This window comes from Hoplias malabaricus, chromosome 16, assembly GCF_029633855.1.
Source record: "Hoplias malabaricus isolate fHopMal1 chromosome 16, fHopMal1.hap1, whole genome shotgun sequence".
Classification (NCBI taxonomy): domain Eukaryota; kingdom Metazoa; phylum Chordata; class Actinopteri; order Characiformes; family Erythrinidae; genus Hoplias; species Hoplias malabaricus.
The window spans coordinates 7,882,994-8,171,351 of NC_089815.1; the positions used below are offsets into that span (position 1 = coordinate 7,882,994).

General features: G+C 39.2%; 11 protein-coding genes and 2 long non-coding RNA genes across 35 annotated transcripts; 7 read left to right on the forward strand and 6 right to left on the reverse strand.

Annotated features, from left to right (window-relative positions):
* Positions 1-5,607: 5,607 nt before the first annotated feature.
* adma (adrenomedullin a) lies at positions 5,608-8,233 on the reverse strand. The gene is made up of 4 exons (XM_066648102.1): positions 8,133-8,233; positions 7,520-7,632; positions 7,282-7,401; positions 5,608-6,884 (listed from the first exon to the last, which is right to left on the reverse strand). The coding sequence occupies exons 2-4, from the start codon at positions 7,618-7,620 to the stop codon at positions 6,587-6,589; spliced, it is 519 nt and encodes a 172-aa protein (XP_066504199.1). The 5' UTR covers positions 7,621-7,632; positions 8,133-8,233; the 3' UTR covers positions 5,608-6,586.
* Positions 8,234-13,597: 5,364 nt separating this feature from the next.
* Positions 13,598-115,194, forward strand: sbf2 (SET binding factor 2). Of its 5 annotated transcripts, none has more exons than XM_066647163.1 (42): positions 13,598-13,763; positions 32,581-32,666; positions 51,701-51,838; positions 55,697-55,825; positions 57,351-57,461; positions 59,567-59,672; positions 65,027-65,159; positions 65,509-65,617; positions 65,771-65,884; positions 66,384-66,461; positions 66,980-67,093; positions 68,525-68,653; positions 69,043-69,141; positions 70,237-70,441; positions 71,021-71,130; positions 72,723-72,872; positions 83,290-83,358; positions 91,719-91,889; positions 92,299-92,573; positions 94,591-94,763; positions 94,920-94,993; positions 96,252-96,447; positions 97,966-98,093; positions 98,923-99,098; positions 99,612-99,742; positions 99,833-100,034; positions 100,481-100,677; positions 100,802-100,942; positions 102,736-102,819; positions 104,106-104,180; positions 104,860-105,035; positions 105,744-105,920; positions 106,418-106,519; positions 108,055-108,240; positions 109,336-109,462; positions 109,782-109,909; positions 111,296-111,520; positions 111,910-112,017; positions 112,117-112,307; positions 112,394-112,481; positions 112,563-112,694; positions 113,811-115,194. In XM_066647163.1, exons 1-42 carry the CDS (start codon positions 13,709-13,711, stop codon positions 113,907-113,909), a joined length of 5,697 nt encoding a protein of 1,898 aa, XP_066503260.1. In that variant the 5' UTR covers positions 13,598-13,708; the 3' UTR covers positions 113,910-115,194. The 5 variants fall into 5 exon arrangements, with proteins under 5 accessions (XP_066503260.1, XP_066503261.1, XP_066503262.1 ...); XM_066647164.1 differs by having other exon boundaries at positions 92,305-92,573; XM_066647165.1 differs by lacking the exon at positions 104,106-104,180.
* An 11,223-nt stretch (positions 115,195-126,417) lies between these two features.
* On the reverse strand, positions 126,418-140,838 carry swap70a (switching B cell complex subunit SWAP70a). Of its 2 annotated transcripts, none has more exons than XM_066647412.1 (12): positions 140,637-140,838; positions 138,289-138,429; positions 135,906-136,076; positions 135,566-135,793; positions 133,432-133,578; positions 133,236-133,344; positions 132,965-133,146; positions 130,690-130,797; positions 129,595-129,761; positions 128,629-128,827; positions 127,918-128,014; positions 126,418-127,425 (listed from the first exon to the last, which is right to left on the reverse strand). In XM_066647412.1, exons 1-12 carry the CDS (start codon positions 140,730-140,732, stop codon positions 127,313-127,315), a joined length of 1,758 nt encoding a protein of 585 aa, XP_066503509.1. In that variant the 5' UTR covers positions 140,733-140,838; the 3' UTR covers positions 126,418-127,312. The 2 variants fall into 2 exon arrangements, with proteins under 2 accessions (XP_066503509.1, XP_066503510.1); XM_066647413.1 differs by lacking the exon at positions 140,637-140,838 and adding an exon at positions 140,283-140,520.
* A 1,143-nt stretch (positions 140,839-141,981) lies between these two features.
* Positions 141,982-147,371, reverse strand: LOC136672164 (wee1-like protein kinase 1-A). Of its 2 annotated transcripts, none has more exons than XM_066648124.1 (10): positions 147,145-147,371; positions 146,440-146,624; positions 145,945-146,002; positions 145,242-145,411; positions 144,607-144,875; positions 144,422-144,499; positions 144,105-144,190; positions 143,842-144,012; positions 143,612-143,757; positions 141,982-143,180 (listed from the first exon to the last, which is right to left on the reverse strand). In XM_066648124.1, exons 1-10 carry the CDS (start codon positions 147,172-147,174, stop codon positions 143,039-143,041), a joined length of 1,335 nt encoding a protein of 444 aa, XP_066504221.1. In that variant the 5' UTR covers positions 147,175-147,371; the 3' UTR covers positions 141,982-143,038. The 2 variants fall into 2 exon arrangements, with proteins under 2 accessions (XP_066504221.1, XP_066504220.1); XM_066648123.1 differs by having other exon boundaries at positions 146,888-147,371.
* A 1,856-nt stretch (positions 147,372-149,227) lies between these two features.
* Positions 149,228-157,631, reverse strand: znf143a (zinc finger protein 143a). 3 transcript variants are annotated; one of them, XM_066647384.1, is made up of 16 exons: positions 157,559-157,631; positions 156,160-156,263; positions 155,960-156,046; positions 155,698-155,778; positions 155,437-155,565; positions 154,198-154,391; positions 153,768-153,839; positions 153,570-153,683; positions 153,186-153,261; positions 152,870-152,995; positions 152,611-152,790; positions 151,481-151,708; positions 150,722-150,852; positions 150,264-150,386; positions 149,989-150,099; positions 149,228-149,549 (listed from the first exon to the last, which is right to left on the reverse strand). In XM_066647384.1, exons 2-16 carry the CDS (start codon positions 156,254-156,256, stop codon positions 149,478-149,480), a joined length of 1,821 nt encoding a protein of 606 aa, XP_066503481.1. In that variant the 5' UTR covers positions 156,257-156,263; positions 157,559-157,631; the 3' UTR covers positions 149,228-149,477. The 3 variants fall into 3 exon arrangements, with proteins under 3 accessions (XP_066503481.1, XP_066503479.1, XP_066503480.1); XM_066647382.1 differs by having other exon boundaries at positions 157,482-157,626; XM_066647383.1 differs by having other exon boundaries at positions 157,476-157,625.
* Positions 157,632-161,553: 3,922 nt separating this feature from the next.
* Positions 161,554-184,736, forward strand: pkd1l2b (polycystic kidney disease 1 like 2b). The gene is made up of 32 exons (XM_066648027.1): positions 161,554-161,857; positions 162,225-162,383; positions 162,776-162,961; positions 163,642-163,752; positions 165,700-167,721; positions 168,199-168,344; positions 169,028-169,210; positions 169,450-169,590; positions 169,744-169,899; positions 170,172-170,296; positions 170,626-170,746; positions 171,277-171,408; positions 171,718-171,943; positions 172,600-172,790; positions 173,411-173,641; positions 173,745-173,846; positions 174,120-174,298; positions 175,386-175,532; positions 175,608-175,807; positions 176,350-176,588; positions 177,744-178,340; positions 179,141-179,246; positions 179,541-179,681; positions 180,346-180,531; positions 180,693-181,020; positions 181,512-181,645; positions 181,997-182,118; positions 182,657-182,817; positions 182,922-183,132; positions 184,084-184,185; positions 184,267-184,398; positions 184,603-184,736. The coding sequence occupies exons 1-32, from the start codon at positions 161,554-161,556 to the stop codon at positions 184,675-184,677; spliced, it is 7,596 nt and encodes a 2,531-aa protein (XP_066504124.1). The 3' UTR covers positions 184,678-184,736.
* psmd7 (proteasome 26S subunit, non-ATPase 7) lies at positions 184,672-188,759 on the reverse strand. The gene is made up of 7 exons (XM_066647385.1): positions 188,513-188,759; positions 186,957-187,048; positions 186,488-186,580; positions 186,284-186,381; positions 186,078-186,158; positions 185,816-185,907; positions 184,672-185,732 (listed from the first exon to the last, which is right to left on the reverse strand). Exons 1-7 carry the CDS (start codon positions 188,584-188,586, stop codon positions 185,270-185,272), a joined length of 993 nt encoding a protein of 330 aa, XP_066503482.1. The 5' UTR covers positions 188,587-188,759; the 3' UTR covers positions 184,672-185,269.
* A 5,260-nt stretch (positions 188,760-194,019) lies between these two features.
* On the forward strand, positions 194,020-237,004 carry nfat5b (nuclear factor of activated T cells 5b). 4 transcript variants are annotated; one of them, XM_066647120.1, is made up of 15 exons: positions 216,735-216,832; positions 218,196-218,317; positions 222,844-223,072; positions 223,831-224,440; positions 225,642-225,828; positions 226,102-226,292; positions 226,658-226,830; positions 227,398-227,565; positions 227,645-227,697; positions 230,063-230,195; positions 230,317-230,385; positions 230,497-230,591; positions 230,725-232,453; positions 233,903-234,160; positions 234,342-237,004. In XM_066647120.1, exons 4-14 carry the CDS (start codon positions 223,854-223,856, stop codon positions 234,139-234,141), a joined length of 3,624 nt encoding a protein of 1,207 aa, XP_066503217.1. In that variant the 5' UTR covers positions 216,735-216,832; positions 218,196-218,317; positions 222,844-223,072; positions 223,831-223,853; the 3' UTR covers positions 234,142-234,160; positions 234,342-237,004. The 4 variants fall into 4 exon arrangements, with proteins under 4 accessions (XP_066503214.1, XP_066503215.1, XP_066503216.1 ...); XM_066647117.1 differs by lacking the exons at positions 218,196-218,317; positions 222,844-223,072 and adding an exon at positions 194,020-194,238 and having other exon boundaries at positions 216,708-216,832; XM_066647118.1 differs by lacking the exons at positions 218,196-218,317; positions 222,844-223,072 and adding an exon at positions 194,020-194,238 and having other exon boundaries at positions 216,708-216,832; positions 227,398-227,532.
* An 8,674-nt stretch (positions 237,005-245,678) lies between these two features.
* LOC136671862 (uncharacterized) lies at positions 245,679-247,813 on the forward strand. 2 transcript variants are annotated; one of them, XR_010795751.1, is made up of 4 exons: positions 245,679-245,859; positions 245,938-246,013; positions 246,906-247,003; positions 247,250-247,813. It is a non-coding gene; the product is annotated as an uncharacterized lncRNA (long non-coding RNA). The 2 variants fall into 2 exon arrangements; XR_010795752.1 differs by lacking the exon at positions 246,906-247,003.
* Positions 247,814-252,549: 4,736 nt separating this feature from the next.
* Positions 252,550-257,254, forward strand: LOC136671860 (uncharacterized). Of its 4 annotated transcripts, XM_066647734.1 has the most exons (14): positions 252,550-252,737; positions 252,808-252,850; positions 253,056-253,099; positions 253,694-253,743; positions 253,840-253,908; positions 254,031-254,108; positions 254,226-254,324; positions 254,640-254,696; positions 254,802-254,885; positions 254,990-255,597; positions 255,703-255,835; positions 255,969-256,016; positions 256,132-256,199; positions 256,299-257,251. In XM_066647734.1, coding segments are annotated over exons 2-10 (633 nt in total). In that variant the 5' UTR covers positions 252,550-252,737; positions 252,808-252,848; the 3' UTR covers positions 255,140-255,597; positions 255,703-255,835; positions 255,969-256,016; positions 256,132-256,199; positions 256,299-257,251. The 4 variants fall into 4 exon arrangements, with proteins under 4 accessions (XP_066503831.1, XP_066503830.1, XP_066503829.1 ...); XM_066647733.1 differs by having other exon boundaries at positions 252,723-252,850; XM_066647732.1 differs by lacking the exons at positions 252,550-252,737; positions 252,808-252,850 and having other exon boundaries at positions 252,902-253,099; positions 255,703-255,820; positions 256,299-257,254.
* A 2,982-nt stretch (positions 257,255-260,236) lies between these two features.
* LOC136672086 (uncharacterized) lies at positions 260,237-264,937 on the forward strand. Of its 4 annotated transcripts, XM_066648031.1 has the most exons (14): positions 260,237-260,409; positions 260,480-260,522; positions 260,728-260,771; positions 261,352-261,401; positions 261,498-261,566; positions 261,689-261,766; positions 261,884-261,982; positions 262,298-262,354; positions 262,460-262,543; positions 262,648-263,252; positions 263,358-263,490; positions 263,625-263,672; positions 263,788-263,855; positions 263,955-264,936. In XM_066648031.1, coding segments are annotated over exons 2-10 (633 nt in total). In that variant the 5' UTR covers positions 260,237-260,409; positions 260,480-260,520; the 3' UTR covers positions 262,798-263,252; positions 263,358-263,490; positions 263,625-263,672; positions 263,788-263,855; positions 263,955-264,936. The 4 variants fall into 4 exon arrangements, with proteins under 4 accessions (XP_066504128.1, XP_066504127.1, XP_066504126.1 ...); XM_066648030.1 differs by lacking the exons at positions 260,237-260,409; positions 260,480-260,522 and having other exon boundaries at positions 260,574-260,771; positions 263,628-263,672; positions 263,955-264,937; XM_066648029.1 differs by lacking the exons at positions 260,237-260,409; positions 260,480-260,522 and having other exon boundaries at positions 260,574-260,771; positions 263,358-263,475; positions 263,955-264,937.
* An 8,997-nt stretch (positions 264,938-273,934) lies between these two features.
* LOC136672030 (uncharacterized) lies at positions 273,935-279,075 on the forward strand. 5 transcript variants are annotated; one of them, XM_066647969.1, is made up of 14 exons: positions 273,935-274,257; positions 274,328-274,370; positions 274,576-274,619; positions 275,214-275,263; positions 275,360-275,428; positions 275,551-275,628; positions 275,746-275,844; positions 276,160-276,216; positions 276,322-276,405; positions 276,510-277,085; positions 277,191-277,308; positions 277,458-277,505; positions 277,621-277,688; positions 277,788-279,075. In XM_066647969.1, coding segments are annotated over exons 2-10 (633 nt in total). In that variant the 5' UTR covers positions 273,935-274,257; positions 274,328-274,368; the 3' UTR covers positions 276,660-277,085; positions 277,191-277,308; positions 277,458-277,505; positions 277,621-277,688; positions 277,788-279,075. The 5 variants fall into 5 exon arrangements, with proteins under 5 accessions (XP_066504066.1, XP_066504064.1, XP_066504062.1 ...); XM_066647967.1 differs by having other exon boundaries at positions 273,936-274,370; XM_066647965.1 differs by lacking the exons at positions 273,935-274,257; positions 274,328-274,370 and having other exon boundaries at positions 274,422-274,619; positions 277,191-277,323.
* Positions 279,076-281,604: 2,529 nt separating this feature from the next.
* On the reverse strand, positions 281,605-282,241 carry LOC136671448 (uncharacterized). Its single transcript, XR_010795714.1, has 4 exons — positions 282,144-282,241; positions 282,012-282,056; positions 281,848-281,928; positions 281,605-281,727 (listed from the first exon to the last, which is right to left on the reverse strand). It is a non-coding gene; the product is annotated as an uncharacterized lncRNA (long non-coding RNA).
* Positions 282,242-288,358: the final 6,117 nt, after the last annotated feature.

Consider the following 288,358-nt stretch of genomic DNA (forward strand, 5'->3'; position numbering starts at 1 on the left):
ATTTAGTGCGCATAAGATGTTATGCTATTGAAACAATGTGGTTTAATTTCAAACTCCTATATTCACGTGTGCTGAATGAAGGCAAAGTTCTACCTCAGTTTAAATGCATTTAGGGGGTTTATTTCTAGGAAATAATTTCTAAACCTAAACCTAAATTCTAGGTCTAAATCTAAATTTAGGCGCTTAATATGGCCAGAGGTGGACTTTAAGAATCTGTAAATAACCTGTTTTGAGAAGTGTCTTTTGAAGAATCATGATAGTTTGTTCATATATATATTTTTTTCTAAGATTCCTTATGTTAACCAATTCATTTCTGTGTGTACTGTGACATATATTTCCAAGTAAAAAAATAGGGTTTCAATATTTTTTAATAAAAAGCATCTTTAATAATAATTCATTCATTATCTGTAAGCGCTTATCCAGTTCAGGGTCGTGGTGGGTCCAGAGCCTACCTGGAATCATTGGGCGCAAGGCAGGAATACACCCTGGAGGGGGCACCAGTCCTTCACAGGGCAACACAGACATTCACTCACACCTACGGACACTTTTGAGTCGCCAATCCACCTACAAACGTGTGTTTTTGGACTGTGGGAGGAAACTGGAGCACCCGGAGGAAACCCACGCAGACACAAGGAGAACACACCAACTCCTCACAGACAGTCACCTGGAGGAAACCCACGCAGACAAAGGGAGAACACACCAAACTCCTCACAGACAGTCACCCGGAGAAAACCCACACAGACACAGGGAGAACACACTAAACTCCTCACAGACAGTCACCCGGAGGAAACCCACACAGACACAGGGAGAACACACTAAACTTCTCACAGACAGTCACCCGGAGGAAACCCACACAGACAAAGGGAGAATACACCAAACTCCTCACAGACAGTCACCCGGAGGAAACCCACGCAGACACAGGGAGAACACACCAAACTCCTCACAGACAGTCACCCGGAGGAAACCCACGCAGACACAGGGAGAACACACCAAACTCCTCACAGACAGTCACCCGGAGCGGGAATCGAACCCACAACCTCCAGGCCCCTGGAGCTGTGTGACTGCGACACCTACCTGCTGCGCCACTGTGCCGCTTAATCATTATATAATATATTTCTTTTCTTTTCAATTGTTACTATTTTTTTGGTTTGTTCTTTTGGTCTGAAAGGGGTTTTCCTGTAAAAAGTTAAGTCCTTGCTTAATATGATTTAAGAAGCGTTTTAGGGAGTACTATTAATCTTATCAGGCTGCCTGTACATGCTGTACTCCTGTAGGGCAAAGCATGCACATGGAGTCATTTTAGCCTTGTGATGGGCCAGATGACAATATTAAATGTCACTCTGTATTAATAATAATTAAAAAAATTATTTTGCAGTCTGTAGTAATTAATTGGGGCTTTGTGTTTTTGCAGGAGAAAACTTGGAGCTGGCAGCCTCTTGTTCCGCAGTGGCAACACGATCAAAATAGCACAGCAGTTAGAGTGAGGGGACCACTCACCACTCTGTACATTGGAGGCCATAAACTCCTGCAGATGCTGCCTGGGAAAGAGAGCTGTGTAGATATGGATCACTTGAATCCACTGGAGAAAAAGGTAATGTGCTAAGGTCAGCAGGTCCTCACCAATGTAAATGTTTCATTCTGTCATATTTAATTTATACATGAATTGCACTGGGCAACATTCATAGACCACATTTCATTTACATAATTTATAGTAAAAGTTAAAAGAGGAGAACAGTATATTTCACATTTGAGCACAGTTTACCCATTTATGTAGATTACTTGATTTTTCCAAAATCAGTTTCCTGAAAATATAGTCTTTTAAAATCATAAGGCAGAAAAAAAAGATTATGTTGTGGGTTATTGAACTGGTTACTGATCGCACAAATCAGTGCATATGTATAAGTCATGTCCTTACTTATGACGAGGGAAGCTCTGTTCTCAGTGGCAGTTCAGACAGATTTGAGTTCACAGTGGAAGTAAAGACACAGGTGGATTTTTCCAGATTTGAAGCAAAAGTGGGGTTTATTTTGTCAGAAACATTCAATTACTAATGACTGATATATAATGGGAATAAAATCACAATGGTATGTTATGCTGAGATGTTATGCTATTGTTCATAGTCTGCTATCTACTATTATCCACATTCCAAGAATGTGGATAAAAACTGATGTAGGTCTCAAATCATATTGTCAGTTTCATGAATACTGGATGATATTCTAATGGAAAGAATGGTGTGGTGTGGCTTGTAGATATTCCATGAGCACAGCAGAAGATAATGTTTCATGATGAGCCACAAATCCCTATTAGATCATTTAGATGTCTGACAGAATTTCACTTTAAAAGTAGAGTGACTACATTATTCTCCAACTTATCTCACAACTCTCCATTAAATTCGCTACTTGACGTGCCATTGTCTTTGTCCTCTAATCCTTTAGTCTAACAAAGAGATCTAATATGAGGACACAGTTTTCCTGTTTATTTAGGCATCACCACAACAGCCTTGTCGACATTTGGGAGTGCCTAACTTTATTATAGTCTGTCAATAGCTTATGTTTCAAAGCGAAACAAGTCTCATCTGAAACTTTGATTTGATTCTACCCCAAAACAAAGAAGAATACACAATGTTCATCACATTGTGAAATACAATACGGAGGTTTTAGGCGTACACACCTAAGTGAGTCAATGTTTGTTTCTTTCACCTGGAGCTCTTCTAGGTGTTAACCCTTTTCTGCCATGGGAGCATACGATTTTGGTTAAGAATAGATTTGGATAAGAATGATCTCATAAAGACCACACTGGACAGTTCGTATAAAGAGCTATTGTTAATTACCAGGAAACAGTAAACAATATACAGCATCGTGCATAACAGGCCAATCTTCTTTTATTGTATTAAGAGTCAGCGCACTGATCAAGAGAAGTTTCTGAGGAGATTAGATATAGGGTAACTTGCCCTAATTAAGATCAAAGGCAAATAAGAGAAAAAACAATACAATGCAAAACAATACAAGCGTGTAGAACCCCCCAAAACTGAAAACTTTCCTGTTTGACGGAGTGCAAAAGATCAAGCTACGATCTTGTTCGATTTCTGTAAGAGAAACCCTAGCACCCCAGCTCCTGGGTGGAATAGTTGAGTGCATAGGGTCACTGTGAGAGTTGTGTGTTCTCCCTGTATCTGAATAGGTTTCCCCTTAGTGTTCTGGTTACCACCCATGGTCCAAAAAAACACATGTTGGTAGGTGGACTGCCTGTGTGTGTCCATATTGTGTGAAAGTGTGAGGGAATGTGCGAATGTGTCATGCCCAGTGATGGACTGATGCCCTGTCCAGGGTGTGTTCCTGCCTCATGCTGTGATTCTGGGTATGCTTCCAACCCACCGTAAGCCTGAACAGGATGAAGACGTTACAGAGAATGAACGAATGACTGAATGAGTGAAAACATAAAATATTTCTGCTCAAACGCTGTCCTGACCAGACTTATTTGTATGAACACTAGGTGGAGCTCTAGTCTTACATATTCTGTCTAGCTCAGCTTGTGTTCACATGTATTTGCGTAGTGTTTGCATGCCATTCCATAGCTCTGGTGAAACTCATTGCCCCTAAAGTGACCCTAGGGTGTCTGTGACCACCAGGGGGTCATTAGTGGACACTTTGCAAGAGTCATAGAGGAAGTTCAATGGCCTTTCTCCTAATGTCTATACATCATTTCACATGTTCCTTCAATCTTAAAGTGAAATGCATTTTTAAAAATAGGACATTCATTCATTATCTGTAAGCGCTTATCAGGTTCAGGGTCACGGTGGGTCCAGAGCCTACCTGGAATCATCGGGCGCAAGGCGGGAATACACCCTGGAGGGGGCGCCAGTCCTTCACAGGGCAACACAGACACACACACACACATTCACTCACACCTACGGACAATTTTGAGTCGCCAATCCACCTACCAACGTGTGTTTTTGGACTGTGGGAGGAAACCCACGCCGACCCAAATAGGACAAATACATTCATATATCAAAGCTCATCCATTCAAAAACATGTATGTTTTTATCTAGCTTTACAGGAGAAAGAAAAAACCTTCTTCAATTTTAATGGATATAAATGTAAAAAGAGCTTCTTTTAGAGCATCTCTATTGGTTCATTCATCATGGAATATGTACACAATGTGAAGGACAGCTGCTGTTTTCAAATGATGTAGTAAACTAAAAATGGAGATACATTGTTTTGATTGAACAGTGACAATTTGTGCCTTATGGCTTTTATTTATTGTTTTTTGTTTATTTATTTGTTTATTTATTATTTTATCAGACAGGGAAAGCCTCAGCACAGACCGCTATTAACACTTCTTGGCCAGAAGTGTGTATTTACTTTTCAAATTGCCTGTGGATGAGGAAACTTTATAGAGAAGTTAAATTGTTTCCCGGGCTTGACTTTTTAATGGCCAAACCTTGGGCGAAGGATTGCACCATAATAGCTCCTTCGGATTTTATGGGTATATTTTACAAATCATTCCAATCATATGCAAGTTTGAATAGGGAAAACACATGAGACGTGACTGAGAAGGTTGGTATCGGGTCAAGTTATGTGGCCAGACTGATGGAAATGGCATATTATATTGGCTGTAAGCACCCTAGGAAAAGTCACAGTATTAAAATGACTGTAATAATGGACCCAGAAGCAAAGAAAAAGCTTAAGTTACACAGTATCAACAACTTTTCGAAGAGCCTAACTTAATACAAAACAACAACAACCGAGCTTCTAGATTTATATCTGCTCTAAATACAGACATAATCTCTTTTTCCATAATTGTGTTTATTCTTGCGCTGCATAAGGCAGTGAATAGTCTTGGGCTTCTGCATTAAACAGCATGGGGGCCATAGTAAATGCGCATAGCTGGAGTTCCTTCTCATTAAGATAGGAATGGTAATGATGTGTTTAATAGGAAGGTCCTATGGCGTATGGTGGCTTTTGCCCTACATACGCCAGGAATGCTGTAGAGTCCGTCTCTATGTCTCTGTAGGAGAGCATCATCCTTGTGGACACACTGCCTCTCATTCATACAATTTTGGTCTCATTCTAGGCCTTGTTTTATGCTCCAGGCTTGAGTTATGGTCTGTCCATAATGTTCCTGCTCTGCCAATCTACATCCTATGTACATAAGTAGAGAGGTCTAAATCTGTGTTTATATTACATGAGTGAATTCAGATTTTTCTACCTTGGTGTTTAATCTAATTTTTTTGATGGTCCAAAGTCTGTCACACCCCTGGCTGCATGTGTTCAGCATCAAGATGTACATTCTCCTCATAGTCATAAGGCCTTGTATATGTTTCTGCTCCAGCACTGTGCTTTAATGGTAGTTAAATCTGGTTAAATTTTAAAAGAATCCGATCGTAACACAGTCATATCAAGCCATCAGCCTCATAATATGTATACACCCTAAGTCAGTCAAGAGAAAGTGTATATGGCAGCTCTCGCCACCAAAGGCAGTCAGGTGAAGAGCACACAATATGACCCTTGCCTCCTGCAGACCAGAACAGATGAGGCCCAGACAACATCAGCTTAGATTTATGCAGTTTATTGGATGACAATGTTACTCAAAATAAATTGCATTTACAAATATATTAAACACACACACACACTCTCTCTCTCTCTCTCACACACACACACACATATCGTTCTTTGACCACACCTTGAAACAATATAACATTTAACACACAAAATGGAATATCAAGACAACATAGGTACAATGCCCTTATTTTTTAACTTCTGTACAAAAATAGCTCTCTTTAAGTAATAGAAAGTAATATATAACACTTAAATAACAATATCTAGAGAATTTTTGGCATATATATACATATACTGGCATTTAAAAAAACATTACATATAGATTGCACGTATCTCTATACAAAAACAAACAAACAAACAAAATAATAACATAATAATATTCAAGTAGAGTACAATCCTTATGGACTGGCAAAGGCTTTCTTTCCTATAATCTAAGGCATTCATCCCCCGCCCCCCGTACAGTGTCCGAAAAGGTGGTTTGAGACAGCTTCGTTGCCTTATTCTTAAAGTCCATCTCGCCAAAATCATTGATATGCACCTTTCCCAGATGAATCAGATGACTTTAAGTCCAGAGGTGTTTTTTTGTTGTCGTTGTTGTTTTTCTGAGAGAGCGTACGAGACCCATAATCCCACCAACAAAGTCCATTTGAGGAGCAGTGAGAAGGCACAGAAAATTCTGTTCCATAGGTGGCTGTGGTAAGTCCATGGTGATAGAGGTCAGTGCCGTGATGATTACACTCATACTCAGTGCTATGCCATGGCTCCAGTGCTTGACCACTGCATCCATCTCTCTTTCCTTGTCTTCCTCTCTCTCTCTTTCACAGTGCTTAATGGAACAGCTGTTGTTTTTGCACTTGAGCTTTGGCCATGCCTCCACCAGCAAGGCTCGACTTTTTCCCCCAGCCCCTCGACTCGGGGAAAAGAGTGCGCCAGAGCAACTTTTGGCAGTAGTCTTAGGCATGTGTAGAATTTGGGAGTTGGCTGCTGAGCCTGGTGGGGGCGCTCCTTCCCCCTCCATCCCATCCAGCTCATGTCCGTCTGAGCAGAGCCTCCAGCTTCTGCAGCCTCCAAACGGGCCGCAGCCGACCCCCCTCCTCCTCTCGCTCCAGAGTCATCCTCCTCTCCGGGACGGACCTGCGCCGCCGCCCATAGCCCAGCGGGCTGATCTTATCAATGGGGGCGCTGGCGGACTTCAGCCTGTTGTTGAGCTGCTGCAGACGGTGCGTCAGGTCGTGCACAGTGCAGGTGCTCAAGGCACAGCCGGGCCTCCTCGACTGGTTGATGGAGAGCTTGGAACGCTTTGTCCTCTCACTTACATGGCCAGCACTGAAGGGGGAGACAGGCAAATGCGGTTTGTTAGTCCCACATTGCATTCCTTCACTACAATCAGCTTGCAAATCATAGCCCTTCTTTACGTTAGACCCTTGAACTCTAACTACCTGTTAGAGGGTCTTGACTTCCAATCCTCTCACCTTGCATACCTTACATATAAGTCATGCCTTTAAGCGAGTTCTTGCTGAATAATAAGCCTTATGATTAATACCTGAACAACAACCTTAAAGGCGATGGAGGAGTCACTCCTCCTGCTTCTTGTCTGACAAGTTTGATTCATTTCACTACAAATCTTGCTAGGATTTATAAATGTCATCAACTGGCTAAATCTCACACCTGGCTTACCCTAATGCTCCTTGTCTGACAGAAAATAATTCATGAATTCTCTTACCTGGAATGTGAAAGCAGGGAGTCTTTGACATCTTCAGGTCGAACAAACTGCCTGGTCTCTGCTTCCCTCAGAGCAGACTCAAGGCTATTCAGATCCCTTTTTGCTCTCTGTAGCCAGGCACTGTTAAGCAAGAAGAAAAATTGAATTCATTAGAAATAATAATGAAAAGAAATGCATTAATGGACCACTCTTTGTAATTTAAGGCCATTTATAACAAAAGCCAATTGACTCAACTCACCTTTTCAAAATTTGGCTGAGGTTGAGTTTTGCACTGTCCACACCGGGTGTGAGAGTGACCAGCAGGCAGCAGCAGAAGAGGGACAGAAGGATCAAGTTCATGTTGTCTGATATCTGTGGAGAAACAAACACAAAATATTGAGTCTTCGTCAAGCTTTCGTCTACCTGCTTGTGTCTCATTCTATGACTAAGGTCCAAAGCCACTCTATCTACCCTTATCAAACAGTTATTTGAAATGGCAGGCTGGGGTCAAGCTATGTACAAATAAGTAAACTTACAACCACGCTTCACCCCCCTGGCGGGTGGAAAGAAAGGACAAAGGCTACGCAGGACGACCGAAGCTCGGGTTAGTTATAATCTGTCTACAGTTTGTCACAGAGCCTGCACTGATTACACCTGTTTTAAGGTCTGGTCCATAGAGATTAAATTCAAGAACCAACGCTGGACTAAGTGATGAATCAAGTTTAGCTAATTCATCTAAAATCATCTGACCATAAACTTGACTCACTCTAAACAACCCTGTTTTTAAAAAGCACACTTCAGCCACGATCAGCGTGGGTAAAGCCAGCCGGAGGGTAGAAAGCAACAGCCAGAGCAGAGAGCCGTGTCCGTACCTGTGAAGCTTTGGAGTTGACTCAGGAGTTTGTGCAGAGGCAGTAATCCAGTGGCTCCGCGCCTCGCTGTTTGGAGCTGAAATGCAGCTGTGACACTCGGCTTATAGTCTGACACTCCACAGCAAGCTTGAAGTATTTATACTGCAGGTGGGAGGGGCTTCCAGAAAAATTCTCATCCCCAGTCCACCGCTCCCCCCCCAACAACCCAGCCAGTATTTCCACTCTCTGGCTGCACCAATCAGTGTGATCGTTTAGCACTATTTTTCTTTACCCCTCCTTGTGTTAAACAAATGCAGATTGAGACCATTCCCAAATATTTTTGAAATGAAAAAGAAGTCATCTGTATAATGACAAAAGCCAGATTCTACAAAATCAGAATTCACACTTAAAAAGACTAAAAAACTGAAACAATCCTAGTCCTCAGAGAGGCTGGTAACATTGCTCATGTCTAAAGTATTTGGGTGGGTAAAACAAGTGAATGAATGCAAGCTCCATCCGAAACAAGGACACAGCAAGAGGTCTGTATTTAATTTTGAAACGATTAAAATTGACCCCCCAAAAAACAACACATCCTCAAACTATTTTGGGAGTATACTTAGAACATACCCTTTGAGTTAATTATACATATTACCAAACAGCCTACAGGGAAGAATTATGGGTCATTTTTGTACTCTTACAGAATCTTCAAATCTGTGTTCTGTTTTTCCCCCTTTGTTCTGTATCTTCCATTTCCGAGAGCAAGGGGATTGTCATCTGATGTAACATTGAAAAGAACTTCATCACATTTACTGTCAGTATCTTGTATCCTGGAATCTTTTCAAGACTAATGGGCATATTCAGAGGAAGGAGTCAGGCTTTTCTCTGCTCTCCTTCAGGGACACGGTATTATCTCGGATAAAATGCCCAATCACAGCCCTATTAAACTGGAAACCACAGAGGGCAAAGCTGCTGTTAAAAGTATCCTGTATTTTTCACGGTGAAATGGGGAACTTGCTTCATTACTAGAAAGAAACCTTCATTGCATTCAAAGAAAAATAAAACGAGAGACATGTGGAGTACGACAATGTCAGAGAGGGTCATCAAGCAGATGTCGATTACAAGCCCCCAAGGGGTGAATATTTTAAAGGCAAAATGCCATTAGCATTACTTGGTCCTATCACTCTTGTTTTGCAGAACTGTGACTTGTGCCTGGTGAAATTATGCTTCAGCTATGCATTTCATTTCTTTTCTTGTTGTTTTGCGCAGACGCTGCTGACCTTCACATGTGGGAATTTATCACACTGACTATGGAGTGTATCTTAAACACATGGTAATAACAGAACCTAAGCGTTAAACCTAAGTAGACATGACAGAGCTGTGATTTAAGTGCTCACTCTAGTTTAACTGAGACATTAATCCTGTGGAATGCTAATAGATAATGTCTGACTTTCAGATCTGATCAGTCAGCCACCGACCCTGTGTGCATCATTCATTTAAGAAGCATTGGAATTTCCTGCAGTTGTTTAATCTATTTAGTGACAGACCAACACAGCTCTTCATTAAAGAACGTGACACTAGAGTCAGGGGGTGTTGACTGGTAATGATAATTGCTGCTATGCACTTCAGTACTTTATCCTTTTAAGGACTTATTGCGCAACAGGCAAACGGCACCATCAGGCTTACTTGTGACTCAGTCCATATTTAGTTATTGTTTGCTGCCTCTGTTATGCCAATGAGTATGAAAAATTATTTGTCATGTTCAAGGAATGCAGATGTTCAGGTAAGACCCCCTGCATTAACGGTGTGTTTACTCCACTATTTCCTATGATGGTGTTTGTTTCTGTGGAAACCTTAAAAATTGAGTCCATGGATGCATCTTGTGCCAGTCATCATGATCCATTGCAAATATTCCTGTTACAGCAGATACAGATTTTGATGATTGTTGGTGACAAATAAGGGAGGAGAAGATTGAACTTGTCACACGACAGGGCACTTCATAGAGGCTGCATTATCTCCTTCTTCATTTACCACTGAAGATTCCAAAACATGCTTTTGATTCAAATTGTTTACGCCCACATTGAGTCTCAGACAACTAGCAGAATATGTCTGACTTAGAAAAAAATGCACACAAGTCCTTTAATGTGAGGTAATGTAAGGGGTTGTGCATAGATTGCTCAATGTCTTTCATCTTGGTCAATGAAGATCTGATGAGTTTGGAGTAAACCTAGCATTTGCTGCAATTTTGAGTACTGAATCATAATTTGGTGAGGGATTTGCACAATTTTCCCCTTTTCACCCAATAAGATTCAAGATTCTTTATTTGTCACATATAATTTGTAACAGTGGGCGGCACGGTGGTGCAGCAGGTAGTGTCGCAGTAACACAGCTCCAGAGACCTGGAGGTTGTGGGTTCGATTCCTGCTCCGGGTGACTGTCTGTGAGGAGTTGGTGTGTTCTCCCTGTGTCCGCATGGGTTTCCTCCGGGTGCTCTGGTTTGCTCCCACAGTCCAAAAACACACGTTGGTAGGTGGATTGGTGACTCTAAAAAGTGTCCGTAGGTATGAGTGTGTGAGTGAATGTGTGTGTGTGTGTGTGTTGCCCTGTGAAGGACTGTCACCCCCTCCAGGGTGTATTCCTGCGCTTACAGATAATGGATGGAATTTGTAACAGGTACAAATGTTCCTTAGACATGTATTTAATTTACGATTATAAATGATCAATAACTTATAAATGCTACCAAATATAGAGCTATTATTAACAAAAGTATAGAAGTACTATATACATGTAGGGAAAAACCCAGTGCAAATAGTGCTGTTATAAATACAAATATGCATACACATGTATAAATGCATACCAGTACATACATACATATGCATAATAATTAAAGTGTCTGTGTGTCTGCGTTTAGAGCATAATGGGCAAAAATCAGTCAGCCAATACATGTTTGGTGTCCAAAATGAGTTGTTGTTTAGATTTACACAGACATTGTGCTAGCCCATTACACAGCATTTTGCTAGCCCCATGCTGAGCTTTTAGCGTGACACAGTTATCTAAAATAGGCAAAAGTTCACAAGGCTAAAAACAGCCATTGTGAAGCCTGAAATTGATTACATTTTGTCAGAAAACACATAATCAATCTATTTGAGCTTTCTTAATATCTCAAAGCAATATGTTGATTTACATTCAATGCTAACTGGTGTCTGTGTTAATATTTCATATTAGCTATAATAGCCATGTCAATAAAAAATGCTCATTTTGTTCTTCAAATTTCACAGAAAACAAACAACAACTTTATTTTATATACTACATTTAGGAACCAATACTGTGTGGTTATTAACATTTGTGAATGTTATATTCTTACAGTTCCATCAGAAAATGAGAAGACAGAAAATAAGGCTATATTAGACATTTTGCCTGCCAACCTGGTCTGCATATATAAAGGAGACTTAAAAGAAAGACTTATAAAGAAAGCTTAAAACATGTTTGGAACTGAGAGGCCAGAGCCCTGTACAGTGTTGTACGCTTCCCCTTTTGCTAATAAAAGCCTTGGTAAAGGATTATGAAATAAAGTGGTCTAAAGGAGAAATAAGTCATTTTTACCATCACAAGTAGTAAAAAAATATTCACCATTTATATTTTTTCCCGGAAAGTTCAATTCATATGAGATTAAGACTCAAATTGCTTGCAATGCCTTAATGAACCAGATTATGGTCCATAGAATGGTTTTAAAAATACAGAGACACCAAGACCCATAGCTTTAACGGTTGTTTCAATGTGAAAGAGAATGACTGGAGTATAACTGATTGCTCCTATTACTTAAGGAGCATATTGTACAAACTAGATTCTGTAACTCACTAACAGGTTTGAGTAGATTATGATTTGAAATCATTGAAATTTGAGGAAGTACACAGACATGCTTTAAGAAGCAGTCTTTTTCTCCTAAGATTGTGTGCTATGAAACAGACATGATTCAGAGACCAAGTGATTCTGCACGAAACCTGTTTTAAACATGGCTACACTTATGTGGGGGACCCACTTTATGGAGTATAAACTACCTCATTCTGTGTCTGTAAAGCAATCTGATTCTTTATCTTACATGACTTGGACTTTGTTGAACAAATGTAAAATAAACTAGAATCAATTTCATGCAAATTGTTTGCTAAATGTTAGTGGTAAAAATGGCATTGCTGATTTAAAACACATCTTACACCTCTTGTTATCGTTACACTTATATAGCGCCTTTCTAGATACCCAAGGACGCTTTACAATCTACACTGCTCTTCTTATGTATCTGGATTTAGAGAATGAGCAAAGTTTTAGTCCCTCATCCAAATTCTTCCATTATCTACAGGTGTCTTATTAAAGTCTTACTCTGGTAATTGATTAAACCTGTAAAACCATTCTCTGTTTATCAATACATTATTATTACATATCATTGCTGTCAGCAGGTAGTGTCACAGTCATACAGCTCCAGGGACCTGGAGGTTGTGGGTTCGATTCCCGCTCCAGGTGACTCTCTGTGAGGAGTTGGTGTGTTCTCCCCGTGTCCGTGTGGGTTTCCTCCGGGTGCTCCGGTTTCCTCCCACAGTCCAAAAACACACATTGGTAGGTGGATTGGTGACTCAAAAGTGTCCGTAGGTGTGAGTGTGTGTGTGTGAATGTGTGAGTGTGTGTGTTGCCCTGTGAAGGACTGGCGCCCCCTCCAGGGTGTATTCCTGCCCTGCGCCCAATAATTCCAGGTAGGCTCTGGACCCAGCGCGACCCTGAACTGGATAAGCGCTTACAGATAATGAATGAATGAATCATTGCTGTTCGAAGTAAAACACATATTTCCAAATTAGTAACTTTACAGCAGAAGGGGAAAAAAACTTCTTAACTTTGAAAAGAATTCAGTGTAAAAAGTTTTTATAATGTAAATTTGGAGCATTTATATTGGACCATTCATCATGAAGTTTTTGAACCTCCATATGATGTAGTAAATATGTTTTCCTTTGGACAGTGATGATATTTCCAAGAAAAATCTGAAGTTCTATAAAAATGGTTTATATGTCGTGCTGCACCAGCCCCTTCACCTGAAGCCCTGCCCCACATCTTCACAGGACTAGGTTTATGACATAAGAATTCCTGGCTGTCTGAATCTGCTTACAGTTCAGTTTAAAAGAGGAAATGCCAAGCCATGGTTTTTATTACATATTTCATGCATGCTACTTATTCTTGTTTTAAAAAAACCCATGCAATTTGAGCATGTAAACAAGGTTAAAATCTTGACTGTCATCAATGTTTTTAAAGTTACAGCAAAACCATTGGAATTTGTACAGTATATTGAGGAGTTTAATACGTTTTGAAGGTACAAATGACCTGTTGTGGAGTATGGAAATGTAGCTGAGTAAATTGTTTACTTCTTGACCCCAGGCTTATCTCATTAGATCCAGTGTTAAACCGTTCATCCCCACAATCCCGGGCCCACGCCCAGTGCAGCAGGAGAAGCCTGGAGTGGCGCGCATGCGCACTGGAGAGGTTTGTGTCAAACATGGCTGTGCTTTTGAAGAAAGAAAAATGCTGAATTGTGGTGGAGGATTTCGAGAAAAGAGGCAAGCATGGCTCGGTTGGCAGATTACTTCATTGTCGTCGGATACGACCAGGACAAATCTGGTAGGTGTGGGAGCTTTATTCGAGCCCTGGGCTCCTGGTGGGGGATTTGGGGGGAGGTTTGTTGAGGCCGTTTAACGTTAGCGAGCTAGCTGTGAAGCTACCTGAGATTTATTCAGACAGCTTTGACTGGGTCCAGCTGCTTTAAGCGCTTCGAGAGGGAAAGTACAGAAATAACAAAGCATTAGGTGTTAGGGAAGTCTTGAAAGATTACCAGGAGTTCAGAGTTTGTGTTTTCGTAGCAGTCCGCAGCCTGTCACGTCCTTTGCTCTGTGTATGTTTATGTGGGAGGTTTTCATCAATGAGTTGCCATTCGTGCCCAAATTCTTGTACTTTTACAAATGAACAGTTAAACACAGACGACGCGTCATTCACTGTCTCCCAGATAAACGACTGCATTAAAAAATAAAAAGTTAACTGATATATGAAATATTTTATCCATCCCACCCCACTGTACAATTAAACATCATTTAGTTTTTATAGTTTTCATTCAGTAAATTCATTAAGCATCTCAAGTTTGAACATTTCATTTTCATGAAGCATCCATCATAATTTAAGATTTAAAATTTTTACGCAATGTATTTCTATATGACACTCCTATGTGATTCACTCCTGTTAATGGCACACTTTCACTTCTGTGAAATACCTGAATTATTCCCCACACCACCAGGAATTGGAATCAGATGAAGTTTTCTAACTTTCGTTTCTCCTTTTTTTCCCCCTTATTGACTGTGCTATTATAGCATTAAATTTAAACCCTTGTGAATACATTATGTGAAGTGTATTGTCTTTAATGTCATTTTTATTTTTCTGTTAAGCCTTTTTTTTAATAATGTACAGCTCTCCTTGGCTGTGCACATACACATAGGAACAGTGTAGAAAACAAACCAATATCACTTAAAAATGCCATCCCAGAGTACAATAAATAATCAAATACTGTTTTGAAATATCTGTGCAAATCTGTTCATGCCTCTCGAATGTTTTTTTTAAAGCAAATATTTGACTTTGCTCATATGATTTATTCGGGAAAACATCAAGCATCCTTAGAAAGGATTACTTTGGATTGGGACTTGTGTACAGCACTTTGTCTGTTTTAAAAAAAATGGTCTGCCCACTTAGTCAGTGTTTCTGTTAATGTCCACTTAAGTACTCTATTGATTCTCTTAATGGATAATGCCCATGGATCGATGAGACATTGATGTTTCTGTCTTTTCGTGTCATGTAGCTTGTACAGATTGAGAGACAGAGTTAAGCTTGCTTTCAGTTCTAGGGCACGGGCTTAATGGGAAGGGCTCAGTGCAGATCGAATGGAGAGCTTCCTTTGTTGTGGAAAGCGGATGCACAGCCCCAACCAAGAGGAAACAGGCATGATTATGAATGCTGGTCTAGTGCTGAGATTCCTGGTTCCGCAGAGGAACTTCAGTTTGTTTTGCAGTTTACTTGTAATAAACTGCAATGTTCTCCTATCACAATATGAACATTTAGAGGTATGGTCATAATGGGCCTCAAGAAGTCTAGTCAGCCCTCTGTATGTATCCACAAGAGTTCCTTTTCAGGAAAACACCCCCTCCCCGTTTTGATACAGAGGTCGGGAGATGGTCAAGTCCCCAAATAATAAATGGAATGGACATATTTGTATACTTTTCAATTATCTTTGAATATAGATAGTTAGGTTGTGTTGTTTATTCATCTGTCAAATGGCAGAAAGCTTCAGCAGGCTACGTCTACACATCATCTCATTTGTGTGGATTTAGCGTAGTGCTCTGCACATGGCAAATTCTGTGTTTGCTCTTTGAATACTCAATCTGTGTTTGGTTAAATCTGTTGTTTATTGAGTCTGGATTTAGAAACTGCACATAAAGAGAGCTGATTGTATTTGGACATTTGTGAATTTTAAATCATACTGTCCATTCAAAAACTGTCGCTTTGTGTTTTGGCTTGTATTGGCAGGTGTTTTGTGATTTATATTGGCTTATATTTAGTTTTTGAGCAGCTTATGATTTAAGTCTTAAACACTGTGTGCACAGAATATTGTTGAAGTTATAGCCCATTGTTCATGCGTTAAATGCTTTTTTCAAGGAATATTGTTGCAGAACAAAAAGGCAGTCCACAAATTCCTGTCGTTTTGGGGTCAGATGGGATGTCTTTTGGGTTACAGAAATACCTGCACATATGAAGAAGAGCTTATGATGATTAACAATTTTTAACACATTTCTCTTCAAACGTCTATGAAACACAGCACTATTGAGCCCAGCTTGGCAGCAGTGCAGTGATGTATATAAGGTGAATTGTTACCTAGTTCTGCTCTCGGCTTTCCGACCTCTTGGGTCCCTTTAGCTCACCCATCAACGATGCACATTGCAAGGAAGACCTTAGGGCTTTGACCAGGAATTTTGATGGAGCAGGTGTTTTATTTAATTTCGGGCCCCTAAAGCTGTGGATTGTTTGGAAATCGGTTACCCATTCTCCTCCTCTTAACCATGTTGTCTATTTTATGCAAGTTATGCTGTAGAGCATTTATGATCACTTGTTATCCCAGACTTCACATTCCAGTTTATCACTTCATGGAAAACTGGGTTAGACTGTAATGTAGTATATGGACCACGGCTGCAAATTTCATTTTCAGACTTTGTTTCCATGGGATGCACAGCAACCGAAAGAAACGACAAAGGCCGGCTCATACTTTGCTGTGATGCGTGGAGCCCAGTTTTCTCAATCACTCCACTGTTACTCTTTAGAGAGGCACGTTTTAGGCTAAACATTGATCAGCTTTGACTGGTGAGTATACTGAGAGTGCCAGCAGTCCTGATCTCTGTCCAGAATTCTGACTTAAAGGGCCAACGCAGCTGAGGCCTTGCTGTCAGTGGAGCCAGTGACTCGCATGAATAGGTAAATATTGTCCCCCCATCGTGAGCTTGCACTTACTGCCAAGGGACAAATGACTTTCTTGTGTAGGGGGAACAAAATGTTCCTGGCATCTGTGGCGTTTGCGCTGGATTCAGGCATTTTACTCGAATAGCAGTGCTGCCGGAACCGTTACAGAAAGATAATAAATGATTTTGAGACGGCCTCTTCATTTTTAGTTGCACATCCCAGTTGAAGCAAATCCCGGGAGAGCTGCTCTTCCTCCCTTCCAACTTACATGGTTTATTTTTCCAGCTCATTCTCATCTGCAGTTATTGACTGCAGTGACGTTGGTGCCTGCCGCCATTTGAACTCTGATCAGCGGCACAATATCCACATCCGCTGGTCACGGCACTTGGAATTTTTATAATGAGCCCCGGAAGCGCATAGCTTTCTAAATGTGAGAAGATAATATCTGGCAAAGCCGGACTAAATATGATTTCCTCAGTTTTATGCTAAATTAACCCAGTGGGTTCATGTAATACAAGTAAACTTTTATTGATATTTTTAAATGAGCCCTTAAATAAGAGAGAGCCTACATTTCTAAAGGACTATATATATTTTTTTTCTTTATGTAATGGTAATGACCAAATATATGTGCAGTATGGCTCTTCTGATCTAGCGGTAAAGACATATGATTGTGACATTAAATGTATTTGCTGTGTTTAAATTGCAATAGCCGTAAACTTATTCCATGTATTTAACTCATTTTCCTGCCTCAGTGACACATGTCTCTGTGGTGACAGCTGAGTCAGAGGCAGTGTGGCCTGGAAACATGGCAAATATTGCTGTACTTTGTAAGTTTGAGAACATTCATCAAACATTTCATGCCTCTCTGCTGGGGTCAGCATTTCCTTTTGCCCTTGACCTTGTCATTTCACTTTTTGCCCAGTATAAATGTAAAGGATGTGGCCCAAGTGGCCACCTGCAATGGAGATATGGACTGGCTATGTAAAATTTTAATCTTGTGTGTGTGTGTGTGTGTGTGTGTGTATGAGAGTGGATGGATGGATAAGTGTGTGATATCTTGTGATAGACTGCCATACTTTTTGAGCTCAGTTGCTCGTTTTATAGGAAACAGAATTGCACAAACTCAGATTTACCAATTCTACAACTCAGAGAATTTCTTAGTTGCTTGGTGTGGCTAGTTTACTAAAATATGGCTTTATGGTCAGTGACTGTGCTGGCAATAAAAATAAATCAGATGTGACATTCACTCAAGCATGGCACCAATGTCCTCACCAGGCAGACGAGCTCATTCTTTACAAGCAGAAAACATTTAATGACTTTGACCATGAGAGGCAACAAATCCTAACTGCAAAGTCCATAAAAGAATTATTCAACAATATGAAAGCATCTGCACTCCTAAAATTCCTGTCAGTAATGAAACTTAAGCAACACATATGACAAACTTAAATAGATGGTATCCTCAACATCATCATCTTCTTTTCCGCTTGTCCATTTCAGGGTCGCTGTGATGGCAGCCTCAACATATCTAAAATAAAACTGTATTAGTAAATCAATTACACCCGACTACTTTTTTTGCCATGAATGTGGCAGATATGGCGTTAATTACAAACTAACTAACTTTACCAGGAGTATCTTTTTTGGGTAAAAAAAAAAAAAAAATCAAAACACTGCTGAAGCACTCAACTCTTGATTATTGTTACTTTGGCATGATCTTCAGCGAACAAGAACGAACCCTGGACAGATGATTCAGAGTTGAATGATAATCTTCAGTCTGGGATTCTATACCATGAAAAAGTCACATGATTTTGGTACTTTAAGGACCTGTACTTGTGTTCCTTTTAAGCATATGTGTTAATTGTAAATATAAATTTATTATATTAATTATAAGCATATTGTTATATTTCTGATTACGTATTGAGTTTGGCCATATGACTTAAAACGAAACCATGTGTGACTTCTGAGGCATCTTTTCTCAGAATGGCATCACGAAACATGGTGCAGTTTGTTCTGCTGTGACGCCTGGTATGATGTTGCAATTTAAGCTAAACAATCACTTTTCAGTCTAAAGGGCTTAGCTGGCAAAATGTAGCATATGTTGCACTTTTTTTTTTTTCTGATGCTACAGAATGCTACATTCCGAATACCAACACAATGAACAAGTAGCATTCACATTATTCAAGCCAGCACTTGTGGACATATATGATCTTGTCAAATGTACAATTAATGTTGGTAAAACTGCTGTAAAAAGAGAAGCTTACCTCAGAATTTGGCATTGACATTCATTGTATTGGATAAACAAAAATCATCACACATCTTGTAAAAGCTGAATGCTTTATATCTGAAATATGCAGATTTACATGAAGTGGCCAATAATAAATTAATATGGGTGGGGCAATTTAATATATATTTATTTTATGAGGCCATTACCAGTTGAAAAAGGCTGGCAGGCAAATAATGAATGGCATCTATGCAGTTTTACCCTGCAGCACCAATGCCTTTTTTTTATAAGCTTGTAATAGAACGGTATATAAAAGTACACTCTTGTACATTTTAGCCTATTTCTGTGGTGTAATGTCACCTCGTTATTGGCTGTAAATGTGCTCCTGGCACATGTTGCACAATTAAATGTTATTCGCTCAAACAGCGGAATGTGGTCTACGGCTAACATAACAGTACTTTCAGCGAAGGGTCTGACCTTTTACATCACAAGGTCAGTGTCAATGTTTAAGACAGAATGCATGCCATTTGAGAGTATGTTAAAAAAATGTAACTTTAAACCTGCTGCAGAGGTCTGCTTATACTGAGGACAGAAAACTTTAAAATGCTTCCATGTGCATGTGCATATGTTTTAATGTAATCTGTGATTGTTGAGCAGTGGGCTCTTGAGTATTAAATGCCATGCAAGGGCATTTTCAGACTCTTTCTCTTTGTCAAAGTGTCTCTATGTGCTCTTGAAGAATTTGAAAGTTGGCCGTATCACTGGGTGAGGGATGATTTCTTGGCTGGTCTTTCCAGTGTAGTTTAATAGATGGCTGTAAAAAATGATTTGTCTGCACAGTGCAATACAAGAGGCAGTCTATTTTATAAAAATGTCTGGAAAAATGCTGTTATGCAAGATTAATAATGTCAATAAGGTTTTTCTTCAATATACTTAAAGAAAAATGTTTGGCTCAGTTTTTTATTTATGTATATTTTGTTAATATAAGTTTTGCTACATGTCTGTTAGGCATCAGTTGTATTTGTCAGAATGATATCTCTTAAAATGATAGAAGTTGTTTTTTGTCTGTGTTTATGGGACATGTTGAAGTAGTTTTCCAGCAGTGGGTGGACTGATTATTGTAGGACTGATGATTAGATTTGCTTTCATTTTAATGTGAGAGGTATCAGATGAGCTGCATCGATACTGAAAAATCAGTTATCGTAATTGTAATCCTAATATCATTAAGGTTAGGATGACAGATTTCAGCTTAGTATCAGAGAAGGCATTCTTTTGTTAAAGGAGGCATTGTACGCCTTTAAATATAAATATACTTAGAGCTATATCTTAACATTGAACAGCTGTTTAGACTTGATTAGTTTTGCATTGTCTGGTGCACATCTGGTGTCTGTCATCATTTAGTGTGGCTACGAATCACTTACTTTTGAGGAAATGCAACCAGTCCCAAGCCTGCTATTTTGGAATGATGAATAGAAGAAGGTGGTCTCAGCGAGAGCAATACAAATGCATGGATGTTCTTTATATGCAGAAGTGCAGTTAGCCAGCAAATTCAACTGTCAGAATCCTCACCATGTGGCCACCTTAACACAATACAGATATTGGAGTCTTAATTTTTAGCAAATATTTAATGACACATCCTGGTAGGTGTCGTAAATATATCTATATTTTATTATTGTTATTGGCTTTGGCAAGTAAATATACATTAAATGTTGGACATTGCCATTGGCTCACAGTTCTCATATCAGTGCATCACTCCATTGCATTTACATTTTCATTAAGTACCATTGCAATCAACCTAATTCAACCTCCATTGTAAATTAGGCTTATTAGTGATTTGTTTTTAAACTTAGCTGTTTGCAGCAACTAAACAAGAACAATTTAAATATGTCAACAAAACTAATTTAACATGTGGTTTCTAATACCACTGACTACTGCAGTCTCAGAATTATTTAGCCCCTGAATAGAATACCAGGCGGCATGGTGGTGCAGCAGGTAGTGTCACAGTCACACAGCTCCAGGGACCTGGAGGTTGTGGCTTCAAGTCCTGCTCCGGGTGACTGTCTTTGAGGAGTTTGGTGTGTTCTCCCCGTGTCTTCGTGGGTTTCCTCCGGGTGCTCTGGTTTCCTTCCACGGTGACTCAGAGGTGTCCATAGGTGTGAGTGAATGTGTGTGTGGGTGTGTGTGTCTCCCTGTGAAGGACTGGCGACCCCTCCAGGGTGTGTTCCTGCCTTGCTCCCAGTGATTCCGGGTAGACTCCAGATCCACTGCGAACCTGAATTGGAGAAGCGGTTACAGATAATGAATGAATGAATGAATGAATGAATAAAATATCTCTCAAGAACACACACTAAATAAGGTTTTGTCTCAAACACACCTGATGCAAGGCTTTTTTAGTTGTATCAGGTGTGCATGGAATAAAAAGCTTACCTAGACTTGCTAGGGGTTTGTTCTCTTTGATATTTGAGTGCATGTTAGAAATATGGCTGGACAAATGAGAGGAAATTGATACAAAATGATGATAAATGCACTGAATGTTCCTACAGATATAGGTTGGAAGCATTGTATGCAAGTTCAAAGAACAATGGCAGCACTACCTAGCAGAAAAAGAAGCTGTCACTGTGTGCCACCATGGAAGCAGGTGGTCAAACACCTCCCCCCCCCCCACCCCACCCCAGTGACTGCAAAAGACTTGCAGCAAGATTTGTTGGCAGCAGGCACTGAGGTTTCAGTTTGCTCAGTAAGGCACATACTAAACACTCAAGATTGTGTTTAGTTCCATTCCTGAACTTGAAGGCTTACAGCTCAGTCGGGGTAGCCATGGCCTAAGTTAGTGAATTGAACTTGGCACTGGAAGCTCGCCAGTACAATCCTCTCAGCTGGCAGGAAATTGGCAGAGGGTGAATGAAGGAACAATCCTGTCTCCTTGTTCTGTCTATGGCTGCAGTGCTCTTGATGAACATACATAACCCCCAAATGCTCCCTGGATGCCAAAGCCAGCTGCCCACTGCTAAGTGTGTGTATGGTCACAGCCCTTAATCACTAGTTTGTCTCTGTGTTAGTGTTGTAACTGCAATGGATGGGTTAAATTCAGAAGTCAAATTTTATTGCACTGTGGTAAAATGAAAATAAAGGAGCAATTTCAATTTTGCTGACCCAGAAGGATAAGAAAAGTCAGCTCCAATAAACAATGTAAGTAAGCCACAGAGGTTTTGGGGTTCTGTTCTGTGGAGGGATAAAACAAAACTGGGACATTTCTTGGTCCCAAAGATCAGCTGTATGTGTATCTGGAGGAGGAAGAAACAAACATACCCAGTAAACATCACCTTGCCTACAGTGAAGCATGGCAATGGCTTGGAAACTGACACTTGGACATCACTGGACCTTCCAACAGGACCTCATACCTCAAATCATACCTCAAAATCCAACAAGGCTTGTTTGCAGTAGTCCTGGAAGATGGATAGTCCTGTGTTACCGACAACTGAATAAATAATGCATTTTATTTTACCTGATGTCTTTTATGAGAGTCTTCAGTGTAGCGAATTTAAAGTGTGCTGTTTATGTAATGCACCTCAGACTCTTTTGAGGCATGAATGCATTCTGATAAAGATTGGGGAGGAAGCTGTGTGGGCACATAGTGGAAAGCCCTAAACCTATAAATCAGCCCATAAATCAAGAGTGCACTTTAAAACACCACAAAGTGAAAGTTACAGATGAAACAATTTCATCACTGTCAGAACCTAACCTCCAAAATCTTCAACACTTCGGCATTAAAAGACAAAGGAAAATAGTGGAAATTGTGTGAAAATATAAAGAAAGTAATTTGTTTTGGACAATTTCTGTTAGTTAATTACTGAACATATTTTCACACATTGTAGAATCCAGCTTTTTTATGGGAATTATTTGGGTGAAAAAAGTTAAATAAAAAAAACAAAGAGAGAGAGAGAGGTGAATATTTTGTAATTAATTTTTTGTCTTCTCTATAGACTTAGATAAATGTTGCCTAGATACTGTTGTCTGTGTGATTGCACAGAACACAAGCTATGGTTGCTTAGCATGTGTGGAACGAGTGGTAATAGCTCTTCAGAGACAAGGAAATATTTGCCTTTTTTACAGGAAAATGGAAAACTGAGCTGGCAGAGCTCATCAAAGCAGTTTTATTACTGCTTTGATTTTATTGATGATATTTGTGCAATTCTGAAACACTAACATGGAAAAGATGGTGTTGATGAGGATGTGAAGTGACAGAAATGAGAATGTTGACTTACATTTTAGGGCATTTTCACACCTGATAATCTGAACCAATGTTCATGTTTTGTTACATGGTGATTTGTGAGACTGGAGAGAGATGTGTTTATGTAATTCTTACTCAGGTGAACAACTCAGTGTTTTGATCTCTTTTCCTTACAGCAGTTCGTGGGAAAACTACTTCTTCTTTTTTTTATGTGTTTTTAGAATGTGTTTTGGTGGTTCAGTAAACAGCCATCATCTCAAGCAATGAATTCAGCTTCAACAAATACAAATGTATTAGTCCAGACAACAACAACACAGACTGTGATTTGTGTTATTACTGTTCCTGCTGATAGGATATGAGGAGAGCAAGTTACATATGCCAGTGAAATAGCAGACATATTGTGCAGGGAATTTGACTAATAGAGGTCATGTCATTTGTCCACAGCCTTTTTGAGACACCGTTGTGTGATGCAGGAAGCAGTTAACAATGATTTCATTTATTAACAATTAAATACAGAGAACACAGCAGTCTCTATACAGACAGTGACCTGAGCAGGGGGTTGAAACCAGGAACCTGGAACTGTGTGGCATATATATATATATATATATAATGTATGTGTGTGTATATGTAAGTTGATTGGATGTTTATTAGCTGTATTAATTTTGCTTGATCGTGCAGGGTGAAATTGGCTGTCATCACACCTCCGTACATGACCTCAGTGGAGGAAATTCTCTGTGCGGTATATAGTACTTCTGGTTTTGGCTCTTGCTTTGTCTTGTGAAAGGTTAAACTGATTTACGTGCGGTTGGCTGCATGTGGTTGCATGGTGACAGTAGGTTATGTCAGCTTTGGTTTAGATATGACTATTTCTATTGGACACATGGTTGCTTGCATATGGAGAAAGTGCTTTTGTCATTCACGTTGTTCACGCTTGACTTTTTTGCACTGACTTTGGATAAAAGGGTACTTCAGCACACACCAGTCCTTTTGGAGCTATCTTGGGGCTGCGCATCTCTCCCAGTGATTATTTTTTCCACTGCTGTGGCTGCTAGTGTTCACGAGGGTGCTTCCTGGAGCTTGGGCTTACTGATCTCAGAAATTTGTTAATCACTGATACCCTTTACTATGCAAACAGTGGTATCTTCCTTTGAATGTTTATCTCCATTTGAGAACATGTGGGGCACCCTGCTGTTGGAATGACTGGTGTGGAAAAACTCCGGTCTGATTTGCTTGTATTTGCTTTTTATGTAACACTGAAAATATGGGACTCAAGCTGAATATTGAAATATGGATCTGACTGGAGAACATTTTTTCCTAAATCCCAGTTACCACGAAGGCTGGGTGTAGTGAAGGAGAAGCTGCCAGCTCGTCTACAGCATCCCACCTATCGTGGATTGAGCCAGATCATGTCAGGTGTTAACACGCAGATGACGTAAAAAGAAAAAGAATTCTTCGTCAGAACTTGCATTCGGCTCTCCCTACTGAGATTTATTTCGAACAACTGCAGCATAGAAAAATGGAAACATGATATATGGCTATGTCCAGTACAAACACTAATGAACAATCTAGACTCTTTTTTTAAACCCACAAAGGATAAAACGCTAGAGCGTCATGTTTGCTGTACACTGTTTTATGTCTTATACTTCTAGATCTTCTTTCTTGTAATTCCTAGATAAATCTCATCGACTGTAGCCACAGATGAAAGCAACATGGGAATGGCTAGTGGAACAATTGAACATGGTAATCTGCTTAAAATGGACATGACACAATTTTGAAGTTACCACAGTTCTGGGGTCTTAAGGAAGGATCCGTAACATGCTTTGGTCAAAATGCCATAAAGATCAAACAAAACAGCACCATTCTTCCAAGGTCTGAACAGCCGTGTTCAGCGCGATTAATTTTTAGCATCTGTTCCTTGAAATGAGAATGAACCACAGCTCAGTTCATTGTGAGAGCCTAGGAGCAAGGGGAAGCAGCTATGTTTTTTATAGTCATTTTCACTTGGTTCTCGGCCTTCTGTTCTCATTTTTCCCACTTTTAATCAGTACACTTATTTCTCAGTGCTCGTTGTGTTTGCTTAGATCTCTTTAACCTCATTTTTGTGCTCTCAAATACACCTGGGTCAGGCGCAGTGATTGGAGAGACTCCGACAGGACATTTCAAAAGTGTGTGTACTCTAAATAAGATGCAGCACAAAATCAGAACGGCTCATTTTATCTCACGTTGTCTGACTTGGGCAGCCAAAAATAAACTGTGTGAATTGTTTTATTAATCAGTTTGTAGGTTGTGGGAGCCCCACCATGCCAAATTATTGTGCAAAGGCACTGAACAAATGGTTCTATCATCTGTCCTGTTTTATTAAGCTAGATCCCAGACTCCCCAGATCTTGGAGAGTAAATCCCATGTTGCTTATTATTCCTCGATGCAGTATGGCCACAACTTATGACAAGTTCGGCATGTCTGCTCTCTGCTATAAGACATGTTTCTGGGTCAGAGTTGTAAAAGATTTTCAAGAGAAAAATAAGTTTGACAAAAATAAACATCGGTCTCGTCTCATTTTTCAACACAGTCATGTTCCGTGCCACAGGCTTTTACGTATTGCTTCATTTCTGAACGTTGTCCAACTTGCCTTTTTTTGTTTAGAATGTGCTTGTAGTTGTTTTGAATTACTCCATTACAGGAGATAAGATGTGTCTTGTGAATGCAACAGTACTTTTTTAAATTGCGTCAGCACCGCTTCCCGTCATGCTCGCCTTCATGTGCCGTGATCTTTACAGTGTGAACACAGAGTGCTTGGAATTTTTTTTAGCAGCATGTTATTGTAAACTGATCCATGAAGATGTGCTTTTGTTGCGATCTAATGTTCAGAATCGGTGTATGCTGCCCTTCCGTGTTATGTCCTGGATAACAACTGACCGGTTGTGGTGATATGATACCTTTTGTCAAGAACCTTCTGGAATGCAGAGAATTCTTTTGCCTATATATGGCTTAGAGGCAGAACTAAAGCATATGATTTCAGTTAACGTGGGCTACGGACACTTGATGTGCTGTCATCAATGACCCACTGCTCTCACCAAGGCTGTTGCCCCAGTGACAGCTCGGCACTGTCTTACAGATTTATTGCTCCCCAGCCCAATGCGAAGTTGTGCAGAGGTCAACTCTTGGAGACACTGACAGCTGTGTGTATGCGATATAGCAGCCTAGAGTCTTTTCTCTGTGTCTGTTGCACTCCCTCTCTAGATTTGACCTGAATTTAAAACTAGGATTTAGAGATGTCATTGTGTTCGAGAGCAGCCAAACGTTTATTTGATGCTGGGCTACTGTGCTAAACAGGGAAGTACATTGGTCCAGAATTCTCATATGAATGCTTCTCCTATCTCTATTTCATTCAGTCTTAAGACAGTTGCTCTGGAAGACTGTCTCTGTAATTTACAGATGTATTAGCTGAAGCTTACACTTGGTCCAACAACAACATTTGTTTCGATACAGGGCTTTGCCTTTTGCCACAGCAGTCCCTGTCTTTCCAGGTTGTGCCTTCTGGAACCTCTCCCGTTGTTTTAGTGCTTGACTGTTTTTCTCTTCCCTTGTGAATTATAAGCCAGAGCGTCATGTATTTCTGGCCTCTTTTCTTAAGGAATGGCCAGAGCACTTCCACATTCTCCCTTTCTCCAAGTTCACTTTAGGTAAGGACAACTCTTCAAAGCATTGGTCTTCTTTTGATTAAATTTGTATTATTTCATTCTAAATTTTAAGGCTGTAGAAAATCTATAAGAGAACACAACAGATGTAGTTACTGCAAACATAAGGCATTATATACACGGGATAAATACATGTTTTTGTGCACACTACACGTTTACACATGCAGTGCAGAAGACAAATCCAGATAGTGTCTAGAAAGTAAAGTATATAGGTTTAGGAAGTTGCAACAATCTACAGTTTTTGGAGGTTAAAGGGTTAAGGAAGAAAATAGAACTTTGTTTGTAGGTTGTAATTTTGAAGACCAATGTGGTGATTTTAGTTGTTGACTGTAGCCAGTAGTTTCCTATATTGAAAGACCTTTGCTAGTCTAGAATAAATTCAGAAACAAAATTGTCAGCACTGCTGTTCCCTGGTCAGCATGTTTACAGGAAACAGAATCCACGTCAAAGTCAGTGTGAAAAATGAGCAAGAAGAGTTTAGTGAAAGACAGAAGTGATTGGAAAACTCATTTTGGCGCCATGGTCATCCATCAAAAAGCTGAAGTGTACTTTTTGTTTTCACATACAGAACTGAGCGATCGTCAGAGACCATCTTATCGGTTTTGGAAACTCCTTGTTTTTCTTTATTATTTTTTTTTACCCCACAAACATTTTCCTTTGATTTTCCTTGAATTATTTTAAATGCACATGCGTAAGAGATCTGTAAGGCAGCTGAGGTGTGTTTGGGTAGTTGTTTGTATGTATGTATGTATGTTTAAGGCTCATATAATACAAGTGCATTCTTGGGGATCAGTGTCTGTTGGAGGATAAAGGAAAAAAAAAACATTTGGTTTAAAATTTGAAGACTTTATAGGAACAGGTTCTGAGCAGGACAGTTTTGACAGGGGGACAACGCTTCTGTGTTGTTTGATCCTTGTAATAGTTCAATCAAAGCATTTTATTAAGACCCCTGGGATATGGAGTAAGTGTAGAATGTGTCCCCTTTTAAAGCATCATTCTAAAGTGACACAGGTCACCAAGGGTACTTTAAAATGCAGTTGTTTATATAACCATGTCTTTGGGCCTCTTTGAGCAGAGCTTGTAACAAAGTGAGTATTATTTGTCTGTTAGAAAGGAAATCTTTTGAACATGTATACAGTCCAGTTTCTTTTTTTTCCCTCTTCAGAGTTATATTTAGTTTAATTGCAGACTAAATTCAGAGACTGTTTGCATTGAGTAATGCAGTAATTTCAACCTTTTGGGGTTTAATTTTTGGTTAGGTCTGTTTAAATTTACTGAATGGTTGATTGCCTCTTTTAAAGAAGAGCTTGACCAAAATTGCTGAATTGGCTAAAATGAATGAGAACTAATAGCCACTAATTAGAAGGACATAATTTGCCTAATTGCTAATTGGTGGCTATTCTGTTTTGTTCATTGTTAGCATTCTTAACCAATGCTATATTTGTAGTAAGAATGCTAAATTGCATCATACATTAGTGACATAGTCAGCTCAGGAACAAAATACTAAAAAAAGCACAGTGCTGTATTTTGTCAGATGATGAATGCAGAAAGAAACTGGATAGCTAAAATACACTGCATGACAATTTCATAAGCTCCACTGACCAAACTGGGGCAATTTGTAGTTCCTCTAGTCCTACATCAGTGGTGACGGGTGCTTGCCTACAGGGCACTGTTGGCTGGATGTTTTTGTTTGGTGGACGTTTCTCAGTCCAGGATTTACACTGAGGTGTTTAAAAACTCCAGCAGCACTGCTGTGTCTGACTCACTCGCATCAGCACAACACACACTAGCACACCACCACCTTCACTCCAGCACTGAGAATGATTCTCTATCTACACAAAACCTTCACTCTTGTGGTCTTAGGGGACATAAGTAAACAACAGTTAGACTATATAGTGTGTAATTGTAGAACTAGAATGTATATCTAAATGGTCAGAGCTGATAAAATGGACAGTGAATGTTGAATATTAGGAAAGGCAAAACCCAGAAAGTGGAACAAAGCTCTGTATCAAAACAAATGATGCTGAGGTGTTAAACCACAGTTAATCCATATGTACTTCTCTAAATAATAAAGAAGTCTGAGTGTAAGCCTCTTATGATAAAAGATATTATCTAGTTTTGTTTATCTTTTTATTTGATTTATATGGGGTTAAAACTTTTTTTTACTTAACAACCAGAGAGTCTATAGTAACTTTATTCAACAAACAATGTATGAGTTATACTAATACTAGCTTATGTTTAGATCAGTAACTAGACCAGCATTCAGCATCCATTTACACCGCAGGGATTCCCAGTGAATGTATGATATTTATTTATTTATGTATGTATTAAGGATGTATATCTTCACCACTAAGGTCGATTCGATACACATCTCGATACACTGCCACCGATACGATATAATTGCGATACACTGAAAACCCTTGTCGATACGATGCGATACAAATCACTCCTGTTCAGGATAAGATGCAATTCAAAAATGATTTGATAACGATATGACTTAATTATAAGAAGATTTGGTTTGATAAGTCATCATTCGATACAGTTAGTTGAGGTTTGAGGATGTATTAGCCTAACCCATCAGTTTTCTTAACTCAATAGCACAATTCTGCTTTACTCTCTGTAACGATCTGAGGGATGTATGCATCTGGTTGTTTTCAATGGAGTAAAACCAATACATAATATAAAAAATGCATAATTCAATACATTCAGAGAATTACATTTTATTCAGTTGAATTACTCAGTTATATTCTCTGTCTATATTTATACAAAATGTATAAAACATATAAGATGAACAGTTTTCAAAAGTGCAATATTAAAAATGTACATAGAGAAAATTATGATTTGCAACACATACTATTGTCTGCTAGACTTATCTGCAAATACTGCAAAACAAAACACCCGATTTATCCATGGTATTTGCCGATGCAAAAAGGCTAGAGGAGATGCACCGTAAATTCACCCGCAAATTAAACCCGATGCAACTTGAATCTACCGGTGCAGTCGCATCGCAGACATGTGGGCCGAACCACTGATGTGAATCGGTGAATCTCCCCATCCCTAGTATGTATATAATGCATGCTGGTTATTGGTGAAAAAACAAACAAAATAACTAATAGGAGTTAGTGTACTGATTAAATATTTTGCACTCCAGAACGGAGGAGAAATTAAATGCAAAAAAAAAAAACATAAAATAGCAGTGTTTCTGCTCCTTGCTCCCCACTCCTGGGGTCTTGTGCTGAACTGAGCTGTGGCTCATTCTCATTTAAAGGAATTAGTGCTGAAACTGGCTGTTCTGAACAGGGCTGTTTATACAGGGGGAGATTGCAGTTGTTACTTGTGGTATTTTGACCAAGGCATATCATAGACATCTCTTAAGGAACCCAGAACTCTGTTCAATTGTGGAAAATGGGTAGGATATGTCCCCATTGAACAGGCCATTCATCATCTTGTTTACCTTTTCTTGTTTCAGTAGAAGCATGTTTTTCTGCTTCAAATCTATGCCTCAGTGTTGTCATTAGCTAGTAAAATTTGTGGATAATTGTGCATTTAATTTATGACACATTTCGGCGTCAATAAATGTTCAGTATCACTTTAAATTTTATTGCATCGATTGATCTAAAAAACTGTTTAGTAAAATGGTTTTGCATCATGTGACATGTGCTTGCCTTTCCCTTCTCTAAAAATCTGCTTTTTGTTAACTCTCCTGTTTTTTTTTTTTTTTAATTGTTTTTTATTATTCCTCCCACTTTATCTCTAATGATATTCCTAGAATCATGACTTTATATGAGCTAGTAAATTGTTTATTGTTGGCTGTGGGACTGATTCCTCTCCAGCCCTTGTATAGTCTTTGTTTGGTCTTTTTAAGAGCTATTTTACATTTGAATGCAGTATCAATCTCAGTAAATTCATTTACTTTGGAGAGGACACACTGTCACTCTTTTTTTTATTTTTGTTTAATTATTTTATTATTATTAAAATATGATTACATTATTTTATTACTATTATTACATTAATACCTGACGTTATTTTAGCAATATCCCTAATGTAATCTTTAAGCCATTTTTAATTTGAAATAAAGCGGCACGGTGGTGCAGCAGGTAGTGCCGCAGTCACACAGCTCCAGGGACCTGGAGGTTGTGGGTTCATTTCCCACTCCGGGAGTTGGTGTGTTCTCCCTGTGTCTGTGTGGGTTTCCTCTGGGTGCTCTGGTTTCCTCCCACAGTCCAAAAACACACTTTGGTAGGTGGATTGGCGACTTAAATGTGTCCGTAGGTGTGAGTGAATGTGTGTGTGTGTGTCTGTGTTGCCCTGTGAAGGACTGGCGCCCCCTCCAGGGTGTATTCCCACCTTGCGCCCAATGATTCCAGGTAGGCTCTGGACCCACTACGACCCTGAACTGGATAAGGGTTAAAGATAATGAATGAATGAATAATTTGAAATACCGAATTAACTGTCCACTTACATGTTTTTCTGTCGCTTTAATATTGAGTGTATAATGTGAAGTGAGCAGAGAATTTTACACTCAGTGATAGTATCTGTGTATAAGACATAACAGGCCCCAAACCACTCTAAACCAAGAATGTGCATTCTGACAAATTCTTTTGTTTAATATGTTTAAATATGCCTATGAAATAATGAGCTTGATTTTCCCTGAAGGGGGGGGGGTGTTTAAAATAATTAACCCGAGCATCTCCCAGAGGAATATATTTGAAGAATGTTTTATTGTGGTAGGTTGTTGCTTCATGACTGATGAATACTTGTTTCAGATGAACATATGAGCAGAAATTAAAGCCATACAGTGTTAGATGCTGTATTTTCCTCTCAGGAAACCATGTGCCAACATGGGAGAATTGGTTTCACTGTCCCTGGCTAACATTAGCTACATTGAATAGCCTGTTTATTGCAAAAATCTGTTAAACCATCACATTTCACACTCACGTTAAAACAGAAATTTTACGGATTTCTTAACCTGTGTATTTTTTTGTTCCTGTGTTGAAACATATCACAAACCTAAAAATTTATTTCAGTATTCAAATATTAGCACATAGCGCAATTATCAAAATACCCAAGTGCCTATTCTTATCCCCGTTCTGAACACGCCATCCTGATGAACATGATTTTGTCTAACCCACAAGCTATTTGCTAACCATGCTGGCTGGGTCTTTAGCTAATATTTAGAGCTTAGGGTACTTTATATTTCACAAATCTTAGAGTATGTCGACATTCTTGAAAATGTGAGCATAATCAGTATTCAAACTATAAGTATTTGGGAAGTTAAATTTTGTTCTAGAAAAATGATAGGAATAGCGAAGTACATGGTGTGACTTAATGGTTAAGTTACAAATGGCTGATCACTGCAAATCTCATTGGAAATATATGCAAAAATATTTTTAATTTACATAAATTTTTGAAATGGTAAAGACTTTGATGTGAAAATAAACCAGAATATGTTTTAATAGAAAAGAAGACAAGGAATTATATCTTTTTTGTATCAATAAAGTAGTATTTGTTATATCTCTGCTTATTTTGAAAACTTAAAGTAAGAATAAAATCAAGGTGGGCACAATCTCGTTTTATTTTTTTTAATTAATACTAAATGTGTTTCTAATTTTTCTGATCTAAAAAATAAAACTCTAGTTCTTCATGACCATTTTGACAGTAAATTCATTCATTCATTCATTCTCTGAAAGGTTGTGGTGGTGTCCAAAGCCTACCCATGAAACACTGAAATTCTTTGACAATGAATTTGAAAAACATACAATTTATTTTTTCTTTAAAGTTGTCCATTTCTGTTGTCAGGTTCAGGAGAGGGAAGTGGCAAAATCATTCAGCGCTTCCCCAAAAAGGACTGGGATGGCACAGCGTTCCCTCAGGGTGTGGAGATGGTGAGTAGAGCCCTCACAGAACATGTGACCTGCTGTTATAAATGAACCGCACTGGTGTCATGCCTTGGCAAGGTCTTGGCAGAAATAGCAATACTCATCTGCACGTGATTAAGTGATTAAAAAGCTTTCATTATGTTCTAATTGTGTCAGACAAGTTAAGAACTGTATCTGATGAAGCTGTAGAAACTCTTGAACGAAACTTGTTACTCATCTTCAGTGATACCATTAAAATATTTCCATTTTACTTTTGACTGTGAAATTAAACTTGTGTTTACTTTAAAATGTAAATCTATTTCTTTCTAATCTAGTGTACTCTATGATCACTTCCGTTGTGAATGAATTAACCTGAATATACAAAACCCTTGAGCTTGACTCTGAGGGTCTTTTGTGTATGTGTGTGTAAATTCTACATTCATTTACCTAGTTTGCTGTCTCTGTTTGTATCCCAGGTTTGTGATGAATAAAGAAGTATTAATGCATGTCATCCTCTGAAACATATTGAAATGAAATACAGTCTATGAATCGTTGACGTCCAATAAAAATAAATTCAATTTTTTGTCAATTATTAGTTTATCACATCATTATCACAGCACAGATTATTAGAAATTTTCCAAAATTAATTTTAATAAAATCTTTTTATGTTGATTTCCACTGAAAGTTAAGGTGTTTTTTTTTTTCTTCGCATGTAAGGTTGCTCTTTTGGAGACATTTTTATTGGACAACGATTACAGAGATAGATATACCGATCGTTTATGGCATTATCCATGTTTATACATACACTGTCAAATCCTCTTATCTCCATTTACCATGCAGCAGCACTTGGGGGTTTTTATTTGCTTCCATCGTAGTTCTTTGTCTCAGTATGTAATTTCTGTTCTGCTTAACTAGAATCCTTGCTGATTATTTTAAATATTTAACAAAATTGATTTTTTCATCCTATTAACCTTTTAAAATATTCTCAATCCTCTGTTTAATTCTAATAGTTTTATAGTATGTTATTTTATTCCCTACCCCAATTAAATGAGACATTCCTGAAGCCATGTCAAAATCCACACATTCTATCAGATCTGACTCTCTAATTCTAGTCTGTTATCACTGAGTGCTGCTGTTTTGGCATTTTTCATTGATCTAATTCTTATACTATTGCACTTGAACACATCTTTGCCTTTTTCTGGTAACATCTCCTACAGTGGTCACTATGACTCCTTCATATTTGAAAAGGTTTCACATTTACTACAAATCTATTTTAGCAATTCATAAAGTTCTCTCTGTTCAGGGAAGATTCCAAGTACCATTTAAAATGTGTCTAGTTTGCAGTAATAAAACGTTCAAACATACCGTCTCAATCTGGTGATTGTTCAAATCCTTCCTTACATTAAAACCCAAATCACCTTTACCTCCTCCATTACAATTTCTGGCTCTTCTTACCGCAGTGTACATTTCTGTTTCAGAATCCTATACAGTGTCCTGCAGCCAGGTCTCTGAATAAAAACACTGCCACCTCACTTTTCCGGATGTTTATCTGTTTTTGGCAGACTCAGTGTTGAGATGCAGCATGTATATACCCCTCGAGACAGATCTGTAATTTAAATCATTAACCTTGCATTCCAAGTTGTTCGCTGCTCTGAAGTTAAAAAACACACCGATGCAGAATGTAATGCACCATATCGGATCCCTGTAGGCCCCAGAGAGCTCCCTTGAAATGCAGCCCCATCCATATCACTCTCCTTTGGCGACGAATCAATCCTAAACTTTGGCAGAAACAGAAAAGGTTTCAAATGATCCTCTGCAATCCTTCAACTCCACTGCAGTCATCGGTATACCTCCTACAAGCGTGCGAGCAGGAATGGAACAAACAACCTCTGAAGCTTAGGCCCACCTGAGCCAGCAAGTGTGGTATCTGTATCTGAACTTTTGACCTGAGCTTACTTTACTTGTATCCAGACTCACAACAGGATACAAAGTGCTACAGCAGTTAAATCACTTCTCCATTTGTCTTTTCATTATTTACTTTGTTGTGGCTTGAATACCAAGTAAGACTTATGCCACATAACCAAAGTGTTTGCCTTCAGGGGTCTTCCACTGCTTTTTTTAAACATTATGTCAACATAGATGATTCTGGAGAACTACTGTTCTCAGCAAAACAAACTTCCCCTCGGGTTTCTTTGCTTTCTGAAGCTCCATATCTCTTAAGGTGGAATGGTATGTTGGAATAAGAAGCCAACTGCACTTTGTTGAAGGTTGAAATTAAACTTGTAAGTTTTATAGATTTAAGATTCTCATTTGTAACTAGAGCTGTTTAGTTTTGTAGAGCATTCAGTATGCAGTTACTTTCATGGAAAGTTAGCAGTTGGAGTCAGTGTCACCTTAAGTAATACATGTGAAAGACATTAACTGAGTCCCGTCATTGCAATTTTCTCCTCTTTGACAAATTTGATAAAGTACTTTCTTTTCAACAGCGAGCATCAAAGTCTATATTACGAGGAATCCACAAGAGTGTATTGGAACAAAGTTAGCAAAATACACAGCTTCTGAGCACAAATTTAAGGAATCAAATAGTTACATTACAAACAAACACTCGGATATTCTTCATGATTTTGGGTCAGTCCTACAATTCTATTGATTCAGCATGAAAATATTCAGTCTTACCACATCCTTAGAAACACGTATCTGTGTTTCATCTGTCAACAAATACATAATGGTTGTTGCTTGTTTATTTAGACGTTTATTCCAGCCCCTTCATTTACACTAATTGGAGAATTCCATACTCTTGTCTCATTCTCTCGGTGAGGGGAGTTTGCTCGTCCAGCCTGTTATCATGATGACTCTGCTGGGTGTCTGCGCACGCCATGTAAGGGCAGTATCGGGGAGATCACTCCCTTCCTGCCTCTGGGACTGACTGGGGGGGTATTAACCTCAGACCGAAGACCAATTACCAAGGAGCACAAATCATCCCGGCTCTGGACCAAATATTTGCTTATGTGAGCCTGAGGAGAACAAAGTGTAAATTTCCAGAGCTACAGTAGCAGTAAAGCAGTCTCTGCCCTCGGGTTCAAAAGCTCATAGTGTCTGCCTCAGACGGCGAGGCTCTGTGTTACATTGTGATTAATGCAAGCTGCCCAGAGTTGGAAAACATGACAGAGAAGTGGTCTCAGCTTTGCTGTATTCTTCAAAAGCATTCCATCTCTTGTTTTGGTGCTTTTGTATTTTGCTTTGTATGCACCAGTGAACAATTGGAACTAAAATGATGAGCTAGCTGTCAGTTAATATATTCCATGCTACATTGTGTAGGAGTAATATCTGAGATTATTCCCAAATCTGCTCTTCATCAGTCTACCTACAATATTTCCCTTCTTTCCAAACAGCATGTGGTCCTTGTTGTTCTTAACATGCACTGGAAACAATTCACCCACACTGAAGCAAATTTACCCTCAAATAAAATATGCTAGCCCCAGCAGATCTCATGTGTCGAATAAATTTAACTTTTTTCATAGTGCCGACACGCTTCTGGCTTTGACTGACAGGCCGTAATTATGCCATTCGTGCACTTGAGGATATTAAGCACATGTGATGTCAGAGCTAATCTTCCAGAGTGTTTAAAATTAGCTGGTTTAACCTCAGGAAGCCATTTGATTTTCAGCATATTGTTCCAGAATGATGTGTTTGTGTTCAAACTTCAATTCAGGCTTCATCTTTCTCTAGACTGAAGTGTTCATTTTATCCGTGAGACTCTTCACCCCATAGCAGGCCCATATGCGCGTGTGTGTATATGTGTGTGTGTGTATATATATATATATATATATATATATATATATATATATATATATATATATATATAATTTGTTTTATTTTATTTTTTTTTATTCCTAACAGGCTAAGTCCATTGATGGTGCATTCTTTATAAATACATAAAGCATTCCTGACTATTACTAAATCCTGTTTAAAGATTGCCTCATGATATTTGGTTCTTTTAATGTCCCCTTGTACGTTGCTGTGGATCTCTGCGTGTGAAGGGGAATAGAGAGCAGCTGGAGTGCTTTTGGGATTATTGCTTAGGTCCTGTCAAGGCTGCATTTGGTAGATATAGACCAGCCTTCGGAGCAGGTGGGGGAACCTCTGGCTAGCCAACAGATTGCATAATCTAGGTCAAGCCTGATTCTGATATCAGTCTTTGAATGGACTTAATAAAGAGGCCATTAACTATGCTGAAACATTGTTACTTGGAATGATATGTAAAATAAGAATATAAGACTCAAAAATTGCTTTTATAAACTCCGTTTTTGCCTGAAGGAAACTTCTTTATATTCTTTATTTATTTTTATTATTTATTTATTTTTAAGGCTGTCAGCTTTTGTGCTGAGACCTTATGTTGTCCACAGCTGACTGATCTATATTGGGGATGCCTAGTCTCTAGATGCTTCTCCAACTTGGATTGAGTTTTTGAACGCCCAGTTCTTTATAACACTTGACACGATGATTACTATCACACATCCATGTTATGTAAGTTTTGAAATATTTATCTGACACATTGGTTTTTGCTCTCTTTGATTTACTTACTTGTCGATCAAATTCATTAACTTGAGACCTAAAGCTTCATTATACGAACTGTGAAAAGAGTTTGCATACTTTGTGGTTTTATTTTGGCAGTTCCAAAATGAACTGCCAGCCATATGCATTGTCACGTAACACATTTAGCAGCAGATTTCACGCTGCTCGTTTTCTCTGCAATTATGTTGTTATTCTCTGAAGGCACAAGAACATCCTCTAGCAAGAAATATACAGAAGTTTTAGTATTGCTATAGCAGATAATGGTGCCAAATTATGCTTATGTATTTGTGTTTACTTTGATCATTCTGGTTCTAAAATCTATTTAATTAGGTGTTTATAAAATTCATAGACTTTATTCTATACTTATATATGTATACAAGGTCATATGAGAATATTATGACCTCTTCACTGTCCATTCTCTCACCTCCATTGTCTACAGGGGCATGTTGTAGTTCTACAATTACAGACTGTAGTTACTCTGCATACCTTGTTTGACTTTCATCAGGTTATTTTATGCTCAGGGCACCCAAAGGACTACCACAGTGCAGGCGTTTGATTTTGGATCATTCTCAGTGACACTGATGTGGTGTTGCATTGGTGCAAGTGGATAACATTCAGCAGCACTACTGGGGTTGTAAACATTGTATTTACTCATTTTTCACTCTATTACTCACACACACACACCTTGTTGGTCCATCTGGTAGATGTAAAGTCAGAGACTGTAGCTCATCTGTTGCTGCAGAGTTTCTGTTGACCATCCTCTAGTCCTACATCAGTAGTCACTGGACATTGTCTGGTGGACTTTTGTTTCCAGCAGTGAGTGCTTTAAAAACTCCAACAGCAACTGCTGTGTCGGATCCACTCATACCAGGCACTGAAGTCTGTATGTTCCTTGAAAGTGCATAATTTTATTATTATTGACAGATAATATGATTTCTGCTCATTTAAAATAAAGAAAAAAAAATTCTTTTGTAGGCCAGTCTTACACACAGACAATCCCATTTCCTAGAATATTTAGTCATCGTTTCAATGTAGAAGTGAGTGGTTTATTTTATTTATAGTGAGTTTGTGTCCCTGTTAGTTGCTGGGTTTGACGGTGGCCCCGGTCCCAGCCGAGTGAAATACAGCACAGGCACTGACACGGTTGTTTATAATGGCCTTCAAGGCATACGGCATGATTGCAACAACTCAGCATCATTCCACAAGCCTTCACCAACATGTGGATGGCTCCTAAATATAGATCCGGCTCTGTCTGTTCAGCCAAACATCTCAGCATCTCCAGATGTTGTTCATCTCACAGTTATGCTCCATGGTTCTTATTGTGTTTTGCAACTGAGGTCCTATGAGTGTGTGTTTTGTTTTGTTTTTTCTCTCTTTCCCCCCTCTCTCTTGCTCATTTGTAATTTAAAAGCATTTTATATGCATCTGCTTGACAGAACTCTATCAGGCTCAGCATTCTGTCAAAATCTGAGCACTCTGTCCCTTTTGTGGCTGAAACAAAATGTCTAAATATTTAAATTATGTTAATTGCAGTCATATGTTAATTGTGTATTTTTCCCTCATCATCCATATATAGGCCTAACCATTCATGAAAAAGAAAGTGAAATTAGTTGCTGGGGGTTGACAGCAAAATAACATTGGGTTTGTGGCAGAATTACTGGAATTCCAGCTTTGTAATTTTAATGAAGATGCAATACACTTTGGTGTTTAATATGCCAGCTAGGCACTTTATTTATATATATATATTTTTTTATATTTCCTCCTCTCGTATGTAAACAATTATAATTTGCAGACTTTTTATGCACTACGAGAATTACTCCTTCAATTTCGCATGGGAGTAGATAAAGCAAAGCGGATGGGACCAAGCACGAAAAGCATCTTGTGGTCAAAGCAGCCCCCAGCAAACTAAATAACCACAGATGAGGAATGTTCCAAATTAAAAAAAAAAAAAAAAAAAAAAGGAGGAGGGGGCGCTGGAAAGGCCCCACCTTCTCAAACATATTTACAACTCTCGTCTCCAAAGGTGTTTTCAATTTTGGAGGAAGTAGGCCAGCTCTGCTCCTTTGCGTGCGATTTAGAACATTTTCACGACAGTTTAGCATACTGAAAACTCTCTTTATCTTAAACACTCACGTTAATTCATCGCTTAGATCAGCCAGAGATTGTCAGCAGGATAGGGATAAGAGTGGAGACCTGTAAGCTGAGCCCCATTTTGCTTTGACCAAGAGCAGGGTCATGAATCATGATGAGATTTGTCCACTTTAGCTAACAGCCATTGTAAACAACCCTAAGCATGGCTCAACACTGCATAAACAGTGGCATTTGTCTAGCCTCTCCGACCCTGTCTTAGCTTACTATTTGGAATAAAACCTCAACACACGTGTGCATCCTTTTCTATTTAGATGTGACAGCCTTCAAAATCCATCATTGTGCCAAAATCAGAGACCTTTCTTTTAAGTTTAATTTGGTTGGTGGTCTAATTTTCCAGGACGTCAGGTATATTATAAACTATATGCCTGAAGAAAATAGCTTTGAACAACTAAAAGCAAGTCTCCTGCGTTTAATAGAGGATGTAGTGTCTTTGTAAGTGTTGTCTTCACCCCCAGATATGATCTGATGCACTCTTACTCATCAAAAACATTTATAAAAAGAAGTGGCGTCTCATTATCCACTTTTTATCTGTCCAAATTTTTTTTATTTAATATCATAACAAGTTGGCAAATACTAGATTGATATCTAACCAACTCACAATTGGGAAATATTAGTCACTGAGATTTTTTGGACATTACAATATTTGCTGTTTTTCAGAACGTAGTTTTGTGGTGACTTCATTTTGACTTCATCAAGTTTTGAGTGAGGAGTGCTTTATAAGCCATGTGCTTCAAATTATGTGTTTTACGACGCTGTCTGTTTAAATTTAATTACTGTCTTTCAGCTTTTTATTGATATGTCAAATAGGGAAAGTTTATGACCCTGGGGTCTCGTTCTGTTAAAACCCCTAAGTGTAGGTTGAGTTTGGAATTTGGTGCTTTCATGCTCCAGATACATATTTATATTTTAACAGCTAAATTTATTAGGAATTGTCCAAATGAATAAGCTGAAGAATTAGATTAGCATAGTGAGGTTTCATATACTTTTTTTAAGACCAGATAAAATGTAATATTTCATGTAATTTGACATGACTCTCTCTTGGTAACATCCTACTTGCTGCTGTGTAGTATAAAGCCTATTAACTTCGCACAACAAGACTAGAGTCATGCTGTGCCCACAGCCTAGAGTTCAACTCAGAAAAAGCAGCCTTGCTCAATTGTTACCAGACCACAAACACCAGTCTGTCTTCACTTGCTTTGTCTTGTCTCCATGAAAATATTTGCCATTTCAGCAACAAAGTACTTGATTAACAGAGTCTCAGGATGTTATTCATGCAGCGTGTGATGTTAAGCTGATCTGTTGCGTTAAATTTAAAGAGTCCTTGGGGTGTCTTTCAATTTGTAAATACTTTCTCCAAGGCTGTTAGTTAATGACCCAACACACATTGCACACTAATTTGTTTGATATGTGAAGGTTTTAAGGATTTTCATTCTGAGGCACCTTCTCAGGTGCCATTAAGTGTTATAGTCACAGCCAGGTTGAACTTTTAACAGAAAAATGAGGTCTTTGAAGAGATGCTTTGTTGTTATTTTATTGTCATCAGAAAAATGTGGCCACTAACTAGGGATACGCCAATATCAGAAGTTGGACCGATGGGTTGGGAAGGGTGGGCTTACCTCCATAGGCTATCAGCTGTGAAAGATAGCTTTCCTCAGTTTCTAATTGTTTTCCCTGCTTACAGCAGGTACTGCAGCTTGGGTTATTGCCCTGACATGCTTCTAAACAGCTTCTTTCACTTTAGCAACAGCCTCAAGGAAGTTAACTAAGGCCCACTGTGGTTTTCCTTCATAACAAAAATGACTAACTGGCACGTGTGTCATGTTTATTGACGCCCAGGTACATACAGCCATTCCTTTTATCACTTTAAACCTGAAACCTGAGCTAGCCTCAGGACACGAGCTAAGCGTCTAGTGGAAACGAGGCACAACAGAAGGCAAGCACACATGTTTCTAAGAGCCCTAAGATATGAGGAGTTTGATGGATGTCCGCTTCTTTTCAGGACACTTTGCCTGCCTTTTATGCATATGTTAGCCTCCAAGTCCCCTTCTGCCTCGACGTGCTAGGAATGAGACAGACTTATTGGCACCTCCTCCAGCAATGTGGCTTTGGGACTTTAGCCATAACTTGGGTTCGAAAACTCTGGAGTCCCCTTTTTTATATTTGCTGACCATCTTAAGTGGATTAATGTGGTCCCTGACTCATAATCCCGAAATAAAACACTTCCCTGTTTGTCTAGAAGACAGTGACAGTTGATAAATTTTTTCCACATTTAAGGGACGTCCACTGATATAAATTCGTCCTCCTGTTCTGTCATATGGTTAAATCACTGCAGTGTCATTGAAAACCTGAATCAGGTGTTCATAATTGTTAGTGTGTACCATTCACATCTGTGTCCATATATGGAAACTAAACCCCAAAAATATTGTTTTAAATACATTGCTTATTGGGGCGGCACGGTGGTGCAGCAGGTAGTGTCGCAGTCACACAGCTCCAGGGGCCTGGAGGTTGTGGGTTCGATTCCCGCTCCGGGTGACTGTCTGTGAGGAGTTTGGTGTGTTCTCCCCGTGTCCGCGTGGGTTTCCTCCGGGTGCTCCGGTTTCCTCCCACAGTCCAATAACACACGTTGGTAGGTGGATTGGTGACTCAAAAGTGTCCGTAGGTGTGAGTGTGTGTGTTGCCCTGTGAAGGACTGGCACCCCCTCCAGGGTGTATTCCCAATTTGCGCCCAATGATTCCAGGTAGGCTCTGGACCCACCGCGACCCTGAACTGGATAAGCGCTTACAGATAATGAATGAATGAAACATTGCTTATTGGTGTAACTGTAACCAGTATTTTTATGTGTCATATGTCTATTCTCTTTTTTTAGCTCTGCAATATTTAATTAAATGTTGAATTAGAAATCAGATATTGAATTTTTTTTTTTTTTTTTTTTATTGTTCCATTTCAATACGTGCACAACTTTTTAGAACAGTCCCTGTACCTTTCCTTATAATCATTCAAAATTGGGAAATGGGTCATTCTTTGGAAATTCTGTGGGGTTTTTTTTAATGCAGGATTAGAAACCGAAAACCAAGCAACAAAGCTACAAAATTGGGAAATGGGCCATTCTCCGGTTTTTATTTCAGGATTAGAAACGAAAAACCAAATAACGAAAGATGCTCGGACTGAGGACAATCATCTGTAAATGTATAATATCATTTTTTAAGGTCAAATCTCAACTTGAATTAAAACGTGTGCTAGAGAATGAATCTTATGATGACTAAAAGGATGGAGTGACACATTCTTTGAAGTGTCCCTCCAGTCACTGACTGTAAAACCAGTGTAATCACATGCTTTGTTTTGAGAGGACTGTGATGAAACGGAGCATTCCATTTTTTTGGGGGCCTGACATCCTATAATGAAGGAATTTGACCTCCCAGCACGGGGCAGATTGTAAACGTTTGTGTCATCTCTCTTGTCTGCTGGCTTTGACTTCTTGAACTGCTCTCTTCCCTCTTGAATCCCTGTTGTGATGAGGAATGTGGCACATACTTCCGGGAAGGAGGCCGGGAGTTATTCTGAAAATGTGTAAACAGTCGTAACATGGTCTGAACACTGTCTGCTGTCTGACCAGTCAAGCTGTCCTGATCATTTGGGGACCCGGATTTTCTCTGGATCAAATTTAAGACCCTTTCAGTAATACCTTATAATGGAATGTGGATGTCAAGGCCTTAATTTAATGAGGGTGTTTAGTTCCAGCATTTATCACTGATGCACTTACCTCCCTGGAAGTACAGCTGAGTCACGGGCAGTCAGGGGTCGGCGCAGCCAAAGCTGATGTCTTGCGGCACGTCGTTTCATTTCGTGTTTGCTAAACAAGAAAAAATGTAACGAAAAACAGTGCATTCCAACTGCCAAGATGCCTTCCAAGGTAGAATAGAATCATGTGTTTGTCAGGAAGATCTCTACATCGTTAATGGCTGCTACGCCTTACATGGAAATCAAACACCCCTGAGGAAGTGGGGCTGGAGCTGAGGTCTCTCACACAATCAGTTTCACAATGAGCTCATCAGGATGCTGCAATTGACCTGCAGGACTTCTTACTGCCTCAAATCTTTTTTTTTGGCGCACCTAAGTACTACTATTCCTACTCATGAAACAATCATGTGACAGAATTCTGTGAAGTGATGAATAGGCTTCTATTGTCTTGCTGAATAAAGGACTCTCCTTGGCGATTCACCATTGGAGCTGCTCCCTTTGTTTAATCTGTAATTTATGAAGACCAGAATTATATAGCTGAAGAAGATGCACATTTACACGCAATGCTGGTTATAAATAACCCAAGCACACAAACACTCATACACACAACTTTTAAAGTATGCTCTGCTTGAATTGCTTAGTGACTGCAAGCAAAGCATGACCAAACAGAAAGACAGGGAGCTCCCCCATACTTTTTCCTGTTATTTCCTGCCTGTCATTGCAGGCTGCTGAAGGGAAACTCTGTCACAAAGGCCCCACGCCAGTTTTTCTGATTCAAAACAAGTCGAAAAGCTGCATCTACACTGACTGGCGCAGAACAATAAAAGAGCCTGTGGCGCGCCAGCTTGCATGTACAGCAGATTTGTGTTTGTCTGGAATGTCTCAGTCTGACTATCTATTTGTTTCTTGCACTTTAAATGGAACCTGCTTCTAGTTAAGATAAGATAATACTTTAGTAGACCCACAGCAGGGAAATTCAGTGTTACAGCAGCAAAGGGATGAGATGTGCAGCCTCAGTGCATCCATGCTTTAGCTTTGGAATACTTACCACTTTAATGTGATCCTGCCAGACAATTACATTTCTCATATTCCCCACAGTTATTCATGTTTTGAGTCATGGTCACGAAGATATAACTGAAAAAGACACGTGGAGGCATTGGTTACCTTGCTTGAACTGGGTTTTTCCATGTATTACAAATGGTCTCAGCCATTTCCTGACGTAAAGCATCTTGCCCACCTCATCTTCTCCACCATTCAAAGGCAACAACAACAAAAAAAACCCTCCTCCGACAACTGACCTGACAGCCACTGCATTCTTTTGAAGACCACCACTGCATCCCATTTAGATTTATAGTCTCAGCTGACTCGGAGGAAAAACTCCAGGGAACCCTGACTCAGCTAAGCTGTGTTATATGCCAGAGATGGTTGCGAGGTGCTGATCTGATTTTGTGTATTACACGCAGAGAAATTGAGTGAAGTTGAGAAAAGGGAAGCCACATTGAACCTGATGCCACTGTGTGCTGCAGATGAATGTCAAGACAGTAATGGCTACTTCACATGATCCTATCTAAACTGACAGGCAAATTACACACAAGGCTGAAAAAGAAAGACTATGTTTATTTACTGCTTTAAAGTTGGAAGTCCTAATTTAATGTTCTATTCGTGTTTTTTCTCAGGCAGACATTTTTCAGTTTTGCAAGGTGTGGTACAAACTTATGGCACAGTTTTGAAAAATACTGCACGATTGTGCAGCCAAAGTCTGCTTGGAGATTTCTATGAAAAAACAAAAACTAAACTTCATTTGTTTGTCAAATGTACTTTGACGACTCAAAGGTGGATTTATTCTCCGGCGTTGACGGCGCTGTAGCCTGTGCAAGTGCCTTATGCAAACCATGAGGGCTGAATCACAAATATCTTCCTCCTATGTGGTGTTGTAATAGTATTAGTTTTATAAACTTGTAAAGTGCACTATTCAAGGAGTAGGGCACTGTTTGGGACAGAGCACATTGTTCATGCGGTTCCAGAATAGCAGCAAATACAAAGCCAGCACTTTTTCCTGGACGTTGCCACTCCTCCTTTTTTTTGCTGCTTTATTTTAAATATATATCTTTTTTTTTTTTTTTTTTTTTTCGTAGGCAAACCATCCACCCTCTCACCTCTCGCCCTCTCGCCTGCTGTGAAGCATTTAGAGCCTATTGTCTTGGTTTTATCACACAGTTCATATTACACATTTCACCCACAGGAAGCTTTTATCACACTGTGAATCACATTATTATTATTATTATTAGATCATTTTATAGCACTTTATACACAAGTTCAAGGCATGTGTCATGAAAGATGTAAGTACATGCTAGTGTTAAGAGGCCACATAGTATTGCACCCTATTAATTGGTTGCACTTCCTAGATAGCAAAACAAATCCAATCTGGGAAGTGTATATCTAACGGATTCACAAAACCCAGTGGTTTTCTTGGATTTGTCGGACCTGTTTTCGTTTTTGTGTTTGTAAACAAATTCTCTCGTGGAACAGTCCACATGGTTTTATATCAGGGGTTTCTTAATTTAAACCTCCTTTGATTGTCATCTAAAAATGAGGGCAATAACATCATTACTACCTCAGACCTATTTTGGTCCAGTTTGTTTTTGTCACTTTACGGCCAGAACACCTGCTGCCCCTACAAGAGCAAAACAACCCTATGGTAAAGCTGTAGGTCAGTGCCTGTTGTGTACAGCTCATCCATTGTTTGGAGAACGTGGGAGGGGAAGGTGGTGGGGGGGCAGTCAGATGCTGCCTATTCCAGTCAGAATCAGGGTTCACTTTCTTCTTCCTGGCCTAGCGCTAGAGAGTGGCAGTGCCTCGTGACTGCTCATGTTGACTAGTTCTGTCCGACCTGCTGTATGGAGAGCTTTGTTTTGTCAGGTGAAGAACACAAATGGACAGAAAAAAGATTGGAGGGAGCACATAGAAGAGGCTGAGTAAAGCACTCAGCGAGGCACAGGAAGCACCTGTCCCTAATGTGTTATCGCTCTGTTCGCAGGCAGGGGGCTGCTGGGTGACGTAGGCCTTTATTGTACCTCGCCTCAGCCTGGGACAAAGGTGTTTACACTTGACAGGTCAAAGCATACTGAATGTTTTAAAGGTGTGTCTTGCTGTTTTTGTTTTTGTTGTTGTTTTTGCTCTTTAAACACTGGTCGTCAGTACATAGGCAATTTATTGCTATTACAACTGATTGCTGTTCTGTATGGTTCCTATTCTATCTGCTGCATTTGAGAAACACATATATATTGGTTTATTTTGTTGTTATACGGCAAATATTTGAGATATTTCACCAGGAGCCCACAGAGAAGATGGTTGGGGGGGGAGGTAACAAAACAGACAGTTACTGCTGTTATATTGTTGGGTTTAAGAATTGTAATTTTCCGTACTTAGCAGAAACACTGGAGGAATATCCATCAGGACTTTCCAGAGATTTCTTGGAGGTTTGTCCATCTTGAACGGTGTTTTTTCCCTGCTTTATTACAGGAACTTGAACTGAAAGCAAACAGGCTGCACTGAATCAATGGCCAAATCCTTGGAGATTTCTGGATATTTGCATGCTCATGTCATTCACATTGAAGCACTTAAGGCTAAGCTGTATTTGGAGGACTGTTCGTGTGTTTTTCATTTATATCATGTTTTTGTTTTTTTTTCTTAAGAGACAAATATTTGCCTTTAGTCAATAAATTGTCCCGAAGGGTCCTGTAAGACCAGAACTGTATGAGCTACACATAGGACTATGCGTGGCTTAAGTAATTGATACATTATGCTAACATGCCAAATTAGAGATAAAGCCCTCCAATCATTATCTAAATTACTTGCATACTTGGGGTATCATCAGCAAGCCAATTGCTAGGCTTGGAAAGTCTCAGTTTTCAGTTTTGGTGTCTTTATATTACTCACCCCCAAGGGCCTATGGAGAATTTTAAACATCCCTCTTGACCTGCTAAAAATATCTCTCCCTAAAATGAACCATGTGTGTGGGGTTGCATAACCCTGCCAACTGATCGTCCACAGATGTATTGTAGTTAGAACAATACTCAACTGAAATGTATATAGGTTCTGTGGCTGCCAACAACTGGTTAACATCAGGTTCCTGTCTGAGCACCACAACATGGAACTGCTTTGTCTAGATTATACACAGGACTTGTTTGCTTATTGGGATGCAGTGCAGCCACGCAGGAGAGTAGTTTTTTCCCCTTTTCTTCAGGTCTGACCCTGAAGATGTACTCAGGAAGTGTTTTTATTCAGGGACTTTGCTGGGCTTCCTCCAGCTTCACACACTCAGACCTATGAATAGAGCCTCCATCTTCACTCTGCTGACTTCCTATCACGGATCCAGAGCTGGCCCTTGTTGACCGAAATAGCCCCCCCCCCCACCCCCTGTCTGGAGGACAGCATCAGACGTGATAAAAACATAAAACATACAGTGTCCACCAGAGACCCCCAGCACTATCCATGCCTCCTGCAACATCCCCTTCCTCCTCTTTCATTTATGACAGTGTCTTGTCTTCCTGACATGCACGGCTGTTGTCATTCCAGACATTTAATGTATTTTGATATATATATATATATATATATATATATATATATATATCAGTATCTAGCCAAAATGCTGGAGATTGTTTAAATTGTTGCCAGATGTTGACTCCTAGTCAGTTCCTTTTTTTTAATGTATATTTATAAACTGAAAGTGAATCTAGGTTAAACCTGAAATGAGTAAAGGGTGCTGGAAATGGGGATATTTGCTGACAGATGTGGGCTGTAGACCAACTAAGGGGTTCAAATGTCAGGGACACATGAAGGAATGTAATTTAGAAAGCCAAGTTGAAGCTAGGGTCTACCATGCGTGTTGATTTACTGATACTGATAAGAGTGTTTGCACATGGAAAGTAGTTAAGCAAAAATATCATTATTAGCAACCTGCACCCAATTCTGTATGTGAATCATGTTGCCAGCACCTAACCTATAAATAGTGCTGTAATTTCTTTGAGCTAAGTGTCCTGATAATGCCGTCTCTGTGCCTGTCTCACAACAGCTGGATAACAATACTGATGGAACTGGAGAAGCCAATGTACACTGATCAGCCATAACATTATGACCACCTACACTCATTGTCCATTCGCTCAGTTCCATCAACCATACTGGAGCTCTTTGTCGTTCTGCATCTACACACTGTAGTCTGTCTGTAGCTCTGCATACTTTGCTTACTCTAGTTCCCCCTGTTCTTCAGTGGTACACCACAGAGCTGTGGGGGTGGTACTAGAATGTGTTATGCTGGTACAAACAGATGAATTTTATAATTCTCAGATATAATGCCATTTAAGGAATTTGACTGACATCATAGAAGTACTGATATTTTTTTTGGCCACATCCCTGCTATAAGATCACATATGTTACAACTGTTGACAGTTAAGCATAGATTCCATATAATTCCTGGAAGGACTTTCGTTTCCTCTGAACAACTCATAGCCAAATAATTTCTCATAAATTACCGACATTTTTTTTTTATGTTTCGAAAGTAAAGAAATGAGGATATGAGAAAAGCAGAGTGTGAAGACGTTATTTTCAGTACACAGCCTATACTTGACTGCTCATGCACCTCATACAAACCGACAGTGTTCTCTTTGTCCTCTAGTCGGGACAATGATCTCACGCCATTTATGGTTGTCATTAAACAGAAAGGCAGGAGCAGAGTAATAGAATACAGCAGACAGCAGATGAGGGTCTAATTTGGTTGTCTTGTTCTTCATGCTCGCTGTGCTGCACCGATTCTTAGCAGGTCAAGCCGCAGATCTAGTGTCGCTTTTGTGGAACGAGGGACGTGCCACTTGCTACCCACATGACGAGGAACCCTCACCCACAAGGCTGGAATGTCGCCAAGCCTATTGACATCACAAATATTGGAACACTTTAAGTGCCATTGTCACTTGACTGAGAGCTAATTTGAGTACAGGGTCTGTCCTGTCCCTGTGATGTGATTCAGCTGCTTCAGTGCAAGTGTGTGTGTGTTCGCATTCAGACAGCTAGAGGATAGATGCACTGTTATGAGCATTCTTTTTCTGTTCACCCTGTACTTTGTACAGAGGTCAGTCCTGAGCATTCAGTAGCAGGGGTCTCCGATAAGAAATTGGTTTATAGTGTAACTTTTCTCCTCAGCACTTTCTCCGAGTGCCTTGTTGCCCATCAGAGCTCCAGGTCCTCCTTATCTACACTTTCATACAGAACAGCTTCTTGTTGCTGTTATTGCATTGTTCTGATGTTTTGATTCCTTCAGTGACCTCCAGTCTCTTACAGGCTAATGAGGTGAAACATTCTGAAAAGAGAATTGTTCGCTGTGAATTAAATATTATGACTGCAGCTTTTAATGATGACGCGTCATGGGACTTGACTTCATCGTTGGCTGCCTATTTGGACCAGTCAAGCTAAGGCTTCTGGCTGTGAGATGTCACACTCTACAGCTGCCTAGAGTCCACCAGGGATGCTGTTGTTCCTACAGACTTCTCAAATGGACTAACCGCCAAGCCAGAGCAAATATTTACTGTAAAAATAGGAAAGCTGATATTCCAAAGAAGATGGCTGTAATGTTCATCATGGAGGCATGTTAGAAGGTCCTTCTCGCTTATGAAATCCAAGCATGTGCGACTCAAGGGGTTGAATCCAGGCCAGAACTCGAGCATTTCTGCTTGGAGCCTCTGGTCAGTCAGCTCATAACAGTTCAGATGAGCATGCTGTTGATGTGGATTTAGCCAAATGCACCACCCCCACTTCTCCTTCCAGCACTTCAGGCTTCTGTTTCTATTGTGTTCTCAGGTAGACAACATCAGAGTCGATCTGCTTTCCGCTGGAAATTTGTGACATACTTTGCATATTTTTGTATTTTTTCTTCATTTTCCTGGCACCTGTCCTGATCTGATGATGATGATGAGGGGAGCATCCCGCTTTGCCTTCCAGTGTTACAGATTTCCTGCCTGCTATTGTGTCTACTGCAGGACAGCGACATCCTGGTTCATGCCCTTGGGTTACTCCGACACTGTTTCGCTTTCTCTTCCTCTCTTCCTATTTCCCCTCTATCCATCCCCTCTCCTAAAACATGTGTTTCTAATGTTAAACCCAATTCTGTGTAAACGTGCTAAAGCCAGCGTACTAGGGCGATGTGATTCTTGTTTATGTAATCACAAAACTACAATCACAGTTTTGTCACTAAGCATCTTTTGATCTCTCTCCTCCTCTGTTCCTCTGCATCATCTCTCCCGCCTATCTATCTTCCTCTCCCTCCTGTTTCTCCTCTTGGGCTCTTGCTTGCAGTCTAAACACTGCTCTGATGCCAGGTCACAGTGGGTGCTGGCACTAACCTCTGCACATTTACGCTTTCATACTGCCTGCCCTCCCAGACTTACAATCTCCTCTCCAATCTGTCACTCTGCAGGACATTCCTATTAACAGCTATGCTACAACTCTACTCTACTGCTTAAGAGCTCTCTTGCGGTAATGAGTCTCTCAGGAGATTTGGACAAGTCTGAAATGTAATAGCGTATCGTGTTGGCTCTTATTTTTTCCACAAGCCATTGGGGGTACAGAGTATACCTAATTACTTTCACCTCATGGTTCTCAACAGGCTGGACAGCTCTGAGAGTGAATCTGCAGGGCACATTTTAGACTAAGCAGCTAGGAAAGCGGATTGGTGCCATTTCCTGCTCTCTGATGAGAGGATGTAGTAGCAGAAGGAGGACATCCTGCCCTTTTCTCCACAATAATAAACACATTACCACCATTTACACTTACGAGTTACCAGCACTCAGAACCTTGGAACCCTTCTCAAAAAACTCCCTTCTCATAACTCTTTACAGTAAACTGTAGGTTGGGGAATGATAAAATATTTTGAAAATGAATTTCATGCCTTATATAGAATTTCCTGAATGATTTTACAGCTGTCATTATACAATGCACTTCTTTTATAGATGTTTATTCCCCCCCATTTCTCTCCACAGATTTAGTCCTTGCCATTTTATCTCACTAGTAAAGTCTCCTCTAATCCTACCATGCCTGTGAAGAGACTTTAAAATCAGCCATCAACTCCTGTAACTATGTCTTGAACAGCTGAGCACATTTGGAGAAGGCCAGTGGCACCAGTTCTGTTAAGATGACTAAGATGCCTGGGGTATCTCTAGGGGATCAAACTTGTGATCTCCTGATGACTGTGCCAACACTCGAGTTGCGCCACTTCTGAGCACCTAATGTGTCATTGTACTTACATTTGTTCTACTAATTAGTAAGCAGTATCCCAGATGTGCTGTGAAATCCACAGTGGCTGCATTTTTTTCTGACTTAAATAATGTACCAATTCACAGCATTACATTAACTGTACAGATGTCTGAAACATCATTTGAACATGTTGTTTAAAAAGGTGTTTGAACAAGAGGGATATAATCACAGAGTCATTTTAGCAACACCATGTAAATACCCGGGCTTCACCACCGGTGTTAATATAGAGTTAGCTTAAATGAACTGAGACTTCACTACTATCAGTGTCATATACGTATTCCTTTTCTTTCCTTAGTTCTGTCAGCCGGGAGGTTGGAGACTGTCTCGCGAAAGGAAACCACCAACTTTCTTTACAGTGGTGCTGACAGACATCGACTCAGACAGACACTACTGCTCTTGCCTGACCTTCTACGAGGCAGAAGTCAATCTGCAGGTGAGATGATCTGGAGCTGTTGTGATTTGGGAACCAATCTTGATTACCTCGCCCTGTTTAATGTGCTGAATGTCCAGTTTCAGTCCTTGAAAAAGTCTTTGGGTTCATAATGAGAAATGAGATTCCTCTCCTCCTCAGAGTTCCTCATAATGCTAATCCATGAGATACTTCTCCTTCAATGTCTCAAAAACCCCTCATAATGCTAGTGCATGAAATCTGTAATTAAATGGATCAGTAATTTACTGTGGGCAGTAATTTTAGTAGCCTACCTCCTGTTTATTGGCTGCTGTTATGACGTCTGGAAAGGAGGATTTTGACCTCAGTGTGTGCAGTTGTTTGACAGCCCTTTTGGGCAAAATCTTCACGATTTATTTGGATTAATATCCAATGTGCTTCATGGCTTCCCTTCAGGAACAGTTTTTTTTATTTAGCAACAGATGTCACGTGCATGATGGGTTCCAGAACATCCTACTTGAGGGCTTAAGAAAAAAAAACCACTGAGATTCCAAGAACAGTCACAGTAAATGTGAACTGGAAATGAAACTCTTCAGCTTGAATAGTAACATCTGAAGTGTCTGCAGATCCCCCATAGACGACTGAGGTTTTTTATAACAGGGCACAGTAAACAAAAGGCAGACTTTATAAAGTTACTGTTAACGTCACTGTAAATGTTGCTAATTAAGCCTTGCATACTTGTTTTTTTCCATGTTTTCCCCGCATCCAGACAATACACAGCAACTTGGAATGTTAGCCCTGCATCAGGGTTCAACCTCGTGTTTAGTAATGGCCATGACGAAGACGGACATTGCGATGCACTGATTCATTTTATTCAAACTGTTAAGACAGTTTAATGAATCTACCTGTTGTTTTGTGAATCAGGCCGTTTACTGTGGACTTCCTGTTGCTTCAAAGCTCCAGTCCAAATAAGAGGCTGAACTTAGGCGCATGCCAACATAAATATGTGTATCGTATCAGCCACTGTGCATTTGTGGCCTGGCTCTTTTGAAGGTTATGCAACGGCTTGGCAGGAGGGAAGAAGTGAGTGCATAAGGCGCAAAGACTGTGATGGTCCCCAGCTGTCCGGCACAGCCTCCCTCCGTGACTTCTCGCAGAAGTCGTCCTCCAGTCCTCTCTTTCAAAGAGACACTTTAATCGTCCTCGACCAGGGCACGTCCTCTGAAGCTTTGCAGGCAATTAGTGGAGAAGGCCACCCAGATATGTGCAGCTGTAATATCTGTAACCTCATATGTGCACAAAAGAACTACTCTTTATTAATAGATTCTCAAAAGCCGCCTTCTGCCGAAAGCTAGTCCTCATAGCTCAGCTTGTGTTTTTATTTTTTTAATTTTTGTTGTTGTTTTTTTTTTCCCCCTAAGCTCCTTATATCCATTGAATTGAATTGAATGCCCATTAGTTCTTCTGTTTCTTTTGCCTTATAGGAAATACCGAATTTGAATAAATTATTATGGTAAAATTATTTTAAGAACGAATAGCTTATAGCTGCGCTAAATTACGTCATTTAAAGGAGAGAAGCATTGCCACTCAAAGAAAAATATGTATATCTCCCAAATGGTAGCTAAGTCATTTTGGAGTGTTTCTATTGGTCATTCATTATGAAATTGTTAAACAATGTGAGGGATATCTGCTGTATTCAAATGATGTAGCAAATAAGAAGTTGACAGAAATGGAGATACATGTTTTTCTTTGGACAATGGTGATATATTATTAAGTTGCAACCTTACAATTTTACAAATCTACTGTAGAGATATAGAGGTGAACCCTTGATACATGTTTATTAAAGCCATCTAAGAGTTGGTGTTGTTCCCAATGATTCCAGGTAGGCTCTGGACCCACCGTGACCCTGAACTGGATAAGCGCTTACAGATAATGAATGAATGACTGAATGAAGAGTTGTCAGGTAGAATTGGAAATGACTAAAAGACAGTAAAACTTATTAGAAATAAGTCACTAAAGACCCGGAATTGTGTATGCATAAAGAACATGATCGTTATTCATCATTGCATGAAATTTGAAATAATATAATAGAAGGAATGGACATAAATATCGATTGGCATTATGCGGCGCTGCGAAGATAATTCAGCCTTAGTTCATTTCATTTCCTGATTTTCACAGTCACAGTTCAGCAGAACCCTATAGAACTCAAAGCAGTAAATTTTCCTTTTATCTGATTGGAAGAAGAAGCCATGGAATGTATTTTCTCACATAATTGAGCCAAATCCTCCCAATAATGCAGAAATGTGTTTCCCATCTATGGGGGTATTTTAATCCCATGCTCCCCACAGATAAGATGCTGTGGCTCTCATGGCATGTTTTCATTGTCTGAGCAAACTCAGAGGAGTCCAATAAAGGATTTGGTCAGCAGGGTTGGAGAGGTGGGCACCAATATGAGCTTGTACACGTATTGGAGGCTTTAATAGGATAATTAGATCCAGACCATGAACATCAGTACTCAAGAGCTGACCACTGTCTGTGTTGTCTGACCTTGAAAATGAGAAAATGGGTCCCCAGCTATATATTTGTTTGGGTTTTTTTGTCAGTTTTTCTGTATGTTTGGCTTGAAAATATAGAGATAACTTTGCTTCCAGCTCCCTGAATAGCAGATCAAGATTCCAAGCTAGCACATTTTTGTCTACAATTTAGCACATTAAATTATGTTTTCTTGGCCTTGTGGAGGTCAGACTTTGGGGACTGAACATGCTATTATTGTTCTTGATTGTCTAGCTATTTCTATACAGATTACATCTTTTGACACAGTTGTGAAGGAAATTAGATTGCTTTTCTAATACACACTGAGCCTAATTTAATTGATTAGATTTCCAGCCACCACGACTTTAGTGAATGGCTTGTACTGTGAACCGTCATAGGTTAAAACAACATTCCTCAAACCATTGGAATGAAATCTTGGACAAAACAGCCAACAATTGTACAATTTCTAACAGTGCAGTCTATTAATAGTCCAACACCTGGGTTTCCTTTTCCCTTTGGGTAACTACAGCAGCATTGTATTACAAGTTTCTTTGGGCTGTTCCTCCATGCTTAGGAAACATATATTCTGTCCGCATAGACTCATAATCTTGCTATAAGCCCCATCTGTCTTAATTAACTTATGTTAGCTTTCTTGCCTTCTTTCTTAAAGAAAGAGGAATTACGTTTATAGACCACTGACTTGAGGCCAGATTAGGTTCCAAATTGTTCAGCACTGTATCGTGCCGTTTTAGCGTGAGACTATTCCCAAAGAGTTTCTCTGTGTACTGCAAGTTGGTCACGTTGTCCTCATTAAGAGACTAAGCATAGATTTATGAAGGGGTTTAGCTGTAATCATATTTATGCATTATTTCCCATTGCTCTCTCAACTTCTCAACTCCGATCATTATCAAACCTGAATGACGCAGAATTAACAGAAACATCCTCACTGGATCCCTGCTGATATTCTGTCTTCTTCATGAGGAAGCAGAGGATTTGAATAAGCCTATGCTTCAGTGATTGAATTTCTTCGTCCTAAAATCCTTAGCCTTAGGGAAGCAACAGGCCACATGGTTCTCTCGCTGCAGAGAAATGGGCAGTATTTCTGTCGTACCTGCTAGTAGAGCTCAAGATATTTAGGTTGCTGTTTGATTAATCTTGTTTCTAGGACATTATAGGATTGTTTTATTTGATTATATTAATATTAATATTTGAGTTTTAATGGTGGCAAAGCATTCGTATTTTCAGGGGAAAGACGTATATTTCTAACTTGTTTGTATGAAAACACAGCCAAAGTCAGGTGTATGAAGTCCATACAGCTGTAAAAAACACTTATGAATGAATTATTTGAACCTTTACTCTATTGTCTTCCAGGGCACAAAGACACTGGAGGGTGATGGTGAAGAAGATGAGGAGGAAGATGGTCTGATCCAGCCAGCGCAAGTTTTTGCGCCTAAAAGTGTAATCCTTGTCTCAAGGCTGGATTACCCAGAAATATTTAGGGTAATGTGTGATACAGTCAACTGACATGATTTATTATTATAATATTAAATTAGGGTGGCGCAGCAGGTAGTGTTCACAGTCACACAGCTCCAGGGGCCTGGAGGTTGTGGGTTCAAGTCCTGCTCCGGGTGACTGTCTGTGAGGAGTTTGGTGTGTTCTCCCTGTGTCCGCGTGGGTTTCCTCCGGGTGCTCCGGTTTCCTCCCACGGTCCAAAAACAAATGTTGGTAGGTGGATTGGCGACACAAATGTGCCTGTAGGTGTGAGTGTGTGAGTGAATGTGTGAGTGTGCGTCGCCATGTGAAGGACTGGTGCCACCTCCAGGGTGTGTTCCCAGTGATTCCGGGTAGGCCCCGGACCCACTCTGACCCTGAACTGGATAAGCGGTTACAGACCATGAATGAATGAATATTATATTATAATATGACAAGAGCAGCTATATTTTTCAAGCTGAAAAACCTTTGGGGAAAACTTTACTCCACACTTGAATTTATAAGAAGAGCACAATCAGAAACGCTCTTAATTGCTTAATTACTTGTCATTTGACTTGGGCAGCTCAGCAAAAAAATAAAAAATAACCCAACTAAACCCTGACTGGGTTGTCGGGTTTCACAATTTGGTTGTTGTTACGCTGCAGATACCAAATGTGCAGTTGCACTGAAAGAGTGACTTTTCACAATATGTCTATTTAACAAATCTCAGATAAACAAACACCACTGGCCTGTAAAGGTGTAATAGTCAGAAGCCATTTTTTTATTCTTAAATCTGATGACGTGTTTTCTGCTTTTAAATTTTTTTTGCACAATGTATATGTATTTGCACAAATCCATATGAGAAATCGACCAATTCACAAAGTTCTTTTAAATTAAAAAACAAAATATGAAAATGATGGAATCATTTTGTGAGCATTTGTCATTGTCATTTAATGCAGTATTCTCAGGCTAAAACAGCCATTGTACCTTGGTTTATTTAACGCGTCTCTGGACTGAATGATTGGTCCTGCTGTTGTTCTAGCTACTGGAATGAGCAGGAACAGGAGTGAAAAGCCAGGAAATATTCTACGTCTAAAGTTTGTTCCTCGTAGACTGCTTTAGGGCTTTTCTTTTTTGGTTTTTTTCTTTTATCTCGTTTTGGCCGTGAATAGGTAAGAGCTATTGTGGAAGTTTCTACTACTTTATACTACTCACCAGAGACAAAACTGTTTACAACCACATACCAGGTTGACGAGTGCAGTAATTTAGCCACTTAAGCAAGTATTCTTATGTGTGAAATTAGCCCCCCATAGTGGCATTTCCTGTTAGTAATGCTTTGTTAAATTTCTCTTGTGAAATGCACTGCTGTGTTGCATGTGGCACTGAGAGACATTTTTTTTTAGTTTAGTATTCAATGTGCGTGTGGCGATCCAGGAGGTCTAAATGTGTTGTTTATTTCTGCCTCAATACGTCTGTCTTGTGTTTTTGTGTACTTGCGTGCCTGTGTGTGTGCGAGTGTGTGTGCACAGACTAAATTCCTTACTGTCTCCCGCAGGGCTGTTTGGGACTGATCTACACAGTTTATATCGACACTCTGAACTTCCCTCTGGAGAGTCTGGTTGCCAATCTCCTCACATGCACGGTGCCTGTGGCAGGAGGCTCCCAGGTGAGGCTTTACTTAGCCAAACAATTCTTCAAATACCTCCACCCCTAGCCAGCGCCACTGGCTGCCCCCCAGGGAGTCTGCAGGGGGATACCAGCTCCAAGAAGGGGTCAGCCAGGGTTAATTTGCTCACTTGGCTCGGTACTCTAAGTCTTGCTCTGTTTGCAAGGAGACGTCTCGCCTCTTGCGTTGTTTTCTTACAATCCTTCTAAAGTTTCGTCCTCGAGACCTGCATTAGCATTGTACGATGCCTACAACCCTACTGTTTCTTACTTAAAAATCATTTTACAGAGTCATTTTACAACAACTTATATAAATCAGTAATCAGAAACTCAACTCGAAATTGGGGATGCATGATGATATCTGTAGTTAGTTAAGATATATATCAGTGTCAGACCAGACAGATGTTTAGATCTCGTTGAGATTTTTGACAGATGTTTGATGGCATACCACTCTTCAGATTCTGATCAAATCTGCAGAGGTCTGTGTCCAACTTTAGGAGCTGTCAACAACCTACTTGAAAAAAAAACAATAAATAAATATGCAAATAAAAGTAGACCTCAACATCACTAACGAGGTATTATTAGAACCTAATAGAATGAACTTCCTGCAGATTTCACTGAAATGATTTACATTGTAAATTCCAAAAAACAATGATATAATTGGTTATTTTGGCTTCTGCATGTATTTCCTTTTAAAAAAAATCGTTATGCTTTTTTTTCCTGAATGAGTAATATGTAACCAAATGTAATTAATATATGTGAAAAAATATTGGATAATTGCATCAGCCGAGAATTCCCTTATAATTACATTCCTCAAAAGGGCATAGCCAAAATGATTTGTCCTATGGATCCTGATCATAGTTTACAGATTTTTGTGGAATGCCTATTTCACAATTCCTCCTGTTATCGTTATTCCCTCCAGCTGCTCAGTGCATATTATTGCGATCAAACAGAACAATTTCAGCCTCCTTCAACATGACCCCAAATCCAGCCCGGTAAAATGTCAGGAATCTCGGGAACCCATCGGCCTCACCATCCAGCTTGTGATTGACCTCACCATGTTTAACAATAAGAGCTTTTAATGGGGCTAGTTGACTGTCGGCACTTCATTCACTCGTGTTTGCCTCGTGTTTAGTGCACTGAACCACTCACAGGAAAAGTCTGAGTCCTACACTAGAGTTTGCCTTCCTGATTTAGACATCTGCCATGCGTGCATGCTTTATTTTGGTAAACCTATGATTTGGGGTGTGCAGTGTGCTGCTGTTGGATTGGCTAAAATTACTTTGGTTGGCCAGCTGTGATGTTGCAGGACAGCAGCAACAGTATGGGATGGATTCCACAGAACAGAGGCCCTAATGAAACTTTCTTTAATGCACACAGCTGCAGATACCTTATGTAATCTGAGAAAAAAAATTTTGTACCACTTTTTTGTTTTTTGGTCCACTTATAACTTAACTTAAATGGTTTTCCTGACAAAAAAACAGCCATAATTCATTTTAAATCCAAGTTATTTATACTGCCATGCTTTTAAGACTAATATTCTAACTGACACTTGTTCTGATTGGCTGCCATATACAGTGCTACATTTTTAAACATTGATTATGCGTTACATCAAACCCTTCAAGAATTTTGATGATGTAGGCCCTTTTAACATCAAGAACAATTCTGTACTAACACTTTCCAGTGTGAATGATTTACATGAAATCTTTATAACTTCTGGCAAGTGATGACGCAACCATTATAACTCTAAGGACTGGTTTCCCGCACAGGGACTAAGCCTAATCCTGGACTCAGCAGTTTTTATAATAGAGGTTCCACAATAAAGTGAAAATATTGTCCAGACCTAGCCTTAAATTCCTCACTCTTGTTACTACATACCATACATATAGCTTTCACAGTCATTACTAAACCTAAAGCCTAAACAAAAATTTACTAAGCCCAAATATAAGTAACTATGTAATAAACCTAGAATTTGAAGGAGTTAATATTTTCGTTGTGTTATCTGATGTAGAGTATTATTATAAAAATGCTGTGAAATATCCCAGTGCTGCAATGGTATGCTGACTTGGCTTTTTTTTTTTTTTTTTTTTTTTTCTTCTTTTGCAGAAGCTATTTTCCCTGGGAGCTGGAGACCGACAGCTGATCCAGACTCCTTTAAATGAGAACTTGCCTGTGACCAATAAAAGTGTTGCTCTCCTCTTCCAGCAGCTAGGTGAGTCTTTTCCACACAGGCCCCATTTGCCAGCCATTGGTAGCCTCATTTTTACACGTTTAACACAAAGACTTCTGATTTATACACTGATATTTCAAAATTTCTGTAGAATTCAGTTATTGAGTGGATTGATCTGAAACGGTGTATTGCAGAGAACTGTACTGACTCAGATTTCTTGATGGAGATGATGACAGTAATCAAGTGGTTACAGTATTTGCAGCATTTTTTTTTTTTCCACATGACTTTAATTAATCTCTGCATCTCCATGCCATCCCATCCCATTGGCCAACCATGAGGAACCAGCATCATTTCAGTCCCAAGCCCACTTCCCTGACCTTTAGGCCATAGCTACTTCCTGGCCACAGCAATGTCTACTTGAGTTAAGGTTATGAAATATATTTCATCTTAAACTACCATCTAATATTAAATACCTTATATCTAATAATAATTAATTTAAGTCCATTTTAGACTCATTAGATGTCTGATTCCTATCATTACCATGTGAACATCTGACTCAGTAAGTTTCTTTAGTACTGAACCTTTCACCTCAAGCCATTCTGAATCACTGGGTTCACACCTTACTGCTTTAATTGTGCAGAAATGTTGGAAAATTGGTGGAATTGCACTTTAACTCGGCTTAACCTTTCTTACTGGAACATGTTTTTCTGTGAGTATAATATGTTCAAATATTTGCTTTCTAACTGTATCCCTTTTAATCACATTGTTGTTAATCTGGTGGTTTATAAAAATAACAGCTTCTTCCAAGGCTTTTTGTTTTATCCCTTATATCAAGCGATTTTAGGTCAAACTTTGCCTCCCGCTTGCCTTAAGGGATAAGCTGCAATTTGCAGCTCACGTGATTATGAAATAATGTTGACATACGATCTGGGGTACATGCCTAGCCCTTGAGACAGAATAATCTCTGAGATTAACTATGTAAATATATAAAAGTCAATTAAAAAAGTGGGGTTAAGAGGAGATTGTTTGCTTGTTGTTTGATCGTTACTGTTTTCTAGTGTACAAAGCACATAATCAGGCTTTTCTCGGATTTTATGATTTTGTTTTATGTACCATAAGAGTCATGTGAAATGTCCCAGCGCCTGTTCTGTAGAGTATACAGACAATAAATAGTTAAAGGTGAAAACCAAAGGGAACAAATCCATATTTACTCTTTGGCTCTTAGAGAACACTTCTTTGATCACTTTGCTTTTATGGTGTAATAAAACTTTCAGAGGTTATTTCACAATGTCTGAGCTGACAAATGGTTGTGAAATAATATACGGTTGGTGCCTTCAAGTGCATTTTGTACATTCTGTTGTCCATGTTCCAAGCAGTGAAAAGAATTTCCCTCATTTATTAAAAAAGAAAATAATTTGCTTGTTGCTGAAAGAGAAAATGACCTCCTGAGGAATGTTCTAATAGTCACAGAACTATCAGAGACCAGTGCAATTGTGCACATCAATATACACGTATCTGTACAGCATTATAGTGATGCTGTGAGTCAGTCTGATGGACAAATCATCTGCACGTCGACGTTCTCCTGAGCCATGGTTTACATCAGCCGTCTAAAGTGTATATTTCAAAAACGAAGGAACCACATGTTCCACAGATATTGAACGCTAGGTAACCGCTGTGATTAGCCTCATATGTCTGAATTCTTAATGTGAATTCCTAGGTTTTTCAACAGCTTTTCAATTTGTATTGTTCTCTCGTTTGGACATCAGAACATGGCTACGTGCTCTACGTGGCTGGCTTTTCTTGTTGTGAAATGGGGGGGGGGGTGCAAGGTGAACTTTCTCAATATCGCTCTGAACCTTGATGCAGTGTAATGCTGAGGGGTGAAGGAGTTTGAAGATCCTTTGTGGTCAAAGGCCTGAGAAAGACCTAAAAACCTAAGGCAGTAATGTAAGAATAGTTCCTTATAACAATTTTTAAAAATAGTAGAACTGTATATAAACAATTATGTCAATTTAACTACCAAGGTAATGGAGGATGAAGTTTCTACAAAGAGGTTTATTCATTTCCTTCAAATTATTTACTAGATTTCACATTGCTTTTTTTTTCTTCTTCTTCCCCCCTTTCCCGCTCTTCCCTTCATATCTGTGGGCAGTATGTGAAACTGAAAAATGTTGTCAGAGTAACCAACAGTGCTATTTACTGAATATATTATAGATACAGTCTGGATTTTGATTCGTAAATGAGGCGGACAAAGTGCATGTATTGTTAAAATGACTCCATTTTGTTTTTAGTGCAGTGCAATTGTATACAATGTGGCCCAGGCGGCACTGTGTTAGTAGTTGTCTCATACCTGGCACTGCATGTTTCAACTAATCAAATATTGTCATTCAAATAGTATATCATGGAAATGTCTTGGTATTGTATTTTTTCCTCATCACTATATTTTCATTGACTTTTGTATTCATCTTTATGAGGGATGCCAGGCATTGTACTGCAGTGTTTTCATGACCACTCAAGTTTGAAAAGCCTTGGGTTCTTAAGTGGGAAAGCTTGAGAATGTGGTTCACAGGGACTTTCTTTTTTGGCAGAGATCCACTTGAACTATTCAACTTTGATATAGACTACTTATTGTACAGTTTTTCGTGAAATCATGCTGAGATTTTTTGTGGATTTGCTCTAGTCGGAGATTAATGGGATGCTCACAAAAACAACATTGTCAAATGATTTACTTAAGCCCGCTAAATCTGGAAGTTAAGCTGACCCTTTTTCCGCTTTTTTTTTCCATGTCAAATAACCTTTTCCCGACGAGCCGTGCAGTTTGCTCCAGTTCTTCATCTGACTCACCATTTTTTTAGAATGATCTTCAGAAACCATTGAGTTGCTAAATAGTGTTTGAAAATGCAATGTAAAGGTTGAGTGTTTGTGGCTGTCTGGTGATAAGTGGGGTGCTGAAAGTAACCTCATAGTTTGGAAGCTTGTTATTTTCAGTGTTACTTTTTTTATGTTTGCTATATAATTCTGGAAAAACTCTGGAAAAATGGAAAAAACACAAACCTGGAAAATCATGTGAGGGAGAGAGACAGAGCTTTAGGAATCTGTAAATACAAGGGTTGCATGACCAAGATGAGGGAGATTTTCCAGGTCCCTGTTTGTCTGTATTTAGGGAATAATGTCACTGAGCTGCTCTTGTGTGTTCTCATCCTCCCTTTGTGTTACACAACTATAAAGGGTGTGTGATTGCATGTGTCTGTGTGTCTTTAGCAGCCCCTTCACAAATTAGCTTATGTAGAAGTCACAGATTATTAATTTATCCTTTTCATTTTTTTTTACTGGGAATCATTGTAAATTAATCGCAGCCTGAGCCTGTTGTCCGGCTCCCCAGATCGGGGCATTGTCAGGTAGTAAATTTATTCTGAACATCTCCTGATCTCCTTGCTTAATGTTTAAGTTCATTAACAATCCAGGTTAGGTAAGATATTGTAAGCTGAAAATGACAAACCAATTGCAGTTTTTAGTGAGAGCAGCTTGTGCATATTTTTGACTACCTAAGCTTTGGACAGTCTTGAATATGTTACATTCTTTATATCAGGTTGTTCCTACATGCCCAGAGTAGTCCTTTTTCTTGGCTTTTAACACATTACGACACTTGGCGCCAAGTGCAGAAAAACCTGTGAATTTACGTCATTATTCTGTAATCACAGTCACGTCTATGTAATTAAAAGCTGTGATATTTTTTGGTGAATGTGTTCCTGAAAATCAATACCATCTTGAGGTAAAATAAACCTGATACATGTTGTGCTGTGTACGTAGTTCTTCCACATGTCAAATATGAAAAATGTTGTGTGCATGATCCAAACAAGCTCATACGGCAGTAAAATATCGTTGCATGGTCTGTGTCGTCGTCGTCGTGTGGGTTTAAAGTATACACAAGGTTTCTCTTCTTATTCTTATATGCACCATGTTTTGTTTCATTTGTGCGTTTTCTTCAAAAATGGTCATACAATTACTGTCATACCATCACTTCCGGCTTCTGATCACTTCTGCGCTCCTCTGCCTGTGGCTGCAGAAGTAGGCTGAAGCAGTTGGGTTGAGCCCTTGTCTGGCTCTTCTCAGTTGGTGAGACATGACAAATGTCACCCAACCCTGTCAAACTCCGCAGGAAGTGGAGGTCCAGTGGAACAGGAAGGAGTTTGCCTGCAGTCCTCAGCTTGTTGTTTGCACTCTTTTGTCCGAGTCCGTCTGCAGTTATTTAGTGTCGGAAATGGACCACTGTTTCCAGCTGATAAGTAAACACCTCAAGGTCAGAGAGCAAGTGTGTGTGTGTGTGTGCAGTTGCAAATCTCTTAGATTATGAAACCTGTTGTCTTCTGTTCAGCTGATTCAATGAGCCATGTATTCCGAGGAATGCCAAGGACACACATTGTAGATGTAAACATTGTGGAGTTGAGGAGAGTCATAGATCTCAACTATTATGTTCCTCCTTGAAGAAGTCATCAATTTCTTAGTGACAGCTGTTTGTGGACAGCAATGGTGTTTGCGGTAGGTGTGCATTTCAGGAAGCGAATTAATGTGTTACTATCAACAATAACCACTCATAACTTGGCTTTGGGAAACAACTGAAAGTCACTTTAAATTCACATTCCTATTCATCAGTTTTTGGCTTCCATTCAGATTCAAGTCTTTGGGCAGTAGCGCCAGCACTTTATTTTCATATCTTGTTCCTGTTTGTTGGTGACGGTCAGGGCTTGACTCAGGGATAGCTGAACCACTGACCCTGGGCAGTTTTGCGGATGCCTGTGTCACTGCTTGGTTCTCTCTATCTTGCTCGAACCTGTGATTAATGACGTTAGTGGTATGTTGATAGCAAACAATAACAGGAACTGTAAACCATTTTCTCCCCCTCGTCTGCCGATTTGGTATGTCACTTGATTTATATCATTTAAGAGGATGTGAGATCCACGGGACCAGCAGGATATATTTTCATTATCCTGTTTGATATAGAACGATGACTTACATGGAACGTGGGCTGCTGTGAAGGCTGATGGTGCATATGGCATGAAATCGTTGTGTTTATCCAGTGTCCGTGCTTTAATGCCTGGTTTAAATGGTCTGTTTCACGTTAAGTTAGACATTTGGTCTTTGTTTTGGTTTGCTTTGTGATGGTGTCACCATCTGGAAATACAAATACGCTAATCTCCATTTTAACTAGACTGTAGAAAAATGCCACCTCAAGGTTTAAACTCATTTGGAGCAACATGCTACACCTTACAAAAACAGCCTGGCATTTTGTAGATCATAACTGTTTTGTTTTTGAGGAATAACCAGCTCTCAGATAAGATAATGTTCATTAAGGAATTCTCATAAAGAATATATTCTGTTTCTGCTTTGCATTCCAGGGATCCAGAATGTTCTGAGTCTTTTCTGTGCAGTTCTGACAGAACACAAGGTTTTGTTCCATTCCACAAGCTACCAGAGGCTAGGGGAGGCCTGTCGTGCTTTAGAGGCCCTGATGTTTCCTCTTAAATACAGGTATGTGTGCAAAACACAGAGAGAGTGTGCAGTAAGGCAGGAAAGCAAGGCAGTAAATAATCTGCACAGAATAAAACACTTCTGCTTGTCCTACTTTGTTTGAATTAATCTATGAGTGGAGGTCAGTGTTTTTATATGTAAAAAAAAAAAAGCTTTTAAATGCATTTAGAAAGTGAAGTGTGACATAATGCTGTCTAAATTTAGACGAATCTCCTCCTTACCGATACTTTCATAATCATAAGTTAAGTAAAACTATTTTTAGCACGTAATGACAGTTTTGCAATAGGGCATTTATATTACTGATAAGCTGCGATAGTAACAATTGCCTCCCTGACCTTGGAATCCATAGCTATCCTTACATTCCAATCCTCCCGTCACGGTTGCTGGAGGTGCTGAGCTCGCCCACTCCCTTCATCATCGGGGTACACTCCATGTTCCAGAGCGAGATTCATGAACTGGTGAGTTTTTAGATCTCAGCGCTGAAAGACAAATTTCTTACTTGGCTTTCTACATGATGGTCAGCGCTTTGCAAAGCGTGCCAGACAGCAGTGTTTTGCAATTGGAAACATTAGTGTCTCTATTGAGCTTACTATCTGTGTTTCTGCTTTTAGCTCGATGTGATCATCGCTGACCTGGACGGAGGGACGATAAAAATTCCAGAGTGTATTCACCTGTCTCAGCTACCTGAACCTCTGTTACACAATACTCAGACCATTCTGTCTGTGGTAAGTACCTTTTTTGACCAGGGCTGCCCGAGGGTGGAGTGTGAGGACTTGTTATTTGGCCAGTAAGAAAAATTCCCTTATGAATCATTGATATTTTAATGTATAAGTGTTATTTTAAATAAAAAAAAACAATAAGTGCTTTGTTATATCTTGTTAAAAACTTGTTCCAAAGCTTGTTTATACCCATGTTATTTTGTGCCCCACCACAAATGCCTCCCCTAAGTCTCTAAAGATTTTGTGAACTACACTTGCACTCAAAAAGCCAATGTGGCTCACTGCAGGACCACTACATTTTACCTTCATTGAAATGCCATAAATTAGATTCTATTGAGTCATTAAATTATATGGCTATTGTCTCATCTTGGCACGATGTGAACAGTAAATGACTTACAGCAATGATTTGCCAGAAAAAATAACTAGTTTTTCAGTGGAAGCAATCAGCTCTTCATACAGTAATTGACCAGGATATTTCTTCACATTAAAAGCCTTTATGTTCCAGGTTTTGCACCCAGATCTGGAGATCGCTGATAATGCCTTCCCTCCTCCACGCTCTGCACCGTCCAACCTCAAACTGCTGGTAAGGGCTACAGGAATAAACCACGTCTGCCCAGCTGACCTCTCTGTGTGTTTTTCCCATAACTGTCTCAGGGCAGTCAGCAGAAACTGCAAGATGAGCAGCTGGAGTGATACGGCTCATGCGAGAGACATCTCGTATCTGCCCCCCAGGGGGGAGTTCTGCCTCCCTCATGTACAACTCTATTTCAGAACGTGGAATGTTCGCTCACGTCAGTTCGAAACATTATCTGATGCTGCATGCCGTCTTTAATTTAAAAAATTTTGTTTCATCTGTCCATCTTTCTCTCACTTGCTCACCTTTTCTCAATCTGTGACTCACTCTCTGTCTCATAATCTGTCTCTCAACTCATTCACTCTTACTGTCACTCAGTCACTTCAGCTTTCACTCGCTCAGTCTGTCTCAGTCTGTCAATTTCACACGTTCACCCTCTCGCACTGTCTCTTAATCTCTCGCTCACTCACTCACTCACTTAATCATTGTGTCTCTCTCTCTTTCTCTCTCTCTCTCTGTTTTGCCAGGATAAAGAGGTGAGAGCAGTCTTCCTGCGCTTGTTTGCACAACTGTTCCAGGGCTACAGGTCCTGTCTGCAGCTCATTCGCATCCACTCTGAACCTGTGATTCACTTTCACAAGGTGAGAGACGGCACGACAAGCCGGAAAAGCGTAACATTAACCCTCTGTCTGTACAAAAGGGGTCAAGGGGCCAGGGTTGACCCCAGGGGAATGATTACTGTAACCATCCCTGTCCTCTTTAAACCGGTCTAGACTTGTGTTTTCTGGTTCATTTGTTAACAGACCAATGCCATTCACATGTGCAATGTTGCAGAAAGGTCACCTTAATATGTTTTTTTTTTTTTTTTTTTTTATTATTATTATATATTTTTTTGATTGAAAGAAATCACTTCACAAAGTATAACATCACTTTTTCAGTACATAGTGTGTTCATCTAAGCTTTTCTTTCTCCCCTCCTCTGGAAGATTATATTCAGTTTGAGAAAGAATTCTTCAAGGATAATTTATAAAGTTTGATTTTGGTTTAGGCTTTGGTTGCATCTAAATAGCATGTGTCTTTTACAAAATAGTCCTCATGGTGCGTGTTGGTCTGATGCAGCCTCAGTAAATAATGCCACTCTTGTCAAAGTTACATTAAAATTTGAATCTAATACAGAGTTCTGTTTGTCACATATGAAGTCATACGTTGTGTATTTACCAACATCTCATTCGCAGAACAAAGTGTTAGATGTGTCTTAAATGAATAGGTTTTTTGATCCTACTTCTAAACCAAAGCTGCTTGCCCTTTTACAAATACCTGGCTTTTCATAAACCAAGTGGTTTGGGAGTATGGCCAGAGTATGAGGAGGGGATAATCTTGTTGAACCAGGAGATAAGCAAGGAGCTGTGCTTTACTTCAGGAGCCATTCTCTTTGAAGTGCTTGGCTGAAAGTGTAAGCTATTGTGCTGATGATATCTTCTTGTTTGTTTAAAACTGCTCTGTCGTTGCACAGTGGCCTTGCGATAAGCCACATGCAAAGAATCAAAATTATATTTGTGTGTGGGTATGTGCTTATGTGTTGTTATTACCTCCCCCCCACCCCCATTGTTTTTGTTTGTGTGGGAGGCTGTTTCCACAGCAACCTTTCCGCACATCCTTCTTAAAGCACCCCACATGGGTCAGATTATGGCTGAGGAATGCAGCACGTCTCCCCAATAACTTGCAGCATCTCTCGTGTGCCAGCTCTGCTCAGAGGCCCAGCATTTCCCCTCTCTTCTATCTCCTTCCCCTCTCACTATGATCCTCTTAGCTGCAGTCATTCGTTTACACTAGACAGTCAGGTTATCGGTTTTATCCACATAAACATCGGCTGATTTAAGATGACAGTCATGTTGTTTATTCTGTGATAGTCTCGTTTAGATAAGTCATTCTGTATCACTTACCTCACGTGGTGCATGTGGACTTTTAGCATTAGGCCCTACATTTACAGCAGCTTTTACTGGAGACTGTGTACAAGTGTGACTCATTGATTAATCCAGTCATGCCCTTTGACGTCTTTGTTTAATTTTGCAGGCTGCCTTCTTGGGCCAGCGTGGCCTGATTGAGAACGACTTTTTGCCCAAGGTCCTGGACGGAATGGCCTTTGCCGGCTTTGTGTCTGAGAGAGGGCCTCCTTACAGAGCCTGCGATCTTTTTGACGAGGTGCTGTACACTATTATTTGTCACCTGTGTAACAGTGACAATCATATGAGCACCATTCTAGTGCAATTTTCAATGTGTGACTAATCTTTGCTTAGCATAATTCCAGTGTTTGTCCTGAGTCATTAGCAATGTTAAGAAGATTCCTGTAAGTTCCTCATGCAGGATTTGAAATACTGATTAATACTAATTCGGTTACACTTTATTGTTCCCAGGCAGGAAATTTAGGTGTTAACAGCAGCATAGGCATTACCAGTAACTGTGCTCTTTAAAGTGTGTGTATGTATGTATGTGTGTGTGTATGTATGTGTGTGTGTGTGTGTGTGTGTATGTATGTATGTGTGTGTGTGTGTGTGTGAATAATGACTCTGTTTGTGCTATCATCTCTGTAGCTGGTGGCCTTCGATGTGGAGCGTTTTAAGGAGGAAGAAGAGAACACAATCAAGTTGCAGAAGCACATGAAGGAGCTCTCTGAGCAGCTTTATCGAAATGTGAGCCCTCTCAGACTCCCCTTCTGAATCAGTGCTGGTCCGGCTGTGATACGGCCCACCCTCTCTGTCTCTGTATCTTTTTGAAAAATGTGCCTGCTCCACATCCATGATTCCGCTCTACTCTGTCCATCTGGCTGTCCTTTCCAACACATCTCTGTCAGAATTGTTTTTCTCTTCTGTGCTCTATTTGCGTTACATTAAGTACTGCAGTTCTGCCAAATATTTGACCATTGACACTCACGAAATGGACATTTCAGTTAGTGCTAAGATCTTGTTTATTGAAACCTTAAGCATCTGCGGAGTAGCTCAGTCCAAGACAAGTGGGTAGTACACGCTCAATGAAGTAATGTTTCAGCTCTTTTTTTTTTTTTTAATTAAATAAATATGAACTTATTTCAGCCAGTGGTGAAAGTCTAGGTAGTAGAGTTTAATCAGTTATTAATTGGAATGTTATTGTTTGTTTGAAATTGAATCCCTCGTGTATAAACCTAAATCAGGACAAAGTGATTGAGACCACATGAAATTTCTATCCCACAGAGCAATAATTCTTAAAAATATGTTAAACAAATAGTATTGTCATGTAATTGACCTGTTTGTGATTACATTCCCAATCAGAAACTGTGTAGTGCACTATATGTGTAATATGAAGCGTTTTATATTCTGTTATATGCTGTACGACCCAATCTAAGATTTAGAGCAGGGTTTAGGTTTAAAAGCTATAGTTTTATAACCTGTATGCTATAGAGGGAGAAGGGAATACAGAGTGATTTGAAATTCAGTCTCTAGCTGGATTCATTTGATTCTCATTATTATAGTTAAGTTTCAATAAATGGTGCCCTATGCAAATAATACGGATATGATTCTCCAGAAAATTGAAAAAAAAGGGCTCACTCTGACATTACCAGGATGTGGTACTAGGGGGCTGTCAGGATAACTTCCAGGTAATGTCCACAACCTATGATTTGGGTTTTCGCATAAGCATGCATGTGGCTGAAATGAAGGTTTTCTTCAGATTGTTGAGTCGAATCTGCTCAGTGTTTAACTGTAATCTACAATCTGAATTATTAATGTAAATATTTTCTAACATGGCTCTAGGAGAATCCCAACCCTCATATGGCCTTCCAAAAAGTGCCTCGGCCCAGCGAGGGCTCTCACCTACGGGTGCATCTGGTGCCCTTTTCATTGCTGGATGAGGACAAGGTGGAAGAGCTCATGCTGGAGGGCCAGGCCAAGCAGAACCACACCAACATCAGCGCCCGGCAAGAAAGGAAGTGTGTGGTACCCGCAGGCCCTCCTGTGGGTGAGTTCTGCTTTGTACAGTTGATAGAGTGACTTACCCCATAAAAAAGCTTACAACATTTGTTGCAGTGTTTGTTACCATTGATGTTAATGTGTCAGAAAGCTTAGCAAGGCTGTGATTATGTATTGTATTAATTAATTCAGAATTCATTTTATTCTGCAGTTTTACACTCTCAGAAAAACTTACTGTATAGATACATTATGGTTCACAAAAGTTGCCCTTGTCCAACAAAAGCATTTATCTCCAAAATAGTAACTTTTTGGGGAAGAAGAATCTTTTATAACTTCCTATTGCACATAGTAATTTATTCCAAATAATTTTGGAGCATTTCTATTGCCTCACTCATCATTTTTACACAATTTGTAAATTTGATAGCTGCTTTGTTCAAGTGACAGCAAAATGTACCACTGCAGTTTTTCTGAGCACGTGTATTGTCTTCAGCGTATAGAAACTATATTCTCAATATTTTTGGTGGAACCTGTTAGCCTATAGTCCTAGCTGATGGAACACTACAGAAAAACTTAAAACCTAAGACACTTATTTAATGGACAATGTGTTTTGTGTTTCTGTAAATGTCAGTGTCCATCACGGGGAAGGTCAGCTCAGTGTTTAACAGCGCCCGCCGACTGGAAGTGGTGCGGAGCTGCATCTGCTTCATCTTCGAAAACAAGACACTGGAGACAGAGAAGGTGACTGTAGCAGGCATTCCATGAACACACAGCAGAACAGCTTTATGGCAATATGTGATTGTAACTCTCACATGTATGCACACATCTGGAGCAGGAGATTAGTGAGTATTAATGATGGCATTCTTAGAATGGATATCTCCATCAGGCCTCCAGCTGGGAGTTGTACACATGCAGGAGACCAAGAGGGAACGGGGTGAACAAACAGTCACACATACTCCGCTTATCTTCCTCCCCTTATCGCAAACAGAAATATTATTCTAACTTTAACTAGCACTGTTGTTTGCCTAAGCCATTCATATTTTCCTAAGCTAAATAACTTCACTAATGACATATGAAAAGCTGAACCACAAACGTTACCTAGATCTCAGCCATGTCTTTTCTGATAGATCCTCCTTCTGTTGGCTGAGGGATGATAGCCAGTTGCTTTGTGCACCCACGGGTTTCATTTGCAAGTTATATAATGCAAGTCTGTGTTCCTTTGTGACTGCAAAAATGCGGAACTCCTTGCTGACAGCTGCATTAAGCCAGGAAAGCTGTCACAGCCATCTCCATACTACACATATGAAAATGAGTGCAGTGTGATAGTAGAGCAGCCACAGCATCATATACCCATGTGAAAATCAAAGCTGAGTGGGAGTAGAGCAGCCAATAGTTCCAGTCTTTCACTATAGTGAGTGGATTCTGGCCCATAGGACTACTTCAAATTTTAAAGCACAAATATAACAAAGTCTGTTTGTTGGGAATGCTAATTAGGGGTGGGCGATATGGCCCTAAAATAATATCATGATATTTCAGGGTATTTTGGCGATATGACAAAAAACAATGAAAAATACATCTGATATAAACTTACCACCTCCACACGACTGAAGTGCCACACGCCCCAGAGCCCCTTTACACCATATTTCACTGTACCTAAATGACTCATGTAAAAAAGTATGCTATATTATGGGGGAATGCATTATGCCATTACGTAAAAAAGTAAAAAAAAAAAAAAGTTATTGTTTTAAAAATGATGACAATAATATTGCAAATTATATAATATGGCACAGCTCTAATGCTAATGTTATATGCAAGTTATATCATGGTTATATAGATACAGTTAGTATGCAAACATGCCCAAAAAATAAAATAATAATAAGGACATTATGACTAAAATGAGGACAAATCAACCATCAGCCATAATTATTTCGGTGTGTTTTGACTTGTATTGAATTAAAAGAAAACAGTATGATAAATGTAGAGGAAAATCTTTTCAGTTTTACAGTTGGTCAGATTTTGCACACTTTCCGCGAGTGTGTGTGTGTGTGCATGGATGTGTTGAATGTGAAATTATATTGTGTGCTGTACAAAAATAAAATGGTTTTACATAACACTCAGCATTATTAGTAATGATGACATTCCAGGAAATCTTCAGAAATCACTATAAAACCTCATCCCCATAAATGTTATTAATGGCATCCACAACACAGCAACTTGTGTGGTCCAAGAAAAAGCTTTAGAGATGAAGGTCTTAGTGATCAACATTTATGCAGTCATGGAAACCCATGGCTGATGTTGTTCTACTGATTGAAGTGTGAATGTCTTGTGCACAGGCTCTTCCAGCAGCCCTGCGAGCCCTGAAGGGCAGGGCGGCCAGGCAGTGTCTGACCGAAGAACTCAGTCTTCATGTGCAACAGAACCGGGCCATTCTGGACCACCAGCAATTTGACCACATAGTACGCATGATGAACTGCGCTCTTCAGGTACGGTGTTAACTTATTGACACATGTAGTGTTTCAATGAATGACAGAAGATTGTTTTCTCAACTGTTTATACAAGATATAGTCAAATATTTTAATATCATTAATTTGTTTGTTTAAAATCTTCTGTGATGCCACTGCCATCTTAAGATGGTGGTCCACCTTTGGCCTCTGCCTCTTGTTGAGCATTACAATTTGATTAAAATTAAAGTACAGTGTACATGTATAGTTTCTGAATAGTGTGTGTATTCATAATAATCTGATTGGTCTGGTTTACTTAACAACACAAAGCTAGATTCTGCTCCTGAATTTGGTAGTTTTGGGTCAGATTCACAAATTAAGAGGTAATCCATGTAGTGTAGATGGACCTCCTAGTGATTTATTTGGGGTCTAAAGCAGGTTTTGATTTAGTGCATGAGTCTATGGCAAACTAGAAATTACAGAGTGAACACCTGCTGGGGTTATGTTTGACAGATACATCCACAAGGGTAGATTAGCCTCACTTAGACTACCCACAATAATATTGAGCCATTGCTCTGGAAACCAGCACTGGGATTTACATAAGTTGTTCTGGTGACTCAACTGAAACACATGACCACATGGAGAAGAGCGATTTTTACTAATTACAGCACTTAGCTTAAATTTGGATTTCTCTTGTGCTCTTGTAATTTACAGGACCTTTTAAAGAACAAACTTACCATCGATCACCAAAAATGTTCTGCTTTTTTGGGTGTGCTCTGCTCTTTTCTCCAAACTGTCAAAGTGATCGGCGAGTTATTGAATGTCTCACTGTTGCGTGCCTCTAAAAACTGTCATGGTGCCATCCATCACAGAGCATAACAAGGCCCTGATGGTAGTCCTTTATTTTTACAGATTTACGTCTCGAAGGATTTTAACAGCGCTGTGCTGTTTTTCTCAGTGAATGACTTTTATTGAGTCACTTAGAGTTCCTGACATATTTTGGTGCACCAGGCCGGTGGGGCTATTAGTCCAAACATCTGCAGCCTAGTGGATTTAAGCAGAACACTGCAGGTCACTGAATGTGGGCGTTGTAAAAGCAGCTGTGGGCATCGCAGTTTGAGTGTTTTGAGTGTTCTCTGCTTGTGTATATGAAGCAAGGTCAAGTATGTGCTTTTTTTTCTCTCTTCTTATTCCCTCCCCACCCTAGGCAAAAATTAGGACGGGTTTTATGCCACTTGTTATATGTCTGACCCCCAGTCAAACCAATAATTCAGTTCTCCAGATGACAAATATCTGCATTCAACTGCAGTTATACACTTATCACCTGGAAAAGAAAGTGTGGATTCATTTCAGATTGCAATTCAAATATTTGATCAGTCATTTGTTCAAGATATTTTTGGAATTCTGGAAATTTCTAAGCAATGAGTAATGTGCACCAGTTAACTGTGTTGTTGTTGGATGTTGGCCAAAGATGTGTGGGGGTTGCATTTTCTATTACATTGAGTAATAAGATCCATATGGGTTTCAGACTTTTTAGGAATAAATGAATATTCAGAAAGGATACAACATTTTGTGCAGTGGGAAATCCATACTTCCTGTAAAAGTATACCATTAGCTCAGTTAAAGATCAGTTAATCAACATGTCATTGTTAATGATCATCAAGTCACATATAATTGAGAACTTGGCAATCTAGCCGACGCCACATTTCAAAAAACAGAGTGCACATGCCTTCGCATATTGGTTAAATTAAAAAGCGAAGCTAAAGACTGTTATTAACTTGTTGTCACACAAATAGTATCATCACACACAGCTGTGTTTCACACAGAGGTATGCATACTTCATGAATTCAAACAGAAACAGGCCCTAGGTAATTGCCTGAAGTGTGCATTTTCAAAAGGCTGCATTTTGCCTGTCCACAAGAAAACATTTGTGACCTGGGGGAGCAAAACAAAAAAAGAAAACCAGTTTGTTCTTGTGGACGAGGTCAAATATTAATTTCCAAAGACCTGAGAAGAGATCTGCTCACATTTGAAGAGGACAGGCTTTGTGTGGACATATGGAGACAGTGTATGCTACTTGAGGTCAAACAGATTTTGGCCCCAGCATCTACAATACATCATGGAACATGTTTGAAGGGTTAGATGAAGACAATGTACTGTAAAAAAAGAGCTGCAGGTCTCTTTCTTCCAGCCAGGTCACATCTGGAACAGTCCGGGTCCTTCTGTCTTTTGTCAAGAGCAACTTTCCAAGCAGCATGTGGAGACCACTTAATGGAAAACACCTGAATGATATTGCCCCATTAAGCTGGTGTTGGAGACGTGTTGAATGCAGTGACAGTAAAGACTCATCTATGGGAGGCCAGCAAGTTCATGAGTCCCTCTTTCTTCAGGCATCTCACATGGTCATTTTTAGATCTGAAAAGCAAAGCCGTAGGGCTCTGGGAGACGTCAGTTGGGTTCGGCTGACCTTGTTCCAAATTATACGACTTCATTTCCCCCGTTGGGAGCTGTGTACTGTTGGAGGACAGTGCTGGCGTCCACGCTAATGCTTAGCTTAGCACACAGCGAGAGATTCCACTGAGGTTCCCGACAAGCACCCTGACCTCAGGAATGTCTTCCTCAATGGATGTAGCAGAGACCCCGTTACTGTCATACTTGTCTAAAACAGTGACATTTTAGTTTTTATGGTTGTGTGCTCATAAATCTTCTTGCGTCAACCGTGTTTAATAGACTCATGTGACTAATGTTTAAATTTGGAGAACTCTTCCAGATTTGCACTAAAATATAGGCACCTGTAAGAGAAAAGTGTATAATCTTGGAACATTATATCCTAGATAGAAATGTTTTTCAGAGACTGGACACATTAATCTTCTCGGCAGGTTTGCGTAATTTTCAAAGGAATGGCTCTGTTTAGTTATACAGTAAATAATATATTCAAATATGCAGCCTAGATATCCATTAGAACATGATCTGTCTGTCCAAAGAGACCAGAAAAAAAAGCATGGCAAGAATTTTCTAATTATTTTGCCTCAATCTTCTAGATAATATTGTGCTGTTGTTATCACTGCTGTGTTTTACTAAGTCAGCAGCCGTTGTAAAAGATCCTCACATTTTCCAGATACTTGGTCATGATTTCGGCACGGGTGAGGAGCCGGGTGTCGCTGTAATGTCTCGGATGAACTGTAAAAGAAACAAAAATAGATGATAGCCTGGCTGCCTCACTAAATGCTTTCATATTCCTTTCTCTGTGCTCTCTTCGCCTTGCTTCATCAAGGGAAAGGCCAACACAAAAAGTGCTGAGATATGACCATCAGCGCCGGTGCCAGTACTTGTTTACATACAGCCAAGTCATGACCCTGATAACGAGGAACACCACACTCATAGATGCGTTAAAATACACAAGCCCTTGGAAAAAAGATCTGCTCCTTGTCTTTGGCCCATCAGCACCCTGTCTCGAGAGTGTGATCTGTGCTGTTTGCACTGCTGAGCTGTTCCATGCTCTAATGTTGTAAAATGTCTCATTAGGGAGAAAACGGGATGGACTGTTTCTCCTATCTGAAAAATGCAACTCATTCCTGCACGTTTTCTTTTTGAGGTCAAGACGTTATGGGAGACATATGTCTATTAAACACTGGTGTGATTTAGAAGGAAGTTTGTTTTTGGGTGACAAATTTGTGCATACCATTTGTCTGTCATCATGCTGACTTTGACTTAACATATGTTTCCCAGGGATCTGCGAACTGTACATTGTTTCTGCCTGAACATTGGAGCAAAGGTGAAATGATACTCGCCACACGGGAGGAAATGTTTTTTTTTTTCCCCCCATTTACTGTCTTATATACTTCTATAAATCCTATGACCACATCCTGGTGGATGAGACATACCCTACACGTGCACTGAATCAGATAAAGATTTATGAAAAGGCATGTGTAAAGCTGTAAATCGTGTTAGACACTTCTCAGGAACTCCACAGCTTGTTTGAGGGACATTAATCATAAGACAGACAAGCTAGAATTTGACAAATACAAGGAGATTGATATGAATCCTTTAAAAATGTAAAAAAAAAAGTTTAAACCTACTAAACAAAGCACTAGGTGATCATAAATAGTGATAAAAATGCAAAATCTTGGGAAATTCCTCTGGAATTGTTTGTCTGTTAACATTTCCAGGGCTCCCTTTGTAGCACATGGCTCCTTAGATCCTTGTCGGCTGTTCCAGCAGTTTTTAGGACATGCTGAAGTTGTCTGCGCCAAGTGGCCGGAGCCTGCTAATGACCTCAGTGTTCTTCGGGGACTGTATAATTTTTCTTGATTAATTGTAATGACTAAATGTTTGTGACATCCATTCCTGCATTTCTAAATTTGCATGGGTCATCTGTTTGCTCACTCTCCATTTGGAAAGGTTGGTTTGATTAGCTTTAATGAGCGTTGTATTTCAAATAGACCTCAATATTTCGTTGATATTGATTACTTGATGATTCGTATCATTTAAGTCTGCAGGTATTTGCGTAGGGGGCAGCAGGACGTCTCTAGCACCCGCAACGTCGATTAGATGAAATCCATCTGGTGGTACTTCTTTTTCCTAGGGGAGAGCCAGTTTGCACAACTTCTTTGAAAAACAAGGAGGTATTAACAAAACACATTTTGTTGTGCATTCCTGTAGTGCTTTATTTTTTGTGTGTAACATGGCCACTACTAAGAAACAAAGGAAAAGCCTCCTGGTTCATTTTTGAGGACAACACCAGGGTTAATGAGCATGCACTGGTTATCTGTCCAGGCCATGGACCAGAAGTCTTATCAATCGCAGGCTTACAGCCTCATGACAAACACATTAACAAGCCTAATTGCAATATTTACATAATGTTGTTTTGGATTGTTCAGATGTGTGTGGGCACTAGTTCCAGCTGTGGCTCACTCTGAGGCTGCATGTTACGCAAGGCAAGCAGAGCCCTGCTGGGGAAAAGGCATCCTGGCATCCTGGCCATTTCCTGCACAGTGGGATGATGCTCTGTTCTTCTCTATTACTAAGGGGCCTTGGGACATGTGGAGTCTAGCTGGACACAATGTGATTTCGTAAAGGCGCCCTGAAATGGTTACAACCCTTCTATAAATCCACCACATAATTTCTGTGGTCTATATAAGACAAACAGGCAAAGCAAGTGATATAGCAGTACATTAGCTTTATAGATAATTGGATAATGCAACTGGTTTTCTCTAAGTATAGTATTTTTTGTTATTTTCTTTTTTTAATGATTCAAAACACCTCACTGAACTGGTTTGTAACTCATTAACTTGCATTTATCCATTCATTCGCTGATAGGAATTGCACCACAACATTTTTGTCACGTACTCAATCACAATTAGGGACAGCTCCACCAGAGGGTGCTGTTGTGTTTTGCATCAGTGACACTTGGTGTTTTTGTTACAATCTGGATCTATAGAGCTGTTGACTGTATAAACAATTCACATCTACATGTTTAGCCATGCTAATTTTCAATACATCCATGGGTTAACAACAGGTTTGTTACCCTCTGTGCTGATGATGTGTGCATCTTCACTTTCCACTCTGAGGTCTGCCTTTGAAGGCAGGGTATTTATATATAAAAACAAATAAAAAATTAAAACATTGTTGTTTCCAGCCAAAATTTTTATTGGTTATCTCTAGATACTTTTGTTATTAAATCTGCCCATTTGTGACAACTTGTTTACGCTCTGGCTAGAGGTTAACAGGCAAAGCTACAACACACACTAGTGCATCAAACTGCATAAAACCAAACTATTTTAATGTTCCTATGACAAACATACGGTTACTTATGGGTGATTATAAGCCCCCAGACATGGGCTGTGCTCATCTGTGATAAGCACTACAAGCTGATTCCACATCCATTGCCTGTTTTTCTGTTTTTGATTTTCTGCTGCATATTGCGACTCTGGGAGAGAAGTCACAATGATTTCAGATCGTCTTCTTAGAAATTTCATGTGGCCTCTGGTATGCTGGACTTGCATAACATTCACTTAAACTGCTAAGCTGGGAATTTGTGGTGTGCATCATTCCCATGGAGAGCTCAGGATGTCATCCCAGTGGAACAGGTAAACATCAGGCGGCAGCATCAGTGCTGGCCTTTCACACGCTCGTAATTGCTCTACCAACTATTGGCTGCTTGTTATTCAACTCTTTGCTGAACAAATACAGAGACATGGACACATTTCACAGAAAAGGCAGCTGGCTTGCTGCATGTATTCCAAATGCTTTTTTATGTTTTACTACACGCCTGACATTTTCAGTCATTAATCCTAGTAAACACAGTTTTCATCATTGCATCTACTGAGAACAACAGTGAGAGTAAATGCTTGTTTTTCCTCCAAAATTGTAGCGCTCTAATGTCTGTGCAATAGTCATAGAAAATGTTCTGATTGAAAACATACCTTTATCTGACTTAAAGGGACCGTCTGGTTGTGGGCAGTCTCTCTTCTTTCTGGTTGTTTACAGTCTGAAGCTAAGCTTCTTTTAAGGTGGAGCGATGTGTTTGAGGGGAAGAACAACTGTTGTTTGTTTGTGGATGAAGTTGAACTTGTTTGTAAGTTTTTATTCAGTGTTTGAAACTCATTTGTAACTATTGTTTAGATTTGTAATGCAGCTTTGGGTAATGAAGTTACCCGTCGTCCAAGTTTCAACCACATTTCAACCTTAAGTGATCCGAAACAGCAAAAATAAGTCAATATTAGCCATCTATGGAGCAGTCGTGAGCAAGGTCCTGATTTCGGTTCATGCTTTTCCACATTTGGAGTTCTCTCCATTGTCTAAAAATACTCCAGATGCATCTGCCATGAGCAGAAAAAAGAGCGAAATAGATTAGCATACCAGACTGAGCCATTGTCTATTCACTCATTTACAGACACTGGCGGTAGTAAACACCTCAGACTGGTTTCCAGCATGAAAACAGACAGGAGAGCTAGCAAATGGCGAGGAAACGCAATTTTCCAAATTTTATAAAAAGTGTATTTTGATTACAATCGTGAACTGTGCCTTTTAAGTTGAGTTGTATAGATATAACAAATTTGTAACTATTTGAAATAACATGAAACTTCAGGATATCAAAACTCTAACTGAATCTTAAAACAACAAATAGCTGGGTGTACTTGAAACAGAACACTGCTCAGGTTTGTTTGGTTAAATAACAGATGCCTGCGTTGACTGAGTGATGTGAGGACCATCACACCCAACCCAGAGGGAAAGTTAGGTTTTGTTGTTTTACACATAGATGGCTGAGGCATCAGCTGTTATCAGCCTAGGAATCTCCTGAAGTGCCAATCAAAACCCTTAAAATTGTAATACCACATTTTTTTAATGCCATTTTGAAATACAGCATTTAGTCATCACTGTATTGTAATAGAAGTTTGCATGTTGTTTATTATAGCCCTACTGTTTACCATGAATACTGTCCAAGTCAATGTTTCCTCAGTTCTACGTCACGTTTATGTCAGACCCTCATTTGGAGAATGCTGCAAACATCCTGATCCTTTTTTTGTGCTCAGCTTGTACCTCAAAAGAATCAGCGAAAGGAAGGATCATCATTTCCGGACTCTGTGTGAAGGTTCACAGTGTAAACGTGTGAAAGAGGAGTCAACTGTGTGAGAGAGAACCTAGTCCTGTCTGTCTCTCTCCTGCACTCTCTCGCGCTCATTGTATCTCGCTGTCTCCCTCTCTCTGTCACACACACACACACACACGTACACACTGACACTCCCGCAGGAGCACATACTGTATGTGGATAAAGAAGCCTGAGTCAGAGGCACATGGTTTTCCTTCTGCATTCCTTTGTGGCTGAGTAAACCACATACGTGCCGAAGGCCACCAAAGAAATTCAGTGGCATATTCAGCATTTCGGCTCCTACACATTAGACTTGATCCCTCAATAATATTTTCTACAAAATGTAACATACATGTGGGAATATAGCTGAAGTGTGGACACAATTTTTATCTCCAAAGTGATAACTTTGTGGGAAAATGCAATGTAATTGTTTAATAATAAACTATTACCTAAAAAAGCCCATCTAATAATATAATAAAAGATTATATTTTATAATCTTTTATTACAATATCAACAATTTATGGCGGGAAGGTGGACCAGCAGGTAGTGTCACAGTCACACAGCTCTAGGACCCTGGGGTTGTGGATTCCAAACCCGCTCCAGGTGACTGTTGTAGAGTTGGGTGTGTTCTCCCTGTGTCAGCATGGGTTTCCTCTGGGTGCTCTTTTCTCCTCCTTCGGTCCAGAAACACACATTGGTAGGTAGATTGGTGACTCAGAAGTCTCCATAGGTGTGAATATATGAGTGTGTGTCACCCTGTGAAAGACTGGCGCCCCCTCCAAGTTGTATTCCTGCCTTGCGCCCTGTAACTCCTGCTAGTCTCAGATCCACTGCGACCCTGAATTGGACAAGTGCTTAGAGACAATGAATAAATGAAGGAATATCAACGATGTTTTAATTTCACCCCCTGCCTCTAGTGGAAGTAACAGTAACTACATTTACATTCAATAGGATTGTGATTGTCACTGAGTGTCATTGCCTTGCGCCTAGTGATTCCAGCTAGTCTCTGCTCCACAACCTTGGACAGGATAAGCAGTTATAGACAATGACTGAATGAAGTGTGTGTGTGTGGGCACGCTGAACATGTAGGTCAGTTTACTTATGGACGCCATCCTAAATCTCTGCAGACATTCCTCCACCGTTATGTAACTGTTTGTAGGGAACAGAAAAAAAATATTTGTTTTTGTCACTGTTTCTTATTTTATTTATATATGAATAAACTGTTATTCTATTCTAGCCATGAACTCTTTCAACCTTATTTTTTGTTTAAAGAATGCTGGTAAGCAAAACCGTATGTTATACAGTGGTTACCAAAGACACTTTAGGGGGACTAAAGGAAAAAGAAAATGTGATGCAGGTCTATGGGGGGCATGCTTTCATGTTCTGCACAGGAACTTCTGTTTTGCATTTGCTCCTCTCCATACATTCCAATCTTTCCTTCCTCTTTTTTGTGAGAGAAGAGGGTTGCTGGGGGCAGTAGCTGTGAAAAAGCATTCCACAGGACACAGGAATATATAAATACAAATGCTTTCCTCCAAAACAACTTGTGGTCTTTTTATAATGACCAAAATCATTGTTTGTTGCCAAAAATATAATTGTTGGCTTAGTTGTAAGGACCTGTCTATTTCCTCCATGAATCTTGAACTTGGAATGGACTGCTGACTTTTTGTAAAGATTTTAAGTGTCATTTAACTGAGGAAAATTATTCTATTAAAAAAAATTATTAAATACATAACAGTAATATCGACATCCCTTACAAAATATTATAAATAAAATTAACTTGATATAACTTCCCTCACAAATTGTTCATATTGCAAACACACCTTCCTCAGTGTTTTGTGAACAGAAGCTGACACAGGTTAAATTTCAATAATTATACAGAAATTCTACAGCAAAAACATACTGACTCATAAATCAGTGACAATGAAAAGTGTCATACATGGAAATTGTCAGTGAGACATTTCAAACTCCATGAAGACAGTTTACAGAGGATGCTGAAGTTTAAGGAGCAGAACAGTGTCTGTGTCCCAGCTGAACAACAAAGTGTCATTGGCTCATCAAAGCCTCTCTTGCTCATGCAGTTGGACGCAGGAATGTAGTGGTTAAGGGTTAAATGTACTTTTTATATTTTATTTAGTTTATAATATCTTATTTAAAAGAATAATTACAAAAAAAAAATAATAATGAAATAAAAGAAAGACAAGTAGAAAACACTCATCCTTCTGGACTCCTCCAGTTGTAGTAAGCCATTTCACATTCATGTGGTTTGGGGAAGTCGCTTTTGTAAGGAGGGCTGAGGCAGGGAGGTGGGATCATTTGGTTGTTTGATTGGTGGGTATTTCAAAAAATAAATAAACAAACAGTGTGCATTTGCATTTTTCAAATCTAATTGCCGTATGCTGTTGAATACGGCGCTGCAGAAGGATAATGTTTTCACTCAAACAGTTTATATATTTCAACCCATGAACAGTTGTGATGAGTTAAGAAGTCTCCTAGAAATGCTAATCATTTAGTTATTTGAAAATTGAAACATTCTGTTAAATGACACTGGGACACTCAGCCAAGAGAAAGCATTATGTAAGTGTATTGGAAGCATATGGTAGGACAGTTACTGACCTAATACTAATGGGTCTTGCCAGGACACTGACATGTAACATTTGAGTCATTTGAAAGGGCTATGATCGCTTTAGAAACCAGGAATTCCAATTTTATATAACATAAAACAGATGTCCTTTTTTGTCTTCAGATTATTCCCTGACTATATGATTTTGTTTTTTTGTTATGGTTATATCTTCCATATTCCAGACATTTGCCATCGATACTTTCCTGTATTTCTCATCCCACCTTTTCCTCTTTGTCTGCTTGCAGGACTGCTCAAATTCTGAGGAGTACACAGTGGCTGCAGCCCTGTTGCCCTTGACAACAGCCTTTTATAGGGTGAGTATGAAGAGGTCAAACCTCTACAAAATTTGAGTTGTATTGCACTACTTATTGAGATGCCTCAGCGTGATGCCATGGCTTATTATAATACATTTTCAATTGAATAATGTGTTTGAAATTGCTCCTCAACCTGTGAGGAGGTCTTATATCATCAGTACCCACATGGTATGCAGTGCTGTTGGTTGCAAAGTGACATTAACGTCACGATGCATAGAATTCATAGATTCAGAATAGGTCCTGTTTATCTGTCTCTCTCCCTTTCTTTCTATTACTCTTTTTATCTGTCTGGAAGACAAGAGGATTCCTTTATGTCCAAGCATGTAGTGAACACTGTAGGTCATATCACACAGGAGGGAGATTGTAGGAGTTAAAAATGCCTTTCTGAGTCTGGGATTTGTCTGTGACAATGACCACACCAAGCCTGGAAAGAGCACCCCAGAGCCAGGAGCAGTTCAGCCCTCTAGCTGTTTATTAATGTTGAAAATAGGCAGCCTTTTGGGAAACAAGTCACTAAAATGTTTTAGTGTTTTTTGTTTTTCTCTCTCTCGCTCTCTCACCTGGCAGCATGCCCCTTGCATGGTAATTCTCATTGGAAGCAGGTAATCAGAATAGCTAGAGCTTGTGAAAAGAGCCTTCCTAAAACCATCTCCAAGGTTGAATCAACAGCAGGGCTTTGGCGTTGTTTCTCCAAAACCTCATGTCATTTTCAACTATCCTCTGGGGCATGGAGCACATCATCACAGGCCACCCAAACAGACGAGCAGGGTTAACACCCCCTTCCACTGAGGGCCAAATGGGGGTGGAACCACCGATGTCATGCAGAAAGCCTTCACCACACTGCATTTGGCATGAGGGAAGGCCTTGTTTCTCCCTAGGGCTCACTGTGGACAGGCATGCCCACAGCTTTCTTCTACAGAGCAGGCATTAGAGTCATAGGGAAAAGGCCCTCAGGACTTTCTCCATGTGGCACACCCTGGAGGAAGAGTGCCAGCGTGTCCACAGCACATGCTTCTGTTGGGGACACAGGGTATGACCGTTGGTGCGGCTGCTCTCTGTGGGAGAGTGGGGCACAGTACTCTTTTCACCTCAAAGGATGTCAGTTTTGATATATCAGTTTTTGAGTGTAGTGTTAACCAGGGACAAGCATCAGAAACATGTGTCGATTAGCTCATTTAAAAAATAGGGTAATAAGCTTTTATTTTTAATAAACAAACCCCCAAAGCGCTGCTTGGATTTGTGGTCTCATGCCTCTTGGTGACTGTGGTTGCACCACAAATTAAGCACAAATCGGGCATGCTTGTTGTCATAGGGATAGACACAACGGCAATCTGTTGCTCTCTCTCTCTTCGTGAGCGTGTGAACGCCGGCTGCCCTGGAGCGCATTCACATAATGACTCAGTGCATGCCTATGGGACTTGTGATGTAACTATTAAAGTCATAGGAGGTGATTCCTCTTCCTTATCCTGAAAACAGCACCTGCTCTATCCTACTCCTAACTCCCAGACTGTAAACAGATTTGCACATCTGCCCTGGGCCTGATATCAACTAACACAACAATCCATCCTTGCATGAAGCTGGGGATGTTTTGTCAAAGTGTGAGTTTCAATTCCAAAAAAATCAATTTTCCCTCTAACATTTTTTGATTTAATTTATTTGTACATGCTCCCCAGAACATTAAGTCCTCTGCTGAGACACACTAGCATCACAAACCTCAAACAGCTCCTCATTATACTAGAGAATGTGAACTTCTGAGACTCCCACTTAGCCACAAGCAACAAAGTACTGTCCTTTCCTTTTAGTCAGAATAAAGGCTCAGTCTTTGAGTGCTCCAGATCACAGCTCTAGGATTAAGAGCGTAAATCCCCTGATTCCAAATAACAAGAAATCTACGCTGATGAGACGTGCCTTTCAAGGCCCTATGTTTGTTGGACAGTTGATAGTTTGTACACACAGTTTCAGAACATCTTTTCCATGAATGTAGCTGTAGCACCTGCCATTCAGACTGTTGTGGAGAGCCAGGGAAGAAGTTCACTGACCAGCTGTGCATGCTTTTTTGGGTTTACAATTCATTAAGACATCTGAAAGCCATTGCTCAAATGTATTGAATTTCCTGTTATTCCTATTTCGTTTTACGTAAGACCAAACTTGATTAAAGCACTGCATAAAAAGGCTAGACGGCCAGCTTTATACAAAAAGAGGTGATACACATCACTAACACGGACTAGAAATGCATCTGGCAAGAGAGATTAATGAAATCTTGTGCACTTATCGAATGAATGGTGTTCTTGTGTGGTTTGCTGATGCAAATGGCCTTGTCTTATTATTTGGTAATCAATCATTTACTTCAATTGAAGCATTCACAAGAAAGCACCATGAAATACTGCACAGGAGTTTTACATGCGTTGCGTTCTCAAAATGTCCTCTCAGGATCTCTCTATCTCATATCATACATCTTCCCTCAGCTCTGTGTTTCACATTTTCTACACTCTCAGTTCCCAGATGTCTTGTTTTTAACCACACGGCATGTTCTTCTCCAAGCTGGCTTGGCAGTAAATGAAGGCACTGATGGCTTTATGTTGGTCTTCCCAATCTACCCCCCACCTCCCAACTCTAGTCATAGACATAGAGGAGGGCTCAGCCAGGAGGAGCCCATTAGTTAAGGATAAGTATGATAAGTTGATTTGAAAGCTTTTCCTCCTACAACTCCTTTCCTTGTGCAGCGGACAGTGGAATCTCCAATTCCAATCTGTAAACTGTCCAGCATTGTGCTCCTCCAAACCCAAGACCCCTAGTTGGCTCGCTCAGGATTGAACATAATTGAAATGACTGGCTTATCAATGGATGGAAGATTAACTATGGGTTCAAGGCAGGTCAGACAAAGACAACACTAAGCCTGTCCTCTCGAGGACCCGCTCACCTGGCTTGAACTTTATTAGCCTATAGGTTCCCAAACAGCAGACTGTTGATTGTTTGACACAGGGCTGCAACAACCCACTTTAAATAATCAGTATAATTTTTAATATTTAATGTTACTATCATTTTGTTTATTGTTTAAAAGTACGCTATGTAATATTTTAACCTTAAAGTTGTAGCTTCAAATCGTTGTGATGCTCTGCTGTAATGTAATATGGATAAAAGAGTTTTTGCCTTTGCTACTCTGTCATTGGCCCTTTTAAACATTTAAGACTTGCCATGAAAAGTTATGTTTAAGTATTTCCTTGTAAATTTAATTAGGTCCCTCCTGGCAGCTGAAGTTAAAGTAAGTGGAAAAAATGATGATGCTTATTATATTAAAGCTTTCTTTTTTGTTAAGGGTATGAACACAGATAATACACATTTTGAAAGATGAAGAAAAAGTAATCTTCCAATTTAAAATATGATGAAATAGAAACAAATGCATACATTTGTTCACTTCTGGGAATAGAATGCAGAAAGGAGCTAGTAAACAAGGCGGCAGTTGCTGACATGAGTGAACATAGGCCAGTTTTTGTAAAACCCATGGTTCCCTGCAAGTCCATCAAAAATGTTGTGATTTCCTGACAGTAAAAACTTTGCAGGATGTCTCTGGAATCTCCCAGGTTGTTATCGACTCAACAGATAGACTGTAACCTAGCAGCTAATTAGTGATGCACTGGTCCAGAAAAATAGGGCAAGTGCCAGCTCGCTGACTATAAACTTTTAAAAATACATGACCAAGCCTCACTTACATAACAAGTAACTATATGGTAAAATATTCCTCCTCCTAATCAAACTCTCCATTGCCACATTGACCTCACTGACTCGAGTCTAAAGGTTTTCAGATGGTCATAGGATTGTTAAATGCACTTAGGTTTGGGGCTTATGCAAAAAACAATTGAGACATGTTTGTGGTTGTGTGTACCTGGCCTCGAGTGACTGGCTGATCGCTCTACACTTGTTGCTTTTTTATCGCTCAATTACTACCAACAAACAGTGTCCATGCTTGTGTTAGAGAAATTATGTGGAATCTAGGTCAGAACCTCCAGAGAATTTGGTCCTCAGTCGTGTTCGGTTGCCCCACTGCTGTGCACCTCTTAAAATTTTACAGAGTTACCACCTCCTGTTTTTATAGACAGCCACGTGCCAGTGTCTCGTGGCTTGCATGGAGTGGCCATATATATTTTTTTGTAGGCAAATATTTGAAGAGATTACAGAATAATCTTTGTGTGTATGTGTTAACGCAAAAAAACCCTCATATGATGTACTTTGAAAATGATTTACCACAGTTTGAATGCTTTACCTTCAACTACTCCTGTAGACATGAAGTAAACATGACCTCACCTTGTTTACTTTGCATTATGGGATGTCCAAGCTTTAAATGCCACCTATGCTTTGGCGTGGCTGGTGAAGGGCAGGTTGGCCTGATATGTAACATTTTACAGCTTATAGATGAAGGTCTCAGCGTGACTGATTTGTCAGAGTTTCCCTTTGAACTGTTCTGTGGCCTGTATCTTTGTTATTGCAGAGGGAATGCTTCACAATGCAAGCTTTTTCAATATTCAAACCAAGATTTCCTGTGCCTGAGACCCAAATTCCATTCCTGCTTTGTACCTTTTTCGCCTGAATGAATGCCGTCAAGCCAGAGGTTCCCTGCTTCAAAGGGATGTCATTTGAAACTCCCCAAAATCTGCTGCTGTTTTGCTTAGAAATATTACCTGTGTGTTATCCTGTGCTGTCACTGCTGAGATATAATTTAGCTCAACATATTTATTCCCCCTGTATTTCTCTCTCTCATGCTTGTCAGTATCATGTTATCCCTATGAGTGTTTAATTTCTCCTTGGAGATCTCACCTGTTTTCTCCTTCATACAGTGCTGGTGACTTTTCAGGCTGAATTTTTTTGGGATTTTGTAGGAGGCATAACCAGTTGACATCCCCCAAAATGAAATCTTTCACCTGAGGAGTGGAGGTGACCCACATTGACAGAAATTGTCAGCTTAGAGATGTGAAAAGACCAGGGATATTTTGAAGGAATATGTGCTTGGCAGATTTCAGGTCTTGCCGTGGAAAATGAATTGGAAACAGCCGTTGTGCAGATTTAAACTCCGCTTTGGCTTCTCCCAGAGCCGAGCCAACGCTGTACGATTGTTTGCATTCTTCCAGTGACAGTTTGTGCAGCAGGGATTTGAGGGTTTTCTTTGTCAAGCTGTTATATTCCTGAAAGTAGACAGCGATTTGCTACAGTGACCCTTGCATGATTCAAGTTGTCCAGATCCTGACCTCTTCATGTTTACTTTGCATCGTAGTACATCCGAGCTACAATTACAGAGCATCCTGCGGTCATCCTGAACAACTAAGGCCACTTTGGCGCAATGAGAAACATAATGTATCATGACTGGTAGATTTCCACCATTTTATTTATTAAATGTCACATTTGTAAATAAATTATTTAGTTCAAGATGGCTTTTAGTGCTGCTAGACACAAATATTATGCAACACGATGCATTTAATTCAGTTCAGCAGAGCTGCTGTTAAAAGACTAAACCGGTTTATTCAGGTCTAACAGGGTTCTTTCGACACCCTTGCAGGCTTCATAGAAGAATGTGTGTTAGTATTAAATAAGCAAGGACGCCAGATTATTGGTTCCAAATACTTGTAAATCATTGCATTACCCAAGCTTTGTCATGGATCAAAGCCTGAGCATTTCCCCCCTCGTCCCCTGACGCGATTTAGACAGGTTTTATGAGACATGGCGAATCCCTCTGGCACTGAATGCCTCTCTCTGGGTTAAAGACCTGCATTCCCTTCACTGAGACTGCACCAGGGCCCCTTTAGCACCGTGATCAGATATATTAAGGCTCCTATTGCATGGGATGACCCCGCTGACTCTTTTTTGTTTCCTTATTAAGCATTGATCGTCTCGTACATTTCTAAATGCTGTTAAAGCAGAGCTTAATTGTTTTCTCCTGTGTTTACTTCTTGAGCAGTGCCTCTGCGTGAGCGTACGCCGAATGATCTATAGATATTACGTCTTTGGACTTTCTGCATCCCTCCATCTTGCATTTTAGTGCATGTTTGTGGTCCAGCATTCCTTTGGCAAGCAACAGTGTACAGAGCACTTACTCACATTCTCCACCCCACTCCCCCCACACACAGCTCAATCTAACTGCATGACTGTGTGGCTTGGAGCAGGTCACCTTGACTCTGTCAGAACTATAGCATGACACAAGACTCTACACAAGTGCACAAACAGCTCAGGCACACTGGCTTTTATCCTGATAGGGAAGTGTCACACACATGGTGCCTTCGCTGAAGTTGAGGTCTGGTCTCTGAGAAGCACGTGTGAGTTGAATTTAATGTATTTTTTCTGTTTATTTTTCTTTTTTTGTTTTTTAACTGTCTTATTCTTTATTTAGTATAAGCACTATATCAGACATCTGATCTCCTCATAAAAACGTCCTGAAAAATAATTAACTTGCGTTTAATGGTTGTTTTGACTGAAAATAAAATAAATGAAGGCAGCCTGTGACCTATGCACAATGATTTGTGATGAATACAATGGACCCCAGAGCTGCCGGGCAGATCTCCTGGTGTGCAGCTTGCAAAAAAAACAACATTGCTGTCTCTTTACATGTTCTTAATTTTTACATGTTGATCCTTTGGAATCTGCGCCTAGGCAGCATAATTCATTTTGATTATCTGAGACTGTTAAACTGGCCAACTTGAGTCAGCTTGTCTTCGCCTGCAGTGTGGCTTCCTTTACCAGCATCTCACTTCTGAATCCTTGGTAGTACTTTTCTATAAAGGATGATTTTTCTTTTTAAGTTTTTTAAACAACAACAGTGTGGGAGTTGTTTTCTTGTCAGTTGTCTTCAGGCCAGAGTTGCAAGCAAAGGACTGTAGGTGAGGGAATGAGGTGAAGGATCTGCATCTGTAGTGTCCTCTGACTCTCAGGCTGTAGGATGCGTTTTTCAAGAGTATTCAAAGAATCTTTCTCAGCCAAACTACTTTTGATGACGCAGGCTTGCTTTTTGGAATGTAGACTGAGTGTTGTATAGGATTTTAGGTCCCTGTGTTAATATCCAGATGTATGTAAGTGAGCATAAACTTTAATAGTTTTCACATTGTCACCTTCAGTGAGAAGCGCACACTTCACTGCAGATCTCAAGATTTACCTCTGCAGCTTGTATAAGGGCATGGATTTATTGTAAACTAGAGGAAGCTACACAAGGTGTTCTGTAGACTAATACAACAGGTAGCTTTCTGCTGCCATCTAACGGAAGAGAAGATGCTGAAGATCTTAGGGAAAAGAGGTCTTGAACGTTTGAAACTGTCTTTTTCTATGGCTGTTGAAATCTATTTTCCACCTTTTTCTTTATTGTTAGTCCTTCTCAATCCCTTCTTGCCCTCTCCTGTTCTTTGTCTCTCAGCCGACAAATTCTCTTTCCATCTGTCATTTCCATTGCGGCTGATGTTTGTTTGGTTGAGGGGGAAGTGGGTAATAGAGGGGATCTCTAGTGTGGTGCACTCTGAAGCTGCAAGGAAAAGAAATCAGACTCTAACCTAATAATAAGCTTTAGGCTCATTGCCTTGATGGAAGCAAAGGGTGAGAGGTGCTTCATTCAAGCACATGGGTTGGTAGATGTGTTCTGGATTGTTGATGATAATGTGTACTCAGTTGTGTACATGGGCTGTGAATGTACAGAAGCTAAAAACAGTACTTATGTCTTAAGCAGACCCTCCCGTATGTCCCTTTGGGTTTGCAGGCCATCAACAGGTGCTGTGATTTGCATTGGAATACACAGAAAAAAACACATTTTTTAAAGCCAATTCTGGGAGCCAGGCCCATTCTCGTCCTGTGTGGGATCTTACTGTATGTGTTGAGAAAATTACGGCCACTAAAAATGATTGGTTGCTTTGAAAATTTTGGCAGTGGCCTTTTTTTTTATATATATATATATTTTGAACATTCTCCTTAATAGTAATTCTCACAGCAGCCCATTTGTTTTCATGAGCTATAGAAGAGACCTCAAGGACTAAACTGTGGTGTTATTTAGTTGGAAGCTGCAAGAATTTGTCTGGGATCAAAAACAGTAAAAGCTCAGAATCCACTGGTAGGTGTGTTAAAGGAATACTGTAATATTTTTACCTTAAAACTACAGCTTCAAAATCATTTTGAAGCTTCACTGACCTGTAATAGGGAAAACAGAGCCTCTGTCATTGCTACTCTGGGCTCAGCACTGCAGAAACAGCACTATTTAATTTGGAGGAGGGTTGAACTGGCAGTGAGTTAATAAAAACACAACATTTTAAAAAAATATAATGCTTTTTTTTTTTTAAATGCATGTTTGATCTGGATTAGTTGAATATTCAAACAACACTCTCTCTTTTTACTTTTAGAAACTGGCTCCTGGGGTAAACCAGTATGCCTACACCTGCGTGCAAGAGCACCCCATCTGGACCAATCAGCAGTTCTGGGAGGCCACCTTCTACTCGGAGGTGCAGAACCAGATCCGTGCTCTTTACCTTAACACCTCTGAGAACAAGCAGCTCATCACAGCCAAACTGAAGGTACACTGCTAGACTGGGGACATCAGACTTGCTACCATAGAGACATTGTATATAAACAAGAACTGAGTCCAAGTATTTTACTCATAGCCAACAAAAATACCTATGTGGAGTCTCTTGCGTCGACAAAATGATGTTTTGTAAATACCAGATCTCTCTGTCATAAACATGTCAGTCTCTGCGTTGACAGAAGTTTGACATAGCATTATTAACTACTGCTTAATACCAGGGGGTAATTCATCGTGGTATTTTAGTGCCTGAGAAACAAACATTAGAATGAGGTGTGAAAGATGATTTGTCACTGTAGTAAACAGCTTTTTCACAGCTTAAAGGTTCGGTTGGAGAACATTTTTGGCAGCTATTCACACGTCTTGTTTTTTTTTTTCCTTGTCCCCCATGACCTGATTGTCAGGAGCAGGGTCCATTGCCGCCGGCTGCACCCAGCGAATCAGAGCGGACGGCCATGGACCTGGCTGCTGAACAGCTGCGGGTCTGGCCCAGCCTGAGCAAGGAGAAGCAGCAGGAGCTAGTGAAGAGTGAAGAGAGCACTGTGTTCAGCCAGGCCATTCACTACGCCAGCCTTATGGTTTATCTGCTAGTGCCCCTGGATGCAAGCAAGAACAAGCTTCTCCGTGCCACACCTGCAACCGACTGGGAGAGCTGCAGCAACAGCATCGTCACTAACAGGCAAGGCGTTTATATCTTCGTGTACATCGTCTACCAGATGGTGTAAAGCAAATTCATTTACATTTCTAGCTATTTTACAGATGTAGGGAAATGTAATGGTCTTGCACAATCTGCCAAGAAATCAGACAAAGCAACTGTCAGAAAAAGCATCGTCCGCAGCTTAGAGTTTTACTCATTTTCATCTTGTAGCGTGTTTTCCCCTAAAATGTGTATTTGATTTTGTTTTCAGAACACTCTGTAGCAGATGAAGCCTTGTAAACAGAATAGTAGTGTTTCTTTTCTCACATTGAATGCTTACCCTTCCAAATCATGAACAGCGGGCACACTGACACAAACCACATCCTTACCCAGTCCCCCTAAAGCTTTCATTGTTTACATGACATCTTTAGGGTGTTGCAGGTGGTGTAGTCCTTAGGAAAGACGTTTAACTTTACATCAGTCTGCCTCTGTAACTAGAATAAACTGTAAGTAGCTCTAGATAAGAGCCTGAAATGTAAACGCTATCTCCGGAAGGAGCACTGGAGTAGTTACTTTATATAACATTTAATAACCAACCTTTTTGTCCAGTCCAGCCTGTAAACTGTGCAGACAAGTCCAGGATAACACTAAACATTGCCGAGTTAGTGTGTGCACTTTCTGTTTGGGGACTGTCAGTTTGAACAGGCTGTTAGTCAGGAGTGTAGGCTTGCAGGTGAGTTCAAATGATGGAAGTCCAAACTACTACTTCCTTCCTCAAAAGGGAAATTAAGGATAATTAAATTAGCATTGGATTCTAACCCAAAACAGTGTATTGCAGAAAGAACATTTTTCTTTTCCATACGAAAAGCAGCTTTGCAGAAGGTGCTGACAGCTCTGGGGGCGTCGGCTGAGGACACTGTAAAGTTCCTCTGGAGGGGGATCCAGTTATGTGCCACATCCTCTCCATCTCCTCCAGCTGGCGGTGGTTGCTGCCTGAGTGTGGCTCCTTGCCTCAGCTGAGTGGGTGAAATGTGCTGGCCTGTTGTGGAGAGAGTACTCAGGCACAACCAAAAACAACATTGTGGGGGGAAACCCAGAGCTTTGTTGTAACAATAACGTGTGAGTTTTGGGAAAGTTTGCACACAAAAAGAATGAAAATTGGTCAGTGAGAATATCTCCAGGGTACCTTTCTGAAGGTTTTTTTTTTTGTATTGTTTTGTTTTGTTTTTTTTTTTACCTTCCCGGCTGCACAGTAGCCATTAAAAAAAATTCACATTTGTGAAGCCTAGGCACCGGAAACTAGTCGGTGCTAGTCACTTTACAATATGCAAGAGCTACCCACTGCCTCCCTTTTTTCCCGCCAAAGATTTTTATGTCAGATTTTCGGTGACTGACACACAGTTCTTTTAATTGCGAGAAAAATGTTCAGCCTGTGTTGTCATTGTTAACATCTTGCTCCAGACTTGTTTTGCTTTCTAGCTGAATGCGTCTGGAACTTGTCTGTCTATTTGTAAACAGAGAAGGACAGTTACATCACTTAGCCAGATGCCAAAATTGTAGTAAACCCAAGAGAGCTTGGTATCTCATTTGTGTGTTGCAAACCAAGCGTAATGGACTTGGTCCCAGCTTTTAGTTGGTTTAGTTGGTGAAATTGGATTAATGTTATAAAACCTGCTTCCAGAACTTTGGTAAAAACTTTGGGATAAGAACTTGAATCTCTGATAAGAACTTGAATCTCTAATTAAATTGAACCTCTTTTAAATGGTCAGAAAATACTATATAACTACGTATAAAACAAGCAGAGGCTCATTCTTTTTGCCAGAAAAATAGCATTTAACAAAAAAATCAATTGTTAATTAAACAGTGTTTGTCAATTGTTAATTAAACAGTGTTTGTATCCCACAGCAAACTCTAATTTTCAAAGAAACTTACAATGTAGATGATATAGTTTAATATAGTATATAGATTAGTATATACGTGGTTTTTTTTTTTCACTTAAATAGGCCAGTATGTTGGGCTGTGTACTTGTACTTACAGACTGCACTTATGAACTCTCCAGTATTGCAGGCAGTGTTGCCGAAAGCTTTGACACAGAGAGTGGATTTGAGGACTCTGAAAACAGTGATGTTGCCAACTCTGTGGTGAAGTTCATTGCTCGGTTCATTGATAAAGTCTGCACTGAAAGTGGAGTCACCCAAGACCACATCAAGAACCTGCACAGCATGATTCCAGGTAAAGTGAACTTTTCCTTGTTATGGTAACAGTGTAAAGTGGCATCTTGTTTGTTTGGGAACAGCTTCATTTGAAACTAAGAGCACAGAACAGAGTCTCATAAGATATAGTATGTTAGGAATGATTAGATGACATTTGTTTTTGTCTTGTGTCCAGGTATAGTGGCCATACAAATGGAAACTCTGGAGGCAGTCCACAGGGAAAGTAGAAGACTTCCCCCCATCCAAAAGGTCTGTTCTTTGCCAATCCAAGTTTACAAGCTATTCTTCCTTCTCCTCCTTGCTGATTCATTAATTGATATCTATACCATACCAGGAAAGGCTGCCTTTGAAAAGTCCCTCCAAGGCTTTGGCTTAGAGTAGTATATTTATGTAACAGTGGACCGAGCCATGTGTGGTGTTCAGATTGTGTAAAACATGCCTCCAACAACACATTTTAAAGGCATGGAGCTAGTAAACATCTGAAGCTATCAGGATGAAGATTAATGAGCTGTTCTTCTAAATTGGCTGTACATTTAAAGAGTGCAAAACTTCCTTCAAACACTTAGAGCCATGATGGTGGAGGCACTTGTGTTGTTCTGTGTGCAGATGACGCTAAGGCTTAGGTGTTTTGTTTTGTTCTAAAAGTCATTTTGATAAATACAAGTGTGCTGTATGTTCCCGTTTGTCTGTGTGTGTTCTGACTTTAAATAGCCTTTTATGGGTGAAGAGAGAATGCAGAACTGTCTGAAAGCAATGTTGTTTGTGACTGTTTTGAGGCCAATAGGGTAACTCTAACTAGTGTGAGCGTCAGGTTAAGGCCTCATGGAGAACTGGCCTGACCTCCCTTTCTCCTGGCCTCTCCTATGTGATGTGTGAGCGGTCAGAGATTCTTCCAGGGTTCCAGTCCACATAGCAAACATTTCTCCCCTGGCTTCACAGGCCCATGGAGAACTGCCCTGGCTCTTGTTGTGAAAAACCTGGGCTGTCATCACATACAAGAGCAGGTCTTTTTTTTTTTCTGATAACCCCGGAATACTTAGTCAAGACAAATGTCAATTTGCAGATTTTAAAACTTGTCCAAACACTGTTTTGCTGTTTCTAACTTATCAGTTAATTAAATGGATAATGACACCAGCACAGTGAAGAGCCAGTTGACCAGTGGCCTGGACATTGATGAGATTAATGGATTTAAAATTCATTAAAGCCTTTAAATATATGCCATCCGAGTGTCACAATAACAACATTGTACTGCTTCAAAAAAGTTGGACCATGAAGATCGCTTGTGTTTTATGAGCTGTCCATGCCATAGATCATTAAGGCATAATGGGAATAATGTTAAAGAGTATGACCCCTGTGTTTTCAGAGAAAAACATGTTGTCTGTTTTGAATAATATTGCAGAGGAGACTGTACAATGTCAGCCTCCAGCATCAAAGAGCTGCCTTTGAGGAATGTGGTGTAGAAAGCATGGGAATTCGTTATTTCTAACTATGCTCCTGTTCTCTGCAGCCAAAGATCCTCCGGCCTGCCCTGCTCCCTGGAGAGGAGCTTGTGACGGAGGGTTTGCGGGTGGTCCTGGACCCTGATGGCCGAGAGGAGGCCACAGGGGGCCTGCTGGGAGGACCACACATTCTTCCGGCAGAGGGGGCACTCTTCCTCACCACTTATCGCATCATCTTTAAAGGCGCTCCACACGATCCCTTAGGTGAAAGCTGTTTCCTTTTTCTGACTGCACTGTAAATTAATGATTGCCTTTCATATCTTTCTGTATTACTTTATGGCCTTGTTTTTCCTCGTGTTTACTATAACTCTAGTACAAACAGTAGGATGATGTATAGTGTCTACTGCTCATTACTCAATTTTTGTCAATAGATCTGTTCACAGTAATTGAGTTCTTGTTTGGTCAGGTGTTAATATAATTTGAATCATTTCCGTTTTAAACAATTACACAGCACAAATTCTATATTGCTCTACAGCAGTGTTGAATCACTAAGCTATTATGTTTTATTGTGGTTGTTTTATTATTATTTTTTAATTATTATATGTTATTATTTTTCCAGGTTACAAATGCAGGAAAGAGTATGTTTTGCAAACACTGATTTAAATTTAAGCGAACCTGCAGTGGGAGGGACACCTCAGTTGGTTCCATTAAAATGTAACTCTTAAATAGAGCCAATATATCACTCTGTTGCACCTACATTAGATGAATTAGGTATGATGCCAATGTTGTTAAAAGCCATTATCAACTATCTCAATTTTCTGAAAAAGGTGTCTGTCATCTACTGCTGTTACCTGTTTTCTACATGTGAGCACAAACATGGCAGCAAATTATTAACATTAATTACATATAAAAATAAAAATCAAAGCCAAACACAGTGGTCAAACACAAGTTAACGGGTTTGTTTTAAGCAAGCCTAATACAAGTTAGTGCTTTCATGCTGTCTAGTCCTCAAAATCTTAGAAGACATGATAGCTAGCTATAGTTAGCCATTGACAAAAAATGAATAGCACATCAGTTTTTAGGGATGTAACTGTGAAATAAAATTTCTGACCGATGAAACATGGAACAAACACAATGAGTGCAGAGACATAAGCACTGATCAAACAACAAAGAAGAAAAAACAACTCAAAAATGACTAAAATACAGCATTTCTGCTCAACTCACATTGTCAGGGGCTAACATTTAAAATTAACAGAGGCTTATTGTCAGCCAGCGCTGAAATTGTTATTCTGCACAGGGCTGTAAACAGTGTAGGAAAAGTGCTGTGTTGTTTGATCTTTTTTTTTTTTTAACCAAAGCAGGTCATAGCATTAGATAGCATATATATATATATATGTTTGTGTGTGTGTTACAAAAGACACTGACAAACTGTACATGAAACAGCTGGTAAAGCCAGGTATCATGAGAAGCTAGCTTTTCCCCACACCACTAATGCAGCATCTTCTGTTTAGTTTTAATAAATGAGTGCTTTGACTAATGTAAATCCACATTTTACTTTCACATTTGTCACTTGGGAATGCATAAAATCTGATATATAGCTACTTGAGTTCTGTTTCTGGCAGAGTTGTTTGGAGAGCAAGTGATTTAATACCACTAAAGCTTAACTGGAAATATGTATTACTCTCAGTGAGAGTCCCGTTGCTTATCTTTACAATGAAGAGATTATCATCCTGACTGTACTGTCTTTGCTGTTTGTGTGGGTGTGCATTTTTGTTCATACAGTTGGCGAGCAATCCGTAATAAGAAGTTTCCCAGTGTCCACAGTGACCAAGGACAAAAAGATCACCATTCAAAACCAGCTTCATCAGAACATGCAAGAGGGGCTGCAGATTAGGTCGGCTTCCTTCCAGGTAAAGCAGTGTTTAAGAGGACAGAGGGAATGTTTGTACCCCCATGAGGTGAAGTCTGCCTATTTGTGTCCATGACTTCATCATCACAGAGTAACTGACCACACTATAAGGCCAGTGTGTGTGCTATGGATGTAGAACAGCTAGAAAAGCTCCATTAAACTATTTCAGCTGTGATTATTGTGAAAGCGAAATGTATATTTTGGCTCAACGTTTGCTGTTTTCTTGTAACATTGTGCTATGTTGTCCTGGATTGAGACCAAATCAACAGACCCATATGTGTTGTGTTCTTCATGTACTATAAAGCCGTAAAGATTTTATGGCTCATTCCTATCTCTTTACTAACACATGCTATAAAAGTGAGCCCTGTATGAAAGTATGGGTCATTTGGGCCTCTTTGCCCATGTGTTGATGGCTTGTGCTGTCTGGGACACATTATTAGACCTTCATTAAGCACAACGGACCACTGGGGGGCTCGCTGTTCTTTTAGAATAGGCATCTGAGACCTAAAAACACAGTGGGGTGGGGATATGAAGTCACAGAGACCAGCACTCATATAGCCAAACCCCACTTGGACACATTCCCTAAAAGAGACTGGGGAAGGATCCTCTTCCAAAACCCCAATTTCCAGTTCAGAGCAGTTCAGCAAGTCCTGTTGTTGGTCTCCAAAATTTCCAGTGATTATTTACAGATTTGTTTTGCCATTTAGTGGGGTGACCCCAGCAGGAAACTATTTCAGCTTTCAGCAGACTAATAAATCTCACTAGTTGCTCATTGAGTATCTAGGATTTGAGCTCGAGTGGCTCTGAACCTGTGTTATGATGTTTCTTAGCTGATTAAGGTGGCATTTGATGAGGAGGTGACCTCCGAGATGGTGGAGATCTTCAGGAAGCACCTGCAGCGGATCCGTTATCCTCAATCCATCTTCAGTACTTTTGCCTTTGCTGCAGGACAAACAGCTCCTCAGCTTCTACTGCCCAAACAGAAGGAAAGGAACACAGGCTTCCGGTCAGTCCAACTCTAAGGAAGCAAAATGAGATATAAATATGTTTGTAACAGTGACCGTTTCATTATAAGTCAGGTTTATAAAGGGTACATAGCCATAGATGTTTTCAAAATACAAATAAAATCCATCTCTAAGTAATCTCATTTAAAAACAGTATCACGCACTGCAGCTATCTAACAAATGGACAACATGCCATTATAAGCTATAGATAATGTACATAGGCCCACAACTATGTCAGAAATTCCTAACAATATAAATGTTGTTAAATCTTTTTCATCCCTTTAACAGTTAAAAAGGAAGTCAACCTTTTATTTTTGTTCACTATATTTTAAAAAAAAAACTTTAAAAAATTAATTTTAATGTGAATGGAAATGCAAGTATGACTGGTGGTGTGTATTTTTTGTGTTTTCTTTTTATTTCTAATGTGATAAATTTATTGCAATAACTCTTTTTAAAGAACAAAGCTGTAACAAGCTGAAAATTATTGTTTACTTTTTGTAATGTGAATTTCATAGCACCTTATCTAAGACGATAGTAAAAGGAGCTAAGAAGGCAGGCAAAATCACCATGGGCCGTCAGACCACACTGCAGAAGAAAAGTGAGAAAGGCAGTCGCATGACCTGGCACGAGGACGACGACATCTCAGGTGAGCTATCTTTAGGTGTGTTATGATGATGTTAGAAAGATCAAAGATCCAGTTGCATGTCATAATGGAAGCTAATGGGATCTGCTGCAGTGTCAGACGAAGGCGAGCCCCCGACCAGTAGCACTCTCAAGGCCACAGAGAAGTCCACCATGGAGCAGCTGGTGGAGCGAGCCTGTTTCCGGGACTACCAGAGGCTTGGTCTTGGCACAATTACAGCCAGCTCCTCGCGCTCCAAAAGTGGAGAACAGTTCCGCGTGACCGCAGTCAACAGACTCTACTCACTTTGTCGCAGGTCAGATACTACTCTGCATTTAGTGACTTCACTTTATTGTATTTTGAATACATATTGTGTGTTATTTCACTCACAAGCAGTGGTCACATTCATTCATTCATTCATTCATTTATTTATTTATTTATTTGTCAGCAAATTTTAGCATGTGAAAAATGCCAATTTCCATTCATTTCACCTGAGAATTTTCACATGGAATTTAACTTTGGTGAACTTCGCAAATTCACATTCTTGACCAAAAGCGCCACCGTTTGGTCTTTTTGACCTCTGAAGTACATAATGCTCTGTTGGAGCCATCATGGGGGCAACACTGATGTTTACTGTTTCAAAACTGGAGATATTATACCACTCTTTCTTGCAGATTACAAAATACAGCACAAACAAATCACAGTAAAAGCAGAGCTAACAAAACTCTTCTCTTGATGAAGTTATTCCTTGGTTTTTTGCAGCTACCCTGGATTGCTGGTGGTGCCTCAATCAGTGCAGGACAGCAGTCTGCAGAAGGTTGCTCGGTGCTACAGACACAACCGTTTGCCCGTAGTGTGCTGGAAACATCCGTGCACCAAAGCTGTGCTGCTCCGCTCTGGAGGCTTCCATGGCAAAAGTGTGGTGGGACTCTTTAAGTCACAAAACCCCACTACAACAGGTGCGTGCCCACACATTGACACAAATGGAGATAAATCAAGGCCATGGCTAAATTTGGTTCAGCACATGAATGATGTGTATTCATATGTTCTCTCTCACTCTCTTTCACCCTCTTCCATCTCCAGCTCCCGCTGCTTCATCAGAGTTGTCTAGTAGCCTGGAGCAAGAAAAATACCTGCAGGCTATCCTCAGCTCCATCCCTGTTTATTTCCGATCCAACGGCAGCAGCACACTGTCCAACCGCTCACTCGTTGGATTTTCCCCAGGTAAACGTCTCTCAAACTCTGTGCATCCGTATTCTGATGCACCCTGTCTCCGAGATGAATGCTTGTATGTTTGTCCCACACTTGTTTTGGCGTTTTGTTGTCACCCTTTCAGTGTTTTTTGGGGTCTTATCTGCACATAACTTCCTCTCATTGCCCAAAATGTTATTTATATTTGTGGGCCTAAGCTCCAGAGGAACTGAAGTACAATGTGTGCACTTATATAAGAGGAACAGGACATGAAGAGGTCACCTTAAATCCATCTTTCTTCCATCACACAGTGCTCCCCACTGCCCCAATTCGGCTGAACCTGCACCGTCAGCAAGCCCACCCCCTTTCGATGTTCCCTCTGATTCCACTTACTGGGTTGAAGCAACCTCCTTAACTGAAAACTTAAATGCATTCGTCTTGACCCTAACGGCGGTTAGGTTCTGGCAGCAGACGAAATGGTCTTATTACAAACTGGGCCAGCTGACTGGCTTAGATTCACATATCTTGAAGAGAACTGAAAATAGCAAATTGAAATAGATTGCAGATAGATGCAGCCTTGTAGCTTGGCCCAAGATCTGACTCCAATACTAATCAGTGAGTTCCCTTCCAAATGCATGTAATGAAACACTGCAGTTGAACATTTGCAACTACATAAGCCATTGTTAGATTACCTCAATGCAGTCAAAATAGATCCCCATGGATTTAGGCCTATTATGAGCTCTAAGAGGACTGCAATATGACTGATTTTGGAGAAAAATCCTATGTCAGCACTTTAGGGAGAATTTAAGACTCAATAAAGTATTCTGTATTTACCAGCCATTAAGTAGGTTATTCATTTTCTGTCATTATTAAAAACAAAATTATACAGAAGCCTCAACAACCAGATATGAAATCAAAAGTTTCACTCTGTGTACTACGTGTCCTCATTTTGCCTTTTTATTAAGGCACCAATTCGTTTTTTCAGAGGTTAATGTATAGTAAATTAAATAGTTTCTACACTTATCTGCATTCACAAAGCCCTCAATCAAAAATATGCATGTGAGTTGCCACTGTCAGTTTTTTTTAACTCAGTCTCTTAAAAAAGAATTCAAGTTTCAAGTACTATTCATTAATTGGGGCAGGTAGTGTTGCAGTCACACAGCTCCAGGGACCTGTAGGTTGTGGTCCCACTTCGGGTGACTGTCTGTGAGGAGTTTGGTGTGTTCTCCCTGTGTCCGCGTGGGTTTCCTCCCACGGTCCAAAAACACACGTTGGTAGGTGGATTGGCGACTCAAAAGTGTCCGTAGGTGTTGCCCTGTGAAGGACTGGCACCTCCTCCAGGGTGTATTGCTGCCATGTGCCCAGTGATTCAGGGTAGGCCTGACTACCTGGATAAACGGTTACAGACAATGAATGAATATATTCATCCATGTTTTTGAGACTCCTGATTTACGTTTTGCCTTCCCTTTTCCTCTGCATGTGGACTATCATATCTAATATCTGAAATATCTCTAATATCTGAAAAAGACGTTTTTCAAGGCAGCCGAGGTATATTTGGGGATGAATGTTGACGTCTAGCTGAAGGGGAGCATGAAAATTGTGTGGACAAATGACTACTGAATAACTAACTGATATATTATTATGCTTATCTCCTGTGTATTTTGTCTTTATTGTTTTTTTTATTTATTTTTTTTTTTAAATGCAAGCATGTTCATTGATTATGCAGAGATTTCAGTTTTGTGAATCTGACTCATAATGATCATTCAGCAGTTAGATGTTCAAGGTCACGTGTTGTTGGTTACATGCATATGAACTGTGTTTTATAGCAAGTGAAAGGAGGTCATCAAGAATACCAAAGATGGCGCCTCTCTATTTGGATATTTCTTTCCCCAACAGCTTCACCAAAGGAGGTTAGTGGAGTCTGTTACCTTCATTAACCTTTGGCATTATAGGAATATTAGTTACATTTTCATTTGATCATCAGTTTATCATTTAGTATCTTGGTGTTTGGTTTTCTCTGTACTATCGCCTCACTGACCACAATCATATATCCAACACAAATGCACACACACACACACATTTTCTGTTGGCTTTGGTGTACTCTGGATTCTCCATGACAACATGGCTGAACTTTGCAGAATTTGGTTTACGTAACCCTCTAGAGCACAGAACATGTCTCCTTACTCAATACCACACACACACACTGGCGTTTAGGCAATGGAATATGAATTTAATGAGCATATTGGAAACTTTGCTATTACTTGAGTCCAGTGATCCATGTCTCAGTCTCTTGATGTAGATGCAGGCGCAGGTCTTACTGAGTAGCTGAACTAAAGATATTGATGGTAAATGCTCCAGTTACTGGGTGTTTGTTCTGAGTATGGCACTCTCTATAATAATATGCTCATTGTTATACTCAATGACCATATTCTTGCATAATAGAGTTCCTTCAAATGATGTGTTGATTATTTACAGGAACAAAACCGAGAAGGAAAGGGAGTGACTTCGGTTTCTTGATTACTGCTAGCGATGTTGTAATCTGGGTTAAAAGTAGCGGGGACAAGCATAGACATGTAGCACAGCAAAATTAGAAAGGGTGTCGTACAATCATTGCAATAGCAGGTGTTTTGATTCCAGACAGCTGAATATCACCTTCATACGCCCAGTTTTTTAAAAAGAATCCCAAATTGAATCACTTGTTAATCACTTATATCATGAAGTCATCAACTCGCACTGACTTGTACAGAGGTATGTCAAGCACAATTGGCATGAATTTAAGCAAACTATCAAAAGCCTGAACATGTAAGGTGTGAAAAGTGTGGTAATAGAATAAAATGTATTTACTTAAAATAACTTTATGTAAAACAAAGAGGAATTGTTTCCTCTTCTGAATTAATTTAGATTTCACTTTGTAACTTGATGAAACCTCTGAACAATCAGAACTGCATGTGTCATGTCCATCCATCTTGGTTATGTTCATCAATGACTACTTTGTAATGGCTTTTATAGTCACAAATGTTGCGTGAATTTTTAAAGCCAAATGATCATTGACAGTATCTCTGTAGCTCAGACTGTACTGTTAATGACTGTTCTGCCTGGAGGAGTCTGTTTGTCGGTGTGTGATTTTTCTCCATCTGATGTGATTTCTCTGTGCCTCCTCCACCCCTTCCCCCTCCCTATACCCTTAATCTGCCAGTCCTTGGGTACAGGGACAAACTATTCACTCACACAAACCAAAAACCTTCATCTAAGGGGAGACTCCACAATCAAGGTATAGTCCCTCTGTTTACTGACTTTAACAAATCTGCCCTGTGCTTTTGAGGAATCTCTAACACATCTTGCTCTCTCAGTGGTCATGATCAACTTCCCTAACCCCACTTTCGTAGTGTGCGCATGCATTTTACCACAAGACCCCCACAAACTCCACTCAAGACCTTAGTGCCCCTCTGTAGGCAAATAGGGCGCCTTCAGTGTGTTGAGCCAGTGGATGGTTGTAGTGCCTCATTGCGGTGTGGAGGAGCAGGTCTCTGTTGACTCACAAACTGTTTTTTTGAGGTTGTTAGTGGAGTCCTGGTTCATGTTCACAACTATGATTCAGCTAAAAGGCTTTCAGTTCTAACCCTGTTAGCAGCAGAGATAATATGTCACAGAGTTGAGAGTAAACCATGATCAGGTTCTGGCAAACAGAGGTATCGCTGAGTGCGCAATTGATAAAACGGATTTGTTGTTTATTTTGGGTTAGTGCTGCCTTGAAGTTAGATTCACTGATATTTCCTCGTGAAGCAATAGCTATGTACTGTCTCCAAATCCCACCTTCTTCAGGTTTTCTGTCATGTAATCTTCAGTGAAGTGTTGCGTATATGTATGTTTCTCCCTCTCTCTCTCTCTCTCATATATATGCTTACATTTGCACAATTCATATTCCCTCCTTGTCCCTTCTGCAAATAAAGGTGTTTGGGCGAGCCTACGCTCCAGCAGCAGGTTCATCCAGCACCCTACAACTGAGGTGGGGGCACGTTTGGCAAGCAAGGATTTGGCGCCCTCCACAGGCAATGAAAGTCTGCAAGCACAACTTCTCAAGCAGCAAGCAGCCTTCTACATCTTTGGCGAGAAGTCTCACCTTAGGGTATGAGATTTAATCAAAATAACATTGATGACAACATGCCAGTGAGTTTTGGTTTTATAATTTGGTAAAACGTATAGAATTGACTTGCAAACCTCTGATGCAATTTGAGTTTGTGCGTTAGTAACCTGAAGTGCTGAATTTCATAATTCTTGCAGTTATGCAACTCGTGTCAAGAGGCATTATTTTATTGTACTGTGTATTAGGTCACATTTGAAAGTAATGTTTCCGCTGTACATTCTCCAAATGGCTGTAAATCTGCTAGCTGATATGATATCTCTAATAGCTATTTATAAATGGTGTGATTTAGTGATACATTTTCTCCATTGTTACCAGTTGTACTTCATTTGGACCACTAGGAGATTTTTTTTTTTAATTATGTCTAAATGTTGTGCACACAATGCGAAATTGTCTCTGTAATTTTCATATAAACCAGTGTATGGATCTCCTGTTATGCAAACGTGGATTCTTGGCTGCTTTTAAGCAGCTTTTTCTGCATTCTCTTTGTAGTCCATGTCTATCACTATCACTATATCTGATCCACTGAAGGTATTTCAAGCCTCCTTTAAATAAAAGGAGGAATCAGTCGTTTTGTTCCAGTGTAGACGTTGCTATGAGATGTTGGCTTTCTTGAATTAGACTTACTGAGGAGTTCACTGTCATCATTTAAAAAACTGAATGAGAACTAATTGAAACTCCCATTTCTCTCAGGGCTTCAAGGTGGACTCAATGCTAAACTGTGAACTGGTTCCTGTGGAGTTTGCAGACACACGGCAGGCAAAGGCCTCCTTCAAGAAGCTTCTGCGGGCGTGTGCCCCCAGCACTATGCCAACAGACACCGAAGACTCCTTCCTCAGGGCGCTGGAGGATAGTGAGTGGATCCTGCAGGTGAACCCACATTTGCCTCTTCGTTCTCCTCTTGACACCTTCATCCTTTTGGTTCAGCACTACATGACATACTTTTACTTCTGTTTCTCGAAGTACTTCTCTTGTCCCTTCTTCCCAGTCTGTTTCCTAGCACTGGTATTCCTGCAGAAGACTCTGAGAATGAGAATAGGTTTTTCCCCATGACCCTTTTTCAAAGCCCTTCCTTTAGTCTCCTCTCCCTGGAGGAACAGTCCGATACAAAGATGAGAAACGCAGTCGAGTTGCTTACCACGCTAATAAATGTGCCCCTTCTCACCCCTTGTGCTAAGAACCCCCTGCAGCTTGTATGCCAGAACAATATTATCTGTGGGGCTCTTTGCCAAAAAGCTCAGAGGGCTTAGTCAGCTGTGAACTGTGCCCATATGCAGCCAAAAATGACTGTCAATGCACAGGAAGAGTTAAACTTAGATTTCATAGTTAAATTTAGTGTTTTGTTTATGCATTTGTGTGTGTCACAGCTCCACAAGCTGCTCCAGCTGGCCCTAATCCTTGTGGAGTTGTTGGACAGTGGCTCTTCAGTGTTGCTGAGTCTGGAGGATGGTTGGGACATCACCACACAGGTGAGCCTTTACATGTAGACTGTATGTAGAATTTATTTATTTTTTCTTTTTACTTTTAACCTTTCTGACCTCAGTTGTAGACTCCAGTCTTTACTCACCATCTGCCCCTGATTATGAGTGGAATGGACAAAGTCTGTGAAGAGTTTTCTTCTGTAGCTGCAGTTCAAGCAGGGTTTGTCACATTTTTGCAGGCTGAGCTAAAATTTTCCATGTCCACTGGTTAAGCAATAGCAGCGTTATTAGCGAGGGCATTGAGTGTCTTCAGCTCCATCGTTACTGCTTGTAAGGCTAAGCAGTGCATAGTGAGTAAGGGGGACTTCTCATGCCAGGCATGTTTGAACCAGAGCACATATCTCCACCTCTCCCTCTGTATCTCTCTCAAGGTTCATCAGGCATGCTTTGGCTAAATGGACTCCATATGCTCGAGTTGTCTTGGGCTGTTAGTTTGCTCTGTTAGGGGTGAGTCGAGCAGGCTATCGTGTCATATTTTAGCCCCTGACTAGTCCAACACTGAGTTAGTCCATCTAGGAGGAGCAGTGAAAAGATGTCTCAGAGGGCCAAAGAAATTTTGGGATAAATGTGGGTGGGAACACACATTTATTTTTTTATAAATTTTATAGAGTGGGAGTAAAGTGAGTGTGAAATGTTTAATCTCATTCAAACTGTTCAAGATGTTGAAACTCAAAGTAGGGGGCTGTGATTCACTCATCAGCACTGATTTTAAAAAAGCTGTCATAGGACCATGGATATACCCTAAGGTTAGCCTGATTAAATCTTCCAAAACACAATATTTGAATTTGTCATATACACCTGGAGAAGGACCGGCACTGTGGCACTGCAGGTAGTGATGCTGCCACACAGCTCCAAGGTCATGGGGTTGTGGGTTCAATCCCTGCTTGGGTCACTATCTGTTTTGTGTTTTTCTTGTGTCTGTGTGGGTCTGTGGGTTTCGACCAGGACCTCTGGGTTTTCCCCAGTTAAACACATTTTGATAGGTGGATTGGCTACGCAAAAAGTGTCCACATGTGTGAGGATCTGGGTGTGTGAGTGATAAACTGAGGTGGACTGGCGTCCAGTCCATCGCATGTTCCTACCTCGTACTCAATGATTCCAGGTAGGCAGACCAATTTATTACATTTGTTAAAATTAAATATTGCTTTCTGGAAGGTAAATAAGATATCAGCTGTAGTTCCCTAGCTAGCTTGTTTTGATTGTTGTCTCCAGACGTGAACTCGTTACAAGATAACATCTGGTTCCTTGAGACTAAAAAGCAGAATACCAGACAGGCCCTAAGACAACAATCAGAGTCTTGGTGCCATGTTGTCAATACCATTTGTGTTTTTACGCTTTTCAACTTGGCCTCCAGAGAGCAGGTTACTGTTCTGTTACCCTGCCCGATGTAGAATATGCTCTGATTCATCTTGATGCTAGTACCATATGGTTATGCTCTCTGTATAATACCTTCAGTTTCAAAGCTTGAGTTCTTTACAGTATCATATCCTCTCTCTATTTCTCTCATTCTCTCTCTGTTCTAGGTGGTGTCTTTAGTGCAGCTGCTGAGTGACCCATTCTACCGGACGTTGGAGGGCTTCCAGGTCCTGGTGGAGAAGGAATGGCTGTCCTTTGGCCACAAATACAGCCAGCGTAGTAATTTGACCCCCAGCAGCCAGGGCAGCGGTTTCACGCCAATTTTCTTGCAATTCCTCGACTGCGTGCACCAGGCAAGTACAAGCTGGATTTCCCTCTCAATATTACTGTTTGTTTTGCCTTCACTGCCTACGACCGCTCTCACATTCTCTTGTTTAACCATTGTCCTGTGTTGCCTCTCTGTAAATTCAATGCATTACTGGAATAAAGAGGCACCAAAATATAGCTGCAGCGAAAGAAGTGCTTTACATACATAGATTCTCAAAGGGGAAGCTTTCATTTCATTGATTTACTTAATTTGTTTGTATTGGATATTTCCCAGGTGAACTTTCAACCCATGGCCAGTTTGTCCTCTTTTGTATTTAGTGAGGTAAAAATAGCAGGGTGATTTCTGCAGAACCACGGTACGCTGGCAGCTCTGATAATTCCATGGGGATTTATGCGTTTTCATATGTTCAGATTTGGATTTTGTAAATGGGTAACTGCACTCTAAACTTATGAATATATTTTTATTCATTTTTCATTGTAGCATCTATATGTGACTAATTGTAAAATTTAAATTATTGGATTGCAAGACTCAGACAGTGATATGCACTAAGTGCCTGTATTTGAAAAGGGGCAGATCACTGGGCCTATGACTTAAGAACCCAGATTCTTTTCTGTCTCTCCCAGTTGGGATCCCGGCACCACCACTTTTTCTTTAGCCACGCTCCTTCCCAGTGAGGGTGACGAAACAGAGGCATGAATGGCCAATGTGACCAAGGCACAAAGTCCCTCACGTGTTTCAGACAGGAGAAATATAGCAGAAAGCATCTGAAAATAGAAGTGCCTCATCTTACAAGCAGCTGTTGTTTTTGCCAGCATGTGCAGGTGGCCCTAAATTTGAGAACAAGCAAGACGTTAGCTGCTGCTGACAGTTGGACACCAGCCTTCATTATTGTCTTTATTTCTGCTGTGTGGTAATTTTTTTTTTTTTTTTTTTAATTACATTTTTTTTGGGCCTCTTAGTCCCTGAGATGGATGATGTCACAGGTCTTTGCTCCCTGAGTTGAGCTATGTCCTCTCTGTAATGGTTAGCTTATGTGCTCCAGCCACTGTAGGCACAATACACAACATGACAGCCAGGCCAAATGAGGATCTAATGCGCTGGGCTGACCCTATCATTCCAGGTCCATAACCAGTACCCCCTGGAGTTTGAGTTTAATCAGCACTATCTGAAGTTCTTGGCATACCACTACGTCTCCAATCGCTTCAAGAACTTCCTCTTGGATTCGGACTACGAGCGCCTGGAGCATGGTGTGTATTCATGATTTGTGCATTGCGTCCTTTTTGGATTGAGACAATTTGAACATTCATGTACAGTGTAATCATAAGAACTGTTACAGGATGAGGGTGCAGTGTTTCAGTGTTTGAACATGTGGCGATGAAGACGCCCTCAGCCTTACTGACCTCGGCTTCAATTGCAAGGCTTCTTAAATGTCTTCAGAATGCATTTTATAGCACGTGTCTGTAGTGCAGCACTCCACACGTTTTCTCTTTTATCTCTGGTTTCACACCTGATTGTGTTACAGTAGGCAGCGTGTGCAACAACCATCTCTTTGTTTCTGCTATAAAGGCACATTGTTTGAAGATAAAGGGGACAAACAGGCTAAGAGAGGCATCTGTATCTGGGAGTGTATCAACAGAATGCACCGCAGGAGTCCAATCTTCTTCAACTACCTCTACAGTCCCTCTGAAGCAGAGGTAAAGAGAGACGAGGATTAAAGTGTGTGCATGTGTTAGTGTGTTTTTGTGTTTTCACTGTGGCAGACTGGGGCATGTGTGTCAGCCAGAGCTCATGACTTTTACCCCAGTACACTTCATCTAGAGGTTGTGTTGACTGTTATCTCCAAACATTTCGATCTGCCATCCTAGATGTCATTTGTGATGAATAGCTGGGCACTCTTGCATAAAACAGCATGCTTCTCTCTGTGACCCTCTGAAACCCTCTTCTTTGATTTGTATGAGCTGTGGAGCTCCACAAAAATAAGTGACTCTTGACCCGGAGCCTAGAGTCATTGAAAGCCTCTCCATGCTTGTCCAATTATGTTTCTGGTTAGGATCATTATTTTTATTTTTATGAAGTGAAACTGACTCTGTTCCAGCACATGAGGGATCTGATTATGACCACAAATCACAGATAAGAGGACGGCTTTTGCAATTTGTTTTTATAAATTGGATTATTTTTATCATATCATCCACCTCATCCTTTTACTTCTTTGATCCTTTGAAACATCTGTAATTTCACTCTGAAGCTCAGTGTCTCCCACATTGTTGCAATGACTCTAAGCAGAGCTTTTAAAAGGCTAGATCCATATGGCTCTCTTGATAAGACTTTTTTTTTTAATCCAGTTACCAGCTCTTGCTGTTCCATGAATTTCAACTTCAAAGTATCATTTACTAGAAAATCACAGTGCTTTATATCGGTAATATCACTAACATTGGCACAGGAGGGAGCCTTCAGCACAGCACACTGGACATTGTCCACAGACATGGAATACACACATGGCACATTTATGGATAAGTCAAAAACTTGCAAAATAACAAAAGAAAACAAAGTATAAAGCTGTAGTTTCCCTCAGATATGGACTTGATGTAGTGGTAAGTGTGAGAGGCTATAACTGCAGAGGATGATGTACAGAGCCATAGATACACAAATATAAAAAACAAGAAATAATACAAATAAACTAAAGATGATATGGAAGACTATGACAGCTCAAAATGTTGGGACTAGTTATAACAGGGGAAAAAAATGAAATGATACAGAGCTGAGCACGAGCCAACTGAGAATAACGTACTTGTGTACTTTTTTATTTTTTTTGGGTGGATATGCATGCATGGTGTGTTATAATTTTCTGAGGTAATGGCTTTTGGGTGTTTGATGGCTGTAAGCCATAATCATCAACATTAAAATAAATTAACACTTGAAATAGATCACACTGTTTGTAATGAACCTATATATGAGTTTAACTTTTTGAATTGAATTACTGAAATAAATTAACTTTTTGATGATATTCTAATTCATTGAGATGCACCTGTATGTATTATATTTTAGCCCCATCCTCTCGTCTCTTTGGTGTGTTTTTGTAGCCTGTGTTGAAACCATCCATCTCCATTCCCAACCTGACCAAATGGGAGTTCTACACGGACGAGACTCTTTCCACTGGGCCCTCATATGACTGGAGGATGCTGGCAGTGCCCACAGAGAGCACAGAAGAAACAGATACTATTGCCACCAGCAAGAGGCGGATAGTCTGGCCCTGTTACTCTAGTGTGGCACGTGCTCAGCCAGATGCCATCACAAAACTGCTGGCTGTAAGTCCACACTGTTTTCCTTTTACTTCTCGTAGTCTTCTGAGCTGCTGGGAAATAAAGTCCTGCCTCATTAGCTGAACCAACGCTTTTACTAAACAGACTGTTGTTAATGCCAAGAGAGGGTCTGTAACTGTTTTGATAACTTTTTTTTTTTTTGAAGAATAACCAAAATGTCTCAGGAAAAAGTAGAAAAGAATCAGGTCTGTGTAACGTATGCAACTGCGCTCGCATTGGATAATGTATTTTAACGTGAGATCAAATTATATTGAAATGAAGAGTATTGCCACATCTTATCATTATGAATATACAGTGAAAAGTCAATGTACTGCCCAGCTCTACTGCAGCGAAGTGTGCTGCATTGTGCTTTGACCGGACATGTGTGTTTGTAGGACATAGAGAGATTGGAAGGCGAGCTGGGTCAGGTACCTGAGCGATGGCAGTCCACTCTGGAGAAAGTGCGGGCCAGTGTGCAGGAAGACCTCAAACAGGAGGGCAATGTAAGTCGTTATATGCCTTCAACAGACCACTTGGGATATAGACGTTGCTGCAGAATGCAGTAATCTCTTGTATCTGTCTGTTACATCCCACTGCTGTAGCTCCGGAAGCAGTCAGTGTCTATCTCAGGCCTGATCCCCACCTCCAGTCTGCAGGCCTACCAGCGCCACTCCATGCTGCACCTGCCTGACAGTGGCCTGGGTGAGGACAGCAGTCCCACGGCGGCCAACGGAGTCAGCCGCAGAGCTGCCACGCTTTACAATCAGTTCACCCCCAAGAATGAGGAGAACAGGTGGGACTTTAGCACAGTTACAAAGTTATTTGGAATTTAAAAACGTATTGTAAAAACATAGAGAGTTTGTGTTCTTGCATGTGCAGGTCATTTGAAGGTGTCCTGTACAAGAGAGGTGCGTTACTGAAAGCCTGGAAGCGTCGATGGTTTGTTCTGGATATAACAAAACATCAGGTGAGTGCCTGGGTTTCCTGTGCCGTGCCGTATGTGTTCACACTTTGAGCAAAGAGAAGCTGACAGACGTTTTTTCTTCAGTTGAGGTATTACGACACGGATGAAGATGTCAACTCCAGGGGCCATATAGACCTGGCTGAGGTTGAATCAGTTGTGATCGCCACACCAACCATAGGAGCCCCTAAAAACATCAGCGAGAAGGCATTCTTTGATGTGAGTAGCTTTGTTGCTCTTTTTTTTCAGGACCTTATAAAACAACGAAAAATATTCGAATATTTTCCGGTCACTGGTTCAGTAGTTTTCATCATCATGTCTAAGAGAGTATCCTGTCTGTCATCTTTGACTTAACCCACAGTAAACAACACAAATCTTACCAGAGTGAACTGTGCCGTGAGAAAGGAGAAGTTATTTTGTGCGCACATTTATAATCAAACGACTAGAAGAACGACATTAAACTGATGGGTATTAATACATTCATAAACAAATTACCACATATTTATCATATTCCACATATTAATACTGAACCATAGAGCAAAGTCGTGCATTTTTTTTTATTTGGTACCGTCACACCCCTGATTCCTTCAGTACAGTTTCTAGCATATACAGGGGTTGGACAATGAAACTGAAACACCTGTCATTGTAGTGTGGGAGGTTTTATGGCTAAACTGAAACAGCCTGGTGGCCAATCTTCATTAATTGCCCATTGCACCATTAAGACCATGTGCATCCAATGGTTCAAACGTTGTGTCCTGAAGGCGGTGCCGTGTATCAGGACGACAATGCACCAATACACACAGCAAGACTGGTGAAAGATTGGTTTGATGAACATGAAAGTGAAGTTGAACATCTCCCATGGCCTGCACAGTCACCAGATCTAAATATTATTGAGCCACTTTGGGGTGTTTTGGAAGAGCGAGTCAGGAAACGTTTTCCTCCACCAGCATCACGTAGCGACCTGGCCACTATCCTGCAAGAAGAATGGCTTAAAATCCCTCTGAACACTGTGCAGGACTTGTATATGTCATTCCCAAGATGAACTGAGGCTGTATTGGCCGCAAAAGGAGGCCCTACACCATACTAATAAATTACTGTGGTCTAAAACCAGGTGTTTCAGTTTCATTGTCCAACCCCTGTATCTGCTACTGGAAGAAAACCTTGGATCTCCAAGGAATGTATAACACAGAAGGTAATTTCGGAACCTTTATATATATATATTGTAAGCAGGTGCTTTCAGTTTATGTCAAATTTTGACTTTCGTGAAGTCTTGCTCAGACAGGGATGATGCGTCCACTGTTGCTTGACCTTCTTGAATCCACATTTCCTCCACAGTTGAAGACCACCAAGCGGATGTACAACTTCTGTGCAGAAAACGCTCAAAGCGCCCAGCAGTGGATGGATAAGATCCAGAACTGCATCTCAGACGCTTGAAAGCCTACTTTACTGAGAGGACTCTGGGACGGGTTCCTCACCTCTTATCACTACCGTCTCCTTCCCTGCAGGGAGACTCACTGTGCATTAGTAGGACCATAGCAAAGCCCCCAGTGCCTGTCCAAGAGGAGGGTGTGTGGAGAGCTCCTCGCTTTTCCAGTATAAGGAGTGTACTCAGGCAGCGGAGTCACTGCCACGGTAGTCCTCTGTGGGACTGTGCTTATTCGCATTAGATGGGTCTGTTTTACCCATCTGCCAGTTTCCACTCAACTGCTCCAGACCTTGGCTTCAGGAGAGCTTATCTAATTTTTTATATTCAGTGCAGATGAAGCAATAGCACTAGCTGTTAAAGAACTCGAGGCTGATACTAAGATTATCTACAAGTTGAATCAGTGAGAGGATATATTTCTGAAAAGGAAAGACGTTTTGCTGCTTGTGAGATGCAAAAGAACCGCCAAAAAAAACTGTTGAATATTTTTAGAAGATGCACAAAATAACGAGGCAGTTTATTTGCACTTAATTCTACGATATGCACTCCGTAAAAATATAGATTTTCTAACAGATGGAAACAGCAAGGCTAATGGCATTACTTTATAGTTATGTACAATACAAACCAGTCTATATAAACATACAATACTTTGCACACTAAAGCATAAATATTTCCTGACCTTTTCTATTTAAGTCGTTGATGTCATTGTTTTTAATACATGAATGTGTCTACTCATTGATAACAGGTTGGTTTTTGTGATGTAAATTATTTTTTTATCATTAAATGAGTAACTGATGTATGTTCACAGTTGGCCATTTTATGTTGTCTGTAAATAGCTGTGACATTTCTGGCTGTTTTATACTTTGGTGAAACTGCTGTGGCGTGTGCTTCTCTAACCTTTTAACTGAACTCAACCCGACATACAGTCTTCATACATACCCAGACATTCGATATCGCTTCACATACTGAACAAGCAAAGCGCTTCCGTTTCCGTTTATTAACCTTTGTGTTTCACATGAAGGGGATCACACTAGATTTCTCTGTTCTGAGGATGTGCCGAAGGGCTCACGTCTGCGTCTGCGGGACACTACGTGGTCGGGGTTGACATCTCATCAGCTCTCTGTGTGTGTATATGTACAGTTTGAAGAAACAAAGCTGAAGAAAACTCAACCTGACTAAAGAGATGTCTGACTGTACCCGAGGAAGCTGTTATTGTTCCCATGTACCATTTTCTGTGGTGCCACTAATGGTTGTTGTTTTGGTTTTTTTTTTTTTTTTTTTTTTTTTTTAAATAAACGAGTACTTGAAAATAAGCCTGATTTCACAAGTGTTTTTTCTGTATTTCATGGTTTGTGAGTTCTAATGTTGTCAGAAGAGTGAATATATCTAGATTTCAACTTGTCTTTTACTTATTTAATTATCCAAAGTGTCTCTGACAAACAAAACGGACCCATTCTCACCCATGTCTAAACAGCCATGTTCCTTTAAATGATAATGAGACAGAGCTCAGCACGAGAGTCAATGTGAGGAAGGAGGAGCAGATGAACTGGATTTTAGCTGTTTTCACTACATTTTCTTTCCTCTCCATTCTCATTTTCTCCTTAATTTGAACAGTATATATATTTTTTTTTAGTTTTGCTCTGTTTAAAGGCTAAGCACCATTTAATGGACCTCCATGAATATTTCACATTATTTGAGTTACTGACATATATCAGTATGAATTAAAATGAAAACAGCAGCTTAATTTGCTTTAAAACTGACAATTTTATTAAATTGACGGAAAAACCCGAGCTCACTACGGAAATTCTTGAACGCAACTGTGACGTCACTGGTGGACAACAGCTGAACAACGCCGCGGTAAAACACCACTATGACTGACTGTTATGACAGTATCTAGCTAAATAACCAACATTATTCATGACAATAGCCTAGCAATAAGCTAAACTCAAATGTAGAGGTACCGTTATTCTTGTAAATGTGATCGAAGTCGAACTCTAACTCATCCGACACTATAAACCTCCATAATGCAGCTACGTACCCGAGTATAATCTGAGCCACCGAGTTTAGCAAGTCAAGCTAACGTTAACTAACACCAACTAAAACAGGTGAAGTGAGTGTCCTTACCCTGTTACCTCCATGTTACAGAGGCTCTTGAACACCTTTCGTTGGTGTCCTTACATGCCCATATTGTTGGAAAAGCGCCAGTGAAATGAGCTACAGATAACGGAGTGAGCGGATGGTCCTTTCCAAAGTGCCCGTTTAAAGTTGACAAATTTAGTCCATTTTCTGGATATTTTGGGATCTTTGGGCCATTTGTGCACAGATGTCCCACTGTACATTGAATGATTGCAGCCAAAAACAACACACCTTTTCGTCATTTTGCATTAAAATTAAGTGCAGCTTTTAGAGTTGTTGTCCACCATCTACGTCACAGGCAAGACGCCTATTAGAGTTTCCAAACACCGTTGGGGGGAGGGGCACCAACGGTCTTTTAAACCTTATTCCTTGAATTAGTAAGAAATAACATGTTTTCTGACTATCAATAAACACAAGTTAGGAACTCGAATTCCACTGTATTTATTTGTTTGACACTTTCATATCGCTGGTGCTTAGCCTTTAACCTTGTCTTTGTGCTCTCACATAAACACAGGTCCAGCGCTGGGATTGGAAAGACTCGGACAAGAAGGCGGAACATTTCTTAAGTGTCTGCACTCTAAATAAGAAGTAGCACAAAATCAGAATGACCCATTTTTAACCTATGACTAAAGCAGCCCAAGAAAACATACTGGGTTGTTGTATTTCACAGTTTGTGGGTTGGTACATGCTTATACTCAAGTACTACCCCGGTTGTCAGGCATTGTTCCATGTTTTTAGTGCATCACTGTTTTTTTTAGTTTGTGATTCATCTGCACAAATGCTTCTTTCTGTCATAAAGCTGGAAAGCTAAAATGAAACTACCCAGGAATGAACAGACAAGACGCTCTGGCTCACTCCCAAAACCAGCCCGTGCATTATAAATCCAGAGGTTTGAAGACAGTCCTGCTGAGTGATTAACAGTCACTCAAGATGCATTGATTTTTGACACAGCTTTGTGAATGCACAGCGCATGGTAACAGTTTCATGAGACTAATGTTCATCATGGGATGTCCTCCCAGCTTTGAAGTGAAGAAGCCTCTGTTTAATACATTTGAGATGTGGTCTGGAGTGGTGTTTATGATCCCGAACTAATCCTCCATCAGCACCTGAATTTGCTTGATTCAAAGCCATCAAATTCTCACAGAAATATTCCAAATGCCTAAAGCTTTTTGAGAAACGTAGACTCTGTTACTGAAGCAAAGGGACAATCTTCTGATTGATCCACCAAATTCCAGGAACACATCTTAGACATGCCGACACCAAGCTCCTCACACTCTTCAGAGTGTGACCCAAGAAGGGGATTGAACCCACAACCCCAACGCCCTGTAGTTGTGTGGCTGCCCACCAATTTGTGTAACAATGGCGCGGACTGCGTAGGCGTGCAGTCATTTGCGCTTGAGCACAGTACACCACTTTATGCGCAAGCACTGCACATGCCACCTTTTTATCTTTCCTGCAAATCCATGTTACCGGATAGCGAGGGTGACTCAGAGTGACTGGCCTTGATTCCAAAACGCTTTCCTGGATTCCACAGGGTTCAACATGGCACTAATAAATCTCCTCTTTGTTCTTGGGGACCTGAATGGGACCTCTCCCACTTCGCTCAGAGGTAAGAAGACACTGCTGGAACTGTACCGCCGCTGCAGGGCCCTTGGTTTTTGGAGCCAAGTCTTCTCACTTTTGGTAATGAGTGAGTCAGGAGAGTGGCGCCTCTGTGTCTCTCCAAGGATTAATAAAATTAGACCTGCACCTTTGAGAACATAAATGCACTCAGTGCTGTGCCATACTCGCAAATAACAAACTCTGGTCACAGCCTGCATCCTGTCATCAATTTACACTTAGTACACCTGCTACTTCACCTGGACCTATTCATTCTTCATCTTCTGTAGCTGCTTCATTCAGGTCAGGGTCGTGGTCGATTCAAAGCCTAGCTGGAATAACTGGGCGTGAGGCAGGAACACACCCTGAACAGGGTGCCATTCGATCACTGGATATCTCTCGCGCACACACCCACATCTATGGATAGTTTCACACACACACACACCTGTGGACAAGTTCACGCACTCGCCCCGTCACTGACAGATGCGCACCTGTGGAAAATTTCAAAACACACACCCTATATCTCATTCACACCTGTCAGTCCACCGACCAACATGTTACTGGACTGTGGAAGGACACCAGAGCGCCCAGAGGACACCCACTCAGTGGCTAAGACTGTGACCCAAGGTGAGGATCAAATCCAGGAACCATGACCCTGGAACTGAGTATGAGTCACAGACTTGGGACCCAAAATCCCAGAAGATAAATGAGTGAATGTCCAATGACTCATAAAACATGGCCTTAAAAATGATGGAACTTTACATATAAAATCGTTTTCTAAGCCCTGCTCTTTGCAGCAGAGAACATTTACATTCAGACACTTGGATAAACACAAAGTCTAAACTCCTTTGTAAGAAGTAAACACTGAAACGATCGTGGCTCTGAGGGCAGCCGATAGCGCCAAGCCTGCGCAGGCAGAGGAAGGGTGTTCTGGCTCTCTCCCAGCTGCCTTGTACTGAGAGCAGGTGTGGGCCCTGACCAAACATCTGGACTTGGGGCCGGCCAGCTACGTTCTCCAAATATAGCCGAGGCGGGGAGAGGGGGATTAGGCAGAAGAGAGGGATTCAGCGGAGGAGAGGGTCCCCATGGAGTGTTTGGAATGGGACAAACGGTCTCTTCTAGAGCAGTGGTGATTAAGGGGCTCGTCGCAAGAGGCCTATGAATCTCTTGGATATGTGCTCGACGACTGAAGTCATAAAGGCTCTCCTAAGAGACGCTTTCGAATGAATCTCGTAGTCGGCCAGCATGAAAATCATCAGCTCTTCAGAGCTCCTCTGGCCAACGAGCAGGATGAACCTCATTCTTGCAGTGTGTTGTGTAATTGGACGTGCAGTCGATATAAAAATGACATTTCCGTTGTGTCACCATCTAAAATAATCACCGTGTTAAAATACTTTACGATTTTTTTTTCCCGCCTCTATTTAGAGACAGTCCATAAAAGATCAGTACGGATCTTTATGTGCTGACCTCATTCCAACGCCATGACTTAACCCAGTCAGAATAATGGTTTGTCGCCTGACAGAGATACTTCGGATTGTTGTTTGCAGAAGGAATGCAGAGCAGATGTTCTCCTCTGAAGTTATCAATGACTCCAGCTGTTCTCATTCATACAGCAAATCAGCAATGTGAGTGTGACACAAGCGTGCAAAATGGTGATTAACACGAGAACACACAGAGCACATTTCAGCTTGGGTTCGTAGTACACACCTGTCCCTAGACTGCCCACGTCCCGGAAGTCCACCGCTCTTCCGAAGGATGGGGCACTATTTTTAGCAGATTGAATCTGTTTATTAATAAGAGCTGAGCAATATATCATTTCAGCATCATCATTGTGTTAAAGTCAAACAATCATATCGTGGTAGGGGTAGTTACGTCTAATCCACTTTAGATCGGGGGATTTTAATTAACGTAAAGTGTACCAGCAACATGTCAACATCACGGAAACTACTGACTCCGGCTAACGTCCCATAGTTTACCCCTGAATTATTTATAATCTTATAACTGACAGAATCCTGTGTCTTCACAGTGAGTGTCACTCTGGAGAAGTGTGAGTGAGGAGAGAACAGTTTGGGGAAAGTCTACTCTGTTCCCAACTGGCGGTGTCTGTTTATCCCTCACTATAGTGGTGTCTTTGTTAAAAGAGAAAGAGCTCACAGAGGTGTGTACAGCTAGCGTTGCCAAAGACAGGACCGTAAGAGTCCAGACATAGTTCACCATGTTTTTAAAATGAGCATTTCTATGATTAGGGTAATCACCAAGGACACCGACATTCTGTAAATAATCTCTCGCACACACACATTCACACACTGAGTCACAAATTCATGTGACTACACCCAGGATGTTCTTAACTGTTTGACCCCGTTTCTGACATGTCCTCATTTTGGAGTATGATGTCCTCCTCTCCTTTTCGGAGGAATGAATGTGGCCACCTTAGCTCATCCACGCCTTCAAATCTTAGGCAACACAAACTCTGATTGGCAGCAGATGGGCTGCAGTCTCTAATAGCACGCTAGTAAGATAGACCTATAAATTAGGCGTGTATGCAGGAGAGCACATGTTCAACTGAATCCACAGATTTATGAAGGACCCAAGGCTGATTTACACCCCCCAGGGTGTTATCCTATTCCTGTCAGGAGACGTAGTTACAGAGGAAACCAGCATTATTGGTGTTCACTGGCCCATTTGGTGGCACTGAGCTGTGACAAAGCTCAGGTACTATGATATCACCTTAGCCTGCACTGCTGGTGCCTGTAGCATCCAGCCCTGCCATACCAAGAGGGCAATAAGTACACAATACTATGAGCTCAGTTTGGAGGCTCATCAGAAGACAGACTCCTGCCAAAGACTTCTTCCTGAGCAGACGCTGCAAATAAAAAAAAAATGTTCCCATTCCAAAGGGGTTTAAGGAAGAATCTCCTGGACAGAAGCCAAGTCAACCGGTTCTGACCATGAGGCTTTCACAGGAAACACGGGGCCACAGATGATATTTTTGCATGAATTTTGGATGCCGAGGCTTGAGCCCTTCAGTCACGGGGATCATGCCTTCCTGGTGCACATGAGAACCACCAGCTTCACATCGCAGGGAAACGTGCTCAGACTCAAAACTGCATGCCTGCGTCCGTGTTTTTAAAGCCGTCTGCAAATAAATAAATAAATACGTAAATAATAAAAGAGTGAGAGAGAAAAGGGAATTGTTTCACATCGATTTCTATTTATAAACCGTGGAGTCTGAGTTGTGTTTCAGAACCCTGAGGTCATATTTCCATGCGTCTGCCTGATTGTTTTTGAGTGAGTTTTTTGAATTATTGCTCTGGCTGTTTGAGTTGCTCTGGTCTTGTGTTTTGTGGCAAAAAAAAGAGCAAAAGACGGAGAACGTTTACGGAAAATGTTGAGTACCACCGGGAAACTGCAATCAGGTTTGAGTTCTGGTCTTGGATAAGACAAAGCCTAGAGGTATAGCTTCTGAATGACTGCCAATCGCACAAACAAACAAGGCCATAAAAGGAGTCATTGTGATACAAAGATTTTGATCTGCCACATTCCACACAGATGTGTCAAGGAGCATCACTTTTAAACCCTCGAGTCAGAATCAGTGCGAGCAACACAACACGTACAGGTCGTGATTTCAGTTGAGTGTGTGTGGGGGGACTCATCTGTTACACACTCACATTGTGGGGACTGGTCTTTTTTATTGGGACAAAACATTTTAATGTGAAGATGTTCAAAGTTTAGGGTTTCATGGCGATTTTCCACTGCATGGAAACTACACGACTCGACTCGGCTTTTTTTTGCTTTTCCACTGGCCCAGTCTAGTACCTGGACCCTGAAACCAGGTACTTTTTGCAGTCCCTGCTCGGTTACGGCTCCTTTCAATTCGTGTAGAAAATCCTGACGTGTAAACCCTGCAGAGGGCTGATTTGGCCAGAGACCTGTCAGTCACCACAAGCAATAACGTGTCTTAGAAAATCTCTGAAGCTTTCAAACCTGCGGTTCCATTAGAGACAGGGATTTGTGACGTCACCGGCTCCATTTTGTTGGGGAGCTGTGCTAGTGGAAAAGAGACACGCTAAAAGTGAGGCGAGTCAGCCGAGTTGAAGCAACCCATGCAGTGGAAAAGCACCATTATTAGAGTGACCAGACGTCCTCTTTTACCCGGACATGTCCTCTTTTTTAAACTTAAAAAAAATGTCCGGGCGGAATTTCACAAAAGTCCGGGATTTTGTTTTTCTAGAGCTTCAATAGAACTTCGAGAAGCGTTTCGTTCACAAACTAGTCCCGCCCTCCCCTACTCCGATTGGTTCGCTTGAGTGAGAAGGGGGCGTGGTGAAGTAGCCTTAAATCTTCTGATTGGACGGTCTGACTGTAGAGCTACCGTTATTGGTCGAGAACCTTCTCTGTAAACATTTAATTGGTCAGTCTGCACGTCAGTAGTCCTTGTTTACGTCAGGCAAAGCTCATGTACTTACCCTCATCTCGAGCAGCTATGCCGAAACGTAAATGTAAGTTCTCGGATTAATTAAAAAAGAAATTCCCATGTTATGTGTAGCAAATTAAGGTGTAAAGGAACTAAAAGCGCACATAAGTTCAGCTAAGCTCACACACCCCCATTATTAGGGTAAGAACATGAGTTAGGGTAAGGGTTAATACAGTATGCTAGCTAATATTTGCTTATATATATATATATATATATATATGCTTGAAATGCTATATATATATGCTTGAAAAATGTAAAGAAAACTGGCAGAACTAGATCTAGGCTTGTGATCTGTAGAGAGGTTAACGTTCGTATTTCTGCAGTACAGCGTTTGATTTATTATGAAATGTATATTTTTAGAGCCGTTTAACATTTATTTGCTTAGAAAAAACAGTAACATTTGAATAAATAAAAATAACATTAATTTTGTAATTTAATTATCGATGTGTGGACACTAATGAGTGAATTCATCTGCTTTATAAGATGCACCCAGCTTTTATGATCTCAGGGGAAAGGCGTAGAAAAGGACACTCTGGAGCAGCTGCACATGAGGCAAGTGTTGGCTATAGAGATATATATCCTCTAAAATTGTTCTAGAGTGATAGAGTAACATTCAATACCTCCGGGAGGATCTGGAGTGGTGTTTGTGGTCTGGAACATCATTGCCTGCATTTTTACTGCACAGTGAAATGCAATGCTGTTACTGCAGAAAAGTGGGATTCATATCTTTGGCTTAAATATCTGTGATGTCTATAAAGATTATGATTTGCATTGTTTCTTTGAACATAATTTATCTTCATTTTGTTTTCATTCTAATGGAGTATAGATTTATTTTCCCCCTGGTACTGATCAAGCACTAAATCCTTTTAAACAAAGAGCTGAGGTGTGTAGGGCTTTTGCACAGGACTGAAAATCCCGGTACGTGTTTCAGTCCTCTGATATTGGCATGCTCTCCAGAACGGTTAAAAGGGACACATCCAGACATGTTACCCATATTATCATCAGCTCTGATCCTACCAGTGAACCTGCCACTTCATTACACGTCACTTCTCGTCTGCTGTGCCTCACAGTTCGGTTTGGCCGCGTTTGTTTAAGCCGTACCCACAGATCACTGCTTCAGGCCAACAATCCCTGTCTGTTGAAGGCCACAGGTATGAGGGAACAGCGGTGGATCATGGGGGCCAGGAACACGACGAAGGCGTCAAGTACCTCTGTTTGTTTTGACACCCTCACACGCCGCTGAAGAATGGTGTCTCCTCCAGGCTGTACGTGCCAGCGAAGTGAGCGCTGCTTCTTGTCACTTTTAGATCACCTGTATTTCATTTGCCACATCCGATGGTTTCGGTTTCCTTCTCACTTCTGGAACGACTGGGTTCAGGCTGAGTTCAGGCTCCAGTTCAACAGCTGAAGCACAAGAGAGAGGCCAAAATTACAACACACTGTTATTTTTCAAGCTGAAACCAGGTGAACGTGCTCCTCTGGCCAGCCTCCTCCAATCCCTTTTCTAAGTATGTACTCAGTGCTGTTGTTTTTGTCGACCCTCTTTCCCAGCACTGGTTTATGAGCAGTGGATTCACACAGGAGGCCCATATCTCCCAGGACTCATTGATTATCCTCTTCCAGGCTTTCACAAGCAATATTCCAATCATTCACTTACAAGTTCCATTCCCCCAAATTCCTCGGAATAACATCTCATCCGTCGCTTTATGGATTGTAACCACAACAAATCAGCGCCAGCAGCCCATATAAATATAGCACCCAAGTTCACGTCCCAGCCAGAGGGTGGAGAATGGATTTGGGACTCCATTTACTTAATGAGGGTCAGAGGTATGCATGCAGAATGCACTGTGGGGGAGCCAGAGGGCAGCTGGAGCAGAGCAGTGCAGTCAGTCCAGCCTCAGCACCTGCCAGTTATGGGGAAAACGCTGGGTGGGGGCACATATCCAACCCTGGAGGCTCTTGAGGAGCCCAGTAGGAGTTCAACCTGTTGCCATGTCGCTCACCAACCAGACCAAAGATTCAAAACACAAACAAAAGACTGATAGTTGAGGTGTGGGTTTGAAATGTTTCGATTAAATGTTTAGAAAGCTCTCTTGGCACCACAAGTACTGGGCTCAATCCCCACCTGAGGCCGCTGTCTGTCAGGACTTTGCTGTGTTCTCCCTGTGTCCATGTGGGTTTCCTCTGTGTACTCCAGCTTCAGTCCGAGGGTATGGGGGCTGGCTGTGTGTAATTGTTCAAAAGTGGGAGTGTGACAAGGTGAGTGTGTGAAATTGTCCAAATGTGTGTGTGGGTGAAGGGTTGAGTTTGTGTAATTGCCCACAGGGGAGAGAGCGTTAATGACAGGGTGAGTGAGTGAGTGAGTGTCCACAGGTGTCTGTGTAAGTGATTGGATGAGCATCAGATTCCTTGCAATGTAATAGCACCCTGTCCAGGCTGTGTCCAGTATTTCTAGGTAGGATCTGGACTCACGGTGACCCAGATTAGGATGACACAGTTATAGAATATGAATGAATGAATGTCCTTCTGTTGATAAGCAAAAGTTTAAATAGTTGATACTAAAATCTACACTAGGTGACAGGTGTTTTTTACACTTTGACTGAAAAGAAATCTAGCCATTCACATGTATAGCCATAGCATATATCAGTGAGACAGGAATGTTGAGTCTTCTACTAGCTTTTCACTATTTATATCGCTCTAGTTTATTATATGGTTGACAAATAATGTAAACTGAGCTTCAGGAAATGCATCTAATAATCAAGGATAATTATCATTATCAAACGTTAGGGTTGCAGGAGTGCATTGTGGAGATCTCTGTAGCTGCGGACAGCCACAAAACAATAGTTGGAACATTGTACTAGGTCCTTGTGGGATTGGGGCCTGTCTGAAACCACCCTTGCTTGTCTTTGCTCATCGGAGGCTGCCAGGACAAACTGAACTAATGTTGTACAACGCAGGCCAGACATGACATCAGGTGAAAGCATGCAAGTGCAGACAGATTTCAACACTTGCCATGAAATTGTTTGCAGATAAGTGAGATAGAAATTATCTGATGGTAAGAAAACAAGAATAGCTTACTGCAGGATTTCCCAAACCTGTCCTCAAGAAGAGCAATAATAAAATGTTGTTCAGTGCCCCAAATACAAGTAGACCAGGTATGGCACGGTGGTGCAGCAGGTAGTGTCGCAGTCACACAGCCCCAGGGACCTGGAGGTTGTAGGTTCTAGTCCCGCTCCGGGTGACTGTCTGTGAGGAGTGTAGTGTGTTCTCCCTGTGTCCATGTGGGTTTCCTCCGGGTGCTCCGGTTTCCTCCCATGATTCAAAAACACACGGTGACTCAAAAGTGTCCATAGGTGTAAGTGTGTTAGTGAATGTGTGAGTGTGTGTTGCCCTGTGAAGGACTGGCGCCCCCTCCAGTGTGTGTTCCCTCCTTGCGCCCAGTTATTCTAGGTAGGCTCCGGACCCACCCCGACCCTGAACTGGATAAACGGTTACAGACAATGAATGAATGTTTGGTTGTTATATGTTAGGAACTATGTGTAGGACACTAACTCCCCAACACTTTTAAGAAACAGACACCTACATTAGCTAGAACCAAGCTGTGTGACTTGTGATGAGGTCCATCTTTCTCACCCAGAGGGAGAAGGTCTGCATGGCCGAGGCATCCCCAGGGATTGAACTTCAAATTCGATCTTTCATATAAGAGGTCAACTCATATGCAGCTGCACCACTCAGGGGCTCTCAGCCCTCCTGGGCTTATGAAGGTGAGCATTTTAGGCCAACGTCATCTATACACTAATCTCTGTTTGTGATCAAGTCCAGCAAACGAACAGCACTTAAGATTAAGGGGATCAAACAAGATATTAATCTTATCTCTAAAGTTTGTTTACTGAAGCTGAGCGGAGATACTCCATCCTGTGCGCGCACGCACACACACACACACACACACACACACACACACACACACACATCCACCCTTTCCATGGACTCTTTATCAGTGTGAGAACGCTCCAGTCATTCTAACTGTATCAGCATACACCATCGCAGAGAGTGTTACAGAACACAACAGGACTACATGGCACCACACACTCTGTGCCATTACAAAATTCTGATGCATTTCTGAGCTCTGAATACCATTGTTCAGCTTGCGTTTACATGGTAGAAGAAAACAAAACCAGGGCATGCATTTGAATTCATGCAGAGCTAGCTAATCTCAATTGATGTTTGATCAAATTGAGTTAGTTGGCAGCTAAGTAGATATAAAAATGTATAACTTATCCCCCCTTCAAAAAATAAGGTGGGGGGGGGGGGGGGGGGCGGCACTTAAAAACAAAAACAACAAACCCCCTGCAACTTTTACATATTGTTCAGGGTAATGGTGGGTCCAAAGCCAAGCCACAATCACTGAGCACAAGTCAGGAACACATACTGGACAAGACGCCAGTCCATCACAGGGTGTCACACACTCTCAGAGCCAACATATGTTTTGGATGAAGCCCATTCAGACATGGGGAGAGTAAATTAAACTCTTCACAGAGAGTCACCTGAGTTGGGGATTGAGCCCCAGACCCTGAGATCTTGGAGCTGTGTGGCAGCATTTAACATGAAATCTTAGATATGGGTGGATTTGAGGATTGTACTAAAACCTGCCAGTTGAGCAGGGTTATTTAGCCAATGAGTTGTGGACCACACTGTGCCAATGCAAACTGCTGGACTTGGAATTACCACATGTCTTATGGCACGATTTGGGACTGACCTTTTGAGTCTGCATCGTACCATCACTCAAAGTATTACAGGAGTGACATCTAGTGGATGCAGCTGTAAGCATAACCTGAATAACAATAGGTTTAATTGTTCTAAGTGAAACGACCAGTTGTTTTTATAGTAAATTGGAATATGGCCAAGAATACAAAAGTGACAAAAGAATTCTGGAGGGTTAAAACAGGTTTTTAAAGACATGGCGCTAACTCACTTAAAAAACAGTCACAAGCACATCTTGTAGCTTGTAATTCATTCTATATGTGAGCATGTTTGGGATCGGTTTCTTATTCTTATCAGCTGTTACATGTGATAAATAATTCAACATTGTTTATAGGTTATAGGCAGATTAGGATATATAGAAACACCACAGCCTCTCTGTTAAAACTGGACATAGACAGTTGTAAGCTTACAGCAGAAGTCTAAACCTGTGAAACAGAAGTGCATTTACAGCCCATTGTTTGGCTTGTTCTTTCTCTCTTTCCAACATTTCTCCCTCATATTCAGATCGGTCTCTGTCTCTGGGCCCCAGTTGGTCATTTTCTGATTACCCTTGACACCTGAAAATTGAATAAAGTGATGTTAGGACCACACACTATAAACATAATCAACATTCTGTCCAAAAAGCTTTTAGAAACCCTTAGGTTTGTGTAAATTCAACTACTTTAATGTGCACCTTGTTTGGATAAAGACATTAATTTATGCATGCATGGTTAGTGTAATCTATATAGAAAAAAACGAAGAAAGCGATGCTCTGGATCAGATGCCTATGTGTCTAAAGTCACTATAACCAATGCAAAAAGTGAAGCAGTGAAAATATTTATAGTATATATTTAAATTTAAAATGTAATAAATAATATAATAAAAGCCCTACAGAAGAGATGGGTGGCTACACTATAGAAACAGATTCAGTTTTTTAAAAAGCTGGTTCAGTTTAAGTCATTCAAGCCCAAACCAATCCTCATAATCCTCAACAGTCTTGCAGCCTAATCCCCATCTCAACCAACAATAATGTTGTTCTGTAATGCTTCAGTAATTCCACTTTCTCTTACCTGGCTGAACAAGTCGAATAAGACCCTCCTGGTGAGCAACTTTATCCTTCCAGCTCCTCGTTTTATTGGTTGCCTGCTCCAGTTTCTTTGTAATTTCCTGTGATTATATTAAACAACATTAACTAAATATTTACTCTTTTTCATTATTAATTTTAATTATTTATTATTCAAAAAGAACAGTGTCAGATTAAGTTTAATGTCTTCTCTTATTATTCATTTGTATCAATATGAATTTTTTTATTAAATAAAAATAATATACTTGTTCTAATTTTCTATTTTCTGTGTCTCTGTTGGTTTCCTGCAGGTGTCTCCTCCCAAACACATATGTCGGTAGATGAATTAGTGAAACTGCCCACATGTGTGAGTGAGTGGGTGACTAGGTGAGTGCATGGGTGCCCTGTCCATCTATTACATAAATATGTAGAAATTATTGTGTGTCATTATCTGAACTACTTGGCAACAAAAACATATTATCTGAAAAATCTGTGGTCATGTGCTGAGAAAACAATACGCCGTGGCAACGAGGAAGTCAATACTAACCGTTCCAAACACCGAGAACAATGTGCAAAGAACACTTTGCTCCAAACATGCAATTACCACAAATATTAATATGACAATAAGGTGGTGGAAAAGCGGATGATTTCCTGTAAGGACATGAGAAGTGGTATGTTGTATGTGAGTGAAAGCGTGGGTGAATGTCTGGTGACTGGCCTCATATTGCTCCAGTGCTCCCTGTCTCTGACGTTCAAGGCTGTCCAGCTGCACCATGGCGGCCTGTAGGGCGCGCTCCTGCTCCAGTCTCTGCTTCTCCAGCTCCTTCTTCTCCAATTGAGTCTGAGATATGGCATGCTGCTGCTGCATGTGAAGCTGTTCTAGCTCTGCACGTTTACTCATTTCTTCCTCTAGCAGCCTTTCACAAACACAGATACTCACACAGATCAGTGCAAAGGGTGTGAGAGAATGTGTGTGCATGTAAATTTACAAAATCTGTCCAGAGACTATTTAAAAATCTTTTTAAAAATCTACTCTTGGTTTAGATGCAAATGCAGCATTAGAACTCACTCTAATTTTGAAAAATAGAGATTTTAAAAAATATTCATTCATTCATTCATTCATTCATTCATTATCTGTAACCGCTTATCCAGCTCAGGCTCGCGGTGGGTCCAGAGCCTACCTGGAATCATTGGGCGCAAGGCGGGAATACACCCTGGAGGCGCCAGTCCTTCACAGGGCAACACACACACACTCACACATTCACTCACACACTCACACCTACGGACACTTTTGAGTCGCCAATCCACCTACCAACATGTGTTTTTGGACTGTGGGAGGAAACCGGAGCACCCGGAGGAAACCCACGCAGACACAGGGAGAACACACCAACTCCTCACAGACAGTCACCCGGAGCGGGAATCGAATCCACAACCTCCAGGCCCCTGGAGCTGTGTGACTGTGAAAATTATTCTTATTTTTAAAACCATATTTGGACATATCGGTGAATTTAACAACAGTTTCCAAAAGAAAAATATATAATTATTTAGGCTCTTCACTCAAAAGAAGGATTTTGATGAATACAAATCAAACAAATGTCAAAAAATGTACCAAAGTATTAGATCTTTTTAGTAAAGTATCATCATATTATTCAATTTAAAGGTGACATTGTGAAGGAAGGTATACCTGGCCTGCAGTTTACGCACAGCCTCCTCGTCCTGTCTAGACTGCCTCTCTTCCTCTAGTGCCTCCTCCAGGCGACGGTACATGTCCTCCAGCACCTGCATACGCTGGAGATACTGCTCTAGCTCACTGGACTTCTTAGCCATCTGCTGCTCCATCTGCATCCGAACCTGACATACATGTACACACTTAACCATCAAAATGACCTCCCCCTTGTATTTACGTTCCTTTTCCATTTTAGCAGCGACAATTACACTCAATTGTTGGTCCAGCTGGTAGACGCAAAGTCATAAGTAGCAGCTCATCACAACACTACACTAACATGTTACAACCATATCTGTGCCACTGCAGTGCTGAGCATGATCCACTACCCAGAAAAACGTATGTGATTGTCTAGTTGGGGTTCAACCAATGAAGAACAGAGTTTAAGGGGTCTATTAAATTAATAATAGTCTTTAATTGTGGAACAGTCTGTAAATGTGCACATACATAGGGTTGAGGAGCTGATACAAAGGCAAGTTTATGTATAGGGCACCTTTCATATACAAAGGAAATTCAAAGTGCTTTACAGAGTCAAAAAACAAACATGTAAATAGTTGTGAAAAAATATAAAGGGATGTATTAAGAATTTGAAAAAATATTGAAGTAGTAATATATTTTACATCCTCACACATCTCTAATGCGAACTAAAAGCATTAAAATAAAACAACAAACAGTTCTGAGTTCTTCAAGTAGTAATCTCTAATAGATTTGCAGCTGTGGTTTGTACTTTGTTATTGTACAGTATATCCAACTACTATCCAAAAAAGGGTGTAAATAGGCATACTGCATAGTTATAAAGTTAAAATATAATAGCAGGCAATTAACAATTTGTTCCAATTTTAATGGATATGTTCTGTGTAGTTTAATAAAAACATGAGAACAGTTGTGATTTGAGGCATTAATGTAAGGATTCAGGCATGCAGTTCAAATTTGTGGGGTATAAGGTTTCATTCTTTGTTAACCAAAATGTTTCCTTGTTAGAAAAGCCGGACATATAGGTCGGTAGAAAAGTATATGTGCAGTAATGTTTAAGGTACTGGGTTTGAAGGTATTTACCATTTTTTCTCTCTCCAGGTCCATTCTGTACCGGTTCTGCAGGTCTACCTGGGTCCGGATTCTCATTTGCTCCTCCATAGCAGCCCTTGCAGCTGCTTCCTCCAAGTTCTGACACAACATAGATGCAGCATTTAACACAGAGACAAAATAAAGTTACATATTTTGCATTGATACAATGAATTTTTCTGTGATTTTTATTAATGTCAATCTGCTAATCATTAAAATAACACCTTAAGGTCTGTAAAATCTTAAAGGACTGTATGTGGGTCCTCACTGACATTATCTTACTCTGATAAGCAAAGTGGAACCACCTATAAATTTATACCTTCCATTTCTCTTGAACCAATGGTTCAAGCGGTTAATCTTGATTTGGCAATCTGTTCCTTGAGTGGCTTTTCATCTTACCATTCAAATCTGATCCAACTAAAACAACAGTGTATTTTTAGAAAGTACATCAGTGTGTCTGGTGTGGAACTTGATTGTCTGCCTCCATCACTAGGAGCAAACAGGAAGAACAAAATATCAAAATGAAAGGTCTGGCTAAGAGAGCCAAAGCACAAAAGGGAAGTAGCACTTGTATCGAAACAGCCACAAAGGGCCTAGTCCTCGTGCTCACAGCTCACAGGTGTCTGTGTTTTGCATGGGTGGGATTTCTTCCCCTATCACATAGATAAGCTTCAAAAATATTGGTCCATCTGATTGTGGCACACAGTGTTAGTTGGAACTGCAGCTGTGAGAGCCACAGCAGTGTGACCAGAGTTAATAAAGGATAATGATATAGTGTAACTCAGCAGGCCTTTGGGAAGTCTTTGGTGCTTCTATGTAATAAAGGAACCGAAGCTCTTTAAGTCACACTGTCACAAAAGCAGGGAGCCAAACTGAAACTTTGTAGGTGAGTAAGTGAAAAAAAAAAAATGTAAAGAGGAAGTACTGTGTATGAAAGACATGGATATGGGCCAAGGTGGAAAGTAATGAAATGCATTTACTTGCGTTTCTGTAATTGAGTAGTTTTTTTGTGTACTTATACTTTTTAAGTAGTTTTTAAAACTTGTAACTTTACTTTTACTTAAGTATACTTTGCTTGAAGTATTATACTTTATTCATTCATTGTCTGTAACCACTTATCCAGTTCAGGGTTGCGGTGGGTCCAGAGCCTACCCGGAATCACAGGGCGCAAGGCAGGAACACACCCTGGAGGGGGGCCTTGGAGCCAGTCCTTAGTATTATACTTCACTACATTTTAAATCACAATGAGAGTATTTACTGAGTAAAAATATGAATAAAAATGTGAGTAAAAATTGATGGGCTAAAGAGCAATCCACTAAAATCACAAATATGGAGACAGACAACTTTGTTGCTGGTGCAGACCCAGCTGAATGCAAAACCCAGTCGAATTATGAGTTGCTCTGGTAAGAAATGAACCCCTGGTCATATTTAAGGGACCACTTCTGCTTCCAGCACAAGAAAGGCGACATCTTTATGATGCAGTGTAACCTATGTTTGCCAAGGGAGAATTAGCAGCTTATAAAAACCCAACATCAAACCTGCGCATGTAGAACATTTACAGGCAAATTAAATAGTACTTGTACCGTTGCATTGGTAGTTAAAAATACGTTTTCCTATTTTAGTAAGAGGCTCAAATGACAGTTACTGAACTGTCACCTCTATTGGTCTTTTTGTTATGACTCAATCTGCACCCAATTATTTTACCCATCTCCCATACTTACCTATTGTATGTGTATTAACATATTTCACTGAACATTTTTGCATATTTCTCTATTTGAGGTAGTATAGCTCTGTGTTTAAAAGCACCTGGCTGCTATGACAACTTAATTTCCATCAAAGGATTCATAACATTCATATATATTAATATATATTTCTGCTGTTGTGAAGTGAGTTTGTATGAATTACATATGATACGTAGAAGTATTACCCATAGTTGACAGCGCTAAGTAGTCTTCCAGTTCACAGGAGCAGACTGGAAGAAAGCTGAACGCTGTGTACTATGGGTAATACACTGACTTGGCTTATGTACCTCATACATACCCACTTCAAAACAACAGAAATATACCTTTAATGAGATTATGGTGTTAAATAGGCACACCTTCAACTATTTTAATAGTCACGTTCATATCTTCAGTTCCATGAGCAGTTTATTTAATTTGTAATTTGTATTCCATTAATTAAAACCAACTGGTTTGGAAGTTATATCTCCTTGTCCTTTTTGCGCTACAAAGGAGAGACCTGTAAATGGTTTTAGATGAGGCTGCTGTACCTTCCTCATGGCCTCCAGCTGGTTCTGCTTGCTTTCATTGGCCAAATGAAGCTCCCTCATCTTGAGCTCCATGTTCTCTTGTTCTGCCTGCAGCCGACTGCGCAGCTCCCTACGCCGCTGCCTAGCCTCCCGATGTGGGGCAGACAGACCCTGCCTCAGTCGGTTAATGCAGTCCTGCACAGCTAGCATATACATCAACCATCAAAATCACATAAACAAAATTCGGTATTTGCTGGTTGTTAAAAGATAGAGAGACATATGTCAGCAGTACCTTCAATCCACTCTTGCCGTTTCTTTTTGTCAGGGGCGCTGATCTCCAAACTTTTCTCTGAAGATTTGATGATGAAGAGGTTTCTTTTCCCATCTTTGTCTGGTAAAGACTGCACAGAGCAAACATTTTAAATACTCGAGTGTGAACTGTCTCTTTTGAAACATAGAAACAACAGACTTGATGGTCATCCTCTCACCTCCACAGAACAGTGACGATCTAGTAAAATGTAGCCTTTCTTCTCAAGAAGTTCCTCACTTTCATAGTATGAGACTGAATCAGGACGCAGCTCGAACCAACGCTCAGTCCAGTTTTTTCTTTTGTGGCCTTTTTTCATCATATAGCCCTTCAAGAAGTTCACACCCACCCCACACACACACACACACACACACACACACAGAAAGAACTTCAGTTCATACCCAGACATTTAATTAAAAAAACTAAAAATAAAACATATATATATATATATATATATATATATGTTCTGTTTTTTTTTTTCTGTGAGCTTCACTTCAATGTGTTTCTAATGTATTACTGAACCCTTTTTGTGTTCTTTATAACACCAAGTATATTTCCAAAAAAAATTATAGAAGAAATGTTAGCTCTCTTATGGCTCTAATATTTATATATATATAGCCCTGCTGTCTCTTAAAGATGACAAAAGTACTGTTTGTCTAATGGTTACAGTTGTATTGCTCTACAAGGTCTGACTAATGGTTTAGCTAGCATACTGACACACTACATAGTATTGTTTATTTACTCAAATTGTTCATGTTTTTGTTTGCTTTTGTAAACAAATATGTTTACTGCCTAAATAAACAGCTATACAAAACATACTCAGATGCATATACTCAGTACAGGCTGTATATTATATATCTTAATAATCTGAAATATGTGTCAGTGGACTGCGGTGTAGTGGTATACAATGCAACATTTACATTTACATTTACATTTATGCATTTGGCAGACGCTTTTATCCAAAGCGACTTACAAAAGAGGATCTAACATTCAAACTACAGCACAATTTATACAAAATACCTTACATTAAGTGCAATATGCCAGGAAGTAATAAGTGCATTAAAGAAAGACATTCAGTGCAAAAGATACTCTCGGAAGAGCTGGGTTTTCAAGGATTTTTTGAATGCGGAGAGGGTTTCTGTTGCTCTGATAGTGCTTAGAAGCTCGTTCCACCAGCGTGGTACCAGAGATGAGAATAGCCTCAACTGACCTGTACGTGTTAGTTGGCGCTCCTTTGAGGAACGGAGAGGGCGGGCGCTAACGTATGGTTTTAAGAGTCTATTGAGGTAGATGGGAGCAGAACCAGGGAATACTCTGAATCATGAAACATTGTGGTAGGTTTTATTAAAATCATAAATACTCTGACTTAGTACTGTGTACACAACAAAATTAAATTGAGTTGTATAGCAGGTCTGTGTTTCACATTTCCAACAGCACCAACCCCCTCCACTCAGGGAGCAAGCAAAGTTTGGCCCAAATGTGCAACACCTGCAGCTGACTTAAGGCCATACCTTTGGCCTCGAACCAGGGTGAGTTGAGTTGCGCTGCTCAGACACAGGCCCACCTTAAATGGGCCAAATATCGTGTTTGTTTTGGATCAAATCTGGGCGAAATTGTTTTTTGGCTTATGTCTGGCCGATACAATACATGGCATTTAAGCTGGCTATTACAGTTTGCAGTGATGGTAATGAATAATTAATTAGATATGTTATCTGACATATGATTCATTAAGTGTTTAGGTTCACAGCATTGAGCAGAAATGAAGACTAAAAGGTTTAAATATCAATCAAGGTTTGGTCAATCTTTGTCACCTATAAAACATTCATTCATTCATTGATTGTCTGTAACTGCTTATCCAGTTCAGGATTGCGGTGGGTGTGCAGCCTACCCTGAAACACTGGGCACAAGTCAGGACACACCCTGGAGGGGGCGCTAGTCTTTCCCAGGGCAACACACACTGCTATACTCTGTCACACTACCTATGGACACTTTTGAGTCTCCAATCCACCTACCAACATGTGTTTTTGGACTGTGGGAGGAAACCAGAGCACCCGAAGGAAACCCACGCGGACACTGGGAGAACACACTGAACAACTCACATTCACCTAGACCTTGGACCTGTGTGACAGTAACACTACCTGTTGCGCCACTGTGTCACCCTCCTACAAAATATTTTCTGGGAAAATACTACATAGTAAAACAAACAGATTTTTTATGTTAACATTTGTCACTGACAAAATAATGAGAAAATGGGTGGCATAACTGATTGAGGTTGTGAGGTACCCATTTTGTTTAAGCAACACTGATGCCCTTACCTGTTTCAGAATATTGAGAATGAGCTCCTGGTATACTTCATTGATGCCCAAGGACACAGTCTGCCGCTCTTTCCCCTTGGTGAAGTAGCCCTTGCCCACAAGCTCAATCAGCTCCCAAACATTCAAGCAGTATTTCTTTGCACTCAATTGGGCTTTGTAATCCACAAACCTGCCCTCATTCCAGTCTCCACCTATGGTTTCTATCAACTTCCGTAGGAAATACTCAATCTGGTCGGAGGAAACAACATTTTATAAGCATATATAACAAGTCTTAAGCTTTAAATTTAGCAAATGATTCAGAAAATCATGCCGTGTGCTTGGGGCACTGTTTGCAACTCACTTCTTCTATGACAATGATAAGGGGATAATGGTCTTCAGACAAGAAGTTAAAGATACACCAGACTTTTAAGGCATCATTGTCAGTGATGAGCATGCAAAAGTTGGCCTGTTTACGAGAACATAATGTCCAACACATTCGGTTCAGCTCCATAAAATCAAAGTTCCCCTGGATCTGCAATTACAAAACAAAACATGTAATACATTACTATGACATTAATATGATTGTGTGGAATATTATTTTAAACATTTGTTGCTTTCTCCTAAAGACATTTTGAGTTTGCTTATGACAGACTTCCAGTATCTGAATAACCTGATGGTCAAGTAAGAAAAAGGCAAAGCAGTTACACCATAACTGCCCAAACGAACAAACATAGCATTGTCAAACGATCCAGTAAACCTAAAAATATCTGCTTTAAAGTGTCAAAATTCTCATGTCACATGAGGAAGTGGAGAAAAGATGTCAGCACTATGGTGACTATTCCCATCCTCTGATTGGTCAGCAGTCCTGTGCTTCAGTGTTATTGTTATTGCTGTCTAGGTGTTAGTGACCACAAAGACCATGTTCGAACAGCTCTATCTGTGAAACACACAAAGCCACCCACTGAAAGACTCTTAAGATCTGTATAGTATTTCCAAATATTGTTTGCATATGTTTGGAATGCGAGCTGCAAAAGAAATGTGCATTACATTCAAGATGCACTGGTATTAGAATTGAGGCCCGATAGCAAAGTGTGGTATTATGTGTATACATAGCTGCAGATACCAGTACGTATATTATAAAATGTATATTTTGGAAATAAATACATACAGATGACCGTTACTGAAGGGTATAAAGTTTAATTGTATAGGATTACCAATCCAGTGCAATGAAAATAATGATTCAGCATAGTATAGAATACCAGACTGTTAGCTAACGGTTCTTCTCTTCTGAACTGAATCTGTCTGCAGCTATTATTTTTTTAAACAGGTTTATTCTGATAAAAATATGATTCACATTTCGTTTTTGCTATAAGTGAGGTATATGTATGCCATGTATTAAATATAACTACATAATATGTAAGTAAATTATATACATACATACACACTGAAATATAAGCTTGTCTTTCAATTTACTTAGAGTTAGCAATAACAATTCTGAATTAAAATACAGCTATGATTTTACATACCATATGTGACCTCATTTAACTTTATGAACTTCATAAATATGCTTAGTATTTGCTCCACTAAATAATGTAGAACAACCTCAAATGTACCCTGTAGTCTAAAATGTGCAACTGAGGAATAATACAAATATTGTAATGCATGGTCCTCGTAACTCCAGAAATGTGTGCTAATATTTAAAGCAATTTTAGAATTGTACTGATAGATTTCCATAATACATGTTTTTAACAAAACTTGGCTAAAGATTATGCAGCTAGCGCATCTGAACTTCTGCCTTTTTAGAATTGCTAAGAAAGATAAATATGTAAATGCATCTGAGTAAATGTTTTGTAAAGCTTTTCATCTGAGTAAACGTGCTAGTTCAAAAATACTCTCAGAAAAAAATCCAAGTGGGTTTATAAAGAGTAAACAGTGACATGTGTCTATAGTCGCCTTTAAATAAACAATACTTAAAGATTCATTTATGAGAAAAAGGATAAGAACAGGTTGTTAATTTTTCAGGAAATATTTCTGAGAATATTAGATTGGACAAGAGGTCCGATTCTGTTCCACTTGCACAAGGTTGAGGAAATCCAACGAAATATAAGAAAAAGTGTTATTAGACAATGAAAAGAATTACAATGTAAATGTCAGAGTATATGGTCCATTTAACAAGTTAACAATCAAAATGGCCCTGTATTTCTTTAGGAGACTGATCAAAGTAAACTAGATATAAGGGAAGCACTTTGGGTTTAGTTAAAAATTTATGACAAGGACAAAACCCCTGGGACTCGAACCATGCCAGAGCTGGTTGGAAACTTGTGCTTAAAATTCTCTAATATGGGGCTTGTTACATTTACAAATACTGTAATTATATTATAACTGTAATAATAATAAATGTAATGTTTATTAATAGAAGAATACAGAGTGTGACAATAATCCTGAGTGGTATGAAAGTTTATTTTCTGTATTATATTTTGAATTATCTGTATAATTTGCATATTTATTTTTGGTAAATGAAGAATGACTTAGAGAAAAGGAAATAACAGGTTAACTTCAGTGGAAACTTCAGAGCTGTGCGGTATGAGAAAATCAGCACAGCTACACTGTGTTTCCAGGTGGTACTCTTTGGCTGCACCAGGTACATATGTCACTTTGAAACACAACTATAGAAGCTATAGAAGGTGCTCTGCTGAGCAAAAGAGATTAAGGAGGGTCTGGGAAATTTTAAGAGGATAGTGTACCTTGTCCAAGATGAACGTATTCAGATAAGGCATATAGCCTTGACTGGACACCAGGCCCTCGTCATCATCTTTAAAGTGCTCCTCCAGATCAGCGGTCCTATGAGGGATCTTCAGGATAGTGAAAAGATTCTGGGACAGAACCTTTAGAAAGACACACACACACACACACACACACACAGTGATGCGATAGTAATGAAGGATGAGCACACCCTAAACTTCAGTGTATGCACCATTCAAGATGTTATTGTAACATTTTACATGTGATTATAGAAAATATTATGAGAAAATCATTTCTCATTTCAAGAAAGGCATTATATTCTAAACCAGTCATAAAAATATAACTAGGAGAAAACATCATGTTTTATGAGAGTTCCAAAACATATTTAAATAATGTAATGACCTGTAAGCCACTTGCAGGGATCTTAACAAAAAAGTGTGTCCTCTCAATGTCTTAATACATTCCCTCAATTTAATTAATTATTTCCTCTAATTAAAAGAAGTATTTACTAAACTGTGTAGAAAAATAAATTGAGGGCCATTAATAACCTGAGGGAACATTTGAATAATTATTATGATATTTTCATAATTTAGTTCTACATTACATGTCCTAATATTAATCAGACGCCTTGATGTAATTCTAAGATGTTTTTCCATAAGGATGCCATCATGTAAGCGTTTTCTTTCTTTCTTTCTTTCTTTTTCGCTTGGTAGCAATATGCCAACATACAGACGATATGACTGAGCTGAGCTATATTTCTAATCGTAATCTGTATCAGAAATACACGTTATGTACCCACCCAGGCACCCAGACATGCACAGTGTTTCTCATAAAAGAATCTTCCCCATTTTCAGCAAGACTGCTCAAGCATATATCATGCTTCTATAAATAAAAATGTGAAGTGAGCTTTTTAATTTGAGAGGCCTCAGCAGTCCTCTTATAATGTGTTATCGGTATGAGATGTTATATTGTTCTGCTGATTAATTCACTGTTAATCTTACAGATGAAGCCTATGCCTGAAACCAGCACAGATCACAAAATAATAATAAAAAAACAAACAAACAAAATTAGCAAATACAGTCTAATAACATGCTGAAAATTCCACCTTGCACATGTTCAGAAGTTTGGACTCATTTAAAAATGGAGTGACAAAATTAAAGACCACCTCCAGTACAAAATAGAGTTTATATTCTGGTTAACACGTCCCTGTGGTGTTGTTAATAGCCCAGCAGACATATCATGTGTGAAATAAGTAGGCAACACCATGGCTGAGCATTTCTGCTTTGAAAATGTTACAAAAAACATTCACAAACGGGAGGTCAGACAGGCAGAGTTTCTGACATCACAAACCTAAAAAACTTATCCTGTCAAATTTTGGAGTAGTGTTTTTTTAAGCCACAGGCGAGCAACTGAGGGGGTAAGTACAGAGGAATGGAATAATTACACAATCATAAATCTGCACTGAATGAAACTGATGAGCTCAGTTAAAGCCAATTCTAAGACATAAAGGGATATTTTCTCGGAAGTAACATCTTAATAGGTTCCACTGATTACAGAGATAAGATAAGTAAACACTTCAAAATACACCTCTACATCTACTCTAAATATTTATGTGGTCAATCTTATGGCACATTTATATTGGTTTATTTTTCTCAGTAAATCCAAATCAACAAATACATAGAAATGGTGAAGCCACAGAGAACAGTGCATAGGTGCAATGCACTGTTGGCCCTACAGCCTGGAGAGCTCAGGTCTTTCTGTTCAAATTAGATGATGCCTCCTCAGCCCTCTGGAAAGTTGGCAGATGAAAGACAAGAAAGATGGCCGTCAGCATCAATTTGGGGGGGGGGGGGGGGTCTTAATTTGTAAATATGTGGGAATAGTATTTAATGCGTTAGAAAGCTTTATTAAGACATTTAAATATATCGAATTTACAATAAATACATCACTCACAGGTTAATAAGTCGCTCACAGACCTCGTGTGAGGATGTGTTACCTTTTTTATAAGTTAGAAACTCAGCAGAAGAGTCATCCGTCAGCTCAGGTCTTCAGTTATTTATTTTGAGAGATGAGAAATGTCTGTGTGCTGCGAAATACCCCTGATATCTAATTTATATTTACTAAAAGCCGCAAAGTTTGAATTGTGTGCTCGGTTTGGTCCACGTCGTTTACATTTACCTCAGAAAAGTGGTTAAAACGCTTTTCAAAGCGCGTTAGTTCGGTTAGTTCAACTGTAATGATTTGGTCGTTGATGTCGCTCTGAAGCTGCGCGTGAGCCGCGACCAAGAGCAGGAAGTTTCATTGTGAGTTCACTGAGGGATAAATTACTTTGATTTTTAGCTGCGCTTACCTTGAGCTGGGACTTGGAGACTTTGCCAGTTCGGTCTACGTCCAGAGCAGCGAAAGCGTGCCATATTGGTTTTAATATTTCGTCCTTGTGAACCATTTTATTCCGGGTTACACTCTCCGCTTGTTCTCGCTCTTGTTGAGCTCCTCTCAGAGCCGCGCTGATATTGTTCACTGAGTCATGTGACTGAGGGGTTACGCTCGCATCATATACCAACTATGTCCACTTCAAACTCTGAGGGTTCAAGTCTTTTACCCCTTTATGCACACCATATTATCAGAAGGATTTAGACAGTCCCACCAGACCTACTTTGCATGTCCCGGTATTTTTAGACACCCCTAATCAGTAAATTCAACTACTTTATCATGCACCTGCTGTAGGCAGATGTGTTCAGTTGTGCCCACACAAAGCACATCCTGGTCTAGAGAGATACCATGCCCCTGCAGCACTGAGATGTGAATCAAGGGAACTGTGATCCCAGGAGTGATGGAGAAAATTAATATATTTTGAAATTGCTTAGCGTGCCAATGGCCAATCAAACAACACACTAGAAATAATTAAACTTCTAAACTTTTCTGTTAGCTATTATTACATCAAACTGGAACAAACCCCATATTTCAGAAGAGATCTTCGATGAGGTTTTCACAAAATGTTGACTATAGTGTACATGAGTTTGTAGGACAACACGAGTTGTCACCCCATTTCCATATGGTGTTGTAGCCTGTCTGCGAGTTTTTTTTCATCAATCAAAAGAGCTTTTCTGAGGTTTTATTAGTAATAAGTGCAAAACCAACATCACTTATGGCTTGGGGTGTATTAGTGACCATTACGTGAGATGTTTCCATTGATGTGGAGTCAAACATTGGGTTTTTAAAGAGACATATCTACCATCAAGAAAAAGACATATCCTGGGAAGTCCATGGTTATTTCAGCAAAATGTCAGGCTTCATTATGTACATAATACAACAAGGATTCATAGGCAGAAATTGAGTGTTTGACTGGTCCAACTGCAGTTCAAGTCTGTCTCCTAAGGCAAATCATGAAGAGAATTGGGAAATAAAGCACTCTTAAGCAGCTGAAGTATTGTATCATATCAGTGTGGGCAAATGTCACTCTTGCAAAAACTTTACAGGGCCTTTAACATTTAGTATCAATTCCCAAATTAATAGTTTCATTAGAAAGCAAATTTATGTCACAGTGGTGAAACATGAACTTGTTTCAAATTTTATGGACAAACATCTATTTCTTAATGTTGATATTTACAAAATTCAAACAGGTTTTTGTGCATATTTTGTCAGTTAAATAAAGCATCAAGGGGTTTAACAAATCAGATTTTTGTGTTTATTGCATTTTCTTGAAATAGGGTTTGTATTGATACACATTTATCCATTATATACATTGACTGAACAATTAACATTTGTTTTGACTAGAAATATTTACATGAATTTTATTTTTGGCCATATCTCAGAACTAGCATAACAGAAAACCAAATTATCACGTAACTGATACAAAACGAGCATTCTGACATCAGAAGGCTGAAAAAATATATAATAAAAAAATTAATAAACTGTACAATGATTGTATTATTTCTTTCAAAGTGCTATAACCTTGCATATTTTACATTGTAAATATACTTAAAAAATATTTTTAAAAAAATAATAATACAAGCAAATAATATTGTTATTTATATTCCACACCTACCATGCAGATACTTTACAGTAAAATAATGAGGTGTAAATAACTTCCCAATCTTCCATTTAAATAAAATCAAATACATACTAGTCGGTATTTGAAACTATTACATAAAGCAATGTCCAGAACATAAGCAACAAAAAAGTTTTTTAAGGGGCTTGTGACTGTATTCTGCATAACTGTCTGCATTTTAGCACACAAATAATAATACATTATATACATTTATACATCCCTTAAAATGAATGAATTCAGACACTTCTGTACATCCACTGAGGTAACAGACATGAATTTTTTTTTGCATGGATGTGTCAGATGTATCAAATGAAGTAAAAAGAGATGCTCTAGGGCAGCAGCAGATGAGCCAATAGTTACAATAGTATAGCTTAGTGTGCAATAGAGGGACATGATGGCTCCCTGTACTTGGGCTATGGAGCAGTGGGACAGAGTTCTCTGAAGTGATGGAGCTCCGTCCAAAATCGGATGAGTGTTGTTTGTGATTCAGACGAGTTGGACCTGTCACTGCAACAAAAGTAGTCAAACTTGGACGAGTAGGTTTTCACAAAGCTTTAGTCATTATTTCGTAAAGGCCCATTATCCTATATTTTTGTACACCTATAATATTTTTGTGCAGTTGATCCTGAAGTAATCACATGAATTTGTCTTTCAAATTTCACTTGAAATTTAACAGCAAAGATAATCCAGTAAAATGAGTATCAGAACATTGTTAAGCTAAGAGAGCGAGTCAGTCCCTTCCGAAAACTCCTTCTGTAGCTGTGCCCAGTGTGGGAAGAAGCAGCATTGTAGGAAATGGTGTTCTGGGCAGCTGATGTGGCCACTCTGATGTTTCTCAGCTCCCTGAATGGACACAGAACCAAAGTGAGCATAAAATCCAATGGCAAACCAAAAATCAAAATAAAAATAATCAATAGAATACAATAATGAAATTTGGTTTTAAGATGAATATGTAAATGAGCTCTGCTCAGCATTGTGGCCATGCAATTTTCTTTATACAAGCACTTTAAACTGAAACACTCTTTATACACTGTCAGAATATTTGTCACTGTAGTGGTACACTTAAGGTTACTTATTACACCTTTTATTTAGGGAACATAATTGTACCTTACTCTATTATAACTGTAATAATTTTTCATACACTCCATTTAATCTCCAGGACTTACATTAACACATGAAATCTCAGAAAAACAATTTTGTGACATCTATTATATCATGTGCACATATTTCTTCATTATAGTGCAACTATAACTCCTTAATCTTTCAGAACTTACTGTAGCAACTGTGCATTTTTTAATTTCTCAGCATGCAACTGCTCTTGCAATGAGTCCGTTTGCATCTGGAAGGTGGACAGGAGCACAGGGTGTTTGGTCAGCACTGAGGCTGATGGTCTGCAGTCAGGGTTAGGATCAATCATCACCTACAATAAACAAAGTTAATCACTTGTTAAACACATGAACATAAACTTGTATAATAGCTGTCTAAAAAAAATACCATAACAAACCTTCAGCAAAAGCTGAAATTCTGGTGAGAGCACTTGAGGTATGTGTGGGAGTTGGCCTCGGCGTATGCTGTGCCACTTTTCCCCATTCTTTGGTAACTCATTGGTCCCTGAGGCGCTGATCACAGTGAGTGCCAGGGCAAAAACATCTGCCTTTGGGAGGTTCCTAAAGTCCTGAATAACCAGTATGATCAGTTTCAGAAACATACAAACAGGCTTCATGGAAATGATAATGATCAACGAGAAATTAATGTTTAAGCATTTACCTCCTGCAGGATCTCACCGGCTAAAAATCTGCTGTCACCTTCTTCCACTTTTTGACTGCTCGCATGAGTCACATGACCAAGATCCCCTGAGGAAGTAAAAAATGTAATTACATGACAAGTACATAACAACTGACACAAACTTGCTTATGCATCTACAAAATCTGATTGTAACAGGCTTCAGTTGTCATAAATCTTACAAGAATGAAACCAACTAAAGTAGACATCAAATTAATACAAACCTACATTTTAAAGGATTAATTTGTTTATATATGTCAGCTAAAATCAAGACCTGAATTCATTAGTACTGCACTACACACCTATTTTGTACAAAGTGTTTGCATCTGGTCCATCGCTGTCCACATGGGCCACTGCTTGTCTTGAAATAAATATATTACCTGCAAATAGAAAAATTATACTTTACAATAACATTATTAATAAACATGTTCTCAAAGAGTTGTGTCCTTGGAAAAAAAGTGATGTAAAGCAAATCTTTAGAACTTACTTGGCTTAATATCCATATGAACAAGCAAAGCAGAATGGATGTACTTCAGACCCCGGGAGACTTGCAGAAGCAGATCTTTTAGCTTAACTTCAGAGAGGAGTTTTAGGCTTCTCTGGTTCTCAGCAATAAGGTCTGAGAGAGTACCTCCATTACAAAACTCATTCTGTATGAACAGGTACTCATCTTCGGACCATGCAGAATAATAGCGCACCACATGAGGGTGCTGTCCCAACACAGCATGAGCATAAACCTCCCTCAGGGCAGCCTGTCTGTTTGAAGAGACACATTTCAACCTGTCAAGATTCTGTTCATCTATTTGTAATATATAGTTCAGTCCAATATGATTCAGTAAACTTAAAATATCATCAATGCCAGGATAAAAAAAAAGCATGTAATTGTAACTTTTTAGAAGACAAACACATTATTAATTTTAAATAGACACTAATGGAAAAATATTTATGAGCCATTTATATTGGTCCATTCATCACAAAATTTTCAAATAACGTGAAGAGTGTAGAATTAAATTAAAAAGTTCTGACAACTAAGAAATCACATTGTCCTAAATTAGTATCCTTGTAAGCCAGCAATATAAATTTCAAATGAAACGAACTGACAATCATGTAAATTTTACTTACATATCCAAAGAACATGCCAAAGGTTGTTTTGAGCGCTTTATGGCATAGATACAGCCATCCAGTCTTTTCACACACTTGAAAACAGCACCAAACTCTCCAGAGCCAATTTCTTCCAGTTCATGGAATTCAGATGCATAGCGACACATGGATCCCCCAACACAAGTCTTTCTCTGCAAACAGTACAGAAAGTGTTGGTAAAATAGTGGCATTTATAAAAAATGTAATGGTAAATACCAAATACCTGGCTGTATAAAATTTCTGCCTAAATAGAGCATTAACATTCAAACCTCATAATTCAGAGCCCTTTGGTGTTAAACTTCTTAAAAATATGAAATAAACTTTTTAATTGGAAAAGGCTTGAGAAAGTTTTGAAAATGGGTTAGTAAATTAGGACAATTGATAAAAAGTGTACTGTAAAACCAATTGCAATGAGAGAGGTTCTCATTTATTAACAGAAATCCAGCTAACACATTTGGCATAATGCTCAGTGCAGCTTTGCTCACTTGCATTAAATGTAACCAAAAATTAATCCCTACTTGTTTTGTAATTAGAGCTAAGAATTAAATACATGGAATTGGACCTTTGGTGCTTTAAGTGAAAATGTGAAATAAGTCATTTTTTCTTTCATATTTAGCACTTATTTGCCATCTACATTATAGTAGAAGACCCAAGAGTCAGTGTAATATTGGTTTAAATCATTTACCTTTGATGGAGGGATGAATTCCTCTTTAAATTCACCATCATTTGAGTCCTCACACAAACTGTAAAGAAAAATACCCAAAATTGACTCAGATTTGGTATAAAAACCAATGTAAAACTCAGTGTTTTAAAGATATTTCTCTGAAATTAAAGTGTATTGTAAAGTAGCTTATATGCTTCTGGGAATGCTATACACTAGAATATTTCTTGAAAGGTGGTGCTCCAGTCTTCAGTTCCACTACTTTTAACACTAATAGTTTTGATTTAACACTGGTGAATTTGCTGTGTATGCAGAAACAAGGAGGTGCAAGTATTATGGCTGACTGGTGTATATCTGCCATCAAATCAGTTTCAATAATTCATTCTAATTAAGTCCGCCTCCGTTAAGTGTAGATAACCGTCTTAGGTACCAAAACTACTACACGATACCAGTAAGTGCACTTCAAAAAGGGGTGTACTATTTTGACACATTATTTAGTGCGTTTGGATGAAAATTTACTCTTTTCTGTGGCTTCTTTTCCGGTTGTTACTCTGGCAGGTCTCTCTCAGGATGAGCAAAGGTTCCGGACTGAATGGGTTTACATTGATAAGAGGAGCTCCTCTCTCTAGCTCTGGTCTTGACGGAGTGGTCGCTAAGGTGTCGGAGAGCTGAGGGCCTTCTTTCTCGGACTGGAACACAAGGCGCTAAGGAAAGAGATTTTATGATTTATAATATATAAAACCACACAGCACAACAACAGAACAAGTATGGACAAATAAGAGATAAAAGTTGGTTTCTTATTCACCAGTTTGTATGTAGACCAATTTGAATAACCCGTTCCACATTAAATTATGCATTTAAATTGGGTAAAAAAAAAACCGTTGCTCAAATTAAGGAGTAACGGAAAATTCAACAGTTAGCTATTGCTACACAGTTTGAGGAGAAAGGGCGATATGAAGTGAATTACCCTGCAAGACGACGACCCGGTTTTTCTTGGCGGTCTAATTTTTCTTACATTTTTAACGGAGTTGGTAGAGAAATGTTTCGGAGAGCCTGTTAATCTTCGGCAGGGACCTTCGCAGAGTTTAGTCGGTGTACGCTCTTTTACACACGGCCTTTTTTGGGAGGGAAACGCTTCATTTAAGGCTCTGTAGCTTTTATAATGTCGACGGTCTTTAGTCGTGTCCGTTGGTGGAGACTGAAAACAGCCCAACTCATATTCACCATCACAGATGTATGTTCCACTCTCTCCATCACTATCCATATCCAACCTCTGGCGAATCTCTCTCATCCTCGGGAGTCTTCTCTACTCAGAAAAATAAAATATCCTCCCAATGTAAAGTTATTCTGTCGTGAAACGATATATAGAACCAGAGATGTTCTCTACACTGCTGAGCGTTCACAATTCTCCGCACTCTTCCAGAATCCGCTATTTGTACTCGCGGGTACTTCTCGAGTCGATCAGCGCGTGCTCTGAGATTGAATCCCGCGCCCAACCTTAATAAGCCTCACCAGAGGGCGAGGCCTGTACACGTCATTACCGCGCCAATAAACTTTTGATTTAATCACATCTACTGAATGATATGTATTTAAAGCAACACTAGGGCGTATTTTACCTTTAAAGTAATCATTGTGATATTTCACTGTCCTGTAATAGGAACAACAGAGCCTTTGTCTTTGCTAATTTGAGCTCAGCACTGATGGCACTATGCTACAATTTTCTTTCATAACAAGGCATCACACACTCCTAAGGGGAGAATTTGGGCCAAATGTGGGCCAATTTTGGAAATATGGAAATAAATGAACTCACACTTAATTCTGATATATCTGTACCTTATTGTGTATTTTATAATTATAATACAGTTATGTGGTTTAAATATTTTCTCAAGTATATTAAAGTTAAAGACATCTAATATTTAAAGTCTATTCTCAGTATTTTTATTTAGTGAATGGCTCATTTTTTAGTGTTTCAATTTCACTATTTGACCTTCACTGCTTTGGGATTTCTTCAACCTCTGACTTTTGAGGTTTATAATTTGATTTTAAACCAACAATGATTTAAAAAAGAAGAACCACACATTCATTTCAGTTCCTCTGCTGATAGTTTCTGGACAGTCAAAAAGGATCCACTAAAGTCCTTTTAGTTACTCAGTACTCATGTAGTATTTTCAGAAGGCAGTTCTACTGCAGTTTTTACCTTATCAACAATACTATATATGTATGGATTTAGGCTCTTCCTACAGCTATATGCATAAATTCTAATTATTAATATTATCATTATTAGAGTTAATACATTTTACACATCGTATTACATTATGTATAATACATTTACAACATCATATTAGTTTCCATTTACATCCAAGCTGAGTGTATGCTAGTGCCTGTTATACTGTCTTTTACACCCCTGAGACGAGATCTTTACACTGCATGTCAAATAGTTTTTATACATCACTAATTATTTAGCGGTATATAAAGAAGAAGAAAAAATTTACACTTTTTACATACATTTTTATTCTAAATCAAATGCTAGTGTATAATAATTATGTGTATTATATTATTACTACATTATACACTTACATGTTAAACTATGACAGACAGACAATGACTAACATCGGGTTTATTTCGTTATTCAGAAAGTGACATCAAATTTGTTGAAATGAATGTTCTCTGTAGTACAAATGTATTTAAAAATCTAAATTACTGTTTTATCTGTATTTTATTTAGAAGCATGCCTGGACATGCCACGGACAGTCAATGTAAATCTCTTTGGATTTAGATCAATTGCTTTGACCAGCAACTTCAGTAAATGTATGAAGTAAAAAATCGATTGTGCAGCTCTGACAAGATCTGACGTTAAATAAAATGTTTATTATCAATATTATTAAATTACAACTTCCATTTCTGTGTAAACACATTTACTCCCTATTATTAAATTACAACTTCCAGTTCTGTGTAAACACATTTACTCCCTATTATTAAATTACAACTTCCAGTTCTGTGTAGACCAGGGGCCTTTTAAGCTTTAGTGTGTGTGGACAAGTCTTCAAAGTCTTCATTGGATTATTTCAAGAAAGAACAGCATTTCAGAAACATCACCTTTATATATAGTGGGTATATAAAAGATTTTGAGGTTCGTATTGAAATTTCAGAGCCACAGAATATCCTTCTTTCTTTTTGAATTTAATTTATAATATTTATCTCATTTAATCTGTGCACAAGACAAATTCTGGAAATAGTGTAATAACATTTTTAAAAGTAATTGGAATATATCAAAAATAAAGACAACATTCATTTCATACACCTTTTTTATTGAAAATGCCTAAAGGTCTGTGCTCTGGCTTTATACATTTATAACATTATACATTATAAAAAATATGAATGTAGACAAGATCTAGGTAATATCTCAGTCAGATCCTCTACTGAAAAATACAAAACAGTGTTTTACATTCACATGATTTTTCTCCCTCTTTTTTTTTTAAACATCAATATGGTTTTGTCTCTTTCTCATTTATCCAATACTCAGCAGTTCCAAAGCCTTTTCAGATTTAACATTCCAGTCACATTGGGTCTCCTTGCTGTAAACTTGATGCTATCCGCAGAGCCTCCTCCAGTGAGGTATGATCATTAAGCTGCAGGAAAGAAATTGAACAAATCAACAAAGAAAAATAAAAAGGGAATGATGCACTTGATGCTTGGTGACGTTCAGGGATTTCAGGTATTGATTAGGTGCGAGTTAAAAGGATTACTTTAATGGATATTACTTCTAATCTTTAAAGGAATGTGAAACTTCAAGTAGGTGCTAATTTAAATGACAAATGAAAACATCTATGAATTACATTCAGTTTGTGATTATCTTTAATCTATCAGCATCAATACATTCCATTCACGTATGATGATTAATCTGTTCTAATGACATGGGCAAACAAATAAAATGGCATTTAATGGATGTCTCAGATAATGCTGTTTTACAAAGTGTTTTAATCCATCAGCCATGATAACCCGAAAATGCAAGCGCTCCTTATTGTGTGACAATCACTAATGTGTTGTTTCTGCAAACAGTAATTTTACCTCAACAGCAATCTGTGTACCATTTGAAGTGGCTAAAAGAGTAACTGGGTGTGGAACCAGCTCTTCCTCTTTGCTCTGTAGAGAAGCTAGATTTGGTGACATAATAGTCATCTGTATAAAATCAACAGAGTATTCAACATGTTACTAGAGTCCACAGGCCAGTTACATTCACATACATTTAGAATGTAAAATTAAAAATAGTTTAGACATTATGGATATATTCCAAAGCTCCATCTTAACATTCAAAGGCAATAAATGGCCACAAAAGCACTAACCTGTCCTTGCATGCCATCAGCATGCACCATAGTGACCTCCCCAGATGAGATCATTGACTCACTTGATGGAATAGTGATCATATTTCCATCTTGTTTTAACACAGTGATGGTGTTCCCGATTGTCTGCAACATACAATGGTCAGGAAAAAAAAATTAAAAGAAGCACATTTCTGCACAATTACTGTTATTTAATAGACAATTACGTATTTGCTTGCTTTAAAATATTGTAGAAAAATAAAGTCCTGTGCAAAATTCCTTTTCCCATCCAATATGTTAAACTGAAGCACATAAAAACAATTTCCATATTTTAAATTTGTTGGCGGTTTCTTCTAGAACTGGGGATATGTTGTTGTTTTTTTGACAGCAGTAATATGACTGTTACTTTCTACAGTAAACAAAAACTTCAGTTAAGTATTTGAATCATGTTCTTTCCTGTAGGAAAAAGTGTTAATGTAAACCTGTGTTCCAGCTTGTGTGATGAGTGTGACCTGCTCTTGCCCGGTGAGATCAGAACTCAAAGAGGTCATCTCAGAGCAGGCTGCAACAGTCATTGCTGTGTTAAGGTTTATAGGGATGTCATCAATGGCTTCTGAGGACAAAGGTCAAAACAGCATCATTGGAAAAGCCTTTTACAATACACTGTCATATCCTACAGTTGTACAATATATTATTATTTACTTATCATTAGATTGGGTTTATATATATACTGATTATGGTATAGCTGCATATGCACAAGCCTTCTAAGTATTCCCTGTCCAAACTCCAGATGAGCTTCTGTGAGAGTTTGGACAAGTTAGGCCATTTTTATGTTTAAAAAAATTTAAACTTATCTATTTGTTGAAATAACTAAAACAAAAAAGATATTGCAGACTGCTTTAACCACTTCACATCAAGGGGCTTTTTTCTTCAGTGGAGAGGTAGCTATATCTCTGAGAGCAACCATTACAATGGTATTTTCCACCTGGATATGATTTTGCTTAGATCTGTGCTCAGTGTGGTTTCCCAGGCACTTAGCTAAACACTCTCAGGGCTGTGGAACAACTGTAAAACCCGCCTTTAAAACCTTGTAGTTCTGTGTTTTTTCATGTAATCACTTTTGTCATGAAATCGCAATATGGAATACTGTCTACACAATGCAACCTCTCCACATGCCAGAGTCTTGGCCACACAGGCATACTCATGATGGTTGGGCCTGAGAAGAGTGCTCTCACACTGACCTGCTAGATGTTCATAGTGGCCCTCCTGCTCTTCCTCAATGATGTCCGTGTCATTATGTGTTGTGCGCTTATGCATGGCTAGAGTCGAAATCTGCTTGTAGGTCTTTCCACATTGATTGCACTGATAAGGTTTACAGGGTGTGTGAACCACATGATGCTTGTACAGACTTGAGTACTCTGTAAATCGCTTTTCACAGCCAGGAACAGTGCATACATAAGGCCTCTCCCCTAAAAACAAAAAGAAGCAATGTTGTATGCCTTGGGGATACTGTAGTATAACAAGCCACTGGGGAAAGATTGTAAAGCTGTGCATAGGTCCTCAAGTACTTTACTGTCCAGTTCATTAACTTCAGTCAAAAGTTCATGTTTTGTTTTTTTGTTAATCACCAAGGATAACAAATACAAGGAATTATTAACCCCTAAAGATATACATATCTTTGCATATCCATATACAACTCAATACACTCCTAGCTTTTACACCCAAATACTTGCACTACTGTTAAAATGGCAGTGTCATATCCTGATAACTCCATCATCAATTACCATCAATACCCCACAGGCAGGAACTCAATCATTTGAACCAGCCTCCAGGCTTCATACCTCTTTATTTGCACTACTGTTTACACTGGTCCTGTTTATTTTGGTACTGCCACTTCCACTAAATCCACTCATCAGTACCTAACTGTCACTCTTTAATAGAACCGGAGTGCATTTGTTCACTTTATTCAGTTGTTATACCATTATATTGCACTATTGTTGACATTGCCCTGTACATCCACTATCCTACCTCCCAATCAGGTTATTGTCTTCAGTCAGCGTCCCATTGTCTCGTGTATGTCTATCAGTGAGCTTGTTTGTATCGTATGTCCTGCTTTTGTCTTCTGTTTGTTCACTTTCATATATTTATATACTTCGTTATGTTGGATTTCGTTAATGGTCTAGTTTCGTTATGGTCTATTTTCGTTAATGTTAGCTGCAACTGGGGGTGGAGAGTAACATTATTTAAATCCTCTATGTCCTGTACATATGCAGAATTGACAATAAAAATACTACTACTACTATATCAAAAGAAATATTATGAAAAACAAATTCCTATTAGGTTGGTAGACCTGGTACTGAAGCCGGAATACCTGTGTGAATCCTTATGTGGTTCTTGTAGTTGGTTGCACTAGCAAAAGCCCGCTGGCAGCCAGGTTCTGGGCACTGATAGGGTCGTTCCCCTGTGTGTGTGCGGACATGCACCTTACAAATGTTGGATGTAGTGAAGGATCTCCCGCAGCCTTGATAAGGACACATGAATGGTTTCTCTCCTGGAAACAGAAGTTAGTCAATGCAGTGGTTACTGTGCAAAAACACCAGATACACTATAAATCAGGAACTATATTTCACCAGTGTGGATTCTGGTGTGCTTCTGGAGGTCCCCTGAGGTTTTGAAAGATTTTTTACAGTTGACAGCTTGGCAGCAGTAAGGTTTTTCACCAGTATGTGTTCTGATGTGGCTTTTCAAGCCATACCCTACAAAACAATTACATTGCAGCTCTTAAAAACAGCAAGGATTCCATTCAAAACCTGTCTATTTAGTAATAACACATGTACTAACATGTACTGGTAAAGAAATATCCCAAACACTTATTGCCCTACATGTAAAGTGAAAACAAACACCTTTCATTCTAAACATGAAAGAAATAAGATTGTGTGTTGTTACCTGTAGCAAATTTCTTTCCACAGCCAGGTTTATCACAACAGTAAGGCTTGTCACCTGTGTGTATTCGTTCATGAACCTGAGAAAACACAGAAATTAAAGAACCTAATTTGGGATAAGGGACTTTAGCATGTTTAACATTTATTTAATCATAATTATTTTTCAATATCTGTTTAATTCAACAGAAATGGCCATTTGATATTCGCCTCAAGGTGTGTTCAGCAGCGTATTTATAAACGAGGTGGCAGACTGTGCTGCCTTCACCCTCCCCATCCTGATGGCACTGGCAAAGCAGGGGTTTTGGTCAGTCATCAACATGGATGGCTACAGTGAATAAAGAAATTATTACGCTGAAAATAATCTTTCACTCATATAACCCACATATACCTTGAGATGATGTGCTGTGGTGTAAAGTTTTCCACATCCTTCGTAGTTGCACTGAAAAGATTTCTCTCCAGGCTGCTGTGTAGTACGACGAGACACGTGACCTGGGAGGACAAGCTAAAACCAGAATTTGGAAGTAAGCTAATATTTATACAATTAAAAACATTTTTGGAGGGTGTTGTGATTTATTTCTGCAGGTACCTGCATTTGTACTACACCTTCATGCCCATGTGTAACATGCTCAGAATTTGTGTAATGCTCCATTTCTTCTACCTGAAAAAGCATGAAGAGTGTTATTTCTGTTATTTCTGAACAACAAAATCTGAAGACACTGAAGAGCTGATTATAAGATAACACATCCTCTAAAGAGAACTGAACGTTTTGTTTTCTAAATATATTACATTTAGTAAATCACCAGACTGCACCATGCACCACAGGACAGTGCCGAAGGCCCAGGTCTGTCACATCAGCTGACAGATGCCCATGTTGGCTCACACTATGCTTAGATAAAACGGGGGGCAATCACACCCACCCAAGGAGAGAGAAAAGAGGCTCTAATATATAACAATTGTGCACTATACTGAGCAGAAAAATGCCCCACCACTCGCGACTGCGCACATTTTCAGATTACCTTTGCAGTGAACTGCTCCAGCACGCTAATAGTTTCAGGGTCAGTGGTTCCATCCATTTGCAGATCAGACAGACTACTGCTCTCCTGGATGGCTAAGACAGTGTTGGCCTGTGGCATCTGAAGTGCGTGCTGAATATAGGCAGTGGAACCATCCTCCAGTTGCACTGCCTGCAGGGCACTGGAATCATAGGTCTCTGAAAAACAAGGCACAGAACAGGGTTATCACATGAAGAGTTGTCTGATAACGTAGTGGGCGAAAACTGCAATTATTAACAATATTTATATATTTTTAGAACTTAGTCGGAAGACTGGCTCTAGTTTAATCAAGGTGAAACCTCAGCTATACATGGCCAAAAGCACTCTCTCTGGTGGGTAGCATGCTCCTCTGGTGCCCAAAATGCAGGTATCCGTTATCTGAGACAGCAGAACTGGGTGGTTAGTATTATTCTCCAAATGTGTGGAGCATTTTTGTTAGCAGCAGTTCAGACATTTACAGTGTTTTGCTTCACCTGACCTTGTCCTCCCAGCTTGGTAGGATTGTAACATTTTAGAGGAGGAGCTAAACTGGCAGAGATTAATTTGGGTTTAAGAACACACACTTGCATTTAATTTTGTATAAAGCTGACAAAAGTACTTGTGGAAATATTTTGGGCAAGGAAAATATTGCGGCACATTTTACATTCACAATATCATTTATGGCTTTTAGCAGCTGTTTTTACCAGGAGCAACATACACTTTCATTTTTGCAAAAAGGTAGATTACTGTAAAGCAAAGGCATTTCATAAACTACTCATAACTTAATGTTTTTAAAATAAACATGCTCATAAATAGTTATGCTGGGTGGTGTTACATGTGCTTACATTATTTTCTGTGGGCAGGGAAAGCCTGATTGTTTACTTTAAACAGGTATTATGCATTTTTATGAAGTTTATATGGTTATTCGTGTCTATAACCAAAATATATTGCTGTGAGCAATAAACTTGCACTGACTAAGTGTTAGCTGCTCAGGTGTTTGGAAATGGGCACAGGCATTATGGGAAATGTAGAGCCTGTAATGGATCTGCATGGTGTGTTCTGTAGTTCTGGGGCACATCCCCCAGTCAATTGGGTCTATTGATGTCCCTGCTGTAAGGTCAGGAGTCTTGCTCCACGACTCTAAATAATGTAATATATGTGCTATGTGGTAATATAGCAAAAGCCTTGTAATCAATGACCAGAATATAGCTGAAAGTTTAATACCTTTGGGAGTATGCTGGATGTAAGCCATGGTCCCATCTTCCAACTGCACTGCTTGACCATCCTCCAGACTCAAGCTTTCACCTCCAACATCATCAGATATAACTGACCCTGACCATCCCGTTGGCTCTTCTAAGAGCATTCACAGGAACAAGAGCAAGTTAGGGAATGTTATGGTATTGATGTTAATTATTTGCCACCCAATATTTGTCTGAAAATTCTCTAGAAATTCAAAGCTGAGATATAACAGTGATGTTATATGACCTTTGGATACAGCAATATGTTGAACGTAAGCAGTAGAGCCATCCTCCAGCTGTATAACCTGTCCTTCCATAACATTGTCATCTGTGATCAGAGAGAGAAACATTCCTGAATTCCAAAAACCATTGAATGAGATCGTGTCCAAACTTTTGACTGGTACTGTACATTCACAATATGAGGACAATAGCCCAAAACCAAGGAAGAGTTGGTGTGTCCAAACATTTGATACTGGTACTGTATATATATACATTAAATGTTAATATACCTTGAGGATTGTGCTGAATGTATGCAGTTGAACCATCTGCAAGGGTCACAGCTTCCAAACTGACCACATCAATGCTTTGACCACCATCTGTTGTAGGACAGAAAAATCAGCAACAATGCAGGCTCATAGCAGAATAGCATCAGTGGACAAAATGTGTTTAGTTGATGATTTAATTTTAGATACATGGCCATTAGTCTAACCTTGAATTCCAACAGCTTCGGTTAAGCACAGAGTGAGCTCTTGGGTGTCCACTGCTGAATGCTGGAACTCATTCTGATTTATCTGTGCTAATAACATGATAACCCTACAAAGACAATCGACAAAGAAAAATGCGTGATATGGCATGGGCAACAAATAAATATATACATATGGACATATGACAAAGCCTGACACATTTATCCAAACCTGCTGGTATCCATCTGCATACATCAGGTTCACATGTTTTGTTTTGTTTTTTCAAATACAAGTCAGGCTCAAATCAGACTCATATTTTCCCTTTTTAACTACTTAACTTATGTACTAATTACTACTTCAAAATCATTGTCATGCTTAACTGACCTGTAATAAAGAAAATAGAGTGTCTGCCGTTTGTACACTAGGCTCAGCACAGCTGAAACTGTACTGTGTACATTTTGGAGGCACGTAGGTGGCTTACAGTGTATGCAGATGAAATAAATTGGCTAAAAAAATAAATAGTGTAAAAAGTGTTCAGACAAAAGACCATCTCCAAATTTGTCAAGTTTATGAAGACTGAACATTCAGAACTTAATTTTTAGACAACAGATGTTTTAATACAGCATAATATTTTGTGTCATTTAATTCTAAACAATGTGTATTTTGTGTAACTACTTAATGTCTGGCACTTGTTTTAGACTCACGTTCGTGTCAGGTCAGGTGTGAAAACACAGACAAGCAGTGGACCTGCTCAGGTATAACGCAAGGGGACACTTTAGGTCAAAGTAGGTTATACAAGGCAAGAGACGAAGATTATCCAGCACAAATATTCTTCAGCTCTTTTCCTACTGGACAGTCTTTACTTCTGGCTTATGTCATTAGGCTAAACTAAGAAATACTACTTTGTGGAATACTCCATGCCTTGCATAAATAATTAGGAGTCCCACTTTTTTACTCACATTGAACACCATTTTTTTTTAAATATTCCTTTTATTATGCAAGTGAATAATATTTTTTAATCAAGTTAACCCCCTCAGAATTATCTGAAGACTTTAACATATAAAATAAATGAGGTGATAAACTTTTATTGTGTTTGTGATGCACAATATCACAATTCTTACATTTATGTAACTACTATAAAACAACACCCAAACCCTATAGTTTCTGACTCAACACAGCTGGTGGGATTAGTGGTTGGAGGACTGTGTTTTGGAACATTTAGTTATTTCTCCACAGAGTGAAGCTGGTGGTATTTGACTTCTGTATCTAAGCTGCTAACAACACTAATCTCATTTTGAACATTATTCTAAAAAGCTCTTACTAAAAACTACATTTTACTCACACTAACCTCTAAGTCGTCCTCTTCTCTAGCGACACGCATGTGTATTAGAGGGTAATTATTCACTTAAAACTCCTTAAATCCACCTTAAGTGAAAACATGAAGCCAGCGTTTTCTACTTCTGTTTTGAGTGCTTCTTCTTTCGGCGGGTAGCTCAGCAGCAAACCGCACCACAGCGCCATCTTCTACAACAGCAAGTAAAAACAAACCATTATTCACTTCCTCCAAGTGCACAGACATTCAACTGCGCACACCGCTTCTGTAAAATTCACAGAACCATATGAAATTATATGAGACGCTCTGGAGTTCATTATGTCACTTTACTCAATGCCACACTTTGGTTGTATACATCCCCCAACACTGGGCTTTGAAGCAGTGGATGTTCTAGAGCCTGAGTTGTTGTTGTGATCCAGAAGTACACCTAACATCAGTACCTGACCACTAGTTTTCTTGGGTGGTGGATAAAGCACTGCAGAAACACTTATGTTGTGGTGGTGTGTTAGTGTGTAATACACTGATACAAGTGGATCAGACACAACAGTGCTGCTGGAGTGAGAGGCAGTATTAACATGGAAAACCATCGGCACCTTACGCACGGGTGACAGTGGCATCGATTTTTTTTTTTTTTTTTTTTGACAGTGGCATGTGCCTCTGTTTTGCGCAAATGCCGATGACATTGACATCCGTTTTATGACACTGGCATATACTCCACTTCATTGTTGAACATCTGCCAGTAAGTTTAGCTAGCATTTGGATATTTAAACTAGCTATATATTTAACTACTCAGTAAACAAGGAACGTCCCTGGACGTTCAAAATAGGTTTAAAAGTAGTCTGTCCGTCAAACACATATTTTAAACGTCAATGGACGACCAAAATCCATCTTAATAAGTTAGTTAAGTGGTGACCAATCGATAATGTCAGTGGACGTCCAAAACGCGTTTTATACAAGTAATTTATTTCGGGACCAATTAATAACGTCAACGGACGTCCAAAATACGTCTAATAGTCGTCTTTTCAACGTTCACTTTCAACCTTAAGAGAACGTTGATGGCAGTCATTACGTTATTTCAACGTCGAATCAACGGCTAATTGTTTACTGGGTAGCACACGTATGCTACTAGCATGTAAACGGACCAAACAAGTGACATGCTACAAACATACTCATGTCACTGTGTTCATGGACAAGTGAACTACAAGTTCTTCCCAGTTAGGGGTATACGACACTCCTCAAACTCACCACTTTCAAGATGTCCACATACCACAATGCTGCCAAGCAACATTACTACTGGACTACTAGATAAATTAAAATGTCTTTATGGCACGTGAAGCTCTAATAGCCTTGTACAACACTGCATGTCAGATTCTTGAAAGCTGACGTTTCAACCAAGACAATGTATGACTTTCTGATGAAGGCTCATAATATGTGCTGACATCCAATTCTACTGACATATAATCCAGATTTCCCCTAAATTTCTCCTTTACAATAAAGCCCATGTGTTTATTTAATGACTTCTTTTTAACTTGTCCACAAAAACATGGCACTGTGAAAAGATCTGACAGAAAAAAGAATTCAACATTATGTAATTACTACTGAACATTTAGTTTAGCTGTACAAGTCATCAAAAGTCTACAAAAACAACAGATCATAAACAGCACATCATTTTTTAAGTTTTTAATCTCAATAATAAGACAAACATACTGATCACAAAGGAACATTTTGGCCATTAGTATTTCCTCAGCATTTATCAAAATAAATATACCATTATTAACATAGAAATTCAGATTAGAAACAGACTGCTTACTATTGCTAGCATCTTTAAAAAAAACAGAATACTTGAGATGTTTTTTAGAGATGTGGTCCTGGGTGCACTCATCACACTTTCTACAGAATGGACAAGTACTGTGAGCCTGGATGTCATGAAACAGACCATCAAGTGTTTTAAATGTGTGTCCTAAAAAGCAAAATAAATACAGGATAGAATTAAGGTATCAATGTTAACATGTCAGAGACTTGCAGCACCAGAACGCAGGCACACTAAACCTTATAGTATAGTCCTCTGCCACTTTTAATAGCATTCCTATACAGCATTCTATTGTATATTAGCAGTATAAAATGTATTTCCCATATATTACTGATAACCAGTGAACATGATACTATACGGCATTTAACATTACCTGTATAAAATAATATAAATAATAATGGTAGCTACACCACTATTTGTACTCATTTAATATGTAATAGTACAACACACCTACCATGCAATGTCCCCATATTGTTTTCTCGTTCTTCTTGAGAAAGACCTTTGGCCCCTAGATGATGCCAGTGTTCAATTTTCTGATTAGGCCTAGCAGGGTTGCTACCTCAATTTAAATTCAAAAATTTTAAAAAGTAATGTTTCATTTAATACACTGTCATATTAGATTTTCACTCTATATACACACACACACATACATATACATACACACACACACACACATTTATATATATTTATATATTACTGCCTCTCATGTTATCGCACGGCAGCATTGTGGTATGTCGACGTCTTAAAAGTGGTGGTTTTGAGGAGCGTCGTATACCCCTAACTGTGAAGAACTTTTAGTTCAATTGTCCATGAACACAGAGACAGTGGACTGTGTGCGAATAAGGGATGCTATGTTTGTAGCATGTCACATGTTTGGTCCGTTTACATGCTAGTAGCATACGTGCGCTAGTTAAATATATAGCTAGTTTAAACAACCAAATGCTAGCTAAACTTAGTCTACTGGCAGATGTTCAACAATGAAGTGGAGTATATGTCAGTGTCATAAAACGGATGTCAATGTCATCGGCATTTGCGCAAAACAGAGGCACATTGGCACATGCCACTGTCACAAAAAAAAAAAAAATAGATGCCATTGACACATGCCACTGTCACCAAAAAAAAAAAATCGATGCCATTGGCACATGCCACTGTCACCAAAAAAAAAAAATAGATGCCATTGGCACATGCCCCTGTCACCAAAAAAAAAAAAAAAAAAAGATGCCATTGGCACATGCCACTGTCACCAAAAAAAAAAATAGATGCCATTGGCACATGCCCCTGTCACCAAAAAAAAAAAAAAAAAAGATGCCATTGGCACATGCCACTGTCACCAAAAAAAAAATAGATGCCATTGGCACATGCCACTGTCACCCAAAAAAAAAAATAGATGCCATTGGCACATGCCACTGTCACCAAAAAAAAAAAAATAGATGCCACTGTCACCCGTACGTAAGGTGCCGATGTTACTGGCATGTGCCAGTGTCACGCGAACGTAAGATGCCGATGCCTTTCCATGATAATACCGCTACTGGCTGGAGTTTTAACACTGGGTTCACTTATTATCCACTCGCTTTATTAGTACCGTTTTGGTCCACCTTAGAGGTAAAGTCAGAGAGAGAGAAGCTTATCTGTTGTTGCATGATTTGTGACACTGAGGTGTTTGAAAATTCCTCCATTTAATATATTGACTGATCACATAAAAATGTTAAGCTAAAAGAATAACACAACTCAGTTCTGTTTCAAAGTCTATAATTCTCACCACATATGTATTGTGAGGAACAATTAACTGTAGTTCTTTCAGAAGACACACATACACATGGCTCATCAATATAACATGACAGATTGTACAGTTACACCCAACTATACTATATACTATACTATACTATACTATATATAACTAAAACACTAAGCGTATTTAAGGAAACAGGTTTAAAAATCATAACATTTTTTTGAGAAATTATTTTATTTTATAATAGTGTGGTTCTTCAATAAAATTATTAATTTAGTTATTTTTTATTATTATTATTATTAATGTTATTATTTTAGATTATAATGTAGCAGTTTACTTTCCTGTGCACCTCCAGAAGTACATTAGTTCATTAGTCTAACTCTGACTTGCATAGAGACACTCCATAGAATCCATTATAGTTCTATTGTAGCAGGTAAACAGGTTTTGTTGGAGAGTAAATGGTCATTCATTGGGGTTGTACTAACAAAGCTGCTTTATAAGCAGGAGAAACACTAGGTTGAGCCAGGTAATGTACAGAAGAGTTGAATATGGGAATACACTCTCTGTCCACACTGTTTCTGCTGGTGGCCTTCAGAGTCCCTGGAGGGCACTCAGAGATTCTGTCCTGTCCAGAGCAGCAGAAGGCCTTTCAGGGCTCATGTTTTGAGTTTGTGACCACGCAGCAAAGCTTCTTCAGCGCACAGAGTTGGTGTGAGTGTGCTGGTGGACACTTGGCCTTTGTCCAGAATGATGACACTCAGCAGTTCCTCCAGAAACATCTGAAGCCACAGCTCAACTGGTGGCTGGGTCTGGCGACCACCTCCTTCAACCTCAGGTTGGACTCATCTGCAGGTATGTAAAAAGAATCAACACTGCTGGTCCAATTGCATGCTTTGTTAATAACATTAACAAATAAATTAACATTAAAATAAATTCACACATTCTCTACAAGAACTAAAACCATGGCATATTTGTCTGTACATTTTAGTGCATTACTAATATATTACTATATACTATAAATATATAAGTTATTTATTTAGTTATTTATTAAAGCATATTATCACTTTCATAAATATTGTTTGCTATTTGATTCTTTAAAAAAAATAATAATTTTTCTTCTCATTTAAGTGAATTGGATCAGATATTACCACATTTAATTAAAAATACATTTGCAGGTGTTACAAAGGAAAATTCCCAGCTTTCTTTTCTGTATGTCCAGGTCTGTTGTCCTGGATAGATGGCTCTAAGGTGAGTTACTCTAACTGGCTCCAGGCGTCTGTCCCATCTCCGGGCTGTGGTTTCATCTCGAAACAATTTGGATTTCAGTGGGAAACAACGAGTAACTGCAGCGCGCAGTTCTCCTTTATCTGCCAGTTTGGTTAGTACTACTTTCTTAGTTGTTCATTTTCACATTGAGTAATATCCATTATACACGCTAATGTAGTACAATGGAATAGCCAGAGATATCCCTTCCTTTGTTTAATGTGTAGTCAAACTTGCTGTTATAATTCCTACAGAGCATTGTTTCTCAGTCCTGGTCCTGAAGGCACAACTCCCTGCACATTTACTGGTTTCCGTTCCTCTCTCAGCACACCAGACTGATCTGGACTGGAATAAATAATTGCTGCATTAACTTTAATTAAAGGGGAATAATATTTTGATAAGTGACCATTTGGAGAGAGGTTTGGTTCAGACAGTGACATTATGTACATTTCTGTGTATATAATGTATACAAAAAGAAATACTGAAAATTTACTGTACTTGTTTCAGAATCAGGACACACTCTGGCCTGTGTGGACCACAAGGCCACTGTCAAGTGTGGCACTGGTCAGGTGATAGAGATTGACGAAAGTTTCTATGGCAGGAACACACTGTATTATTGCAGAACCAGCAATTCTTCATCCCAAACATCCTCACAGCAGTGCAGCTGGTTGGACACTTTGGATGTGGTGTCAGGTATGAAAAGCAGTTATAGATTTACTAACAGCATTTGGTAGACACCCTTTTCCAGAGTGACTTATCAACCCAGTCATTGAAGGCAGCATTGTTACTCATTAATCTACCCCCCCACAACACACACACACACACACACACACATTTTGATTTCTCAAAAGTTAATGTACTTACTTTTATGTAAAGATAATTTATTTTTAATACAGGTTTGAGCATTTAGTTGGTCCACCTATTATGATATTTTATATTATACAGATCAGCTGATTTGTCCAAATGACAAAATGCATAATTTTCTTGGGATAGTTGTGATATAATGTGTTCTTTTTTATGCTCAAATAACATTGAACAAACACAGATGAACTATGAACAATGAAATTAGTAAAGGGACCAGCTGTTTTATTGAAAATCAAAACATTAGCAAACTTAATGTCCTACGTTGTAAGACAGCTGAACTACAGCCGAATGTTTAATATGTACTTGCAATATTTGCCTTTAGACAATGCTTTATTATGAGCAGCCAAATAATGTATTTTTTAAGTTAGTTTGTATTGTGCTTATAACCCCTTTCATCCATTGAATAAGCACTTCAGACCTGTTCTTTTGTTCTTAGATAGGTGATTGATTGATAAATTACCTCATCTCCTTCCAATGATTCTAAAGCACAGCATATATTCCATTCATAGAGCTTTGCAATGGACGACAAGTTTGTGAAGTTGCTGCAGATGTGAAGTCCTTTGGGAACCCTTGCCCAGGACTAGGAAATTACCTGTCAATAAAATACCACTGCAAATACGGTTTGTTTCTAATTTAATGTAAAATTCTATTATAAATTAGTTGTCTACAGTTGTTTAAAAATGTTTTAAAGTTGTCTAAAGTTGTTAAAATATTTTATAGTATGCAGTATACATATGCAAACATTTGTTATATATATAATAGTTTCTGCTGCTTTAAACTGTGGACACTTTAACTTCAGAGGAAAGTATACATTGAAATGAAATGCTCTGGGGAGCCACACATTAGCACAAGTTCATAATCCTCTATGTCATGTGTAGGCTAGAGATTAACAACCCCCAGACGTTTGAGCATGGTTTAGTGAAACAGTGTTTTCTGGAATCATGGAGCACCACTGATTACATTTTGATGAGTTGGGGTGGCTTTTGTGAATACAGGGTAATACTGCAGCCAAGAGGGGCAAAGTGCCCATTAATTCGTCTCTGATAGATGACACATCACGGACGAAAAGTTTGTTGTTGCTGCCATTTTGTCAGTCAAATGTGGCCAAGGCTGTATTGAACTATTAAACTTTGAGCATTTTCTTTTCGCTTATTTCCTTTTACCAGTGAAAAAGTACAGTTGTGTTGTGTGCAAGATTTCAGTACTAAGCCCCACAATGCAAAACATGAAAGACGTTACCATTAATTAAGATATAAAATACTTTAAAATCCTTTTTTTAATTTCTGCTTCATCCTGTAAAGGGCTAAAATATGAAAGAATAACATTAAAATCTGGAATATTTTCTGGTTTACTTCAGTACAAAGACAAACTGTTAGTTGTTTCGTTTAGATGGCATATTATTTTATATATATCTTTAAACAACTGATCACTTCACTAATTTTTCATAGCATTGCTATTATCATTATTACTGTTTTCCATTTATTTATTTATTTATTTATTCATTCATTCATATTTTTTATATTAGTTTATTGTATTGTTTATCTATTCAACTTGGCTATCTATGCTTATATGTTTGTTTGTTTGTTTTGCTTTTCCCTTTACGGCAGTGTATGGGTGGGTAGGTGGGGTTTGTTTGTTTAAAAAAAAGGAAGGGAAGAAAAGGAAAAAAAATCCAATTGAAGATATTATATGTATATTAATGTATCTTATTTTGTGTTCTCTTGAATAAAAATATACTTGCTGCAACGAAAACCTGCAACCACACTGGCCCTTTGCCAATAGGCTTGGACACCCCTACTTTAACAAATCTTTACTGAGAGAATGACTCTGGATTATAGCCAGTTTACCTTGGCTCTAGTCCTCCAAGTGAAATAAAAGAAATCCTGCACCCAGATATGAAATTTAGGAGATATATAGTTTGGGAACTTTTTTTGCAGGTAAACACATTTACACCCTAAACAAAATGGTTGGTAAGATCTAAGTATGAGGTTGGATGCAGCACTCAAGTTTAGCACTTCAAATTTATGGTCTGGTTATATGGAGCAATATTTTTATAAATATAAATAAAGTTACTGGAAAATTATTCAAGTAACCGACCCTGGTATCCTTGCTGAGTTTGTCTTTGTGTGGAATCCTCTCATTCTGTTTTTAGTGCTCTTGATGCTAAGTATAAAAAAGTATGATTCCCATATTATTTTCATTATGACTATAGTGTAATAATGACGTGCTGTGAAGTCATGGGCAAAATACATTTAACATATTGTCACCCACAAATGTCTCTATAACTTGCACTAACATATATTGCACTGATTATTTGTAATGCAGAGTCCCAAATATCAACAAAAGCTGCCAAATCTTTGTCTTATAAGGTAATTTTAACAAATTTGTTGGAATTTAAATGATTTACTGGAAAATGCATTTTAATAACGAATTTTATGACTAATAAATACTAATACATTTGCATTATTTCTTTGCAAAGTCTAAAAGATCTGTTCAGAAAGATACACAGACGTCCAATCAAAATGAAGATTCCAGTGATAACTCACAAGAACCATCAAACACATCAGGAGGCCAATCAGTTGGGGACAAATCTTCAAAAGACCAAACAAATGGGGACAACTCTTCAAATGACCAATCAAACAAGGGCAGTTCTTCAAAAGACCAATCAAATGGGGACAGTTCTTCAAAAGACCAATCAAATGGGGACAACACTTCAAAAGATCAATCAAATGGGGATAACTCTTCAAAAGGCCAATCAAATGGGGACAATTCTTCAAAAGACCAATCAAATGGGGACAAAACTTCAAAAGATCAATCAAATGGGGACAACTCTTCAAAAGGCCAATCAAATGGGGCTGATCCTTCAAAAGAACAGTCTAATGGGGACAACTCTTCAAAAGACAAATCAAATGAGGACAACTCTTCAAAAGGCCAATCAAATGGGGCTGATCCTTCAAAAGAACAGTCTAATGGGGACAACTCTTCAAAAGACCAATCAAATGGGGACAACTCTTCAAAAGACCAATCAAATGGGGACAACTCTTCAAAAGGCCAATCAAATGGGGCTGATCCTTCAAAAGAACAGTCTAATGGGGACAACTCTTCAAAAGACCAATCAAATGGGGACAACTCTTCAAAAGGCCAATCAAATGGGGCTGATCCTTCAAAAGAACAGTCTAATGGGGACAACTCTTCAAAAGACCAATCAAATGGGGACAACTCTTCAAAAGGCCAATCAAATGGGGCTGATCCTTCAAAAGAACAGTCTAATGGGGACAACTCTTCAAAAGACCAATCAAATGGGGACAACTCTTCAAAAGGCCAATCAAATGGGGCTGATCCTTCAAAAGACCAATCAAGCAAGGACACCCCTTCAAAAGACCATTCAAATGGGGACAACTCATCAAAAGACCAATCAGACAAGAACAGCTCTTCAAAAGATGAGTCAAATGGGGCCAATTCTTCAAAAGGACAGTCAAATGGGGATAGCTCTTCAAAAGACCAATCAAATGTGAATAAATCTTCAAAAGACCAATCAAATGGGGATAACCCTTCAAAAGACCAATCAAATGGGGATAGCTCTTCAAAAGACCAATCAAATGTGAATCAATCTTCAAAAGACCAATCAAATGGGGATAACTCTTCAAAAGACCAATCAAATGGGGACAACTCTTCAAAAGGACAGTCTACTGGGGATAACTCTTCAAAAGACCTATCAAATGGGGACAACTCTTCAAAAGATCAATCAAATGGGGACAATTCTTCAAAAGATCAATCAAATGGGGATACATCTTCAAAAGGCCAATCAAATGAAGACCCTTCAAAAGATAAATCAAATGGGGACAATTCTTCAAATGACCAATCAAATAATAATAACATCTCATCAAAAGACCAATCCGACAAGGACAAGTCTTCAAAAGACCAGTCAAATGGGGCCAACACTTCAAAAGACCAGTCAAATGGGAAACAATCTTCAAAAGACCAATCAAATGGGAATCAATCTTCAAAAGACCAGTCAAATGGGGATAACTCTTCAAAAGACCAGTCAAATGGGGACAATTCTTCAAAAGACCAATCAAAAGGGGCTGATCCTTCAAAAGGACAATCAAATGGGGATAACTCTTCAAAAGATCAATTAAATGGGGCTGATTCTTCAAAAGGACAGTCAAATGGGGATAACTCTTCAAAAGACAAATCAAATCGAGAAAACCCTTCAAAAGATCAATCAGATGGGGACAATTCTTCAAAAGGCCAATCAAATGGGGTTGATTCTTCAAAAGGACAGTCAAATGGTGACAACTCTTCAAAAGTCCAATCAAACAAGGACAACTCTTCAAAAGTCCAGTCAAATGAGGACAAATCTTCAAAAAAATTGTCAAATGAGGACAATTCTCCACAAGACCAATCAAAGAGTGACCACGCCTCAAAAGACCAATCAAATGGGACACAAACAGAACAGCTCCAACCACCCAGCTGCACCATATACCCACCCTTTGGAGATGTCCTCTCCTCTTTCAACATAACCTGCACCATGGTCCAGCCTTTCTGCTGGTCTGGACCACACTCGTTCTGCCTGACTACAATTGACGGTGAGACTGAGTATTCAGCATTAATACATTAGATCTTGTTTATAACTTAAAATATATAAATGCAATATTTCTCAATTTGAGAAATGTTTACAATATTAGTAATTATTGATGATTATATTTTCATTATAGTGAGGTACATTTACTTGACAAATTTGCCTAACACAAGTAAAAATATCTAGAAAACTTATAAAATGAGAAAACATACATATATCAACAAGTTAAAATGTGATTTTACTTTTCCTGACATAATTTTATATGTAAGTCACTCATTCACTCTCTCACTCATACTCACTCATTCATTTACTAAGAAGTAACATTTGTTTCACATGGAGCCCTGGATCTCATATATTCATTTTTACATTATTGAGCTCACAAGGGGGTGCTATTTAGTGCTTTGCATTATTAACTACTTATTTCCTTGTTTTGCAGTGTTCTGGGTGTAGTATTGAATTCCTATCTCTTGATCCCTTTTTGTAGGCAGTTATTTGTATTGTGGAAGTGAGCTGGGGATGAAATCGTTGTTCCTTCCTCTTGGGGATAAAAGCCATCATTACAGTCTTGGGCTGAATGTCATTATTAAGAATGTGAATGGTGAATCAGTCAACACTACACTTTTTACTCAGGTTAGTTAGTATTCATTCAAAAGTATTAAGTGACATGTCATATGATTCAATCCATAATAATGCCCCATCTATCAATGGCCAGGAGTCATGTCGGTCTTCCTTCACTCAGAATGATGCTAGCCAATGTATTACTTTTAGCTAACATAAAAATCTGAGCAGTGATCCTTCTCTTCCAAGTGTGTTCAGCCATGCAGTTGAATTTTGTTGGCAGCAGTTTGAAAAGAAGAGGTGACTAGCTAGTTCTAGCATTAATTTTTTCCTGCTTATTAGCATTTAGCGCTTTTCCACATCATGGAACCTACAGGACTCTACTCGACTCGGAAAGAAACTTTGTTTTTTCACTGGCCAATTCTTTTTCAGTCCCTGCTCTCACAAACACTGTTAGAGACAGGGTTTAGCTATGTCACAGGCTCCATTTTGCGGGGCGAGCTGCGCCACTGGAAAAGCGACAAGCTTTAAGCAAGCAGAGCCAAGCAGAGTCGTCTAGAGCTGAACCCATGCTGTGGAAAAGCACCAATCTTGTAATTCAGGAAGAAATAAAACTGACTAAGTTGTGGAAAAGATAATACTGAAAATCTCAGTGATCCTCAATTCAATTGCCTAATCCTGATTTGAAACAGGACTCCTAAATCTAGAACTCATATAACACATTTGAATTCTTGTTTTATGTATTTCCATCCCAGGTGAGAGACTCCAGCTGTGACACCACTGTTGAGGATCTGCAGAGTCTTGTATTACAGGTTGTGTCGCAGTTGCAGAAGCAGAGCTTATTTTCAGCCTTGATGTTAATACAGATTTTTCAGTCAGTTTCCAGCCGGTTGAACAGAATTTCAAACAGTAAGGAGGATAAGGATGCAAGGAAAAAGGTAAGACTAGCCAGAACTTCTGTATCCAGGACAGATAAATGCCATTTTGTATGTAAGATAAACGTTAACACATTTATTATGTAGCTTGATATGACTTGACCTCACCATGACTGGCCTGGCTTTTAAAATGTACATTTTTAACAACCATAAGACCTTGTAAGTTGAATGCAAATGTTTGCTTCATACTATAAATACACTCCCAAATCTTAATTGTTAACTGTTCTCACTTCTTTCTGAAGCTGCGAGAGGAGATGCTGGCAGATATATGTGCAGCTCTAACCTATGGAGGGCCACTAAATGTTGTTCAGGAGGTGCAAATGACTGCTGAACTTGTGCTGAGTCTTGTTGTGCAAGAAGATGAGATGACTTCTGATGCTAAGGTACCTAAAAACAGAAACTAAAATATGGTGATGTCTTTATAAAGGATGCATAGAAAAGCAGCATGTTTTCCACTCCACTTGCTTTGGACACCAGAATAATAATTTGAAGGTAGGAATCTGAGTATCTCTAAAATGAGATTGTTTTTCCCACAGCTGCAGGCATGTTGTGTTCTCTCCAGAATTTCTAAGTCCCTGATCTCCATGTCTCCCCATGAGGGAGAAGTGGATGCTCTGATGTTGAAGGCAGTTACACCCATTATGCAGGCTTCCAGTACCATCCTTAATGTCTCCTCCAACACAAAACAACAGGTACTGCACATCAGGACTCTATTTAGACATATTGGGAGAGCATACCTCAAACCAAATCCACAAGACAATAATATTGCTGAAAGGCTGCTCAGTGGCTTAATGATACTACTTCCTGAGATTCCTTAGAAGAAATTGTGATAAAAAAAAAAACAAAGACATGAGATTTTTTTCATGAGAAAAGTAATAAGTTATTTACAACATCAAAACTAATAGACTTTTGGATGAGTCTGATCCATGTGGAATCTCAGTGGTGATTCTCCCTTGTCTTTCAGAGTATGATCTCCAGTCTAATTCTCACTATAACTGATGACGTAGAGACTGTCCTGCTGGCCAATAGAAAACCAAACCAGGGGCCAGCTTTGCTCACTACTCCACTCATCAGTCTGTATGTCAACAGGTGAGAGAACACCAACAATAAAAATATTCTACTACACCCTGGACGTATATTTGGGATTTTTGAATTTGCATTCCTATTTGATTTGCATTTCCTATTTGAGGTAATTGCATTCCTTGATATTTTACGATATAATATTACACTGTAACAATGAAAGTGTTCATTCCAAAGTGTATTAAAGATGACTTTCAATTTTCTTTAAAATATTAAGGATTTACACTTATATCTGTGTTAAAATTAATATCATTTTTCAGTGTATTATTAATAATCTGTTATTCTTTCCAAATTATAAAAAGTTATATATAAAGTGTGTGTTTTATTTCATCTTCCAGGCTATCCCCGGATGAGTTTAAGAATCAGACTTTTGGCTTTGAGGACAACATATCAGCCAGTTTCACACTCCCATATTTAGGTCTGGGAATCCTGCCCCCGGTGGATCCTGTGGATGTGCGAGTAAGGCTTACTTTGGCTTTGTGTCTCACTCTATAATCATCATATGGTGTTTTCTACTCTTGCATTACCTTCATTCATCTGAATAACAAAAAACGGACTAATCTTTAAGCCACCTTTTCTGTAATTACTTAAAAGTAATGCTTGGCCCATTTGACCAACTGGGCAAAAACACACAAATGAAACTCTGGCATATGGCATATGGCATATATTTACCAGCAAAGAATCCCCTTACAAGCCAAAGAGAAGCCTACCCCTTTGTAATGTCCAGAACAACAGAAAACACTCTGATTTTACCTCAGATTTCAGTTTTGGGTGTATATGTCCCCCTGAACTCAAAGTGATAAGAACCTGATCTTGGATCTTGAATGGAAATAACTGCCCAGGGGATGTGATCAATATGTGAATGGACATTCTTACACAAACGATGGAAGGTAGCAGGATTATCCACTACCCTATTGAAAACTACCATTGATGGAAAGCAGCAGGGTTATCCACTACCCTATCCAAACTACCATGTTGTATGCTCACAGATGGTGAATTTTAAGATGAACCCTTTCTCCTGGAGTGAAGGTGACCCCATAAGTGGACAAGTGGCAGGTCTCTCTCTCTCCAGAGGGAACGGCTCCATCATCCCAGTGTCAAATCTCAGCAAGGAGATTGAGGTAAAAAGTCCAGTGGTCAACATGTTAATTTAACATTCCTGATCAATTTAGACTTAACAGCTAAGAAGAAAAATTACTTATTGGTAATTGTTTTATGATTGATCTCATTTATTGAAGAGGGGATTGGTTCTTTACTCTTTTTACAGACATGTTTAAAATGTAGAATGAGATTTAGATACACAATTATGTGTAGTTTTGGTGTTATGTGTATATGATTGTAAAATGCGTTGCTGTTCAGAATCCTTTTCTAGAACATAATTTTCAATCTCAGAGACTTGCTTTTCTGTTTTAATAAAAATGTTTTTTAAGGTTCTCTTGCCAAATTCTGAAGCTGTTGTTGTAAACAATACGTTTCTGGACCTTGGAAAATATAATATTCTGACCATCAACCTGACCACTCCGAACATATCTCTGGTTTTGAAGTTAGAGCCCTCACCAAAGGCATCTTTGCAGTTATACCTCGGCTTTCAGTATTACCCAAATGACACCTCTTACAAGGCCAAAATCCAACTTCCACAACCAGATCAACCACCAGGTGATACTTCTACAATATTATTCTACAACATTTCAAAATAGGACATAAAAGTCTTTAATTTAATGGTGTATTTGGCATAATTATAATAGACAAATTAAATAGTGCCAGTTATGACATTTGAGGCATGTCTTTCTGTGGTTTTCAAAGATTTCATCATTATACTCCTTTATGTGCCAATGGTGGGACAGTTCTTAAAATGCATTCACATAGCAGTTACAGTGTGTCCTATGAAACTGTCTCATGTTGCTTATGAAAGGCAACTGAAGAGCCCTACATGGTATAAATCAGAGGTTCTCAAACTGAGAGCCAGAGAGGGACATGAAAAATAGTAAGACTTTTTGATCACCAAGAACTGGCAAACAATATTTATGATAATAATTATTTATTATTTGTATTTCTAAAAAATCCAACACACATAAGTTGTAGTAACATACTGCTTTGTAGTCCCTGAATGAATCAGTTCAAGCTCCATAGAGTGAGTCCTCCACAGTCCCCCCCTCACTGTGGTTTACATAGATTTAGTACAGAATGTCTGACACTTCCAGGTAAAAAATATGTATTAAGTATTAATATCAGAATTAAACATGATTAACTACATGTACTAAAATATTGTGGTTTTATTTATTTGATATCTTATCCAAGTTATTTTCACACAGAGGAGATGTACACATGGGTGCTTGGCCCTAAGGACACAGCACTAGAAGCAGGAGTTTACTATCTCCAAGTAAGTCCCAATATAGAAGCTGGTGTGAACTCCTCCAATGTTTCTGTAGTCATCACATCTTTTGCTGCTCAGTGCAAATACTGGGATCAGACTAAAACCAACTGGAGTGACTACGGCTGTAGGGTGAGCTTCATTTTACATTTAAATGCAATAATATTATAATTTAGCAACAAGTACCACCAAATATATGAAAATGATTATTTTTTATCTTTACATTTTCTGTATCATTCTCTCTGTACCGAGTTCATCCTTTTAATTAATTTTCTTTGTAGTCCCTGAATTAACCAGATACTGGTCCATATAGAGAGTTTCACACATGGAGCAGCCATGTTTAAAAGGTTTAGCACAGAATCTGAGGCCACTAGGTGTCAATATAATAATAGATTGCTCCTTTAACTCACAAGCTATTATACAGACTGCTGTCTGCATTCAGTCATTTATCTCAATGTTGCTGCATTATGAAACAGCCATTATACTAACACCCAGGTGCCAGGATGTAGTAAATATAATGCACTAAGCCATATTTTCAAAATGGCTGCTGTCACCACACTATGGAGTATAAACTGACTCATTCAGGGCCTAGAAAACACTATTGGAGGGTGACCAGACAAAATGAGCTTATGCATGTGAACAGCTGCAATGTATGATACCTTTAATTAATTTACTATTGTTTGCTTGGTCTTAAACAGATTTCTAAATTGATTCTAATTTGTTGTACACTTAAATGTGTCTGGTATCCGTAGGTTGGCCCCCGGACTACCCCTCTGGTCACACAGTGCTTGTGCACCCACCTCACTTTTTTTGGCAGCTCTTTTTTTGTGATGCCCAACAAGGTGGACGTGACTCACACTGCCCAGCTATTCGCTACTTTCTCCAAAAACCCTGTGGTGGTGTGTTTTGTTTGTGCCATTTTCCTGGTGTACTTTTTAGTAGCGATATGGGCACGAAGACAAGACCTCAAGGACATAAAAAAGGTCTGCAACTGATATAACATCATGGTGAAGTCACTGAAGGCAGTAAATCATTATATGAAACATTGTGATGTCAAACATTTACTCCTGTTGTTATGTACATTAGGTAAAGTTGACAGTGCTGGAGGACAACGATCCATTGGCAGAACATTGTTACTTATTGTTCATCAGCACCGGGCATCGAACAGGAGCTTCTACCTCATCTCACGTAGGAATCACACTTTTGAGAACTGATGTAAATATGTAGTAGAACACTAGTAATCTACTATGAGTTGTAAAAAAATGCATTCTGGGAGAAACAGATTAAACGATGTGTCAAATGACTGCAATGAATCAAAATGACAGTAAAAATGCACTGTGCATACAGCAATCATGCAGTACTAGGCTGCCAATAATTACAGTTCTTTCACAGTAAAATATTCACAGTGCACCTGTGTTTTTTTTTAACTCTGATAAATCTCTGACATTGTTCTAACTGCAGGTTACAGTGACTCTAACAGGCTCAGAGTGGGAGAGTGACCCTCATTACCTGACGGACCCAGATAAAGCAGTGTTTGAAAGGGGAGGAGTGGACGTTTTCCTTCTCACTACTCCAGTCCCCCTTGGAGAGCTTCAGAGCATCAGACTATGGCATGATAATTCTGGAAATCATCCAGACTGGTACAGTGGACAGGGCACTGGTCTTGATTTCAGTTTTATATAAGAATATACTCTTATTTTCTTATACTATGATGTAGTATTTGAACTAGTAGCACAACAATGCTCTTGCACAAGGGTGGTGGCAAATCCTCAAAAGCAGGATAAAATACACCCACCCACACACACACACACACACACACACACATATATATATATATATATATATATCATAAATATACTTATATATCATAAGTCAGAAAACACAGGGGCAGCCATAGCCTAATGATCATAGAAGCAGGCTTGGCTTGGTCCCCACACGGCTAAAATGCCTCTGATCAAGGGCTGTACTTCCCTTGTGCTGAACTGAACTGTGGCTTTTTCTCATTTAAAAGAACACTGCTCTTTAGGGGAAATTTGTGATGTGTTGTTTGATCCTTGTGGTATTTTGATAAAGCATGTTACAGACCCCAGAAACCTGTTCATTCTTTAGTGTCAACCTATAATATCTTCACACTCTTATGACAACATGAAATGAACACTGATAGCAATAATAATGAGAGCAGTAATAATGAGGAATGTTTTAAATGTTCATACCCATTTTCTATATTATCTTATTTTATTTAGCAATTTATTTCCCATTATCAAGAACCCCCAATCACAAACAGTGCTACCAACTTCAATGTGAAAATATTATGCTTTCTCAGACACATGTGAATCCAACCACAACTTCTTTTCGAACTGCTGTGCTATTGGATAGTTCAATGTGCATGGATAGCACTCTCTGCCCAGGTCTGATATGTTAAAACACACCTCTCATAGGAGTGCTGTGCTTGTGATAAAATGGAGGGCCATCCCACACCCTTAGAAAGTGAAGTCAGTTGTGCCCAACTGTGTAGTCAGGAATGATGAATCTCCAGTCAGTAGTTTTGGGATGTGTGTGATCACTGTGCTCAAAGCAGAATGCCATTAAAGACTCTCCGTATTGTTCCAGCTTCTACAGCCAAGGAAGTCAAAGCACATATTGATAACTTTAATTTCCTAAGACAAATTTAATTAGCATGGTATCTACAAAATGGTGCTTCGATGATTTCTGTTTTGTTCTCATCAGGTATGTTAATAAAGTGATGGTGCAGTATGTGGAGACCGGACAGAAGTGGCAGTTCTTGTGCAGCTCATGGCTGGCCATTGATACGGGAGAATGCACCCTGGACAAAGTGTTTCCAGTAGCAACAGAGAAGGACTTGAAAGGCTTCAGGTGAGCTCCTGAAACATTCTGAAGAGAACAAAACGAAAGCTGGCACAGGAATGAAAGCTTTTTGTCCTCTTTCAGCAATCTCTTTTTCATGAAGACATCCAAAGATTTGTGTGATGGTCATATCTGGTATTCAGTGATCAGTCGGCCGGCCAACAGTACCTTCACCCGAGTGCAGCGGGTGTCCTGCTGTTTCTCCCTGCTGCTCTGCACCATGCTGACAAGCATCATGTTCTGGGGAATCCCTACTGACTCCTCTGAGCTCAACGTGGATGTGGGTAAGATTGTCTACATTTTTAACACATATGGCAAATTCATGGTGCTACACTAATGTCCAAAACATTGTACAAACCACTCTTAACAGGAAATTGAGCTGTTTTAAAGGGCATCTGCGGTGGATGCTGATGTACATACAATCTTATTAAATGATGGCATAAAGTCACCAGATTCTAAGCCATTACGTTGAGGAGGAGTTACAGAGCATTCAATATTTTTGGAATGATTCAAAATATCAGCCAAATATATGACTCCAAATCCTTAAAGAAATGTTACATTCATAGGTTGTATTTGAATTACTGAATCATTTGAGTGAACATCTGAGTACATTTGGTTCTTGTTTTCCCAATAATTCACAAATAATATTACCTTTCTCTAATTCCTTTTTTTTAAGATATAATTATCCAGTTATTTTTCTATCCTTAATCAAGCATCTCAGAATATATAATGGCACAAAGATAACTCAGAATTGTCAGGGGGCTGCTTATGACTACTAGGATGTAGAACAGACTGTGGTACTAGATGACTGTTCTTCTACTTAAAGGTAGCATTAAGTTCAGCTGGAAGCAAGTGATGATTGGGATCCAGAGCTCCATCATCATGTTCCCAGTGAACCTCTTAATTGTGAGCATCTTCAGACTCACTCGTCCACGAAAGAAGAATCACGAGGAAGAAACAGGTCAGCAGCAAACGGTTGGATCTTCTCAACCAGAGAAAATACACCCCAATCTGTGCCCACAGTGGTGTAACAACACAGACATTACTCTGGAATTCATTATCAAAGTAAGTCTATACGTATTAACTGTTTGTAACAAGTATTTATAGCTTAAAGGAGCAATCTGTCATCTTCTACAATGAGTTTCCTAATGTCATGGAACAGCCACTACTCTAACACCTAGTGGCCTGAATGTGACAGAGAATCAGCTCCCTGTGCAGAACACACACACTGGAAGTTAAAGTGGTTTAATCATGAACTTGCTGCACTTTAGAGGGGAAAAAAATGTAAATAATAAATAAAAAAAAGAATCACTTACATAAATATTGTTTGCTTCTTTTTGGTAAAATAATTAAATTGTTGCTATTTAAATATTTTAATTTCAAGGAATACAGTTATCCTTCGACATTGCATAAAAAAATAAAACAATCTTAAAAGAAAAAAATATTTTACATGGATCTTCCATTTTCCAGTGCGCCCTTAATTTCGATTTTCAATTTTCCAGTGTGCCATTAATTTGGAAAATCCATGTAAAATATTTGTTACCTCTCATTTTTTACCAAAGAAAAAGTATGAATGTTTTATTTTTCTTTTATGTGCTGTTTACAATACTTTATTTTAAAATTTATTTTAAGTATTTGGTCATTAACCATAGGTAGGTCAATGTTAAGTAAAAAGTGTGTGTGAATAAGAAATAACATTTATGCAAATATATGAATATGAAAAAAATGAAAGAAATTCGAAGAGAATAATATTGAAAATATTACTTATTATTATAATTTTCTAGGACATATTACACCAGGAGTATCCAAAGTCCGGCACCGGGCCAAACGCTGTAAGATTTTAATTGGCCCGCGGCTTCACATTTAAGACTACGTCATTGTGGCCCGCCAGCTCTTTGCAGTTTATCCTTTCACCTGACGGTGGCAGCAGTGCGCTAATGTACAGGATATTGCACCATTGTGTTAATGAACTAAGCTAAACTTATTTAGTTTGTTTTATAACGGTATAAGTGTATATGACCAAAACAATTGGTTATCTTCACATTTTACTGTTATTTCTTTAAATAAAATCTGTTTTAATGTTGTAGTGCTACATTTCAGAATCTCACTGAATTCATTTTATTCTTGTGTAAACTGTGAAATGACTTCCTACCTATCTATTTATCCATCTGTCCATCCATCCATCCATCCATGTATTTATTTGTTTGTTTATTTATATAGGACCTGAAAAGGATCGTTTGCTCACTCTCTAAGGTGGTTAAGTGCCCGATTCCAGCACTGGAGTCTGAGAAAACAGACTTCAACACCCTGTTGTCCTTGGTGGAAGAAATCATTCAGCAGCAGGACTTTGCTCTCGGCAAATTTGGTTTTGAAGAAGCCCAGAGGGAACTCTGTTCTGTGTACAGGAGCTACCGCCGTCATCTCTACAAACAGCTGCAGAACTTGGAGAAGGAGTTGAAATTGCTAGGCCCTTCTCAGTTCTCTGATCCACAGAGCTACACCCAGGCTGGGCTGCAGCTTCAGAAAATGAAGGGTCTGCTGGAGCCCCATCTCTCTGTCATGAGCGATGTCAACTCTGGCTCCAGTCCAACAGCGGGGAGCAAGGAGGCCAGTAAAAAGACTGTAAAAAGTAAAAAGAAAGGCCTGCCCTGGTGGTTTGTGTTTGTGGGCTGGTTTCTCGTAGCAGCCACAAGTGGGGTGTCTGCATTCTTCACCATGCTCTATGGGTTGACCTACGGAAAAGAGCGCTCCATCAGCTGGCTCATCTCAATGAGTGTGTCCTTCTTTGAGAGTCTCCTTCTCACACAGCCTGTAAAAGTAAGAATGTAATTATACATTTGCTGTCTAAGTCTGAAAAAAAGCATATGAAAGAATATGGCCTTTTGTTTGGGAAAACAAATTGTGAGCAACAGAAGCTATGTTTGGAGAACCAGATACTATCAGGTAACCACTAGATCCTATCATGTGAGTACTAGACACTAACAAGATGACTTTAAGTGAATACTGGTATCTGCTGGAGTATCTAAAGGTTGTTTTTTCTCACTTGATATTATCTGCTGCTCAATGTGTATTATATAGTGTTGATGTGATAGTATCTAGTGCTCATATTTTAGTATGTGGTGAGAGCATCTTGTTGACGTGCAGATTGACCAATTAAATGTTTACAGGGAAGGTTATCAATCAATAACGGTAGCTCTACAGTGAGGCCGTCCAATCACAAGGTTTTAGGCTACTTCACCACTCCCCCTTCTCACTCAAGCGAACCAATCGGAGTAGAAAAACTCTATGTAAGCTCTAGAAAAACAAAATCCCGGACGTTTGTGAAATTCCGCCCGGACATTTTTTTAAGTTTAAAAAAGAGGACATGTCAGGGTAAAAGAGGACGTCTGGTCACTCTAAAACTGACGACAGTGCCCTGTAATGAACATCAGTCAGTGACAGATGTTATTAATAATGTATATTGAAATATTGAATGTGTTTAAAAAACATATAATTGTTATGGAATCATTTTATTTTGCGATAAATATTGATTTTGAATTCTTGTCCAGCCCTAGTATTTGACACTCATATCCTTTCCGGGCTCCATACTTTTAACAGTTTTTGTTTTAATTTGACAGGTATTTGGATTTGCAATTTTCTTTGCTTTGGTGGTGAAGTCTGTAGACAATGAAGAGGATGATGAGTACATTTACATGGTGAGGAACCAAGTGACAGCCTACTCAGGTAATTACAGAAATATTTTTCATAACATTGTGTCCTTGATAAATGGCTGGAAACACCTGGTTAACAGAATTAACTTTAAAATTCATAAAATTATCTTTTTTACATAACGTTTGCTCAGAGCATATTTGTTTTGTTTGCCCCCAAACTCTTAAACTAATAAAACAGTAATTGTGTGTTATGATGTGAAGCATTTGTTCTGTAAAGATGTATACTCATTTTTTATTTAGAAAATCATGTGCATATCATACAAACAATAGCATTTGAACATTTGGTTTCTCACTTTCTTGCTTAAAGATGATCCTGATGATGTCCGCATTTCCAGAAGGGACAGCACATGCAGATACTACCAGCCTCCTCCACCTGCAGATGTTGAGAAAATTAAGGACAGAATGATCAAAGACCAGAAAGCTTTTGCATTAATCCTGAAGATTCTCAGTAAGATATATGAACACAAACCTTGGTGCTGAAATGCTTGGATCAGTGTGTGATCCTAATTCAAACAGAAAGCAATGCTTAGTAAATTATTTAATTGTTCATTACTAACGTTATGAATTGTTGTTTTTTTTTTGTAATTTTCCACTCTTTGTGATGCAAATGTAATGGCTTTAATGCACCTCAAATCAGTGAGACCTGAGCGTGTTTTTAGCAATGTATTACATCACCTTTCCTTTTAACATCTGTCATTCCATATTCGCACTGAATAGTTTGTTTTAACAGTCTATAACTGTTGATATGACTTTATGATCACCACTAAAATATACACATCTAGCTCCAAAAAAGTACTTACACTGTATCTAAATATCAATGTAGTTTTGTTTGTTATTATGTTACCATTCTTTCACCTAGCAGTCCCTGGATGTTTTTAATTATTCTGCAAATATAAATTTAATATCAGTGTTATATATTTGCATTGTCTTTTATCCTTATTTAAGTATATACTTAATAACTTAGTTCTACATTCATAATACTTTATGTTTCTCTATTTTCTCTTTGTTATATCACACATCGTGCTCGTGAAACAAGTGAATGCCTCCCTGGGGATTTAGAAAGTTCATCTTACCTTGTCTTATTTGATTTAATTTTAGTATCATTTCCTTAGTTCATATAGGATTCCTGTGTGTGTTACTGTTGGCTGCATATAGTCAGCGGGACACAAATGCTTACTTCCTGACTCAGCACATTCAGAAAAGTTTCAGCAGTGGCATCTTGGACAGTATGAGCCCCGAAGATGTGTTTGCATGGGCAAACTCCACCCTCCTCAAGAGCATCTTTGGACAGCGTTCAGGTCTGGTCTCAACCTTGTCATAAAAACCTGGATTTGAATTTTTCATATATTTAAGTTGGTCATGCCATAGATGGAGGAGTCCAATTGTTTTAAATGAGATGTGAGTGCCATTGGCAACTTATGTGTTGACCATTTCTCTAATTTTAACTCCATTGTCTCAGGATTCATTACAGACGGAAACTCAAAGCTGGTGGGTAACGCTCGTCTCCGCCAGGTTCGGGTACGGAAAGATTCCTGCAAGACGCCCAGTTTCATGTACCACTCTATTCCTGATTGCCACGCTCCATATTCTTGGGAGGTGGAGGATATGGGCTCTTATGGTCCAGGCTGGAACCTTTCAGTTGATGTAAACATGTCTAGTACATTCACACCTTGGCAGTACCAAAACCAGTCCACTCTGAGAGCTTATCCTGTCTGGGGGAGTGTGGTTCTGTATAAAGGCGGAGGCTATGCAGTGGATCTGGGCCCTGACCAGCAAAATGCAAGCAGGTGAACATACTGACAAGAACTAAACACTCACAAATCATTCTCTCACTGGCTCCGTCAGTTAGATATTTACCAGAAATGGGCAATAAACATTCTCCGCCAAGTGTGAGGGTAAAATATCTTTACAGAATATTGAAAACCTTCCACATTGTGCAAATGGTTTATAATAAACCCAAAATTATACAGAATCCTGGAGACGCATTTTTAAAACAAACAACCGAAAAAAAAATACCTGAACATTCAAAAACCACCTCAGCCTCTCACTGGCTCCGTCACTGTGATGTGTTTGAACTGGACAATTAGTAGTCTCCTCTGAGCGTATTAAAATCTAAAGATATTACACCAATATCAGTTTTAAGTGAAGCTTCATGTCTTGGGGAAAAAGCATGGACTATTTTTGTATCTCCCAGCTTGATAGCACTGTAGCAAAAGCCCACAATAAATATATTTAGTAACGTGATTTTACAAACAATATAACATATTTTTCTCTACAGTATGCTACAGTACCTGTTTGACAACGGGTGGTTGGATGTCCACACGCGAGCAATGTTTGTTGAGTTCACGGTGTACAATGCTAACGTCAACCTCTTCTGTATTGTGACACTGACACTAGAGACAGCAGCAGTGGGTGAGGAAATTGTAGCAAACAATTTTTAAGAAATTATTCATTCATTCAACATCTGTCCATGGTTGAGGTGTGTCGCTGGGTACAAGGCAGGAAGACACCCTGGATTTGGCTTTATTAAATTATTCATTCATTGATTATCCAATTTGATATTTTTTATAAGGTGCAGCTCACATGAGGTGAAACATCAAATTACTGTGTAGTCCATGAATGAATCACTATATTTTCCACAGAGCTGGTCACCTGTATGGGGGTCGCCATGTTTAGTACAGAATCTCTGACACATCCCAGCTACTCTGATGTCAGTATAATTTTTGAAGTACCTTTTTTTAATATTTTTCGTGTTTTCCACAGGTGCCTTCCAGTATCGCAGTGAGCTGCAGAACATCCGTCTGCTCCAGACCACAGATGGGATTCAAATAATGGCCTCAGAGGCCATTTATTTCCTATTCGTTCTCTATTACATGTTTTTGCAGGTAGGTCCTCTTCTGTAAAATATCCAGTGGGACATTAAGTGGCCAAAAGCTTGTGATGAATGTTCTTCCAAACATTGCTGCAGTAACAACTTCTACCATTCTGGGAAGGCTTAAGACCAGATTTTGGAATGTGTCTGTGAGGATCTTATGCCATTCAGATTGAGCATGACCAAAGCCAAATCCTGGTGCTGGATGATTAGTTTTGAATTGAAGACTCTCCAACTCAACTCATTCCACTGCTCAGTGGTCCAACGCGGGGAGGGGGCTCTATACTCTTCTAGCCACTGCTTGGCCTTGGACATGGTGACCATGGTCTTTAATGTGCAGCTGCTCCACAGCGTCCTGTTTAATTTTGTGCTCTTCCATTCAGATTATACAGGCTTTTTGCAGAAAGGAACATGTGTGTCCCTAAAGGATTCATTTTTAAGAGGTGCCTATGAATATGTTGGGACATGTGGTGTAAAGGCTAGTTGTCTTTTATGAAATTCTGTTCTGTCTCAAGGTAAAATGTGTCATTCTGTAATTATTATTTTTCCAGTTCAAACTGATTAAGCAGCAGAAATGGAAATACTTCAGCAACAAGTGGAATCTTCTAGAACTGGCCATCATTCTTTTAAGTTGGAGTGCGTTTTCTGTGTTTGTCAAGAGGATGGTTCAGGGAAACCAGGATCTGAAGTATTATCAGGACCACAGAAACCAGTAAGAGAATTCCAGATGTTTCTCCTCAACTTTCCCTAACACTCATGCACACACACACACACACAAAACACTCAGATTCAGCAGTATTCAACGTGTCTTTTTAGGTTCTCAAGCTTTTATGAGACTGCTGCAGCAAACTCAACCCTAGGCTACATCATAGCTTTCCTGGTTCTACTGGCCACCATCAAAATGTGGCACCTGATGAGATTCAACTCCAAACTGAACCGGATTACCTGTGCACTGCAGCAGGCATGGACCGAACTCTCCAGCTTAATTGTGGTCATAATCATCATATTCCTGGCCTACGCTGTCCTTGTAAGAGTCCAATACACTCCTTTGCTTACTGTAAAGTTCCCACAGTAGACACTGTGGTAGGAAGCAGATTATCGATTGAACAAGTGCTTTGTGGACATTGAACCAGAGCTAAATCTCAATCCCACACAGGCGAAGCAGGACAACACAGTGGTAGATAAACCAAAAAAAGGAGAAATCAGGCATATACATTAATAGCTGAACAAAAATACAACATAATACTTCTAAGTAATCACAACAAACAGCTGTAAACATCACTCACCATCAACAGCCAAGGGCAACACAAAATACATGTGTGTGCAAATGTTTGGGCATCACAGTCATATCACATTAATTCAAACTACAAACCACATTTCCAAGGGATAATACTGTTTGTACTGGAATTAAATTAAGGTTCCAATGTTGAATTTGATGCCTGCAGCACACTGAAATAGTTGGCATGGGGCAAATAAGAGTGAAAGGTTTATAGAATATACAGGTTACCCACTTTAAATAGGACTTTTTTTCAGTGATTTGAACATTAATTTAAGGATCTGGAACCAATACCAACACAGTGTGAAACCTAGGCAGTTGTTTATGGTCTGTCTATGCCAGTAAACATGGGATGAAATGAGTTGAGAAATGTGTTGCCTCATCTTACATCTTAAATGGAAAATTCAGTTCAACACAAACACAAGCACAAAGAAACAGGGGACTGGTAAATATGGTGAAAAAAGAATGGAGAACTGCTCCTCGCTTCTCACTCTTGGGCTATTACACTGAACTTAGCTATGGCTCATTCTTATTTAAATGAGCAGGGCAGTTTAGACAGGGCAATTTAATCCTTGTGTGTTAAGATGTGTCACAGACACTTCATTAAGGGAACACTGTCTTGTGATAAAGCAGGTCATTTGCTTCTATAATTACTTCATTGGTATCATCACTGATACATGTAAATGTATTTTTGTTCCTCAGAGTAATTTGCTGTTTGGTTGGAAGCTGAACACATACAAGACCCTTATAGATGCTGCTATGGCCATGGTCAGCTTGCAGCTTGGTATATTCAATTATGACGAGGTAGGTGTAGCTTTCATCAAAAGTTCTTCACTGAATAAAATTTGAAATACATATCCCATATTTGTTGTGTCAAATTGGCAGGTTTTGGATTTGAATCCCATACTTGGTGCCTTCCTCATTGGCTCTTGCATCATCTTCGTGTTGTTTGTGGTGCTTAACATCTTCATCTCAGTCATTCTTCAAGCATTCAGAAAGGAGCGAAGACACCACAAGGTACAATACACCACATGTACAGATTTAACATTTAACACGTTTCCTTCAAGTCTAAATACAGAGTCTTTCTGTTTGTACTCAAACACATTTCTAGTGTTTTCTGGCTAATGCTTAAAAAGAGGCATGAAATTCTAATCTAAATCAAGTACTACCATGTTTTGGGCATGCCTCAATTTACTTTTGTCCTGCGTTGTAACAATCCAGGCATCTGAAGAAGAGGAAATTATGGACCTGGTGCTCATGAAGATGTGCAGCTTCTTGGGAATCAAGCACAATTGATGAATATCATTTCATATTTAAAATACACAAATATCTATTTTCATGTTTCCAATCTAGGGACATGCATGAGTGACAGGGTAGGAACAGCATACAGTCTGTGTGACACATTTGTGTTTTCTTTTTACTGTTTATTTGAAATATATTTTCAGCCCATTTTATGAATATAAAATGGCTGAACTTCTTCAGGAGAATGTATACCAGGCATGATGGGTGAATGTGCTCTTAGCAATGGTTCTGTGTGTAGTGAAAAACAAATGTATTAATTGTCTTTAACAGTAAATTTGACAAGAGGTGGACGATGCACTGGGCTTTAACATTGAACAGATGTATTTTGCTGGCTTTTAACAGCAGTATAATATAGATGCAAACAAGCAGTACAAGTATCAGTTCAGAACAAGGAGACAAAAAAAATCTGTTAAACTGAATACCCTTACCGCTTATGTTTTTACTCAAAATGAAAATTGAGAAGTCCTTAATATCAAAAATGACAATACAATCCCAGACTAAACCTGAAGAGTGTTATAGGAGAAGGAATATAAATGTCCTTCCCACTTTAGCCAAGATTGTGTCAGTCCATGTCAGGATTTAAAGTTCATTTCTTTTCCTTTTTATCCTCTTTTTTTGCTGCTCCATCACCCTTCTCTTTGTCCTTATCCTTGTCTTTATCTTTATCCTTTTCTTCTTTCTTCTCCTTCTTGCTGTCGTCCTTCTCCTGGCCCTCTTTCTTCTCTGCGTCACGATTGGCGATTTTGTTGTTGATGAGATTGTGGAGGGCTACAACAGAGCGGATGAGTGAAGCCAGGTACACCACGAGCATCTGATCGTTGGTCTTGAGGTAGAAGGCCTTAATGAACTCCTGCAGGTTTACGTCAGGTAACAAATTGAACACATCCTGCAGCTGGTAGATGATTTGGTGGTTGATGGGCAGCTTGCCCGTTGCAACCTTCTCCAGGTAGCTCTTGATGTCTAACAACTTGGAGTTAAGGCCTTTTAGACCATGTACCTGATTAGTGATGCGCTGAGACAAGGTACCCACAGTCGTGTCCTTGATATCCCTGTAAGAGTCATAGAAAATCAGTCTTATATGTACAGATACACACTATTAATTAGATACAACATACACACACACACATCTTACCTAAGCAAATGCTCAACACCAACTTCCTCTGCTTCCTCAGCCCCAATTTCACTGGTAACATGCTCAAATGTTTTAGATGTTGGAGTTCCGTCCTACAGAGAAGTTCAAAATGTGTAGTTAAAATTTGTTACGTCAAGTACAAACTAAATAGAAGAGTTTTGTTTGCAAATAATAGTACCCTAGTTTAGTTTTATACAATCACTTCTCAGTGAAGTTATCCTACAATAAATGTTTGTGTTATGCAAACTTAAGGAAAACTTACATCATGCACCTCCTCCACAGAGATGTAGGCTTCTGTTGGCAGCCCCAAGTCTTTAGGTTTCACATCAATAATGACTAAAACCTGTCAAAAAAACAAATACAAAATCTTAAACTATTATAAAAACATGTTTGTAAAGCATAACCAGCAATTGCTATTTATAATCCAAGTTTAAAATGTTAATAACTGAAAGAAAGATCATCACATACTGAGTTTGCACAGTACTGCTTCATAAGTTCGTTAATGGCAATATCATTCTTGTGCAGTTTGGGCCCAGTGTGGTACCAGCCCACTATTCTTTCTCTGGCTATAAAAGAAACAACAGGGTTTCATTACATTATATTGAAAAATAAGTAAATATATAACCTGAAGGCTTTATTCTAGTCTTAGTCACTACTCTAAAAAGATCTTACCATTGACTTTCTTAAACATGCCATACATATTCTCCAGGTAGTCATGGTCCAGGAACCATACAGAATCATCCTTATCATCTTCATCAAAAGGCACTGTAAAAGAGTTTAATAAACTTTATGTTACTTATTTACCTTAAGAATCTAAAGATTGTAACACAAGATTAAACAGGTTATAAAAATATTTTTTTAAATCATCATTATGTAAAACTGTTGTGTGGCAAATTAAACATTAATTTAAATGTTTTTTTGTGTAGTGCTGTCTGTGAAATGTTTAATAAAGTATATTGCTCTCATGTTTTTTTGTATTCTTTAAATGAACCACCGCTCAGGGTTTTCTCTCGTTATCAACATTTCAGACTTTCAAAAACAAAAATATCATTATGTATAACAGACTAAAAATGTCTTGAAATATTGTGGTGGTATTTTTGATATAAAATCATACAAACTGACTGCTAAGAAACAAACTCACCTGCAAAGCTGTTGGACACATCAAGAATTTTCTTCTGCCATGATCCAAGAAGTACTCCCACAACCCGCTTCTGGCTTCCAACTTTCCCAATTCTATACAGAAGTGGAATAAATAAAAAGTCTGATTATATGGACAAAAAAATGTAAATTAAACATAGGAGAATAGAGCCAAAAATTTACTACCGTGAAAGCCAAATTGTACCAATGTTTATATACATTTAAACATAAGAGAAATATATGTATAAACAGAAACAAAAAGATTTTCGGCGTGGTGCATAATACAGTGATTAAATAGCTTTAATACACATCACAGAAAACAAATAAGTATAATTGTCGAAAGCTGAAGTACACAATACTGGAACACGATGACAAACAAAACGACTTGTTTTCATGCATGTAAAAGAGATTTATTGAAACGGGCTGGTCAATAATTAAATATTAATATATATTTCAAAATAAAATGTTTCAATAGATAAACACTTTCAATATTTCAATATACATTATTTACAGCATCTGTCACTGATTGATGTTCATTACAGGGTGCTGTCTTCAGTTCAGGGCACACAATTTAAAATTAAGTTTAAAAACATTAATATTGACAAAGCCAATAGGTTTATGTTTGATTATGATGTCATATTTCTTGTTTGTCCTTGGGAGTGTTTCAGTGGATTTTATACTGATATCAATATCGGAATTATATCGCATCAACCAAAATTAAGAAATATATTGTGGTATAAATTTCGGCCATATCGTCCAGCCTTAATTGATACACACACTAAAGTGTGTTTTGATAAAAGAATAATGTTTGTTTAATTAAGCTGGAGTTTCTTTCATCATCAGTTTTGAGCTACCAATTATCAACAAGTAAGAAATAATGGTAACTCAACCAAATTAGGTACATCAGGGTTACATTTAATATATTTTATAGCTGTAGACCATGAACCCCAAAATAAATAAATAATACAATTATAATAAACCTATAATTGCAATTACTGTTGTGGTAATTTATTGTCACTTAAAATGTCATGATTTTAGCTTCAATACTCAAAAACCCATTTGTTTAAATATAGTAATGCATGTATTTAATACATATTTTGGTAAATTGGAATGCCAGATGTATGTTCATACAGCAGGTAGGTGTGGTTTTCTGAGCAAATCATGTTTTTGGTAAGTTACACTTATTAAGCAACGATAGTCAGTTTTAACTTCCACCACTTAACTTATGGGGTTTGGTTAGCTCCCGCTAGCTCTCAACACAGTGGAGAACTGCAGCACACTGTAGCCTACATTTCACATTTTAACAATTTCCCGCCGATAACAGTAAGCTATACATGAGTTGCATCTTCAAAAAAGCTACAAAAACAGAAAACATTCAAAGCTATTAAACGGTATACCTCTTTATACCAAATTTGTGCTACTGAAACAATATTACTCGCGTTCACTAGCCTTGGCTACGCTAAATGACACAGCTAGCTTAGCCTAGGCTAGTCACAGCAGAGAGTGAGTTAACAAATTTTAGCCAGTCACGACACTAGTGTCTACTCAGGGTTTATTCACCTGTTAAAGTGATCCACAACGCTCAGCAGGACCAGAGGGTGGACGACCACCTTCTCCACGGCCAGATCCGGCATTCTGCTCAGAGTAATTCAGTAAAACAGATAATAAATAAAGGAGGTGATTTTCTGAATGGTGATGAGAGCGCTGCTTGGTCCTCTTCTCTTTCTCTCGGTTTGAGCCTCAGATTCTCAGCACACTGCCGCCTGCTGCCGGAAAAGTGTCTATCTGCTGAGGAGGACCAAGACCTGAAGTCGAGAAGAACACCGGGTGGACACTAGAGGCCAGTATGTATCATACACTCTGAGGCTGGAGAGGTTTTGTCTTCTGCACAGCTGAGTTTACTGTCCTTCTACAAGTGAAGTCAATAAATGCTTAATTCTGATCAGAGACGCACTGGATCTGAAGCCAACACAGAATCATTGGCCACAAGGCCAGAAAATACCCTGGACAGGGCACCAGTTCATCACAGGGCATCACACTCGCCCATTCACTCACACCAGAGAGCAATTTCTCCCAGTCAGACCAGGTAGCAACTGTTCTCTGGGAGGAAACCCCTCACAGACAGACTCCGGAAGCAGGAATTGAACCTAGGACTCCAAAATTATGACCTCGATAGTTTCACATTTATTTTATGGCCTCTGTAGTTTTACATTTTTATTTATATATACAATTTTATTAGCTCCACTGTAGCTATGCAATTGCAGCCTGTGGTCTGTTGCATGAAGAAAATTGTTAATTGCTAATGAACAACAACAAAAAAAAAAAAAGTCTGGAGAAAAGGTTTGGTGGATCCTGTAATTTTTATTACAGCACTGAAGATTATGCTAAAAACTGGACAGATTCATGCTTGGGAAAGCTTTAATGCAAGAGAAAATAGCTTTATTTTAATGGTCAATATATTATTGTCCATCAAAATATTATTTGAAAGCCCATTACTAGCCACCCATTCCCAATAGGAGTTTTTCATTTTTCTCTGAATAGGAGACAGTAAGCTATAGCGGCTATTTATATTCATTCGAACATGTACCAGAACCTTCATAATTTTGCAGGAATACTCATAATTTTACACAACTCATGTATGTAAGCTAATTCTGGGAAATAAGATCACTGCTATTGTGAGAAGGCATCATATTTAAAATGGATCACTTTAAAATCATTTTCATCAGAGATGTACAACCTTCCATCATGAGGCTGTCCTATATATGAAGGAAAGAATTTGCCAAATTTCATGTCCATTTTATGGCTGTAGTTAAAGGATTATAAAGCTGCTTATCATTTGATTCTCAGATTGCCAATAAAAATGACTACAACCAAGGGCAAGACCGTAAACAATAGAGCCTGTGGTGTCAATACTTTTTCTTTAATAGAAAGAGCAATGACCTTTTAATCTGCGGCCGCTGACTGAGCCCTTGTTGTTCATTAACTCAGAGCTAATTGACAAAGTGCGTGAGCTGAGTCAGTGGGGCATTTGTAACTCTATTTTTGGATTTCTATGCCACTGTACTGTGCTGCCAAAGTATGTGGGTGAATTTGAGTACCTGTGTAACACTACTCTGAACTCTTAGCCTTCCTTTATTACTTTGAGGCCTAGTAACATTAGCTTATGTTGATATAATTTGCTATTGTACTATAAAAGGACAACATAGTATGTCAAACCTGCTCCTGATTTCTTTTAAAAGTAAGGTCATTAATATGCACTTTGTACACCTTTACTGCAGTCACAGCTTTTAATCTTTTATGGAGGCTTTGCTCTAGAGGATGGAACATGCGCTGAGCTACAGGAACATGTGTGTTCAGGTGTTAATGTTGGATAATCCATTCTGGATCATGAAAGTCATTCATCTCAAATGTATTAGATGTTGGCCTTTCAATCCAAGGCTCCATTTGGGGTTTACACATCTGTTGCCCATGCTTGGTATTGTACTGTCACATATTCTATTTTTTGTTTTTCATTAGAAATTATTGAACCTATATGAATGGGCTGTGAGTATGTGTCCTTAGGTGTGAGTGTGTGTAGTGACTGCGTCAGGGCGTAGTGACCTGTAATGGACTGGTGCCCTGTCCAGGGTGTGTTCCTACCTAGACCTACCATGACTTTAATGGTTGTGGTGTTAGTTGGTTGTTGTGAATTTCAATTTGCATAATTTGCATGGGACAAATCAAATATATAAATGTCCTAAACAAATGTATCCAAAATGTTTTTCCTAAAGGCATGTAAAGAATCCTATCACAGGTCATCCTATCACTGTAAAATAAACAACAGTTTCATTGTTGTCATTGTTGTGTAACAGCCCAAACCTGCTTGAGTCTGGAGTCAGCACACCTGCTGTTGACTATAGTGGTTCTTTACTCCTTAAATATCAGTCCAGTTCTGCTCACGTGTGCAGAAGCAGGGAATGGTTGAAACTGTGTTGGTTAGTGGGACCACATTAAGAAACACTGGATTACACTGTGTATAGTTTTCACAACTAATAGACTCATTCTTTTCAAAATATGCAGTGAGGCAATCCAGTTCCAAGACTGATTTAATTTGATCAGTCTCAGACGTTATGACAAAATTCTCTCTGTCCATTTGAACGTGGGACCAAGTAAAGAATGCAACAATGATGGACCGCGGGGTATAGGTTAGAGGACAAGTAGCAGTTTTTCTATGATGAAAATTAAGACCAGAATTAAAGGGTTAGGTTTTGTAGGCCCTCTTTTAGCCTTGTGGAATGTAAAATGACTCAAGTTTATGGATTTCATGTAATGTGCACTGTGACCTTTTTTATTGTATTTAAAATTTTTTACTGCGGTAGTTGTAAATTGTTTTTTATATATAAAGCAGCCATGATGTTTGTTTTGCCTTTGTGAAACTGTTTTTACAACACAGGGTCCTCATTCCTTACATTTCACTCCTTATTGCTCCTTAGCAGCTCAGTTTAGTAGTTAATTAGCAGCTCAATTTAATTTCACACACAGGGTGTTAAAATATATAAACACACCCTTTCTCATTCATTCCTCTTATGTGATCAGATTTGTGCCACTGTGCCACCTTTTTGTGTTGCTACAAATAATAAAGGTAGGGGTTTCTGATTCATCACCTCTTGACTCAACACTGAAACACATTATGCTAATATTATTATTTTTTTCTGGAAGAATATTACATCATTATTTCATTCATATTTCTCTTGAAATATACTACTTTAATTTTGTTCACATTTCCACAGAAATATATTTGAGCGTGATGGTATATCACTGGTGTTTCTGTTCTTTAATATTATTATTATTGTTATTATTATTGGGGTGGCACGGTGGCGCAGCAGGTAGTGTCACACAGCTCCAGGGACCTGGAGGTTGTGGGTTCGATTCCTGCTCTGGGTGACTGTCTGTGAGGAGTTTGGTGTGTTCTCCCCGTGTCCGCGTGGGTTTCCTCCGGGTGCTCCGGTTTCCTCCCACAGTCCAAAAAAAAACACACGTTGGTAGGTGAATTGGTGACTCAAAAAAAAGTGAATGTGTGTGTGTCTGTGTTGCCCTGTGAAGGACTGGCGCCCCCTCCAGAGTGTATTCCCGCCTTGCGCCCAATGATTCCAGGTAGGCTCTGGACCCACCGCGGCCCTGAACTGGATAAGCGCTTACAGAAAATGAATGAATGAATTATTATTATTATTATTATAAATGTGATTTAACAGCTGAAAATGTCATAAATGTCTAACAGCTTCAGGGGCCTGGGGGTTGTGGGTTTGATTCCTGCTCCGAGTGACTGTCTGTGAGGAGTTGGTGTGTTCTCCCTGTGTCCTCATGGGTTTCCTCCGGGTGCTCCGGTTTCCTCCCACAGTCCAAAAACACACATTGGTAGGTGGATTGGCGACTCAAAAAAAAGTGTCCGTAGGTGTGATTATGTGAGTGAGTGTGTGTGTGTTGCCCTGTGAAGGACTGGCGCCCCCCCCCCCCCAGGGTGTATTCCCACCTTGCGCCCAATGATTCCAGGTAGGCTCTGGACCCACCACGACCCTGAACAGGACAAGCGGTTACAGATAATGAATGAATGAATGAATGAATAACACTGATGTCCAGTTGTTTATTAGACTTTACATTGACCTATGAGTGTAGGTCATAGTTGTGCAACATAATGCAGAAGATGTCTTTTGAATGCCACTCATGATCCTATTGCATCTCTAAATCTTTCACTTAAACATACAACATGGGTTGGGTTTGGGTTTTTCTTTTTATTATTATTATATTTTTCCCTCTTTCTTTAACAGAATGTAGCCCTATAATATAACATTGTTTGTATGATTTTGCCTGAATAAGTGTTACAACAAAAATGATAACATCTTTCTACACATGTTGGTAAACAATTGCCTCATAGAGCTTTCTCTCTTATACTTATGCAATGCCACCTGCAGTCAGTGATGAAATCTGGTGTAGTTGTAGTGACTTAACTGTCATCTTCCTGGACAATGTGGCAACTGTAATACTGCCAGACCATGTGCTATCATTGTAAACACTGGATCTGTGATGATGGAAAGTAGTTGTCACACACAGAAACACACACACACACACACAGAGAGAGAGAGAGAGAGAGAGAGAGAGAGAGAGAGAGAGAGAGAGAGAGAGAGAGAGAGAGAGAGAGAAAGAGAGAGAGATCGGGACAGAGACAGAGAAAGAAAATGTGTATTTGGCTACTTGATTAGTTAAATTATTAGCTTTTGGAATATATTTGTTCATATAATAATTACAATTAAATGAAAACCTCTTGCCTTCTTTGTTTATAAACTGTTTTGTCTATTTTGGCTCTTGCCTGCCACATTGCTGTTTTGGAGGCCCTGCTCCTAAAAATGTTTTTAATGTTAATTAAAATGATAGAATTTATAAGTAAGAAATCCCTCAAAATTGGCTGAGATGTAAACTCTACAACTATAAATGAATTCAGAACATGCACACATTTTCAATTTGCAATTAGTTCCACATTAGTATCCACAGCTTGCCTGTACCCTGAAAGCCTTACCCCACAAGTGGCTTTGATTGGTTCTTTAAGTTTGTGAAGTATGAAACCGTGGCTATCTCAATTTGCCCGTTTAAGACTGTCTTTGGGACAATGGTGCGGAGTGCTTAATTAGCTCAATTTACATCTTCTAGCAAATAAACAGACCACACAAACATGATAACACAGTAAAACCTTTATTTGTCTGTACTCATTTTTCTGGACACGGGTTCTTAGTCGTTTTATCTGCGTCCTTAGTTCAAAACTGTTGTGTCTAAACTGTTAGGCAAGCCCTATTAAACAGGTAACATCTGAATGGACTCCGAGGTTAAAGCCTGGTGAATCCGCAGTTTGCTGATCTGTACTCTATTCCAGTCCTGCTCTATTTCGGAGTGAATAGCGCTCCTGTTTCGTTTGTTTACACGTCAATCATGTGACTGCAGCCCCGCCCACCGCTCATCCTCAGTGACGCGCCTGCGTGGAGTGGGCGGGGCAGCACGAGACCAACTCAACACTAACACACACACAAACACAGTTCACGTAGACGTAGGCGCTACACACGGCCGTGACCAGTCAGTTCTGTGTGTTAGCAACAGTTCTAACCCGCCGTGTCCGGTGTGTGTGTGGACCGTGTGGATGTTGAGTGTTTAGACGAGTGTTGTTGACGGTGAGTCCGGGCTCTGAGCGATGCCCTCGGACTTCAGCTCGGTCTTCAGCGCGGAACTCGACCTCCGTTCTCCGAACTCTTTCTACAGCAAAGGTAACGTTAACTCCCCTTCTCTTACTTATGAAGTCTTGAGAGAGAGTGTGAATGTGAGAGAGTGTGGGGGGTGCGTGTATTCAGACGTTTAATTTAGAAGTTTGAGCCCCCACGCGCAAATGGCGTATTTGGTGATTTTCTTAGTTGAACATATAAACAATTACGCTCTCCCTTCGTCGCTGTTTCATGTATTTGTCGAATATAGCTTTGGGGAACAATAATACAACCAATATAAAGAGCACAGGGCCCCAGGTTATGATGGGTTTTGTTGATTTTCAACGTGAAATGAAGCCATTGTTTTCATTTGACAATTAAGTCTACCATTGAGACATATATATCGTACGTCCTTTTAAAACTCTGCTGTATCATTGTCTACTGTTTTGCAGAGTTGGAAATATTGTGAAATAACGTTAACATTATAAAAAGTGTCATAACATTAGCATAGGCACTGTTTTTTCCCATAATAATAAATAAAATATAAAACTAGTTTTGCCTAAAATTGACTTAGAAAATCAACACAAACGGGTGAACCGCGTGCCCACACTTGTATACTGTATACAACGTGAAAATGACACTGCTGTCATTCTCTCTCCTGGCATGGCTGATGTGTTTGAGCCTGGAGGAAGGATAGGGGTTGTGTGTGTGTGTGTGTGCGTGTGTGTGTGTGTGTGTTCTGGTGTCGTGGGTGGGGAGTTGTGTCAACTGGCTTCCCCTGCTTTCTGTCCTTATCTACAGCCCTCCATCTCTTGCTCACTTTTCCTTTGAGCTAAATCTAGTTTTTTGTGCAGAGGAGTGTTTAAAGACCATCATAAGGATTTACTAATGATGCATAATTAGGCCAGTACAACTTTACATCAAGGCCACGTTTATATGTTCATTAGAAATGGTCTTAAATGAGGTGAAAAAATGCTAGAACTTTGTAAATGTTTTATGGATGGTTTGAAAGGAGGTATTAATGACTCAATTCAGTAAGCCTTTGCCCTTAAATCTTTATTTAAATGTGGAGTACACTGAGGGTGATATAGTTAAGTGTTGTTTTAATATGAGTTAATAAATATCAGTAATTTCTAACGAAGTTTATGAGTGGCTCAGAAGGTGTTGTCACTGGCTATTTGTTTAGCTCAGTACCACTTTACACTTTCCCGCTCCGGGTGACTGTCTGTGAGGAGTTGGTGTGTTCTCCCTGTGTCTGCGTGGGTTTCCTCCGGGTGCTCCGGTTTCCTCCCACAGTCCAAAAACACACGTTGGTAGGTGGATTGGCGACTCGAAAGTGTCCGTAGGTGTGGATGTGTGTGTGTCTGTGTTGCCCTGTGAAGGACTGGCGTCCCCTCCAGGGTGTATTCCCGCCTTGCACCCGATGATTCCAGGTAGGCTCTGGACCCCCCATGACCCTGAATTGGATAAGCGGTTACAGATAATGGATGGATGGAGTACCACTTTACAATCACCCAACTTTACAGAAGGGTTTCTGAATGGATTATCAGTTTGGTTAGCAATATCACACTACCAGACTAATCATATTCGTACAGATATATTATTTTTTTATTGATTGATATGATTTATTGCAGTACTGTACCTCCTCTTTGTGTTCTAATAAACATATATGGGAGCATATTGCTGCTAGTTGCAATAATCATTTTTGAATGTTTCAGTAGGTTTATGCCACTTGTCGTTAAAGATTATTTATGTGACGTGTTGCCTTATGAACAGTGAAATACAGACCAGTGTTCTGCAACCTGTTCCAAACCCAAAATGGACTTTCAAGCAGTGATGGTCCAGTAAATTGTGTTTATTTCATATTGACAAACTCTACTGTTTACCCTAATGCAAGAGTGAAGTGTAGTGTAAAGGTAATGTGTAGGATAATAGCACACTCACGTTTTGAAACAAGGAAGAGGAAAAGGTTATGTTAGGTTATGTGATTTTTATTCTGTCTATGTGTTTATACGTATATACCTTTATAGTATGTGATCACCAAGTGATCACCTTCTATGTATAATTTTTGTCTTACTTGAAAGCCCCATTGTTGGGTTAAATAAACACACCTCTTTCCAGTAGTTTATCTTAAATGTCTGTCAGCCAGTCTGTCTTAAATGTCTGTCAGCAGTATTAATATTATAGTCTTTTTTAATATTTTCCCCACTTATAAATTAATAATTTATGCACTGAAACTTTCAAAGTGTTGGCCATATCATTGTGAGTTCTATCTCTGGTGATACATCTGCCAGGAGCCCCAAGACAGCCTAGCTGGTATATTCTGGGTGAGTATGGTGGCCATCCCTCCTCCCTGTAATTTAATTTTATGCCAGCCAAGGCCAGTGTCTGTTTGTTAGCATAACAGAACTGGGCACATAGTGTTCTCCAATATAAGCGTGTTGCGCTCCAATATTGTGTTAGGAGCAGTTTAAAAAGATGTGGTGGTTAGTTTCTTTCCAGCTTGGTAGCATTTTGTGATTTGGAGAGACCTGGCTAGCACATTTTAGTTGTAAATAAAAGATGCTATGCTATTTTATATAGGTGTAGCAGCAGCGTTCATGTCTAGCACTAGTTCATCATCACGACATGTGTCATTTATTTACATCTTGATATTGTAAAACAGATTGGCCAGAATATAACCGCAGAGAATTACAGTTGCACTGAGATATCGGTGCTGTTAAACTCAGTAAGAGTTCAGTTTTACAGGCCATGCTGGACACCTCACTTGTGTTTCTGAAGTGTGTACGGTCTGATCACAAGGGTGCCATTGAAAGATGTTTCCTCCGTTTGTCATGTTAATGGAATTTTTTTTATCAGCTCTTTTTGTCAAAGAAAGCTCGTAGACAGTTGCTTCTGACATTGTTCCTGTTATTTGGCCAATACATTCAGAGTAAAGTTGGTCAAACAGGATTTCTCTGAGGACAGATCATTTTACTTTACATTTGGCACAGCTTCCCAGCTGTTCTGGGAATGGGGCTTTTACGTTGGTGATGCCATTCATTCATCCATTCATTATCTGTAACCGCTTATGCAGTTCAGGGTCGCGGTTGTTGGTGATGTATGTTTTTTAAAGTAAAACGTATGATTAAATTAAGTCAGAATTAACTTACATAAAATTTTGACACAAAAATGGACATAAAAGTAGTCATAAATCTGCTAAATGATATATTTGTCGGGCTGTATATTCTAACATGTGGAATAGTGTCTTCGGTCAGTGCCTTAATGTAGCCTAACAGTCCCCACATTACATAAGCAATAATCTTGTTGGTAATCCTAGGTGAAGGTCTGCTGGCTGGCTGCTGTCGCTGCTATTGTTGACGTTATTATTGGATATTTTGAGCTTGGCTGAGACTAAGCCTGATACTAGCGTGAATGGTCCCCATATTCAGTTTCGTACCAGCTCTACAGATACTCTTAAAATGAGTGGGGTAGTCAGTAGTAGGGTGTGACGGTTTAAGCAAGCAGCTGTTCCTTTTGGCTTATTGGCTTGTAGTGTAGTGGCGTGTGAATATGCCTCTATGCTGAGTTTGCCGTGTCTTACCTGGAGGAGAGCTCTGCAGCTGCTCCAAGTAATGAACAAACAAACGCACGCTCTGTTTTGCCTGCATGCTTGTGCACAGTATAAATGTCAGGCTGTAGTCGTTTGGAAGTTTGTGCAGGGGGCCAGAACGAACCCCTCGCTGGGGTTTACAAGCTTCTCATTCTTTTGCTCATATCAAAGTATGAGCAAAACTAACTACAGCACCTAAATTAGATGGTAATGGTATAATTACTGCAACTCAGGCTTTCAGTCGCATCTGAAAATATCAGCTTAAAAATGTATTTACACTGCAGTGCACTCTAAACATTAATTAAGGCCTTGAGAGGGACAACAAGGGGGTAATTTGGAGTCATGGAGAGCTAAAGCCATGGCTATGGAATTGGCACTTCGTCTGGAGAATAGCAATGTGTTTTGAATAAAAGTCCCCAGTTTTCTATAGTGGATCTCCCACAACTGGGATTCCAAGGGCAAAGGTCTGCGTATTTTGGACGCCTGTTGGACTACCTGGGTAATTTCCCCCTTTCAAATACCTCTAAAGTCTTTAATTTATGTTTAGGGCCCTGCAGAATTCAAACTGGTGGAATTGAGAGGGATAAATCAGCTACCGTTGAATTCACATCCAGATTGGCCTGGTTTGACCTTGGTTTCTAGCCGGAAAGTGTTAGTTTGTCCCTTAATACAAAAGTATAACAAAACTGAGTCATGACCATGTTCATCTGGTGATATAAACATGACCTTTTTGCTTTTGTCTGAATGCATCATTGAACTTAAGATTGACTACAGGTTGCTTGATTTGGAATTGTTTGTTTATATTGGATTCAAACCAGTGTTTGATTAAGTGTAATTTATTTAAAACAGAACCGAATAACATTACTTACTTATAACTTTTCATGTACCAAAATGCAGCTCCCCGTTCTGTCTGAATCTCCCCTACTTCCTCAGAATGAGGCTTTGGCAGGCCTTTTTAAAGGCCCTTACTGGTGATGCAATATAATACAATATGCTTTAGAAGTTCTTTAATGAACAACAAATCGGCTCTTGGTGTAGTAAAATGTGGTAGTATTCAGCTGAGTAATCAACAATTTTTTAGGCTATTCTGGATTTCATTCAGGTATTTCAGTGTTGTTTGGAAACAGATTTTTCAAGCTGGAATCTCATGGAATCTGGTGGACTCTTGTTTGAGTGGAAAAAACTGTGTCCAGGCCTTTAAGCCTTGTTTTGTGTTGTATAATCGTTAAGTCCTGCAGTCTGCCTTCTTTTGTGCCTCTCCATGATTTACAGCCTTGAGACCAAGTAAGGGTTATGTATTAGAGAAAGAACTTAATTATATTTTCTTCATTAAGCAAAAGCCACACAGTTTACAGACGAGAGGAAATGTTGTGTCTGAGCATTTATATAATCATAATCCAGGAAAAGTTGCAAAAGCACTGAAATCTACTTTTGGTGGAGGGCAGTAGGCACTAAATACACTCTTTTGTTTTTTTAAAGGTGAGATTTAAAAGCCTTGTAGGTTCACCTTGAGAAGACCTGAATTGCTGGTGTTAATTACCTTCAACTTGCTTCTGTTCAGGCTCCGTCATGTTGTCTCCATTCTTTCTGATGACTAACATATTGCTGATTTGATCATCAGTCCAGCTGAATTTTCTCCCTAATTATTAGTGTTCATGCTTTAACATATTATCCTCTACTTTTCTAACGGAACTTGACTCATTGATTTTGCTGTTGTCCGCTTGGTGTGGATCTTTGAGAGCCGCCTCTAATGAGCCCCGAGTGTCATGTGACAGACAGTGGAAACAGCTCTGGAGAAGAGTAGCTAAGCATATGGTTGTGCATTCCCAGAAGGATGGCAAAATGCCCTAGAGATGAGGCCCACATGTTTATTTTTAGTGAAACTTTGTTTGGCATGTGTGTGATGGGGAAATTTGCTCTGAAAATACATCGTCCAGGACGTTTTACGTGGGCCCACCTGTCTTTATTTTTATTGGGGATATAGGATGATATGAGTGTCAGCAATTGGCTACAAAATTAGATGCATCAGAAGGAGGTTTGGAATTGACTGATCACTCACACTGATTTATTTACTGTATCCTGGAAAAGCACAATATTTATATGATGCAGTGTTTCAAATACATATATTCATAATTTCCAAATTTTGTACAATTTTGAGCTGATGTAGTTATTGGCAGTTGGTTACATGGAAAAATGTGATATTTTCATCAGCTCCCAATTCTAATATCTGTGGTAAGCTGAGACAAAGACAGAAAAAATCATTTCTTTCAGATCTCCTCCATCGCTTGAACATTTAAAGTACAGAATTCAGGTTTGCAGGTCAGTAAATGTCTTTCTGAGGTGAATAAATGAAAGGTTATGACACCAAAGAGTTTTAATATTTGTCAATATTTGAACTCCATTCAAACAGGAAACTCACGAAATGTGACTCAGATGCAAGATATTTGGTGTTTTCCTACTGAGATTGCTTACTATTGCCTGCTAATATTACTCAAGTGATAATGTTGAACAAGAGGAGAAATACAACAAAGTTAGCTAATTAAATATGTAGTTGACACAGGCCTGAACTGAACTACTTCACAATCTTTAAATACACTTGGCCTACTGGAAATTATAGAATGTAAAAAAAATAATAAATAAATATATATATTTTCCCAAGCTCCCAATTATGTAGCACATATGCAAACATGTACTACACAGCCGTGTTGCCTGAAGCATGATAGCATCAGAGTCAAGTTATGACTAGTATCTAGTAACTTGATCAGGTGAAAACCTGTTTATAATTTGACACACTTTTTAAATCAGTAAAATTTTTTCTTGTTCTTTCACCGTCAGAAAATACCTTTTTTTTTTATCTGATGAGCTTGGTAAAGGTGGAATAAACACATAAAAATCTAATTAAATTTACCTTTGCTTTGTTGAGTAGTTTCTTAGTTTTATTCTCCCGCAGCCTTAGAAATATGTGGCATGGCAAGTATTCCTGAATTGGTTTGTAGTTTTTTTCACGCATCTTTTATTAGTGCAAAGCTTGGCCTTGCAGGCTCCTTTTGGTCTTTTCTTAAAAGAATAATTTGGCAAAAAAAAATGTACCCAGGTTTCCACTTAAATCACATAGTAGTGGAACAAACCTGACATGATTTGTATGAAAATTTTCTTATTCAGTTAGAGGAGTAATCTTCAATAATCTTTTCATAAATATGCCCCTAAACCTCTCTCAGTTAAATATGAAAAAAACATCACAATGTAGCTAAAAACAGCAGGATGCCATTTTACAAAACATGTGTCGAAGTCCCTTTCACAGAGAATAAAACAGGTGTTAAACATGGCTGCATTTAGCAACACCTTGAAGTTCTGTTTACTTTACGGACATTATACTGGGTCATAAATCAGTCAAGTCTGAATTATTTGAAGTTGAAATTAAAGAAAAGAGTTGGATGATTATTAATTTGCTAACAACATTAGCATCATAACAACAGAGTTAAACTAAATAAACCAAATTTTGGCACCAAGGTCTTGGTTGGACAATTATATCTGGGATAACCTTTCACTTTCTGCACAACTTTATTAATGAAAACAAAGCTCCAGATATCTTAGATAAATTTGGATAATTTCTACAGTGTTTTTTTTTTAATTAAATGCCAGCATTTTGTATTCAATAGTTAATCGTTATTAAACATCAGTTTTATCCTGCAGTCTTAGATTAGATACTTGTTACAGTTAACCACTGAACCTCTGATTCACCTCCTCGTATCTAGGTTAAGAAATGTGATAGTCAGTCTGTGCCAGCGTGTCTGCAGTGAACAAGCCGCAATCATCATGAAGGATATTCGCTTGGCTTAAGTGTTGTGTTGCTTTACCCAAAACACTTTCACTCCAAAACACAGTGCTGGTTAATGGTTAATACAAACCAAACTGCTGAAAAAGGAACAAATTCTAGCTCTTGGAATATTTGCTATGCACTCGCACTAACAATGTACTGGATGAGTGGTTAAACGCTCAGCCCCTGGCAACTGTCAGATAAAGCTTGCTCTTCATAATGGAGAAAGAAAGAAAAAGCCACAGGGTTATATTTTGCATATTGTCTCTTTGTCCATTTTTGTTCATCATTTGAACACAGTAGATGTCCTTATTTATTACATGAAACTGCAAGGAAACACTTCCGATTTACTTGACATAAAGTCTCTCTATATCAACTTATTTTGGAGGTAAAAAAGTATATTTTTCCCGTAATGTGGCCATTTTAGAAATAACTGGTTGTTTTGGATAGCAGTGACATGAAGTGGGATGTTTTAAGAGCCACATAATGTTCCTGAAAATGCTGACTTATTGTAAAAGTTATATTTGTATTTATGTAGCATCCAGTACCCATAATCCATTTGGGGTTTTATTGGGCTTGTGTGGGAACAGTGAAAAGTCTCCAGTTACTTGAACTAAACCTCTTTAGCACCAAAGGTTCTTATATAAACAACTCAGTTTTCATATGGTTTGGACCTTTTTAAAATTTGAATATTAATGAAACTTTATTCATAGCACATTACTTTGGGATCTGGAGCTCATTCCAACCACAAACTGTTAAAATAAAATAAAATAATATAACAGTCAATGTTGTTGTGGTCTCTCTAATTCTGAACACAAATTAGGATAAAATGTGTACTTCATATATCAAAAATGCGTAAAATTGATCCTTGTCTGAGTCTCTCCCATCAGAGCACTGGACCCGCATGTTTGTGAGATCACAAAGACAAGATTAAATGGAGCAAAACCAACATAGCCTGTGGAGAGAACTAAATGTACATATTCCTTATGGCAAAAATGAGAACAGAGAAGAAAGTGAACCAAGCAAAACTGGCTAAAAAACAGAGATTCTGCTCCTCACTCCTGAGCTCTCACACTCCAGAGGGCTGTTTACACAGAGGGTTCTCTGGTGCTGTGTTGTTTGATCCTTGTGGTATTTTGACCAAAACTTTGTTACATTAACACTCCAGGAAAATGTGTTGACTTGGGAAATGGGTATAATATGTCCCCTTTAAGGGTGTACACACAGTTTTGCGTTTGCAAAATTCAGGATATCTTGCTTAAACTTGTTTATCTCATGTTTTAAAGATACATTACTTTGAAGTTTGCCACTCAGAGATAGCTTGAGTCTCATCAAACAGATGAAACTTGCTGTATTCTGTATATACAGAATGGAAGATATCACATGTTCTGGTTATGCGTGTGGGTGGTTGGCCAACCCTAAATCTCAACGCTCTCATCCTTTTATAGGCCTGTTTTTGCTTTGGATTCTGAATATCCTTCAATAATTTCTAGTTAAAGCGGTTCTATGGAGGTCTGTTGTAGAGTAGGTGCTATTCTACCTTGTGGCTTCATCAGAAAGCACTGATTTCTTACAGCTTTGTGTGAAAAATGAGTGAGCACTCGTCTCCTGGCTCTTCGGCCCCAGAAGGAGCCATGTGTGTTGAGTCCCAAATGTTAAATATTTAGGGAGTTAATCAAAGCCTCCAGGAGTTTGTTTTCCATCCACTGAAGAAGAGCACTCAGGTTACTGGCATCAGTTTTCTGCTTAAACCCAAGTCACATAAGAGCATGCACCTCCTCCTCTGTAGAGCTGGCTGTGTACTCCCTCTTTCACCTTGGTTCTACCCCTCTAATCCACCTGCCTAATTTTCACATTTATCGGTTCATCGGTGCTGAGTGGCCATGACTAGGCATCATCTGTTGGTTTTCCAGTTAAGGTGTCTGACGCCATTAGACTCCAACTACATTGAAAGTTAAAGAGCTGTCCTAGTGGTGGGCTTTTTTTTTAATGTCTTCATAAGACATGTCTTAGTCCACCGAATTAAAAACGTTTGGCTAAACAGTCATGCAGCCTTGATTTCCTTATACCATTCCTGCTCTATGAGTCACTGGTGATTGTGGTGTTGGTGGGAGGGCTGCGTAACCGAATTCAGTTAGGCTGCATACTTCTGTGCCTTGACTTAAAATTGGCTGTGTAAGACGAAATGATGTACTTTGCATAGAGGCTGTGATTAGGCATCATCCATTGTGTCCCTTGAGACTTGAAACAAAATAGTTTTGCTTGGTCATTTCACAATGCAACACTCTTAAAAATAAAGGTGCTACAAACGGTTCCTTGACCGATGCCATTCGAAAGAACCATGTTTGGTTCCATAAAAAATAAGATGTGTGAATGTGAAGAACATTTTAAAGATTGAAAGAAACCTCACCTGATGTAAAAGTTATTAACAATAATGGTTCTGCTGTTGCATAGCTCAAAGGACCCTTTGTAGCACCTTTATTTTTAAGAATAACTGGGCAACATCTGAAATAAATATATAATGCAAACGGGTTCCAGCTTGTGTAATATCACAACGAATTATTAAAGGCTTCCTAAGATGTAACAACGTAAGACATGATGTTATCCTCCATAGAATACTATCTAAGGGCCCCAGAGTGGCATTAATATGTAAGTTGCACATCATCCATTCAGACTCAATTATCACATGGTGTAAATGATGTCAAAGCCCCCCGCTTAGGTCTCAGGCCCTTTTGTCTGTGTTGTCTTCTTCCCACTCGTTAGCCTAGTACTGCTACTGTACTTCTCTCATCTGAAGTGTGTAAACAAACCACACAGTGAGTCTTCCTCAAACCTTAAGCTGGTAAGTGTTTATGCCAAAAATATTGTTTATCTTTAAAAGCCCTGACAAGTATTAATCATATCATAGAACTTTCTTTAGCGATGACCTCAAGTGGAGCTTAGGAACACAGCTCTTATAATGACCACCTCATCCTCAGGCGTCTCTAATTAATCAGCAGACGTTCTCCAGTCTTAATTAGATTGCTTGTTGAATCCACTTATGTGATTAACATACTCAAGGTGCTACCTTAGTCTGAACGTGGAGAGACTGAAGGACACAGTAAATGCAATGGGCTTCAGCATTACCCTTCTCTTGAGCAGTGGCTAGGCAGTTGAGGCATAAGTGTCAGTGCTCTTAAAACAAAAACAAATAAAAAATGCCTCTTTGATAAAGGATGTTTCCCCTAGCACACTTATGGGATATTTATGATAGGGATCTTGGAATTTTAGAATGCAGAAAATCACCAATTCAATCTATTCAAAAGTCTTTAAATTATGAAACTGAAAATCAAAATTGTTTCCTTCAAATAATGCACCGAAACAGCCGGCCTCTTACGAGCGCATTGGATGAGTCGATTTTCACATTCCACCGACTGTGTCAACAAGCACTCATACAAAAGCTAGGCTAATCCTCAGAGGTCAACTTCTGGAGTTTTGTGACTCCAGCGGCTATTTTACAAACAACTCATCTGGAATTTAGAGATGGATGGTTGACTCCATTGATTATGTCCATGTGCCATCCAAAGGTGTTGATTAATTGTAATAGCCTCCCATGGTCTCTGTGTGCAAACTCAGCTTCATGCTGTTCTTTATCCATCATTCACATAGGGTGAGGATCACAAGCCTAAATGTTAAAGCTTGAAGTGAAACTATGCTTTTCTTTTTATATGAAGGTTTTTGAGGCCAGCCTTTGAGTAAAGTGGTGATGTTGAACATTAAATGGCTGCTTAGGATCTTAGTGCGACTGCTGGTAGCTAACTGCCTGCTAAATGTGTGTATGGCGTTGTGGGTTTTGAGCCTGCAAAGACATCAAAAGGTGAGGAAAAGTGTTTTTTGTTTTTAAATTAAAATCATTAACGTCACCTTTAATATAAAGGTATGTTCTGACAGGACATTTAAGAAAATTATTTATTTGATTTACTGGTTAAAATTGATTTGATATTTGTATGTAAATAAAACTCATGTATACCTAAAAAAAAAAAAAAAAATACTGTGAAATATTATTGCTTATATTTTTTATTATGATGCTTATGTATTTGTTTGTGCTTTTAATGTTTTGTATGAATGACAATGACAGAGGTTTAGTTGTTTATTTTTACTACTGTAAATAATACATCACTGGATGACAGTAACATATTTTGATATGTCGCCAGAGTTTCTTTCAGTGTCTTTGTGCATGTGTAGGCTTCTTTGTAACTGTGAATATGTGTGGGTGTGAGTGCATGCGTATATCTGGGTGTGTGTTTGTTAGTTCAGTGCCGGGGCTTGTGTAAATAGTTTGAATTCCGCAGTACTCTGTGGTCTCACTTTCATCTCTGTCCACTGTCTGTCCCTCCCTTTGCTCCTCCTCCTTGTGAGCTCTCTAATAAACAGAGTGGACAGTAGCTCAGTCGAGTACACAGTCATTTTAGATGCACAGTTCATCAAGTTGCAAACTTAAGACCAGTTAATAATGATGTTCTCAGGACAGACAGTAGGCTAATGTTCAGAAGTAAACAAACATTAATTAATATTATTGTTAATTGTGACTGACAAGTAATTGCCATATAACAATGGGACAGTGAATATTAATTGACTCGTTCATTCATTTATTTATTCATTTTCTGTAACCATTTCATCCTCACAGGTTGTCAGAGGGCACCACACACTCACCCAGTCACTCACACACTGTGGGTAACTGTTAGACAGTTTGGCACAGTCTGTCAACTTACCAAAATGTGTTTTTGGACTATGGAAGGAAACCTGAGCACCAGGTGGAAACCCATGCATACACACGGAGAAAACACCACATTCTTCACAGACAGTGACAGATCAGTGTAAAGGGTATTAATCGCACAGCCCCAGGACCTTGCAGGTGTGTGACAGCAGTACTACCTGTTGAGTCACCATATTGCCATATAATGAACAACTGATCTTTTTGTTCAGTATAAGCAGCTATGATTCTCCCAGTGTCTGTGTTCTCACGTTTTGGTATACTAGGTGCTCTCTCTTCCTCTCTCCCTCTCTCCCTCTGCTAATGGCAGAGGCAGCTGGAATTTTTTTAGACATCTGAGAGAATTCCATAGATTGAAAATCATGAACCAAGATGACGATATTGCTCTATTCCTGCTCCATAGATGGGTAATATTGACAAATTTCTGCTGTTCCGGATCACTTAAGGTCTCCAAACTTGGTAGACGGCCAACAGCATTTCTGAAAGTACTACAAAACTAAAACTGCTCGAGTTACAAATGAGTTTCTTTGGTAATTCAGACATTGAATAAAAACGTACAGATAAGTTAAACTTCAGCCACATGCAAATAACCATCATTTTTCCCCTCAATCACATAGTTTTCAGCTTCAAAACATCTGTAAACCACAGAGGACTGCGTTTCCCCACAATCGTAGAGGTTCCGTTTAATTTGTTGATGCAGGACTGGAACCAGCAGGGAATGTCAAATTGTGCAGGATCAAGGTTGGAAATTACTGTTTAGGTCATAGTTATAGGTCATAAGTTAGAGAGGTTCTCTCCACACTGTTTTAGTTGACCAGGTCACAATAGCAAGCCTTTTACAATTGCCATGTTTTTTTCTCTGCTTATGTCACTACCTCTAAAATGACATGCAGGCATTTTTAGTGTGAAATAACTGGGGAGGTTGTGTTCAAATATGGCTTAAATTAGATCTATCCTCCCGTATCCCATGGGTGTTTTACATCTTCCCCAATGACTTCCAAGACAATGCTGGTAATTTGGTACCCCCGTCACTACAGTGTGGAATAGATTACATGTAATAGGAAGCACATGGAAACACATGGAATGGTGTAAACTTCCTCTTTGCTGCCACCCATCCAACGTTGGAACTTTGGACAAAGGAGCTGATCTCTGTCAGGTTTACCTTGTGTGCCAAGGGTAGCCCATTGTTTGTGAAGACTTAGCGAGACAGGACTAATAGACATGGCATTGAAAAAGCCAACTATGCTTGTGAGACTTATCGACTTGGAAGCTCTTTTGACATGTCTTTTTAAAGGCTTGTTCTTTTCTCATCAGGACGTACATGAACAAAATTATTTATTTAGAAGTGTTTATTAGAGTTTATAATCTATGTTTATATTGTAACAAGAAGAAAACACATCAGGGTTTAAAGACAGTATATTTAACCCCTTTTTGCACAAGCTTTCACAGTTTCCTGTGGTCATACTAAAATGTCTGTGAAATGCTTTAGTCCAAAAACACTGCATGGATCGAACAACACCGTACCACTCTCCCACTGTCTAAACAACCCTGTTCAGAGCAACACGTTTGAGCGTATAGTCTGTAACTGCTTATCCAGTTTAGGGTCGAGGTGGGTCCACAGCCTACCTGGAATCATTGGGTGCAAGGCAGGAATACACCCCAGAGGGGGCGTCAATCCTTCACAAGGCAATACACACATTCACACCTACGGACACTTTTGAGTTGCCAATCCACCTACCAACGTGTGTTTTTGGACTGTGGGAGGAAACCAGAGCACCCGGAAACCCATGCGGACACAGAGAGACCACACCAAACTCCTCACAGACAGTCACCCGGAGTGGGAATTTAACCCACAACTTCCAGGTCTATATATATATATATATATATATATATATATATATATATATATATATATATATATATATATATATATATATATATATATATATATATATATACATATATATAGACTGGTTTAACTAGTGGGGTTTGTTGGTGGTGTCAAGAGCTTCAGTTGCTGGCTCTTCTTTTATCTGTGAATGCGGTAGGACTCCAGGGCTGTGTTTGCATTCTGAGATTGGTAAAATGTGGGAGAGAACACAGTGTAATTACTATGTTACAAAACCACCATCACAAGGGGCTTTGTCATGTCTTTCTGTGACAGATTGTTACTGTAAGTGTGTTCTCATCATGTAGATTGGTTTAAAAAGTTTGTTTTTCTCTGTAAAAGTTGGAAAAACAAAATCTTGTGTTTTTAGAAAAGAAAAGAAAAGATGAATGTAGAATTTCCCTCAAGATGAATTCTGTTCAATGAAGATGAATACAAAGCAGCATGTAAAGCATAACTATAAGAAACAGAGAAGACATATGTGATAAACAGAAATACATTTGCAGTAAAATAAATAAAGTGCAAACTAAAATATTTAAATGGATGTACACCACTGTCATATTGGCCTTATTCAGAAACACTTTAATTAGGTCTCTCAAATGGCAAACCTTCCTCCATTTACATGCCCTGAACCATGGACTGAATATGGAATATGCATCACCTTCAGTATTATTATACTATGATTATATTAATTAAGCAACTAACTTGACTTTTTAACCTAACATTTGCCTTGCTAAACACTGATGAAACCTCAAGTGACTTGTTTCAGTTTAACTTGAAATGCCTCATGCTTACCCGGATTAGTCACTGCTGAGAGAGACACACATACTGGCCTCTGTGTGTAGCAGTAGTTTGTGCAGTGTTAAGTATACAGCTATTCCACATTGTGAATAAGCCGTGTTGAGCAAGTCATATTTAGCTCTCTACGAAGATGTTTTTGTGAGCAGAATTCTTGGGTTGACAAGTTTTTACAAATTCCAGATTTTAAAACCATGGGTTCGTTCATTAGGGTGATGGGGTGACACAGCCAAAGGGGAAAGGGAGGAATTTTTTCTTTCATTCTATTGTAGTAAAACCCCATTGCTGGGTATGTACCAAAGCTCTGCCAGATGGTTTGACCCACCTCTAAGTATCGCAGTCCAATCAGCATTAGATTTTGTTCCGTACAGTCCCACCTCTTATTTATAAGCTGCAGAGCCTTCGGTACATTCTCAGTGGGTTCTAGGAGGGCTCGCCCCAACGTACTGTCGTCATGTACAAGGTGAGGTATGTTCCGAATAGCCCCTTCTCTATTCCCTACATTGCTCACTATGTAGTGACGTATATAGTGAATAGGGCACTGATTAATCTTGGGCCCAACTGTGTACCCAGATACCCAGAGCAACCAGAGCTGTGTAGGGAGAGCAGCTAGCGAACTGTTCAGTACAACTTCTGTAAACTTAACAAAGCCTTTGTTCTGGAACTCCTGCACCTAAAATAAAATATCTGCAGACTGAAGAATGAAAAATTTATAGAATTCTATGAGTAGTGGTAAAACTGGTCTTTCTTCAAAATATTTGTGAGGGCCACTCAATAGCAGTTTATTTGTTTATGACCACAGTTAAAGAAGACTTTATAATAAACTCCTGGATAAACCTCGCCACAAATACTGTGCAGTATGTAGATAATAATAATAATAATTATTATAATAATAATAAATTACACTTTATATACCACCTTTCATAAACCCATATATAATAAAGAAATATAAATAAAGAGAAATTTGTTTAAATATATAATCAAGAGATTTGGAAGGAGCCACCACTGTTTAAAACTTAAAAGACCAATCTGACACCAAACGTTTAAAATCGGATCTATATTAGTTTTAAAACTGTAAAAGAGCTGTCTGCCTCCTCCCCTTCCTCCCCAGACATGAAACTCGACCAGGTTGCCAGTTTGCCAGGAAAACTGAACGGACACGCAAGAGACGAGTTTAAGAACTTTGGGCCGAATGTGCCATAATCAACATATTTACACAGAAAAGTGTTCATCATTTCACTAAAATATCTACCTACGCATGAAAAAGACAAAAAAAGTGCATTTTCTTCTTATTGACAATTTTCATAGCCAAACATCTTGTTTTACCTTACATGTGTCCATTTAGGAGTCTTATTGGTGTTATTTGCCAGCTTCTTGAATTCTTCGTTCCACCTTAAGAGCCAAAGCTAGCCCCATAGCATTTGAAACTTTTTGAAGCAACTGTTATTCCACTTTATCAGTTTAAATCACACAAATCAACTGTATGTGAGCCGCTTCCGCTTTCCCTGCATTTCAAGAATTTACTTTGTAAACCACCTTCAAATTTTAGACTAGACAAGGCTGGTTTTATTTTCCCTCCAACAATAATGTCATTTTAGGAGGCAAATCCTTGCTTCTTATTCATAATTCAAGCATTTAGTTCCACCTAAAATGGGTACATTTTAAGAGTCTTATTTGCGTTATTCTCCAGCTTTTTATTGAATGCTCATTTCCACCTTTAAACAGCTATGTGAAGCTAAAGCTATTTTTATAAAAAAATATTATTTCCCATTTTATCCATTTTAATCACTTGACCAAGTGTACATTATGTCACTAAAACATCTACCCACCAGTGAAATGCTTATTTGCTGTGTACTACCAAGTTTCTCCATTCCTATTTAAATAGGTGAATATGCAAGGCTTTTCAAACACAATTCTTGCTCCTTAATTTGTTTCAAACACACATACACCACAGAGAAACACACCTGAATCTGTTTCAATTTCGTTCAAACAAACAAACAATGGTATTTACAGCTTTAGAAGGGCAATGTAACATAAACTCTGTTCCCTTGGTCATTTCATGGTTGCAAGACACTATGTTTGTTGACCTGGCAGCAGTGGGTTTGGACTGTAAAATGATTGGATGGAGGACGGGATCACAGGAGCTCCACATCGGACTGGGCACTTCTCAAAGAGAACATACTGCTTCAGCAATGCTATGAGAGGCAATAGTGTTTGCCTGTTTATATAATAGCTTTAATAGTTTCCTTAATCTATTATCACACACCCTGGACATTTTATGACTAAGTACAGTAAATATCTTACAGATTACTCCTTTAATATATATCTAACATTAATTTTTGTGTCTATGCTATATACAAATGACATGAATTGTTAGGAAACTGTGGTTAAATACAGATTTTTCATTTTTAGACAATTATTTATATTTATTATTTATTATAATTTTCAGATCCATCTTTAAAAGGTATGACCGTATGTTTTGTAGAAGACCAAGGACCTTTCACTTACTAAATTAAATGTGCTTTAGTCCTCAAGTCTCTCACTTTATTTTTATTTTTTTCTCTCGCTTTTTTATAATTCATTTTAAAATAATATAAAATTTCAGCAATTAATCAGTAAAATGTTTCAGGAAAGAAACTGTCCTAGCTGTAAACATTCATTTTAAAAAGATTGTAGAAGTGGAGTAATTTGCTGTATAATATTGAGAGAAGAACCCTCTTTCTGTCTTATTCTGGTATGAAAAATGTCAAAGGAAGTTTTTAAAATGACTACATGTCTGGTCAATTAAAAAGTTTAAGCTGGTCAGAGCCATGTTGTTTTTTGTTTAGCCCCATAAGGGACTGCTTTTTAAATCTTCTTTCACCACCTAATTAAAGCCTGGCCTACAGAGCGACGGAGGCTGCCCTCTCTTTCCTGTTGCTATGGTGTTATCGGCAGTTCTTATGTGGACGCAGCTGTAAACATTTGAGGAGTGCTATAAACGCTCCCTCGCTTAAGTCTCTTTTGCCCTCTGAATAGAGGTCCCTTTTGCCCGAGTAAACCCTGAAAGCCGGTGTTTACATCGGGCTAGTATTTATTTATTATTATTATTATTATTATTATTTTAAGTTCTCCAAGTCCTTCTTGCGGAGTGGTGTAGCACTTCATTTTTTTAAGACATAGGCATCAAGTTTAGCGTTCACCTTGTCAGTGGTTCAAACCTGTCGAGCTAGTTACCAGAACCATAGGGGTCCGCTAACATAGCAAACAGGAACAAAACAGTGGGAGGGGTTGGAGAGGTGGAGGGTTAACCGGCCCTATGCCAGAAACACTGGCCACACCCCAATTTCGGGGGAGTTAGTGACAGTAAGCAACAACAATCTGCTGAAATGAATGAAATGATGTCCTGTCTTTCACTAGGTGAGTGTTGTGTTTTTTTTGTTTTTTTCAATCAAACTTTATCAAACCTTATTAAACTCCATGTCTGTTCTTAAGGCTACTCCTGGTAGCGTCCTGTTATAAATAAACCTTTATGATTAAACTCTTAAATGGCCATGATCTGTCTGCAGGAGAATAAGCATTAGATTTAATTCTATGCCAAGAAAATAAGGGGTTAAGCTTCCAATGTTGTTGTTTTTTGTTTTTATAAATAAGGTTTTCTACCTTTTACACAATACGAGTAAAGCTTCCCATTTGAGAAACTGAGCAACCTGATCTTGGTAGGATTTGAAGAAATATTTTATTTAAAAAAAAAAAAAACTCTGCTCTGTGAACAACAATCTGTTTTTATTCTGCTCAGTGTGAGAAAAGTGGCCTGCGACATAAACAGCAGTCGCTGTGTTTTGTTTGTGTGGGAGGAAACTATGAAGCAGAATGGGAATTTTCTCCTTTAAAATGTGTGGAAACTCTTTGAAACAGGCCAGGTACTGATTCTGCAGCAACCGTCTGAGAGCAGAGTACATATTTTCTGTCTGTGCGGTTGGCAGTGTGTTTACTGGAAGGGCCCCGTGTGCGGCGCACATGTTCCTGCATGTGCTGACCAACTAGAGAAGGCAGAAATGGGAGATGGAGAGAGAAATGGGATTTGGTCTAAAGCAGGTCTCTTTAGTAGCATTTTCTGCAACTTGCTAAATGTCTCTCTCTCTCTTTCTCTCTCTCTCTTTCTCTCTCTCTCTGTCTCTCTGTCTCTGTGCATCCTCTGTCATTAAGGACACATTGGAAAAATGCTATTTTTATATTAGGTTTAGACCATTAAGAAAATGAAGATGATTATTATTTTTATTGACTTGGTACCAGTATTGTTACTGTAGCCCAGTCGTTTATGCGCCTTGCTATGAGACCTCCACTGATGTCTCTCCACTGTCCAAATGCCTACAGATGCCTTTTCTTGGCTGTGCCTGTCTGAGCCAGTGACACAGAAACAATAAAAACTGAACCATTTCATGCAGCAGCATTAGTTTTTTACCCATTTACAGAGCCAGGGCTGTGTATAAACACCAGACATTTTTCCAATGCACAGACCAGAGAACAAGAAAATGGTGAGGAAACATTCTCTGAACTTTTTTATTAAAGTCCAAACAACACCTTTTAAGAGAGCAGCATATAAAAATATAAAATTCATACCACTTAGTTCTAAGCGCTGAAAATTCATAGGGCAACATATTGCCTGAACAGTGTATGCAAGACAGGTCAAGATGGATGATTGGTGGTTAAGCATTATAAGCAGCAGGCTGTATATCTTGTTTGTTGTAGCTGAATATAGTTTTGGAAAATATCATTAACTAGTCTTTTCTCCTGGTTCTGTGTTCAAAAAGCCTGGCTTCAAGGGCTTGCCACAGTTGGTAATAAATGCATCACTTTGTAGTCTTTTGAAAGCTAGGAATAAAAGATGACACATGGTGCTTCTTATCTGTGTCTGTTAAATGGAAATTCTACCTCTAATAGATGTGTTTTTCTCTTTACATCTTCTGAAACTGGGTGAACATGATTTTTCATTTTTCATCCAGTTTTGTGAGCATCCTGACTTTTCCCATGCTCTGTAGAGGTCTGCACAGACATGAAACTGAAGCCTGAACCTGACCCGTACCTGTGGCATTGAGACCTGACCTGACGAAGCCCAGTTTTACAGTGCTGCGCATTGTTACTTCAGCACTTGACAAAACATGCCAAGTTAAATTAGTGTTTTGTACATCTGTATTACATTATATATCAGTAATTATCAGTATATGTTTATTGATTTGTCTATCCTTTGTGGCAGAGAGCATGCAGTGGTGAATCGCTAACCCAGTTGTGCTAAAGTTTCTCATGCTACTGCTGCTACTGGCAGAAATGCTTAACATACTTATGTTGAGATTATCGAGCAAAGAGAATGTTTTGTTTAGGAGTATGTTCAACAAAGTTTTGCTGTAAAGTATTCAGTTTTGTACTGTAATTTTACAAATATTAAAGATATTTTGTGTAGTTGTGTTTTGTAGAATTACTGGGTATAGATAAAAGCCACTGATAAAGACCTAGCAATTGCACAAATATCACTTTACTTACATTTTATTCATTTTATTACACTAAATAAGAAATAATGTTTTTAGTTTTTTCCCCATGTCATCATAGAAAGGCACAGCTGAGGTTTGCTGTTTAATTATTTAACTTACTGGAACTTTTTTCTAATTACAATTTTGAACAGTAACATAATACCCATAACGTAGTGAAATTTCCTTAAAGCAGCCTCTAACAACAGAGGAATAAAATATGCTTGGATCCAGCTGTAAATATGTGAAAATGCTATTTGGGAATCTGAGCACTCATGTTAGGGTATCTCATGTTAGACCTGATAAATTGATCTTGGTACCATGGCTGAACATGGCTATAGAACAGTTGTCATGTGTTTTAAACCCAACTCTGAGGTTCCTGTATATGCAGAAGGGCATACGAACAGAGTCTCTTTGTTACTGTCTGCCTAGCTGAAGTAAACACATTTTAAGTGGTGCTCACTGGACTGGGGGACTGCCTTCACCTGCCCACTTGTTTGCCTGTATTTAAGCCCATATAAAAGGAGGCTTTATTTTTTCAGATTTATGGTTGAAAGCTTTCTGAATGACTTAGTTGTAGATTATTATAATCTTGGTACCAGGCATGTTTTCCCAGGGGCTGTTGTTCCATTAGCTAAATGGGTACTTTCAACTTGGTAACAGAAGTTAATCTTTACATTAGTTGTAGTAGTATCTGACCGTAATAGAACAATAATAACAATAACACCTAGAGAAAGACAAAGAAATTTATATATGTAGGGAAAGGGAAATTACTTAAAACCTTAAGATAGATATTGATGTGTTAACTACGGCTGGGCAGTTTAATGATATTAAGATATACAGTGGTATTCAGAAGAGTTGCCAAGGTTTGAAAATATTGATGGAACGGAATGATAATGTCTAAAGTTTTCATGTATATCTAGACAAGAACACCACACAACAGAAACGTCCCCTCATTTATTGCCTCACAGGAACACCAAATGCAGGATTCCTGATAGGAAGAGTGGAAAAAGACCAATATTTGCTATCAAATTCCAGGTGACTTCAACCGTAGGCCTGGACAATAATTCAATATCAATATATATTGCCGTATAAAATTTTTCAATGACAACAATATGATTTTTAAACACATTCCCAAATTTCAATATACATTAGTTGCATCATCAATCACTGAGTGACATTCATTACAGGGTGCTGGCGTCAGTTCTATATTTTATAAACTAACTTTAAAATTAATATTGACAAAGGTTTATTTTTGTCAGTGAAGTCATGTTCTTTTTTTTATTGACAGTTTTTCTGTGGCTTATATATTTTTCATATGTTGTTATGATATATTGTGCATATCGATATCAAAATTATATTGTGATATAAATTTGACCATAACGTCCAACACTATCCAATAGCTTCAGAACATTTTCTAAAGTGTTTAGATTAGCATAAGCAACAGGTGATTTATCATTGTACTCAGCACACAGAACTGCCCTTGAATGACAGAAGTCACACTACTTCACTACACACACCCCCACTGGCCCCATCATCAGCCCAGATTTCCAAGCAGTGCTCATCGGCATACTAAACATGGTTTGAGGGCATTGTGCTCTTGTTTGCTTAAAATAGCCTGCTACCCTTAGAGAGTAGAGGGGTCCCGGTCGGTGGGTTCAGTCTGGCCGTCTCTGGTTTTTGGCACTTAAATTGTAGTACTTATCACTGTTGGTGTTGGCCAGTAATAGTCAGGACTTTTTCCAGTTTGAAGTCCAGGTTTGATGCAGCATTGTATTAGATTTAACTGTGAAGCCTGGAGTTATAGGAGGTTAAATTGAAGGTCAGCATTGCAGATATCACACTTGATATTTGACAGAGGCAATGCCTATTATATATTCCCTGCTAAGTTATTGTAGCTTGTCAGTGACATTCTTTAATTGTCACAAATTGGTCACGAATAAGTACATTGTTGTAGGGAAAGCATGGCTGTGTTTCTCCAAGACACAAATATATTTAGCAATATATACTTATTGAGTACTAGCTGATATTAGATAACAAAGTGCCAAAAAACACTGGTGTACAATATTTTAACAAAATATATCCTGAATTTTTGTCTGTTTTCATTTTGCACTGTAGAAGTGTCATGTTGTTTCAGCTCTAGACTTTAGATAATAGTTTTCTGTCTTTCATTTTCTTTCCAGAATCGGTGTATGATCTTCTCCTCAAAGAGCTGCAGTTGCCGCATATATTGAGGTGAACAGTGGAACAATGAGTCAGAAAAGTGGTGGAGAGACGGGGTCTTCCCCAACGACAGCTCTTTCTTCAGGTAAGATACTCAAACTCTACTCATTCTCCTAGATTTGTCACCTGCTCCCAGTCCACTACCATAATATCAGTGAGCAGTGCTGAAAATGGTTCTGTCTTGCTGTCCATTTTAATGGCTAACTGCAAGAGTCTCTAGGTCAAAAACTAGATTTATATGGTTAAGATGAACTGACACGGATATTGTACGCTGATGCAGATATCCAGATTTTTATGTATGTAGCTGCGGCTAGATGCAATTGGATTAGCATAAATGCGGATAATTTAATACAGTAGCCCATTGTTGCTTATATGTTCAACTTTTCTGGAAAGCAGTAAATATCACACCAAATATCCATGTGAACTTAGATCAAATATAAAAATTTGTCTAGTGCCAATCATATTTATTTCAAAGTAAAGGTCTGCTGACTCCCAAATAGTCATACATCCCTATTTAGTTCTTTTCCTCCATGGTATCTATCCTATACGCAAGCCTAGACTTGCTATTTTTATCTTGAATGGCAACGGGAATATTGCTAATTGTTTTACATTTAAATAGGTGTGACTATTTTTTAAACATTGCTTGGCCAAGCGCAAGTGTTAAAGGATATTAGGCTAAACCCTTAAGTTTATAGTGTAGTTGTATTAGGCATAACCAAAGCTATTCATCTTTCTTAAATTAGTAAAAAGGCAGTACAATATGACTTAAAGCTGGCATGCTATGTCAAAAACAGCATAGTTTCTTTATTTATGTCATATATAAAACATTTTCTTTTTACTGTAATTAAAGACATAGCCCTGGTGCCTTGCAGTTTAAGTCTAAGGAAATGATCTTTTGTGGAATTTCCAGAGATTTCTTTCTGTGAAAACATCAGCTCTGTAGGGGACTCAGGTCCACAGCCATCAAGCTGGGTTGCCTCAGAGTTCACAAATACATGAAATTATATTGGGGGGAAAAAAAACAAAACATTAGTTGGACAAGCTTACCCACGAAACTGCAATTGGATCTCAAGTTAACATAGATAACAAATACAGTCTCTCCCATTTATCCCACACCATTTGGTACTGCTCACAAGAATCAGTTCTTGGGACCAAACTGAATGATCTGTAAACTCTTAACTAATTTTATACTGATTTTTGGTTTGTTAACTTATTTTGTTGATACCATCACCAAACATTAACCAACATTAACATGTATGGATGGGGGGAAAAAATTAATATATACTCTACAAACACTTTGTGGATAAAAACATTCTTTTTCTTAGCAGAGAAAAACACGTCCCTCCAAAATGAAGTCAAAAGCTTTTGAGTTCATGTTTGTGCATTCAAACATGAACACACAGAATGAGATTCATTGTAGTTTCTTTTACTCTACTTCTTTACCAAAGTACCCAGGTTTAGGGTGAGTTTCAGTAAACCAGAAGTCTGTTGCCTTTGGACATCAGTACCTAACTGCAGCCAGTTCCATCCCTCTGACGAGGCAGGACATGCTGGCTGTAGCAGAAGGAAGGTGAAGTATTTCCAGCTTAAATGAATTTTAATCCGGGACTGTAGGTTTCACTGCAAATTGGCCTTTCATTTTCTGGCTATTTTCTTCTTCCTCTTTTTAATTTAATCCCTTGTTTGACCTTTGACTCAACTATTTTACCCGTATAAAAGATTTACTGTGATATTTTCAGAGATTCTCTGATGATATAAGGGAGCTGTGTTATGCCAGGGTGAGCAAAGAGGGAGGTGGGGACACCGATGCGATCTTTTTCCACCATTTGATTGTACATTTTTGAAGACTGTTATGGCCTATCCACATCATTATCTTACTGCATTTTTCTCTTTGCACAGTCTACCTCTGTGTGGCTGTTGCTTGGGTTGCCAACACCTGTGCTAAAACATGCTAAGCCCCCTCCAGCCACACGTGCTATATGCAGCTTTGAGCACAACTCCCCCCTCACTCCTTTCAGGACTGCTATTCATAGCTTTGCTTGTCATCACATGCTCATTGCCAACGTTGTAGCTTGGCCTGGCCCACCCTATCCTCTTGTGCCCTGCATATCTCACCAGCACACATGTAATCTTAAGCTTTCATTGCTTGTTGTATTTCCTCTCTGCATACTGTCTCCGAAACAAATGGCTAGGTTACTGTGAGTGAGGTGTGGTCATTGGGATTGGTTTGACTCTGAGATGGCTCAGAATGCATTGATGTTATTTGTTTGTTTGTTAGTTTGGTTTGCTGTTCCAGCTCTTGCTCTTTAATGATTATTTGCCTTTAATCACTCTGCATGCTTGACATAATCTTGCAAGTTTAGAAGCATGAATTATCTTGTTGTATTGTGTATTGTTTTCCCTTGCTTTACAGTATATTCATGTTAAGAGCAAAGTGGAAAACATGCAGAGATTTGGAGATATTTGGTTTAGTGTGGGGTTGGTCATTGGAAGATGCCACAGCATGGGATGCCCATTTGTGTGTTAGGATTTAGGTTTGCCCTAAATGTGTGGTTAAAGAATTCTCCTCCTTTTACAAACTCTTACAAAGTCTGCTAGTAAAGTAATAGTTTAAGTTTGGGTCCCTTTGCTTCTGTAGCTTTGCCCTGGAGATACAATGCTAATTAAGAATGTTGCAAAGTTGAATGATGCACAAACCATGTGTATCTATTTTTTCCTCTTCTCAAATTAGAAATAGGCATTTTAGGGTTGCTATGGCATCATCACACTGTTAACCATGGTACATTGAAGCTGGAGTCACTTAGAATAAAAATACTAAGTTAATTACCTTTTAACATTGATGTAGCATGCGGTGGTTTAAGTTTGTGAACTCTTTAGAATTGTATTTATACATAAATATGACCCCAAAAGACAAGTCATAAAAGTGGATAAAGAGAACTTAATTATGAAAAATAATTATTAAAATGATTAAAACCTGGTCATTTAAATTACTGAGGTAAATGATCCAGTATTATGTATCTGTGAGTGACATAAATATGTGAACTTTAGCTTTTAGTTTCTGGCTTGACCACTGCAGCAATAACTGCAGCTAAGTAACTGTTGACTAAACTTGCATGCCAGCTTTTTAGCCCATTCCTCTGTTCAGAACTGCTGCAACTCATGGATTTTTGTGGGTTTTCTTTTCCTGGCCCAGATGCAGTAAAACAGGCCCAAATCATATTACTACCATCACCAGGTTTCACAGATTGGATAAGGTTCTAATATGTAAATGCCTTGTTTACTTTCATCGTACATAATATTTCTGATTAAAACCGCAATATTCAGTTTTGGCCTCATCTGTCCACAAAACATTTTTTCAGCTGCCTTTTGGCTTGTTCATGTGATCTTTAGCAAGCTACAGACAAGCAATCTCTTTGGAGTGCTGTGGCTTTCTCCTTGCAACCCTGGCATGAACACTTTGTAATCTTTTCCAGACTCGTCTTTGAGGTCCTTAAAAATATTTTTGTGCCATAATCCACTTCCTAACATTTTTTTTGGTTAAGATCAGGCTTTGATAGAACCCTCTACTTTATACACAACAAGGAACCCACTTGCACCTGATTGTTATCCCATTTACTGAAAACACCAATTTCAGTTTCAAATGAACAGCTAATCCTAGCGGCTCACATACTTTCACCACTCTCAGATATGCAATACTGAGCATGCAATATAGAACAATTTCCTGAATAAGTAAAATATTTTTTGCCTTCTTTGTTTAAGTGGCTTTTCTTTGTCTTATTTTAGGACTTGGGTGAAAATCTGATGATTTTTAGGTCATATTTATACAGAAATATAGGCAATCCTAAACGGTCCATGAACTCTAAAGTACCACTATATAGTAATTCCTCCTTAGAAGCTGATTTTGACAATTTACCAAAATAAATTTTTAACAGGATTTAAATTGCTTTCATTTTTGCATATTTTTATTTTACAAAGAATTATATTAGCCTTGTAGCTACAGGACAAACCTACGGAATATATTCATTCATTTGTTCAGTAAAACTCATATAAGAGGAAAATGTAAGTTAATTGTTTTCAGACAGTTTTCTTTCAATGAACACGCCTGCTTACTGTAACAGAAGGAATACCTTAATGGATTAATGCATTGTTAATGCATTGCTAAGTTCAATAATACTGTAGGCTTTAATTACAAAATGGTAAAATTATAAAAATACCTCAAAAAGGTCAGAAATATTAATGCATTTTTTATTAAAAAACGTATCACATTGATGTGGAAGCTCTCTAATTGCAGTATTACAGTAGGAGAAGGCAGCTTTCAGCTCAAAGTATGCAGCAACCAAATATATTCAAATATCTGTGCTGCCCCAAATTTTTCAAAGCTGGATTAAAGCTTGTGTTTATTTTTCCCACATATGTGTTGTTGTTGTTTGTTGTTGTTTTTGTCTATTGCATTCTTCCTCCTCTTAATATGAAAATTGTTATTTTCTTTAGTATTGTATAAAAGAAATACCATGCAAAAGTTGTGTTCTTTTATATCATTTCCACCCAAAATGGCCACTGAGTACAAGTTATTTCTTTAACAGAGTATAAGGGGTCAAGATATTTATTTTTTTCAAGTTAGTTATTATTATTATTATAATTATTTTAAATCTGGTTTTTGAAACTTTTTTTAAACACTTCAATTTCCTTATGAAAGCAGATTGTCATGACAAATGTACTTGTATAAATGTACTTGTCATTTATTTACTAAATAAAAAATGGTGGTCTCTTGAACAGTACTGTATGCATAAAAAACAGAACTGCTGAATGTTAGTATACACAGCAGAATTTAAGAACTCTGATTAAAAATAAAGAGAAATTGAAGCACAGAATTCAAAGATTGTAGATTGTTTGCTCTAATCAGGCAAACCTAATATTGTTCCTAAAAGAAATGTTCAAAGTGTTAGGATGAACTTGGTAAAATGTCCTGTAAAAACTTCAATGTTTTATTTTTATTTTAAAATGTGAAACAATGAGCATGGGAAGTGTAAAATGGAACTAGACTAGACATGTTCTGTCAAGCCGCTGTGGTCCCATTATGTAAAAATCACTGGAGGCGAGGGCTGAGATCATTAAAAAGGTCATATTCATTTTTTTCTCTTACTTAGTCTATTTTCAGAACTACCACAGGTTGTGACCTATAGCCCCATAAATGTTGTACCTGTTCCCCACAGAGTGATAATGTGAACTAAGTGGGACTTCTACAAGTTTCAGATTTTCCTCTACTTTTTTTATTTGACTAATTTGTTTTTTTTATGCATCACGTAAGCTGCTGATGTGTTGTGTTTCAGACAGCCTGTATGTATATCTATGTTCTGAAACAACATTCTGCATCATTTAGCACTGACAGGTCTTGCGTTACCCTCCAAGAAAAATAATATTTTGTTATAATAATTTCAAAGCAAGCATTTTTGGCAATGTCAGGTGCTTACTAAAATGTTCCAAGTTTAAGAGCAAAAACAAATAAAAGCTTCAGAGTGATTTCAATCTTTCTGTAATTGTAGAGGTTACAGTGCTGTATTGGTATAATAATCCTACTTTGTGATGCATCACGGCATTATTCCCACATATTTGAGCATTTGGAATGGTAAAGCCAGACAGGAGGATGAATAGAATATGGTTAGATTTGAGTTTGAGTAGATTGGAATTCATTTACGGACAATGCATTGCTTTGAAATGTGTGTATGTAAGAAAACACCAACTGCTTTGGTCTGTTGATCCCCTACATCACTTTTCTACAATAGAAATGGCTTGTTTTCACACTTCCATCTTTACTCCCCTTCTTTCATTGGGCTTGTCTTGATGGAATTTCCCCCATCATTGAAATTTTCAGGCAGAAATAGACCTTTTAAAAATATTAAGTTAGCTATTGTAGTACATGTTTAATTACATGGTTCCCACTCCTTCCATGGCTGCAGAACCATTACCACTCTTGCTTACTCTGTCAGCATAACACTGTAAACCTCATTCTGTTGTCTACCCTCTGTTTATAGGAATGCTTATAAAATGTCTTGTAATGTAGTATTTGACATTGTATTTACCTCATTCCTCAAATAGGGCCCAAAGTAGGCCTGAGACATGGATCACTTTGGATATTGAAGGCTCACTACTGATGAGTTCTATTTTTATTTACTAATTAAACTCTAAAATTCCTTTCTTCTTTTGAAAATTATTTTCAATGGTCAGCTTTTATTACTCATTCGTTGTCTCGTTTTTATTCCAGGAATTTCCCTCTGAAGCAGGGAGTGTCTGCATATAAAATGGTCTGCAGTTCTCTGCTTCATAGGTCAGAAGCTGGTTTATTTTGTTTCTGTGGCTATGCTCAGTCCCAACAAAATTGAATCTGCCAAAAGAACCTATTATTTGAAATGCATCATTTGACACATAATATTTCTGATCTGATCTAAGCCTTGCTTGCAGTTTACATTAATAATAATAATAATAATATAGAGGTATTAATATATATTATACAGTGCCGTATATAGACATACTTGAGAAGAGTATATGATGAAAGCTGTTGGCACAAGGTGTGGAGACAGTATGACCTCTCCATGTTTTTATACATGTGCCAGATTTATTCCTTTTTTTTTTTTTTTTTTTTTTTTTGAGAATTGATGCCAGTAAATGTTGTTTTACTATATTTCAAATATTGTATATAACATGCAATGTTATTTAGCTCCCAGAGAAAATTGCTTTGCAGGAATTTATATTGAGGAGCATGTTGTTGTCTTTTGCACATATTCAGTAAAGTCTTTAAAGACTTTACTGGGTGTTTTTACTGGGTGTGTTTTCAAATTTGAAAACACACCCTCTACACACTTTACATATACACACATACACATACTCACATACACACATATATATACACACACACACACACACACCATGATGCATAAAACTTAAACAAACAAAAAAAAAACAATAATTATAATTGGAAATCCAAGCCAAAAAAGCAGTTGTATGCAAATTTCGCTGCTTAGCTGGGACTGCTAGCCAATGTAAGTGGAGAAACCTTTATTTACTCTCTAATTGTACACACTACAGATGCCTCCTCCGTCTCCTCTGGTATGACCATGGGAAGTCCCAGCAGTGCTTTTCCCAACTCTTCCAGCTTCACCGTGAACTCCTCTACCTCAGCCACAGACCGGGGCCTGGTGCAGGACAGCAGCACTCAAGGAGAAGTAAGTAGCCGGAGGAAGGTGGAGATGCTAACGGCAGAAGGCAAGAGCAGTGGCACTGCTGGTGGCAGTAGGTCATGTGCAGAGAAGGGTGGAGCAGCTTCTCAGCAACATCACCATCAGATGACACCCTCTAAACGACCCGTTCTGAACATCTCACCCCCGCCAGAAGACCTTTTCGATGACAGCAGCATGTCGGGATGTCAGGATGATTTTCCCCTGGATTCAGAGCAGAGCAACAGCATCTGGCCAGAAAACTCAGTCTCAAACTTCAGCCTTGTGAGCTCAAACTCCTACAATGACAACACAGAGGTCCCGCGCAAAGCCCGGAAGCGCACTCCTCGTCAACGGCCTGGGTCAAAGCCAGTGTCTGCTGAAGAAGCCAGCATGGACATCTTTGATGCAGACAGTGCCAAAGGCCCACACTTTGTGCTCTCACAGCTTGGCCAAGACAACAAGGCCAGTTCCAAAGCAAGGTGAGCACTTCTGCTCTTTTGTGGTTCCACACTGTCCTGATTAAGCTCAGGTTCACTTGACGAGGTTCTTGCACAGCACAAATTTTGCAAGTAGGTGTGAATATTTTTTGTGCCGCTACGGTTGGTTTCCACCACTGAAGATTGTTTGGTTGTTAGGGAACTCCAATTCCCTTTAACGGGGGTTTGTTTATTTATTTATTTATTTATTTATTTAACTCTGCAAAATAAAAACCCTAAAAATAATTAGCTTGTACTGCTTGTACTTAACGGTCATTTAATTTTTAAATAAATGAAAGGTGGCCTCATGAACAGTATTTTATATCTAAATAACACAATTACTATACACAGTAGGATTTAAGAACTAATTTAATTTAAGTGTAACTAATAAAAGTAAAGAGTAATTGTAGTAGAGAATACATAAACAGTAGTCTTAGATTGTGTTGGCTCTAATCAGTCAAGCATAGTTTCTGAGGGGCAAAAAAAAAATAGTGTATGTTATCCACTAGATTTTTGCATATTGTGGAAGAACTTCGGTAAATGTCCTGTAAAAACTGATTTCATATTATTTTTTATGTAAAATGTTGAGAAGGCAAAGTGTAATATGGTACTGCATTAGTAAACAGTTTTATAAAATAGCTGTCAGCATTCTTCAGTGACAGATTTTGAATCATAGCCAAATCACTTCTGCTTTCTTCCCCTGCGGATGGATGATAGGATCTAAGCTGGGGTGGAGCTGGGTGTTGCAATATAAACAATGGTCATTCACTCTGAAACTCATTCAGCCCCTTTGTGATGGGCTGACATGAGTCACAGGGTTGTAGCTCTAGTTTATTCAGACAGTCTGTTGGTGAACATCTCATGACTCGTGTTAGCATATGAACAGATTGCAAGTTCTGACCGGTTGTTTGCTACTAAAAGCCCAATGCTAGTCCTGTGCGTGGACGGTTTCTTTCTGTTGGTAAAGAAACGGTCTCTTACCATAGTTATTTCCATATTACATATTTCAATGCTTGGTTACTTTCCAGTTCCACAACAGATCCCAGCAGCTTGAGCTCTGTAAATACATTTCCAAGACAAAAGCAGGCAGCACTGTTATCATCGCCAATTATTATTGTTATTATTACTAAATATATTATTATTATCAGTTATTGGCCATTACCCTGAAGGTTATATTTATTACAAAATAACTTTTTATTTTTAGTTCTGATGGAAACCAAGCACCTGGCCAGAAAGGGGGGATACTTTCTGGTCAGTACCCACAAAAGAGCGAGGGGAAGGAGCTGAAAATTCTGGTTCAGCCTGAGACCCAGCACAGAGCCCGCTACTTAACTGAGGGTAGCCGAGGCTCTGTGAAGGACCGCACACAGCAAGGCTTTCCTACCATTAAAGTGAGTCAAATGCTTGTCTTGTTTCTTAATTGATCATTATTATCCAAGCATAGCTCACCTGTTTAAGCAGTGATGAATTGGTTTAGTCTGTCTTTTTCTTAATGACCTATTAACAGCATTGCTTGTACTCTAGCTTTACTTCCAGGGATTCCGGTCTACCTTGCATATTGATGACTATATTTAACAAAGGCAAATGCAATTATTAGGTTCCACCAATTGCTGGTTGGTTTGTTTATATTCACCAGTTGCTGTTTTTTCAACTAATCCTCACAGCTTGAGGGAGTGAAGGAGCCAGTGGTCCTGCAGGTGTTTGTGGGAAATGATGCCGGCCGTGTGAAGCCTCATGGATTCTACCAGGCCTGTAGAGTGACAGGTCGTAACACAACTGCCTGCAGAGAAGTGGACATTGAGGGCACTACAGTCATCGAAGTATCTCTGGACCCCAGCAATAACATGACTCTTGCGTATGTATATTACTTAGAGAGCATAACAAAACGTTTCACGTTTCATGTTCACGTCACAGGACGAGGCAGCCATGTCATAAGTAAAAGGCTGAGTGCTTTGTGTTGTGAGTAAGTTTCATCCTTGATCCAAAGTAATTTTTCTAACTTACAGGTTCCTAAATCTGGACCTGGAGTACAACCAACCCTGCACATTTTTGTATATTCACCCTTTCTGTTTTGAAGGTCCAAAAAATGTGCAAGGAGGGAAGAACTCCAGGACCAGGGTTGGGTGCCAACATCCTGGACAATTTAGGACACATCATATGATATTTTTTGCCAATAGGATTTAGTTCAATAAAAATAATGTTAACAATACCTCACTGCAGAGTGGACTGTGTGGGAATCTTGAAGCTCCGGAATGCTGATGTGGAGGCTCGTATTGGGGTGGCTGGATCCAAGAAGAAAAGCACACGTGCAAGACTGGTATTCAGAGTGAACATCCCAAGACCTGACGGTTCTGTGCTCACACTACAGGCACCATCTTCTCCCATACTATGCAGTGAGTGAATTTCATAGCATCATAGTGGATTTCCTAGCAAACCCCGCTGGTGCCCTTGAAAAATGCAAAAATGGGATTAGCATTAAGGCAAATGGTCATTCATATTTTTAAGGCTAATGTGCTAAAGCTATTGATTCTGTGTTTCACTAACATCCCTCTTCTATGAAACTTTTTTTTTTTTTAATAAGTTTCCATTATTTTGTAACTCATTTTTGTAGGTCATTCCATCAGTTCTAATATGTAAGCATTGACATGGACTGTATAAAAGCAAACGTAGGTCACTAGCCGCTGACATCAGAGGTGGTTGTTGAAGTCCTTGTCATGGAAATAATTGGTAGGATCCATGGAAACTGAAACACCTTCACTGCTGCGAATCACAAGCAATCCTGCAAAGCAGAAGTACTATTGCTCTCTAAGGCATACCATGTTAAGATTGGCAGTTAAACCAAGGTTTCTTACAGTGTAGTGTTATTTTAAAACTGAGGTTCCATGTGTTTCATTATGCCACTTTGGGTAATTTTCAGTGTGTATCATAAGGGCCCTAATAGTTCTGCTCCCTTTCCATAGCCCAGCCTGCAGGAGTGCCTGAAATCCTGAAAAAGAGTCTACACAGTTGCTCAGTGCAAGGAGGCGAAGAAGTGTTTATTATCGGAAAAAACTTTCTTAAGGGAACCAAAGTCATATTTCAAGAAAATGTATCAGGTACAAAGCCAGATATTCCATCTCCTTTCCCAGGTAATCTAAATCTGTTTTTTTTATACATGGGACTCTGTAGGGTGCCCTGTTCCATCTGACTTATTTCTTTGTCTTGCAGATGAAAATTCTTGGAGGGCGGAGGGTGATATTGACATGGAGCTTTTCCATCAGGTACAAATGAGGGTGCAGTGTGTTTGGAGGTCACAAAGAGGACCTGCTTTGTGCTCTCTGCTGACATCATTGTCTTCAATTTCCATTCCTGAAGTTGGCCAGGCATGCTGTTTGCTGACCTAGTTACTCAAATAGAATGTGATGAAAGAGCTCAATACTTTGAGAAAACTCTCTTAGTGTGAAACCAGGGGTTGTTGAAAAAAGTATCTGTTTTCATAATGACTGACATCCTGGTGTTAGCATCACTTGAGCTTATTTATTAATCTAAATATATGTAACATAGACTGTACTATCAACTTTGCTTGTCATAATTGAAAAGTTAACAGAACTAGGACTTAAGCCTGTTCCTGGACTTCATTTTCCTTTTGATGGAGAATCTTAGTTCAGAAACCAACTTTAGTGTACAGTAGGTAATATAAAGTGACTGCCTTGGGTCACTGTCTGCGAGGAGTGGTGTCTTCGTGGGTTTCTTCCAAGTGCCTTGGATTGCGAGAGGAAACCAGAACACTGGTTTGTAGGTTGACTGACAATGCAACAGTATCCATAGGTGTAAATTTGCGATGGAATGTGTGATGCCCTGTGATGCCACCCTGTCCAAGGTCTAGTACCAGGCCCAATCTAACCCTTTACTGAATAAAAAGATTATAGTTAATGTAATTTGTGGTCAGTTTCCTTCATCACGTATTCTCTATTCATTCATTGTCTGTAACTGCTTATCCAGTTCAGGGTTGGGGTGGGTCCGGAGCCTGCCTGGAACCACTGGGCACAAGGCAGGAATACACCCTGGAGGGGGTGCCAGTCCTTCACAAGGCAACACACACACTCACACCTACGGACACTTTTTAGTCGCCAATCTACCTACCAACGTGGGTTGACTGTGGGAGGAAACTGGAATCGAACCCACAACCTCCAGGTCCCTGGAGCTGTGTGACTGCGACACTACCTGCTGCACTACCGTGCCCCCCATGGTCTATTCAAAGAACTAGACATGTTTCAGTATGTTACCTATCCTCAGAGTACAAAAGTAGTGGGGAAAATAGTGTAAAATATATTAGTCACACAGTCCTGTTTGAAAATCCAAAAAAAGTGGAAATTGATTGTTTGACCTGTTATTAATGCTTATTATTGGGATTGGGTGATATTCTTTAAAATTAGAGATTACTATTATTGTTCTTACTAGAAAAAGTAGATGTTCAGTTAGGGTAACCTAGACCCCTTGGTTACAGAATACACAAAGGTTCTCCATTGTGCTTAACTACCTTTGTGTGTAAACTAACAATATCTTTATTTTACAACAGTATTTGTTTGTTCACTCTGTTTCACTCTGTTCAAGCATTAATATAATGATTGGTTATATCTAAGTCTGATACATGGGTGGCTTCTTTTACACATCAACATAAAAATATACTGAATGGGTCAAGATTGTTGGCATTGCAATAATGTTGTCAAATCACACAAACCTAGTTATTAAAATCAGTAATAACTGTTTTTACAGTAACTGAAAGCAACAGCAGTGATAAATTATGCTCATGACTCTACAGGTCCCATTGGTTACACATCCCTATAATATTTAATATTTATTATTAAAAAAAAAAAGTTAATAATTAAACGTGATATAACTAATAAACCCATTGTTTTAATAATGCTAATACTACAAAATAATATCTGTTTATGTGCAATTTTATCTGATTTTATCTACCAAATTAACAAAACTGAATAACTTCAGAACATTATATATTTGTTTCTCTACAGATTATGGACTCGTTGTTTGGGAGTGTTTCGGAAGTGATTATGCATTATCCACAGTTAATACAAATAAGGAGTCATAGTAAACAGGCCTTTTCCACCTCATCTCAAAAATCCATGATTGGGTTGAGACCTGAGGGCTAGGCAGCATACTGAAACTATTTAAAAAAAGTTGTCATGTTTTTCTTTTTTTTTTTCTGACATTATTGGTAAATGCTGTAGGCCGTTTGAGGCTAAGTTTAGTGTTCAATTTGAATGTGATTAGCCTGATTGTGGCCCATCTGTTTTTTTTTTCCCTTCTCACCATTCTCCTTTGACCTTTCTTTTTCAGTCAACAATACTTTTGTTCAAGTCTATTTTACTTTGCTCTGTAAATTTACGATGATGCAGAAAGTCCACCATTGGTTCAGGAAATGCTACTGTTATGCCTATTGTGCCCAGTGTGTTTCAATGAATTACCATGAGCAGCATAAGTATTATTATTGACAAAACATAGTTACAAAAAAAATCTTTAAACCTTAATACCTGTAATATTAATGTCTCATCTCTGTGGCATAATCACTAACACCATTGATTATATCTTGTCTTTATTGAGTATTTTTGTCTTTCTTGCATTTAGAATCATCTTATTGTAAAAGTTCCTCCATATCAAAATCTGTCCATCAGCTCTCCAGTGTCTGTTGGGATCTATGTTGTGACTAATGCTGGACGCTCCCATGATGTGCAACCATTTACCTACACTCCAGAACCAGGTCTGTAAACTTCACTGCTCTTTATCCTTGAATAATCCAACCCATTTTAACCTTCTTTTAATTTATTACTAAGGAAGTTGACAGAAAAATCAAACTGACCTTAAAATATCCATATTTGCAGTTATGGACGTCTCTGTGAAAAAAGAGACATTGCCTCCAGCTAAACCCTGTTCTTTTGAACAGATAAAAGGTAACAAAACTGCACCTGACAATCATTTATTCATTACATTGTGTTTATTGTGTTGCAAAATCAAGTCATTTTTTTATTTTCACTGATTTTGTAACTGTCTTTTTAAAACAGTAATGGATAGTGGTTTGATGGTCCCGATCTTGCCTCTTGTCAAAAGAGAAGAAGTCACCCCAATGGAGGTCTCAAGTAACACGCCAACCTTTAAGGTTTGTTCTATTAAAATAACTGAGTAAGAACTGAATTCAGTTGGTTCTGTTTAGGCTATGTACAAGATAGTTGAGGTGATAAGTAATAAAAGACCTTATGACTTATTGTTTCTGTCTTCACTGGTTTATTCAGCAGACATCTGATCTGATGAACTCAGGCCAACAGACCCTAGAAATGAATAAAAACATCTCTACCAATGGTCAGACATTCTCAAGCTCTGTGGCCTGCCAACCAGCAGAACCAGAGCAGTCCCAAACATCTGTTTTCTCGAATAAGGAAACATTAAACACTATTCAGAAACAAGACATTGCACCCAACAGCTCCTTCCATGTGCCTTGCAAACCATTGCTCCAGCAAGGGGCTCAGCAGTTTCTCTTGGATGCTGAGAGTTTGGCCCAGGATAGGTCTGGCAGCAATGCTGGTACGTTGGTAGGGGTCTCCCAAATGGATGACAGCCCACAGCATCAGCTCTCTCTCCTGCCACCAGATGAGGTGGCACAGCTTGAGCAAGCGGTGCGGCAGCTGCAAGCAAAGGGATTCTGCAACATCCATCTTCAGTCAGAATCTTCAATGGCGAAGAAGCAGCAGCACCAACTTCAGCAGCAGCAACAAATACAACAGCAGATCCAGCAGCAACAACAGCAACAGATGCAACAGCAACAAGTTCTGGAGAACCTGCAGCATCAGCTTTTTCATCCCCAGGTACAAATGCAATGCTGTCCAGAGCAGCAAGGCTCCTCACAAGGTATGGTAGACAGCAGCAATGCACTCTTCCAACAGTCAAACTCACAACAGCAACAACAGCAGCAGCAACAGGCTGCTCTATTTCAGCAAACCAAAGATCTCATCTCTATTCAAACTGGATATCTTCAGCAGGCTCCCTCTCATTCCTCGCCTCCCTTGTTCCACACGTCCACATCATTGACTGAGGCTCAAGCACCCCAGGATGCAATGTTCCACACTCAGAAAACCTCACCCACCCAGGAGCAAGTCCAAGCTTCCCTATTCCAGAACACATTGAATGTTCTTGATGGGTCCAGCTTGTCAGCCGAATCTCAAGCATCTGCCTCAAGTATGTTCCTCACACAGAGTGCTTTACCTGGTCAGCTAGCAGTAAATAACAACCAGTCACAACAGCTAGCTTTCCTAAGCTCTATGCAGACATCGACCATTGAGCCACAGTCTGTGTTCCAAACCTCTGCCCAACTAGGTCCAATTCAGCAAAGCACTCCCATGGAACAGCAGTCACCACAACAGAACGCTCAACCCCAGCCAGGCTCTCTGTTTCAGAGTATCTCCCAGTCGTCAAACAACAAGCTCGCCCCTAACCAACAGCAGACTGGATTGCTCTTTAATTCTCTGAGTTCAGCAGTGGCAACAGAACAGGCCTCTAATCTCTTGTTCAGTAGTCAACCTCCAATGCCCTCAATGAATAGCAATAGCCTAATTTCCCCAGAGCAGCAGAACGCATCACTCCCTTTTTCCCAAACTGGCATGGTCACGGTCAGGCAAGAGCCTTCTGAGCCAATGTCCTTCCAGGATCAAAGCACTGATGTAGCAAATCAGTCTGCAAGTAAACAACCTCTGTTCCAGGATCAACAGCCTATGCAACTTGCATCAAGTTCAGGCACTGGATCTCAGCCTTCTGTGAACCTTTTTATGGCTCAGCCCAACATGCCAAGAAGCATGACTACTCAAGAAGCACTTTTTGCTCCGCAGAACGGTGTGGCAGGACTTCAGACCACCACCTCCTCTCCAGTGCAACAGCCTGGATCCCTGTTTCAAACAACAGTGAGTGGAAGCCTCAACCAGCCGAACCAGAACCAGCAGCCTAACATCTTCCTATTTGATATACATAATGGTAAAGATAATAAGCATGTATATGCATATCATATGCTTTTGCCTATCATGCTTCTAACATTTGATAGTTGACTATAAATTGCTTGGCTAATGCCAAGGCAATGACCCATTAGATGTTTAGGAAATGTTGAATGTTATGATGCTGGGACACGTCTTTGAGCAGTGAAACTGTTACCAGTAGAAACTTTTTGGGGTGGTAATGTCCAATAACATCAGTAAAGACCAAACAACAGATCCCAAAAATCTTACATAGAACCATCTGATAATAAACATTACAGATGTCTTGTGGGAAAATTTATATTAGTTGTAATATATGCAGACTTTTTTTACAGAGGTTTATTTACAGCAACACCATTTCTATAATTTAGCCTTTATACACTACCACAATAGTTTTGAAACAAAGAAATCAAAATGTGAGTGAAGTGTAGACTTGCAGTTTTAATTAAATAAAATGTGTTTAAGAGTTATATTGCAATAATCAATTAGAAATTACAACCAATTTTCAAGCTTAAAAATATAAAGTTTTTGAATAATTACATGCAAATCCTTTGCTGTCAGTGATGCAAATCAGCTGTAGCCTGAAGTCTGTAACCCATGCATATCACCCAATGTTAAGTCTCATCCCTTGAGATGCTTTGCCAGAACTTTAGCCACCTTGGGTTGTTGCTGTTTTGTGGGTTTTCTGCTTTCAGTTTCATTTTTCAAAGCTTGCTCATTTTAGTTGACGTCAAGTAACTGACTTAGCAATTGAAGTATATTCCATTTATTTGCATTAAGAAGATTTTGGGTGGCTTTCGCAGTATGTTATGTGTCATTACCTATATGTACCGTGAAACAACGTCCTGTCAGTTCTGCAGCATTTGACTGCATCCAAGTAAAAAGCATAGATCTGTTTCTAGATGTGTTTTCAAAGTGTAATCAGGGTTTTCTCTTTCCGGGTGTGACCAGTGGTTTTCATTTTGAGGTAAACCCTCTCTCTTGATCCTTAGGTGTTCCTTACTTGGTTAGATACTGTGAAGGGGTTATCAGCTTAAGAATGTCTTAATGTTTCTGCCATAACTAAAATGATTGTTTTTTGTCTGCATTGACACATTTTTGGACTGTTTATTGAGAGACATGCAAATTCAAGAACTTTTATCTCTTTAATTTGTTACTAAATAAAAAGGGAACAGGCCACACCTTGTCAGCCAATTGTTCAATTACTTTTGAGCCTCTGAAAATGAAGGGGCCATGCCTGTAATTTGTTAAAACCCTAGAATCAAAGCTGAGAACCTACACTTCTTCATTTCTGTGTTTAAAGCCAGTTGTGGTGGTGTACACAAAATTGCGTCACTGTTCAAATACTTTTGGTCCAAATTTTTTTCTGCTAGAAGACGATTTTTTTGTGGAATTTAGAATTTTGTATTTGACTTTTAAGATATTGAAAGTTATGATTTATCTTCTGTTGTAGAGTGCGATCAGCTGATGAACTCCCAAGGAACCACACTCTCAGATCAGATCATTGCCATTAGTCAGTCTGGTCAAAACCAGAGGGAGAGTGATGGACAGATCCATTCTTTACTCAGCCAGTCCATCTCAGAAACTCGGAATGTACAAAATGTCCTTACCACGTCCCAGAACATGGAGAAGATTGATGACCTACTTGTGAGCCTTCAGGAGCAAGGCAATAATCTCCCTCATTCCTACTAGGACCTTACAGGCCCCACAGGTACATGCATGTAACACAACAAATATTTGATATACATAATACAAGTTTTAATTTAATTAAAACTAAATTAAAGCTAGCCACCAATGACATAAACAGTTCAAAGTATAGCTAATGGAACCATGTCTTCATTTTGACTTTCAGTTTTTCAGTAGTCTGTACTCACTTTTATTTTTTCATCCAGACAGGCTTGACGAAGATTGCCAATGTTGTTAGGGTTCAGTGGGTAAAGCTGTAGTGATGTAAGCTAAGTGAGATATTTGAATGTATGGTTTGGATGTCAGAGCAATGGAGAGCATCTGCGGGATGTATACAGCTGTGGAGGTCAAGTTTCTACAGTCAACAAAGATGTCTAAAATGCACTGTGTCTGTGCCTGTCAAGATAAGCACAGTGTATTTGTAGTATTTGTCTTTAGCTGTGAATGAAACATATTATAAAAGATGGAAGGTTTGGAAGTTTTGTCAGTTCTCAGTGCATAGCACTTTGCTTTTTTATGAAGTTGTATCAGCAAGTGAGCACCTGAACTCCCTTCTATGTGCACTTGTGACAGATGATTTCTTTTCTATTGTAACCTGTACGGTAATCAAACAATAATTCATGATAATTACAAAAGGTTTAAAAAACACACAAAACCTGTATCATATCTTGACATTAGGTCCCAGTAGTATTTTATTCGTTTAGTATTGTGTGTCCTTAGCACTCCAATCTTCCTCAGTCTAAAAGTCCCTAATCTCTGAGATAATGGAAGGAGATTTCTGCTAATGAGCATTTCCATAATTTTGCATAGTCATAATCCCTTGTAGGTTATGTGGTCTATGTAATGTCATGTTGAGAGAGCCCAAAACTCTCATTTTCAGAATTAATTGTCCTTTATTGTTTGTTTGTTTGGTTTTTTTTTTTTTTTGGAAAATACAAAAAAATATTTACATATCTCACTGGTTGGTTTCTCTGTGCTTAATTTGAAAGTTCACTAGTGTCTGGCACGCTGGTACTGCATGTTTTAACTTCTGTTCAAACAGAGGGGACTCTAGTTCCTAATACCCACATTTTACAGTATACTGGCCCTTAATCCTTGTTCATTTCTTACAAGGTTATCTTGCCTTGGTGGTGCATGCTAAAGGAATACAGCCTTTTAATATAACTTTAACCTTATCATAACAACTTTGTAAATAAAACCTGATTCTTTCAGTAGAGAACCAGTCAAGGCCTCCGCTTCAGCTATCAATTCAAAACCACGTTTTTACAAAACTTCGGCCAGTTTTATGGCTCAAAGGGTCATGATAAGTAGGGCTGCTTTGTTAATAATAATAATAATAATAATAATAATAATAATAATATAATACACAGAGCCTTTCACAGACTGAACATCGCAGGTTGTTATGAATGGAAGAGTAGAATGTGCAGTGAGTTGCATAATTATGCTCTCAATTTCAATGCCAGGCTTGTTGTAAAGCTGCCAAACCTTTTTTTTTTTTTTTTGGTTCTGGAAGGTCTTATGTTATGAATAACTGGGTAGTTGAGCATTAGCTGACAGCATATTTTTTTAAATATAAATTTAATCACATGCATACATTACAAGGGCCCTGCTCTATGTAATATTTAGAGCAATAGCTCATTTGAGCTTTTATTGCAATAATTCTAATCAGTTTGGGTTGTGTCTCTTGTGACCGTTTTTAATATTTTTTGTCTAGTTTTGAATAGTGACTATTCTGATCTCTATTTAGGTAGGGGAGTGCTCTTTTAGATCTTTAAAGGAGTCCTCTGCATAGGAATGAGCTGTGAACTTGAATCAAAGGAAGAGCTGTCTGTGATTGGCTTTCATTTCTGTACCATATTGATTTTAATTTTTTTTCTTGTTTCCCTATCGTTTAATATTTATGTAAATATATTAAAAAAAACTTTGTTGTACTAGTACTTTTTTTCTTTTAGTAAACCCTCTCTAATTTATTGTTTTACATTGTTATTGTCTCCAGAAACATTTTTAAATCAAAAGTTGTCTTTGTTGACATAATAATTGTGATTAAAACCATTTCTGTATTATATGATCATTCATCGTCAGCAGCATGTATCTTTTTTTATTTGGAGAATAGAAATTTAACAGTTTCAACATTCCTGACCTTATTATTTTAATGACAGATTAGAGAGTATGTCCTACATTTTGTCCCAGTCAGAATTATAATGGAGCAATGTAAAATCTTATATGATTTTGTGGAAGATAAAGCCATTTAAGCAAACAAAAATATAATGTAAGAATATAACATTTATAACCTCCTCTGACTTAGGACCAATAATATTGTTTGTCATTATTATTCCAATATTTTGTTTATTAATGTATGTATATTTATTGCTCTGTTTTAAGTTAAGAACCTTATATATGTTACAAAAATCATCCCTTGAGTTTGACAAGTATGCGGTGTATCATTTAAATCAGGAATGGCTTGAAGTACATAAGTAAATGTATCTTAAAACTTCCTATTAGGAAAAATTGTGGACCTAAAGTGAATGGACCTTTTTCATCTTGTTCAGATTCTTACATTAAACTATAAATTGCCTTGTGGTTTTTAGACCCACTCTATTTGTAATTTACTACAATAAGGATTACTACTAAATTTTTATTTTATTTTATTAAAGAGATAAAATCAATGTTACTACACAGCACATTACCCATATGAATATAATATAAATACTGGTAAATCTGAAACGATTATTGTGCCTTTACATTGAAAGCAGCTTGCATTTTACTCATCCTCATTAGTTTTCATAAACGACTCAGAAGTCCATTAGTAATTATCAGCCTTTATCACATGTACCTGGAAATAAAGTGGAAAAATATGAGAAGAAAAAAGTGGGAGTTAGTCATATAAGCATCTTATATAATTTAATTAAAAATATTTATTTTACAGTAACTCATTCTTTTTTTTTTGTCCAAATATCACTGCATGCTGCTACAAGGCTATCCTCACAAGGCTCATATATTCTTTGGTCACTGTTTTTAAAGGAAATACAAGGTATTATTTTCTTTTTGAATAATCTTTTAGTTTGCCATTTATCATCATATTTATTGTGATGATTTATGATGAAGTTCCTGATCAACTCGAAGAAATACTCAAAATGTTTGTTTTTATTCTTTTTTTTTTTTTTTCTTTTATCAATTTCCTCACTCACATGCAAATCTAAGAGTGTCCCTGCTACCTGTATGGAAGTTGTATGACATGAAAGTGTTTGGTTTGTCATTTAAGTAACAAGTGCAAAGTGCACTTGTCGGTGGCCAGGTGCATATTGAGGAAATAAAGTGGTGACCTACATGTTTCATCAATTTTGTAAACATAAAAACTACATACCGTCTGCATATACAGATTTTATTTTCATCTAGACATTTATACTCATGCAGCTATTTTTCTGTATGCAATAAAAATAGATGATTGATCCATAAAATGTGCCTTCCTTTTCAAAGTGTGTGTGTGTGTGTGTGTGTTTTACAGAGCTCAGTAGACAGCACTTTTTTTTTTTAGATTAATTATTTAAATACATCTCGCCTTAGATGCTGGTAATCATGGCTGAAGTCAGGTTAGCTGAAAAGAGGGATGTGGATCCATGATTTCTGCAGTTGTACTGCATGCGCTTCATGAGAGCTGGACAATCTCACTGTTATCATTTTATTTTACATTAGTTAACACTTCTTTGTATTACAGGCTCTGTTGTCATCAGGCTGTGTGGAGAGCCAGGTGGTTCTGTAAACTAGACATCTCATTCTCGTGAGCTCAAGGTAGTGTATGGCACCATGAAAGTGTAGATAAAACAGACCTTGTTCAGAGTCAGGGACTTTGCAATTAACACAGCATTATGTTATGATGATGAACAGGTTCGTTTAAAAGGTTCCTTTTAAGCATTTTACCATAAATTATGCACAAACACATTTAAAGATAGTTTTGGGAAATTTGTGATTTGTTGATTTTCTTAACACATAAAAATGCAAAGAAAGGGTTTCTGATGTTTTTCTTGACCAAAGGGGAAAAAATAGGACAGGAGCATGGCTATATGTGCATTCATGTGCAAATAAATGTCACAAAAGTATTCTACACCCATAGTCCATTTTATCACCTTGGCTGACCATAGAGGTGCACTTTGTAGTTCTAATTACAGAAGGTAATCCACTGCAGATAAAGGAGCTGCTGTTTCTGATTTTTCATCTACAAGGTGGACCAACAAAGTGTCTAACTCAATGACCCTTGAGAGGACGATGTTTAAAACGGTTTCTGATCCACTCATACCATCACAACACACACTAACACGCCACCACAATGTAAGTGTCCCTTTAGTGCTGAGAATGATCTGCCTCCTACCTGCTAGTGATGTGTCGGTCGCGAACGAACCGATTCAAAGAGCCGGCTCTTGTAAATGAACGATGAGAGCCAGTTCCCGTCTAAGACCGAGCCATTGTTTTCAAAGGCTTGTCATTCAACCAATCAGAGAACAACAAGCAAGCTCCAACCCTCCAATCTGTTTTCCAAAAAAATAGTTGAAAAATTATTTAATTTAATAAGCTATTTTGTAATACCTACCTTTTGGGTTCCATTGGCGATACTTCAGAGTTTACAAGTGATTTTTATTAAGGTGTTTAAATAAAAATCCAGTTATTTATACAACTGAATGTGTAAGTGGGGTGGCACGGTGGCGCAGCAGGTAGTGTCGCAGTCACACAGCTCCTGGAGGTTGTGGGTTTGATTGTGGGTTCGGTGTGTTCTCCCCGTGTCCGCGTGGGTTTCCTCCGGGTGCTCCGGTTTCCTTCCACAGTCCAATAACACACGTTGGTAAGTGGATTGGCGACTCAAAAAGTGTGTGTGTGCGTGTGTTGCCCTGTGAAGGACTGGCCTCCAGGGTGTATTCCCGCCTTGCGCCCAATGATTCCAGGTAGGCTCTGGACCCACCGAGACCCTGAACTGGATAAGGGTTACAGATAGTGAATGAATGTGTGAGTGCAATCAGTGAGTTATTACAAGACAGCCATAAAACAATTGGCCAATGCAACACTATTTATTATTTTTAATATTGAATAATAATATTTTGTCCATATAGGCATGTAAAAGGTAGGTAATATTGTTCTGTACCAGTGGAAATAAGTGGCAAAACAGAGCCATTTAGGAGCCGAAAGAGCCGTCTCTTTATGAAGAGTCGAGCCAAAAGAGCCGGCTCCCCAAAAAGAGCCGAAATTCCCATCACTAGTTGTCTCTGAGTTCTGAGCCGTTAACCGGTTTGCGTTGTTTGAATGAACGACTCTTAACGGACATCTTATAAAAACGGTATCGGTATCGAGACAGTATCGATGAAACCTGTGGAAGAAGCGGACTCATAATGATAAGTTAGTTCTCTGTCTTCAACAAGCAAGAGTTTCGTCGTTTTGGAATATAAAATAAATGGTAGCTGGCTGCTTAAATGTTGGTAAATTAACGTTATTTAACGAAGTCGGATTAAATTCAGTCGTTTATCCTACCTTTAGTTCTTTAAACTCTCTGTGCGTACCAAATATTATTTGCTCACTTTAACGTTAAACGTTTCTTTTTATTACGCTTGTTTGACCCTTACACTACAGCTGTTTGTTAGCTGTCTATATATTCAGTTTTATTCCATTTTTAGACTTTTTTTTTGTCCCCAATCTGTGGCTCCACTTTAAATCTGCGATGGCAATGTGTCGCCGGCAGATGGCGATATTGATTGATTAGTGGAAGCATGGATTTTATAACACTAACGAATTCATAGATGAAAAAGTAGTGGATTGTTGAATAAATCATTTCCTCGATTTAACTAAAGTTCAATTTACTCATTCATTCCCTTGAAATTACTGTTTTCAGCTGGATGAATTGTAAAAAGGCATTACTCTGGAATCACTTAAACTGAGGGAGAGAATGTTTTGAAGAAAAACTAGCCAGTATTTTTACCTTAAAATAGCAGCTTCAAATTTGTGTTGCTCCACTGACCTGTAACAGGGAGAATGAAGCCTCTGTCTTTGCTACTTTGGGTTCAGCACTGCAGAAACTGCGCTATATAACTTTTGGAGGAGGGTAGGAAACATCTTCCTTCCCTCCTCCTAATTTATTGCAGGAGAGTGCTGTAAATGTGTGTATTACATTGAGCAGATGTAGGGGAGCCCAGGAGCAAAAGATACCAAATCTTGCCTAGTGTTTCTTTAAGCATTCTTCTTCTCTACCTTGTCATTACGCGGACTCTATGTGTTTGTTATATAAAAATTGTTAATGCTGGGGAAATAAACGTTACATTTTACCAAACGAGGTCATATTCAGAGGTATAATACAGGTGCATCTCAATAAATTAGTATATCATCAAAAGGTTCATTTATTTCAGTAATTCAATATAAAAAGGAAACTCATATATAGGTGCATTACAAACATAGTTATCTATTTCAAGTGTTTATTTCTTTTATTGTTAATGATTATGGCTTATAGCTAATGAAAACCCAAAAGTCATTATCTCAGAAAATTTGAATAATTTACACAACTCACCTGCAAAGGTTTCCTAAGCCTTTAAAATGGCCCCTTATTCTGGTTCAGTAGGATACACAATCATGGAAGACTGCTGACTTGATAGATGTCCAGACGCCAGTCATTGAAACCCTCCTGCTGTAACCAAGCATATTAATGTATATGGTAAATTTTGCATTTCATTTGGAAATCAAGGTCCCAGAATCTGGAGGAAGAGTGGAGAGGCACACAATCCATGCTGCTTGAGTCTAGTGTGAAGTTTCCACAATCAGTGATGGTTTGGGGAGCCATGTCACCTGCTGGTGTTGCTCCAATGTGTTATATCAAGTCCAAAGTCAGCGCAGCCGTCTACCAGGGAATTTTAGAGCACTTCATGCTTCCCTCTGCTGACAAGCTTTATGGAGATGCGGATTTCATTTTCCAGCAGGACATGGGATCTGTCCACACCGCCAAAAGTACCAATAATCAAAGTCAGCTTCATTATCAATACTACAATATGCACAAGACATACAGAGGATTGAAATTGTGTTACTCTCAGACCCATGGTGCAGCAATACACATTTAACATTTAAATAAACACTAATAGACACTAATGGACAAATATATATAAAAATATCCCGATACTGACATATAACAATAAAGCGACACAGGCACCTAACAGAATAAGGTCTGTACCAATATTTGGTTTAATACCCACAGTATCACTGTGCTTGATTGGCCAGCAAACTCACCTAACCTAAACCCCATAGAGAATCTATAGGGTATTGTCAAGAGGAAGATGAGAGACACCAGACCCAATAATGTAAATGAGCTGAAGGCCACTATCAAAACAACCTGGGCTTCTAAAACACCTCAGCAATGCCACAGGCTGATCACTGCCATGCCACACTGCATTGATGGGAGTAATTCATGCAAAAGAAGGTCTGACCTACACACTTTTCAATAGGCCAACATTTCTGTTTTAAAAATATATATATTTTTAAATTGGTCTTATATAATATTTACATTTTCTGAGATAATGACTTTTGGGTTTTCATTGCCTGTAAGCCATAATCAGTAATATTAAAAGAAATAAATGCTTGAAATATATCACTCTGTTTGTAATTAATCTATATATAAGTTTCACTTTTGAATTCATTCATTCATTATCTGTAACCCTTATCCAGTTCAGGGTCCAGAGCCTACCTGGAATCATTGGACACAAGGCATGAATACACCCTGGAGGGGGCACCAGTCCTTCACAGGGCAACACACACACTCTTGCATATTCACTCACACCAAGTCCCTGGAGCTGTGTGACTGCGACACTACCTGCTGCGCCACCGTGCCGCCCCCACTTTTGAATTGAATTACTGAAATAAATTATTATTATTATTATTTTTTGTAATTTATTGATATATATATATAACAACATTCATTATTTGTTATTTCATTATTCATTCATTATTCATCATTCATTCATCATTCATTATTTGTTATTTCTGACCAATATGACTAGACTACTGTGAGTACCTAATAGTGTATCACTAGTATCAATGTTACTGTTATGCACTGTGCTAACATATATTTTGGGGCATTGATTTAGATCTTAAAGACCCTGACTACAATAATGGAATCACCAGAAGGGGCTGTTTTTTCAAAAGGTATCAGGCTAAATTAAACCTGAACTGTGGTTACAGACAATGAATGAATAGCAGGATGAGTTTGATCCTACATTGAGAGGTGGATTGAAACTTGATTGATAGTGCTGTGGACATACTTTTTACAGAATATAAATGGAAATAAACCTGTGTCCTGTAAAATTAATTTAAAACACTCATAAACATAATTATCATATAGTGTTAAAAATAATTTAAACTCATTTAAAGCATTTTTTTACAATATAACAAAAACTTTGATTATTTTATTTGTTGGCAGTATTTCAAAAAGTATTTCAGAAAAACAGTTTAGCAAAATATAACTCTAAATTAAAAAATATAACATGAATATATATATATATATATATATGTGTATATATAATATAATTTGTCCAATAGAAGCCATCTAGAAATGTTTTCAAAACTCAGGAAATTATCCTATGATATCTGGATCAACTTTATCCAGTCTGAACATAATTTGAAGAGGGAAAAACAATGATAAATCATTCTGATTCTTGATAGAAAAAGTGGGAAATTTGTCCAAAACATCAGGTTTACTTTTGAAAACCGGTCGCTGATGATGTTCAATAAGCTTTTTGCTATAAATCACAAATATGGCAAAATCAATTTCTTTAAGTAATATCATGTTTCTTCCAGATCAAGTTTCCAGAAGCTGTGTCTAAAACATCATTCTTCCATACTAAAAAGTGTACTACACTAGTGTGAATTTGAATGAAGCCCGACTCGTTGTTTTGGGGTGTTGTACCTGCACTGTTGGGGTCCTGACCACGTCAAATTGACAGGAAGTGTTACTAGAGTGTATGATTTTTTTGGCCACGCTAAAAATCATGTTATAATCATATTATATCATATCACACAGTATTTATCACACCAGTCTCTCTCTCTCTCTCTCTCTCTCTCTCTTGTATCAATTTGACTTCACCAATGTGAACTGCAACTCTGGGAAGAGACTTTTACTCTGAAGCTCTGAGCTCCAGACTGAGCGGTGTCTGTTGGCATTGGGCGCTGAGAGCCGGTGTCGTGCCGAATTCAGCACCCCCTCCGCGAGAGGCATCCCCTTGTCGGGAGCGCGCGCATATGTAGTCCTAAGGGAGGTTAATCGGCGTTTTATGACAAAAATGGCAAAATGTCATGTTCATTTCCATCAAATTAAAAGTAAATTGCCTTTTCCCAGAGTAGACACACTCTAGATGTTGAGATGTAAAGAAAGGTCGCTTGTAAATAATTAAATGATATAATCTACATGCACCACGGCTTTTTCTGAAGTCAGCTTTGACTTATTCTACAACAAAGTGTATGTCCATTTTCTGACCACAGTGAAACTCCTACATAACCTGTCGAAATTATAGAATATTTAGATTAAACCCTGGAAATAAATAGGAATTTAGGAGAAAAGCAGTGAATTGTAAATAAAATGACCACTTCATTATTGCATTATTGTATTTGCTAAAATGTTATATCCATGAAAATGTACACATGCTGCCACTGCGTGAACATAACTGCAATATTAATAGTTGAATTAGAAAGAAATGTACCCAATTTTAGTTCTGGCTACATTACTATTTTAGCCATGAATCTTATACAGGTCATTTATATTGATCCTACATACGTACTGACAGAAACAAACCATATTTGTGTGTACAGAAAGAGAGTTACAGGGGGATGCTCTTTAAGGCAGTCCACCTGCCTGAAAAGCCCCCCCCCCCCCCCCCTCTTAAATATGTCTGTATTAACATTCTGGGATATAGATTGCTCTACCATACCACTACACTACCATTTCTCTCTCGAGTGTTTAAACCTAAACTGACCTTCCTTGAGATTCTTTGAGCCTTAGCTTTGTGTGTATGGTTATAGATATTTCTGTGAACACATTTAATTGTTGTGTTTATTCTTCTTGGTTTTTATATTCACCACTGGTTGTATATGAAATAAATGTAAGAGTACTTTTCAAGTAAGTTGTCATTTTGTATTTGCCACAAATACTTCAGTCTTTGGCTGACCAATTGGTTGTATGCATGTGTGACTGCTATGTTTATGCAATACCATACTATAAATGTCCTAAACAACATTACAACTGCTAAAATCTGAAAAAAAACAAATAATAAAAAATGAAAAATTTTATGAAAAATATAAAATGCTGTGTGTTTTAAAGTAGAAAGAAATAATCACTTCATGTTGCATTAAGGAAATGCACACACTTTGCCTTTATTTGTTGTTGGTTGTAAATGTTTGATTAAAATAAGATATTTTTTGAAAAGTATAACCACACATTTTATAACATAAAAACAATATATTATGAAAGAACATATATTATTTAAAGTGCACATGGAAATAAACATTAGAATCTAGAAACAAGTTCAAACCTGTAGCAAACTAATGTATTATTTATTATTATGGCAGTTATTTTAATGACAGTATATACAAAAGCATGTTAATAAATAACACAAATATTAAAACTATCAACAGTTAAACAATTTGTGAATTACCTTAAAGTACTTTTATCTGAAAATGAACACAATACTATATACATACATACCTTACGTTTGCAAATAAACTTTAAAAGATTCAAGTATATTTAACCAAAAAACATGAGATAAGAGGAGCACCCCTATTTGCATGCTGCACACATGTAGTCTCTACACAGTGAAGGCTTCTGCACACATTCATGGTGGTACCATCTCTCACAAAAAACAGCATATCTGAAACAAAGGTGGGTCTTCCTTGTCAGGATTGTTTCCATGTAATTATATTTCACTTCACCCGGTCTAAAACTTCAGAAATTTGTGTAAAATTGCTGTCTGTAATACTGCTTATATTCTGTATTGCTATTGATCAGTCACATTTCTAGTGGTACCTGAAAACCCATTTAACCCATGATGGATATATACCTGTTTAAAGTTCAAGTAACAAAATGCATAAATAAAGACTGCAGTATTTAATTAAGATATTAATAAAGCTTTGTTTACATATTGTTTGTATTGTTTACATATTGCTCCTGCATCCCACAAAAATAGCACAGGTTGCTGAGATCGTCTGGGAAGAAAGTGTTCATATTCAAACTTGACTTTAATGTTCAAAACAAGTCTAAAATAACCTTTGTAATTGCACTGATGAGCTTTATATTGCCTTTTGTATAAAGTAACAAACATGCCAGAGTACTGAAATGTTAAGCAAATAAAAATGATCCACCAAAATTAAAACTGTAATAATGCTGGGGGTGTAGGAGTAAGGGATGGAGGTATATACAGGAGACTTTAATAACAATAAACAAAAGGTAACAAGACAGAGGCAAATGTGACAGGGAGGACCAGTCGACCCCTGTTTGGTTTCCTGTCGGACCCTTTTTTATGGTGGCACCAGTGAGGCAGAATGAAGTGCTCACCGCTAACGCGACATAATTGATTTGGGTTTGTGTAGTATAGCGGTGGTGGGGTAACGCACCGATTGGCTGGGTAATCATATTTAACCGGTCTTGCGCACTGGTGTTTGTTTGGTATCGTGGACACCAGTTGCATAGGTCGGACAGCGCGTTGGGATTTCCGCGGTGTAAGTGTACGCTTAGTGATTTCGTAGCATATTGAAGTTATGCAAAGGTATCTAACCCACGGGTTTAACATTTTATAGATTCAAGGTAGTGCCTGAGAACGGACCAGCCCCAGTGAAAACTTTGTAGGTTTACGAGTGGTCGAAGGTAATGGAGGTGAGCATGTGTGAAAGCCTAACTCTGCATGGGAGAAGCAATGGGATATAGGCTAACCTTGTCTTTTTTTATTATTATTATTTCCTTTGCTCTAGGTTACCCTGTCACCAGTCCCTGTTTTGTTTTTACTATTGTGTGGCTATTCTGATCCTCTATGTTTCTCTGTGAGGACCGGTACACGTGAGAAGTGCCTGGCTCCTTGTGTCACTGACAAAAGAGGATCTAACATTCGAACTACAGCACAAATTATACAAAATACCTTACATTAAGTGCAATATGCCAGGAAGTAATAAGTGCATTAAAGAAAGACATTCAGTGCAAAAGATACTCTCGGAAGAGCCGGGTTTTCAATTTCTTGAAACAAGAAACATCTAGACACGTGACTCTAGAAACACATGGGAAGGGTATCACATGACCAGGAAACAAGCAGGAAGCAGACACGACACGGGGAAACAGTTACATGAAAAGGGGAACACAAACAAGAAACAATACAGAACAAAAAACTAAGCACATTACAAAAACACACCGGATTCTCGAAGGACAGTCATGGCAAAATAGTCTCAGCTTGTTAACTGCCTCCTGGGTAGTTTCCAAATTTATGACCTCTCCATTTAATTTGCACTCTGCAAACTGAAGATGTTTTTATTAGTCGATTGGCATGAGGGAGTATTACAAAATGACAAGCTAAATTTAGTTAAAATCCTCATTGTAACTAATTGTTTTGCAAAAACAAAATGAATAATTTTGAATGTCACAAAGATCTATCGAATTAACCTGCTTTTAACTCAGTGTTTAATAAGTGAAAGCTGGATCTCATAACACTGACATTGTAAATCAAGGTTAAATAAATTGTGAAGTAATTGCTGTAATCTACTATATATTTACCTTTAAGGCCAAGACACCACAGGATGTGCCATCTTGCTGAAGTGGGAGAGTGCTGCAAGCCCATTTTGAAATATTGCATCCTTTTTTCCGCATTAATGTCCTTCGGTATGAAAACCAGATAAAGATTTTAATTTTCATTCATTCATTGTTTGTAAGCACTTATCCAGTTCAGGGTTGCGGTGGATGCGGGGCCTACCAAAATCAAAGGGGGCACGGCAGGAGCACACCCTGGAGGGGACACCAGTCCATCGCAGGGCAACACAGACTAACAAATTCACTCACACAGTCACACCTAAGGGCATTCTTGAGTAGCCAATCTATCTAACAACGCGTGTTTTTGCCCCGTGGTAGGAAACTGGAGCACTCAGAGACAGAGAGAACACACCAGACTCTCAGTCACCTGGAGCAGGGCTTGAACCCACAACCTCCAGATCCCTGGAGCTCTGTGACAGTGACACTTGTTACCTAGCCACTACCACTGTGCTTAGCACATTTTCATTTTAATGCAATTTGTTTTTATTATTATTAATAAAAAAAGCTATATGTGTCAGAATAGAGTAATTATTATGGTGAAATATACCTTGTTGCTTCCAAGCACCTTTTAATTTTATTTGGAGACTGTCCCATTGGGTTCAAGAAATGGCACTTTTTTTCTTTTGGATACATGACCTGTATTTTAAAGGGTAACATATTTGTTTTAAGTATGCTTTACCTGCATGCTTGAGCAAAATATTCAACTCAACACTGTATGTGTTATTTTTCACTCTACCCTTATTGGCATTGCTTTTTAAAAAAAAAAAAAAAAAAAAAAGCAAGGAATACTTGTAGAGTGTGAAGGGCTTGGCACCCCCTGTAGAGCAGAAGTGATTTTATAAGCCCAAAACCAGGACACCACAGACTACAGAACATCTAATAATCAGCAGTTAAATGGGTTTTTTTTAAATAGTTGAATGAATTAGTTAAATAAATTTGTTTTTTCATGTATTCACATAATTTTTACAGATTCTTTACAAGGTATATTAGTTAAATGAATAAGAGAGCCTCTGATAACTTTTACTGTTAGCATCCAGTGGTGGTGCTCATTCACAATTCCCACAATCATTGTGTAGTCATTTGGATCAATCTATATAGGGGAATCAATAGTTAATTTCGACAGAAGAAAGAAAGATATTTACATTGCTTAACAAACAACTACTTACCTTTAGTCTTGGAATTTTTCCCATCCAGGTCGCACTCATTGCAAAAGTGTCAATTAAAGCTGCTCGATCTGAATACTTTTTGTTGTATTCTCTGACTACCAAAGTTAGGTAAGCATTTATTACCTGTGAATGTTTCACAGAGAAAATTAGAATGTACGTATGAGGAAGTTTCATTCTGAGACATACATTGTGACAACGGCAACTGCATATACACTGATATTTATAGTATTCTCTATTAAGAAGCTAACCTTGCATCTGCTATTTGTTATCTACCAACCATATAGGTTTACTGAGGGTAACCCATCTATTGCTGAACAATTATCTACCTCCCCATGCATAAATAGAAAGGGGCCACCACAGAAACACCACTGCATAGCAAGTTTTTAGCCGGTTTAACATGCTAACCCTAGCAGTGTAGGTTAAACACAATAGCATTTTATATCCTCAAGCCCTTTATCCATAACCAATATGTGACAATAGGACTTTTTTTTGTATTGGACTGTTTTAAATCTAGCAGGGGCTACATAGCTAAAACCAGACAAGGCCTCATGTACAAGTAGCAGTGCCACAGAAACAATGCCACTGGTGCTTGTGTGCTATAAAGTTTCATAATAAAGTGAGGTGGAAAGCTGTCTAGCCACAGATGTAATACAGTTAGTAACTGTACACGTTTAAAGCGTAGAAGCATAAATTCCTCATTTTCAGAAGCTGATGTCTAATGAAGTTTTTTGATAAATTTACATACTAATTAAATCTCATTTAGCAACACATACTATTCACAAGTCAAATAGCCTAGCCAATCATTAAATTCGGAATGGTCTCATCTGCGTTGATTCCGTTGAGATTTTGATGATTATGCTATGTTTATCAACTTATTAACATTCCTCTTAAAGTATTTCTATTGTGGAGTCAATTCCTAAGACTCTGAAAATTCTGAAAACTCACTCCTAGAATTGACAGTATTTCAATCTCTGATAAATCATTCATATTGTTGTTATCTAAATTCAGTAATAATAATAAAAATAATTATAAGTGATAATCACCATTAAACATAACTAATTCAAATACTGTTACTACGGTACACTATGCACAGTGGAAACCAAATATCAAAGTCCAGAAACGCTGCCGACTTCTCTGGACTTCATAAATTGACAGATGTAAAGTGCAAACATGAATTATGTCCTGATGACTCAACTTATCTTAATTTTATAGTTACAAATATAATTTTCTCTGGGACAAGCTCTCTGGTTGCGGCTTGCATTTCTTTCTTTTTCGCACTGTTCTTGAAAAACACTAAAGCGGTGTGTGTAAAAAGACCAGGGCAATGTGGCCAGATTGAAAAGTGCTAGAATCAGCACATACAACGTAACATTCCTCTAAAACAACTGAACAACTGCTGAGGCAAAACATTCTGGTATACCTGGCTGATATCAGTCACATGACATACTGGAATCCAGAAATTGTGTTAAGGTGTGGTGTGTAGCTAATAAATGCCAGTTCTGCGTACAGTACACCATACCCAGATACCCCTCAATTACTCAAAATGTAACTGAAACAAATTCACCAACCTGGTAGTGCTCAGGGACTTCTGAAGGGTAGCGAGCCTTCCTTCCAAACATAAGGTAGTAAGGTGAGAATTTTGTAGTAATTTCTTTTTTGGTACGTAACCCAAACATCAGGTCCATACCAAGCACATGTAGGATCTATATAAAATACCTGTATAAGTTTCATGGTTATAACAGTAATGTAGCCAGAATTAAGAGGGGGGGGGGTGCCTTTTCAGGATCCTGCCTTAAAGAGCATCCCCCTGTAACTCTCTTTCTGTACACACAAATATGGTTTGTTTCTGTCAGTACGTATGTAGGATCAATATAAAAAACCTGTATAAGATTCATGGCTAAAATAGTAATGTAGCCAGAACTAAATTTGGTTACATTTCTTTCTAATTCAACTATTAATATTGCAGTTATGTTCACGCAGTGGCAGCATGTGTACATTTTCATGGATATAACATTTTAGCAAATACAATAATGAAGTGGTCATTTTATTTACAATTCGCTGCTTTTGTCCTAAATTCCTATTTATTTCCAGTGTTTAATCTAAATATTCTATAAAAATTGCGACAGGATATTTAGGAGTTTCACTGTGGTCAGAAAATGGACGTACACGTTGTTGTAGAATAAGTCGACGCTGACTTCAGAAAAAGCCGTGGTGCATGTAGATTATATCATTTTATTATTTACAAGCGACCTTTTCTTACATCTCAACATCTAGAGTGTGTCTACTCTGGGAAAGGGCAATTTATTTTTATTTTGACGGAAATGAATATGACATTTTGCCTGTTTTGTCATAAAACGCCGATTAACCTCCCTTAGGACTAAATATGCTGGCTACGTGATTTGTTTTGAAACCGGAAGTTGCCTGCTGCATATTCTTTGGATATTGGAATTTCTTGTCGATCAAAAATAAAGTTAATGTAATGCATATCGGTCAAGAATAAAGCAAAAATCCTTTTGCTGTTGTCAAATGATGGTCTGTGCGTTATTTAAACAATGATATATAGTAAATAATTCAATGAATTTTAACTTTGAATGTTCACTTTGAGGCGGCACGGTGGCGCAGCCACACAGCTCCAGGGACCTGGAGGTTGTGGGTTCGATTCCCGCTCCGGGTGACTGTCTGTGAGGGGTTGGTGTGTTCCCTCCGTGTCCGCGTGGGTTTCCTCAGGGTGCTCCCGCAGTCCAAAAACACACGTCGGTAGGTGAATTGACGACTCAAAAGTGTCCGTAGGTGTGAGTGTGTGTGTTGCCCTGTGAAGGACTGGTGCCCCCTCCAGGGTGTATTCCCACCTTGCACCCAATGATTCCAGGTAGGCTCTGGACCCACCACAACCCTGAACTGGATAAGCGCTTACAGATAATGAATCAATATTAATTAAGCACTTTTGATATCACTGTGCTGGAGGAAATAAGGACGTGTTAAGAATTGAAATCTAACAGAGCATTTGCAATTACAAAGTAGTTTATTAACCTTAAGGTGGTCAACACACAATAGCACAGAGTACTATGTGAATGTGGACAAAGAAGATGTTTTCACAGAGAGTTTATGTAGGTAGTTTATACGTCATAAGCATAAGATAATCACTCTACATTTCTGCAAGCTTATTTTCCTTAGCGACATCCCAGTTTGATAAACAAGATGTAGGACAAAATGTTTTGTTTTTGATAAAGCACTGACCTGACACACACTTTTTCTGAGTTGCGTTGATGGTTAGAATTGAATATACAGACAAAACATACAGACAGGGTCTTTCAACAGACACATATAAAAATGTCCATTACAATCACAAGCAAATTTACAGCACATATTAGGTTATATATTACTATGCATAAATTATTCAAAAACATGTTTAACTCTAACAACAGTTTCATTAATTAGGTTAGTAGATGAATCCTCTTTATATAATCCAATGTGCAGTAACAAAAATAAAAATATCCTGGTAAAAGTATTAAATAAAACCTTTATAAACTCTAAAAAAAGTCTTGTCTGACTTTCATTTACCAGTGTGCTCTTTATTTGTTAGCATTACGATCATGTTATATTAGTTAAATACAGCTCGAGAGAATGAACAAATCACATATTTGTTTTACAAGAAGTACCACCTTTTCTGGAAATGAGGTTTATTTCATTCATTACATAAGTTTTTGCGAGACAAACTACATGTCAGTTAGGATTGTATGTTGTGTGAAATTGTGTTTATTTCTTTGACCACGTAGAAGACATTAGATGTAGAAGTGCAGACAAAAGAGGAACCTGTGATTTGTTCACTGTCTTGAACTTTTATTTAACTGACAGATTTCCAGTGTTTTCAAATATCAACTTGACTGTATTTTATAAACATTAACAAATTTCATATCTGCAACACACTCAAAACATAAATAAATACATTGGGACAGGGTAAAATAAGAGCGAAAATCTATAAAGTTTGCAAGAGGTTCTGCGTTGTTAGATCTTTGTTGCATTTTGACAAGAGCATGTAACAAAATTTCATTAAGACCCCAGAACTGTGTTAAAGAAACAGTACGTATGATCTGGGTTTTTGGCTTCTTAGTCTGCCCCTATTTTTTTTCCAGCACTGTACTGGGGACGGAGTAAGTACATAGTGTACTCTCTGCAGTGCTGAACACACACAAAAAAAGCAAAAACAGAGGCTCTGTTCTCCATTTTACAGCTCGGTGTAGCATTAAAATGAATTTGAGGCTGTAATTGTAAAGTAAAAATATCACGTTCCTTTAACTTATAGAAAAGGTGTAGAATATGTCTCTTATCAGCTAAAACATTCTTGTAGGGAGTGTTTCTGCTCTGTGTTTTCTTTTTTCCCGTCTGTGAGAGCTACTCAATACAAGTAGCCACTGTGGTCTACTAATGAACACAATCACGTATTATCCAATGTTTGACACATCAAATAACTGGACACAACAAGATCCTGCTGAACATACAGACTACTAGTGGACACTAGTGAACACTACTTGAGATAACTGGGCATTGTTGGATTCTACTGGACATTACTGGATTTAGCTACACACTATTGGATGCTACTGATCACTATATACTACTGGAATTATTCTGTATTCTTGGAGGTACGTAGGCTTTAATTTCTGAATCTATTTGGATCAAGGCAGTGACCTAAAACACGACTTCATCTCCCAGGCTGAAGGAAGCTACAGTAGAACCTTGGTCTGTACCATGGAATGTACGTAATAAAACTTAATGTTATTATTCAAATTTCAGTCGTTCACCGACTTTTCTCAGAGACAGACGCACACTGCTCTACTCTCTAACACTGCGCTTTCTAGGATGGATTTTCCATTTTTTCTTCGTGGGCTCAGTCTGCGTCCAGTGCTGTACTTCACTGGATTCACCACTGCAGCTGTAACTGCCTGTGTTTTTCTTCACAGGAGGCTCAAGTCGAAGCGGTCAGCTGAAACGGACCACTTGGAGGGTAAGTATCTTTTCTCCCAAAACTTCACTCAGTAATTATACTTAGCAAAATACTTAAAAAATGACTTGTTTAAGTGTCTTGTTTAACCCTTTGATAGCTTTAGTGTGTTTACGGAGCTGTAATGGCGTGCATCGACCAGTTAGCGGCAATGCTAACCTTTTGAATGTAATTTTCTGAGGATTTGTTGGACTTCTAAACTCACAAGTAGATGCGGCTGTGGACTAAAGTAATTTGTTATATTTTGTTTAGTGTGTTATTGCTTCAAAATGGCAAAACATTATGTGTTTTAGCATTTTAGTTATTTGTTTCCATGGCAAACGACGGCCTATGATTCGAGTACGTGTCGATACCCGGACATCCAGTGTCGATTCTTTGAATCAGTTCAAATGCTCTGACGCCACATAAAACAATGGTGTAGAGTATTTCTCTCTCTCTCTCTCTCTCTCTCTCTCTCTCTCTCTCTCTGTGTGTGTGTGTCTCTGTCTATGTATATATATATATTACACAGAAGCTGAAATGCTACTATTTACATGTTGCTAGTTCATCTGTTGTAATGATGAATGTGTTTATTCTGTTGTTTTAATCTGACCACAGAACTACAGGAGCTGGCTGTTACTTTGCCAGTGGCTGACAACAGCTATGAGGTAAAATCACATCATAAACCATCCATAGATTTCAGACAACATAGTACTACTTGCTCTGAATTTCATATTTAACAGCAAATATATTTTCTTATTCAGGATCTCGTTGCACCAGATGCCCAGGGGCCCTCCAGCCGGCTGTGGATCTTACCACGGTTGACGCTGAAGGTGAGAAATACAGCCTGTCTGCTGCTTAGACAAAATTATTATTCTTTAGTTTCTCAAGCTTTTAATCAGAAGTGTTCTGGTTGTCCATAAAGTTTTCATTTTTCTTTGTTCTGGTCCAACAGGAGAGCTGTGGGTATGTTCTGAGTGTCCACAGGATGCAGGCCACAACTATCTCTCAGAGTTTTTCTAATGGTGAAAAGGTTTGTACTTATTTATGTATTAAGAGTGGACATCTAAGAACAGAGTGATAATACCATAGTTATTATTCTTTCTCCATGGGTCATTACTGTTCATTACCTCTCTCTTAATGTTCACAGCAAGTGGAGGTGACAATGCAGCACAAGTCTGTGTATAGAGGCCTGGAAAGTGAACATTGGTGGGTGCTCACCAATGACTTCTACCACCTGTTTCCAGAGGTAATGTTATAGAAATGAATGGAAAGTATTTTTACGGTATTCATCAGTCTGTCAATGCTTTTATAGTTTAAAGATTATAACTCACGACTTGATAAACTTTCTTTAATGGCTTTACATCTGCTTTAAGATTTATAAATAAAGCATTGTTTTCCAGGTCTGTGTGCTAGTGCTAGCTTTGTGCTAATCAAACAGCTGAATGGAAAATTAACTGTGTGCAACCTCACATGCGGTTGCACAGGTGAGGTTTCCTCATCCTGAGGAAAATCTGTCTATTATTTGTGCAGTGCGAAAATAGAATGTCTATCTCTTTTTCAGGACTCACAGCTCCCTCCCATGTACTTTGCCACTGTGAAGGCTGTGGTCTACATTAAGGTAAAGCTAGTACCAGTTTCAATAGTGGAACTTTTCACCAAACAGTGATCAGTGGCAAAATGATTGTGGAGTAATTGTGATAAAACACTTCCTCTGCTCTTTCAGTGCGTTGGACACCAGATTTCTGTGCTGACCGCCAACCTCAGCTCAGAGTCGAGCATCACCTCTGTGACCCGCTCACAGTTTCTTGTAAGAGTTTCCTGATAATGTACTCTCACTAAATAAGCAATTACTCTTGATATTCTGACTTCTTGTACCTTATTTATTCATTGTTTTTCTGTGTGTTTTTCCAGCAAACTAAAGTGTCCAAGACGTACAGAGGAGTCACTATCGAGGATGGGTGCTTTCGTTCTTCTGAGTCCAGCAGCACCCATATCCTTGAGACTCCAGTGGTTCCACAGCTAGCTTCCAGACCTCTCGGACCACCACCTGGGTTCCACTGAACCACATTTTTACCGTATCCTTTAACGCATCTTTCATTCTACTTACTTTTTAATTAGTGTATTGTGTAGTATACAGTTTACTCTGCGACAGCTGTTCTTATTCTGCTTTAGTCATTTTATTTGTACACAACTGTTATTTTACATGTTTATTAAAATGTGTTTTTTTTTTTTACAGGTGCCACAGACATTCCACCATCATCTCTCTCTCTCTCTCTCTCTCTCTCTCTCTCTCTCTCTCTCTGTATAATTAAGCATTTGCAATCTGTGTTTACATCACAGTTTTTTACTGATAGAAACTAAAGAATTCACTGTAAAACTGTTTTTAATCTCATTCTCGTTCTTCACCCACTGCTTTAGTATTTGTAATGAGTTTGAAAATATATGCTAATGGTAATTCTAACCCAAGTTCCTCGTTTCTCTCTTTTCTCTCTGTTCCTGACCATGCTGTGAGACGCAAGGTGGGTTGAATATGTGATTGTGTTTTATTGATATAAATATTGGCAGTAATATATAGCACGTCTTAAGGAGTAGCCTGGCCTTTGACTCTTCCTCTCTGTCTGCAGGGAATGTCGCTCACTGTGTTTAGGTTCCAGTCGCTGAAATGGAGATCAAATGAGGAGACCTTTCCCGTGATGTCATCCATCGCCTTCTAGCCCCACAGCACCTCCACCACATCCCCCCGTACGTACATTCCAGGTAATCACTTTTCTGTAGTTGACTGCTGTTTTATATATAGTGTTATATGTATGGATGTGAAAGATATTTTAAGTATGTGTGATCCTGTGTTAACCATTGCCCTACTTCTATTTTTCTCTTGTGTGTTTGACAGGAGCCTCCACACCGAGACAGAGAGCAGGGAGGGCCACTGTGTGATATGGTAACAAATCCTGCAGTATTTTAACACTCTTTGCCTGCATGTTCCCCATGTTTATTTTCTCTATGTAAATCTTGATACAGTTGAGTATTCAGATTCTTTACTTTTCTATCTTCAGCTTCAGAAGCTCTGGAAAACCAAGACCAGCTGAAGGAGTAGCCTACAACTGGCAACATTACAGACAAGGTAAGATAAACCTATTTTCATTTGTATACAAAATGTAAGAAGATATATAACATTCAGAATATGAGGAATATTAATCATACTGTTTGTTGTTTTCCTCAGGAGGAGTCAGTAAAAAAGGGGATGATTTGAAGTGTCTGCCTTTGACTCAGAGCTGGGAGAGTCCAGCGTGGGGACTGGTCTGCAACAGGCACCAGCATGTCCACGGCTGAGACGAAGAAACACTTGTTCTCATACTTTGTATGAGGACATCTGTCATTACTCCCACGTTCTATAGATGTCATGGAGACCACCACTGGATCTTGAATCTTATTTGGTTTTGGAGCAAGGGGAAGGGTTGCTGACTGTAATGACTGTATAATTGCATAGTGAGCTATAAAAGGAAGTGCAGCCATCATTTTCCAATAGAGAGATGTAAAGGCGCTGTGTTAGTGTTATTATTAATTTGACTCGAGATCCTTTCCCAGTTTGTGTGTGTGTGTGTGAAGTGAAGAAGTGCATGCAGCACCTTGTGACTCTCGGAAATGGATAGATTGAAGCTGTCTGCACCTTGCACACAGAGATGCGGTATAAATATCATAACATTCAAACCTATATATTGTAACATAAAAGCTACATAAATGAAGAGGAGGCTGATTTCATTTGGAGAATGAATGAGAAAGTTTGAGCGGCTCAACATGGCGCCTGTATACGGAGAAAAAAGAGCCAATCTGCCTCATAAAACCAGAAGCAAAAAAGCCTTCCTTTTGTTGTGGTATATGCTTGAATTGAAGACAGAATGAGCTGAAATATCAATGTTTTGGGAGTTAAAAAAGGATTAAACATCATCTATAAAAGGAATACCTTATCTATAAGGAATTTAGGTTTGAATGAATGATAAATAATTCTTTATAAAATCTGGGTTTGAAATTAAAAGCCCCAATAAAACAAAACTGACTTAATCATCTGTGTATGTCTGTTATTTAAAGAGTCTAAAATAATGGCAACCTTCAGGGCAGATTCTTGTTAGAAGTTCCACCAGATGGCTCCACAAGAACACATATAGACAGATGAGTTACAGATGAATAGAAACCTGCATAAATATGTGGAGGAAAAATAGACACAGGCACTTTCATATTGCATTATACAGCTAAGCTAATAGCACCAGTTAACATGCTACTTTGTGGCAAGCACATCCGCACTGTCCAATGAAAAGTGTATCTGAATTTTTGGCCATTTTAATTTTAATACATCATTTGAACACATGAATGGACCAATAGAAATTCTCCAAAATGACATCTTTTAATGTAAGATTTTTTTCCCTGTAAAGTTGCTATTTTGGAGATATTTTTCATTGAATAGTGACGATATGGTGAAAAAGCCTTGGTCAAATGTCGCACCTAAATGCTGAGAATTGACCCTACACACACACACACACAGCTGGTGGTGGTGCTGGAGAGGACACTGCTTCTGGTGGTGCTGGAGAAGACCATGCTGCTGGTGGTGCTGCTGACACTGAAGGGGATATGGCTGGTGCTGCAAGCTTGTGTGGAATACGTGGCAGCTGGTCTTTGGCAAGCTGGAGGTGATCCATGTTCACCTTCAGGAAAACAGCACCATTTTCCCCCAACAGGTCTGCACTCTTGCCCTGTTTGTCTGGGATCAAAAAAGGTCCAATGAGGTTGGTTTCCAGCTTGCCACACTTCCTCTGCTGTTTTCTTCTGTTCTGTGTCGTTACCACGACGTGTTAATCTTGTATCTAGTCTAACTATAATACTTGAAAGAATAAGTTCTAATAAAAGTTTCTAGTTCTTTTTAAAAATACTTGAAAGACGAAGACGATTTCTTGGAAGATCAGCAGGTTCCTTATTTGGAGAGCAATCACAGAAGGCCTCCTGCAGACTCACTCACAATGACATACTGAAAACCACAGTTTACATACACTTTTTGGGGTGAGATCATCTCGCCCCTCAGATTTTTTAAATTAAGTTGCATTCCATAGAACCCCAATTAAAATGGTACCCTTATCTTCTAGGGATGCAGTGTATCATAGGAGCCCAATTAAAAAGGTATTCTTATCTCCTAAGGATATCTTATCACGCTGTACCAAACAATCTCATGCTACCATTCTCCTTTTTTCCCCACAGAGTTCAAGCCTAAGTTTTAGACTCAAGTATCCCTTTGACCATTTTAATATTTTTTGCCATAAAACTCAGGGACCTGCAGGTTTTGGGTTTGATTTCCCGCTCCGGGTGACTGTCTGTGAGGGGTTGGTGTGTTCCCTCCGTGTCCGCGTGAGTTTCCTATGGGTGCTCCCACAGTCCAAAAACACACGTCGGTAGGTGAATTGGTGACTCAAAAGTGTCCGTAGGTGTGAGTGTGTGTGTTGCCCTGTGAAGGACTGGTGCCCCCTCCAGGGTGTATTCCCACCTTGCACCCAATGATTCCAGGTAGGCTCTGGACCCACCACAACCCTGAACTGGATAAGCGCTTACAGATAATGAATCAATATTAATTAAGCACTTTTGATATCACTGTGCTGGAGGAAATAAGGACGTGTTAAGAATTGAAATCTAACAGAGCATTTGCAATTAGAAAGTAGTTTATTAACCTTAAGGTGGTCAACACACAATAGCACAGAGTACTATGTGAATGTGGACAAAGAAGATGTTTTCACAGAGAGTTTATGTAGGTAGTTTATACGTCATAAGCATAAGATAATCACTCTACATTTCTGCAAGCTTATTTTCCTTAGCGACATCCCAGTTTGATAAACAAGATGTAGGACAAAATGTTTTGTTTTTGATAAAGCACTGACCTCGAAACTGACCTGACACACACTTTTTCTGAGTTGCGTTGATGGTTAGAATTGAATATACAGACAAAACATACAGACAGGGTCTTTCAACAGAGACATATAAAAAATTCCATTACAATCACAAGCAAATTTACAGCACATATTAGGTTGTATATTACTATGCATAAATTATTCAAAAACATGTTTAACTCTAACAACAGTTTCATTAATTAGGTTAGTAGATGAATCCTCTTTATATAATCCAATGTGCAGTAACAAAAATAAAAATATCCTGGTAAAAGTATTAAATAAAACCTTTATAAACTCTAAAAAAAGTCTTGTCTGATTTTCATTTACCAGTGTGCTCTTTATTTGTTAGCATTACGATCATGTTATATTAGTTAAATACAGCTCGAGAGAATGAACAAATCACATATTTGTTTTACAAGAAGTACCACCTTTTCTGGAAATGAGGTTTATTTCATTCATTACATAAGTTTTTGCGAGACAAACTACATGTCAGTTAGGATTGTATGTTGTGTGAAATTGTGTTTATTTCTTTGACCACGTAGAAGACATTAGATGTAGAAGTGCAGACAAAAGAGGAACCTGTGATTTGTTCACTGTCTTGAACTTTTATTTAACTGACAGATTTCCAGTGTTTTTTCAAATATCAACTTGACTGTATTTTATAAACATTAACAAATTTCATATCTGCAACACACTCAAAACATAAATAAATACATTGGGACAGGGTAAAATAAGAGCGAAAATCTATAAAGTTTGCAAGAGGCTCTGCGTTGTTAGATCTTTGTTGCATTTTGACAAGAGCATGTAACAAAATTTCATTAAGACCCCAGAACTGTGTTAAAGAAACAGTACGTATGATCTGGGTTTTTGGCTTCTTAGTCTGCCCCTATTTTTTTTCCAGCACTGTACTGGGGACGGAGTAAGTACATAGTGTACTCTCTGCAGTGCTGAACACACACACAAAAGCAAAAACAGAGGCTCTGTTCTCCATTTTACAGCTCGGTGTAGCATTAAAATGAATTTGAAGCTGTAATTGTAAAGTAAAAGTATCACGTTCCTTTAACTTATAGAAAAGGTGTAGAATATGTCTCTTATCAGCTAAAACATTCTTGTAGGGAGTGTTTCTGCTCTGTGTTTTCTTTTTTCCCGTCTGTGAGAGCTACTCAACACAAGTAGCCACTGTGGTCTACTAATGAACACAGTCACGTATTATCCAATGTTTGACACATCAAATAACTGGACACAACAAGATCCTGCTGAACATACAGACTACTAGTGGACACTAGTGAACACTACTTGAGATAACTGGGCATTGTTGGATTCTACTGGACATTACTGGATTTAGCTACACACTATTGGATGCTACTGATCACTATATACTACTGGAATTATTCTGTATTCTTGGAGGTACGTAGGCTTTAATTTCTGAATCTATTTGGATCAAGGCAGTGACCTAAAACACGACTTCATCTCCCAGGCTGAAGGAAGCTACAGTAGAACCTTGGTCTGTACCATGGAATGTACGTAATAAAACTTAATGTTATTATTCAAATTTCAGTCGTTCACCGACTTTTCTCAGAGACAGACGCACACTGCTCTACTCTCTAACACTGCGCTTTCTAGGATGGATTTTCCATTTCTTCTTCGTGGGCTCAGTCTGCGTCCAGTGCTGTACTTCACTGGATTCACCACTGCAGCTGTAACTGCCTGTGTTTTTCTTCACAGGAGGCTCAAGTCGAAGCGGTCAGCTGAAACGGACCACTTGGAGGGTAAGTATCTTTTCTCCCAAAACTTCACTCAGTAATTATACTTAGCAAAATACTTAAAATGACTTGTTTAAGTGTCTTGTTTAACCCTTTGATAGCTTTAGTGTGTTTACGGAGCTGTAATGGCGTGCATCGACCAGTTAGCGGCAATGCTAACCTTTTGAATGTAATTTTCTGAGGATTTGTTGGACTTCTAAACTCACAAGTAGATGCGGCTGTGGACTAAAGTAATTTGTTATATTTTGTTTAGTGTGTTATTGCTTCAAAATGGCAAAACATTATGTGTTTTAGCATTTTAGTTATTTGTTTCCATGGCAAACGACGGCCTATGATTCGAGTACGTGTCGATACCCGGATATCCAGTGTCGATTCTTTGAATCAGTTCAAATGCTCTGACGCCACATAAAACAATGGTGTAGAGTATTTCTCTCTCCCTCTCTCTCTCTCTCTCTCTGTGTGTGTGTGTCTCTGTCTATGTATATATATATATTACACAGAAGCTGAAATGCTACTATTTACATGTTGCTAGTTCATCTGTTGTAATGATGAATGTGTTTATTCTGTTGTTTTAATCTGACCACAGAACTACAGGAGCTGGCTGTTACTTTGCCAGTGGCTGACAACAGCTATGAGGTAAAATCACATCATAAACCATCCATAGATTTCAGACAACATAGTACTACTTGCTCTGAATTTCATATTTAACAGCAAATATATTTTCTTATTCAGGATCTCGTTGCACCAGATGCCCAGGGGCCCTCCAGCCGGCTGTGGATCTTACCACGGTTGACGCTGAAGGTGAGAAAAACAGCCTGTCTGCTGCTTAGACAAAATTATTATTCTTTAGTTTCTCAAGCTTTTAATCAGAAGTGTTCTGGTTGTCCATAAAGTTTTCATTTTTCTTTGTTCTGGTCCAACAGGAGAGCTGTGGGTATGTTCTGCGTGTCTACAGGATGCAGGCCACAACTATCTCTCAGAGTTTTTCTAATGGTGAAAAGGTTTGTACTTATTTATGTATTAAGAGTGGACATCTAAGAACAGAGTGATAATACCATAGTTATTATTCTTTCTCCATGGGTCATTACTGTTCATTACCTCTCTCTTAATGTTCACAGCAAGTGGAGGTGACAATGCAGCACAAGTCTGTGTATAGAGGCCTGGAAAGTGAACATTGGTGGGTGCTCACCAATGACTTCTACCACCTGTTTCCAGAGGTAATGTTATAGAAATGAATGGAAAGTATTTTTACGGTATTCATCAGTCTGTCAATGCTTTTATAGTTTAAAGATTATAACTCACGACTTGATAAACTTTCTTTAATGGCTTTACATCTGCTTTAAGATTTATAAATAAAGCATTGTTTTCCAGGTCTGTGTGCTAGTGCTAGCTTTGTGCTAATCAAACAGCTGAATGGAAAATTAACTGTGTGCAACCTCACATGCGGTTGCACAGGTGAGGTTTCCTCATCCTGAGGAAAATCTGTCTATTATTTGTGCAGTGCGAAAATAGAATGTCTATCTCTTTTTCAGGACTCACAGCTCCCTCCCATGTACTTTGCCACTGTGAAGGCTGTGGTCTACATTAAGGTAAAGCTAGTACCAGTTTCAATAGTGGAGTTTTTCACCAAACAGTGATCAGTGGCAAAATGATTGTGGAGTAATTGTGATAAAACACTTCCTCTGCTCTTTCAGTGCGTTGGACACCAGATTTCTGTGCTGACCGCCAACCTCAGCTCAGAGTCGAGCATCACCTCTGTGACCCGCTCACAGTTTCTTGTAAGAGTTTCCTGATAATGTACTCTCACTAAATAAGCAATTACTCTTGATATTCTGACTTCTTGTACCTTATTTATTCATTGTTTTTCTGTGTGTTTTTCCAGCAAACTAAAGTGTCCAAGACGTACAGAGGAGTCACTATCGAGGATGGGTGCTTTCGTTCTTCTGAGTCCAGCAGCACCCATATCCTTGAGACTCCAGTGGTTCCACAGCTAGCTTCCAGACCTCTCGGACCACCACCTGGGTTCCACTGAACCACATTTTTACCGTATCCTTTAACGCATCTTTCATTCTACTTACTTTTTAATTAGTGTATTGTGTAGTATACAGTTTACTCTGTGACAGCTGTTCTTATTCTGCTTTAGTCATTTTATTTGTACACAACTGTTATTTTACATGTTTATTAAAATGTGTTTTTTTTTTTACAGGTGCCACAGACATTCCACCATCATCTCTCTCTCTCTCTCTCTCTCTCTCTCTCTTTCTCTCTGTGTATAATTAAGCATTTGCAATCTGTGTTTACATCACAGTTTTTTACTGATAGAAACTTAAGAATTCACTGTAAAACTGTTTTTAATCTCATTCTCGTTCTTCACCCACTGCTTTAGTATTTGTAATGAGTTTGAAAATATATGTTAATGCTAATTCTAACCCACGTTCCTCGTTTCTCTCTTTTCTCTGTGTTCCTGACCATGCTGTGAGACGCAAGGTGGGTTGAATATGTGATTGTGTTTTATTGATATAAATATTGGCAGTAATATATAGCACGTCTTAAGGAGTAGCCTGGCCTTTGACTCTTCCTCTCTGTCTGCAGGGAATGTCGCTCACTGTGTTTAGGTTCCAGTTGCTGAAATGGGGATCAAATGAGGAGACCTTTCCCGTGATGTCATCCACCGCCTTCTAGCCCCACAGCACCTCCACCACATCCCCCCGTACGTACATTCCCGGTAATCACTTTTCTGTAGTTGACTGCTGTTTTATATATAGTGTTATATGTATGGATGTGAAAGATATTTTAAGTATGTGTGATCCTGTGTTAACCATTGCCCTCCTTCTATTTTTCTCTATGTGTGTTTGACAGGAGCCTCCACACCGAGACAGAGAGCAGGGAGGGCCACTGTGTGATATGGTAACAAATCCTGCAGTATTTTAACACTCTTTGCCTGCATGTTCCCCATGTTTATTTTCTCTATGTGAATCTTGATACAGTTGAGTATTCAGATTCTTTACTTTTCTATCTTCAGCTTCAGAAGCTCTGGAATACCAAGACCAGCTGAAGGAGTAGCCTACAACTGGCAACATTACAGACAAGGTAAGATAAACCTATTTTGATTTGTATACAAAATGTAAGAAGATATATAACATTCAGAATATGAGGAATATTAATCATACTGTTTGTTGTTTTCCTCAGGAGGAGTCAGTAAAGAAGGGGATGATTTAAAGTGTCCGCCTTTGACTCAGAGCTGGGAGAGTCCAGCGTGGGGACTGGTCTGCAACAGGCACCAGCATGTCCACGGCTGAGACGAAGAAACACTTGTTCTCATACTTTGTATGAGGACATCTGTCATTACTCCCACGTTCTATAGATGTCATGGAGACCACCACTGGATCTTGAATCTTATTTGGTTTTGGAGCAAGGGGAAGGGTTGCTGACTGTAATGACTGTATAATTGCATAGTGAGCTATAAAAGGAAGTGCAGCCATCATTTTCCAATAGAGAGATGTAAAGGCGCTGTGTTAGTGTTATTATTAATTTGACTCGAGATCCTTTCCCAGTTTGTGTGTGTGTGTGTGTGTGAAGTGAAGAAGTGCATGCAGCACCTTGTGACTCTCGGAAATGGATAGATTGAAGCTGTCTGCACCTTGCACACAGAGATGCGGTATAAATATCATAACATTCAAACCTATATATTGTAACATAAAAGCTACATAAATGAAGAGGAGGCTGATTTCATTTGGAGAATGAATGAGAAAGTTTGAGCGGCTCAACATGGCGCCTGTATACGGAGAAAAAAAGAGCCAATCTGCCTCATAAAGCCAGAAGCAAAAAAGCCTTCCTTTTGCTGTGGTATATGCTTGAATTGAAGACAGAATGAGCTGAAATATCAATGTTTTGGGAGTTAAAAAGGATTAAACATCATCTATAAAAGGAATACCTTATCTATAAGGAATTTAGGTTTGAATGAATGATAAATAATTCTTTATAAAATCTGGGTTTGAAATTAAAAGCCCCAATAAAACAAAACTGACTTAATCATCTGTGTATGTCTGTTATTTAAAGAGTCTAAAATAATGGCAACCTTCAGGGCAGATTCTTGTTAGAAGTTCCACCAGATGGCTCCACAAGAACACATATAGACAGATGAGTTACAGATGAATAGAAACCTGCATAAATGTGTGGAGGAAAAATAGACACAGGCACTTTCGTATTGCATTATACAGCTAAGCTAATAGCACCAGTTAACATGCTACTTTGTGGCAAGCACATCCGCACTGTCCAATGAAAAGTGTATCTGAATTTTTAGCCATTTTAATTTTAATACATCATTTAAACACATGAATGGACCAATAGAAATTCTCCAAAGTGACATCTTTTAATGTAAGATTTTTTTTCCTGTAAAGTTGCTATTTTGGAGATATTTTTCATTGAATAGTGACGATATGGTGAAAAAGCCTTGGTCAAATGTCGCACCTAAATGCTGAGAATTGACCCTACATACACACACACACACACACAGCTTGTGGTGGTGCTGGAGAGGACACTGCTGGTGGAGGTGCTGCAGAGGACACTGATTCTGGTGGTGCTGGAGAAGACCATGCTGCTGGTGGTGCTGCTGACACTGAAGGGGATATGGCTGGTGCTGCAAGCTTGTGTGGAATACGTGGCAGCTGGTCTTTGGCAAGCTGTAGGTGATCCACGTTTACCTTCAGGAAAACAGCACCATTTTCCCCCAACAGGTCTGCACTCTTGCCCTGTTTGTCTGGGATCAAAAAAGGTCCAATGAGGTTGGTTTCCAGCTTGCCACCCTTCCTCTGCTGTTTTCTTCTGTTCTGTGTCGTTACCACAACGTGTTAGTCTTGTATCTAGTCTAACTATAATACTTGAAAGAATAAGTTCTAATAAAAGTTTCTAGTTCTTTTTAAAAATACTTGAAAGACGAAGACGATTTATTGGAAGTTCAGCAGGTTCCTTATTTGGAGAGCAATCACAGAAGGCCTCCTGCAGACTCACTCACAATGACATACTGAAAACCACAGTTTACATACACTTTTTGGGGTGAGATCATCTCGCCCCTCAGATTTTTAAAATTAAGTTGCATTCCATAGAACCCCAATTAAAATGGTACTCTTATCTTCTAGGGATGCAGTGTATCATAGGAGCCCAATTAAAAAGGTATTCTTATCTCCTAAGGATATCTTATCACGCTGTACCAAACAATCTCATGCTACCATTCTCCTTTTTTCCCACAGAGTTCAGGCCTGAGTTGTAGACTCAAGTATCCCTTTGACCATTTTAATATTTTTTGCCATAAAACTCAGGGACCTGCAGGTTTTGGGTTTGATTTCCCGCTCCGGGTGACTGTCTGTGAGGGGTTGGTGTGTTCCCTCCGTGTTCGCGTGAGTTTCCTATGGGTGCTCCCACAGTCCAAAAACACACGTCGGTAGGTGAATTGGTGACTCAAAAGTGTCCGTAGGTGTGAGTGTGTGTGTTGCCCTGTGAAGGACTGGTGCCCCCTCCAGGGTGTATTCTGTTGTAGAAAACAATTTTATTACTTTGTATTAGTGGACAAATATTCTTAAATGTTTAGTTAAAATTAGAAAGTATAATTACATATACATTGTATGAGAACTTGTATTTTATATGCACTCATATGAATAACTAACCAGCATTTACACATGCATTTAAACAGTTTAGATTCTGCACTGGCATGATGACTCACCTTTCTAAATTCTTAAACACTTAACATTGAACAGATCTGCACTTAGGCTTTTAGCATGCTGATATAAATTACAAGTGTTAGCCAGGGGGGGGCTGAACTTTAGGGGCACGGGGTGACCTGAAGTCCATTAGCCATCATCATCATCATCATCATTTTCTTCTCCGCTTCTCCATTTCAGGGTCGCGGTGGCAACAGGGCGAGCAAAGAAGCCCAGACGTCTCTGTCCCTTGCAACATCCACCAATTCCTCCTGGGGGATCCCAAGGCGTTCCCAGGACAGCCGGGAGATATAATCCCTCCAGCGTGTCCTGGGTCTACCCCGGGGCCTCCTTCCAGTTGGACGTGCCTGGTATACCTCCAGTGGGAGGCGTCCAGGAGGCATCCTGATCAAATGCCCAAACCACCTCAACTGACTTCTCTCAATGCGAAGGAGCAGCGACTCTACTCCGAGCTCCTCCCTAGTCACTGAGCTCCTCACCCGATCACGGAGAGTACGCCCAGCGACCCGTCGGAGAAAGCTCATTTCGGCCGCTTGTATCCGCGATCTTGTTCTTTCGGTCATTACCCAGAGCTCATGACCATAGGTGAGAGTGGGAACGTAGACTGACTGGTAAATTGAGAGCTTTGCTTTATGGCTCAGCTCTCTCTTCACCACAACGGTGCGGTACAGTGACCGCATTACTGCAGACGCTGCACCTATCCTACGGTCAATCTCACCATCCCTCGTGAACAAGAACCCGAGATACTTGAACTCCTTCACTTGGGGCAGGTTGTCACCCCTTACCTGAAGGGAGCATGCCATCTGTTTCCGGGAGATAACCATGGCCTCAGACTTGGAGGTGCTGATCCGCATACCGACCGCTTCACACTCAGCTGCAAACTGCTCAAGTGAACGCTGGAGGCCTCCGTGCGAAGAAGCCAGAAGAACAACATCGTCCGCAAAAAGCAGAGATGCCACCTCCCGAGATCCTCGACGGAAGCCCTCCTGCCCCAGGCTACGCCGCGCCACCCTGTTCATGAATATCAGGAACAGGAGTGGAGATAAGGCACAGCCCTGACGGAGTCCAATGCCCACACTGTACAAGCCTGACTTACTACCAAGGATGCGAACACAACTCAAACTCTGAGAGTACAAGGACCGTACGGCTCGCCGGAGCGACCCTGGCACCCCATACTCCTGGAGCACCTCCCACAGAATCTCTCGGGGAACACGGTCATATGCCTTCTCCAAATCCACAAAGCATGTGTAGAGTGGAGTAGCAAATTCCCACGCCCCCTCAATCATCTGTGCAAAAGTAAAGAGTTGGTCCATAGTTCCACGGCCAGGACGAAATCCGCATTGTTCCTCCAATATTCTAGGTTCGACTATCGGACGGATTCTCCTTTCCAGCACCTTGGCATAGACTTTCCCCGGGAGGCTGAGAAGTGTAATGCCACGATAATTGGCACACTTTCTCCGGTCCCCTTTTTTGAAAATAGGAACCACCACCCCGGTTTGCCAATCCAAAGGCACCGTTCCCAAGGTCCATGCGATATTGTATAGGCGTGTCATCCCAAGACAGCCCCACAGTATCGAGTGCCTTCAGTAACTCTGGGCGAATCTCATCCACTCCTGGAGCTTTGCCACTGCGAAGCTTTTTCACCACCTCAGTGACTTCAGCCAAGGAAATGGAATCTGACCCCCCAGACACTTCTGGCCCTACCTCCTGTACAGGAGGCATGTCTCTCGGGTTAAGGAGTTCCTCAAAGTGCTCCTTCCAACGCCCAACAATACGCTCAGTCGAGTTCAGAGTTTCACCATCCTTGCTGAGCACAGCTTGGACAGTGTCCCCCCTCCCCCTCCTGAGCTGTCGGAGTGTTTTCCAGAACCTCTTTGAGGCCGCCCGGAAGTCATTCTCCATGGCCTCTCCAAACTCCTCCCATGCTCTGGATTTTGCTTCAGCAACTGCCACAGCTGCAGCCTTTTTCGCCTGCCGGTACCCATCCGCAGAATCGGAAGTTCCCCGAGCTAGCCAATCTCAAAAAGCCTCCTTCTTCCGCTTGACAGCTTCCCTCACCCCTGGTGTCCACCAACGGGTTCTTGGGTTGCCGCCATAACAGGCACCGACAAGCTTTTGACCACAGCTACATGCAGCCGCTTCCACGATGGAGGTCTGGAACAGTGTCCATTCAGACTCCATTCCCCCTACCTCCTCCGGAACATGTGAGAAGTTCTCTCGGAGGTGAGAGTTGAAATCCATCCGGACAGAGTCATCTGCCAGCTTTTCCCAGCACACCCTCACAATACGTTTGGGTTTACCAGGTCTGTCCGGCAGCTTTCCCCGCCATCGGATCCAACTCACCACCAGATGGTGATCGGTTGACAGCTCAGCCCCTCTCTTTACCCGAGTGTCCAAAACATACTGCCTCAGGGCAGAAGACACAACCACAAAGTCGATCATTGACCTTTGGCCCAGAGTGCTCTGGTACCAAGTACACTTATGAGCAATCTTATGTTCGAACATGGTGTTCGTTATGGACAAACCATGGCTAGCACAGAAGTCCAACAACATCACACCACTCAGGTTTAGATCAGGTAGTCCGTTCCTCCCAATCACTCCTCTCCAGGTTTCCCAGTCATTGCCAACGTGAGCATTGAAGTCCCCCAGCAAAACAACAGAGTCAGTGCATGGAATCCCCTCTAGAACTCCAGTCACTGCCTCCAAGAAGGCCGAATACTCTGAGCTGCTGTTCGGTGCATACGCACACACAACAGTCAAAGTTTTCCTCTCTGCAAGCCGGAGCCGCATTGAGGCGACCCTCTCGTTTACTGGGACAAACTTCAGCTGTACAGGCGCCAGCCGGGGACTTGTGAGTATCCCCACACCCGCCCGGCGCCTCTCACCCTGTGCAACTCCTGAGTTAGAGAGAGACCAACCCCTATCGAGGAGTTTGGTTCCAGAGCCTACACTGTGTGTAGAGGTGAGCCCAACTATATCTAGCTGGTATCTCTCAACCTCACGCACCAGCTCTGGCTCTTTCCCCCCCAGTGAGGTTATGCTGACAAGTTCCACGACGCCAGGGGCCCCCTTGCCCCCGCTCTGTGCCCGATGGGCATTGCACCGCACCCCTACTCTGGATCTTGCGGGTGGTGAGCCTACATGATCCTCCCACGTTGCCATTTCGGGCTCAGCCCGGCCGGGTTACGTGGGCTGCCCAGCCACCAGGCGCTCGCCGTCGGACACTACCCCCAAGCCTGGCTCCATGGGTAGGTCCCGGTAACCCTTTCCCGGGCAGGGTACACTGAATTTTAATGTGTGTACTCATAGGAATGTAGTGGAGTATAGACCTAAGATATATTTGGACAGATTGAAATGAAGAAATGAAAAGTTTTGAATTAAAACTTTTCCAGTCTGAATAGGACCGTTCCTCTGCGACCAAGCCACATTCCAGAGGATTGTTTGTACCTGCGGGGTTGAAGGACTTTACAACCATGCACACACACATAAGCTAAAACATCAAAGGACTTGAGAAGGACACTTTCAACACATGGCCCCAACGACCCCCTCTCTTCAGGAGATAACCAATTTTATAATGCTTTTAAGAGACAGGAACCTCAAACACAAGGAAGGGTTATAATCCCGCTTGGGACAAAGTGGCACCTCAATGTCTCAATCCTTATCTCGAACCACTAAACAGACAGCCCAGATGGTCAAACTGATTGAACTCGGGTTAACCTCTCGTTAACCAACGCATGGACCAACAGCGACACCAAATGGACACTGGCGAAACTACGCCTCGCTCGGAGTCGCCGGAAAACAATAGCGGAAAATAATCAAACTCTGATTATTTGTGTATAAACCGATGTATTAATGTCACTTTCTGTACCCTCAGATGAATACCTATCTCCTAATGAAATGTTGTATATTGTGAATTGTTCCTATCATGAAAAGAAACCCTACCTCTGAATAAGAGAAAACGGATTAATATTCCTTTCTAGCGTATCGTCATAAATGGGACCTAAAAATGAAACCTTATGTAAATGTTTGATATTAATAATCCAGTGTACCCATTGTTATATGTTGATAACAGGTATAAGAATTTCGATACGCGAAATTCATATTCTTTATGTGTGAATCAATGATTCAAACCCCCTTCGACTCTCTCCCCCTCGCGAGAGTCACGTGAGACTGAATTTGTGTCCAATCAGAAAGAGGACTCCTCCCGTTAAGGCGTGACCGCGCCAGCCTTGAAAACACAGAGCAGCCCAACGCAGTTCAGTTCGAAGTTCAACAGAGTTACGAGAATTCAGTCTCGAGAGCTCGACAGAAGTAACGAACCACGAAAGAAAGCGGAAAAGAGAGGACGCCGACCACAACGAAACAAAGGAAAACCTCAGAGACTTCAGTAAAAGCTTACGAGAGACGTCTCGAAATTAGCGAAGAGTATGAAGTTTTACTAATACGTCGAGTAATTTGAATATCTTCTTTTCTTTTAATCGTGTTTATGTCTTATAACCCAATCTAAGTTTAATCTCACGACTGATCGAAGCAGGTGAACTTATTCGTGGCCAGAGTAAGGAAACACTGCCGAGACACCATAAAGTCTTAGAATAAGTGAATTTATTGAAGCGGTTTTCAGTTCTGGAGCTGCAGCAACCAGCAAACCTTTCGTCTAAGACGTCCATATTTTGGACTCTCCCACTCCGGACCGAAGGCCGAAGAGAGGATCCTGCCGCCGGCGTCATCACACTCCGGGTACGCCCGAGATAACTCAATCAACGAAGAAAGACCTCCACGCTAACTCAGCCTGGATGCTTCTGCGGTAAGAACCGCGAGACTAAGTGAGACGCCTCCACTCCCAGGACTTCAAAGAGCCTCTGCATCCAAACGAGTGGTGAAAATCGACGAAAAAGTAAGCTAAACTTATGCATTTCCAGAGCTGAAAACCGAATTGACTTCTTGATAAATTTTGTATTAATTAAACCTTAGCTAGTAACTTTAGTCACAAGTCAGAAGCGCCTAGCTCACCTTTAAGCTCGAATCAGTTCCCCCTGCCGGACACCGTGAGATTACAAGGTTGTGCTATGTTAATTAAATATTTCTCTTTATTAATAAAACTCTCATTCTTTGAAATCACAGTGTTTGCGATTTGTTCGTTATTTTCCTGAAAATCCTGACGGACTCATTTAGCATGATTATTATTCATTCTCAAACTAATTATTAATGTTTTAATTGCTTAAGCCAATTATAAATCTTAATTAATTTCATTAAGTCAAATATCAGAGGTTGGAGGAGTTTGAATAAGGTCAATATATGTATATATTTGTGGTGTACCTTACTACACTACAGGAATGCTGTTGGATCATGTTTGTCTGGATCTTCACTCCAGACCTGTTCGCCATGGGAGACCCTACTGGGAGCTAACAGCTCCTGACGACATAGCCCTGGAGGTCATGAGACCACACAAGCCCTTCCGCCACGACAAGGCCCTGATCCAGGAAGGGCGACCTGAAGTCCATTAGCCAGATCACTAAATTTTATTGTAGACATGGGAGGCATGGGAAGAGAAGGTGTATTGTCACGACTGGGCAGAATGAATGTTTTGAGGTCACAGGTGCATGTGAAACTTGCACGCGAGAAAGTTGAGTACTAACATGTCTTATTATGCATATTAATATATGTTAATCAGCCAGAAACGCCTCACCACCAGGCTATACGTCATCTGGGGTATAACTGTGGGGTCAGATGGGGGAAGAGGTCAGAACTCGACTGGGAAGGGTATCAGACTCTTTTCATGTATTAGTTCTCTTGGATCCAATATTGTTAAATAAATACTTTGATTTGCTTTGAACTTCACTCGACTGGTTTTTGCAAAGCTCCCGAAACGAGCACGTCCCCCGATGAGAGAATTTTGGACCTTTTGGATATTTTTACACTTTAATTACTTTGAGAACGGTCCAAAATAACATTTTAATCTTCAATTCCCACCTTGCACCCAATGATTCCAGGTAGGCTCTGGACCCACCACAACCCTGAACTGGATAAGCGCTTACAGATAATGAATCAATATTAATTAAGCACTTTTGATATCACTGTGCTGGAGGAAATAAGGACGTGTTAAGAATTGAAATCTAACAAAGCATTTGCAATTAGAAAGTAGTTTATTAACCTTAAGGTGGTCAACACACAATAGCACAGAGTACTATGTTAATGTGGACAAAGAAGATGTTTTCACAGAGAGTTTATGTAGGTAGTTTATACGTCATAAGCATAAGATAATCACTCTACATTTCTGCAAGCTTATTTTCCTTAGCGACATCCCAGTTTGATAAACAAGATGTAGGACAAAATGTTTTGTTTTTGATAAAGCACTGACCTCGAAACTGACCTGACACACACTTTTTCTGAGTTGCGTTGATGGTTAGAATTGAATATACAGACAAAACATACAGACAGGGTCTTTCAACAGACACATATAAAAATGTCCATTACAATCACAAGCAAATTTACAGCACATATTAGGTTATATATTACTATGCATAAATTATTCAAAAACATGTTTAACTCTAACAACAGTTTCATTAATTAGGTTAGTAGATGAATCCTCTTTATATAATCCAATGTGCAGTAACAAAAATAAAAATATCCTGGTAAAAGTATTAAATAAAACCTTTATAAACTCTAAAAAAAGTCTTGTCTGACTTTCATTTACCAGTGTGCTCTTTATTTGTTAGCATTACGATCATGTTATATTAGTTAAATACAGCTCGAGAGAATGAACAAATCACATATTTGTTTTACAAGAAGTACCACCTTTTCTGGAAATGAGGTTTATTTCATTCATTACATAAGTTTTTGCGAGACAAACTACATGTCAGTTAGGATTGTATGTTGTGTGAAATTGTGTTTATTTCTTTGACCACGTAGAAGACATTAGATGTAGAAGTGCAGACAAAAGAGGAACCTGTGATTTGTTCACTGTCTTGAACTTTTATTTAACTGACAGATTTCCAGTGTTTTTTCAAATATCAACTTGACTGTATTTTATAAACATTAACAAATTTCATATCTGCAACACACTCAAAACATAAATAAATACATTGGGACAGGGTAAAATAAGAGCGAAAATCTATACAGTTTGCAAGAGGTTCTGCGTTGTTAGATCTTTGTTGCATTTTGACAAGAGCATGTAACAAAATTTCATTAAGACCCCAGAACTGTGTTAAAGAAACAGTACGTATGATCTGGGTTTTTGGCTTCTTAGTCTGCCCCTATTTTTTTTCCAGCACTGTACTGGGGACGGAGTGAGTACATAGTGTACTCTCTGCAGTGCTGAACACACACAAAAAAAGCAAAAACAGAGGCTCTGTTCTCCATTTTACAGCTCGGTGTAGCATTAAAATGAATTTGAAGCTGTAATTGTAAAGTAAAAGTATCACGTTCCTTTAACTTATAGAAAAGGTGTAGAATATGTCTCTTATCAGCTAAAACATTCTTGTAGGGAGTGTTTCTGCTCTGTGTTTTCTTTTTTCCCGTCTGTGAGAGCTACTCAACACAAGTAGCCACTGTGGTCTACTAATGAACACAATCACGTATTATCCAATGTTTGACACATCAAATAACTGGACACAACAAGATCCTGCTGAACATACAGACTACTAGTGGACACTAGTGAACACTACTTGAGATAACTGGGCATTGTTGGATTCTACTGGACATTACTGGATTTAGCTACACACTATTGGATGCTACTGATCACTATATACTACTGGAATTATTCTGTATTCTTGGAGGTACGTAGGCTTTAATTTCTGAATCTATTTGGATCAAGGCAGTGACCTAAAACACGACTTCATCTCCCAGGCTGAAGGAAGCTACAGTAGAACCTTGGTCTGTACCATGGAATGTACGTAATAAAACTTAATGTTATTATTCAAATTTCAGTCGTTCACCGACTTTTCTCAGAGACAGACGCACACTGCTCTACTCTCTAACACTGCGCTTTCTAGGATGGATTTTCCATTTCTTCTTCGTGGGCTCAGTCTGCGTCCAGTGCTGTACTTCACTGGATTCACCACTGCAGCTGTAACTGCCTGTGTTTTTCTTCACAGGAGGCTCAAGTCGAAGCGGTCAGCTGAAACGGACCACTTGGAGGGTAAGTATCTTTTCTCCCAAAACTTCACTCAGTAATTATACTTAGCAAAATACTTAAAAAATGACTTGTTTAAGTGTCTTGTTTAACCCTTTGATAGCTTTAGTGTGTTTACGGAGCTGTAATGGCGTGCATCGACCAGTTAGCGGCAATGCTAACCTTTTGAATGTAATTTTCTGAGGATTTGTTGGACTTCTAAACTCACAAGTAGATGCGGCTGTGGACTAAAGTAATTTGTTATATTTTGTTTAGTGTGTTATTGCTTCAAAATGGCAAAACATTATGTGTTTTAGCATTTTAGTTATTTGTTTCCATGGCAAACGACGGCCTATGATTCGAGTACGTGTCGATACCCGGATATCCAGTGTCGATTCTTTGAATCAGTTCAAATGCTCTGACGCCACATAAAACAATGGTGTAGAGTATTTCTCTCTCCCTCTCTCTCTCTCTCTCTCTCTGTGTGTGTGTGTGTGTGTGTGTCTCTGTCTATGTATATATATATATTACACAGAAGCTGAAATGCTACTATTTACATGTTGCTAGTTCATCTGTTGTAATGATTAATGTGTTTATTCTGTTGTTTTAATCTGACCACAGAACTACAGGAGCTGGCTGTTACTTTGCCAGTGGCTGACAACAGCTATGAGGTAAAATCACATCATAAACCATCCATAGATTTCAGACAACATAGTACTACTTGCTCTGAATTTCATATTTAACAGCAAATATATTTTCTTATTCAGAATCTCGATGCACCAGATGCCCAGGGGCCCTCCAGCCGGCTGTGGATCTTACCACGGTTGACGCTGAAGGTGAGAAATACAGCCTGTCTGCTGCTTAGACAAAATTATTATTCTTTAGTTTCTCAAGCTTTTAATCAGAAGTGTTCTGGTTGTCCATAAAGTTTTCATTTTTCTTTGTTCTGGTCCAACAGGAGAGCTGTGGGTATGTTCTGCGTGTCTACAGGATGCAGGCCACAACCATCTCTCAGAGTTTTTCTAATGGTGAAAAGGTTTGTACTTATTTATGTATTAAGAGTGGACATCTAAGAACAGAGTGATAATACCATAGTTATTATTCTTTCTCCATGGGTCATTACTGTTCATTACCTCTCTCTTAATGTTCACAGCAAGTGGAGGTGACAATGCAGCACAAGTCTGTGTATAGAGGCCTGGAAAGTGAACATTGGTGGGTGCTCACCAATGACTTCTACCACCTGTTTCCAGAGGTAATGTTATAGAAATGAATGGAAAGTATTTTTACGGTATTCATCAGTCTGTCAATGCTTTTATAGTTTAAAGATTATAACTCACGACTTGATAAACTTTCTTTAATGGCTTTACATCTGCTTTAAGATTTATAAATAAAGCATTGTTTTCCAGGTCTGTGTGCTAGTGCTAGCTTTGTGCTAATCAAACAGCTGGGTGGAAAATTAACTGTGTGCAACCTCACATGCGGTTGCACAGGTGAGGTTTCCTCATCCTGAGGAAAATCTGTCTATTATTTGTGCAGTGTGAAAATAGAATGTCTATCTCTTTTTCAGGACTCACAGCTCCCTCCCATGTACTTTGCCACTGTGAAGGCTGTGGTCTACATTAAGGTAAAGCTAGTACCAGTTTCAATAGTGGAACTTTTCACCAAACAGTGATCAGTGGCAAAATGATTGTGGAGTAATTGTGATAAAACACTTCCTCTGCTCTTTCAGTGCGTTGGACACCAGATTTCTGTGCTGACCGCCAACCTCAGCTCAGAGTCGAGCATCACCTCTGTGACCCGCTCAGAGTTTCTTGTAAGAGTTTCCTGATAATGTACTCTCACTAAATAAGCAATTACTCTTGATATTCTGACTTCTTGTACCTTATTTATTCATTGTTTTTCTGTGTGTTTTTCCAGCAAACTAAAGTGTCCAAGATGTACAGAGGAGTCACTATCGAGGATGGGTGCTTTCGTTCTTCTGAGTCCAGCAGCACCCATATCCTTGAGACTCCAGTGGTTCCACAGCTAGCTTCCAGACCTCTCGGACCACCACCTGGGTTCCACTGAACCACATTTTTACTGTATCCTTTAACGCATCTTTCATTCTACTTACTTTTTAATTAGTGTATTGTGTAGTATACAGTTTACTCTGTGACAGCTGTTCTTATTCTGCTTTAGTCATTTTATTTGTACACAACTGTTATTTTACATGTTTATTAAAATGTGTTTTTTTTTTTTTACAGGTGCCACAGACATTCCACCATCATCTCTCTCTCTCTCTCTGTATAATTAAGCATTTGCAATCTGTGTTTACATCACTGTTTTTTACTGATAGAAACTAAAGAATTCACTGTGTAAAACTGTTTTTAATCTCATTCTCGTTCTTCACCCACTGCTTTAGTATTTGTAATGAGTTTGAAAATATATGTTAATGCTAATTCTAACCCAAGTTCCTCGTTTCTCTCTGTTCCTGACCATGCTGTGAGACGCAAGGTGGGTTGAATATGTGATTGTGTTTTATTGATATAAATATTGGCAGTAATATATAGCACGTCTTAAGGAGTAGCCTGGCCTTTGACTCTTCCTCTCTGTCTGCAGGGAATGTCGCTCACTGTGTTTAGGTTCCAGTTGCTGAAATGGGGATCAAATGAGGAGACATTTCCCGTGATGTCATCCACCGCCTTCTAGCCCCACAGCACCTCCACCACATCCCCCCGTACGTACATTCCCGGTAATCACTTTTCTGTAGTTGACTGCTGTTTTATATATAGTGTTATATGTATGGATGTGAAAGATATTTTAAGTATGTGTGATCCTGTGTTAACCATTGCCCTCCTTCTATTTTTCTCTATGTGTGTTTGACAGGAGCCTCCACACCGAGACAGAGAGCAGGGAGGGCCACTGTGTGATATGGTAACAAATCCTGCAGTATTTTAACACTCTTTGCCTGCATGTTCCCCATGTTTATTTTCTCTATGTAAATCTTGATACAGTTGAGTATTCAGATTCTTTACTTTTCTATCTTCAGCTTCAGATGCTCTGGAATACCAAGACCAGCTGAAGGAGTAGCCTACAACTGGCAACATTACAGACAAGGTAAGATAAACCTATTTTCATTTGTATGCAAAATGTAAGAAGATATATAACATTCAGAATATGAGGAATATTAATCATACTGTTTGTTGTTTTCCTCAGGAGGAGTCAGTAAAGAAGGGGATGATTTGAAGTGTCTGCCTTTGACTCAGAGCTGGGAGAGTCCAGCGTGGGGACTGGTCTGCAACAGGCACCAGCATGTCCACGGCTGAGACGAAGAAACACTTGTTCTCATACTTCGTATGAGGACATCTGTCATTACTCCCACGTTCTATAGATGTCATGGAGACCACCACTGGATCTTGAATCTTATTTGGTTTTGGAGCAAGGGGAAGGGTTGCTGACTGTAATGACTGTATAATTGCATAGTGAGCTATAAAAGGAAGTGCAGCCATCATTTTCCAATAGAGAGATGTAAAGGCGCTGTGTTAGTGTTATTATTAATTTGACTTGAGATCCTTTCCCAGTTTGTGTGTGTGTGTGTGAAGTGAAGAAGTGCATGCAGCACCTTGTGACTCAACCTCATTTCTCGGAAATGGATAGACTGAAGCTGTCTGCACCTTGCACACAGAGATGCGGTATAAATATAATATTCAAACCTATATATTGTAACATAAAAGCTACATAAATGTAGAGGAGGCTGATTTCATTTGGAGAATGAATGAGAAAGTTTGAGCGGCTCAACATGGCGCCTGTATACGGAGAAAAAAGAGCCAATCTGCCTCATAAAACCAGAAGCAAAAAAGCCTTCCATTTGTTGTGGTATATGCTTGAATTGAAGCCAGAATGTACTGAAAAATCAATGTTTTGGGAGTTAAAAAAGAATTAAACATCATCTATAAAAGGAATACCTTATCTATAAGGAATTTAGGTTTGAATGAATGATAAATAATTCTTTATAAAATCTGGGTTTGAAATTAAAAGCCCCAATAAAACAAAACTGACTTAATCATCTGTGTATGTCTGTTATTTAAAGAGTCTAAAATAATGGCAACCTTCAGGGCAGATTCTTGTTAGAAGTTCCACCAGATGGCTCCACAAGAACACATATAGACAGATGAGTTACAGATGAATAGAAACCTGCATAAATATGTGGAGGAAAAATAGACACAGGCACTTTCATATTGCATTATACAGCTAAGCTAATAGCACCAGTTAACATGCTACTTTGTGGCAAGCACATCCGCACTGTCCAATGAAAAGTGTATCTGAATTTTTGGCCATTTTAATTTTAATACATCATTTGAACACATGAATGGACCAATAGAAATTCTCCAAAATGACATCTTTTAATGTAAGTTTTTTTTTTTCCTGTAAAGTTGCTATTTTGGAGATACATTTTTTCATTGAATAGTGACGATATGGTGAAAAAGCCTTGGTCAAATGTCGCACCTAAATGTTAAGAATTGACCCTACACACACAGCTTGTGGTGGTGCTGGAGAGGACACTGCTGCTGGTGGAGCTGCTGGAGAGGACACTGCTGCTGGTGGAGCTGCTGGAGAGGACACTGCTGCTGGTGGAGCTGCTGGAGAGGACACTGCTGCTGGTGGAGCTGCTGGAGAGGACACTGCTGCTGGTGGAGCTGCTGGAGAGGACACTGCTGCTGGTGGAGGTGCTGAAGAGGACACTGCTGCTGGTGGTGGTGCTGAAGAGGACACTGCTGGTGGAGGTGCTGGAGAGGACACTGCTGCTGGTGGAGGTGCTGGAGAAGACCATGCTGCTGGTGGTGCTGCCGACACTGAAGGGGACATGGCTGGTGCTGCAAGCTTGTGTGGAATACGTGGCAGCTGGTCTTTGGCAAGCTGTAGGTGATCCACGTTTACCTTCAGGAAAACAGCACCATTTCCCCCAACAGGTCTGCACTCTTGCCCTGTTTGTCTGTGATCAAAAAAGGTCCAATGAGGTTGGCTTCCAGCTTGCCACCCTTCCTCTGCTGTTTTCTTCTGTTCTGCCTCCACACTCTGTCTCCAACTTTAAAGTCTGACTTGGGCGTGCCAGGCTTTAACCTCAGGCTTTAGTCCTGCACCTTTTCAACATTTCCTTTTACTATGTTTTATATTTCATCCATTCGTTTAATGTCCTCTGACACTGCCTCTTCACTAATGATGGCCTCAACACTGCTGTCTACCTAGAAGCAAATAGATGAATATTTAAAGCAGTGACATAATACATTGTTATGTTATATAGGAACATTTTGCAGTAAAGACAATTACGCTCACGTACACAGTTGAGAATTACATACTACAATGTGCAAAAGTGTTGAATCCAACAAGGTGTGCAGGTGTGCAATGAATGATTAGCAATAAATATAAGGAACCTAAATTCTGTTTAGTTATCCATATAGTGCTAATCCATAACTTTTTTAAAACAAATCTTTGATTTTTGTTCAGTTGTTTTAGAGGAATGTTATGTTGTATGTGCTGATTCTAGCACTTTTCAATCTGGCCACATTGCCCTGGTCTTTTAACACACATCACTTTAGTGTTTTTCAAGAACAGTGCGAAAAAGAAAGAAATGCAAACCGCAACCAGAGAGCTTGTCCCAGAGAAAATTATATTTATAACTCTAAAATTAAGATAAGTTGAGTCATCAGGACATAAATCATGTTTGCACTTTACATCTGTCAATTTATGAAGCCCAGAGAAGTCGGCAGCGTTTCTGGATTTATTTGATTTCCACTGTGCATAGTAAAGTCTTAAATGTATTTTGAATAAGCAAAAAGTGTTGTTATTGATGATATTTGGTATTCCTAAGATTGTATGGCTATATTCATCACTGAAGCATGTCTCTCTTACTGGACAGTTCTGAGGCCTCATTCTTCTAAGAACTCCAAATAGCACCAATTCAAACACCACATCCATGAGGTTGTAGTGCATAATCTGAGAAAACAAGATAATCCGGTGTAATCCAGAGTAAAATCAGGTTGGTAAATTGTGTTCTGATTTTGACTATAATCTAAACTCACCCCAATCTGCGCCAGCTCTGCTTCGATAGCTTCACGGTTGGAGGGACACTGAGCTACCGCCAGTAAGCTGTCAAACGCCACTTGGAAGACAGTCAGATTCTGAAGGAAGGAGACAGATGATCAGAATGTTTCAATTAACCCCTCAGTTTATAATGATTCAAGATGCATGTGTTTTAGGTCATGCTTTCTTACCTTGGCATTTAGACTGGCCAGTGCACCAAGGATCATCCTGCCAGCCACAGAGACGTGATTGCAGCAAAACTGGTCACTCATAATGGCCTACAAAGTGAAGGGGAGAAAAGAAGTCACAGATAAGTCAAGCCTGGAAAGACTTTATTACTTAAAAACAGTGAGAATTCATGTAAAAATTCTTATCTTCTGAGTAACACTTACAGAAAAAGCATGGCGCAGGGCATCCAGTCTAAGAGGGAAGTTGGTAATACTCTTAGACAACATGTAGGTACTGTGAAAACAAAGATCATTCCATATGTACTCATGACCCAGATGAGATAGAGTAGAGTTTTAATCTTTGAGAGAAAGGAGAAATGTACTCCACTCTGAGAACACAACTCAATGCTGTGGATGTATAAAGTACTCACAATAAAGCAGGCACTTCACAAGCCTCAGCACAGTCACCCTCAGCCTGCAGAACCAAATATACAGTGTTTCTTACAGCCATGTTGAAATTCTGAAGGTAATTACACCTTATATACAGACATTTTAAATTTACCTCAGCTGAAGGCCTGGACTGTCCATATGGAGGGGAAGGGCACGTAGGCTGTGGCTCAGGTGGAGCATTTTCTGGCTCAGAGCAATAGGTAACAATCCAGCTATCATCGAAGATGTACAGTTCCTGATAAGTCTGGAAAGGCTCTGTTGAAATTCTGAAGGTAATTACACTTTATATAGAGACATTTTAAATTTACCTCAGCTGAAGGCCTGGACTGTCCATATGGAGGGGAAGGGCATGTAGGCTGTGGCTCAGGTGGAGCATTTTCTGGCTCAGAGCAATAGGTAACAATCCAGCTATCATCAAAGATGTACAGTTCCTGATAGGTCTGGAAAGGCTCTGTGACCTGCAGAACAACAGATATCCAATCTGTAGCACCTCTGGCTAAAATGCAGAACTGGGACCTTGCTTATGAGGGTATATGATACAAGCAGAAATGAGTTAGCATCAACTGGAACCTACTTACCTGCACACCATTCTCAGATGAAGTGCGGAGGTGCTTGGTCAAGCTGTAGGAGCCCACTTTAGCCAGCCGGCCATCAATGTGCTAAAGTACACAACATAAAATTCCTGTTAAGTGACACCTCACACCATTTATCATGTCTATCATACTTTAAGACAAGGTCATACCTCAGCAATGGTGACTCTGTGCACTGAGGCATAGAAACAGGGGCCCTGTGCGAAAAATTAAGAACTTTTGTGAATAATTACTGAAAACAATATAGGAACATTAGCATAACTACAAAAGAAGTGTAATTTGACCTCATCAGTGAACGTATAGAAATCGTTGGTGAGGATCCACCATGAGCAAGACACTGTCCCACACACCTGCAGCACAAAGTGCCGCCTGATGTAAATGCTCTGTAAAATAGAAGTACATAAAAATCAGTCACATTGTGCTGTTAAATGCAACTGCTGTGTAGCTCTGAACAAAGGTGGAGGTGTGTAAGTTACCTGCAAGTGTCCACAGAGCCAACGTTCATGGGAAAGGTGCAGAGTCCTGTTAGATTTCTGCATCTCACTGGAGAGAAAAGTAAGGACCAGCCTCTCCAGGAAAAGCCTCAGAAACTGCAAACAGTAAGAATCCTGTTGGACACAGTTCTGGAAGTCACAATCACCACATACCAAAAGTGTGGCCTGTCTTCACACTTACATCAGTGGTCACTGGGCAGAGTGCAACCTGCCAGTTCTTGTCAGCGATGTCCTGCAATCAGAGGAGAACAGAAAAGACATTTGTAACAAAATATTCACAGATAAGGGACTTAAACTAGTGTAAATTAGAGATGATGCCAAACCACAGCAACCACATACCAACACCCTAACAACCACCTAGAATAATATATGAACTGCTAAGCACTACACCTAGACACCACAGCCAACGCCAAGAAACACATAACAAACACCTGAGATAACTGCCCCACACATCCTAGCAAATACACGAAACACATACAGATTCCATAGCAAGCGCTGAGTAACACCCTATCAACTACATAGTGAAGATTAAAAATGTTATTTTGGACCGTTCTCAAAGTAATTAAAATTTAAACATATCCAAAAGGTCCAAAATACACCCCACACACGTGCTCGTTCCGGGAGCTTTGCAAAAACCAGTCGAGTGAAGTTCAAAGCAAATCAAAGTATTATTTACAATACTGGATCCAGGAGAACTAATACATGAAAAAACACAGCCTAGTGCCCTTCCACGCAGAGTTCTGACCTCGCCCCCCATCTGACTCCAGTTTTATACCCCAAATGACGTATACCCTGGTGGTGAGGCGTTTCTGGCTGATTAACATATATTAATATGCATAATAAGACATGTTAGTACTCATGTTTCTCGCGTGCAGGTTTCCCATGCACCTGTTACCCCAAAACACTCATCATGCCCTTCTGACACTGTAGGTTTTGTTTCCCACACTCCTTTTCTGTCACCAAGATTCAGAGGAGTCACTAATGGACTTAAGGTCACTGAGATGCCCTAAAGTTCAACTCCCCCTTTTGGCTAACAGTTGTAATTTATGTGAGCCTAAGTGCAGATCTGTTCAATGTTAGAGGTCTAAGAATTTAGAAAGGTGCTAATACTGAGTCAACATGCCAGTTAGTGTGCAGATTCTAAACTTGTTTAAATGCATGTCTAGATACTGGTTAATCATTCATATGAGTACATATAAGATACAAGATTTCACACAATTATAAATGCTTAATTTTAACTAATCATTTAAGGATATTTGTCCACTAACACAAAGTAATAAAATGATTTTTCACAACAATAGCAATGGTTTAAAATACTATAAATTGTTTAGATATTGTTGCTGAGCTGCATAATCACACTTTACATTAAAAAAAACTATCTTATATGCAAGCAAGCATCTATAACCACCTACACATGTAAGAGGTCTGCCTGGGGCTGGGGCAAGGCTGCCTGCTAAGCCACCCCCAGTCACTAGAGGGAGACAGAGACACTCTTAATTTGAGGCAATTAGTTCCACCTGGGCTACTCCTACTTAAGGGAAGCCAACACACACCTCAGTGCTCAGTCTTGGGTTTCTCTTTTCAGAGTGCTGTGCAAGCCTGGCCGGTAATTTGGTAAAGGATCTTGAGTTTTCTCCTGGGTCTCTCTATTTTCTCCACCAGAGCTGTCTCTCTGAGTTTTTCCTGAGGGTTTCTCTGGTTTCTCTTGGGATTCAATATTTTCTTTTCTTTACCATTTTTGGTATAAATAAATAATTAGAAATAAAATAAGTTGTGTTCTATCTTTAATTTGTTTTGTCTTGTCCCACCCTTTTTGTTTTGGGAAACTCTCTTGCCTTTTTCTTTTGCTCAATTTTGAGCTGATCAGTTTTCCCCTGATATCTTAGGTTTTCCTCTTGTGTTTTTTCCCCTGACACTCAACATCCAGAGGGGTTGTTTTTGTGTCTCTGCACTTGAGGCCGATTTTCTCTAGTGCTCTGTTGGTGGCTTGCCCTGTTCCAATACACCCCTGGGTGAGCTGCCACATTATAGCAAGACTGAGCCATTACCATGGACTCAGCAGAGTCACCAGACATAGAGCAGCTCAAAACTGCTTTGAGTCAGGGTGCTGCCATTGATAGACATGAACAGACCCTTCAACAAACTCTCAGCTGCAGGGTGTTACTGCAGTCTTTCAGGCTGAACAATCTGTGGCCACAAGGGCTGCACCTGCCCCCCTCCAGCCCCAAACTCAACACCCATTTCACTGGGAGAGCCCCACCCCTCACCACTGGAAAGATATAATGGGGATCCAGGCTGCTGCAGAGGTTTTCTGCTTCAGTGTTTTCTTGCCTTTGAGCAGCAATCCTCACTTCCCCACAGAAGTCTAAGGTGGCATTTATCATTTCACTGCTAACAGACCGAGCTCTTGCTTGGCCACTCCCATATGGGAGAACTGTCCTACTGTGTGTGCCTCCATAAAGGAGTTCACAACTATGCGTAACGTTTTTGATCACCCTGTCTATGGGGGTGAAGCTGGTCCCCGTCTCCTACGCTTAAGTCAGGGAAAGAGATCTGTGGCCGATTATGCTATTGAGTTCCATACTCTTGCTGCTGAAAGTGGCTGGAACACATCAGCACTAACAGCAGCCTTTTTGCAGGGGCTGAGTGACCAACTCAAAGATGAGTTAGCACCAAGAGATCTCCCTACCTCTCTGGAGAGTCTGAGGAGAGAGGAGATCTGTGATGGGCCAAAATCCTTCTGTTACCTCTGGGGTGTTTCTTAATGCGACAGTGTCCTGGTGACAGAACCATGAGAAACACCTTGGAGCATTTATAGATTCTGGGGCAGCTGGCTTAGCTACAGCCTTAAAATTGTCACTGGTTTCTCTAGCATATCCTCTACCAATTTCAACAATTGATGGGCGGTTTCTTTAGCCAGGGGTCATTTCACAACAGACACGACCACTCTCTTTGCAAATTGGCCAACACACTGAACTGATCACTTTTCTTAATCCGTGCCCCTCATTTACAGCTGGTACTGGGGTTTCCCTGGCTGCAGTGTCATAAGCCTTGCATTGACTGGGCAACTCAGTTAGTAACAGCCTGGGGACCTCAGTGCCAGGGGTCCTGTTTGCAAACAGGACCCCACTTGTCCTGGATTCACTTCATCACTTTCGGATATTCCAGGTCTATCTCGAGTTCCTAATGAGTACCTCAACTTGAAGTATTTAGCAAACAAAAGGTCCAGATTCTGCCTGCTCATCGATCGTATGATTGTGGCGCAAGCCATCATGTTTCAGGATATTCTTCCAGCAGACCATCCCGACACCCATGGGTCTGTGGTGTGAAAATTATCGAGTGTCGGACATTGAATATACGCTGATCGACACTGGTCGCGGGTTTGTAAACTACAGCTATGGTGAATCGATGGCGGTCGCCGACGCGGAATCAGACAACAGTTTGGGTCAATATGGTGGTGATCTTGGTTGTGTGGACATGACGTAGCCGAATGTTTTTCGTCAAGACCCAGTGGATTGTTTGGAAACGACTGACTAGACGACTGACAATCGCTGAAGCTCCTGAAGACAATGCTATATCTGCTCCAATTGATGGGCAAGTAAGCTCTACGGCGCTAAAACTGATAATGTCCACTGTCGGTGTAATCCTACAACACATCATAAACAACAAGCTGAAGGAAACGTGTCTTGGTTGTGAAGTGGATCACCCTAGTCAACTTCGACATTTGTGTCTGTTTGAGCCTGATATCATCTTTTTAGAAAAATACTATAAAGATATAACAAAGACATTGTTCACACCCACCTTAAAACATGCCATAGCCGGGCTTCTAAAGTGTTTTGGAATAGAACTACCCCTTCTAAAAATTCAAGGATGTGTTGAAACAGTTGTCTGTGAATTACAATGCGAGCTGTACATTGTGGAAAAGCTGCAGGAACTAAGAGAAAGCCTGATTGATCAAATGTCTGAACAGTTTCAGTGACGCCGTTGACTGTTGGGAAGGTGATTCAAAGACTTGCAGAGCTGTTTAGGTGAAAATGGGGATAGTTTGCGGACACCAGAGTCAAAGCATGTGCTGAAACCATGTGAACTGCGAATTGACACGTTTGTTGTATAAACGTATTGACAATGTGGATGATTTTACACAATAGCGTGCGTGATGTCAATGTTAAATATTTTACAAAATGTATTCGTTTGATTCTTGATTGTTATATCAACATCACATGATGGGCGTCATTTGACGCAGTTATGTATAGATTCTGACGAATCAACCCTTGTGACTATTACTGAATTACTGTCTCATGCCTAAGGGTGAAAATGTGGTACAAATTGGTTATGTGCTTTGTCTATGTACATAGACATTTGAATTTCTAGTTGAGAAAAATGTAGGTGTGCAAACTTTTTAGATTTCATCGATGCATTGCGAATAAAACAGTCAAGCAAACAAATCTGGGGTCATTGTTGAAAATAATGTCATCTATCGACACATCAAGTCTTATGAGAATGGTATATTACACGCCGTCTAATTCTGGTTCATTGGGCAGTAATAATCGTTTGAAATGTGGTGTTTTAGAGAATAGAGGATTGCCTGTCTGATCAACAGGTTTCGGACTGGTTAGCAGGAGAGGATGCATACACACTCCACAAACCCATACGACATACTTACAAAAGAAACCGGGTTATAGAATATGGCATTAGCACTCAATTCCAAGCTGATCTTGTTGATATGAGTGTGTATTCTAGGAAAAATGACGGATATAAATATATGTTGACATGTATTGACGTGTTCAGCAAATATGCGTGGGCTCAACTGTTAAATAAGTCAGGTATAGAAGTCTCAAAGGCATTTGCGAACATTAGAAGAAGGCAGAGTTCCTCAAGTTAGACTGACAGGGGTAAAGAGTTTTATAACAAACATTTTCAAAATGTAGTATCAAAAAACAATCACACATTTTGCTACAGGTAGTGAGCTAATATCCATCTAGCAGACCATTCAATACGTCTTGTTTATTACCAAATGAGTCACAGGTTATTTATTAAGACGTTATCTGATATCGGTTTGATACTTAATGGTAAACTAGCCATCATCTTGGGTTTTAAACCGGGTGTGATACTAGTGTAGTTAAAACAAATGACCCGGATGTCGTACAGAGTACGCGCCACACCCTGTCGACAGACTAACGGACTACTTAGATAACGGACTACTTGGATAACACTCTTCGATCAACTTTAGATAGTGTAGCACCGCTTAAGCGTAAAAAGCTACAACAGAAAAAACCCGCTCCCTGGTATAATGAAGAAACTGTAGTATATATTAGTTTTTAATCATACACCGTGATACCTATGTGAATATATATTGTGTTTATAGCGTTGACCTTATTCAAACTCTTATAATTACTGATTATTTGACTAATGATAGCAATTAAAGTTTATAATTGGCTTAAACAATTAAAACGTTACTAATTAGTTTGAGAATGAATAATAGCTGAGCTAAGTGAGTTCTTCAGGATTTTCAGAGATTTTAATGAACAAACTGTATACACTGTGATTTCAAATGACAGTTTTATTAATAAAAAAAGATATTTAACATGGCATAATCTTGATGCCGTGAGATTACAACGCAGGGGAAACCGATTCGACTTTAAAGATAAGCTAGGCACTGTGACTTGTGAATTAAATGTTGCTAATTGAGGTTAGATTACGTATAAATTTATAAAGGGACTTAATTAGACATCAGCTTCTGGAGAATGTGAGAGTTTAGCTGGCTTACTCGTTTGCCGTTTCAACGAGCCGTCGCGTCCTGCTGTTTTAACCTCCGTGCTCTGGGGCTGTTTCTCGTCGTTCCCGCGTCGTGAAAGACAGGCCCGCTTGTGAAGGAGATTCCCTCCCGGTTGAGTCAGGCACTCTCGGCCTCAGGCGGGGCGGCGTCGATCGAGAGTTCCCCTTTTTGGAGAATTGCAGGCGTGGCTGGTTTTTCCCCGGAGTGGAGTGACTTCTTCAGAGTAGTC

What these genes read in the sequence shown, in the direction of transcription:
- LOC136671860 (XM_066647732.1), top strand. Translation starts at nt 252,955, where the DNA reads ATGGATTTTCCATTTTTTCTTCGTGGGCTCAGTCTGCGTCCAGTGCTG. An exon ending in TCTACCACCTGTTTCCAGAG is followed by an intron (nt 254,325 to 254,639) that starts GTAATGTTATAG and finishes TCTCTTTTTCAG; the next exon opens with GACTCACAGCTCCCTCCCAT. An exon ending in AGGCTGTGGTCTACATTAAG is followed by an intron (nt 254,697 to 254,801) that starts GTAAAGCTAGTA and finishes CTGCTCTTTCAG; the next exon opens with TGCGTTGGACACCAGATTTC.
- LOC136672030 (XM_066647965.1), top strand. Translation starts at nt 274,475, where the DNA reads ATGGATTTTCCATTTCTTCTTCGTGGGCTCAGTCTGCGTCCAGTGCTG. An exon ending in TGAAACGGACCACTTGGAGG is followed by an intron (nt 274,620 to 275,213) that starts GTAAGTATCTTT and finishes ATCTGACCACAG; the next exon opens with AACTACAGGAGCTGGCTGTT. An exon ending in TACCACGGTTGACGCTGAAG is followed by an intron (nt 275,429 to 275,550) that starts GTGAGAAATACA and finishes CTGGTCCAACAG; the next exon opens with GAGAGCTGTGGGTATGTTCT.
- LOC136672086 (XM_066648030.1), top strand. Translation starts at nt 260,627, where the DNA reads ATGGATTTTCCATTTCTTCTTCGTGGGCTCAGTCTGCGTCCAGTGCTG. An exon ending in AGGCTGTGGTCTACATTAAG is followed by an intron (nt 262,355 to 262,459) that starts GTAAAGCTAGTA and finishes CTGCTCTTTCAG; the next exon opens with TGCGTTGGACACCAGATTTC. An exon ending in TGACCCGCTCACAGTTTCTT is followed by an intron (nt 262,544 to 262,647) that starts GTAAGAGTTTCC and finishes GTGTTTTTCCAG; the next exon opens with CAAACTAAAGTGTCCAAGAC.
- LOC136672164 (XM_066648123.1), bottom strand. Translation starts at nt 147,211, where the DNA reads ATGAGAGAGATTCGCCAGAGGTTGGATATGGATAGTGATGGAGAGAGT. An exon ending in AATTCATCCCTCCATCAAAG is followed by an intron (nt 145,412 to 145,944) that starts GTAAATGATTTA and finishes TACTGTTTGCAG; the next exon opens with AGAAAGACTTGTGTTGGGGG. An exon ending in AAACACTTTGTACAAAATAG is followed by an intron (nt 144,191 to 144,421) that starts GTGTGTAGTGCA and finishes TTACTTCCTCAG; the next exon opens with GGGATCTTGGTCATGTGACT.
- pkd1l2b (XM_066648027.1), top strand. Translation starts at nt 161,554, where the DNA reads ATGGGAATACACTCTCTGTCCACACTGTTTCTGCTGGTGGCCTTCAGA. An exon ending in ACAACCAGATCAACCACCAG is followed by an intron (nt 171,944 to 172,599) that starts GTGATACTTCTA and finishes ATTTTCACACAG; the next exon opens with AGGAGATGTACACATGGGTG. An exon ending in CATCTTTGGACAGCGTTCAG is followed by an intron (nt 180,532 to 180,692) that starts GTCTGGTCTCAA and finishes CCATTGTCTCAG; the next exon opens with GATTCATTACAGACGGAAAC.
- sbf2 (XM_066647163.1), top strand. Translation starts at nt 13,709, where the DNA reads ATGGCTCGGTTGGCAGATTACTTCATTGTCGTCGGATACGACCAGGAC. An exon ending in CTCAGACCATTCTGTCTGTG is followed by an intron (nt 65,885 to 66,383) that starts GTAAGTACCTTT and finishes TTTATGTTCCAG; the next exon opens with GTTTTGCACCCAGATCTGGA. An exon ending in ACAGTCCCTCTGAAGCAGAG is followed by an intron (nt 109,910 to 111,295) that starts GTAAAGAGAGAC and finishes GTGTTTTTGTAG; the next exon opens with CCTGTGTTGAAACCATCCAT.
- swap70a (XM_066647412.1), bottom strand. Translation starts at nt 140,732, where the DNA reads ATGGTTCACAAGGACGAAATATTAAAACCAATATGGCACGCTTTCGCT. An exon ending in ACGGCAAGAGTGGATTGAAG is followed by an intron (nt 133,147 to 133,235) that starts GTACTGCTGACA and finishes TGTATATGCTAG; the next exon opens with CTGTGCAGGACTGCATTAAC. An exon ending in TATTCGACTTGTTCAGCCAG is followed by an intron (nt 127,426 to 127,917) that starts GTAAGAGAAAGT and finishes TTCAATTTTCAG; the next exon opens with GTGTCAAGGGTAATCAGAAA.
- adma (XM_066648102.1), bottom strand. Translation starts at nt 7,620, where the DNA reads ATGAACTTGATCCTTCTGTCCCTCTTCTGCTGCTGCCTGCTGGTCACT. An exon ending in CTCAGCCAAATTTTGAAAAG is followed by an intron (nt 7,402 to 7,519) that starts GTGAGTTGAGTC and finishes CTTGCTTAACAG; the next exon opens with TGCCTGGCTACAGAGAGCAA. An exon ending in TCCCTGCTTTCACATTCCAG is followed by an intron (nt 6,885 to 7,281) that starts GTAAGAGAATTC and finishes CTCCCCCTTCAG; the next exon opens with TGCTGGCCATGTAAGTGAGA.
- nfat5b (XM_066647117.1), top strand. Translation starts at nt 216,775, where the DNA reads ATGAGTCAGAAAAGTGGTGGAGAGACGGGGTCTTCCCCAACGACAGCT. An exon ending in AGCAATAACATGACTCTTGC is followed by an intron (nt 226,293 to 226,657) that starts GTATGTATATTA and finishes ACCTCACTGCAG; the next exon opens with AGTGGACTGTGTGGGAATCT. An exon ending in GTAACACGCCAACCTTTAAG is followed by an intron (nt 230,592 to 230,724) that starts GTTTGTTCTATT and finishes TGGTTTATTCAG; the next exon opens with CAGACATCTGATCTGATGAA.
- psmd7 (XM_066647385.1), bottom strand. Translation starts at nt 188,586, where the DNA reads ATGCCGGATCTGGCCGTGGAGAAGGTGGTCGTCCACCCTCTGGTCCTG. An exon ending in GTTGTGGATCACTTTAACAG is followed by an intron (nt 187,049 to 188,512) that starts GTGAATAAACCC and finishes ACTTCTGTATAG; the next exon opens with AATTGGGAAAGTTGGAAGCC. An exon ending in CTGTGGAGGAGGTGCATGAT is followed by an intron (nt 185,908 to 186,077) that starts GTAAGTTTTCCT and finishes ACTTCTCTGTAG; the next exon opens with GACGGAACTCCAACATCTAA.
- znf143a (XM_066647384.1), bottom strand. Translation starts at nt 156,256, where the DNA reads ATGTTATTAGCACAGATAAATCAGAATGAGTTCCAGCATTCAGCAGTG. An exon ending in ACATATTGCTGTATCCAAAG is followed by an intron (nt 155,566 to 155,697) that starts GTCATATAACAT and finishes GAATGCTCTTAG; the next exon opens with AAGAGCCAACGGGATGGTCA. An exon ending in TCACACAAGCTGGAACACAG is followed by an intron (nt 150,387 to 150,721) that starts GTTTACATTAAC and finishes TGTATGTTGCAG; the next exon opens with ACAATCGGGAACACCATCAC.